The sequence below is a fragment of the Panthera tigris genome, chromosome C2, assembly GCF_018350195.1.
Source record: "Panthera tigris isolate Pti1 chromosome C2, P.tigris_Pti1_mat1.1, whole genome shotgun sequence".
Lineage (NCBI taxonomy): Eukaryota > Metazoa > Chordata > Mammalia > Carnivora > Felidae > Panthera > Panthera tigris.
The window spans coordinates 153,232,925-153,521,282 of NC_056668.1; the positions used below are offsets into that span (position 1 = coordinate 153,232,925).

At 43.8% G+C, this 288,358-nt stretch overlaps 1 protein-coding gene across 1 annotated transcript; it reads right to left on the reverse strand.

Moving 5' to 3' along the window:
• Positions 1-54,400: 54,400 nt before the first annotated feature.
• Positions 54,401-208,977, reverse strand: ARPP21 (cAMP regulated phosphoprotein 21). The gene is made up of 21 exons (XM_042999106.1): positions 208,906-208,977; positions 169,534-169,707; positions 167,346-167,512; positions 166,275-166,316; positions 165,412-165,501; positions 161,268-161,412; positions 159,782-159,860; positions 159,018-159,077; positions 158,151-158,291; positions 143,100-143,208; positions 141,058-141,159; positions 134,724-134,761; positions 132,843-132,902; positions 128,564-128,793; positions 121,640-121,870; positions 114,009-114,190; positions 112,785-112,889; positions 111,572-111,832; positions 107,457-107,583; positions 56,293-56,441; positions 54,401-55,198 (listed from the first exon to the last, which is right to left on the reverse strand). The coding sequence occupies exons 3-21, from the start codon at positions 167,472-167,474 to the stop codon at positions 54,941-54,943; spliced, it is 2,538 nt and encodes an 845-aa protein (XP_042855040.1). The 5' UTR covers positions 167,475-167,512; positions 169,534-169,707; positions 208,906-208,977; the 3' UTR covers positions 54,401-54,940.
• Positions 208,978-288,358: the final 79,381 nt, after the last annotated feature.

The following is a 288,358-nucleotide window of genomic DNA, read 5'->3' on the forward strand; positions in this document are numbered from 1 at the left end:
AAATTTTGAGCACTGAGCTATGCAGCCCCAGGGGCAGGCAGTAGAAAGCCAGGCTTAAACACAAAGGCAAGACATTTTTTATAAACAAGCAAATCACATTAGCAGCCACACATTGCGAGGGAGACAGGCATCACGAATTCTATCCAAGCAAGTTATTACATAGTCAAAACAACAAACACCCTCAGGCAGAGGAGGAACCCAGAAGTGTTATAATATGTTATCTAAAATGCATGATATTTAAGCAAACATTGTAAGCCATTTCAAGAAATAAGTGTGATTCATACTCTGGAAAAAAAAAAAAAAACACGAGCATCAGTGGGACCTATATCCGAGTGTTCTCGGATGTTTGATTTTACAAAGAATTCAAAGAAGATGTGAGTGTATTAACGGGGCAAAATAAACCACTTTTAAAATAAAGTGTAACCACGGTGAATCAGCAAATAGAAAATCCCAAAAAGAGATAAGTTCTAGAAATGCAAATTAGAAGGTTGAAATGTGATAACTGAAATGAGATATTTACTACAGGGGCTCACCAGCTGATTGGAAATGCAGGAAAATCAGTGGATTCCAGATGGACTTAACAGAAATCATCTAATCTGACAAATTGATGGAAAAAAGACTGAAGTATGGAAACGGCCCTAAAGACTGGTGGGGTGGAGCATCTGGGGGGCTCAGCTGGGTAAGCATCGGACTCTTGGTTTAGGTCCACGTCATGATCTCAGGTTTGTGAGATCGAGACCCGCATTGGGCTATGTGCTGGCGGTGCTGAGACTGCTTGGGATCTCTCTCTCTGTCTCTCTCAAATAGATAAACTTATTAAGAAAAGACTGGTGGGGCATGATTTAAATTAGGTCAAGCATACCAACTTGCAGGTAATGGGAGTCCTAGAAAGACAAGAGGGAGAAAAAGGAATAGAAACAGATCTTTAAATATAACTAAAAACTTCTCAAATTTATGATACACATTTGTCCATCATGCTAAGAATCTCAATGAACCCCAAACAGACTAAAGTAAAAAATGTCTACACCTAGACAGATCAAATTGTTAAAAACCAAAGATGAGCCCGTTTTGAAGGCAACAAGAGAGAAATGACTCATCAGATAGAAAAACAGAAGGCTGATGGCTGATTTTTCATCAGAGACCATGCAGTTCATGACCGTGTAGTAAGATATTCAAAGTTTTTGAAAGGAAAAAACTGTATTTCAATAACAAAGACAAGATAAAGACAGATAAAAAGAAGATGGAAATAATTGTTGCTAAAGGACCTCCCCCAACCAAAGGAGGAAAAGTCCTTCAGCTGAAAGGAAGTGACTCCAGAAGATGATTTGTATCCATAGGAAGTAATGAAGGGAGCTGAAAATTTGAATATATGTGAATAATTATGTGACTGCATAGATATGTCTTTTTACAATTTTCCCTACTTCCCTTAAAAGATATAAGATGCTATAAAGCAATAATTACAATATTGCATTGCTATCACATGATATAGATTTTTCAAAAAAAAAAGATTTATTTGTTTGAGAGAGAGAGTGTGTGTGTGCAAGAACAGGGGACGGGAAGAGAGAGAGGAGAGAAAAGAATCCCAAGCAGGTCACACTCAGCACAGAGCCCAACATGGTGATCAAACCGACAAACCTTGAAATCTTGACCTTAGCCAGAAACAGGAGATGGATGCTGAACTGACTGAGCCACCCGGGCACCCCAGTATAACTTCTAGATTTAAAATGCATGACAACCAAAGGACAAAACATGGAGAAGATGTATTGGGGCAACATTTCTACTATTGGATCATCACTAATAATTCTTAAGTCAATTATAATAAATTAAAATGTACCTTTCCCCCCTAGAGCAAAACCATTAAGAAAATAGAACAAAATAACGTAGTAAAAATCAGCATAGGCATAAAAGGGACACGGGCTAAAAAAATTCATGAAAGAAAGCTGAGCAGGGAAGAGCAGAGGAACACAAAAGACATGAGACAAATAGAAAAACAAATAGCAAGACGGCAAGATGGCAAATCCAGCCGCAGTAACAAATACGTTCAATGTCAATGTTGTAAACATCCCCTCTGTGATGTAAACATCACAAAATTAAGTTACTGTTAAATTTTGATAATGTTAATCTTCGGGCGGGAGCCCAAAGCATGATGAAAATATGGAAGACCAGAAATAATTCTATTCCTTGCTCTGGATGACGCGTGTTGTGCGTGTGTATGTGTGATTCATGATTACCCACTAAGTTATACAATCTATCGTGTACACTTTTCTGTATATAAAATAGACTTGAAAAATACGTAGTAACAACATTTAATGATTTTTAAAAACCTAGAAGGCTTTGTGGTTTGCTTTTTTCCCCCCATCCGTAAGCATTCTAAGTACACCTGTTCCGACATGTAGGCAATTATACGTTGTAGATATAATGATAAATCACATAATTCTAAATCTTTACAAAGCAGACTCCACAGGGGCCGCAGGGATAGAGTCCTACTGTGGGGACACCGCGTCTTATTCTTGGCAGAGGTGTTAACCTGTCTCCTCATTTCCGGTGTTCCTACCTACAATTGTCTTCCCGTGTGAAGGAGTTCACCAGAAAATGCTTGGGTACCACATTGGTAATGGACATGGAGCTGGCCTCTCTGTTCCCCCACCCAATCCCAGTACCAGCGAGTGTGGAGCACTATCTACTCCTCCAAAAGCTTATAAGCCACTTGTAGGTCTTTGGTCAAGGCTCTCTGTCGTTCAAAATACGGAAAACCAATTTTAATTGAACTCAAGTAAACCGGGGGATTGGCTGTGTGAGTGTGATGTGTAACGCAAGGGAATGGCGAAATCTTTTTGCCGTGTGAAGGGCAGGGGTGCAGACTGGTTACAGGGAGAGCTGCTAGTGCGTTACTATACGAGGTCCGTCTGGGCCAGGTGGATTCCTAGGCTTTGTCTAAGTGGAGTGTCGTGTCCCCCCTGGAGTCATGAAGGAACGTGGTACGAGTGAGGAGCTCCCTGGAGAATGTGAAAAGTGGAGGGGTCTGATAATTGTGGATGTCCACAAGAGGGAGAGGAAATACACGTAGGAATCGACATAGAATTCATTCTTCCCCGCTCCCGGCTTTATTGAGGTATAACTGACCAAATTGTGATATATTTAACGTGTAAAATATGAGAATAATTCAATACTCGTATATGCTGCGAAATGATTACCATCCATCCCCTTAGATAGTTACTTTTTTTTTTCTTGGTGTGAACACTTAAGATCTCTCTTAGCAAATCTCAAGTATACGATAAAATTAACTCTAATCATTTAATATGCTTACACAATTAACTCTAGTCGCCCTCCTGTGCATTCCATCCTCAGCACTTAACCCATAACTGCATGTTTGTGCCATGTTGTACCCAGCACGTCTCTATTTTTCCCATCCTCCTCTAGCCCCTGGCAACAAGTATCCTACAATCTGTTACTGTCAGATTGACTTTTTTTTTTATTCCACAGATAAGTGGGATCATACAGTATTTGTTGTTCTCCTTTCGGCTTATTCCACTTAACGTAATATTCATCCATGTTGTCACAAACAGCAACGTTTCCTTTTTGATGGCTGAATAATATTTTGAAACATATACCACGTTTTCCTTATCCATGCATGTGTCATTAGGCACATAGCTTGTTTCCAAATCTTGGTTATTCTGAATAATGCTACAATGACCATGGGAATGCAGACATTTCTTTGAAATACTGATTTCATTTCCTTTGAATATATACCGAGAGTGCTGGATCATAGGGCACTTTTAATTTTTAATTATGTGAAGATACCCCATACCGTTCTCCATAATGGCTGAACCAATTTACATTCTCAGTAACGGTGTACAAGAATTCCATTCGTCCACATCTATGCTACCACATTATCTTTTTTTTTTTTTTTTTAATGTCTATTTATTTTTGAGAGAGACAGACAGACAGGGCATGATCAGGGGAGGCGCAAAGAGAGGGAGACACAGAATCTGAAGCAGGCTCTGGGCTCTGAGCTGTCTGCACAGAGCCCGATGCGGGGCTCAAACTCACAAACTGTGAGATCATGACCTGAGCTGAAGTCCGTTGCTTAACCAACTGAGTCACCCAGGAGCCCCCGTGCAGAAACATTTTAGTCTGATGTAGTTCCGCTTGTTTATTTTTGCTTTTTGTTGCCTATGCTTTCTTTTTTCTTCTCAGATTTTTATTTAAATTCTATTTAGTTAACATATAGTGTAATATTGGTTTCAAGTGCCCTTCTTAATACCCATCACCCATTTAGACTATCCTCTGCCCGCCTCCCCTCCATTAACCCTCAGTGTGTTCTCTATAGTTAAGAGTCTCTTACGATTTTTTTCTCTCTCTTTTTTTCCCCTTCCTCTATGTTCATCTGTTTGGTTTCCTAAATTCCACCTATGAGTGAAATCATACGGTATTTGTCTTTCTCTGACTGATTTTGCTTAGCATGACATACTCTAGCTTCATCCATGTCATTGCAAATGGTGAGATTTCATTCTTTTGATGGTTGAGTAATATTCCAGTGTGTGTGTGTGTGTGTGTGTGTGTGTGTGTGTGTTGGCTATTGTTGATAATGTTGCCTATGATTTTGGTATCAGATACAAAAAATCACCACCAAGGCTGACGTCAAGGAGCTTTCTTCCCTATGTTTTCTTCTAGGAGATTTATGATTTCTGGTATTGTATTTAAGTTTTGATCTATACTGAATTGATTTTTGTCTATGGTGTGATATAAGGGTCCAATTTCATTTCTTTTGTATGTGGACGTCCAATTTTCCCAGCACCATTTATTGGAAAGACTAGTATCTCCCCAACGTGTATTCTTGGCACCTCTGTTGAAAATTAGATGACCATATATGTATGGGCTCTTTGTTCTGTTCTCTTGGTGTATGTGTCTGTTTTTATGCCAGTACCACACTGTTTTGATTATGATAGCTTTGCAATATAGTTTAAAATCAGAAGTGTAATCCCTCCAGATTTGTTCTTCTTGCTCAATATTACTTCAGCCATTTAGGGTCCTTTGTGATTTCATATCTATTTTACGATTGTTTTTCTATTTCTGTGAAAAACGCCATTGAAATTTTGATGGGGGTTACATTCGAATACATAGATCACTTTAAGTAGTATGGACATTTTAACAATATTCTTCTAGTTCATGAATAAGGCCATCTTCCATTTACTTGTGTCTTCTTCAATTTCTTTTATAAATCTTTTATAGTTTATAGTGATTAAATGTGCTCCTAAGTATTAGTATTGATGATCTTATGAACGGGATTACTTTCCTAAATTATTTCTTGGTTAGAAAAGTAGAGGGGAACCTGGGTGGCTCAGTTGGTTAAGCATCTGACTTTGGCTCAGGTCATGATCTCACGGTGCATGAGTTCAAACTCCACACTGGGCTCTGTGCTGACACCTCAGAGTCTGGAGCCTGCTTCGGATTCTGTGTCTCCCTCTTGCTCTATGCTCCTCCCCCACCCTCTCAAAAACGAATAAACGTTAAAAAATTAAAAAAAAAAAAAAAGAAAAGTATACAAGGGCCATTAGAACCATGGAAAGGTATAAGGAAAATACGACCCATATTTTCCAAGCATGCCTCGTGGACAAGTGGAAGCTGAAAACAAGCTTAAAATGAGCACCAGAATAAGGCCACTGAGTGGGGAGATAGCTGTGTTTGGCAAGGAAGGGAACACATTTATTTTGGAGAGAGCCCCTTACATAAAGAGAATAGGAAAAAACAAACAAACAAGCAAACAAACAAACAAGCTTGCATGACCTGGGCAAGACCTCCATTTTGAGGAGGAATAAAGGCATGTAAAGTGAGGTCAAATTTCAAAATTAAAATATTATATACCAATTCAAAGCATTCATTTCTTTCACACTGATTCTTAGAGGGGAGGATAAAGTACGTGTCAGAAGGAACTTCCCACCGACTGGAGGCTGTTGGAAACTTGTTCATGTGTTATAACCTGTAGAAGCATCAGCAGATCTGAGATTCTTCCTTCTACATCTAAAGTAGCTGGAGGGAGATAACAACAAAGTTTCGATGAACCATTTGTCTTCTAGTGAAAAATATACTGCTGTATCAGATTGCTACAGAGAAGATGGCTGTACCCAGGGCAATGAGCCTCCTGGACCTAGCCTGTTGGGTTAGAAGAGTTTCTTATAGGCGCTTTTGCACTAAACAAAGAAACTAATGCAAAACTTGAAAAATACTTCCCTGTGGGAAAGACTTTCCAGTCGAACATCAGTTGTTGTTTTTTTTCTTGTCGAGTTAACATTACAAGGGAAGAGCTTCAGCTTGGAGTCCAAGGAGACAAGTTTTGGATTTGTTTTATGTTTACATTTTTTGAAGTTTAAAAAAAGTTTAAGTTTAAAGACTTGAGTTAGACATATTCCTTGGTTCAGGAAAAAAATATACTATAATCAGTGATCCATGCAGAGATCCTCTCCGTTAAAAATTTTTTCCCCCTATATTCTGCTTATCACTCCCAGGGGACCTCATTCTAATATGTCCTTACATAAATGTGCATCTTTGCTTACTATGTTGCATTTTCCCATAGGTTTTAATTTATGAAAATCCTATTGTTCTATAGACTTTATTCTGTTTTTGCTTCTTTACTCAATGCACATTCAGCTTCTGTTTGTAGTTAGAACATAAATGTATCCACTGTATTTTAATCCATTTTCTATCTTAATGGTAGACCTTCTAATATGCCCCCATTTCCGTACTATTATAAATAACAATGGGAAGAAAAAATGCCTTCTTGTTTACATATTACCTTTGTTCTTGTACCATACACTAAGGTCATGGGACAAACAAATATGCTGAACTGATTTTTGATGAAGTTCAAAAGCAATCCAATGGAGAAAAAAATAATCTTTTCAACAAATGGTGCCAGCACAATTCAATATCCATAAGCTAAGAAAAAAAGAACCTTGACCTCAACCTCATACCTTATATACAAATTTACTCAAAATGGGTCACAGAGTGAATGTAAAATGCAATTTTACATTAATGTTACATCTTTTAGAAAAACACACAGGAGAAAACCTTCAGGGCTCAGAGACGAGTTCTTAGACTTGAAATGCAAAGCAAGCTCCATAGGAGGAGAAATTGATAAACCGTACACATCAACATTTAAAATGTTGCTCTGAGAAAGAGAGAAAACAAGCTGCAGATTAGAAGAAAATACTTGCAGACCTTATCTCGCCCGGGTGGCTCAGTCGGTTGAGCGTCGGACTTCGGCTCAGGTCAGGATCTCACGGTCTGTGAGTTCGAGCCCCGCGAAACATGTTTCTTCAAGTCAAAGATGCACTTACCACAAATTCAGCAATTGCACTATTGAGTATTTCTCCCGGAGAAATAGAATTTTATGTTTACAAGTGTTCACGGCTGCTTTATTTGTAAGAGTCTCAAGCTATAAACAGCCTAGTGCCCTTCAACAGGTGAATAGTTTGAAAAACTGCAGTATGTCCATAATAACAAATACTATTCATCAAAACAAACAAGAAAGGAACAGACTATTGAGATATACGGCAACGTGGATGGATCTCAATGTCACCTTGTTGAATGAAAATGTCAAAATATTACCGTTATGGACTGAATTGTTTCCTCAAAATTCATATGTTAAAGTCTCAATGCTCCAGGGGCGCCTGGGTGGCTCAGTCGGTTAAGTGTCCAACTTTGGCTCATGATTTCACCATTTGTGAGTTTGAGCCCTGCGTTAACTTTGTGGTGACAGCTCCAAGCTTGGAGCCTGCTTCGGATTCTGCGTCTCCTTCTCTGTGCCCCTCCCTCACTGGTGCTCCGTCTCTCTCTGTCTCTCAGAAATAAATAAATGTAAAAAAACTTTTTTTTAAGTCTCGACTCTCAGTGCTTCAGAAAGTAGCTGTATTTGGAAATAAGGTCTTTAAAGATATGATTCAGTTAAATGAGGCCATTGAAATGGGGTTCCAATCCAACGTGACGGGCGTCCTTCTAAGAGTTGGAAGAGAGAACAGGGGTGTGCGGGCACAGAGGGATGTCCAGATGTGGACACCGTGAGAAGGCGGCATCTACAAGCCAAGGAGGGAGGCCTCAGGAAGAACTAAACCTGCCCACGCTTTGGCCTTGGACTTCTAGCCTCCAGAAGTGTGAGCAAATACATCTCTGTTGTTTCAGCCAGTCTACTGTGTTGTGTTATTGCTGCTTTAGCAGACTCATACAATTATGTGCTATATGATTCCACTCATATGATATTTTTGAATGACAAAAATGTAGAGATTGAGGCCATATTAGTGGTTGCCAGAGATTAAGGAGGGGTGAGGGAGTGAGATGGTTTTGCCCAGAGAAGTCTGCGTGAAGGAGCCTTGTAATGGAACTTTTCTGTGTCTTAGCTGGGGTGGCGGTCGCCAAGTGTCTACCCATGTGATAAAGTTGCAGCGAGCTAACTACACACACACACATACACACACACACAATGAGTGCGTGTAAAACTGACAAAATCTCAATAAGATGAGTGGGTTCTATCAATGTCACTTTCCTGGGCGTGATATTTATTGTCCTATAACGTGCAAGATGTTACCATGGAGAGAACCGCAAACAGAATCTATTATTTCCAAACCTATATGTGAATATCCAACTGTTTCAATACAGAAGGTCAAAAACTATAGCAAAATGCGAAAGCCTTGCCCGATGTTCTCTTTCTCTAGAGATGAGAATTCGTTTCTGGCAAGGGCCTGGGATCCCTGCAATGCATGATTGCCTTAATCCAATGTCAGGAATTGACTTCAGTTGAGGTAGACGCGTAGCCCATACGAAAGCTCTTCTGTTTTCGGAGTTTTGTGTCCTGATAATTCTTCACAGCCTTGTTATCAATCCAGGGTCTTCAACCAGGCTTTATTTGCAGTGATTCGAACTGTTTCCGGCAGGGCGGTGGGTCGACTTTGCCTCGTCGGCCATCAGCAGAAGCGAAAGTCACAGGGTGATGGGTATTGAAGAGGGCATCTTTTGGGATGAGCGCTGGGTGTTGTATGGAAACCAATTTGACAATAAATTTCATATATTGAAAAAAAAAAAGAAAAAAAAGAAAAAAAAGCGAAAGTCACAAATGCCCCCAGCTTCAGCTTTCAGAACACCCGATCAACGTGAGGCTTCTCTACTAACCACACAAGCGTGACTTCTCAAGATCAGAACATTTGGGTCATAGCCAGCTGAAGCATCCAACTTGTGAGTTTCACCATTTACTCGGGGTTTCGGTCATCTTCGTGATGAGTCCCTAGTGCATCCATAAGGCTGCCTGGCCATGTGAATAATTTGAGGATCATTAAACCAGAAATAGTCATTGGAATATCCATTATCCACAGGCACCGCTTTAGAGTAACTAGAAAGAGCAAGGTTAGGGACCTTCAGCTTTGGAGGCTATTTAAGGGGGTAAAATGAAAAAGACTGTGAGAGAAGTGGCTTTGATAAGCTTCAAAGAGGCACTTGAAAGAATTGGAAGAACGCTCAATAGTGGGTGAGGAGAGGTGTCATGGTCATGAACGGCAGCAGTGAGAAATTCAGGAATTTGGAAGTCCAGCAGAGAGACCTGTGTGAAAGGAGCGGAGGTATCCAATTGGAGGCATAGAATTTGTTTGCTATATCTGTATTTTTCCTTCCATTGACTGGTGGTCAAACGCCGACCCCTTTGTAATAGCCCCTTCGGTGGTTTGCACTATTTTTGTGCGGGTTTTCATCTCGGGATGTGTGGCCATGAGTTCAGACAGACATTTTCTTTTGTTTTGTTTTTACAATGAGATGAAAGTATTCTCCATTCAGAACACGAGATAAAACGCTCAAAATCCCCCACTGTGAAGTTCCAGCCCCGATTCTTTTAGTTTGGAAACAGTGATGAAGATGTTGTAGATACAGGGAGACCAGACATAACAGTGTGGCATTGTCGTTAATAATTAGGAACGTGATGGCATCTACAACATGCGTCACTCTGTCCACTGATGTTTGTTCAGTCCTATCCACGCCATCGTACCTCGCAAACCTTACCAACCTCCAAAAGGCAAATTATTTAGAAATAACGAAGAGAACTCTAATCACGTTCTTAAATTCTTACCCTTGAAAATGTATTTACCTTCAAAATGTTTCCTTCCGAAAGCTAATCTCCGGTCAACTGTAGTGCTGACCGTGCTTCATTCAGGAACTATAGATGCACGGCCAGGTGGGCACCCAAAGGCACCTCTGTGAGGGTTTGAAATAATGCTCTTTCCCCTTAGGGAGACACAGCTACGTTGATGTACGTCTTGGATGAGCAGACAGGGGATGTGTGTAGACTAGAAAAAGGAACTACGGTTGGTAAGGGGAGATTGGACTAGAATTTCATCCATTTCTCACCCTCTTGGCCAGATGTCCTTGTGAGTTAAGTTTCTGATGGCCCTTGTCTTTGACCAAATGACAAAAATCAAAATTACTTTGAAGTCAGGCAAACCTGGGTTTGAATTCTGGTATTCACAATTTATTAACTAGATGGCTTCAGAACAATTGACCAGTCTTAGTTTTTTGGGGTTTTTTTTCTCTGTAAAATTAGGAAATAAACCAGCCCCCACAAGGTTGTTCAAGCGCTAAATAAAGGTAGGTCTGTAGAAGGCTTTATAGATTGCCTGGTACCCAATAATCTTTGATCTATGGTAGCTTTTATTTTTAGCTTTAAAAAAAAAATCAGATCTTCCCTGTTTATTGGTGGCACAATCATCCGTCCGCTGCTGAGGGCCAGAAATTTAGAATTCATTACCATGCTTCTCTCCTTACAAACCCGAATCACCCCTTCAAAAATGTTACAGAGACCAACATAGTCATCTTCCCGAATTCTGTCCCAGCCATGCCACTCCTTTGTTTGCATCATCAAGCTGCTTCCTCCCCCAATCCATTTCCTACAAAACAAGTTGCAGACTTTTAAAACTAGCACTCAAGTCTATCTACAACCTGGTCTTGCCTATTCCTTGAGGCTAATTTTTTGCCTTTCTCCCACCCCTGTACCACCCTTAAGCCAAGAACCTTTATCCAGCTTAAAATTCTGCGGACATCATTATGAAAACGACGGCTGTATTAAATGAGCTGTTTGAGACTACGTGTGCCGGCATCTGTCACCTCCAAGAGGCTTTGAGATGACCCCTCGGGATAGCCAGCACCGCTCCAGTTGATGTCGAGTTACTTCCTCTAGGTTTTGGTTCCCCGTTGTGCTTTCCCCACATGTACAACTGCCCCCACCTGCTTCATCCAAGGTAAGAGTCTGACCCAACCTGCCCCTAAAATGATGGGTTTCAAATTTATTTTATTTCTTCCGTTAGGGAGGGTTTGGATTGAGAGATCTCTCGCCCTCTCTCCCCCCACCCCCCTTTCTCAAGCACGTTGTCTCTTTTAGTGCTCTTGCTTGATATTAGCTCACTGTTGATGTTGAGATTATCAATGCATTTTGAATGCAGTGGAGGAACAACAGTAAAGTAGACATGTCTTCTTGTTCACTTATCATTGACCCGGGAAGAATCCATCAAGCAAAGAAGAAAAAAAAAAAAGCCTGACAGGAGTTGACAAAGTCATTACCAACATTCTGGAATTCTCATGTGCTGTCACTTGCTACCTGGAGCACAGTTCTCCTGAAGTGCGGCTAATGCTTAGAGAGCAGTGAAATAGAGCCGCATAAACCCCACGCATGACTATTACGGGATGTTACCTTGATCGGTAGACTCCATGTAGAGTCTGGATGCTAAGGAGCCAGGAGATATGGGAGCTGACAGCCCAGGTTGGTTGGCCACCTTTAGTTGCAACACAGTGATTGGGACAGCAAGGTTACCGTCCCTTCCACATACGGGCTAAATCTGAGTATTGCTAAAGGGTGCACATATCTTGCAGCACTTACGTCGAGTGGGATGGCTATGCAAGACTGCAATGGGTCTTTCTGGTCTTCTCCTGACATTTTGCAGCTATATTTATGTCTTTGCATCTCTAGAAAAGTTTTTCGACAGAGGACCCGGTGATACCTTTCAGATGACGTGAAGTTAGACATGTTTGAAAAACCAAGTCTGGGCTCTCTCAGCCTCCCGTTTTGGCATCCTCGAGTTATTGGCAACACCAAGAAGACATTGGGGCTCTGGGGCACTTTATTTATACCCATGCACACCTTCCAAAGTGTGTTAATTCTGCATATTTCTCTGCTTCCTAGGGAAGAGGGATTCTGTTGGGTACAATGCCAAGCTGGGGATACAAGCTAGGTGATGTGTGACTTCTAGGACCCCAGCAAGAACATATTTCAGGGTAATGTTCTGATGAAACAGAATCTCTGGAAGAATAATAGTTGCACACACTATAGCTGACCATCCTGATCAACGGATGTTACTTTCTCACATCCTTATTGGAACGCTCACCTCATCCACATAGCCCACAAATTGAGAAACCTGTTTATTCCCAGAGATCGAAATATAACTATCCATTTACAGCTACTCTCAACCACCTGGAATTTCTGTAGAGGATTATGTCATGTCAGGTGGTGAACGAATATGCTTGCATGATTTTTTCCAATCACAACCCAGAGATCCAGAATCAGTAGAATCAAGATGGCCTCCATTGAAAATGGTGGATTGGCATTTGTATTTAGCTGCTCTCCATACCAAGATCCAACTAAAATGGCAGTGAAATATTATATCCTCTCTGCAGGGAAAAGATGGACACCCACCCAAAATTTGGTTCAGATGTGGACACTGATGATTTTACACACACACGTGCGCACACACACACACACGCCAAGAAGGTATGAAAAGAATTTTTGCTCACATAATGAGACATTCTGAGAAGGCAAAGGTGGCTTCCAAGTGATTTGAAAATGGCTTGAGAGGTCAGGAAAAGGAGACAGACTGTGAGTTTTTATTATGGTCCAGGGGTAGGGCTGGGTCAAGTTTTCTGCACCTGAGTCGAACTTCACCCCAGTGGCAAAGAAGGGAGCACTCAGGCTTTCTCACCTGCTTGCCCAGATGGGGGCCGAAAGGGAAGAGGGAAGAGTGTGGCTTCCAAGCTGTCAGGAAACATTTTAAAAAATTGAGTCTGCACTACATGACTGAAATAAAAACCTATAGCACTTAAGTCTAAAATAACCTGAATGGGAAGATCGGTGGGTGCGAAATTTCAACAAGATGTTGACAATGGAGGATTCGGCGGGGAGGATAGAGACACAGGCTAAAGTATGTACAGAAGCGGGCAAAGATGTGGAGAGAGTCCGTTTACGTTGTGTTACTTTTCTAAGGCTCGCGACACCAGGGATGATGGATGAGGCTTAAGGATGGAAATGGACAGTGGCTGAAACCCTTAAGTGCTGATGTTCTTTCCGGAAGTTGCTCCCCTCAGGAGACCTTTTTCGCCTGAACCACCTGAGGGCATTTTTGTGACTTCACTTATCAAGTACATGTTGACCATGTTGTCTTATAGTTTCAGTTCTGAGTCTCTCCTGATCTCCAGACCCAAACATCCACCTGCCTGTTGAAGACCTTTACCAGGGTGACCCACAGGCCACGTCAAAGACACTGCCCAGAATTGAATTCACAGTCTTTTCCTTTATTGTTCAAGCTTTTTTTTTTAATATGAAATTTATTGAGAAATTGGTTTCCATGCAACACCCAGTGCTCATCCCAACAGGTGCCCTCCTCGATGCCCATCACCACCCCACCCCCCCACGCCCCACCCACCCTCAATTTATTCTCAGTTCTTAAGAGTCTCTTATGGTTTGTTCAAGTGTCGTACCGTAGTCCCATGAGTGACTTTGTACCTTATTCACCTAGTGTGCTATTCACTTAGTCGCTTTGGTCAAAAAACACTGCCCCTCCCTCCATCTCTCATACACATTCTGACAATGACAAAGTCCTGCCGCTTCCATGTATCTCTCCCTTCTTTCATACGGCCACTGCCTTGCGTCAGGCTCTCATCACGTATTACCTGAACTATTGCTGCAGCCAGGATTTCCATTTCTGAACTTGATCTTCCTAAATTTAAATTCTGACCACTTCTAGGCTTAAAATCTTAAATAGCTCCCAGGACATTCTAGATATCTTAGTATAGCACTCAAGCTTACTAATATTTGCTATTTCTTTCTCCTTTGCAATCCTCTCTACCCACTCAGGGCAATGGAACACAGACAATGCAAAGATAGTGTTTTATTTATATATCTGAATCTTCAGCACCTACTGTTGAACAGCTCAACATGAAAGTTAATTAAGAAGTATGTGGAATGAATAAAAGGCATTCCACAAATATTAGGGCTATCTTGAAAATCTGATCTGATTCTCTCTCAATCAAGAGAGAGGAGGAACGATCCATTCATGGTTCCTCCCAAATGATGCAACTCTTTCAACCCCGATTTTGCAGAAGGACCATGGAGGTGGGACAATTCAACAGGGCTCGGAGGAGAGACCCAACAGGTGCTGAGCTAAAGCTCGGGTCATGATCTCACAGTTTGCGAGTTCAAGCCCTGCCATCGGGCTCTGCACTGACGGTGTGAATTCTGCTTGGGACTCTGTCTCTCCCTCTCTCTCTGCCCCTCCCCTGATGGCGTTCTCTCTCCACCCCCCCTCAAAATAAATACATAAACTTAAAAAAAATAAATGTTAACAACCCATAATCTATAGTTTTAGTATATTTAGTAGATCTGTGTCTAAAGCTGGTGGGAAGTGACATTCTCTCATTCCAAACTTCTACGTGTGTAAATTTTACTGAAAATCCTGGAAGATTTTTTTCTCATGAACAGGATTGCTTTACTGAAGTATAGCTCAAAGGTGAACTTGGGCCTCACAATGAGTAAGCTGTAGCAAGACCCAATTCAACCATCTGAGAGTGTCCAAAGCCTCTTGAAGATTGCTGGGCACCCCATCTGTTTTCTTAATCCCTCTCTTTCTGAGCTCCTAAGTCCTACACACATACCTACATATGGAAACACATCCATACATGCCTGGCTGTGTAGGTCAAGATACCAAAACCTTCATGTAAGACTACACAAAACGTTAACACTCGGACCTTTCCTCAAGAAATCCATTTATATCCTTCTTTCTCAATGATTCATACTCTTAACTTCTCACATCCCCTCATTCTTGCTTTCATAAAATTCTTCTCTTCTTAATTTAACTGAGGAATTAATCTTCCCCGCTGACCACAAACCGCTTGCATAAGCGTCCCTTTTGATGTGGCCAGCGGAAAAAACTGTTCTGATCATGTGACTGGAACCCTCCCCCCACTTCCTTTGGAAAGCAGTCAGCTTTATAAGTAACATTTTATTTCTTTATTTTTTTAATTTTTTTTTAATGTTTATTTATTTTGAGAGAGACACAGAGCACGAGCAGGGGAGCGGCAGAGAGAGACGGAGACATAGAATCTGAAGCAGGCTCCAGGCTCTGAGCTGTCAACACAGAGCCTGACGAGGGGCTCGAACTCACAAGCCGTGAGATCATGACCGGAGCTGAAGTCAGGTGCTCAACGGACTGAGCCACCCAGGTACCCCTATTTCTTTTTTTTTAAGTTTGTTTGTTTGTTTGTTTTGAGAAAGAGAGGAAGCAGGTGAGGAGCAGAGAGAGAGAATCTGAGGCAGGCTTCCTGCCGTCAGCACAGAGTGCAACGCGGGGCTTGATCCCAGGAACCCTGAGATCGTGACCTGAGCCAAAATCAAGAGTGAGATGCTTAACTGATGAGCCACCCAGGCACCCCAGAACATTTTATTTCTAATGTATTAGGAAGTATATTAAAAGATACACGCTTTTTAAAAGTATATACTTTTTTAAAAAGAAACTTTATTTCTCTTACAAAACTCTTTGGGATAAAAGCCCTTAATTAAAAATTGCCTTAACATAAAGTGTATATAATCTAGTGTTTAAAAATATATATATCTTTCTGAAAGCCAGTGTTTGATATATATCTCTTAATTATGCCCTCTTTTCAGCATGATGTGAAATAGCCCATGTGGCCTGGGACTATACTGGCTGCTATTTGCTTTCTGAGAGCTATTGATTCTGAGCATGTGGTCTTCTAGGTGAGTAAGTTCCTTTGTGGTATTCTCCTGTCGCAACCTCCATCTGACTTCCTGTCTCGTACATCTTCCTGTATGCTGGATCTCTCCACCTGGATGACCCATAGCCTCCTCAAATTCAACAGGTCAGTAGCCAAACCCACTACTTTGCCCACCACCCCACTCCTGTGTTTCATTGTTCAATCAGGATGGGAAAGCATGGGCCTCTCCCACTCTTTTTACGCGGTATTTTTCAAACTTATACTTCGTGCCAAGAAGGATGCCAGGTTCCAGCAATAGAACCGTGAGCATGACTGAGTTGTACGATTTCTCTGCCATAGTGAGTTTACCGCCCAGATTTCTCACACCCATTTCTACACTCCTCACCAGTTTAGGTCTTTTCCAATCCTTATCTTGACTTCTGAAATGCTCTCTAATCTTGCCTCTCCTCCTTTCCCCACCATTACTCACCACGTTTTTCCACTTGCAGACCTGACCATGTTGCTTTCCTGTCTGAAAACATATAGGCAATGCTATTTATTGCCTGCTACACGATTATACACAATAATTTGGTATGGTGACAATTGATAATGAGACCTATTATGATCATTTTCTAATTTATAAGAATATTGAGCCACGATGTTGCACACCCGAAACTAGGATAATATTGTGTCAGTTATATTCAATAAAAAAAAAGAAAAGGAAAAATTCCACAGGCACCCTGTGGTCGTCAAAAATGGCAGACTCCTCTTGATGCGCAAGGCCTTTCAGGATCTGGCTCTGTCTCACTCCACTAGTTTGATATTTCTTCCTAGCTATTAACCTTTGAAATGCCGAAAATCTACAGACTAATTCATGATGCACGTTGACAGTGTCTGTGTCCTATATAGAATAGCATTCTGCCCAATTTCCATTGACCAAGGTCTTACTCATCATTCAAGACGCCATGTTGCTTCATCTGAGAAGTCTTCCCTTCCCCACCTGTCTTCAGCTCATTCCACTGCTCTTAGGACAGACCACTGTTTAATTAGTGACCAAAGAACGCGATACCCGACTGATGATTCATTTCCCAATATAGTGTAAACTCCTCTACTGAAAGGCAGCACCCAGTTTATAGTCTTACTCCCACAGACCTGCCTGATCACAAAATAAATGCTGCAACAGCTATAGATGTTGCCCACAAGTCTCAAGGGTGAAGAAACGTCGCATGCCGTCATCTTATGCAATCACATAAAGCCGTTCGAAGATCCCTACGTGCCTCAGCTGGTGGCAAATTTCATCTCAGTTATGAGTTGTGGCAGCTCTTCCTCTACTCGGAAATATTCAAAGCAAAGAGTCCATAAACTCACCTTTAGGGGCTCTTGGCATTCCAGAATGCCTGACAGAGGGCCTTCTGATTTCATTCCAGGATTGACACGAGTGATGAGCTTAAAATCCTAGCCTTTATAGATTCACTCGGGAAAGAAGTCCCTTCGCTTTTTCAAGCCAGTGTCAGCCATAGAGAATTTTGACTCCAGGTTGTATAGGACCTTAGCCATTTCTTTCATTCGACTTCCTTTCTCCACCCTTTGGCTTCTCTCATTGCCCTCTACACGGTCCCGTCCCTTGAAGGAACTCTGCAGTGGAACGGACTGGATGTCTCCCATTCACAGAAAAAGCATGACATTTTTTTTTCCTTTCCCAATCTAAGAGAAGCCCTCAAGAATATTTGGCCCTTCTTTTGCTCCCTACCTGAAGGTTTCCTTTCTTTCCCTCGCCAAACAAAAGCCTTCCTATGTTGTTTTATTTTGGGGCTCTGACAACGGCTGCTTTCGTTCCTATAATACTGTTGTAAGGAGTAAAAATCCAGAGTTTGGAGGAATGTGAGGGGTGTTGGTTCTTCCTGTTATGCCCAACCTGCTATAAATAATGAAAACAAAGCATAAATAAATACCTCACAAAACAAAAGATTGCCCTTTTGTTCATGGAATACGTAGTGAGCTCTAGTTATGATCCATAAAGTGAAGACTCCTTACATTTGTAAAGAGACTGGTTTGCATTATCTGAGATAAGTCTTTGGATCCAGTGCCCTGCCAAGGCTGACCTGCTTCGCTCAGTGTCCATTAGGGGGCAGCCAAGAACCTAATCCTTTTGTTGCATTGCAATCTTGGAACACTTTCAAATAGATCTCGTTCTTGGGCCTTACACTAGTCAGCTAGTCCAAAACAAAACAAAAAACAAAACAAAATAATGCATTATCATTATGTAAAGTACCCTTTAATATCATCAGTCTTGTACCTTATGCCCCCACCCCTCTCGAACTCACACAGCCACACACACCCCTCACAAAGGCACACCACAGCTATCACTAAGGGCTGTTTTCATTTCCAAAATGACACCCTTGCCACAGCATTTGCCCCCTTCACTGATTTTTTTTTAAAGAGAGAGAGAGAGAGTAATTTGACAGCATCTGTAAAAATAAAAAAAAAAAGGAGGTGACATTAATTCATGGAACATTTATACTGAACAAAAATCAGAACCAGCAAATGTTCATGTAATGTATTCTGATCAGCCTAATTCTACCTTCTATGCAATGCTCACATATGAACAAACAAAATGGCGGTGTGGTTGAATTAAATTTCCTGCATTTTGCCTTGTGCCCTGTACAGGCAAAGAAAAATTTTCTTTCAAGGATATTTTCCTCTCATGTTGATGTAATCATGACTGGTTTTGCTGCACAAACTCTGTGTGTGTGTGTGTGTGTGTGTGTGTATGTGTGTGTGTTTTCTGCATGTGTATGTATTCATCCCGATCCTCTCCTTTCTATTTCATTTCCTTTTCTATCCTTGAACCTGTCCCTCTCTCTATATACACACACATGCACGCATGCACACAGATGTAAATGAATATACATACCTATGTGACAAGCTGACGAGAGTGAGGTTGACATCGAATTCTCTGCTTTCCAAATGCAGCTAAACTAACTCCCAGCTAGAATGCTGTCACCCTGACTTTCAGAAGAGAGCATTGGAGCTCAAAATGAGTTACCCACGATGACTTAAGAGGTGTTGAAATCATAGCACCCACCGCATCCCGTTATGTGCGATGGAGGGGGGAGAGTTGCCAATAGCTGGGATTCTTGACGGTCAAAATAGAGGGCAAGATATTAGACCATGACAAATCTCAGAGAAATTAGGGCAAATGGAAGCACTGTAGCTTCTCTTTATCGAGAGGATGGTGAAAGTCATCATTGCTTGGCCTTACAAAAGGCAATGAATCTGGAACACCATGCTTTCTTTTTTTTTTTTTCTTTCATTGTTTTTTTTTCTAGCCCGTAACCCATGGTCTGTCTTTTGTTCACCCTCAGAAGCAGTAATCCCAATGGGAAAACTCTTCCCTCTCTGATCTGTCTTGACCAATCAATTTGGGATTCCTAAAATGGGAAAGCTGATGTGGATGAGAGAAGAATCCAGTCTTAAAGCTATATCTGATTTTTATCGCCAAGACTGCGGCAGTTGAAACTATTCTTCTCGGCTTTTTCAAGCTCTTAAATAGACTTAAATATCTTCTTTGGACAATCTGATTTCAGTTACAATCACGCACTGGTGTTAGCAGAAGGAGGAAGAGAAAAGGAGGAAGAAAGGAGAAGAAGGGGGAGGGGAAGAGGGGTAGAAGTTGGGGGAGAGTGAGCAGGGGGACGGGGTGTGGGGGGAACCAAAAGGAAGCCATTTACTGTTGAAGAAGTTGTTTTTAATAAAATGCCCAGGTTGATTTTTCTGCTAGAATACACCATGCTGGGATTTGTTATTCTTTTTATCAAAAGGGAATAGAGTAGGAAGGTATAGTAATACTACAAGGATGTGAACAGAATAGAAATCCCACTGCTTTTGTCTGTGGGATCTCACATGAAAAATGTGTGAGAAGTGGATAAAGAGCCCGCTCTGTTTGTAACATAGGAAATTGCTACTGTTTGGGTTCTAAAAACATCCATCTTCGAGATGGCCAAACTTGCTACAGTTAAGGAGAAATGAAATGCAAAGATGAGTGATAAAGGACTTGTCTATCTGATTCTCAGTAATTAAGTTTGCAAAGTTGTTCTATTCAGGTATACTCAGAATATTGAATGTTAGTTAATTTACCAAAAGAGAAAAACAAAAAAAAGTCTGATTTAATTTCATCATCCATTCAGAAGGGAACAGTCCACAAATTTGAAAGAAAAAATGTGTGTGTGAGTATATATGTGTGTGTGTGTGTGTGCATATATATATTTACATAAATATGAAATATATATATTTTTTCATTTTTAAGGAGCATTTTCAAACTAAACTAGTTGATTTTAAGAGTCTCAAGTTCCACTATTCTTCAGTAGAACCTCTACTTCCAAAAACTTGTTTTAGACTGCAGAGAGGAAACACAATGTTGGAAGGCGGTTCTAGAAAACCCCACGGATCAGAAGACCCAGCCAGGAAGACCATACTCCTTGACTGCTTCTCAAAATGAAAAAAAGTCTAATGCTGGGACCACACCTTCACTCAGCCAGCCTGGCTGGGGACGTGAAAACAAATTCCAAAGTAGCCAGTTGTGATATACAAGTGACATTTCCAGTCAGGTTAACGTTTTAGGAATTTACAGCTAACAGTCCTGAGGAGAAAGGAAGCCACAAGCAAGGAGGGACTGACAAGGGTCAGTGAGCAGTGAGTCAGAGGCCTCACTGTTGTCCTTTGTCAGTTATAAAGATCTTTATGAAGATTCTGTTTGCGCCTTGGCTTTCCGGAAAACCACTGAAGTTGGGTTTGTTTTTTTTGTTTTTTTCCTTCCAGCTGGGAAATGAGGTTTTCGTGATTTTTCTGTATTGCCAAGGCAGAAAGATGGGCCTCTGGCTCCAAGTCCTATAAGGGATAAATAACCTTCATGCCAAAAGAGCCTTTGTTATCCTGTTTTTCTGATTCAGCCTGATTCTGTTGTGAAATTCTTAAGGAGTCAGTCCCTGGCTGATTCCACAGGAGGCGTCCCCCAGATTTCACCACATTCGGACGAGCTTGGAAGGTCCCCTCAAGTGAGCCAGCCTCGGGGTGCAGAGTGCAGGGAACTGTTCTCCCCAGATGTCAACTTCTCTTTGGTCTATTCTTGGCTTCTGATCCTGGTCTCGGAGAATGTTTGGGAATTATACAGATTAAAGAGCTAGGAAGAGTCTCAGTTAAACAGGTTAATGTACACAAACGATTCACCTTACTTTCTCTTAAATCCCACCACAGTGGAAGTAAAGGAATAAAAAAACGTAGCCCATGGAAAGGAGGGGGAGCGTGTGACATGAGATTCAGTGAGGAGACAACAGCCCATTTAAAAGGCTGATTCCAGGGTTAATTCCAGGGTGGCTCAGTGGGTTGAACGTCTGACTTCAGCTCAGGTCACGATCTCTCGGTTCATGAGTTCGAGCCCCGTGTCAGGCTCTGTGCTGACAGCTCAGAGCCTGGAGCCTGCTTTGGATTCTGTCTCCCTCTCTCTCTGCCCCTCCCCCACTCACTCTCTGTCTCTCAAAAATGAATAAATGTTAATAAAAATTTTTTTAAAGGTTAATTCCATTAATTTTAGAAGCTGGAAAGAATATTGGACAAGTGATAACTGGCTCTTTATACCCGACAGAGCTGCAAGTGTGGAATGGGAGAGTCGTGAGGAAGCAAATGGTCTCATGCTACAGGACCTCCGGAACTGCAGGTGGGGTCCAGGGTTGGTGTGCTGGGTGGATGGGCGGAAAGAAGGATGGACGGTTTGTTTAAGGAGCAGTCAGACCCATCGTTCTGCAAATCCTCATGCCCAGATAGCAGTTCTCTACCACCCCAGGATATATCAGGCTTACTTTCCGGGGTGCTGCGATTACGGATCGTGTGGTCATTAGGCATAGTTAGTACATGATTGAAGTTCCTGTCTGAAAATAGGTGAATGACGAGGACCTCTGGTCTCTTTCCCTATTTTCGCCACCAGGCTCACCTACCTCAGGCAGGTGATTAGATGATTTCCCAGTCCAAGGACCGTAGCTGAGGAGAATGACATTGGGGGGGGGGTGTCTCTTAATAAAAAATCCATTTTACTTTATCACTCTACATTCAAAACCACCTGTCAATTTGCCTTCCTCACGGACTGTCAGCTCCAGGCAGGTTTTCAGTGACTCCCTTGCAAACTTGAACGGATAGCCAAGAGTCAGAGGAAAGCTTAAGGCAGAGAGCATGTTCACGGATTCGCGATAGGGGCATAGAAAATGAAGCAAAACAAATAAACAAAAAAAGACTGTAAAGCTTTACATCTTCGAAAAGAAACAGCTGCAGGATGTAATCAGATATAAAAATATTTAAATGGTTATAGTAACACAAACACTAAATATTGATTAAACTAAAATTTGTGATATTACAATAGCAGGGAGGCAGAGGAAAGAATGCCTCTATAATATAATATAATATAATATAATATATAAATAAATACACAATATATTCTATTGTATATATGTGAAATTGATGATGTATATTTTATATATAGAATTCACCTGTGCTTGACATAATTCTGTTTTCAAGGTCAAGCTAATTTTAAACCTAAATAGACCTTGACGGTGTATATCTCTGATAGAGGTTTCCACTCTCCTGATTATTCCACATTTACATGAAAAATACATTATAATTTATTTAGTCGTTACTAATTACCATTCCCTGTAGTATGTGTCTTAGAAGGACCAGCGACAAAGCTATTCCCGCCACCTCATTTAATAGACAGTAAGCCTGGGTCTCCGAAAGCGTGTATAACTTCCTTTAATGAGTATTGAGATAACGCTAACGAGAAATATGGAAGCAATTTCCAGAAGAAATAGCAAAGCAAGTGTTAAATAGCTGTTTCTAAGGGGAGGAATTAGGAATGGAGAGGGTTGGCCTGTATCAGCGATCATTTTGCTGTACAACAAACCACCCTATAACTTAGACTCAAAAGAACACTTTTCTTTTCTCTTGAGTCTAGTTTGGGCAGGGGTTGACGGGGGACTGCTCGGCTTCCGGTAGCAGCAGCTGGGTGGCTTAAATGAGGTTGGAAAATCCATTGTCGTGGCAAATTGTAGAAAATATTGGAAGGTAGGAATATTGGAAAGCACGGAAAATTTTAGACAGCGCATTTACGTGCGTGTTGTTTATTCGCATGTTCATTCGCGTTTCAACAGCAATAGTGGCTTTTCATCCAACATCCAACATCTGATTACTCCAAGTGGGCCTGCACGGCCACAAAGGACCACCGCATTCCAGGGCCAATATCAGCCTGCCCTAGACAGTCCCAGCCTTGCATTCCTGTGATGGTAGCATTCACAACTCTCAAACGTTTGCAACTGTTGTAGATAAATAAAGAACACGTGTGAAATTGAATATCGGAGCCAAGGGCAGCGGTGTCACATGTTCACGTTTAATGATACATCCAAACAGGTGCAGGCAGAGCGGAGACCGTGAACATCAATCAGCAGGACTCAGAGCTGAGCCCCCAGGATCCCTGACACGAGCGTGACATACAGACAAGACTCTGCAGCTGTCAGAAGATCGGTGCTTGGGGCTGCATTCCATGGCTTTTCCCTGATTGACAGTCCCTTCGAGATGCCTTGGGATTTTGTTGCCATCTGGCAGTGTTCCCTGCCCCTTATCTTCTCACCGTGTTTTATGATGCTCAAGCGGTTCGGCTTCAGAGGAGCAGGATAGAGAAGACGGGAGCAAGTGGCAACCACTTCCTTTCAGCTAGAGATCAAGAAGCATTGAAGCCCTGGGAAGTGACGTGACTCACACCAGATCGTAACGTCATTGACTCTGATGCCAGATCGTATGCTCGTGCCTCTCACATTATTGTGCGATCGTATGTGCCGGGAACCAAGTGAAATACTGAACTCACGCGAGCCGAGACCACACAGTGTGGTGGTGGAGCTCCCCAGCTTGTACATTCAAAATGGAGGAGAGAGGCACGGAGGCAGGGCAGCGAGGCCACGTGGCGGTTTACAAGATAGGGTTCGGAAAGCCATGTCTGCCTTCAATTCTAAAGCATGAGTGTGAACTTGCCCTAATGGTGACCACAGATGTTTGTGTAGGCTGGGAAGGGGAGGAAGAAAAGCAGCATCTAGGGTCTAGAATGTTCCGGAAGCTTGGTGTAAAAGCACAGGGTCGTGACGTAGCGCTTGCTCATGTCTGTACTTTCTTTCTTTTTTTTTTTTTAATTTTTTAATGTTTTTATTTATTTTTTAGAGAGAAAGAGAGACAGAGCACGAGCGGGGGAGGGGCAGAGAGAAAGGGAGACCCAGAATCCGAAGCGGGCTCCGGGCTCCGAGCCGTCAGCACAGAGCCCGACGCGGGGCTCGAACTCACCAACCGTGAGATCGTGACCTTGAACTGAAGTCGGAGGCTTAACTGACGGAGCCACCCAGGCGCCCCTCACGTCTGTACATTCTTTGCACCAAAAAGTGGGCTGTGTAGCCGGGCAATATGCCAGTTATAATTTGCATTACCTGAGCTATGTGGGCTACACCTGAGTCTTCTGAGAGCATTTAGGCAATGAGGGCACCAAAGAAACATGACAATTGACTACACTTGGTTATGTCACCTTTAAAACACGTGTTACACTTGTTGCTAAAACAACCAACCCAAACACACGAACAAACAAACAAAAAACTTATCCTGAACCGGAAGTGAAAAACGAATTGAGAAAATCCGATGCCAAGAGGTACAGACCCAGAGGATTTAGCGACGGACCTTTAGACACGGGGCTTCTGCTCTTTAGGCAAAACTGTGTGAGAGCACTCTTGAAAGAGCTTCAAGTTAAAATTGGTAATGACCAAGTATTGCATCATTGGATCCTTAATATAAGCAAACACCACTTTGGTCTGGAAACAAACCTGCAAATCCAGTCTATTCCTTGTTACTAGCGGATTACCTTCTGGGCTTTCACTGCTGAACTCCTAATCTCGGCCGTCTTTGCCTTCTTCCTCCACTCATTTCTGTCTTAATCCGTTACAATCTAGCCCGCTGCCCCCCTCTCTATGTCTGTCTCCAGCCCCCAGCCCTCATACAATCCTCCACTGTCATGTGACAAGAAGTCCCAAACTCAGTAAAATAAAATGAAAACTATTATTTACCACAATTCTGTAGGCCAGGAATTGGGTCAGGGCTCAGCTAGGTGGTCCTTTTGTTCTCTGTGAGGCTGCCTGGGGTCACTTCAGTGACTGCAATCGGCTAGGGGTTCAGATGGCCCTGGAACACCCAAGATGAAGTCTCCTCGTTCTAGAGTCTGGCCCCAGGGGTTTGGTAATCATTCAGTAGTTTAGCTTGGGCTTCCTTGCAGTATGAAGGCTGGGCTCCAAAAAACAAGCAGCAGAAGCTGCCAGCCCTCTGAAGGCCCCGGGTGTGGAAGTCCCAGAATGCCACTTCTGCTGTATTCTGTCGATCAAAGAAAGGCCACACCGTAGTCTCTACCCCTTGCTACGAGGATGGAAGGAACTGATGGAAGGAAGCATTTGGTTACAAGGATGGAGGGAACCGAGCCAACTCTCTGGAAACAACCTACTGAACGCATACTCTCAAATACAACTGCTCTCGAGGACCACAAACGCCATGCTTCCAAATAAGTTAGAAACCTCTTTTCGGGGCACCTGGGCTCAGTCAGTTAAGCGTCCTACGGCGGCTCAGGTCAGGATTTCATGGTTCGTGAGTTTGAGCCCCGCGTTGGGCTCTGTGCTGACCGCTCAAAGTCTGGAGCCTGCTTTGGATTCTGTGTCTCACTCTCTCTCTGCCCCTCTCCTCTCTCTCTCTCTCTCTCTCTCTCAAAAACAAATAAACATTTTAAAAAGTTAAAAAAATATATCTTTTCGCACTGTGTATCTGAGGTTAATTTTTTACAATGCGTTAGTTTCCTAGGGATACCAGAACAAAGCACCACAAAGTGGGTGACTTAAAACAACATACTTTCATTCTCTCACAGGCCTGGAAGCTAAAAGGCCAAAATCAAGGTCTTGGCAGCCCTGGCTCCTTCTGAGGCATGGAGGGAGAAGGTGTCCCGTGCCTCTTTCCTAGCTTCTGGTGTTTGCTAAAATCCTTGACATCGTTTGGCAGGCAGATGCGTCACCCAAACTCTGCTTCTGTTTTCACGTGACATTTTCCCTCTATCTCTATCTCTGTCCAAATTTCTCTCTTCTTAGAAAGAGACCAGTCATATTGGATTAGGGCCCCGCCCCCCGCCCCCGCCACCAATGACCTTATCTTAACTTGATTACGTTTGCAAAGACCCTATTTGCAAATAAGGCCACATGTTGAGGTACTGGGAGTTAGGAACTCGACATCTCTTTTGGGGGGACGTGATGCAGTCATCACACACGTCGCCCAGGGAAGCGGCCCCAGCGTGCTGACTGACATCATCGGCACCTGAAACCGCATAACGGCGCCCGCTGCTACACGTCCAACATTCCGAAGTGTTCCTTTCTTACTCTTGGGACTCTTCATAGTGGTGTCTCAGTTTGTATTTCACGGCCCCTAACGTGGTGCCCAGCAAGTGACAAATGCTTATCGCATGTAGTTGGTTTTGATTATGAGATCTCCTGAGTTCATGTGTGACAAGAAGAAAGCGATCGTGCCCACCACAGCTCATAAATACACGCGTAAAAGCCTACACGGTTGAATCTGTCTGACAAAGAGCGTCAAAGAGCTCTAAGTTCGAAAGAGCACTGTGGATTCTACAAGTACGGCCGTAGCCTCGAAGTCCCAAGTTATCCAAATAGTCTTGTAGTATAGTATTTGACAGTAATATTTTAATCTCAGGTTACGGTCCTCTTACTGTTTGAAGGGCTCAGCTAATGCCTCGACGTTTTCAAATGTTCTTTTTTACCCCTTCATTTTGGAGATAGTACGTACTCATTTGAGACATTTTGTTAAATACAAAAATGTATGCTAAATAAAATAATTACATACACTTCAGTTACCTAAATGCCACCTAATTTAACTTTGGGGACATTTCCTTCTGGTCTTTGTATACACACGGTTTTATTTTTATTTTCTATGTAACCGCCCCCCAAATCTGGCCCACCGCCTGCTTTTGCAAATTAAGTTTTATCGAAACGCAGCAGCACCCATTTGTTTGGGTACCGCCTATGTCTGTTTTCATGCTAAAGTGGCAGAGGTGGGTAGTTGTGACAGAAAGAGAGCTTAAAATATCCCACAGAGCTTAAAATCTTTACTAACTGATCCTGGGGCACCCGAGTGGCTCAGTCGGCTAAGCGTCCGACTCTCGGTTTCAGCTAAGGTCACGATCTCACAGCTTCGTGGGTTCAAGCCCCGCATCAGGCTCTGTGCTGGCGGTGTGGAGCCTGCTCGGGATTCTCTCTCTCTTCCTCCTTCTCTGCCCCACGCCCACTCATGCTGTCTCTGCCTCTCTCAAAGTAAATAAATGAACTTAAAAAAAAATGTACCAAGTGGTCCTTTCAGGGAAAGTTGGCTGATCCTTGAGCCAAAATGTGTTAAGTTCCGTTAAAAGAGTACAAGTCTGTCTCATTAATCACTGTTTCCTGAAGTCTTTACATAACGTCTGATACCTAGGAGGTGACGGAACCTTTGTCATCGGCTTTATACTGTACTTAATAATATTGACTCTGCTTTTTACTTAACGTTGCATTGCAAACATCTCTGAATTTTACTCAATAGTTTGTATGCATGATCCTATTGTCTGTATAATATCTCGACGGGTGTAGGGGAAGAGGACGCATGGATATTGACATTTCAAAGGCACTGAGTAAGCAGCAGACATTCCTTCTATAATCTGAACAAACTTCTTAGGTAAGAAGTATTATCTTATTGTTACATCTGGGGAAACTGAGTTTCATGAAGGTTAAGTTCTTTGCATAAATTCACATTCTCCTGTATTTAGACATTTTGGTTTTTTTAGGCTACCACCATTTCGAGAAGACAAAGAGAATCATGGCTATGCTTCACACAGACTTCTCCCATCTGTAAATTCATTTCTATAAGCAAAATCTCCAGAAATGAAGTCATAATGTCAAATTTCTTCATTCGTACTGCCAAATTATTTTTCAAGAGGACATTTAAAGTCATTTTATTATTTATCTAATAATGTTTTAGAGTTACTTTCCGAAGAATAACCTAGTTATTTTGGGAAACACACACACACACACACACACACACAGCATGCCTGAGTTATTAATATGAATTTCTAGAGCAAAATCTCAGAATCAGCAGTTTAACACATTTTTCCAGGTGACGGTGATGACCAGCGACCATTAGTATTTGAGGAATCCTGTTTTTGTCTGAGCAAATTTGACATTTGAATAGCCTGGTATTTAGAAATTCAAACCATTCATCTGCCAGTAAGACAGATAAGGAAGAGTTTGCACTTTAAAACGTGTGCAGCTTAAAATAATGTGGCTATTTCCTGATGGTCTCCATAAAAACGTTTCCCTCTAATACAATATATTGAAATAAGCCAAGCGTTAGCCTCCTACTTTGGAGAAACAGCTACACTCAGAGCAGACATTTATCCCTCAAAAAGGCTCAATATAATAAGCAATCAAACACCGTTCAATCCCAATGACCTCGGCAAACATTTCCTTTTATTTCTCATTTTGGAAAAAAAAAGTATTTTCTACTACTACTTAATCTTGACTTGCATCTGAAATTGGGTATGTTTGTTAAGAGCAGAAAGGGGGGGCATGACAGGTTCGTATTTTGAGGCTTTTAGGTCCCAGACCGAATGTAGTGGTGGTGGCAGGTCAGGGGAAACCGTGGTCCAGAGGAGAGATATCGCATGAGGATAACATTCTTGGCTCACTGCTGGGGTTGGCTCTCTAAAATGAACCGAGGTCATTTGCGCAATGGTCTCTAGCCCAACCAATGGCCGCCTTAGGCTGCCCTCCACAAAAGGGAGGAAAGTGAGGTGCCTGGAAAGAACGTGGTCTGATTCTCTCCCTAACTTGGCGCTTTACGTATCCTCTCTGGATTGGGGCCATTTCAATCTGTTTCTCGTGGAGGCTGTAGGGGACAGCGGACCTGGGACATTTTCCCCAGCCCGGCTGACCTGACTCTTCCGTCCCGCATCTCATCCAAATGTCTTTCTATATCCCCCACTGCTGACCCAAAATCATATTTCAGTATTCGGAATTAGAACTGTAACCAACCCCTGGGATTCCAAAAGTCATCAAGGAAAACCAATATTGGAACACTAGTCTTGGAGGCAGTAAAACGTAAGCATTGCCTTTATTTTGGCTCTTTTTGGACCCTGTCATGCCCCTAGCCCCTCACCCGTCCCTTCTGTATTCACTTCTTCATCCCTCTCAGGCTGTGAGAGTCCCTACCTGAGCACTATTTCCTGGCTAGCAGACCACATGCCATCTGTGGGGTCTTAGTACTGACCAAAGCAGCCAACAATGGATAGGGGCTATGTGGGAAAATAGTCTGGAACCCTTGACTGGAGGTGGGATCATGCTGAGACCTGTTCTGCACTGTCTCTCAGACCGCCCCCAGCGGGGCTGAGATCTCATTCCCCAGAGGAGCCCTTGCTGAACATCCACTATTGGGTTTCTTCTTTTCTCTGCTTCACTCCCCCACCCTCTTAACCGCGCCTCCAGGGATCAGAATCAGCCTTAAATATCTGCCCTTGAATCATTGTCTCGGGGTCTGATTTTGGAGAGAACTCGTCAGGACAGACGCTCCCAGCAAGGCTGGACAGCTGACCTGCCCCTCTCAAAGGGCCCCCCGCTTTCTCTTCGAACCAGTCTCAGTCCTGCTGCCTCTGGTTCTTACTTCCATTACCTCTCCTGAGGCTAATGGCTCCCCGGCATGGAACTGGCACCTGACTGATATTTATTGAATTCATATTAATGTCATCACTGGAAATAATCATAGTAATACATGTCATTGAGAAGTTTCCCTGTGCCAGATAATGTGCTCATATGAATTCGCTAATCATTCCATAAGCTTTGAATAAAATACTATTATTGTTATTATTATCCTCGTTTTGGAGAATGAGAATACTGGTTTGGTTGAGGTAACTGATGGCACAAGATGGGTCTGGCCTCAGCCACACTCTTAACCACTGTAACTTCCCAGCATTTCAGCCTGCCTAGCACAACACGGTAATGGGCATTATTGATTGAGAGGATGAGACATAGCAGTCACAAGCCCCTCAGTGGAATTTTCCGGTCCCATGGGTTGGGAGTATGTGGGATTTTTTATAGCCCACAGAATATAGAATAGTCTGGGTGCTCTTTCTCATGTATTGGCCTCTGATTATCCTGTCCTTTGAGAGTTGCCCAAGAGTTTATGAAGAAGACCCATCTCTCACTGCCTCCCATGTTTGTTAGGCCACCAGCCTTTGTGGTAACCCTGTGCGGGAAGAGACTCAAGCAAGCACCTCCCCCTAAGGCACCCGGGACCAGTAGCCTGGACACTTGGGGTCTAGTTCTGACATCACCACCAATCAGCTGTTTGATATGGAATAAATTATCAGATCCTCTTGGGGGTTTCCATTGTTGCCAATGGCTGGGGTTGGGGGAGCTGGTCTTCACAATTTGGTAAATCTACGAATCCACAACCATTCCTTATCGGGCCTTATGAGTCGAGAGGAGAATCGTTGCTTCCACGCATGTTTCTCAAGCTATCGAAGACACATGTGTGATTTTTCTTCTCTCCAGATTTTGCTATACCCCTTGACGTGGTTTCATATCATTGTCAATCTGTAACTTTCTAGAATATGACTGTTCAAAATACAACCAACTATTGCAAATGGTCTGTGGTTCCTTGACCACTGCATTCGCTTTTACCTGTCTTTGAACGTGAGTTACAGCACTTTTTAACAATATGACCTTAATTGTTATTTGTATGAACCTTTTGTTTTTCCTAACTGCACTTGAACCCGAGAATTGGGTCTAATTCGTCACCCGCGTTTAGTGCTTACACATACCTTGCGTTTAGTAGAAATCGATACGTGTTCATTGAACTCCATTTAGCAGTCAATGTGTCCTTTCCTCGCCACATTTACAAGTCTTCATGCTCTGTGATTCAGTGTAGAAAATGCTGTTGCTGTGGACAACTCCTAAAACAAGCCCCACCCTCACCATCATATTGCCTGGGGGGAAAAAAAAGATTAATATATTCTAGTCTCAGATGTAAGGGCTTCTCCTTCTAAAGGTCCTGAGAGGCAATACGGTTAGGGGGCTGAAGATGACAATTTCAGTAGATCTGGGGTTGAATCCAGCCTCTCATAAGCTGTGTGCCCTCCAGACTATCTGAGCCTGAACTCCCTCATTGTCAACATGGGAACTGATAATGCAAAATGACTGGATGGGTTAGATTAGGTACAGTAAGTCGAGTGCTCGGCACCAAGGCTGGTACCTAGTAAATGCCAGACGTGATGGGGTGCCTGGGTGACTCAGTCAGCTGAGCGTCCGACTTCGGCTCAGGTCATGATCTCACGGTTCGTGGGTTCAAGCCCCGCGTCGGGCTCTGTGCTGACCAGCTCAGAGCCTGGAGCCTGCTTTGGATTCTGTGTCTCCCTCTCTCTCTGCCCCTCCCCTGCTCACGCTCTCTCTCTCTGTCTCAAAAATAAACATATGCCCACAGAAACAAGAATGACAACGCACATTTCCGATTAGCTCTGACCGAGGGACAGAGGAAGAGGAAATCCTACTTTTACGAACATCAAGTTAACTCATGCTCCCAAAGACCCCTAGCGCTATCTCCTCTGCTTGGAGAAACACAACTAGCTGGCCGGGGCAGATTTTATGATCGTTGTTCATTTTGATTCAGATGCAGAGAGTGGGGAGGGAGGCGAAGGGGAGAGAGAGAGAGAGAGAGAAGGAGAGAGAGAGAGAGCGCACGAGAGCGAGAGGGAGAGAAGTAGGTAACTGTGTTACACCTGCTCCGTGCCTGGTACAGATTCACAAAGGCAACGACAGCTACATTCCCGTGTATCTTGCTCTGCACCAAATATAGCAGGATCGTTGTAGACATTTGGCAATCTCTCTCTCTCTCTCTCTCTCTCTCACACACACACACACACACACCACACCTTATTTGACACAAGGGAAGAAAAAGAACTCTTCAGAGCTTCTGAGACATGGACAGCTTCATCCGAGAGCTCGGAGGTAGAATGGAAATTTCAGTTTTGGGTGAGCCACTTGTTTGTGGAGCCGCACCAAGTCCATTTTTCTCCCTGACTGATCCCATTTTCAGATAGAATCATCACATGTCCAACCGCAATTGCCTAAATTGAATACATGTGACTCAGAAACTCAGCCAAGTTTGTGGAGTATTCTTTCCAGTTAGAGACCAAGCTAGTGATTTTGTCATCGTCACGAGGACACGGCCACTCTTGGTCGAACATCCAGGACTCATTTGTTCTCATCAAGAAATGAAACGACTGGCACATATGACTGGGGAGAAGGTGCAGACGCCGCAGAGCATTGGGGAAGGTGGCTCACAGACCTTCAAAAACTGGCTTCTGGGGCGCCCGGGGGGCTCAGTCAGTGAAGCGTCGGACTCGCTTTCCGCTCGGGTTATGATCTCGCAGTTCGTGGGATCGAGCCCCGCCTGCTTCAGGCTCTGCGCTGACAGTGCAGAGCCTGCTTGGGATTCTTTCTCTCCCCCCCTGCCCCTGCCTGTACTCCACATGCTCTCCCTTCTCTCTCTCAAAATAAAAACAATAATAAGTAAAAGAATGGTGTCTGAGTCTTGCCAACCTGAACTCTTCCTTTCACGTCTTTCTCTTGTGGTTATTCTGCACACTGATGGCAGAGTGATTTCCTTAAAGTACAATTCGGATCCAGCACCGCCCAGGCCATACGTCACCTCTCGCATTTTGACTTTCAGGAAGTGATTTGTAGAGAGGAGGGCAAGCGGACTGGTTCCTAGAGGATTGGCAGGATTTCTATCGGGTGGGGCCTGGTGGAGGTAATCCAGGGGCAGGGAGACAGTATGAGCAGACAGAGAAGGCAGGAGGAGTTTGGGGAATAGCAAGTAATCCTACCTCGTTGAAGCGCAAAGTCTCTCTAGTCTCCCTAGCATCGCTAACGCTGCAATGCTAACATTTACCTTTGGAGGTCCTTGAATTAGGTAAGATTAGATCCTCTGATAGATAGAAGGAACTCAACTTAAAGAGGGAGGGATGAAGACTAGAGAGAGAACAGAAGGGAGGACCAAGTGAGAGAGCGACGGAGGGTGAAGGAGAGATGTAATAAAAGAGTAGTAAGAAATTCAAGAGGAGGATGGCACACGAGTCCACCGTCACGAAGAACGTCCCAGGTTGCATCGACACTCACTGTGTACATTTCAACCTATCTTCTACAGGTGAGACAGGCGTATAGGGTTACTGGAAACTGGTTCATCTTGGAAAGTACGGATCTCTGAATGATTTCTTTTCACGCTTCCTAGCCTGCCCTTATACCTGCTACCGAGGTACAAAAGACGGGGAAACTTTTGAACGTCGCGCAAGGAGTTGTGTGTTGAATGTGAATTTCAATGAAGTTTCAGGGTGCTTGCCCGGGTTCTGTAAAACAGTTATGCAGAGTCGCTCTGACCCCACTCCTCTCTAAGACTCTGTCTGTAATTGTCCGTCAACGCCCACGGGTTCTAACCCCTGCCTGGTGTTCCAATTTTATTCCGTTTCCGCTCCTTCAACTTTCTTCCAGCGTGTTTGGCAGCAACCGCACCGGCCGCCTTAGAGTTGCCGAAACAAAGCAATCTGAACCTTACTCAGAATCCTTCGGTCCTTAGCCTCGTCACTAGAAGGTCTATGTTCTTGAACTTGACAAGACTTGCTTTTTCTCTTCATTCAGTTATCTCAGATGACACCCCCTAAGGAAGTCTTCCCTAATCTCGCTGGCAAAATCAGCGGCCCCCCACCCCCATCACTCTCTTACACATACCACTGCGATTTACCCCCACTAGGTTAAATCATCTTATTTATTCTCTCGTCTACAGGTTGGTCATCTATCTGGTAGGTAAATGATAACTAGTTGTAAAGGTAATGGGGCAGCAAAAGACCTTGAATAAGCATCAAAACACTGAAAAGGAGCAAAGATGGAAGGCAGCGCTGACATCAAGACTACAGTGATCCGCACAGTATGGTGTTGCTGATAGAATTCGACTGTAGCTACATAGATCCATGGAGCAATGCGGTGCTTGGCCGTGTACTCGCACAATATGGTCAACTGTAGCCACTCTGCTCTCAACGAGGTGGAATACAGCTCCTCAGTCCTGAAGGGTTGGCCGAATATAGTCACTTCCTCCCAAGAGTATGGAAACGGTTGGGGGCGGGGGGTGGAGGATAAAGTAACTTTACTGTGGAGAAACCTGACAGACGTGACCTCGGCCTGGAGATCAAGGTCCACATGACCAGTGATAAGCCATTTTGGTTCTACGGTATACTCAACACGGTGTGATGGAAATGCCACTTCACCTTGTGATCTCCTCCCCAAACCCGTAACTCCAGTCTAGTTATGGGGAAAATATCAGAGAAACCTCATCTGAGGGACGTTCTATAAACCACCTGGGCGTCAGTCGTCAAGACTGTGACGGTCATCAGAAGCAAGACAGGTCAGAGCGACCGGCACGACCAAGAGGAGCCTCGGGAGGCAAGACTACTAAATATAGTGTGGGGTCTTTAATGGGATCCTGGAACAGAAAATGGTAGGTAAGACCTGGGAAACCTGAAAAAAAAGTATGGGCTTTAGTTAATAATAATAATACATATATTAATAAAATACATATTATTATAATAATATAAGAACAATACAGAAATACTACTTTAGAAATTGTGATAAATGTACTTTATTAATGCAAGGTATTAATAATTAACAAAGAGGAAACTGGATGTAGTGTATACAAGGACTCTCTGTGTTATTCCCGCAACAATTCTCTAAATTGAAAACTGTTCCCAAATGAAATTTTGCTTAAAAAAATAACAAACTCTTAGGTGTCTTCCCTTTGAGACTCAATGTGAAATAAGAATATTACGATATTTTTAAATCCTCCAAAAATAAACACACACACCAACAATGGAAAACGTTAGCACACCCAAGGAATGAAAACCGTCTCTCTCTCTCTCTCTCTCTCTCTCTCTGCAGGCCCTCACTCCATGATGGGTTTTAGGACCACGCATCCTAGCCCATTCAGATGCTAATTTTTTCCCTAAAAGTTTTCATGTATGCCTGCTCTCCACTGCCTCTGTGTCTTTATGCAGATTGCTTCTTGTACCTGAGATGGTCTTCCACATTGAGGGTAAGCAGTCAAACGCTACGCCGTCTTAAGACCCTACAAGAAGACTGCATCGTCTTCTGTCATCTTGTCCCTAATCTATCCAGTCTCCCCAAGTAGGAATAAAGCTCCCGATTCCTGACGCCTTCAAGCACTTTTCACAGCACTTTTCGCATAGCGTGGCCTTTTATCTTATTTTTTCCGTGTCTCCTCGGTCTCTGCAACGTTATCATCTCGATTGCAAGACCCGAGGTTCATTTATCGTCGCGGTCACGCAGACCCTTGCACAAAGCAGGCGTCTGCTCACACGGCGGGCATTTGATAGCATACCTGCTCAGTTTCTACAGGAAAAAAGCACAGTTCAAGTCTATTAGATTATACAGACCTTCTCGACTGTGTCTTAATTTCTAACCATACAGGATAGATGGGCCTTGTGCGATTAATTTTACATGAGCAAGGCAGTTGATGTCAAAGGAGGAAAAAATCAGCACGGGCTTCACTTCTGATTTTGACACATGTATTTTCTTGGGCCCCCCGGGCATCAAAGTCTCTCCCTGCAAGCTTTGATGCATCACTTCATCACTAATGAAGGTCTTTCTCAAACTCCTCCTGTTCACAACATCCAGCTTCCCTTGAAAGATCTGAACAAATGTCAATGGCTTCCTGTTCCAGTTCGTCACTCAAGATGCCTGACAGCATCGGATTTTAATGAAGGCCACCAGAGCGCCCAGTCCCCCTACCACCACCCTCTCCCCTTCTAGGCTCACAGCCACACGAGCACCGCTTTGACGATGTGGGTACAAGGGAGTCTGTCGGACAGATGTAATCACGAGCTACCCTCCATTTAACAACCCATTTAGCTGACGTGATGTCCTTTCGGCTAGGTGTTCGCGTACTTACAACTGTTCTTGACTGCCTGTAAAATTCTAAACCGGACTGAGCCATTTTTCTAAGCGTATGCGGTGGTCATGTTCCTTGCGCAACCATCCAAGGTTTTTAAAAATGCTTCGTTATCTATCTAAATCGAATTACATTTAATTCCGAGTCTGTGCTCTTCTGGGTGGCAAGGAATTCAAGCTTGGTCATGTTTGAGGACTCCCCTGTTTCTGGGGCTCCAAACACTTGCTGAGGTTTTCTGTAACATCCAGATGAGAAGGAGGAGGGGATAGACGGGTTTAGAGAGAAATTCACGGCGGGGCGCCTCGGTGGCTCAATCCGTTGAGCATCCGATTGTTGATTTCGGCTCAGGCCGTGATCTCGTGGTTTGTGGGTTCAGGCCCACAAACGTCGGTCTCTGTGCTGACAGCTCTGAGCCTGCTCGGGATTCTCTCCCTCCCTCTCTCAAAATAAATAAATAAACTTTAAAAAGAGAGAGAGAGAAGTACATTGTGATTGTGTCTTAAATGTCCTCTATCTGAACTCAGGAGTTACCTTAATGATTCAAGGATGGGTGACCTCCTCCTGCTCATTGTCAAACGGGCATCTTTTGAGGTAATTCTCAGTGCTATTCAGAAACAGCTACGTGGTGCGGGGACTCAGTGCAAAAAAGCAAACTCAGAGCCTCTTGTTCGAATTTATTCAGAATTTCAAGACGGTGAGAGCAGGGCTTTAAACCAAGTCCCTTCTGAGCACGAGCCTGTGCACGCACATCCACGGAGCCCAACCTGCTACCATATTCTTGATGTCAGAATCCTGGGTCACCCCAAGTCACCTTATAAGAGTTCCGATGAGGCTGGCTCTCTAAGGAAATAGTTTCTTGTCAATTACAGGAGCCACAAAGCCCAAGTACTCTTGCCTCTGGACTGGCCCTCCACCCCTCTCTTTAAACAGTGATCTGTTCTCCTCCTGGGACAGTCCAGCCCTTTGTCTTCTGGGACTTCAGGCCATAAAAACAAATCCCCTCAAACCCCACCCTGGAGTTTAAGGTGGCTGCACTTCCCCAGGATACTGCTGTACAAAGTGAGTTCTAACAGCAAAGGCATCGCCAGGGAGCTTGTTAGCAATGCAGAATCTTAGACCACGACCAGACCCCCTGCGTCCAAATCAGCGTTTTGACAGGGTCCGCAACCCTAGGACTCAAAGCATCGCTAATTCTCCTTGGGACAGAGGGCAAGGAGGGGAAAGATTAGTACTTCTTGTGTTTCCTTCTTCCACACCGAGAAAAACGTACAAACGCGTTGCCGTACCCAATGTATGGCAGCCAAGAAACTAGTTAACAACAGAATTGAGTCCCCGGTGTAGAGCCGGGAATTGCAAACTCAAATGCATCTAAGGGCCAGGAAGGTAACTGAAATGGGGGAGCCGGTTGTGGGTGAGGTGGTGGGGGGGATGCTGGAACTGGGGCAGACTGGGGAGAATGTTCTCTGACATAGTCGTTGTGGTGGAGAAGCATGGATCCCCTGCCATGGATCTTCTCCCTCTTTTTTTTTTTCCTAAAGTTTATTTATTTATTTATTGAGAGAGAGAGAGAGAGAGAGAGAGAGAGAGAGAGAGAATCTCAAGCAGGCTCCACGCTGCCAGAGCCGAGCCCGATGTGGGGCTCGAACTCACGAACTGTGAGATCATGACCTGAGCTGAAGCCGGACGCTTAATGGACTGAGCCACCCAGGCGCCCCTAAGCGTGACACTTTTTTTTTTCCAGAATGTCCATTGGATTCTTTTTTGTACATCCCGAATCTCAAATGAAATTCATTAAAAAAAAAAATACATTCTCCGTCTTATTTATGATCGCCATTTTAAACTTCCCCAGGTACTCCTATATCTTATCTATCTTTGGGCTTGCTTCTATGATCTGATTCTTTTCTTGTTCTTCTCCCTTGCATGCCTTTTGACGGTTTTTTTATTTCAGTTCGGCATTGTGAATAACGAATTTTGAGACCGATGATGATACGATGTTACTGTTTTCCCACAGAGGGAAAATAATGACGTGAATTCATTTTGGAAGGAATAAATACTAGGATGGAAAGGAGAACATCTGGATGGTAGTCCTGACACTCACTAGGAGCTATCAAAATTCACCCCCAGGGGCCTCTGTTAGCATTAAATGCTCTCTACCGGCTTGTTATGCGCGAGAGTTTACAATTCAATGATTTCCTACTGCTATAGTGATGTACGAAATCTCGTGGAAAGGAGAAGAATAAACAGTGTTTAAGTTTAATGATACCTTTCTGAGATGAGGAAACTCAAGCCCGAAACATCAGTTAACCTGCCTATGGTTGAAGAAATTACTTAGGACTTTCAAATCAGTTTCACTGTGGTACCTTCCGGTGTATCAGTAAGCATATTTGTTTTAAGAAGCATATTTATTTTAAGAAGATTTTAAAGACGGTTAATTCCATTTTTCAGTGAGCCTTCCGTGTTGGTATTCAATGAGTGCCTAGTAAAGGCTATTTATTAATTTTGCAATAAAAATAGAGGCGTGGTATTTGACTTCAACCGAACCCAAAAGCACCAACCATACTCCAACGCCCCCAAAGTTCTGGGGACTCGAATTTTACTCATTGTAGCAAATTATCCACAACCTGTGGTCACATGAGCCTGTCCAGGTGCACACGCTCACACACACACACACACACACACACATTCTTTTCTTCCATTCACACTGTTTTACTTCTGCTTTGCTGAGACTGTCACAAACATCCAAATAGGTAGCCAGTATCCAGATGACCGTGTGAAGCAGCCTTTCTCCTGACACAGGCAAAAAATGAAATGCTGGTGCTACTCATAGGTGGTACCAAAATGTACTTTTTTATACGCCGTATTGTGTACAAGAAATGTAGGCTATTTCTCAGTTATGAACATTCGCCAAACGCAGAGGTAAAGCAATAAAATAAGGGACGCCTGGGTGGCTCAGTTGTTGGGGTTGGGCGTCCGACTTCGGCTCAGGTCATGATCTCCCAGTGTGTGGGTTCGAGCCCCACGTGGGGCTCTGTGCTGACAGCCCGGAGCCTGGAGCCTGCTTCGGATTCAGTGTCTCCCTCTCTCTCTGCCCCTCCCCTGCTCACGCTCACTCTCTCTCTCTCCCTCCAAAAAATAAAGATTAAAAAAATTTTTTTTAATAAAAAAATAAAACGCATGACCATAACGAAACGCCTTTACCTGGTGACTTGAAATTTTTACTTTGAAATGTCAAGCTTTTAGGCAACTATAGAGAATACATTTTGCAAACACTCATCTATTTCTTGTGAATTCACCGTTTTTAAATTCATTTCGTTTTCTATATTTCAGATCTAGTTGAAGCTTCTTAGGTAAATAGGCCCTTTCCATTCTTCACCCTCTTTTCCCCAGAATTAACCAGTAGCCCACGTGCATATTTACATGCATATTTTAAATTATACTTTATCCATGTTCATAAGCCATACATCGATTTATTTTGAATGTTTTCAAATTTATATAAGTATTACATTTTAAGTATTTCTCTACAATTTAGATGTTTATCCGAAATTTATATCTGGGGGATTTTTCCATGCCGTTAGAGGCAGTTTTAGTTCATTCGTTATTACTGCTGTATTATATTTCATTGTACGCGTGTATGAATTTATCCATTCTCCTACTGGTAGGCAATTAGGTTGATTTTAAGTTTTCTCTTCTGGAAACACTGTCATCGGTCATTCTCATAAGCCTGTTCTTGGCTCCCTGGGTAAGGGGTCCTCTAGTGTATTTCCCTTCAAGTAGAATTGTTGGATGCTGGATATTCTTATTTTCAATGTTATTAGGTAACGCGGCTTTCTTTTCTCAGGTGATCTTACCAATTTATAACCCCGCACCCGCTGTTGTGGCAAAGAGGTCCCATTGCTTCCCATTCTCACCTAATGTATTTTGTCAAATTTGTTAAGTTTTGCTGATGTGATTGAGAGTAGAATGGTATCTGGAATTTTAAACTTGTCGTTTCCCTGATCACTAGTGATATTGAACCTTTATTGAAATGTGTTTCCAAACCATTCAAGTTTACTCTTCTGTGCACTGATTGCTCGTTGTGTCTTTTTTTATCGGTTTATAAGTAAGTGTTCTTTAAATAGTTTCAAATAGGGGCGCCTGGGTGGCTCAGTCGGTTAAGCGTCCGACTTCAGCTCAGGTCACGATCTCATGGTCTGTGAGTCCGTGAGTTCGAGCCCCGTGTCGGGCTCTGGGCTGATGGCTCAGAGCCTGGAGCCTGCTTCCGATTCTGTGTCTCCCTCTCTCTCTGCCCCTCCCCCGTTCATGCTCTGTCTCTCTCTGTCTCAAAAATAAATAAACGTTAAAAAAAAAATTTAAATAGTTTCAAATATATTTACTATCTTCTGGTCAATGGCTTTTCTCTTCACCTCGCCATAGTAACCAAAATTTAGTAATATTTTTTCTTTGTGTGATTTTGGGGTCTTCTGTAAATCTCAATACGTAACTTGAGGAAAAGAAGATATTCTTTCATAGTTTCTCATAACATATTATGTATGTATTTGCCTTTCATGTTTAGGAATTTTTCTTTTTCCAGCGGTCTTGAGATATAATCGACAAATAAAATCGTAAGATACGTAACGTAGACACCATGATGATTTGATGTATGTGCACACGGTGAAAGGATTTCCCTCAATGGGTTGATCAACCCATACATCTCCTCACTTATTGAGGAGTTTCATCCTTTTCAATGTTATCCCTGTGGATTTTGTGTGATACAGCGTCTCATTTCATTTTCCCACCCAGATTATATATATCTCATTCCATTACAGGCTAAAGTATCATTGTCCTACACTTTGCATTGCATTATTTTCATTTGGGGATGTGTCTGTTTCCGGGCTCTTTAGCGGATATCTTTATTTATTAGTGTGTTAACACGAGACAACTTTAACTGTATACCTTTATAAAATATCTGGATATTTGATAGAACAATGGCCTCTCCCATGCCAATATTCATAGGATGTTCTTAGCTGTTTGCTATGCTATAGGAAGGTTGGGGTATACTTTTGAAGTTCCTTGAAAATATGAAGAAACCTTGCTTAGAATTGATTTCAATTCATAATTTAACATACGGAAAACCGATATTATCTTACTAGAGTTTCCATACCACAGGATGGGCGGCTCAAAGAACAATTCTCGCGGTACTTTAGGCGTAATGTCTAAGATCGACGTGTTGGTAGGGTTTTGTGTCTTCTTTTTTCTTTTTTTTAAATTTATTTATTTCTTTTTGAGAGAGACAGAGTGGGAGAAGGGCGGAGAGGGAGGGAGAGAGAGAATCCCAGGCCGGCTTTGCACCTTCAGCACGGTCGGATGCAGGGCTCAAACTCATGAAACCCTGAGATCATGACCTGAGGTGAAACCAAGAGGTGGACGTTTAACCGACTGAGCTACCCGGGCACCCCAAGTTCTGCGTCTTCCGATGTGATCACGCATACATACAGACGTTGTGTTGAATTTGTTAATACTTCATTCCAAATATTTGCATCTATTTTCCTGAATGAGTTTGGCCTATAATTTGAGTGTCTCATTCTTCTTGTTTTGTTTTGATCTCAAGGTTTTAGCACACTTAAAAACAAATCCTAAAAAGCAACAAATCTCTAGAGGATGTATATAAGATTGTTTAGTGTGACCCACTACAAACATATCTGGGACTGGTGCTTTGGGGGTTGGAATCTGTTATCTGTTATCAGACTATTCGGCTCTTGTATGTATGATTCATTTTTGTTAACGAATATGTTGCAAATATTTCATCTATTTTTCAAATTTATTGGCATACAGTTGTTCAGGGTGTTGACACTATTTTTGATTCATGCTGTGTGGGTGGTTAGGTCCCACTTTCCCTTCCTAGTAGTATCTTTTTTTCCTTTTTCATTATCAGTTCCATCAGACTCGTGGCATTTTTATTAATCTTTCCATTCACTTTTGTTTATTCTGAATGGCAGGAAGGACCCCATCCTTCCAAAGGTTTGCATTTCCTTTTCATATTGTAGACTTCTTGCTGCTAAGTGGCCTCCTAACTAGGAACACATTTGCCAGTCTCTCCTTTCCATGAAGCACATCTGTGTGATGGATCCTCACCAGCTGAACAGAGGGCCGTTCTCCCCGTCCTTTGCACGGGGTGACTGCAGAAGACTGTAAGACCATAAAGAAGGATGAGTTCTCAGGATGGGAGGACTCTGGGTCCCTGTCTGTGGCAGCCAGGGGAATGCACCTCTCAAACCCCTGATCGTGGGGAGATTGAGTGAGGACCCCAACGACTGTGCTCTGAAAACCATCTCTGTCTTCAGGGCAATATCAACGATCACACATGCCGTTCAAAGACAGCAACTGAGCTCCGCAGAGATGCTAAGATGGGCTCACTCCTGAGACAGCTGGGTCTCCTCCGACAGTTGCTTCGACTTGAAGACTCCCCATTGATCTTGGTGAAACCTTCTTGATTTGCACTGCGTTCTAAGATTTGTCCTACCCAGACCTTTTCTCCTTCCTTCTCTCCCATCTACAGGGGGCAGGCTTGCATCAGAGTCAGATGACTCTGCTGGCCTTTTCCAGCGCCTGCCACGTCTTTCCTTTCTCCTAAATCTCTAAAAAGTCTAATCCCACCTTGGCATCTGCTTTGCAGAGGACCCAAACTGACACAAGTGGCGACAGGCAAAGAAGACAGCATCCACGACTCCTTGACACATAGTTCAGTGGCAAAATATGATTCAAGCATAGAAGCCATAGGAGGGGGGAAAATGCCCACGAAGGTAGCAGAGTGGCGGTTAAGGATCTTGCTAAGTTGTGTTGACACTCTGTGGAAGCTAATGAAGGCTGTTACCAGACCGTTGTGGTCTTAAGGGTGAGCACCAGAGAGGCTCCTTGGGGGCTTACAAAGAGCTTCTGAACTTCTGTCGCGGAGGAGGGGACATGGCTGAGCAGCAAACAGCACACTTAAGATCTAATAGGATTTCAGAGCTCCAGAGACTTCAAATGCTCAGTCGGGAAGGTCTGCATTGCTAAGTTAGGGCCACGGTTGAGGCAACTAGAGACCCTGACGTATGGAATGCGGGCATCTTGATCGATGTCCCAGGGGATGTTGGTTCTGCACTGACACTTCAGAGTTCCCAGAGGTGGTCCCTCCCCAGCGTTGTTTAAAAGACACCGTGGAAGCCCTATTCCCCCTTGGCAGATGCCTTTTCTTCCTCCTGGCTGGTAGGCTGGTAACTAGTAAATCCCTACATAGACCGACAGGACTATTGGTGGGCCTGGTGAATAGGGGAGGTTAAAAGAGGAGGGAACAGCAGTAATTAGAGAACGTGTACCAGCAAAACCCAGAGGAATGTTTCAGAGGTTAGATTTTTGAGGGTGCTGACCATGGGAGCTAGAAAGTAAGACTTTCTCGGGACATGGGGTTGAACATTCTGGCAGGGAACCGGGGGGATGGCTTTCAAGGTCCTGAATAAAGTGATGCTCAGCCCTGAGAGGAGTAGGAAATCCTAAGAGGATGGTGAGGGACACGACCAGGGTGGGGGAAGTGGGCTTGCTGGGTGGATATGTTCTGAAAAGTCAGAAGATGTGCTAGAAGTTGATCTTTCATAGGAGGGCGGGAGGACCCGTGAGTCCGCAGGATCGTCAGGGACTTGCTGGTAAGGACACCAGCATCACCGAGATCTGTGGTGGCCTGCTCGGAATGCCAGGCTGATGGCAGGAGAGGTGTTCACAGGGCTGGGCACGCTAATATCCACAGGCATGGTGGCACCCCAAAAGTGACAGTATTAGGAGGTTATACTTAGCCAACATAAGCTAAGGGCCACAGTTACTACAATGACAAGCAAATGTGGGGAAGCATTTTGAAATGAAACAGACAAACAGGCAACATCCACCACCAAAAGGACAAGAGTTGGAGGAGTAGAAGAGTGAAAGTGGTTGTTCTAATAAAAAGTTATTTCAGGGGGTGGGGGGTTGGTGCCTGGGTGGCTCAGTTCATTCCGCACTTACAGCCTGGAGCCCGCTTGAGATTCTCTCTTCCCTCTCTCTCTGCCCCTCCCCTGCTTGTGCTCTCTCTGTCTCTCTCTCTCAAAAATAAATAAATAAACTAAAACAAGTTATTTTTGTAATGTTATTTAAAAAAAATAAATTATAAAGGAGGACTAGGTTTTTGCAACGCCCACCCCCCCCCCCCCAATTCTAACTGTCCTTGAAAGCTCAGTGCTTTCGACCCATGGCCTTGGGTAGGCCCTTTTTTAACACTCAGAGAACTACTCTAAACACTCTCATAGTCCTGAATAACCTATATGGAATTATATCTTAAGATCACGACCTAGGCCTTCTACATAGGTCTTAAGTGTCTCTTAGATATATCAGGGATTTCAAAGTCATCTACTCCAAATCTCACTGGTCAACAGAGCCACTGGGAGATCCTGCCAAACAGATGAGATCCTGAAATCTTATTCTCCACTACCCACCCCACTTCGTGGACATGAGTTCCCCAAACTTCACCAGTGATCAGACCACGGACGAATATGGCGCCACAATGGATGCTGTAGTCATGGACACAGGGACAGCGCTCCCAGCAGTGACAGAGCCTCAGACAGACTTCCTGTCTGAAGCCTTTCCTTGTCCTTACATTTGTCAAGTGAAGGAGAAGTCCTATGTCTCTATTTTGGAGACTAGTAAATAAAGTTTCACAGATTGAATAATTTGAGGACAGAAGATGGACCCCACAGTCAGGAAGAGGGTGTTTCAGTGCAGTTATGTGGAACTTCACGAAAACAGCATAGAGAGAGGGAACTCTATTTTGTCTTAGTAGGGAATCAGAGAGCTAAAGGAAAAGTGTCCACAAGAAGAAATGTTTGAGGAAACGAAGGCTCGTCCAATGTCATCCACGTATTATACATTAGGACCCGAGCTCTGGTCTTCTTTATCCAAAGCCCGATTGTGTTTTATGAAACAGGACAACTGCAGGACAGATGTGGACCACAACAGACGACATAGCCTGAAGTTTGGCTGTAGTTTGAGACCTGCAGGCTTTGGGTGTGTTATGGGTTAAACTGGGTCGCCCAGAAAGATACGTTCAAGTCCTAATTCCCAGGACCTGTGAGTGTGACCTTATTTGGAAATAGGGTCTTTGTGGATGTAATCAAGTTACGAGGAGATAGTTGATGGGCCTTAACTTCCTCTTTGAGCGTCCTTAGGAGGGGAGAAAAGACACAGACACCGAGACAGGGACATAGATAACAGACACACAGCCACGTGAAGAAGACAGAGGCAGAGATCGGAGCTATGCTACCACATCCCAAGGGTCCTCTGGGGATACTGGAACCTGAAAGAACTAGGGAAGCATTTTCCCTGAGAGCCTCTGGAGGAAACGTGATCCTACCAATACCTTGGTTTTGGACTTCTGGCCTCCAAAACTGTGCAGGAAAATATTTTCGTTGTTTGAAGCTACCCCGCCGTGGCATTTTGTTGTAAGGGAGACGAGAAAAATAAGACAGAACTTGAGGACAAAGGAGAAAAAAAAAGAAGTGTGCATGTTTCCAATGCCTGGAGGCATTGCTGGGTCCTCCTTCCGTATAAAGGTGAGCCCATCCTTGGGCAGTCACCGTGCCTGTCCATCACGACAGGTCGTGTGTTGTTCGCACAGGCATGTTGAATGAGGCTGGATGGAGGCACTGTGTTTTGGGATTGTCCCAAGGGGGGGCCCAATATAAATGAGGATGAGGCACAGTCTAGGTGTAGCGTGCCCTGATGGAGGCTGAGTGGCAGGTGTATAAGACCCTTTGCCTGAATCAGTGTGGGACAGCAAGGCCAGAAAAGCAGATTCCAGTGGTAGATTCTTCCAGGAGGACACTCTCAGGGAGTGTGAGAGAGATTTTTAAGCGTCCACAAAAATGCGTCGGTTTCCGGAAAGTACCTTAGTAGTGAGAACTTCAGGGAATTTTCCAGGCCAGTGCGGCCTGTTCGCTCAGAATTACACACAAAGGTGCACTGAAAACTCTGGCTTAACGTCTGTACGCGCACAGCGTTCAGCCAGGATGGCATTTTGCACTTCTGTTCACAAATGAAGGCTGTGAAAACGTGAGAGAGACGAAGAGGCTTTGCACAAATCCTGGTGAGTGTGTGTGTGTTGGGGCAGCGGGGCCTGGGGGCGGGGTTGCTGGGATTCAAATGCAAGGCTTCTGACGTCATGTAAAAGATGCTTTCTATACCTTACACCTGCTGGTATGGCAACAGGTCGGTGGGAAAGAATAATTATGTCCTGCATCCTCGGGCCAAGTAATATTGACTCATTAACAGCCAATCGATCAATCAATTTGAACAAATCAATCAGTTAGTGGCTTGAAGGCTTGAATAGGATGGGATCCATATATAGACAGACGGATAGATGATAGACAATAGATGTGGATACGTGCGTGGTGGGAGGTGTGGGTGTCGAGAAATATCCTCAGACGCTGTCTGGCACAGCATAGACTGTGAACAACGGAAGCCCCTGTGTTTCCCTTACAGCTTTACCTTTTTCCGTAGTTTTACGTCTTTCCATAAAGGAAGACAGAATATAGACATCACAGTCCTCCGGTACAATGCGGATCCTTCCATGATGGAAAGGAAGCTAACCGAGCCTAGAAATCTCCAGTGAACATGACACGCAGGCAGAGTAAAGCAATAAATCATCAAATGATCTGCCAGCGGATTCAGCCGCAAGTGTGTTTATCTACTCCCTTTTAAACAACTCTTTTAATGGCATCTCGCCGTTTCCCCCTTAGGAAATTATTTCATTGTATAATTGCCCTCGCTTCGAGTGAGATTTTCTTAATGTCCAATTTAAACGGCTGCTTTTTTTCCCGTCTCAAGTCATTGCTCTCTATTACGTGACTATTAGGCACCTTAAGTAGTGCCTCTCTCTTTTGAAAAGGATGAAATTGGCTTGTACGTTTCGTTTAGAAACGTGACCTCATTCTTGTAGATCAAAAAATGTAAAGCACTCGAAGACAGGCGAGCTTCCTGTTTCTTGGGAAAATGGGTGATGTTCCTGCTGGTGAGTTTTTCTCCAGCTTAGAAACAATTCGTGGGGCTGATCCAATGAGTCAGATGGCACCAGACGCGTGGTGTTTCTTCCGGGGTCCCTGTTACGGAAAGGTAAACACACTCATTTCTTCACGGAAATGTGAACCCCACAGGAGCGGAGATATTTTGCAGAGGAGGAGAACACAATTGCACAGAGGGGCTTACTGACTTCCTTGCTCAAGAACACGGGGGAATCAGCCACAGACTCCTGTGCAAAAGAGACAGAACCACAAGAATTGGGGGGGGGGGGCAGTTGCTCTCACAATCATGTTTTCTCGGGCCATTCATTTTTAAAAAAATTTTTTTACTGTTTATTTATTTTTTGAAAGAGAGAGAGAGAGAGCAAGCATGAGTGGGAGAGAGGCAAATAGAGAGGGAGACAGAATCCGAAGTGGGCTCCAGGCTCCGAGCTGTCAGCACAGAGCCCGACGCGAGGCTCGAACCCAAGAACCTCGAGATCATGACCCGAGCCACCCAGGCATCCCTCGGGCCATGTTTATTGGGGTGCCAGATGTTTAGCAAAACACAGGATTCAAATTTCGCACACACAAAATAGCTGCCTTATTTTGATTCTGAATTCCAGGACCTTTATATTTCTATGCCTCACCTTCTCCTCCCAGCCCCGCACGCCCCCACCCTCCAGACCCTGACGGAGTGAGGCCTTGAGCATTCTTAAACGTGACTCTCCTCCAACAGGATGCTACCCCGCTGCGTGGGTCGTTCTGGGCCTGCGTATCATCTGCACGTGCCCCCGCTGGGTTTGCTTCTTGATGGCCCATCAAATCCGGTTTCGGGGTTCACCCCTATTCAGAGTCATGTCTCCTCCTGTTTGCTCAATATCTGACCTCTCCTGACGCCTTCTATGCCAACGCTGACAGCAGAATGGAATAAGGCAGTAAAACAAAACCAATCAAATCGCGAACACAAACAGCAAAGCCTTCCCTGAGCTTCCGCAGCCAGGGAGTTGGTTAATATTGTCTTAGAGAATGCAGCCTCGTGCTCACTAGGGGCATCAGTTCCCTGTCAGGACATCAAGCAGGAAATGACTGTCTGCTACCGACGAATGTCAGATGCCTGCCACTCCCACTGTGCCCGCAGCGCCGAAGAATCCGGGGAATCCAGCTTTGGCCGCTGGTGACACAGAACAGCCGCGAGCCCTTTTTGAGAGGAGATTGGAGGTTAAGATACCCCACAGAGAGCCGATGATAAAGATTTGAACTTGAAACAAACACTGATGCTGAGAACTATGGGAAAATAATCTCCAGGCCCTAATGAGAACAACTTCCTTAGAAAAGAGGGTTTCGGGGGCGCCTGGGTGGCGCAGTCGGTTAAGCATCCGACTTCAGCCAGGTCACGATCTCGCGGTCCGTGAGTTCGAGCCCCGCGTCAGGCTCTGGGCTGATGGCTCGGAGCCTGGAGCCTGTTTCCGATTCTGTGTCTCCCTCTCTCTCTGCCCCTCCCCCGTTCATGCTCTGTCTCTCTCTGTCCCAAAAATAAATTAAAAAAAAAACGCTGAAAAAAAAAAAAAAAAAGAAAAGAGGGTTTCGGGTAAAACGACATGGCAAGAAGCACAGAGTTTTGGTTTTGTGTAGAAGTGTCATCCGTAAGGGTACAGAAGTTTTGTTTTCCCCTGAGCTATAAAGGAAAAGTGTTCTCACCATTTATTTAGTTATTTATTTATTTAAGTTTATTTGTTTATTTTGAGGTGTGTGTGTGTGTGTGTGTGTGTGTGCAAGCAGGGGAGGGGCAGAGAGAGAGAGAGAGAAAGGGAGGGAGAGACAGAATCTGAAACTGGCTCTGGGCAGTCAGCGTAGAGCCCAACACGGGGCTCTGTCTCACGAACCGTGCGATCATGACCTGAGCCAAAATCAGGAGTTGGATGCTTAACTGACGGAGCCACCCAGGTGCCCCCTCACCATTTATTAAAAAAAAAAAAAAAAAAAATATATATATATATATATATAGTTTATTTATTTTTGCAAAGAGACAGTGTGAGCGGGGAGGGGCAGAGGGAGAGGGAGACACAGAGTCCGAAGCGGGCTCCAGTCTCCGAGCCGTCAGCACAGAGCCCGACGTGGGGCTCGGACCCGTGAACCGAGAGATCGTGACCTGAGCCGCAGTCGGACGCTCAACCGACTGAGCCGCCCGGGGCCTCCCTCACCATTTATTTACACAAGGGGAACGGGACGTTGATCTGCGATTTCACTGTGTGTTGGCTACGGGTACTGAATACTTGGTAGCCCTCCCACGTTGTCCCCTGTGCTCACTTGCCTTCCTTCACCCTGACGGGGGACGCTGACTGTGCCCTGTGATCGTAAGACACGGCACTTACGTGCTCAAGTTCCCGTCCGAGAGGGAGGCATCAGACCTACACAGCTGGGAAGCCTGGCCGTCCGTGCGACAGAGCTGCTCGGGGCTAAGAGCCAGGACTCATTTCCGACATCTCCCAACGAGGCGGATGGTAGCCGTAGTTCAACGACAAACCTCGACTCTCCTCGTGTTCATCTCGGCTTTTGAAAGAAGAGCCTTTTCAGGTCTAGCCCGTCCTCCTTTTTGAGGCCCGTGCTCCCTTAGGAACCATGGCTGGATCTTAGCATCTTTGATAAGATCTTCTCTATCTTTGACTCAGAAAGCCTCACGGGCCCCTGGGGACCTGTTAACTCTGCCTGGCTGTCAAGGTCCTGCCAACCAGGCCCACGGCACACCTGTAAGTCCTCCTCCCGTCCTCTTTTTCCATCTAGCTGCCTCCCACCCCAACCAGCCTGGATGAGAAAGGCCACACGTTTCTGTTCCTTTCTTTTGCTTTCAGGCATTTCTCTCCGCTGGGGCTGTGATCCACCCACATCATGTGTGCGTGCCCACATTCTGTCTAACCGGCGCAGCCCAGGTCAAAAGCCTCTTCAAACGTCAGCCAGAAGTCATCTGCTCCTTCTCAAAACTCCTGTATTTTATGTCTATTTATTTATTTTGAGAGAGAGAGAGAGAGGGAGGGAGAGAACGCATGTGAGCAGGGGAGGGGCAGAGAGAGAGAGAAAGAGAGAGGGAGAGAGAATCCCAAGCAGGCTCCACGTTCATCACGAGCCCGACACAAGGTTGGAGCTCACGAACCTTGACCTGAGCCAGAATCAAGACTCGGGTGCTTTACCAACAAAGCCATCCAGGCAGCCCTAAAATCCCATTTTTACACGAGGGCTAGATTTCTAGTCATTGATAGGCTGGTATATAATTTAGTCTGAAAACTCGTAAACTTCCTCAAGGCAGGGCCTCCGTGGCCTGGCACAACATCTTGAAATCAGTAAGTACCTGATAAAAGCTGGCTGAATAAAAAAAAAAAATGCGTAAGTCACTCTTGTTTTCTTTCACACTCACAGAGAGGTGTGCAAGATCATTGGAGATAACTACATCTATACATCTATATGGTCACTATAATTTTAGATATAAACATAAATATAAATTCGTTCAACATTAAGAATTCAAAAAAAAAAAAACTAGCCCAGACATATCGGCAACACGGCATTACCTTCTGGGCTCACACTTGTGGAGGAAAAAAAGACATACTAGAGCAGTTACCAACAGAAGTCATACTGGGAACTAGGATTGGATATTACGTGTTGGTATATAATGTAGTTTCTATAGAGATAAAAGAACTGTGTTTGTATTCCTTTTTAGGGGTCTGTAATAAAATGTTTCATATATATGTTCCTGGGGCGCCTGGGTGGCTCCGTCGGTTAAGCGTCCGACTTCGGCTCAGGTCATGATCTTGCGGTTCGTGAGTTCGAGCCCCGCGTCGGGCTCTGTGCTGATGGCTCGGAGCCTGGAGCCTGCTTGGGATTCTGTGTCTCCCCTTCTTTATATACCTTTCCCCCACTGGTGCTCTGTCTGTCTCTCTCTCTCAAAAATAAACAAACATTAAAAAAGTTTTTTTTTTAACATACGTTCCTCATAATACTATTCGTTTGACACAGTGTGTGAAAAGAAAGGAATTGTGTTCAACCAGGCGTGAGAAACCATGCAAAGTACCCCTCCTGCTTGGAAACTCGTAATCTAAAGTGATATGGTAAGGGTTCCAGAAACCAGACTCTTTCAAAGGATCGCTCGACCTTCATTAACCTTGCTTCCCAACTATTATTATCCTTGGAACAGGCTTTTGCAGATAACAACTATTCGTAGCCCAAGGAAAGGGTCTCCCATGGAAAATATTTTAAGAAAACTACTGTTCTAGGGTATTACTTGGGAACAGAACCCAAACGATTTGCGTTGACTCTGCCCTTAGGGCAAGGTATTTGCAATGCTTTCTTTTTGGTCTGTAAGTGATCAAGTCACCCGTAAGGACGGTGGCAGGGTACGGGAGAGGGGTGGGCCTCACCTCTGTGACCCGTGCGTACCTGTCAGCCCAGAATACAGGCGACGGGAGGGTGGGGGCTGAAAACATCCCACCACACTCTCGCTGCTGGCAAACGTCGACGCGGAGTCCGAAAGCGCCTTTGTTAGGTCTCAGAGCCATTTCTTCTGCGATGTTCTTCCTTCCGCGATTGTATCTGCTTCCTACTTCAAATCTCTCTTCTAAAACTGCTCCGGCTCATGTGGACCCCACTTATTTTCATGATGATGATTTATAACTTTATTTGAAATCCTCCAACCGTACTCCTAAGTAATTGCATCATTCCATTTCCATAATGTTCTAGAACACACTCTCCTTTCCCACCCCACATCCTGTGAAACTATATTAAAACAATAAAATAATTATGGCTGAAATTCATTGGCATCCTACTGAACATTTAGTGCCAACTATCGCAGAATAACTAAGTGTATGATAAAACTTACAAGAATAAGTCTAAGTGCTTTAAATTTATTTGTCCTCATTTGGAATGGTGCCATGTAATTAGGATATAATCAAGTATGCAGTAAAAGTTTGCTGAATAAATGAATGCATAAGTCACTCTTCTTCTCATGGACACCCACGTAGAGGATCATCAGGGACAAATGTATCTATTTATCTATCTCATTACATATATATACAAATATATATATATATATACACACATATATATACACAAATATATCTATATATAAATATATAATCATGTCTCTCTACATAAGCTTATGAGCTGAATAATATATCATTACGAAATGCAATTGTGATAAAATTATTAACCAACATGAAAAACTGCAATGTTCTGGTGATAAATTCTGGAAATGCTTCCCTGATGAAAACCAGGTCCAGTAACGTAGTATAAAAGACAGTAAGCATAACGTAAGATTCGGAATAATGTAATGCTGGGCGTCTATATTTAGGATTCATCAGTTCTTTAGCGAAGAAGGCTCAGCCTGAAACAGTATACAAAGGGCTTTATGCAGGAAAAGTCAAATGTCTAAGTAGGAAGGAGTGTGGCATGTTTGGGGGGAGGGCAGCCCAAGAGAGAGAAGGCCTGTCTTTACCACAAGCATGATGTTGGTTTCAAATCCACGGGAAAGAAGGCTCGGTCATGCTAGGAATCATTAAAGAAAAGATGAAAATGTCTCAGATTTCCATGAAAAGAAGATAAACCTTCAGACTCGTATTTGGATACTTGATCTGGTATCACCTCCAAGATGAGAAAGCTAAATGGAGAATGTATTCCTAAAGGGAATCTCTGTTGGTCAGGCCCCCTCCTTCCATTAGGGGAAGGTATTAATTAGGCAAACACATCGCTCCCTCTCAGACCAGCGGTTGGTTTAATAGCGACTCAGCCTGTTGGTTTAATGACTCAATAAAAAAAATGCAACATCCTCTTTTTATAACGTTTCTCACGTGTAAGCCTTCTTTACAACGAAGAGATCTAGGAGACTGAGATTTGCGTAAATGGGACAGACGTCACAGGGAATGACTCTTGATTTCGGCTCAGGCCATGATCTCATGGTTTACGGGCTCCAAGCTGTCAGCGTGGGATTCTCTCTCTCCCTCTCTCTCTGCCCCACCCTCTCGCTCTCGCGTGCTCTCTCTCAACTAAATAAGTTAAAAAAACTTTTTAAAAAATTCTAGGTAGGCTTTTTGGTAATTTTTTTATATTTAAGTTTTAGTTAACGAGTGCACTATGGGTTTCAGGAGTAGAATTCACTGATTCATCACCCACAAACAACACCCAGTGCTCATCACAAGTGCCCTCCTTAGTACCCATCACCCATCTAGCCCATCTCCCCCCCCCACCTCTCTCCATCACCCCCCAGTTTGTTCTCTATCATTAAGAGTCCCTTGTGGTTTGTTTCCCTCCACTTTCCCAGGTAGAGTTTTTAACTACTAGCATAACCCGACCTCTAACTCATCAACATGAAAATGGAAAGATCTAATGTAGAACAGGTGAAAATAGGAAAAACAGGGGGGATTATCCAGATATGCTTTCCATACCCCTCTCATTGGCAATACTGGTTTTTAGGCAGAGAGTATAAAAGAAATAACTATTAATCATTGTACTGTGATAGCAAAGTGAAAGCTGTGAGGTGATATTCTTCCAATAAATACGTCCCAGAAGGGCCAACGCTGATATTTGACGTTATTATTTTTCAAAGGTTGTCATAAATCAATCTTACCCGCAGAATCTACAGGGGATTAAATACACATTTTAGGATTAGATAGAAACAGGCTTCTTCTAAATGTTTTTCCCCCCGAATGTTCTAAGTCCTTGTGACTAAACTCTTGTTCTGTTTTACTTTCTTTTCAATTACTAGGATAAACATTAGCACCTTTTGCATTATTGACTTGCCCTCAAAACTAATGGCACTTTTCACTGTATGACCCAATGTCGCTGATAGAATCAGACCATGCCTCTTCTGATTTCCCTCTAAAGAAAGAAATCTTGCTCTCCAGGTAGCATGTGGAACTCAAAGAAGATGGAACGGGGTTTGGTATGGCGTATCCCTAAAATTAAAATCAAGGTATACGTTTCAAAAATGTGAAGTCACTGAATGGACGAGGTGGAAGCCATCTTATTCCCAGGACCCCTGTCGTATCAGGACAAGAAAGTGCAATTGGTTAGGTGTTTGCCTACCACGTCTCCCAACGGGATGCCGATTCGTTCACAAATACCCGGAACACCTTTACCCTGCATGGTGCACGCAACAGTGTTCCAAGGGGGCAACGGCGACACATAAGCGAACACATATTGGAACAGAGAGTGAACCAAACTGGTGGTAAAAACATGACCTTCCTCCAGAAGGTCAAATAGTTTTATTTTGATTAAACACTACAATACAGTATATATCCATTAAAAAAAAAAAAGAAAAGAAAACTCTATAGCGTATATAAATTATTCCTTCCATTCATCAATTCTTCTCTTTCCCGTTACAGCTTTGGTACGATGTGATTTCGGTATATGATCTTTCAATACTGTTAGCATCACAAACTCAACACAAAGTACAAAACTAATAATCCAAATGAGGGATATTATCATCTACACAGTGGTGTTCAGTGGTAGGAGAAAATCTTACCTTGATGAAATCATGTCACTAGCTAAGCTACAAAGGCGTACCTAGCAGACATGACAGAAATATGCACCATTGACCAGCTAATGTGTGTATCTGTCTTTGTGTGTGTGTGTGTGTTTACAGAATACCAGCAGCGATCGTTTGGGTGTTGAGTGAATACGTTAAGTCCTCAGCCAGCGTCCCAGCTTTGCTCATCTTGCCTCAGCGGCCACGAGCGATCTGGAGACACGTACCGCAGCCAGAGTGCTCAGAATTTGACCTGCCACCCGGTGTGGCTCACACTTGCACAGTTTGTCCTGCAGCTAGCCGACATCACGGGGACAGTGCTGGAGGGGCAGTGTGGACCGATCAGCCTCAGGTTGTTCTGAGGGGTCGGCGGTGTGACGTTACAGTAGACAGGCATTCCGGTGGCCTGGAGCGACCCTTGACCTGCCTGGTCAGGTAGCAAGATTGGCTGTTGGTATGACTGCTGGGGAAGTCCTTGAGAGCCCTGGGTCATTGGCACCTGGAGGAAGACACAAGAGAGAGCCCTTCGTGAAGAGGTTGTGCCTGCGGGTCCGGTAAGCCACTGTGGTGTCACAAAACATACTCAAGCATCTGGGTGAGACCTAACTGGTCGCCTATCCCGGACGGACCTCTCGTCAGCTGTTTTACATCGGGCAAGTCACTTAGCGTCTCCGGTTCCCTGGACCATGGGCATCATGACACCTGCTCACAGGGCCCCTGAAAACCTTGTCGGGATGATGTACCGTGCGGGGACCCTCCAGGGACTACGGTTTGGATCTCCTGCTCTGGATTTCGCTCAGTGGGGAAAGCCGCATTCCCATTCTGGTTTTATGCAGACAAAGTGGTCTGGAATCATCTACAGCAACAGGGACCTACCTCACTCTTTAGAGAGCCATGGAGCTGGAGGGAGAAACTGATGAAATGTGAATAAGGATTGTTAGCTAGGAGGGCCGAGGACCGACTTTTTATTTTGCTTTGGCTTGCTTGTTTGTTTGTTCGTTTTAGGGCCAGACGTGGCTGGTGCGGCTAAATTTAATGATCGGAGCATTTCAATAACCCTTCAGAGTATTTCGGGACGTCAGTCCCAAAAGGGTGTGTGACATTTTTTAAATACCCGGGATGGGTTTAGTCAAGAAAATGCAGTTGGTAGGCCCTCTACGTGCCCTTTGAATAAATCTGAGCTGCCGTGTCTCCTTTAAATTAAAACTGTCGTGACATGAAATTTTGGTGGCTGTGTACTAAAAATGCATGGAAGCTTGTCATGAAGGCTTTTTCCCAACAGGCAAAATCTCAATGGACTATCCAAAGGTCTTCGTGAATATCACTTTAGACTACAGCATCTTCTTCCGCGAATAGAAGTTTATAGAGTTTAAATACCTTTTTAGCAGGACATTCAGAAGCCACAGTAGTAAGAGAAGCATGCGTGTCCCGTTTTCTGCTCTTCTGCTAATCTTAATTCAGAGTCAGCCATCGACAGGAGCTGGGCACAGCACCCCCCACCCTGCTGACCATCCATTACGGGGCGGACTCACGGCCTCTACTTTGGCAAGCGCTACTTTATAAACCACGATTTTCCAAGCTGCTGATGTGCACCTGATAAGAAGACATTGTTGGGTAGGAGACCATCACGCCTTGCACCGGATTCCCCGGTTGGTTGCTCATCACGTTCTGACTCTGGGAAGGCTGCTGCACTCCTATGAGGCCTTGGAACCCCTGTTGACCAGACAGGACTGGCTGGTAACCTGCCAAGAAAAACCACCTTTTGAACAGGCTGTGCCAGCAAGAACACAAATGAGATTTCATGGGGGTAAAAGCACTTGTTCACAAAACCTTCAGACATCCCAATCTCCCCATCAGCGGGGTGTTGTCTAAATACTTATTTCCTAGGAATGCGTCTTGTTGCTCTAGGAGGAGACAAGAGTATGATGCCAAAAAAATTCACTGATATTTGCATCTTCGGGCAGAATGGTCCGGCGAACACGACGTGACAATGGTCAATTTTTTTTTACGGCACAAAGACAGGAACCTCTATTGGTATCGCTGGACCTCTGATATCTGTGGTTTGCTTTGTTTCAATGATATTTGGAGTATTCATAAATTATCAAGTGGTTTTTTTTTCCTAATTAAATTGACTCATTCTCTTACTATCTCACCTTTCAGCACAACCTCATTTCACCCAGTGATCATCAAACTGCCTGTTAAATTTTTATTTTCCATGCCCTAGTGAACAAAATGATTCACTACTCTAATTCAATGTCCACTGCCATAGACAAAAGGCAGCAACTAGAGAAAGATACGGCGTGCTTTTTATTCTGTTTCAACGCCGGCTCCCCGGAGAATATTCTGGTAAAGCACTCCAATAAGTGACCGCGTACGTTAATAATACGGAATACAGCACTTAAAAAAAAAATGTCTCTGTTGTGTCCTTGTGAGCGGGTCAGTTGTTTGGGTTTCTTTTCTTTTCTTTTTGAAGTGTATCACAATTTAAACCTTGCCATCATTTAAATCCCCACCACAAGTGGTTTCAAATGCATTCCCTTTCTTTTTTCAAGCTTTTATTTATTTATTTTGAGAGAGCAAGAGCGGGGGAGAGGCAGAAGAGAGAGAGAGAGGGAGAGAGAGAGGATCCCAAGCAGGCTCCATACTCTCAGCGCAGAGCCCGACGTGGGGCTCGAAGTCACCAACCGTGAGATCGTGACCTGAGCCGAGAGCAAGAGTGGGCTGCTTAACCGACTGAGCCACCCAGGCGCCCCTAAATTGCATTCTCAAAGGAAGGGAACGGTTCTTGTATAATTCCTGGGAAGAAGGTTATGATTTAGGTCAAAATGATGTGGTGGTAGAAAAATAAAACAGATTCACTTCATGATGTAAAGTAAGGTCTTTCCAGAGCTCCTACTACAAACCATACTGACTACTCTAGAGAAAGTACATCCGCTGCCTTAACACAATTCTCTGAGAGAAAAGTCTTTAAGATCTTAGATTGTTTTAAAACACAAACACTAAGCCATGTTTTACAACCAGATTTTAAGAATCGAAACAATCAATATGCATTGTTAATAAATAACCTGCATTTCGAGCGCCTGTGAGAGTTTTAACTTTATATGGAGGACAGGTAAAATTATATTATAGTCTTTGCAGGGGGCAACATCTTGCTCTCCTTTGGCCTACGTACAATTGCCTTTACTCATCACAGAGATATTGTGGAAACAATGGCTTGCGAATAGTCCCTGAGTTGGGAGATCAGCTCCACTGGTCACACAAGGTGTCTTCAGTCTGGAACACCTGAGAACAACAAGTCTGGGGAAAAGCCAAGCTGGGAGGCCTGCCCTGTGCTGGCCGCTGAGGGGGCCAAGTGTGGACTTTCGAAAACCACCCTTCGATCTTCCTGTGTCCCATTGTTTTACCTTCACATTTGTCACCCTCCTTCAGCTTCAAAGTGGTTTGAACTTGCTATTTTAAGTTTTTGTCAGGACATCACATACTAAGAATGTAATTAAGAGTCACGACCATCTTCCCTCCGACTACTTTGTGCCCACAGTCAAAGCCTTCCCTGGACGTGCTCTGCAGGCCTACGTAAGACTAAGGACATCGGCTCACAGGCTGCGTTCCTAGAAGGTTTAAAGGTTATACAAAAAAGGAAACCCCAGCAGACTCGGGAACAAGAAATCGGGACACAGGCCATGTCACGGCCCTCACTATCTCCCAGAACGCCTCGTCTGCAGAGGCACTTGGGAGAAATTTATTTTAACATTGCAGACATACCTTGTTTCTTGGGGCTTTGCTTTAACACGCTTCGCAGATACCGTATTTTCTACAGATCGAAGGTTTGTGGCAACTCTGAAGGGGATGAAGGGGGATACGTCTTTTTTTTTTTTTTTTAAGTTTATTTACTTTTTTTGAGAGAGAGCGAGAGAGCAGGGAAGGGGCGGAGAGAGAAGGAGAGAGAGAGAGAATCCCGTTTCCACAACAGCGTTCGCTCCCTTTCGTCTGTGTGCTACAGTTTGGGATTTCTCACAGCATTTCAAAGTTTTTCATTATTATGTTTGTCACGGTGGTCTGTGATCAGCGACCAGTGACTGCAACTCGCACAAACCTCAGATGATGGCCAGCCCACTTTAGCAGTACGTATGTTTTAATTAAGGTACGCACGTTGCGTTTTTAGACTTAAGGCTATGCTACACTTACTAGACTAGAGTACAATGTAAACATGAGTCTTACATGCACTGGGAAGGCAAAAAACTTCGTTTGACTCGCTTTATTACAATATTCACTTGGTTGCAGTGGTCTGGACCCGAACCCGTCACACCTCTGGGAAATGCCTCTCCTTGCAAACAGTCGTTGTCTATTATTTCCCTTGCCTAGATAGTCCACTCTAATGCGTATAACCCTTGGCCCTGCAACATTCTCTTGCTCTGTTACCATCTTATTATGACATTATTCCCGCCCTATCCAACTCGTGCTAGCAAGAATTGTTTTACATGTAGGAAAACAACCTGATACGAATGTAGAAAAATGATCACCCGCCGTATTCCTTCCCATTGAATTCCACAGCAAAGAGCAGACACTGTGAACACACATCATAGTCCATGTGATGGTAAATATAATAGAGTCTTATTTCTGGCTGAAGATTCAAAGCACAGGTTGAAAAGGTGAGGGATGTCTTTGAAAACTCTGACTTCTATCTGGGCATATGGTGAAAGCCCCGTTGGGTCTTTTTGGTTCTTTTTGCGGAACATACCTAGCTAAGATGGGAACAAAAGTGGGGAGGAATGGAATGGGGGGTGGGGAGGAGGGGTGCGGTGGCCTTGCTTCAAAAGATTCTTTATGTAGTTGTTTACTGAATCCTTCCATTCTCTCAGAGTCCTCTTCAAAACGTTCAAAAATAAACTGACGTAACTTATGAGAGATTCATTTATTACACCAGCTCTAAACCAAAATTGGGATGAAGGGGAATAAGTCTTTTTTTTTTTAAGTTTATTTACTTTTTTTGAGAGAGAGTGAGAAAGCAGGGAAGGGGTGGACAGAGAAGGAGAGAGAGAGAATCCCAAGCAGGCTCCGCACTGTCAGCTTGGAGCCCGACATGGGACTCAAACTCACAAACCGTGAGCTCGTGACCTGAGCCGAAACCAAGAGTCAGATGCTTAACCGACTGAGCCACCCGGGTGCCCCAGTTTTATAAGAGCCGTTTAGACATACAGAAGCAGACTGTCTTGATAGGAAAAGGAAGTGCACTTCAAATAACATTCAAGGAGAGAAAAACCTGCCGGGGGCTGTGTGGCCCCATCCCCGTACAGGCCCAGACCTGGGGGTGTGATGCATCTCTGCCCAGAGCACTGATGCAGTGCACGACGGTGACGCCCTCCCCCGGCGAGACTTGCGGATGTAAATACTCAGTCGTGCAGAGCAAGGAGCCACCAGCTCTGCACTGGGGTCCCGCGGTAAACACACTTAAGGCACATAAAGATTTATGGGGGAAGCGGCTAACGCTCTGCAGTTTCAAGATGAAAACTTAAGTGAGGTAAAGCCCAATTTATATTCATGAATCCCATCCATTTCTCAATAGGCTCCCCAGGCAACAGATCTGCATCTAGAATGGTTTAATTGCAGCTGCCCATTTCTTTCAATGACGTTACAGACGGTAGGTAGCAGGATGGTCCTTAAGACAGGAGGCTTTTTTGGAATGTGAATCCGAGCCCTGGTCCAGAAATAGACCGACAGAAATGTGAGACCACTGACCTAAGAACGAACTAAGCGTCTGCCCAGGACACAACCCACCCAAAGGCAGAGACGGCAGAGCTGGAGGCAACCTGCTTATCTCGTCTATTCAAATGAGAAATGTGTTCCAGTTTGTCAATTCTTGGCTGTGAAATGATCACTTTTTCATATTTATTGAGGATTAGCGAGCTATAATACATCTTACAAAACAGAAACAGCAACAGTGGCTGCCCTGTAGGCTTGCTATGGAAATCATAAAGACATTAGCTATTTTTATTTCTTTTTCAGCCAAGATTAATTCAATTTCCAAGTCCCATGTATCATTTGTTTTCTGAAGGTAAAAAGGTTAGGAATGGACAAGTGCCTCCTAGCAAATAAAAAAAAAAATGCACTCTGCTGGGATTGAGGGGTTGTAAGATTTAAAATGTCTGGATCTGATCAGTCTGAAAATGTACTAGTGTTCTTAGTGAAATAAACAATTATTGAATACTCTTTGTAGGTGCAGGATGCTTCATTAATATTCTGCCAAGGCAACGTTTCTCTCGATGCACCACAATTAGGAAAAATCAGAATGTAAATTGATGAGGGGCTATGAATTGGCAAGATTGTGATGGACCTTATTTTAACTAGTATTTGAATACTCTGTTACAGATCCAACATTTTGAAACTGAAGGCAACGTCAAAGTAGCAAACTGTATTTTCAGGGTACCGTTGCCTCAGCTGTTGTTGGGTTACAGATGTGAAGACCGGCAAAGGAATAATTAAGAGGGCAAGTGTGTATAGAACAAAGAGAAGCTACCACCTCCCCTAACCCACTCAAGCACTGTCATTTACACGTTGTGTTTACTAAGTAAAATATTCTTGATGTGGCAGACTGTCTTCAGATATGAAAATTAGTAATTTTTAATATAATAATTACTTATCTTGGAATGATAAGATGTCAATATTTTTCTAAGTTCCTCGGGAACCAATGAGCTCTCTCTGAATTCAAATCCTGCTCTTTGTAAATGGCTTTGAAATAGAATTACAGTAGGTCAGCTGCGGCAGGGCTGGTGAAGGATATGAAGAAAAATGCTGATTCAGAGCTGGCTTCTCCCTCTGCTGAATTTTTATAGTTTGTGCCTTGGGCCGTTTTCCAGTATCTTCCCAGTTCTGGTTCTTGGTTTCAATTCCTTTACACTTTCATCTTTTTCGAAGATTTTCCATTACAAATGAGCTAACTAGCTATGTATGTTGATCACTCAGTCTCATCCAAACAGTGAATTAAATGCTTTTACCTTGTGTCATGACAATCCTGGGAGGTGGTCACTGTTATCAAATTGCTTTTACAAAAGAGAAAACTGACTTACAGGGGTGTAGGGATTGTTCAAGGACACACAGCTATGAGGAGGGAAGGCTCAAATTTTAGTCGTGGTTTTCTGACATCAGCACCCTTGCTGATATTCCCTAAATTGTAGTACTATTTATTATACATTATTCTAGTTCTCATACCCTAACAATTCCTTTAGTGTGTCAGGTATTTAATGACCATTTATTGCATTAATTGTTTCTCAGTAATTAAAACAATTAAGAGGACAAGACTTATGATTCACAGTTTGGTGAAGATGATCTTGTTAGTATCAAAGAAAGGAAATCAAAGGCAAAGCATAACTTCCCGGTCCAAACAAACTCATACCACTCAGTAACAGTTTTAAAGTCTTGTTACTCAGATTAGGCGACACCAGACAGGCAGTTGGGTTGGAGTAGGATCAGGCTAAGTCAAACAGACTCTAGCCCCTTCACTTCACTAGTTTCTAATAAGCTGATACTGTAGTTTTCAATTACTAGGACCATTTTGAATAATGGCAGTCTTCACACTCTTTGAAGACTCTGGACTTCAAAGACTCTATATTTACTCTGGACTGTTTTGTCAAAATGATCTTAAAATATCAGACATAAAAGTAACTTACGTCTGTATTAAATGTAAGAATGATCCTTTGACTGTTCTAGGCAACTGGCTGCCTCTAGGAAAGTCGCTTGGCCTTTGGAAACAAAACTAGGATTAATAGTTTTAAAAGACAAAAACAGGCAAGAGAAAAGAGGTACACAGAGACCCTGCATCTGATCTAGGGTGGCAGATGAAGGCCCGGAAGAATCAAGATTCCCCAGGCCGCTTAGAGACGGCTGTACTTTCAGAGTTTATAGATTGCTATCATTATGCTTTCTAATTCTGCGAATACTGTGGCTTTCGCCCGAGTTTTACTTGTTACTAGGGTACTGTCTCTATGACGGGTGTCCTTTTCAGCCTCATCTATCTCTGTAGCATCTCGGTGCTCAAGGTAGCCTTGGATAGAGAGACTGGATATACAACATGATATCACGATATCTCTATGGTTTTCTGAAAGATTGGGGTAATGGATACCCCTTGTCTGTCACCCCACCCTCATGTAAGGTGAATAAAGGCCTCAATATCTTCCTTCAGGCCTCCCAGAACCAGGGGGCCCTCAGAAACCAGGGAAGACACCCGACTCTGGCCTTTGCAGATGATGGCCTGTTCCAACACAAATCCCAGGTGTGACAAGGTAGGCCAACTGGGCTCAACCCTGACAAGGTGTTAATGTTTTGACGCACTGGCCTCTATGCCAAACTCCCAATAATCTATGTTACCTAAACCCTAAGTAGGACTTTTAAAACAGAGGAGCAGTATACTGGGGTGCCTGGGTGGTTGAGTCAGTTAAGCATCTGCCTCTTGATCTCACAGTTCATGAGATCGAGCCCTACATCGGGCTCCACGCGGACAGCCATAGTCAGATACTGCTCTGTTCTTACAGATGAGGTACAATAGCTGGTCCTAACTTCAAAAGGAGGAGTGCACCAAATTGCTTTTTTGGTTTTTTTCCGGTTAAAGCCCATCGCGTTTACTTTCATCTCTGTGTAAACATCTGCCTCCACCTCATTTATGCTCCGTTTCCGCACCCTTCCTCGTCTTCTCCTCTCCATTCGTTACCCTGTGGCTGTAGTTTCATAGGGACACGACGCAGAATGACCTACAGGGACTCTGCGCGGGCACGGAGGTGATGCGGCCCACGTCCCCGCAAGGACCGGTCCGTCCTGATGACTTTGAGGAAGGCTGCACCAGGTTCTAAGTGGGACCGGGCTTCCTGAAGCTGTAGCTTTCCTTCACACGTGTTCGTTTGCTCATTAGCTTTCATACTGCACAGAGTGTCCTTCTTAAAAGCCTCTTCCCTGTCCCCTGAGAACATCCACGCATGGGTCACTTTCTGATGGCAGTACACATCAGACGAACCAGCCTATTACTGCCAGCTCGGGGGTCTCTTTGCTGCAATTATACCATCCTGATCCATGTTATCGTAACTACAAAGCTGGTTTTCTCTCTCTCTCTCTCTCTCTCTCTCTCTCTCTTTTTAAATCAGGGCAAACATGAGAGACCTTGTTGAATGACTACAGGAATGCATCATGCATAGATTTTCAATGAACGCCTCCGAGAGAAGCTGCACTGAGTCCCGTTTTAAATGGAAGAGGCTGTCATATTATTGAAGCAATTCTCTGAGTTTTCCCGGCCCCGAGTGCCGTGCTGACAGCCGGAGAGCTTCGACGACCCAGAGGGAGACAACCCAAGCCGCATAAAAGACCCGCAAACGTTTTGCTTTCTTCACGAGGCTGCTGTAAGGCTTAGAAGATAATGGCGGCATCCCTGCATCCCTACACCCTGCCCAAGTTAACCGCGGGCATCATACAGCCAGGCTGGGTGACAGCCAACTGCTGCTGAGGCCCCGTGAGGACCCCTCTTCTCAGGCGAGGCTTGGGGCAAAGTCAAGGTCGGAAATGGCTCTAATCACGGTCCCCATAATATCACCCCCCCTGGTGGACATCTGCACTGATGATTTGCTGCTGATTGGCCGGCTCACACAGGATAATCGCGAGGTCAGATGTCACGGGGTTAACGTCACTGTGATCAAGTGACCGTCCCTGTCACAGGGCTCCAGGGTCCAAGTCGGCCCCGGCTGACCATTTTGAAAATAAGTGCTGTGGACGCAGATTCAATCTGTAGAAATCTATCCATCGCTACAACTAGAAAAACCAGTTCACAGGCACCTAATGGTGAATCAAAAGCGCCCCCTTTATAGAATGAGGCATTCTAGGGGCGCCTGGGTGGCTCAGTCGGCTGGGCGTCCGACTTCGGCTCAGGTCACGATCTCCCGGTTTGTGAGTTCGAGCCCCGCGTCAGGATCTGCGCTGACAGCTCGGAGCCCGGAGCCCGCTTCGGATTCTGTGTCTCCCCCCTCTCTCTGCCCCTCCCCCACTCACGCTCTGTCTCTTTCGGTCTCAAAAATAAATAAACATGAAAAAAAAAAAAAAAACCAAAAAAAGAGAAAGCATTCTACGTTATTTTTCCCAAGCGGCCAAAAAACAATGATCTTCTTTTCTTCCGCTCCAGACTGGCAAGGGTTCTTACACAAACCTTAGTCCCGTGGTAGATTTAACAGTATTACTGTTCTAGTAGCACAGTCTTCTCGGAGGCAACAGCACTGACCTAGGGCAGGGTCAACGAGGACCTGAACTAAAGCAGGGGAGGCAGGAATCGAGAGAAGGGACATCTACTGAGAGAAATGTATGACGTGGCTTGTGAGAAACTGGCATCTCGTGGTTTCTGTGGTATCACACGCTCGACAGAAGGGGGCCGTACCACCATCGGGAAGACCGGTCACCCACGGGAAAACAGACTCTGAAAAACGAAAGCCCTGGTTTGTCGTGCTTGCCCATCTCCCTGGTCTCAACATTCCCACCAGGGCCCGTCTCACGAGACACATGTCTTAACAACGCGCTGGCAAGATTCTGATTTTTTTTTATCCTTCCTTTTCAAATCTTGTTTACTATTGTCTTCGACATTGGCATAAGAATGATTATGAGAGCCGTTCACAGGGCTCTCAGGCAGGTGGTGGAGCCCCGCCGTGAACAGAAACTTGCAGGACACCAGGATGGCCCTAGGGTAGAAGCAGGTCTCAGACTCCAGGATCAATGAGCGGGAGATGAACTCGTGGGGTGAGTGGGGGGGAAATGGGGAGCATGTGGGAGGCTCCCAGGAGATCATTTTGAACCGAGTATTAGAAGATGAGTAGGTGTTTGCTAATGGAGTGGGATGAAGGGGGAATAATCATGATAAAGGAAGTAAAACACATGGGGCACCTGGGTGGCTTAGTCAGTTGAGCATAGGACTTCGGTTCGGGTCACGATCTCACAGTTCCTGAGTCTGAGGCCCGCCTTGGGCTCTGGGCTGACAGCTGGGAGCCTGGAACCTGCTTCAGATTCCCTGTCTGCCTCTCTCTCTGCCCCTCCCCCCGTTTGCACCGTCTTTCTCTCTCAAAAATAAATAAAACGTACGGAGCAACATGGGAAAAGCCAAGAGATGCGGGACGTACGTTTAAGGACTGTATGTATTTCGAGGCAGTAGCGGGTTAGAAATGAGAAGAGGCAGCCCAGGGGAGAGAAAGGGAGCTGGGTGCAAATCCTAGGGCCTTGAACACCATTTATGAAAACCGGAACTGAAAGTTGAAAGACTGAGGGTGCCGCGTAAGGTTTATAAGCTGAACAGCGAAATGACGGATGGCCATTTCATCGAGATTCTTCAGGAGTCGCTTGGGGGTCGCATACCTGGAGGTAGGGACTTGCCTCCTGGGAGGCCGTGGCCATCACCCAGGGCAGAGACAACGAAGACACGCACTAAGAAGGAATGGCAGGGATGGAGACAACAGACACATCAGAGAGATGCTTAGCACGCGAACCATCAGTCGCTGGCATCTAGGAGCTGCAGGGAGGAGAGGCAGAAAGGAAAAGCCCAAGAACCAACCTTAAGTTCTGTTTTGGTTAGGGGAGTTGACTGCAGTGCCCTCGCTGTGAATACAAGCGGGACAAGTAAGTGGAGATGGGCAGGGAACACGTGAGCAAAAGAGTTCTAGAGCTCAGGCCATCAGCCTGCCACAGGTAAAGATTCAGAAGTCGTCGGGATGTTGTTGCACGTAGAGACGGCATATTCCTGAATGGGTGCAGACTGGGGAGACGAGCCACATGGGACCCGAAGGCACGACGGTATTCAAATACTGACCTGAAGAGGAGAATGAGGAGTGATGGGAAAATTAGAAGAACCAGAAGAGAATGGCGTGAAGGCAAAAAAGGGAGAGACGCGTTTCAAGGGAAACATGCCAATGACTCGCGCTGCCCAAGTGCGGAGAGAAGAAATGACCCCCGTGGTTCAAAAACATACCGGTGATCTTGACACAAGCAAAGGCAGTGAGGAACGAAGCAGCCGAGGAGGAAGAAAAAGGAGGAAAGGGGATTCCTTTGAAAAGTCTGACAGGGCGGCCGAGGTGTGGGCAGGGGCCAGAGCAGAGAGCCCGAGGGGCGCCTAGGGTTGACAGGCCTTTGTGGGTTTGTTTTGCCGCGGTGTTAACATGGGATGAGTGGAAGGGTTTTTATATTTTAGCAGATGAAGTGAAGAGAAAAGGATTTAAAAATCTGGAAAGAGAAAGAAAACGAATGCACTTGTCGTGAGACACAGTACATTGAACACCAAGGGATACGCACCATTAGGAAGTTTGGGACCTGAGCGACAGAGTCTGCATTTTTCTCTCCCGCCCAGCTGACAGCTTTCAGTGTCCCCTCCTCACTATTCGAGACCTCCTCTGACCCAGCAGTAAAATAGCTGGGGTCGCTTCTCTCTGCCAAATTGGTCGAACGCACAAGACGGCTCAGAGAGGTCATGAGGGAGCAGGGCAGAATGCCGGAACACAGTTCGAGAAGGCAACAGAAGATACGCAAGATGACTTCTGACAAGAAGCTGAAGGAAAGAGGCCCTTATTCATCTTGTGAACCCGATTAGTGTCTCATTCGCAAGGAATTGCAATAATGAAGGAAGTCTCGATTAGAAGTGAACGAGAAGCTCGTGGTCCCGCCAACTGTCCATTCAATCGATCAACAGGATCCACCGATACGATGGCCCGCGCTGTATTATCTACTGAAGCAGACAATGAAGTGAAGTTCCCATAAAAACAAAAACAAAACGAGCCTCAGTAAGAGGTCTTCTGTTACGCGTCCTACGGTGAAATTGTAGGACACATGGTATGTTCTGGCAACTCTTCTGTCACACGTCGGACATCTACTCTTTGAACAGATGTGCGAAAATGCCAAGCACTGATGTCTGCAAGATTTAATCATTCTCACTTTTCCTTAAGGTCTGCGTAGCTATTATCAGTTAGCTGTGGACTTCAGGATGCCAAAATTTAAACCTTCCATTATCTCCATTCACTTGCAACCCAAGAATGAATGATTGGTTCTAGATCATTGTAATGTGTAGAGCCTACCCACAGCTGATGTTTTCCAAGAACGCCGTGGAGAAGAACCTTTGTACCGGTCTCTTTATAGAGTTTGGGGAACATGACTTTCGACTCCCTAATAGTCTGTCTCCTCATCGATATTCAACAGATGACCCCAAAACAAAACCTCTGGTACCAGATGATGTCACAGCTCTAAGCGGCAATAAAGAGACACTTTCTGGTCATCGCCATAATTAACTGTGATAATCCTTGGCGACAGCAACAAGAAATACCTTTAATCTCACCACGTAGGGAACTGTTACATAAAAGTGTTGTTTCATCTGGATGGAGACAGTGATCAGAAATCTTCAGCCTTGTCTACACAAATACAAATGTGCTTATCTTTTCAGCCGGCTGGAAAAGAAGGCTCTGGTCAACACGTAAATCTGATTTCACAATAATTAAGGTGAAAATGAAATTGTAGGACAAATGCTGGGTTCCGCAGACTCTTTCAATCACCCCTTTGGGGCAGGCTGTCTCCCCAGGACAGAGCCCTTTCATTTTTTAATGGCCTGCTCCAGGGTAGGAAGAGAAAGGATGCAGATCATTCACTTGTTAATTTTTCCCTTCAACCCAAGGCATCCAAGGGTGATACTCACATTTCACATGCTTCATTGCTTTATAAGCACCCAAGTGGAGCACAGGCATTTTAAAATGGTCACAACCTTTCTTGCCGGAGGTTCCCTTCCAGGCCTCAGAGGAACCCCCTACATGGCGTAGCCAGCTGTCCAAACCTTAGGCGGAGGGAGCGCTCTGGGCCAAAGGTACCACTGCTCTTTATAAACCCACTGGGTCTGAGAGAGATGGCAAAGGCCTCAGGTTGTACCCTTGGCAGGACATCAGGCTACTCCTTGAAGTACCTCTGAGAAAGTGCCATGCAAGGCCCATCCTTACCCAGCAAGGTTTGCACGCTGGCATCTCAGAGCTTTGTGTTCTCACGGTTTCACTCAGTCCTGCCTCAACATCCTAAATCTGTTTCTGATTGCCTGCTTCCCCACCCCACTGGCGTGCTTTTCCCTGGGTCCACGGTTCTCAGTGTCACCCTGTCTCTGAATAATGAGAGGGGCCACTTAAAACACAAATCACTGCTCTTCAGAGGTATTGGTTCAGTAGGTTTGGGTTGGGGCCTGAGAGTGTGCATTTCAGCAGGTTTGGGTTGGGGCCTGAGAATTTGCATTTCTGAGAAATCCTCAGGTGATGCGGATACTGCTGGTCTGGGGACCACACTTTGAGAACCACTCCTGGACCTTCGTTCTCAATAAATACTTTTGCCTTGAATTCCTATTGTTGAAGCCACTCGTGATTTGTCCCCCTAGAAAGCGGGTGACGGGATTTGGCAAATCACACTTCTGTGGGAGGCTCTCTCTCCTCTTTGATCTCATTTCCCTTAGCTGTAAAAGGGAGACAATCTTCGCAGTGGGTGTTAGGGTGGACTGACAGACCTCCTGTGGGACACCTCCCGGTATCTGGGCACCTGGCAATAACCAACGTGTGTGAGTCCCTTCTTCTGTTCTTTGCACTTTCCATCTTGTACGATATTTTATTACTTACTCAGGTCTCCCTGCTTCCCAGGGAGATTACGACCCTCGGGGAGAGAAGGTCTATCCCAGACATCTCTGCCTAGCCCAGGATTCTACGTGCCACACTTCTAGAACACTTATCGACAGCGTGGACAAAGCGACTGCCCTTATTATACTCACCCTACGAGAATCCTTGTGTTAACTATTATGTGACGTCACGTAACAGAAAAGAAGCCAACAAACAAAACTTTGAAAGAGAAGAATGCAGAGGTGATGTGCTCAGAACAGAGAGCCCGAAGGCCTGCCCGCGCGCGATGGGTAGCAGGAGGCAAAGGACTTGTCCCCGCCACAGCACAAGTTTTTAAAAAGCTGACTAGATGTCAACGACTCTCTCTTAACCCCTTTGCCTTTGGGGAAAAAAAAAAAAAAGAAGTTCCTTCTAACAGCAAATCAAGAGGGCACAGCACTGTTTTCTAAATTGGCCTCTTGCTGCTGAGCTGGGAGCAGAGACAGGCCCAGAAAAGGAAAGGGGGAGGAAATACAGGAAGGAGCTGATAAGGGAAGGGGGGGGGGCGGGGAGAGAAGGAAAAATGCATTTGAAGGGGATGATGCTTGTCATTCTCAAATCTGGTAGCATTTGGTGAGGCCTCTGGGACACCAGACCAAATGTCTCCAGCCTCCCATTTCTTGAGATGTAGCTGTGAGTTTGCTAACCAATGGTAATAATCTCATGGCACTGCCTCAACTTTCCTTTGTCCTGATAGAAAAGCAACCTACTTGGACCTCACCTCCTTTCCCCGATACAGTTCAGGCCGATTTCCCTTGTTTTTCTAATTCTCTCCTTGGCTCCCACTCAGCCTGCGGGCGTTCCACTCGACTGCGGACCACGGCTCTGGAATCACCCGGGCCACCTAGCTCCAGGTGGTGAGGCTGAGGTTTACAGGGTGAAGAAGCCACTCACACAGCATCACACACAGAATTTCTCAGCAACTGGGGGCTACCTCTCATTTTCCTGTTGGTCACTCCGCCAACAGGACGGACTGGATTGCTCGGAATGTTTTTGTTTCCTACACGTTCCCAACTGAGGAACTGAGCTGTGTCGTGCTGGTAATAACCCATTCGTGTTTCACAATGGAACAGGGATGGCATTGCCTTTCCACGCAGGTGAAAACTCTGTTGCTGTTATCATATTATCACTAAGAGTTTGGAGAAAACCTCTCGCGTACCTGACCTGGAGCTCACCTAGCTTGTCTGCCATAGCTACCAACAGATTTCTCTAAGATAACACATAGGAGGGCCTTACGGAAAGAAAATAAGAGGATTAGAGATTCAGGGAACTCATGAGTTGCAAAAAAACAGAATCAAACCATCTCTTTTGAAACTTATCAGCCCAACCATATTCCAAAGTTTAGATACAGATGTCAGCAGTTACTAACCAAGAGTTCATATCATGGATGCCTCTAGACCACCCTCGCGCTAATCCAAACCAGGAAAAGCAAGCATTTTGCTTACCACCTTAAAGCTAGGAGTGACCCTTATTAGCATACTGCTTACTGTACTCACTGAGCTAAGCGCTTATCAGTGGGTACAATTATTATTCTCATTTGACAAGAGGATGCGACGAAGCACGAGGAATTGAATAGACAGGTCAGGGCCACATAGCCCTCAAGTACGAGACTGGAGTCAACTCCTTTCTCCTCCGCCCCTTACCTCGGGGGCCTGGCAGGCAACAGAATTCCACTCAAATGATTCATACGAAGGGATATTAATAAAGAGAGAAGTGCCAGATGAGTAGGCAATTTAAGGGACCAACTAGGGAAGGAGGCATCCAGAGCCTAATGACAGAGGGGGCACTGTTTTCACTCTTTGGCCTGAAGGTCTTAGGAGAGGAGCCGGGTTTAACAGATGCCAGGAAGAGCTTGGGGGGGCCATCCGGAGGAGAACAGGCTGCATCCCGAGGCAGGCAGGGAGACGCCCATCTCTCAGCTCTCTGATCTCTTGCTGCTGATGCCTTCTACAACAAGAACCCACCAGGAAGCCCCATGCCAGAGGCATCTGAGAGGGGCAGTCTTCAGAGGGAGAAGAGAAGGAAAGAGAACAGTATGCGATGGGGGGAGAGGTGAACAGAAAATAACCCCACACCCCTTCCCTCCGAACACGGCCAACCTGGTCAAATAAAGATTTTCAAGAGAGTGGATCATGATTTTAGCAGAGGTTTTATAGATCTCTCTTTTTTTTCCCCCCCCTTTCAAAAATGATCCTTTCTAACACCTGATAATATGTCAGACGAGGCACTTAGCATGACTGCTTGGGCAATTAAGTAAATGTTCACTCTCAAATTTGTGTGTCATTAGATATTAGGGCAGAATATTTGACTCTCTGCCCTACTGCCTGCCTTTCCATTTTGAGGAAATGGCAATGTTTGTAGGAAATTGATAATAACTTAGGAAGTAGTATCCAGTCACATTAGTGTTTAAATATCCTGTAGCGCAAAGGAAAAAAAGTTAAATTATGATTCAGCTCAAGCAGTACCACTCATTTTGTTGAAACCCACATTTTTCTTCACTGGCGGCAGAAACGGATGGCTGAGATCAAATGGGTAACAACGGGCAGAGAATATCTCAGGGGAAATGACAAAGGGGAAAAAAAGGATCCAGTTTATTTCTACAATGACCCTGACTGACCCTTGCATTTCCCACGTAAATTTGGTTTAGAAGGTGCCCTGTTATAAATTGGTCTCCAATTTAGTACATGCAGCCGTGTTTGTTTTCCAAATATTTAAAGCAGCTATCAGCAAGATGAAATAGTAGGAAAGGATACTTAAACGCGACTTTGAATAAGACTTCCGTCCAATCTAAGGAGTTTCTGCTTCCTAATGGACAAATCACAGACAGGGGGCCAAAGGTTACCTCTTTCCACCCACTGGTCCTGTGACCGGTGGGGAAGTTATCTAGCATCGTTGAGGTTTGTTTTGCTTCCCTCTTAACTGGGAGCTGGTAACTCCCAACTTCCTAGGGCTTTTGTGAAGGTCAAGTAGATATCAGGTAAGGTGACTAACACGTTCTTCGGCACATGGCATTTATTACAGGGCGGCTGACGCCCGTTTCTACCAAGCGATGCTACATAAATGAGAGTATTCTCACTTCCTCCAGAAGGTGTTTTAAACGAAGAACAAACTGGGTGTTGATAATACCAGGATGGACCCCCCCCTACCAAAACCAAAACAAACCAAAACAAACCAAAACCCTAAAAACTGCTGGAACTGGAACTGCTCCTTCGACCCGACAATGTGGAGGCAGGTTTCGGCACACCAAATTTCCTTAGGAGCCAAGGTGCAGTCATTAAGCGCAGTTTACATACATGGACGTAACCGTGGGTTACGTGGTTTGGATTCGTGCTCCTTTGCCCTTGGATTATGGGAAGTATAATCTCTAGGAGCAAAAAAAAAAAAAAAAAAACAAAAAAAAACAAAAACAAAACACAAAACAAAACAGCAGAAGCAGTTCTGAATGGGAAAGCAGGCCAAGTATCCAGTACAGCGGGGGATGGAAAAGGCAAGCTGGCCGTAACCGGGGAGCAGATGTCCAGGCAGGAGTCATTTGGGAAGGCATTTGGCCCCAGACTCCAAGCACTGGGGGAACACCGATTTCTGGAGGTAACTTTCGGACAGCCGGGGGACTGACTATCTCCTTTCTTTCCAGGCTCTACTCCATGTTGGTTACCAAAGACTCAGCAGAATGGGAGGCCTCCTTTTGTTCCTGCCTCTGGTCTCCTAATCAAAGCTGAGCTTGCACCTCCCATAGGCTTTGTGTGCTCCCCCTGATCAGAGTACTCAGGAAAAGGAGCGATGCCCTTCATCTAAAGCTGTCTCAGAGCAAAAGGGTGCCGAGTGCACCCTGGGCTCAGGCAGGCGCCTTTCAATCTTTTTCTGGTGACATTAATAAGCCCATTTAATAATAGGGCCCCCTGTCATCGCATCAAAGATACGACACAAAGCAGCGGCCCCCTCCTCCGTTTCCCCAGGCCGGCTGCTCTTGTGAAAGGCCGTCTCCTAACTTGTTAAGACTACGGGCGTTGCTTCCCCACATCTAGAACCCCTGGGATGTTTGCAGAGACACAGAGAAGCTTCCACTTTACAAATATTTCTAACCTACCCGTTTGCACTATTTTCTGTGCTAGACGATTAAACAAGTGATTCTGAAGAATTATCGTATTTTTAATTAACATATTATTGATTCAATTATTGATTCTATTATTCTTTCAAATGCAATATTTAACGCTATTCATTCACTATTTTATTTTTTCCCATCGAACAAGTGACATGACATTATGTTTTCCATGTAACTGTTTAAGAACAAAAATCGTGATTTGCGGGCAAATATCTTTTGAAATATTGGGCCCGGGCAACCCAATGAATAATAAAGTGAGCATTTTAGTTAAACATGTATTACATGCTTTGAAACATGCTCTTTAACATGATTTTTATGAGTTTTGTGTTTTGCTTCTAATTGATAAGACAAAAAGATTCATGCCATTCACTGCAAGCACACACACACACACACACACACACACACACACACACCATGGTAGATTATAGATAGCCTCTATTCCTTCTAAACGAAAAGCCAAATTGGATATAAATGTCATCATTTTCCTCTTTTAACCTTTCGAATGCATTCATTTATTTACTCTTAATCGCTAGTTTTTATTTAATACGTATCTAGAGCACGAAATAAAGATTAAAATCCACCTCTGTCACTTCTAATGTTTCTGCACGTGTATGTATATCTATATACACACATGTACACATTAATATACCTTTTATGAAGATGGTGATGATCTGATTGAAATGAAGTTAGAGAAGTTTTACTTTGTGTGCCGTTCATAAACTCCATCGTGGCATGTGTTGTCCTTTCTCTTCCTGTCCTCGATCAGTGGGTCGTTAGGCATATAAATTAAACAATGTATGGCTCAAAATTAAAACTCTTTGAAACAGGGGCACCTGGGTGGCTCAGTCAACTGAGCGTCTGACTGTTGATTTCGGCTCAAGGCATGATCCCAGGGCTGTGGGATCGAGCCCCACGTCAGGCTCTGAACTTGGTATGGAGCCTGCTGAACATGATCTTCCTTGCCCTCTGCTCCTCCCTCCCCCTTGGGCTCTCTTTCTCTCTTACTCTCTCTCTGTCTGTAAAATAATAAAAAAAATACTTTTGAAACCGTTTGGCAGATAATTGGGTTCAAAACAAGGCATCGGTGACTGAGTGAGGGCATGCTCTCTCATCTAATCTACCCGCAGCCTCCCACTCAGAGCACATCTTCAGAATTATTGTTCTCAGGGACGGGAAGGGGCCTGGAGTGGTCACATTACTTGATGTAATCAAATAATCATCTTTATTAATTTTTTTTAATGTTTATTTATTTTTGAGAGAGACAGAGACAGAATGCGAGTGGGGAAAGGGCAGAAAGGGAGGGAGACACAGAATCCAAAGCAGGCTCCAGGCTCTGAGCTGTCAGCACAGAGCCTGATGCAAACCTCGAACTCAGGAACTGAGATCATGACCTGAGCTGAAGTCGGATGCTTAACCGACTGAGTCACCCAGGCACCCCTCAATCATCTTTAAATTGGCATATTTACTGTTTTTAACAGCAAGGACTCCCAGAAACCCTTAAGTCCAGAGTCTGGGGACTGCTGTTTAATTTCCTCACTAATCTTTGAAAGAAGAACAACAACGATAGACGTCACTGACTGTTCATCGGTCAAGGACATTGACATCTAACAACCACAGAGGAGTATGGATCACATCAGGACTGCAATGACAGTCTTGAATCCTTTTTCTAGTCACTTGTACCCAGGCACATGCAAAAGACATTTTGCATAAGACTGGCTTTAGGAACTCTAGAAACCCAATCACAAAGTCCGGAATTTAAAACTCTTGACCTAGCCAGATAGGTGAACAATTCACATTCTTGATCATTCGGATACAGCACAGTTGGAATGGAGATCACTTCTCAATACACTTCTCTGGCAAGATTCTAAGTATTAAAAAGCAGGGGGCGAGGGGTGGGCACTGGGTGGCTCAGTCGGTTAAGTGTCCGACTTCAGCACCGGTCATGGTCTCACAGCTCTCGTGACTTCAAGCCCCGCATCGGGCTCTGTGCTGCCAGCTCGGAGCCTGGAGCCTGCTTCGGATTCTGTGTCTCCCTCTCTCTCTGCCCCTCCCCCACTCTCTCTCTCTCAAAAATAAATAAGCATTAAAAAAAAAAAAAGCAGGGGGAGAGAGGGAGGCAGGGCTTGAGGGATACACAGAAATACCTTTGCATTGATGAAGAGCCATTTAATGTCACTTAGACAAGCTCAGGTGTCTATGACCGACCCAACAGAGACTCGCAATGAAAATAACGTGCTCCTTTGAGAGGTCTTTGTGAATTGAATATGGAAGGGGATGTGTCCTGATATGGATATCCTGAAGTATAAAGTCTATCATTTAAATGCCTCTCATTCGGTTATATTTCCAGCCATGGGTTTTTTTTTTTTTTTTTCAGTTGCTTGCCTTACGGGAAATCCTTCTTCATCTGGTACTAATCGGTAAGCACCTGTTAGGGGAACGTTCTCCATCCTACCGCTGCCACATTCACAAAGAACACTCGACCCGTCGGGCTTTTGTACCCGGCCATCGACACGACACGTGTGTAACTGCAAAGCCAGGGCACAGACACCGTCTCACCAAAGTGATGAAAACGGGGTCGGCACAACCTCGCGGGAAGAGCGGCCGCCTAGCTGACACTGTGCCTCCAGAGTGCTGCCGGGGAACACGAAGCTACAAATGCCCGTATTTAAATAGACGTAGCCAAAGATGGGGCGCAGCACGATAATTAGTCCCGTTACTAACTCACTGAAAGACACGTAGAGCGGCTTCCTCGGAGAATACAATTTTAATTAAGCGAAGTTGGTACTTCGGCAGGTGAGGGCCCTTGGAAAGCTTCTCTGATGAAATCTCACGACCGTTAGGTCCTCGGCGGCCTGGCATTATTAACAAGATCACGATGAAGGACGGAGATGAGCAGTTTAAAAATAGATGATTACACTGGTTTTACCTAGGTGTGAGAGGGCTGCTATGTGATACCTAATACCCACGACCACGAATCTAATGACGTCTCAGTGGACGCACACTTCTTATCCTGGAAAACATTTCTCTGGGAGGAAGCAAGGATGGTCACTGTTTTATTTTGTAGGTACAAACTGCCAAGTCAGGAGAGGCAGGGTATTATAGGAAAGCCCCGGCCTTGGGAAACGGGCTCCTTTGTGTCTCCTAGAGCAGTCCCTTCCCCTTGCCAAACCTCGATTTCCATCCTCGGTAAATGAGGAAGGAGATACAATGGATGGTCTCCATCTCACAGGATGGGGGTCAGGATTAAATAGCAGAACACCTGTAAGCACGGTATCTGGCGTATCGACAGCTGCTTTTATTTAGAACTTAAAAAAAAAATAAAAGTGATTTGGAGTTAGAAATTCACTGGCCGCTAAGAGCAATGTCACCCCACCCCCCGCCAGGATTTGCCTCAAAGGCATCATGCTCTAAAAATGTGCCTTATCCTCTAGACGATACACTTCCATTCGTTTTTCAAGACACAGCTTTAAGTCTCAGGAATAATAAGGAATTCAATGCTTAGGCTGAAGATATGGCTAAGAAACCCGCTTCTTGAAGTACAAAATCCTTTTGATCTCACTTCAATAAAAAGTAAAAAAAAAAAAAAAAATCTATGAGGAACGGCCTGCTGGAGGCAGAAATAATTGCAATCTAATAATGCCAGGCTCGGTTACAGAAGTGCCGTTCTAGAAGAACAGCTGATCCGGGTTCCGGCTCACGCCGTATACCGGGAGGCTGACATCGATACATCAACCCGGGCGAAGCCAGGCAGCTGTTCTCAGGCATCCTAAGCCCTTTAATTTATCTGCGGCTACGGAATCTGTGATCACCACGCAGATGATTGCCCAAAATAAAGTGGGATAAAAAGAGAGGAGGATTGTATCTCGTAGAAGTAAATTCACTGGCCCAGAAAGAAAACAGGCTGGCTTTGAAAAGGCGTAATGGACTCGTGATGGAGAGCACAGGACTATGGGGACCACCCAGCAGGATGTGAGCTCACCTCTAAACACAGAAAACACGCCGAGTCTCCGACACGCGTCTGCGACCCACCGCCGACCAACCGCTTGGCCATCTGAACGTGAACTTTACAACTTTACTCAGTGCATTGGCTCCGAGCAAGTGGCTTTCTCTCCTTCGGCCTTAGTTTCCTCGCTGGGCAGTAGGACGGGAAAGCTGGGGTCCTGAGCTAACCCGGGTCTTTACGCAATCTTCTAAGAGTCTAAAAATTAAACGGGATTGTTCCATCGAAGACAATTCAGCAAGTGATTTTCTGACGCAAGCTGTTTGAGCTCTGGGAGAGGTCTCCCACTTAAATATCCTTTCTTTTGATCCCGCTGCCAAGAGGAGCTGATACCAATACCACTTCGACAGATGCCCCCCAAATGCCTCAAATCTTAAATCTGTCCAATTCATCAAAGGTTACATTTCCGACTGGGCACAGAAACCAGCTGCAGCCAAAATTAGAACTAAAATGGCTTCAAAGAACAGCTACACTTGCTACTTTAAAAAGATGACAGTGAGCCTGGACCAAATCTGGTATTAAGTTTGTTTAAAGAGAGAGAGAGAGAGAGAGGGAGAGAGAGAGAGAGAGAGAGAGAGAGAAAAGGATCCTGCCCGATGTGAATTGGATTTTTATTGTGTCTGTTAAGGTATGTTTGGGAAAAAACAAAACAAAGCAACCAAAAAAAATAAATAAATAAAAAATCCTCTTGACCTGAAGAAAGGATGGCCCCAAAGGCCTTTTACAATATTTTGTTAATGTGTATCACTCTCCAATGCTTTTAAGTCACTTTTGTTCTCCTTCTTGCGTGTAATCCCCTAAGAGACGGCTTTGAGTTATTTCTCTTTGTCTGGTATTTCCCGCCTCGCTTTCCCCACACCCTCCAGAGTTGCAAAGCCTGCACACACAGCAGTTGCCCAATAAACGCGCTGAATCGATGTTGACAGACTACCAAAAGCATCACCAGCCGATGGTAGGTAACAGTTCGCCTAAACATCTCGTTTGTCAACAGTAGAACCCAGAGGCCAACAAGCAAAACAGGCAAAGGACAGCATCGTGCCCCTGGGTCCCGGTAGCCAACTTAAAGTCCAGCTGGGAGGAACCTGAACCTTCAACCGCTCCGACTTCTGGTCCCACCAGGCACGAGCCTAACTCGCAGGGAGGGCCAGTTTCCAGCACAAGTAAGAGAAAGGGAATTCTGTCCCCGGGGGAGCCTCAGGTCACACACAGATGAACGCTGAGGCTTTAGGCAAAGCGTGTAACTCACTGCACCTGTTTCTTAGGTGAAAAATGAGGAGACTGGATGATTCCTCCGGCTCCGACAATTCCCGTCCTTAATGTTCCGCCCATATTGACGGGCATCCTTCTGTCCTACTTTGAAAACCCTGGGTCTTTCCTGACCATTCATTCATTCTAGCTGTCACGCCAAATAGCCATCTGACCAAAACAATCTATCACAGCAGCGATCTCCCACATCTCTCCCCCCGGTGGCCTAAGTCCCCTAAATGACACACAATGTCTATTGGGGCCCGCGGGATCACGGCCTAGGAATCCAGTCAGCGAGCTGCGGTTTCCGATTGTAACAACTTGTGTTTCATTCTCCTGCAGGGCTCCTACCATGCTCGGAAATGATGCTCAGCGATCGTGGCATCCATACGAGCTGACGAAGTCACGGCCCACCGGGGCAGACTCATAATCAAATAGGTTGGCGCTTCTGGAGGCTGGGTGTAGCCCAGGCCGTTCTTCGAGAGCCTTCAAAGCCGTGGCATGGACCGTTTCACCACCAACAGTAAATGCCGTTTGTGGTAGGAAGATCCACACGCTCTTTCAGAACGTTCCGGCCCCAGATCATCGAGATACAAAGCTGCAAGTCCAGAAGCAGACATAGCCTGAGCTAGTTCACGGTTCCCAAGGCCAAGAATGCTGAGCCACATGACCACCCTTACTACCAAAGAACCCTTCAAGAAACTCATTGGAAAATCCAAGCTATTCTTTCCCAGGCCAAGCTGGTGACAAGAAAGGGGGAGAGTGAATCATTTTAGACATCCAAAACACTCAAGCGCCTTCTTTAAGAGAATTTAGAAGCCCAGACGGGGCTCTGCTGGAAAGGGCAGCGTATAAAACAGGTTTGGTTTTAATCCCAGAGACGATGAAAAAGCGGCGTATTTCAGGTGGGTATTTTGCCCATAAAGGCTGTGGTCGAGAAGCTTCCTGGCTGCCTTTGGATTTCCACTGATGCAACGGGCTCTTTTAACCGTGACAACACGGCAAGTTCTAGTGGGTCACCTGGACTGTGAAACCTCTTCTCAGTGAGCTACACACCCCGCCCTCCCACAGACTTGCACGCTTTTTATTTTTGTAGGTAGCGGTGAGCTCCTGTGAAGTTTCAAGCCAAACCACCACATGCCCTTCCTAAGCAAGGTCTTTACTCCCACACTAAGTTTCCCGAGCAGATTGCCTTCTCTGTTTCTTGGTGAGGGAGCAGTGCTTCGGCTACCGGAATGTACATTCGTCTAGGCAGGTGGTAAAGAAGGTTTGCCCCAAATTGGCCATCAAAGGGGTTGCATACATAGATAAAGATTGCCCTAGGACAGTCTGCCGGACTACTGAGAATACAACCGTCATCTAGCAAATTATTACTCATTATAGCGAGGAAGGCCATCGAGCAGAGGAATGATGGGGGGGTCCCACCAACAAAGGATACAGGAAAATAGAAAGCTATCACAGGGAGTTTAACAGAAGCAAAGCAGGACCGTGTCCAGGAGCCAATATCCCGTCTGGACTGCGTGGTGGACCCAGGGTCCTATCACCGTGGGAACCACAAAGTGGGGATAGCCATGGAACGTCGTACCCAGAAACTCCAGTCTGAAACCCTGCATGGAGGATGCGAATCAAGGCTCTTCTTTATGTTTCAGTGGCTGAAGTCTTCTAAGCAAGAGTGGGAAGTGTTATTGTCAGCTGGGATAACTTCAAACAACAAAGTTTAATAACCTATAATTTTAAGACTTTTTTTTTTTAATTTTGGGAGAGAGAGAGAGAAAATGAGCAGGGGAGGGGCAGGGAGAGAGAGGGAGGGAGGGAACCCCACGCAGGTTGCAGGGCTCGATCCCGTGAACCGTGAGATGGTGACTTGAGCCAAAACCAAGAGGCAGACACTCCCGTACCTGAGCCACCCAGGATCCCCCTCTGTGTCTGATATTCCAGCCTTATGAACAGCTGCACAGACTTTTACTTTCTCAGTCTGAGCTCATTTTTACCTTTTTCAAGATATAAATACACAGTCATAGAGAAAGAGATAGAGAAATAGAAAGAGAGAAAGAGACAGAGAAAGACAGAGCATAATTTCTTCAAGGATTATCTATTTTCACTTCCCTTTACCTCCCACCCAGGCTTAACACAGGTGGACACCCCAGAGACACAATTCCTTTATCGGAAGCCTGTCTCGTTTCCACAACATTTCTAATTCTATAGCAAACCGTGCCTTCAGGATGAACTCAGGATCCTGAAACATCGCACGCCGGTATTTAAAGAACGCAGTGACAACATGACAGTAAATTGCAAGCCCTTAATGATAAAACAATTGTAAGTAATAATACTGTCATATTGTGATCATTTGGAAAAGGACGCGGGTGGCCTTTCAGGGAAAAGACAAACGAGAGTGAATCATGCTCAATTAAGCACTTGAAAAACATGTAAAACCCAACATGTTACAACGGGCTTTTTAGTAGAAAGCAAATTTGTGAATGGATTCCACATAGAGGAGTTGCCAACTAAGCGGGCAAACAACCGTCCGTGAAGGATTGCTGTTGTATTATTGGAGTCAGATGTGCTTCCATCGTGCAATGAGGTCCCTAGTGTCGTAATATCGTATAGCTCTCTTCTTTAAAATCCAACTGCTGTTAAAATTAATGATATTACCATAAACTATCACTTGTTTTTCTTCTTCGAATGGGTATCTACACAACAGCGGCAGTCCCATAAATAACTGGTTTTCTAGAAGAGGAATTGCTCATATGCGTTAGGCGATGTCCCAGATTTGGGGGGAAATGAGGAAATCTTCCAAAAAGAAAAAAAAAACGGGTGGTTCTCTTTTTACTCAAACTGTTTGTTGTGGAATTTGTAAACCGAGTCCATTTTGGGAAACAGGAACCCAGCTCCCTTCCACGGTGGCGAAGAGAGAAGGCAATGGGGTGAGGGCCTGGGAAAAAGAAATGAGAAGGAAGGAGGCAGAATTCTACCTGCTGAAAAGAGTCACGGATCCGAGTCCCAGCCTTTCTATCCTTTACCTCCATCCTACACCCACACACACGGACACACATCAGGCACACACACATATACACGCATACACACACATGCCACATACACGCATGCCCAGCATGTACACACTCATACACAACACAGACACACGCATGCACATACACAATATACGCCCGAACATACACAGAGGAATGCACGGGGGTCAAGCAGGGCATAAACCTGGAGCCTCGCTGGGTCTACCTGGATTGGACATGTGGGAGGCACAGAGGTGGCTGGTGGGGTCAGAAACCAGAAAAGCAGGGGTAACGAGGAGATGAAAATCCGGGGGTGCGTGCTGATTAACCCAGGATGATGGCAGCTGTGGTGCTGGCTTGGACACCGACGTCCAAGGATTGTTTAAGGGGCAGGATGGGACCACCCCCCAGAGGCTGCGAAACCCTTGTTCGGACACCTGCGTCATCGGCACGAAGGAGGGGTTTATGAAGCTCTCAAGAACAGCTAGCAGGTAGTTTGATAGACGAAGAGCGTTACACATCGTGAGAGAAGGGTGGAAAAATCTAAAATTCCATGACAGGACACATAAGTCCCTCCCGATAACGAAGACAGAAAGAATGAAGGCTTATTCAAATGCTGCGGTGCACGTGGGAAAGGCATTCGGCTTGGAAACAAATACATTCGTTTCTAATTATAAAACCTGGCTTCTTTATAGACACTGTTTTCTCTGCTTGGAATGAACCAGTGAGGCGATTACAAACAAAAGTATTTTCCGATCACATAAGACGTGACGGCCGATTAGTTTATAAATATTTAACAGTTTCTCAGTCCAGCCCATAAAAGAAGAACACACTTTATTGTCCATCGGGCTAAACGGAGTCCTGAAATACTATTAAAATTAGATTGTTTTCCTCAGTGGGAACTGAAGACCTACTATCATTATATAATATATCTTCCCTCTCAGGAGTCTTGCACCGAAAGGGTGCAAATCAGCTTTGAATTCAGGTTTGGTCGTTGTGAAATGAGGGCAAAACTGGAAGTCAGTCCCAGAGATCACAACGGGCACAAATGTAGTTCTGCAGCCTGATTACGTCTTTAGAGCTGTCAGTAGAGGTAGATATTTGCTAAACACCGGGTTTCCTCACCTCATGCACATCAGACCCAACGGGAACCATTTGTGCTTAGTCCCATTTCTTTGCGGACGGGTTTCACTGAGACACTGAAGCAGTAAAGAGCTAAATGAAGTTTAACCCCAATCACAAGCATTTAATGCCCACATTATTATAGTAATAATAGAGGAATAAATTGCTACTATATAACAAGCAGGGTAAAAATGGCCGCGTTTCTCGGCGAGCTTACGCGAATTCCTCGGAAGAGTTCCTTGCATCTTAAAAAACGTATTATGAGCTTCCTAATTTCATTTCAGGAAATGGGTGATGATGCGTTACAAGTTACACAAGTAAAAGTCTTAGAGAGCATTGCATCTATAAAGCATGGGGATAACTTATTGTTCTGGCAAATGATGAAACTGCTTACAGTGGCAGCTGTGATTTATCGAAGCAATTCAAATACACTTGGAAAGTATATTAGCTTTGCCTCTGCCCACAAAGGGCGCATTTGAGCAGGGTAGGACACACCAGTGATAAATTATAGACCAGATCCAAGTGAAGGCAATTGGCACATCAGCTACCTAAAGGCTCCAACTTCCAGTAAGAATGTCTTTTCCACCATAACCCCCCACACAGGGGCATCTAGGGTACGCAAGGAAACAGATGAGCACCTGAGTGTTTTATTTTGTGACTGTGTTTGTATTGTTTTTTTTTTAAGACGAAAGCTTCTCTTGTTTTCATCGGGGAAGAGATCTGGCCCCTCCATGCTGCATTCAACATTGCCTCAGCAGGGCACCATTACAATGATAACTGCTGGAGATTTACAAATTGGTTCCAGAACAAAACTTGGAAGGGCCGTGTGCCTATATTTTACCAAAGAATCCAAAATGCCCAGTTTCCTCTTGCAAGCATAAAAACATGACTCTACGTGACAAGCATTTAAAACCCAGAAAGTTCCATTTCCAATACGGAGGCAGTGTCCAAAGTCAAACAGTCCTACGTGGCAGAGATTTGAAGCCAGGTAATCTAATTTCTTAGTGCTTATTTCTAACCTTTCTATTCCATAGGAAAGATCATTTAGGTATAATAATTATTGAGGGCGATCTGCTTAAAAGGAACCATTTTTATCTTTTCCATCTTTCTCAGTTTTGATCTCAGTAGGAGGAAACTACTTACATTCAATTAATTTAATAAGTGTTGAAAGCACTCCACTCATTTACCTCTTTGTTTCCTGGGATGACTGAGCTTTGTTCCTCGGCAAGAAGGCATGCAAAACTGTACCCCAGCTATGCCCAACTGACAGAAAACATTGTTGATTGATTTTCTGTACACTCATGCTTCACTTATGCAATGAACTAAAGAACTCAGGGCAAAAGAGACTACATGGTTAATTACAGTATTCCTGTGCTAAACCCATGCTTTCATTCTTAGCTAAGAAGCTTAGCTATCACTCAGAATCAATTTCAGGCATGTTTCCAACAAGCTTTGTTATCACGCTCTCAATCCAAATCAGAGTAGAAGAAAAAAAGTTGGGGCCAAAGCAATTCTGCTTAGAATTTGACATTTTGACAGATGTAAACCAGGAAAAACAAGTGTAGGCCTGGGATATTTAGGGCAAGAACAAACAATGTTATGTTCAGTGTATATACTCCCTTCAGTAAGGTAACAAAATGCACTTGTGCATTTCAGTTCAATTACTTGAAAGGACAATTTTTTTTTAATTCACCTAAGCCGAATTTTCCCTGTCTTGAGCAATAGTACCTACGTGAGACCACAGTGTACTTATTTCACATGATTTTAATTCTGATGTTGTGACTTTGTATTTAATCGACAGCACATAGAGAATTACTTCACATCCTGAGCAGTGAAGAGGTTTTGAAAATAATGAGTGCTGAAATCCTTCCCATAATTCCTAAGTAGCTAAAAACCCTCTATAGACTCTGCATATCTATATGGGTATGTGTGTGTATATAGATAGAGAGATACATAGTGAATTTCTACCTTTTGTATACAAGCAATGTGTATATATATCAGTAAAAGTAGCAGACTTAAATTTACCTCTCCACAACTGTGGGGAAAAGGCTTAGGAATTGCCTAAGCCTGCATTGATGGGCTAACAAGGCATAAAGAATTAGAAAGCTATAGATTGTACACACCCAAGTTTGGGTAAACAAGATTAGGTAAATGGGGCAAAGCCCCCAGTATAGGACCAAGGCATAGGAATAGGAACTTTCAGGATGACAACATCCAAGATGAGGTGAACAAGATTAGGTATTCAGGGCAGAAGAGGCCCCCAACTTAGTACTATAGCAGAAAGCTGTTTTCACAGGAAGGAAGGAAGGACCAAATTAGGTAAATAGGTAAGGAGAGCTATAGACGTCTGGAGAGAAGGTGCCCAGAGGGGAGTTAATCAGCAAAAGAAAGGTGCCTTGTTGACACTGAGGTAGCTCGTTCTGATGGTCTTGACCCCTAGGCCAGTTTAGGTAAACAGAGGTGGCACCTCATGTCTGCTGTAAACAACCATCCACCAGGCGCCAGGATTTCGTTTTATATTGACCCAAACCCCTAACACTGTATATCTTCAAAACCCCCTTCCCCTCACACCCATGAGTTAATGTTCAATATCGCACTGTCTCTTTGTGGACGACCATCACACTTGTAAGCCTTCTGATCCTAATAAAAACAGGGCAAGGACCCTTATTCGGGGCCCTCGTCTCCTCCCGCACATTAGCCTCTCTCGCATTTTCAATCCTGCATCCAGCTCTCTTGCTGGACAAGAGAGACCTTCAGACCCAGAGGCTATGACACATGACCATTTAGAAAAACAAAATGCATATACATGCAAACAGAAAACCAAAACCCGCACAAAACATTACCCAGGGTTCCCTCTTTGGCCTAGTAGTTCTGTATTCTTACTGTCCTCTTTTGTGACCAAACAAAACTGTAGTTGAGAAGGTCACCTGTAGTTAGGGACACAGGTGTGATGTTTAATGAGGCCAATTCCTAACTTCTACCCATCGTGTCCTAAACTGCTATGTCCCCACAGGGCTAATGGAGGAAAGCACGTAACAATCCAAATTTAATCTTGAAGACCAGGGGCACACATCAGCCCATGGAGAGAAAAAATAAAAAAGAATACACAGAGGGGGGAAAAACACTGAAATCTGATGCCACACCACTTTATGTCGGTCAAATTTTATATTTCTAGTGCATGCTGTCAGGTTTTAAAATCAGAGCCACAGTATTAAAAGTAATCATTTCTAAAAACACTAGTATTTATCATCCCAAATGAGGCATATAATACAGCTGTAATTTTTTCTTGACAAATACATCTCTAAGAGATTTCACAAGAACTAAAACGATTATTTCCATCAGCCTTCTATCTTTTTGCCTCGCCAACAAAGGTTAAAACTTTCACCAGCGTCTTCTAGGAGACAAGAACAGACACTGACACTTAATTTCCTAACACAAATGAAAACCTTTTTAGGCCACTTTAAACATTTTAGCCTGCCTCAGTATTTGAACGCCACCTAAAAAACGTATTTGGACCACAAAATGCTCATTAGCAAAATCTTACTGTCGATAACAATTTTTGAATGTTTCTACAAATATTAGGTGATGGCAAATTTGGAAGGGATATCACTGAATACTTGATTGCTATACGAGAACTGTGGGATGCCCCTATCCCGGGCCTCTAAATCGTCACTACCATCAGCTGTGACTTCAAACTCAAGACTATTGTACTATATTTACTTCTGTAAAATTTATTAGATTTTACAGTGGTCCCTAAAAGGCGGCCAAAAAGAGAGCCACTGGGTTACCATTTTGGTGACTGTCCGAGATCCATGTGGTTCCACAGGCTTAGGTTAATAGCTCTTTTCCTTACTTGGTGTAACTGCACAGAGGCAAGCAAGGTGGATCAGGAAGACACCGCCAAACTCCTTGCCCTTCACAAGGTATGTCAATGACAGGTGGATGTTCCACACACATCAAGACCTCAAAAACGTTACCAAATGCATAAACCAAAGTTCTAGGTGGTCCTTCACGATGTGAACCCACAAGGTAGAGTTGACTCTCTTAAGAGTTGTCCTAAGGCTCCACAAGAATCCTGCCCTCTTCTACCAAGAGCCAGGTTAGAAGAGAAATAACCAAGAGGGGCAGAAATGAGAAAAGTGGGGGAACTATGAATCAGAAGCACTGGGAACTTAATGCACCCAAAGTAGGTCATTGGATTATATTAGAGAACTTCTGATAGGTTTCCTCAACCCCAGTTGTGAAATCATCTTCTTAAAAAGACACACAGAATCACTAATCTAAGACCTATGTGCGAGGTGCTTTCCTTTATCCGGTCTAACTGTTTCATGCTGTGTTTGTGTCCCCTACTGAGGTCCCCTGATTCAGCTCTCCAGCGGTTATTTCAGAAGTCTCAAGTATTTCAGAGAACCCAGTCGGCCTAAGCATTAGGATCAGGAACATTTAGTAAAAGAAATCACCGAGGTACAGTGCAGACGTGACCCCTCCCCACTAGGACTAAGTGATCTTGGGAATGATGGGGCTTTATAGCTTACTTGGCTTCAAAGGTCCCATCTGGTTTTAAACTCCTGGCCATCAATCCAATGTCAAATGAAGACTTAACGAAACCTCAACATATGCAAGTCTTTGAATCAGGATTCAGTCACACGCCTAGAAGCATCTTATCCAGAATTTGGTCTTATGATTTTAGGAAGTTGTGACATCTGCCATTTGTTCATTCGGGAGATCTTGCCTGTGCGGCTGCTACAGGAGGTTTATATTGACCCCGTTGGGGTCAACTGGTAAGAAGTGGTCAAGGAGGTTTTCCTTTCCCAGCCTTTTAGCCCCCACGAATCCAATATTCACCAGAAATAAGTAGACATTATAATGAGAAAAAAAGTGCATGAGGACCTACACGTCTCAGGCTGAGGGTCCAATATACTAATATCCTGAAGAGTATCGCATCTGTTGCCAACATTTTTGATTGTGCATAAAAAGCAAATACACAAGAATTGGGACACAATGTCAGCATTTCCCTAATAGCATCACAGACATCATTTGTACAGTAGTCAAAGTATGGTGTAGCTTGTCTACCACCACAAAGAAGAATATTCTCTGTGACAGAGTATCTCTGTAATTTTGGTGTAAAAATATATGAGGAAATATCAGCTAACTTTTAGAAAAACATTGTATGTGTAAGAAAAATAATATATATTCCGTATGGGTGTGTGAGTGTGTGTGTGTATGTGTGTGTGAGTGTGTGTGTGTGTGTGTGTGTGTGTGTGTGTGTGTGTGTGTAGTTATTATAAAGTTTTTGACTTTGGTGTTGAGGGCTCTTTGTTTAGAAAAAGGTCTTTGCTCTTTAAATGTGTTGTAAAATCACAACGGATTTGAGTGGATTTGTGATGAATGGTGCAAATGGTTCCAATGTGGGATGACACCAGGTCTGTGTCTCCAAATGTCACTGGACCCCTGGCTGGTCCTAAGAGAGGCTCCGTAAACACTTGCTGAATTAATGCCTGGTTACAAAATTGATGTTTGACTCTGACTTGGAAATTCAACTTGTAGAAACTCATGATATACCCTGAAGAAGACTTTTTTTTTGCTCACGCCATTCAACTCGCTGGTGGCTGGAGTGCTCATCTTTCCAGTATCTACCTCGGAAATCCATCTACCATGGAAATCCACGGTATCTTAGCTTCCACTTGCCACCATATTTAACAGGAAAGAATCGCATTGGTTCCACTCAGATGGTATTTCCCTTGGGGAAGATGAAAGTGTTCCTCTTAAAAACAGAGTGGAAAACCAACTTTGCCGATAACCTCAATGGGACACCCTCCCTGGGCATCGAGGCACAGAGGACGAGACGGCAGTGCAGGAAGGCTATGGTCTAACGGCAAGTCCCTGTCTTCATGGAGAAGTTGCTGTATAACTTCACGTAACTATACGAAGAGGAAGCACTCATGAAAGCACACAGATGATATAAGTAGCTTTGCCTTATAAGCAGTCAAACTTGCTGGCCGGACGTCACTTTTTTCATGTATCTTGCCTGTATCTAACTGCTCTGCCACTGCTGTAATGGTCTCCGAACACATCCCTAGATCTAAAGAAGACAGACATTTGCCTCATCGCTTAGTATTCCCGGCGACATAGACTCGCTGGAAAATGTGGAAGGAGATTTGCACCCGGTTCGAACCTGCTGGTAGCCTGCCCTTGGGTTCTTTAGAACAGAGGGAAGGAAATAAAAATCAGAAGAAGGCTCCAAGGAGAGCTGTTTGGGCTGAGAAATGAAGTCATCCTTGACCACTTAAATACTAATGGCATATGAATTCCTTAAGAATGTATTTTGGAAAAGCTGATCTTGCCTGAGCATTAGAATCAGTTATACTTGTTTTTTTTTGTTTTTTTTTAAAGGGCTTTTAGAGAGACTAGAGAAAAGCAGCCTCCCCGTAAAAACGGAGGAAGCCCTGGGGAGAGATGGTGTGCAATCTTCAGTGATTCAGAAAAACCCAGTTATCTGCATTTTTATATAAGCTCCCCCTCTTCATCCTGATATGGAGGGAACGTCTCTTGGAAAGCAATGACTTGGGGACTCTGCAAGTACATTTTTCCCGTGGCCGATTTCTATCGCATCATCGCCTTTCCTGAAGAAAAGCCTAACATCTACCGTTCCGTGATGGGGTCTTTAACTCCGAAGTCTTTAAAGTTGCAATTTGCTTTTACGACGCCTCCAAATTCTCCCAGGTGCATACTCGAGTCCTAATAAATCAACGACATTCATCTCCAGTCCCTTGAAGGCCGACAGACATTAAACTCCCGATTGATTGAGTTTTCTACTTCCTACCTCTCCTTCCACGCCTGTTGGCTCCCAAAATAAAGCCATCTGTGGTGATTTCACAGAGGTTCTGGCTTCCCTGGAGACTCTCACATTCCCCAAAGCCAACAGAGACTCCTGCTACAAATCTAGCAGAAAGAGCCAGATGGCAGTCGTCCTACAAGCGCTGGCTGTTACCACCAGGCAAATGTACAGATTCGCGGAGCCGTCTTTGCGACAATACTGCAGACCCCGAGGGCCACCAGTGTGAACTGGAACAGGAAGAGGGCTCCTGGGGTGCCGAGAGCTGGCATCACGGAGCCACATAATTTATAGTCAGTTACTGTCACCACAAACCGGCAACAAAGACAACAACAACAAAGGGAGAAAAAAAAAAGTAAAACAAAGAAAGCTTTCGGTGTCTTTTAACTCTGGTTTTCACAGCCTCTTGCATAAACCCCAGCATGCCCTTTTTAGATTTTTAATCTCCACTTACAAACACATACGGATACAATGCGATGTTTAATGTATGCCATCCAGTTCCTGAAGGTATAATGTCACTCCTGCCACGTTAGAGTGGCTTAAAATGAGAAGGAACACAGAGATGCCGTCTCTGTTCTGGTTAATTCTAGCTGGCGGTAAAAGAATCTGATGGGCTCGTGTTTGTTGACATTATAAGGATGCTTCGGCAAAGCACATGGGGTTTGCATCTTAACATCTCTCTTCAACTCCTCGGTTTAAAAAGAATGGGTAGGGGCACCTGGGTGGCTCAGTTGGTCTGCGGTAGGGTCCCCTCCCTAAGGGAGGAGGGGGAAAACCACCTCAAGGCAACCTGGCTATGCGCGCACGTGACAACATCCCTCATGACCTTGTAACATGAGAACACTTAATCAGACTGCACGTTTGTGTGTTACCATAGATGAGAGGCAAAGAGGCAGAAAATACAGAAAAAAATTACGCTACATGGTGCTCGGGGCTCAGTTCTTCGGGTACGAACCCAACTGAGCGGTGCCGGCACGAATAAAGTGGCTTCCTGGACAGAAAAGCCTGGTGTCGCGACTTTCTGTGCGAGAATCCTGCTACGGGCTCGGCATCCGACTTCGGCTCAGGTCGTGATCTCAACGACTCGTGAGATGGAGGCATCGTGGCCTGCACTGACCACGGGGGAGCCTACTTGGGATTTTCTCTCTCTGCCCCTCCCCTGCTTGCACTTTTGCACTTTTTCTCTCTTTCAAATAAGTAAATTAAAAAAAAAAAAAAAGAAGAAGGGGGCAGATTTCTGCAAGCCAAGGAAAGAGGGCTCAGAAGGGCTCAAATTGGCCTCGTAGCCCCCAGATGTGTGAGGAAGTAAAGTGGTTTACGCCTACCCCTACACTCCAAGCAGATCCTAGTTCTCTGAGCTTTGTTACTTGTGCGAAAGACTTGTTCCTGGACAGGAGGCTAAATCTGTTGCCAAACTCTTAAAATTCCTCGGTACAAGAAGCAAAAGCCTGCAGTACAGTAAATACCCTTCAATAACTGACAAGCCCAGCAGCCGAATCTCAGAAACCAACAACCGTACAGTATGCATATTCTCTTTCATTGCTCTGAGAAGAAAAAAAACTACAGAGAAGAGGGATAAAGCGCATTGGGAAGAGGTAAAGCTTCGGCTCCCGACGTGGTTTTACTGATATCCTGGGGCACAGTGAGCGCTCAGGGCTGAAAAACCCCATCAGTTCATCCCCAGACTTGCCCAATGACATCTCTGAAATTAGACTTCAGAGATCACCTATCTGTACGTTCACGGGTCTCTATGTGCCTTACTGTTTTTAATAGGGGGAGAAAGGCATTTGGGAGCTTATTTAGAAGTATGCTCAATAAGTATGCCGTAAGTTTTGCCAAACTAATGCATTAATTTTCACAGCGGTCGCCAAACATGCCATTAAGTCCTGCCAGACATTTAAAAATACCTTTGATGCAAATTTCAGGGGCTGAAAATATATGTAAAAGTGCTACCAGTCATTAAAATTCAGCTCATTAGGACAACCACACACGCGCGCGCGCACACACACACACACACGCACATGCACGGATTTCTTAAAACCCAGTTTCCCCTTTGTCCATGTTTACCTGTCTAAAAAAGATCAGCTAAAGTCATAATGAGAACATGCCCATTTCACAGCTGAACTGTCTTTATTAACGGGAAAACGGAGCAGGTGGTTGGTAGTATTACTTTCCGGTCACTGACTGATCAAGAGCAGGGACTCTTGTCTCGATTTTGTAGTTTCTGTGCCTGGCAAACCGCAGTGCTGAGGGGCACTAGGGAAGGAGGTGGGGAGTAAATGTTCCATGTTTCTTTCTTTTTTCTTCTTCTTTTTTTTTTTTTTTTTGCCACATTCCTGTTGCCAAGGCAACCATCTCCTTTGTGGGGCCCGTTCACAGAGGCACTTGAGGTAGACTCCAATGCAAAGAGCCTGAGCCCCTTGAATTGTATCAGTTTTAACAACGGGAAATTAAAAAGACAAAGGGCTTGACAGCCGGTGGAAAAATACCCTGAAACTTCTGCGGGAGTCGTCCCAGCTTGGGGAGAGCAGCGGCAAGCCAATAACCAGTTTATTATGAACTATCTGTTGGACTTGGAAGTTGAAGAAGCTAGAAAATGAGAGTTGTGAAAGCCTTAGTCTTTCCTCTCACCCGTTATATGCTTCTGCCCTTGCTCTGAAGGAGAAGCCAGGAACACAAGGGCTAGAACTGCTGTGATTCTAGAAGATGTCGTGTGGGGGGGAGGGGCTCACAGGGAGTGATCCCCAATGACTGAGGCAATGCCCTGAGCCGCCCTGGACCTACCGGGTTGGGAGCAGGGCGACGGCTATTATTGCTCTGAAAACTGTGTCACACACTATTCCAAATTGAATTTGCCAACGTTCCATTTGTTTCCTGCAAATGTATATATATAAATATTGTACCCTGTACATTGATTCCTACATATCGTCCTTAGAGTCTGCAACGTTGTTAAATTCCCTAACGAGTTCTAGGAGTTGTTTTGTATACTGTTTAGAATGTTCTGGGTCAACATGCGTGTCCTCTGCCAACACGATTCTACATCTGAAAAAGGCAGTGTCACAGACACACTGGAAGAATTAGTTTCCGTGCAAATGTAACAGGAGTTTCGGGTAAATAAAAATGCCGTATTAATAAGGAAGTGGCATAATCTGGGATTGCAATGCAAGTATACGTCTACAACGTGTACATACATAAGCTCCAAGGCAGAGAAAGAAGAGGCAAAAGTAATTATAATTCATTATTGCGTGGGCATGGCGTTTTCGTGTCTTTTTAAAAAGAAATCCTTTACTGCAAGTATTGTGTCGTTTTGACAATTTACAGAAGTTACGTATGCAAAAGAAAACAGCAAGAATTCCTCATCAGAAGGATTTTCTCTTAACTCTTGCCACAATTTTCAGCAAGACAGGAGCTCTTCTCTCTGATTTATGTTTTGGATCCTTCTCTTTGACTCACGTCCGCAGTAGGAGCAGAGCCTTTCCTCCCAGATAGATCTAGTTAGTCTCAAGTGGAAAAATCTAGGTGTCCATCAAGATTCCCCTGGGAGCGCCCCAAGCCTTCTGATCTCCGCGGTGTAATACCACCCGCACTCTGGCTAACCCCCTCTGGGCCTAGGTGAGTAATTAGAGGACCGTTTGTTTGTAAGTTGCTATTGGGGGGGGGGGGAAACGGCTGCTTGGGGCTGGCTCGGCAAATTCTATCATCTCATGTTCTCACGTTGCCTCCAACATGAGCTCCGCTGCACCACCGCGCGTGCTGCGAAGTGTGTTTGGGGCGCTGTTCTGGCCCCTCTTTCTGCCATTACTTTCTTATTCCCAAAACAGTTACGACCCACATGGCTCATGAGAAGCGCAATGGCGCTGGACCCCCTACAAAAATAAAAACCAGACACAAGACTAAGGGCATCCGGGAGAGTGTTACAAATGCAATTATAATGCGTCTCTCCGTGCCTTCAGGGAAATGGTGAGGGGAATCCCGGAGAAGAGAAGATGTCAGCAGGCAGTGAGGGCTTGGTGGCAGTCCTTGAAGGGCATGGAAACCACCGCGGCGGCCAGGGGAGGGTCAGCAGGCAGCTGGGAGTAGTAGCACCTGGGAGAGGCCACGGAGGGAGGCCCGTGGCAGCTTTGGGGATTTGGCCAAGAGCTTATGTGTGGAAGCCACTGCACGTTGTGGACACGCTCTTCCAACTCAACAGATGTGCAGAAATGCCCGTGCCATGGAATCATGCTGTAACAACTGAATCAATTAGTGACCCTACTCGTAAGCATCTGACCCCCACCGGCTCTAAAATGGGTGCGTGAGTCATCGTGGTTTTTTTTGAGAATTACACTACTGCTCCCAGGCTCAACAATCCTGCAGTCTTTCTGGGTTACAGGGATGGCTGCTCGGCTCTGAACTCTAACGTTCAGGAGCCACTCATGTGGACGGGAAGACCCCTGGCATTTCAGGGATGGGGGGGTGAGAATTTGTTCATACGCTGATGGTCTGGGGAAGGGGCCAACCAGCAAGTGTGGGTGCAAGCAGATTGGTTGAGCTGAATATACACTTGTGTCCCTGAAAAAAGCAGCCACGTCTGAAGACAGCAGAAAAGAAGAAAGCGTATTTCAGGACTGCTGCCTTCTGAGATTGTATCCTTCAAATTTCATGATTTGGACACTCCTCCCCATTCAAAGAAGGAACACCCAAAGGTCGAAGCAATAGTAAACCCCTTGGAAGTGACAAATGTAAACACAACTTTCCTGTGGGTACCACGGCGTCACCGAATTTGGGAAACAAAATAAAAATAACATTCTTAAAGATACTCTTTCCTTTTTTATCACTAGAAATTCTGAGTGAATTCACTAACTCTGAGGGTAACTTTATATTGGTTCTCAGGACAGCAAGGTGGAGAGGACAGTTTACAACTCTTCATGTTCTGGGGCGCCTGGGTGGCTCAGTCGGTCGAGTGTCCGACTTCGGCTCAGGTCATGATCTCACAGTTCGTGGGTTCGAACCCCGCGTCAGGCTCTGTGCTGACAGCTGAGAGCCTGGAGCCTGCTTCGGATTCTGTGTCTCCCCTCTCTCTCTGCTCCTCCCCTGCTCTCTCTCTCTCTCTCAAAGATTAAAAAAAAAAAAAGAACTCTTCATGTTCTGTGTTCAGAAGGTGGGGAGGGGGGCCCTGGGTGGCTCAGTCGGTTAGGCGTCAGACTTCAAGTCTGATCTCATGGTTCACAAGTTTGAGCCCTGCGTCGGGCTCAGAGCCTGGAGCCTGCTTGGGATTTTGTGTCTCCCTCTCTCTCTCTCTGCCCCTCCCCGCTCACACACTCTCTCTCTCTCTCTCACTCAAAAATAAACATTAAAAAGATTTTTTTTAAAAAAAGAAGGCGGGGAAAACCCAGTACATTCTTCTTCATCATTGGAATGTTGGATCATGAATGTCTCTGGAAGAATGAGGTGTCCTATCTCATAATGGAAAGGAGTGTGTGGGATGGAAAGAAATAAATTGGATACATTAAAATGAGAAGAAATGCAGACAACCAGAGCATGATATGAAATCACCTCGAGTTTGGAGTGAAAAGCGTATTTATGATAAGGAGAAAGAAAAAGGAAAAAGAGAGGTCCAGAGAATTAGATAGAAAGTAAATAAAATGAGAAGGCAGACCTGGAGACGGTGAACAATGAAGATGGACCTTGAAGAATGGAAACAACCAAGTGCTTCCAAAGAAAGGAGGGGCTGAAAACCAGGGCGGCTTTTAGCTCTAGGCATAGCTCAGGGCAGAAATTAACAAGAAACTGACAACAAATGAACCAGAAAGAAAAGGTAGAGGAAATTAGAAGGCTGGGCCAAGACTACATACCTCACAAAACATCCTAACTTCTCTTCATTTAGTTCAGCGAAATCATCAGTAAACCTGACCACTTAGAATCGCCGTTTCGGTCCTTTAAGGAGTTCAGGTTCTCTCTTAGGAACACGGCAGGGGAATGTTAGAGTTTTGCTTTTCTTGCCACTCTTCTTTCCTTGCCATCTCTAATCCAAATCTTTTCGCTAACAAACTACTGTTTCCACTTTTTGTTGCATAAATAAAAAATAAAATAAAATAAAAGGTACTGTTATGATCTGTTTTACTCCTTATCTTTATAGAAAAGCAGAAATCCCAATCATACCAGGAGTGCTTAACTACCTAATTCATAAATATGTAAACACCAGAAGCTACATAAAATGCAAAGTGCCAAAGTAACTATTAGAAACATGTTGTGAGGGAGCCTGGGTAGCTCCGTCTGTTAAGTATGAGACTTTGGTTCAGGTCATGATCTCAGGGTTCATGAGTTGGAGCCCTGCATCTGGCTCCGGGTTGACAATGCAGAGCCTGCTTGGGATTCTCTCTCTCTCTGCCCCTCCCCCACCATCACATAAACTTAAAAAAGAAAGAAAGAAAGAAAGAAAGAAAGAAAGAAAGAAAGAAAGAAAGAAACACGTTGAATAAATCTCTTTTACTATAACCTCCTAGGGGACAGAGGGAACCTGGCCACCTGTATTGTCTTGGTAACCTGTTAAGATTTCAGACCTAAAAATAGCATAATTCCTATTATTGTTCCTAATAATGTTATCCTTTCCCATAACCCCAGCTTCTCATTCCCATTTCAGTAAATGGAATAATTAGGCCAATTAATGAAAGAAACACATGAATATTTCCATAGAAACCTTTTCCAGACTCATATTTTCAGAACAGCATGTTCCAAGAGGATTTATCCATGTGACTTCCACTGATGTTAACAGAAATCAGACGATTAAATCCTTGTGTAACTCTTTGATAACTGACCCCCTCTGCTTTTAGGAACATAATAATGCACACCCCCAAGGGTACAAATGGCTACCTCAGAGTGGTCAAGTGTGACAATTTCTGCATTGCTTCTCTGAGTGATTATTGGTTATACATTTTAAAAAATGTATCTAAAAAATAGATAATCTGACTCACGAGGTTTTAAACATTAACATGTATGTACATTTTACGTAGGATAGTTGAATAAATATTTTTAAAAACCATCAAGCTTGGGGAAGGCGATTTAAGACTAAAAAAGAGAACCTGAAGGCGCCTGGGGCTCAGTCAGTTAAATGCAGCTGACTCTGGATTTCGATCAGGTCCTGATCTCACAGTTCATGAGCTTGAGCCCGGGGTCCAGCTCTGTGCTGATCGGAGTTGATCTGCACTGACGGCTAGGAGCCTGCTTGGGATTCTCTCTCTGCTCCTCCCCCACTCTCTCTCTCTCTCTCTCTCTCTCAAAATAAATAAACTTAAAAAAAGAAAAAGAAAATCCTACTACCTAGAGATTAATGTATTTTACTCGCCACACAGGTATTCTAAATTCTTTCAAGGTGAGGAGCACCCTAAGAACAAAGAAAGAGAAAGACATTTTTACAGATAAAACTCCTATTGCACTGATGCTGACGAAGAAGTCAAGCTAAAAATACAGGGTTCACTGTCAACTTTACACAAGTGCTCCGGTTAAAAAAAATTTACAGACTCTATCAAGGTACATTTCTCGCCATCCCAAACGTGTTTCGGAACAACATTAAAGAGACAATAATCTTTTTTTCTTACTAGGAGATGTTCATATGCACAATATTCTATCACAACACAAACAGGACTCCTACAAGGAAAAAGGAGGCTCATATGTTACTGCTTATTGAACTTCTGCGCAGACCTATCAGGAAAGGAGCTGTGGCTGCGGCTGTTTTCCGGTACGCATGCGTCACGGACGATTACGTCTTTCCACCAGATACTACCGTGCCCACTCCTTTGGTAAACACTCAAAAGGGAAGGAGGCAGAGTCCCAAACTAAGGATGCTACGAGTAGATTTTCAGGGCCTGGTTATTCCCTACCACCTGAACGCTTTCAGAATTAGTCGGTGGAAATGGGTTTTGATGAGAACGTGGTTACTTTACGTTTGTAGAAATTCCCAAGTCACTAAGCACATGAAAATCCGAACATATTTTACCCCTGAAAGTGGCCCAAAGAGTCTGTGACCTATTCCTTGGGCGAATGTCCAAACTTTGAAAAATGTATATGTATTTGTTTGTTGATGTGGGTCGGCGTGTTAGGCTTTCTATTGTTTTTAACATTTATTTATTTGTGTGACACAGAGAGAGAGAGAGAGAGAGAGAGAGAGAGAGAGATACAGAGCACGAGTGGGGGGAGGGGCAGAGAGAGAGACAGAGAGAAAGAGAGAGAATCTGAAGCAGGCTCCAGGCTCTGAGCTGTCAGCACAGAGCCCGACACAGGGCTCGAACTCACGGACCACGAGATCACGACCTGAGCCGAAGTGGGCCGCTTAACCGACTGAGCCACCCAGGCACCCCTAGGCTGTCTTTCTATTTGATTTCATAACATTTAACTATAGCTTTGCTCTTACTCCTATTTGAAATGGATGATGGAGAAGGTTCCATTTAGCCTTTTTTTTTTTTTAATTTTTTTTTTTCAACGTTTTTTATTTATTTTTGGGACAGAGAGAGACAGAGCATGAACGGGGGAGGGGCAGAGAGAGAGGGAGACACAGAATCGGAAACAGGCTCCAGGCTCCGAGCCATCAGCCCAGAGCCTGACGCGGGGCTCGAACTCACGGACCGCGAGATCGTGACCTGAGCCGAAGTCGGACGCTTAACCGACTGCGCCACCCAGGTGCCCCCCATTTAGCCTTTTAAATCTTCGCACATTCTCTGCCCCCTCTCTCTCTCTCTCACACGTACACACCCTCCCCCCCCCCCCCCACACACACACACCTAATCCTCTGTGTGCACGTTAACTTGAAAACAGGTACACAGGGAGCCTGGGTGGCTCAGTGGGTTGAGCATCCGACTCTTGATTTTGGGTCAGGTCATGATCTCACAGTCAGGAGATCGAGCCCCATGTCGGACTCGGCACTGGGTCCGGAGCCCGTTTGAGATTCTGTCTCTCCCTCTCGCTCTCTCTACCCGCCTCCTCCACTCATGAGCATGCTCTGTCTCTCGAAAACAAATAAAACAGGTACACGTATTATTCATTCTTTTAGCACTTAAGAGTTCCCGCTGGGTAGTGGAATCATGCTGTATGTACTTTCTCTCTCAAAATTTGGATCTGTACACATTAGCACATTAATTCTAAACACTCACTGGCTATAATTCCTAAGAGTCACAGGATAGCTATGAAGTATTAGATTCTTGCCTAAAATAGAAATAACATCCCGCTGTAGAGTGAATTTGTGCAGGTTCTGTCCCTTTACAACAGCTTATGCACAGACCAGCCACGATTGAAAATTTGCTAGCTACGACATCGCTCCCCAGGTGACAGACCATTAGCCTCAGCATCCCCTGTGCGTGAGCGTGAAATGCAGAATCTCGAGACTCACCCCAGAACTACTGTGTCAGTGTGTGCATTTGATCAAGATCCCGGGTGGAATGCATGCTCATTAAATTTTAGGGAGCACCGGGTACAGTAACACCCACGCCATGTGAGGGAGTGAGAACAGCATTTCCAAGCTCTTCCCAGGAATCCAGAGAGGCACAGAAAAATCCAATGGACCGTTACAGAGTTAGTATTTCCGATGGGCTAACCTAACCCCCCCCCAATTCTACACACAAAAGGTTTCCTGGTTATGTAGAATGGAGGTTTGAATCAATGCAATCTATATCCTAAAGGTCAGGGTGTCCCCAAAGATTCCTGGACTATGCTGTTATCCGATCATCAGTTAGCAAAATGAAACAAACAGGATCTACATGCCCTGACCTGGTTTTTTCCCCCCTCGATGTTCTTCTGTATGCCTTTTATTTACATATATTTTGAATTCATTGCAGACACTCGTTATCTGCATCCATCATTCTTCTTTCTGATTCACTGGACAGCGGGAAGCCTGTTTGCAAGGCTTGTGTCCGTTTTCTCTACTCCGAGAGGTGGGGAAGCTCCAACTTCTGTCTTACGAAGGGGGAGGGGAGGGGTGATAACACATCTGCAAGTTTTCTGGAAGGTATCGTACTCTTGTCTGCATGTTCTCCTTGGAGCCTGCATGTGTGTGGTACTAAGTTCAAACCCAAGGGCAGAATCTCTCAAAGTCAGACTCCGCCAGACTGAGGAAGCCTGCTGGGTTTTTGCAACCAACACGTGTCACCGAATCTGGAAACACTGAGGGGGTAGAAGCCCCCTTTCTGGCTCTGATGAGAGAGCCTCCCCATGGGGCGGGAGGCTGACCCTCAGTCTCACGTAACCAAACGGAGCGTTTAAATTCTATTCCTACTCTGCATTCCTCATGACGGCTGTTGAGCACAGTGCAAGGGAAAGTCCAAGGGAGGCTTAGGTTAAACACAAGTGGCAGAGTGAGTGAAGAAGCTCGAACAATTCTAAAGACCCCCCCTCCCCCCGCCACCGTCTCCTGCAAGGACTCCAGTTCCGCTTTGCAAGGTGGGTTGGCTCGTCATTTACCCAACACAGATCCCTGAACAGGACCAGAGCAGAAGGAAATTAAACAGGCTTAAGGAAAAGCCCCACAAAAGCTGCCTGGGCCTTTGCCCCGCAGGATGCGTTATTGAAGATTTCCCTTCCCCGGCTTCCTCCTGAGCTATCATTTCAAAAGTGAAACATTTTCATGGAAAGCGCTCCACGAACCCGGTGTTTAGCACAAACGAAGCGTTCAGCCCGAGCGGGGGAGGGGCGCAGGAAAGGGGCCGAGAAAGCAGAGGCGACCCGACCCGTATCCCCTCAGTTTGCAGAATCGACACCAAAGGATCGGTTGCCCTTATAACCTAAACGGACTCAGGGCTCGCTCAAGCATTGCGTTTCCCCCCTTCCTGCTCTGCTCCACGGCCGCTCTATCTTCCTATCGTTCTACTTTCCCGACATTCAAGGATCCCGACTCTCCTGATCCCCCGAAAGGGCAGAACTGTTGGGCTGTCTGTTGTAGACAGGCATCTACATTACTGTTGTAGCTAAGCCGAAAGTAGTATCATCACGGGCATTAGGCAAAGTGCTGGAAGTCGGAGGAGAGAGGGATGCGGGCACCATGTCTAGGAACAGCCGACCCGGACCCACGGGTCCCAGGGCCTTCCTTTCCAGACTATTTCTAACTTTTCTTAAGGAAATGAAACATTTCTTTCTTATTTGGGGGGGGGGAGCGGGGAACCCAAATTTTATTTTATTTTATCTTTTAATGTTTATTTATTTTTGAGAGAGAGAGAGAAAGAGAGTGAGGGAGAGGCAGAGAGAGAGGGAGACACAGAATCCGAAGCAGGCTCCAGGCTCTGAGCTGTCAGCACAGAGCCTGATGCGGGGCTCGAACTCACGACCCATGAGATCGTGACCTGAGCCGAAGTCGGACGCCCAACTGACTGAGCTGCCCAGGTGCCCCGTAAGCATGCTTTAAATAACTTTCAAAGCCTCCCCTGCATCCTCGGACCTCAGGGAAACCTTTGCCCTGAGATTCATGTCAGGACTGTAGGAACTTCTTAAGAGTTGGAGTCATGACTGTGGCCTCTCAGCAACCGAGAGAACTAGTAAGCCGAAAACCAGCAGAAATCTAGAAGATCGGAACAACGAAATAAACTAACAGGATGTCACTGCCACGTCTGGACACTGCACCAAACATCAGCAGAATGCCCAGCTTTTTCAAGAGTGTGTGGAGCATTTAGCAAGTTAGACCGTATCCTGGTCCGTAAACCCGACGTGAACAACCTAAAAAGAATTGAAATAATACAGAGTATGTTTTTTGACCGTAATGGAATCAGTCTAGAACCAGTAACAGAAATACAACAGGACAACCTCCAGACACCTGGGTATTAAAACCCTTCTAAATAATCCACAGATCAAGGAGGAAATCTCAAAGAGAAGAAAAAACACATACAATGAATGAAAATGCAAATAAAGCACATAAAAGTACGTGGTACTCTGCTAAATCAGGGCTACGGAGGATACCCGTAGCACTAAATGCTTACATGAGAAAGGGAAAAAGTCTGAAATCAATAATCTCACTTCCTACCTCAAGAAACTACATAAAGTAGAGCAAAATAGAGCTAAAATGCACAGAAGGAAGAAAATAAAAAAAAAAAAAAACAACAACCCAGCAATCAATGAAATCGAAACAATAAAACAATAGAGAAAATCAATACCACAAAGTGGTAGTTCTTTGAAGAGGTCAACAGAATTGATACATCCAGCCAGACTTATAAAAATAAGAAGAGAGAATTTGAAGATCACCAATATCAAGAAGCAAACAGGATATCCCAACATGTTCTGTGGCCAGTCGGAGAATAATAAGGAAATGCCACTGAGCACTTTTCACTCATAAATCCAACAAGTTATTAGAAATCAGCCAGTTCCTCGATGACCACAAAAGACCAAAAGTCAGCAAAGATGAGACAGATCGTCTGAATACTCTGATAATCATAAAAATTTCATAATTAAAAGGCTCTAGGAATCACATTCACATAAAAAGTAAAAAAAATATATATATAAATAAATATAATATATATACATACATATATATATACATACATATATATATACATATATATGTATGTATATATATATATATATAAAATGCTTCTGAAAATCACCAGTCCCAGCCAGTGTCACTGGAGGGTTCTATCGGACATTTAGGGAAGATTCAGCCCCATTTTTACAGAAATCCTTCCAAAAAAAAAAAAAACCAGAAGAGGAGGGTTGCTCCCCAATTCATTTTATGAGGCCACTATTCTTCTGATACCCAAATCAGGATGCATTCATCCCCATACGCCCACTTATGAAAGAACAGAGGAATTTACAAGCCCATTTTTGTGGCTCGTAGAACGTGTTCAAGATTATGGAGAGCGGAGAATGAAATCAAATGTATTTCTTCTTAGTCAAACTCAACGAAAAGGGAATTTGGAGTTGGATACAAGATCCAAGATGAATTCCTTTTTTTTTTTTTTCCCTCTCTCTCTTTCCAATGTGTGATCCACACATAAATCTCAGCCGTGCTCTGTCACTTGGTGTTAGTGACCAGCTCTGCAAAGGAATAGGAAAGCCCGTGGTGGGTCAGGAGGCCAACATCCAGAGGTCCCCATGTGTGCTGATATCAGCCAGCCCGTGCACTTGGACAGTTAAATGTCTGCCTCTAACACGGCCCTGCTGGTTCAGTCCCAGGATGCTTGTTTCTTGTATCATCCTCCATGACAGTAAATAAAGGCAAAACTAGTAAGCTATGTTTATGTGCTTTTGGGAGAGTGGTTAATGTGCAGCCTTAGAACCGGCCAAGCCTGGGCGCTCTCCTCGATCTCATCAGCCTTGGGACCCAAGTAGTGTATTTCTATACAGTGTATTTCTAACAGCTCGTACTCCTCTTGTAAATTTGTGGTGGGTATGAAAGAATGCCATGTTTGTAAATAACTGAGCACAGCAACGAGCCCATTAGAGGCCTAACTGATGGTAACTGTGATTACTACTAACGTTTTTCGTGGCCTTAAAAATGTGTTTGGATCAGAATAAAACCATGGAGACACAGGGATTAACTCAAAGCGATATGGTAACTGACTACGTAAACCTAAAGCATGAAGAAATGTAAGGCTTATGCCTCAGCATTTCATCTCAGTATTCCCCCCTTACCCCCCATGGGGGGGGCGGAATCTGTTCTCAGGTAGGACGGATGCCCTCACTTTCAAGTCTTTCAAAGCCGGAAGGATTTGAAAACCACAGTCTTAGCTCTAACCTGATAACAGCCTTTCTACATGGTTTTGGGTCATCAACAAGAGCCTCAAAAAGAAAATTATCTGCCTTCACTGTTGGGGGTACCTGATAATGTTAAGTTGACAGTAGATTTTTTATTTTTCCACTAGGGACACTTCTTTTTTTAAAAAAAAATTTTTTTAACGTTTATTTTTTTTGAGAGATACAGAGACGGAGTGCAAGCAGGAAGGGCAGAGAGAGTGGGAGACACAGAATCCGAAGCGGGCTCCAGGCTCTGAGCTGTCAGCACAGAGCCCGACGCGGGGTTTGAACTCACAAACCGCGAGATCACGACCTGAGCCGAAGTCGGACGCCTAACCCACTGAGCCACCCAGGCACCCCAGGAACGCTTCTATATTAAGGTTTTGGTTTCCCTTGTATATGTAGCTACCAAATCCAGATATCACTGTTTCAATCTACCATGGAATTTCTCCAAAATTTCTGACTTTGATGCCCTTTGTTTATAACACTTAACCAGCGTAGGCTCCTTCTTCTAGATGCTTAGCATCTCTATCAGACACTGGTAGGGAAAAGAGAACAAAATCACCAGGAGGAATTTATGTCCCCCTGTTGGGCCTCAGGGTAACTCAAATGTCCTACTTAATTGCAGAATATCCAATTTACTTTATAAAAATTCACTGTGTGTAGTTTTAAGGCCTAGGAACGATGTGGCGATTTGACTGACTTACAGAGATTTCAATTTGGCCAAGAATGTAGGACAAGGAAGAGACACTTCTCACTAGGATTAAATATAAAGATGAAGAACACTGCCCCGAAGCAAATCGGGATTAAAATCTCATTTGGTTAGGGGCACCTGAGTGGCTCAGTCGCTTAAGCCTGTGACTTCAGCTCAGGTCATGATCCCACACTCCGTGAGTTCGAGCCCCACGTCGGGCTCTGAGCTGGCAGCTCGGAGCCTGGGAGCCTGCTTCGGATTCTGTGTCTCCCCCTCTCTCTGCCCCTCCCCTGCTCATGCTCTGTCTCTGTCTCAAAAATAAATAAAAACATTTAAAAACTTTTTTTAAATCTCATTTGGTTATAACTGACATAAATTGGCTCTACGCTAATGCCCCACCATGGGATGCTGCCTTTACTGGGACGTAATCCAGTCAGTACCCTAAGAAGGTAGAGGGTCAGATCCAGGAGGCAAGACTGCAGGAGGCGGGAGGGAGAGCTAGTCAGGGCATCCCTGCGGGATGGTGCCAGCCCAAACCTGGTCCCGAGGTCGATTTACAGAGAGAGGGGGCCTCTCTCCAAGCTCCTCCAGGAAATACAGCTTTGGCAGTTATCCAGAGAGGCTCTTTCCTCCCTGAGATATTCCATCCACACGGAGTTGCTTCCCCCAAGTAACCTCCAGGGCCCTTTGGGAAGTCTCTGTTGGTGTCACTCAGCTCAGCAAAAGGCCACGTAGCTGTAATCGCGTGCTGTCACGTGATTGGCCTAATGGCTTAGGCCATTGCAAGAGCTGGAATTTTGTTAGAAGAGGTGAATCTCAGTGAGGTCAGGGGACACCGTCCGTCCTCCCAGACCCTCAGTCAATTCAACACCGCGGTGGAAACTGCATTGAGATTTTAGGCTGATATCGGGTGTGGTGGTCTCAAAAGCTAGGAGCGTAAACGTCTCAGTCCACGTGTGTATGTCGATGGTGTCGCTTCGGGAAGGATTTTGTTCCCGCAGCATCACTTCCCTTTTCTCATCTCCCCAGTCCCCACAGGCCACCTTAGCTCCACTCGCTTCTTTGCCGCCCAAAGCACTCACTCCTATTGGGAGCAGGATACCCCTTTGAAACGCACCCCTCTAATTACGGTGCCATGACCTCACCTTGGGGGGGGTGGCATCCCCACGGTGATGTGGGGGCATGGGACAAGTCAATGTCACCAGGCTGCCACGGGATGTAGTTGGGGCCAGTCAGGTCTCTCTGAGATGGTGCGCGGGGGAGGGGGGAGGTTTCGCACCCCCAAACCCTCCCGCAGTGTTTTCAAAAAGACAAAAAATGTCACAGCGTTCTCGTTGGTGTTGACGCTCACCAATAAAGTTCGTGGGGGAGAGTCAGGGGAAGCCCAAGGCTTGTCTTAAATCTACTTGGGTTGATTCAGTCTACTTTCGGATGAACACACTCATTCATCCAACTCTCTCAGCCCCTCACCCAAACCTGGGGTTTTCCGGCTTGGTAGGTTCTAGCATATCTGTAACCGCACTCCTGTGTAGGAGCTATATACTCTAATGCAAGACTCACACACCTTCTCAGAAAACTGTCAAACGATGGCAGTAAACTAAAATCTAGCCAATCGTTATCAATGGACGTCAATGTCTCTCCTACAGGGATTGGCAGCCAAAAGGAACACTTCACTGGGACCCATGGACCAGCAGCTAGGAGGTCACAGCTTAACTTTCTGACAAACATTAGCAGAAGGAAGGCAAGCAACACGTTACTACAGCATAGATCTAAATTGATGGCATAGTTACCACCAAGTGATAGAGCTAGAACGTTTTCCCCCTTCAGAGGAAACATTACCAAATGCTTGAAAACAACAAAAAACAAAAAAAAAAAACTAATCATTGTAAACGTTTTTGTGTTATTATTAGAAAAACGTAGGGGCGCCTGGGTGGCTCATTTGGTTAAGCGTCTGACTTGGGCTCGGGTCATGATCTCACGGTTCATGAGCTCGAGCCCCACATCAGGCTCTCTCTGCTGTCGGCACAGAACCTGCTTCGGATCCTCCGTTCCCCTCGCTCCCTGCCCCTCCCCTGCTCGTGCTCTCTTGTGCACCGGCTCTCTCTTTCTCTCTCTCTCTCTCCTCCCCTCTCTTTCAAAAATAAACATTAAAAAACAACAAAAAAGGAAAAACGTAAAGCCAATTCAGAGGTCAATGTAGATTTTTTTCCCCTAAACGAATACAGTGTTGAAACGAGAAGAAGTCTGGCCGGCTGCCATACGTTTCCCTAACTCTTCTCCCACGGACGTTAAATAGGCCACGAGACAAATCAGAGAACGTATCGCTCGCTCCGATACAGAGGGACTGAATTCTTTCTCCAATCTGACAAGACGCTCGTCATGTCCGCGTTCATAGTCTCAGCGTGCCCGTTCTTGGCGTTAATCCTTGGCAAGGGCGTTCCTTTTCACCAGCGTACAAAAACCGTCCACGTCCCGCACATACCACACGCACGTATATGTACATATCACATGTGCACAGCCTTCTACTGAGCACAGACGTCGCACGGCGGGACAGCCGATCAGGAGCGGCAGCGGGAGCCCGCGCCCTGGCACGACCTACTTACGGCAGGCAGAGTCCCCCGGGCAGGTGGTCTTCGGCGTGGCAATGAGCGGCGTCCCCCGCAGAGCGGCCAGCAGGAAGGACCCCAGCCCGTCCCCAGTACGAGCCACTCAGCCCTGCTGGGTTCCTGCTGCTGTCTGGGCACCGGCACGCCATCAGGAGTGTGACACAGTAGGGAAAGAGACCGGTTCACTGTGAGACCTGCTACTCACTCTCGTACAGTGTATCGGCCCCCCTTCCCACTGCACAGCGGCTGCCGAGCTCTGGGCGGGAGGCAGGTGGCCCTCGAGAAAGCGAGCCACGCACGGAGTCGCTTCCATCGGGTGACACGGGCTGCGAGGTCCGGGGCCGCCTTCTACAGACGGTACTTTGGAGGAAGGTAGAGAAACCAGCTAATGTCGTCCCCCTGGCCCTAGGAACAGCGGAAGGATTGTCTTCGAGTCGAAAAGGACCAAAAAAAAAAAAAAAAAAAAAAAAAGAAAGCAAGGAAAGGCACGAACTAGGAAGCTAAGGACGTGGTTGGCACTCTTGCTTTGAAAGAAACCAAGAAGGTCCACAAAGAACTTGTGGAGACGGCGCTCAGCATGCGTGTCTGGGGCGCCGGCGTGACGTGGGCTTCACCTTCTCGTGCCCGTGACTTTCCCAGAGTTCCTCCGACGCCCCGTTATCTTCTCCGGGTGAGGGACACGAGGGGATTGAAACTGCCAAGCGTGGACACTCGTCCGAAGAGGGCGGCCGAGAGATTTACGTGCAGGCATCGCTAGGTTAGGGGAGGAGGCGGGAAACGAGAGGCCACGTACCTGCTTGCTGTGCGGCCTGCGGTATCTGCTGACCCCTCTGAGCACCGTACTGAACGGAGGCCAGGGGCCGGTACTGCTGTGTGGCTGAGGTAGGGTACTGACCGGATGGGTAATAATAGACGGGCATCTGCGGAAGAAAGAGAAAAACCACCGGGGATGAGAACCGTACGTAGAGAAAACCCGCAGCGGACGAGAACCGTACGGGAAGTAACCCTTCTGGATGTAAAATCTACGGTCATCCTAGGACACGGCCTGATCACAGTCGATTGTACAGATGGCCACCAAACACTTCCTCCTGGGCTGCATGCGGGGTGCCCGCTACTCTTCTCGCGAAGATGGGACATCTAGTCCCCAAGCCCGAGTCTGGGCTGGCTGTGTGAGGCGCTTTGACCAACGCCGTGAGGCAGAAATGGCGACTCCTGATGCTTGAGAAGACTGGAAGCTTCTGCTCACACGGGAGGGGCATCCAGCCACCAGGAAAGGAAGTCCAGGCTATTCTGCTGGAGAAAGAGGCCATGAGGAGAAGAGAGGTGCCCCGGCGGCCAGGCGGCATCAATGTTCTGAGCAAGTGAGCGAGGCCATCTTGGATGTTCCAGCCTCGGCCAAGCCGCCCCCATAGGTCGCAGAGCTGAGCCGTCCCTGCTGAGTCCCGCTCTAACTGCTGACCTAGTCCTGGGCAACACGGTGGATATTGTCTCAAAACACTGCATTTTGTGTTTTCAAACTGAAAAGAAGAGTGAACGAAACAGTCATCCACGACAACAGAAAGTTCATGGTAGTTCTAAATATTAAATAATCTAACTTGAGGGGTGCCTGGGTGGCTCAGTCAGTTAAGCTCCCGACTCCTGATTGCGGCTCAGGTCGTGATCTGCACGGACGGTGCACAGCCTGGCTTGGGATTCTCTCTCTCTCTCCCCCTCCCCTGCTCATGCTCACTCCCTCTCCCAAAATGAATGAATGAATGAACAAATAAATAAATAAAACTTCAAAAAATATTATATCTAACTTGGGTTATTTTTTCCAATGGAAACACAGGTGAGACATGAAAACTGCTCGTCTCCAGCCCGAAAGAAGCACTGGATGGCGTGGCAAATACGGTCAAGTCTATCAAAGCAGAGTGATCGGCACGAAGCCGGCATCCACACGAATTTCTGTTCTATCTGAAAACAGGAACAATGTCCCTTCCTAACGACCAGGAATGGCTGAAAATGTTCTAATTATTTCCAATAAGCTTCCAATCAAATGTCTCTTGATTTGGAAAGGCTTCCTTGCTTGCCTCAGGTCATTTATATTAAAGCTGTTTTCTCACGAACCCTAAATATTTTTTTTTTCATCTCCAGGCTTCTGAACATTCTTCTATCAGCTTCTTTACAGTGTAAAGAGAGGCACGCCCGGACACGGCCTTCAAGTGTCACGTGCACAGAGTAAACTTACAAGCCAGCTGTTTGAGAGCTGTGGTTTTTAACGGATATGTCATTTTCTGATGTGTTCAAGTCAAAGAGGAAACGCTTTTTTACTTCAATCTTGCTCCTGAAACACATATATCATGTTTCCTTGCCTTAGCATAAAGTAGGAACAAAAGATAACTCCGTTCACGTTGCACCGTGGTTCTACAATCTGGTGGCATTGTTAGGAATTCTCATTCGGACTGGCTCTATGGATATCCAAGGGTAAGAGACCGAACGAGTTTCCAGTGAACACGGGTCACTATGCGGCAACTAACTGATTGTACATTTTGTGTACAGTGATTGTTTTCTCCCTACTTCTCCCTTTCTTTGTGAGGCAATTTATAACAATAACATTCCAAATAATCCTAGAGTAATAACAGGTTTTAGTTATGCTCTGGTACATCACGGTGCTCTTCAAGATTACCACCATTGTATATCAGATGCCTCCTAATATTAAGAATAAGAACAGCTATTATGGAATTTATTCCATATTACGAGTCTTATATTTATTTATAGGTCCTTTAGGAAGAATAACAGTTTGTTCCTTTAGGAAACTCTGATTTGATTCAATTTGAGCTCATAAATATATTACCCAGTCCTTGGTCTCTTCTCTCACATTCAATATGAAACATGAAAATACCTTCAGGGATGAGGGACAGAGTTCAAACACTTGACAATTTCCTGCTGCACCCTAATGGTTTGGATGAAAGTGTAACCTCTTGAAGGAGAGCCTCAAGTTTTAGTGCTAAGCTGTTCTGTTTTCTCCTTCTCCTTCTCCTTCTTTCTCCTTCTCCTTCTTTCTCCTTCTCCTTCTTTCTCCTTCTCCTTCTCCTTCTGCTTCTCCTTCTCCTTCTCCTTCTGCTTTTTCTTCTTCTTCTTCTTCTTCTCTCATCCTATCTTCTCTGATACCCTGAAGGGCTGTGCTAGAGATCTGGTCACCTCCATCCAGTACCTCTCCCAGGCAGGGCACTGGCCAGCTCTTAGGAGTTTTAGCTCCCTATCATGTCACACCCACGGGACATGGGCACTTGGCTCATCCTAAGCCTCTCTCATGGAAGAAGGAAGCAGAGCGGGGCTAAGAGGAATCACCAGAGGATCCAGATGGAAGGTTGGAAGGGAGAAAAAGGTAAGGACGGCCCCCCAAAGGAGAAAATATATTTTCAGACAACTGTGTGAAATCACGGAGAACCAAAAATATCAGTAGATTAGGAGAGGAAAGAAAGAAATGAGAAAAAAAAAAAAAAGCAGCCATATTTAAAAATCTCTTCCCCCCTCTCTCCCGTCCATTTCTATTCCCAAATCTTCTAAAGAAAGGATGAAAGTGTTTCTGTTGCAAACACACCAGGGGTTCTGGGTTGTCTTTGCTCCTGCAGAGCACGAATGCTGAAATTCATTCATCAAGGAAGATGTTTTGTTTTTTTTTTTTCCCATCTTAAAAAAAAGTCTTCAATTAAACATTCTGCCAGCTCTTCTCCTTGATAGCAGAAATGGGTAAGGACACTTAGATGCTACTTAGGATAAAAGAGCTACACTATTTTTCCCATTAATTAAATGTAAAGTATTTAATTTATTGCTAAAATAATTAATATATGAATGAGGCCCTTCTTCCGGTAGCTTAAAATTATTTTTTCACAGCCCCTCAAGTCCTACTGGTGAAGAGATATTTCAGAGAAGGCGACTGAAGACGAACTATTAATTAATCATTCCAAATAAAATGAACAACTGAATGAAGACCGTTTCATGGTGAAGGGTTTCGCACGGCTCGAAAAGAAAATAATTTACTCAAGATGTTAAGGCAGCGCAACAAATAATACGAAGGTGACAGCGTACTTTAAACAGCTCATCCAATGCAATATTTCTTAATTAGGATGGAATTTGCTTGGGATACGTGTGCCTTGAAAATGGACCAGAAAACGCCTCTGTGCATTTTACATCTTGACAGTAATCACTTGCAATATTCTGCAAAGGGATCCCCGGGAGAACACCAGAGATGTTTGCTGGTGAACAGTAACAGATAATCAGTCTTGGGGAAGACAGTAAAAATCAGTGATCTGTGGTGTCTTACATGCTCGAGTCAATTAAATATGATTAATGACTACCTGTGAGAGCACACAGGAGCCTGGCTCCCCCCCCACCCCAGGGAAAGGAAAGGACAGTGGACCTCCGCTTCATCTTCCTCCTTTATATTCATAGAGGGGCTCCTGCCTGGAGCACCAGATTAGCTCCAGAGAATGCTTGAGGAAAGAACACATTTCCAGAGCAGCAGAAGGGGAGAGTCGAAAGTCCCCCAGGAGTAGGCTCTCTTTTGCCTGCCTTTTTTTCCCTTTCTGGGCAATCCGGTGAACAGGAAGGACGTTGCAGGGCAGGGAATGCTTTCCTGTGGCTCCTGTACCAGAAGCCTGGAAAATGGGACACGCCCCCAGTGCATCACGGGGGCAGTCGGGTCAGTTTCGTCAAACTCACTTTCTGAGCCCCAAGGCTTTGCCCAGCTGCCGAACAGGACAGACCGGCTTCTGCAGGTGGGGAATCTCAGTACGGACCAGAAAGAGCAAGACAGGTTGACCTGGGGAAAAACCTGGGGAAATTCTACACGGAAAGACAGAGATCAACATACCCAACGAATCAACTGTAGGTCGCAGGTGTGAGAGAAAACAAACACACACTGACCTGTGCAGGTGGAGGCTGTTGCACAAATCCCTGTGGCGAGGGAGGGGCCTGGAGGACCTGCTGGGACATGGAAGGTCCAGAGCCCGAGAACCCCCCAGCAGGGAGCTGCTGGCCTGTGGAGGCAATGACGTAGCTTGGCTGTTGGGCTGGCTGTGGCATGAGGGACGCTGGGTAGACAGGACCAGATGGGGGCTCAGGAGTCTCTCCCGAGGATTGCCGGCTCAGGTTCATCTGGGTGAACTGCGTCGCCACATCGTCTCTCTGCGCGGAAGCAAAACAGGAAATTAGCAAGATCAGCTTAGTAAGGGGAGAGGCACACAGAGGCAGACACGGGCCACATGCTTGTCGCCGCGGGACGGGCAGGGCGTACAAATTGGAAACGCTACCAGAAAGGAATTCTCTGTCCAGAACAACAAGAGGACATAGCAAGGGGGAACAGATTTTAATCATCTGGTGGATCGGAGACGGTAAACAATTTGACCAAATCTCCCCCTTTCAATGGAAACAAATCATTATCTTTTCACTGAGGGCTCAGGCTCCTCAGGGTAGTGCTGAGACAGGGAGGGCTTGTCCTGAGGGGTCAGCTGGTCTCCCTGGGAGTCATCACAGCCTCTGCCTTCTGTAGAGAGGCAGAAGGACCTTGTAGTCACCATCACACGTGGCTACCGCAGAGATGCAGCCAGCCAGCACGGGTGGGATTTCCTTGGCATACTGGGGAGTATGGTTCACCTGCCTCGCTTGAAATTTAGGGGACATGCTCATTTCCTCTTGTCCAAAAGGACCTAGTCCACTGATGGGAAAGGAAGGGAGAATGGGGGATTGGGGAGCTAGGAGAACCCCCACATCAGGAGCACAGGGTGACGCTGGTGACCACGTCAACTGACTTTAAGCAGTTTCCCAAACCCTCGCGCCAAGTTCATGGGTCTCTCTGTTGCTGACTTCCAACTCTAAGGGCATTTCATTCCTGCTCAGCTGGTAGGTAAAGTCTCGGCAGGGTACCCGATCGCGGAAGCAGCAACCACGGGACCGATGACAGAAGGGAAACCGTTATTTTGGAGACGGGCTGCAGTGCTCTGGAATGAGACACTCACGTATGCCCCCTCACGGTCAGCCCGGGGCACCCACCCAGCGTCAGCCAGCCCCGCACAGGACAGGAGTAAAACCAGCCAACATGCGCTCCCGGGGACAAGGTCACAAGCATGTCATACAGTACCATGGGGAACTGCTGCGTTGGAGACACAGGCAGGAGATGCTGGGGAGGAAAAGAGACCGCTGGGTATTGCACTGACTGAGAGGAAGCCTGTAGCCCCTGCACCGACTGGAGGAAAGAGAAAGCTGATCAGGTAACAGGGAAGCACGGGGGGCAGCAATCCCACAGGAAGGCTGCCTCACCGGAAGCCCACCACATCCCTATGGGTCCTCTTGGCTCGGCGCACCCCCGAGAGGGGAGCCAGCCACCAACGGAAGGTCAAAGCCATGCAGACCCCAGCCAGCCAGCCTCGCAGGAGGCATGTTTGCACAGAGTGAACACTCCTTTAAGAAGTTACTGCGATATGGCGGCGCCTGGGTGGCTCATTCTCGGTTAATGAAGTGTCTGACTTTGGCTCAGGTCATGATCTGACGTTTCATGAGTTCGAGCCGGGCGTCGGGCTCTGTGCTGACAGCTCGGAGCCTGGAGCCTGCTTCGGATTCTGTGTCTCCCTCTCTCTCTGCTCCTCCCCCACTCGCTCTCTCTCTCTCTCTCCCTCTCTCCCCCAAATATAAACGTTAAGAATATGAAAATAAAAGAAGTTACTGAAATATATTTCATGTCGCTGTGGTTAGCTGACTCTAATGGGTCTAACAATACTGCCCAAGGACTAAAAAGTAAGGGTTTTCAGAAAAATACAAACGAGGTTCACTCTGGAAACCTACTTGGGACGCTACAGTTTTCTGTGGACACTTCCACGTGGTGCCCTCCGAAAGGAGGGCTCCTCCACATCTCTCAACGAACAGCCGGGCTACCCCCGAACGAACTGATTTCTGTTCTTGCCATTGATAAAGTGTTCAGTACGATCCCTTTGCGGCCATGAGCCCGCGGCCTGTGTTGGGAATGAATGAGCCAGGCGACACAAAGGCCTGGTTGAAGTTATGAGTTCAGCCTCCAAGACGGGCTCCTTGATGCAGAAAAAACAGCATCCAGACCTAAGAAAGAACTTGGCAGTGTGCTCGCTAAGCAGATCACTGGCTGGGGCGTTCACGTCTATCGAAACTGAAGGATCCAGATGAAATCTTGTCAACGGGCCGTCAAGGGCTCTAGGCTGGTTTTGTTTACCAGTGGGTGGAGGTGAGCCCAGTGGCAAATATCCCCTCTTCCCGAGGCACCGCTTGCTGCTCTGAGGACTGTGCACCTTTGTCCTGGAACACTCCCCCTCCCCGCCTTCCCGCCAGCTCCTACCTGAGTGACCAGCGGGCCCGCCAAGTGTGGCTGGGGTGGCTGCACCTGCTGCTGTGGCTGAGGAGAGGGCTGCTGCTGTGGCGGCTGCTGGGACTGCCCCATCATGGTGCCTCGCAGGGGCTGCTGGCTGCTGGGGGGGTTGTATATGGCAGGGGTCCCGTCGGGATTCACAAAGGGCTGGCCTGCAACGGAATCACCGTTTGGTTCAGATGAGCTCCTCAGACAGTCCTTTAGCAGGAAGAGCCGTGTGAGAAGAGACCCCAAAAGGAACGTAAGGTAAAGGGGCAGGGCAGTGGACATCCAGGACACCAGAACCTTCACGGGCGTGAAGACTTCCCTGTTGACGACCTATCCGGTTAAGCTAGCTAACGGAGTTAAGCCCGGAGCAATTTGAGAAGCAACAAATAAATCCACCGCCTTCAGGGAGATTTGCTAACGCTAAGCGCATCTGGGTGCAGACGCACACACTGAGAGGCACACGCTGAGAGACAAGGCTGCTTTCCGTTGACCCAGCTCCAGCTACACTGGGTCACACGTGTTTCGCTTCCCCTCACCCTGCCGCCAACTCAGAACCGTGATCAGTTCTACGGATACGTACACACGAGGGCACACGCCAGCCACAGACTCACTTCTCTGAACAGAAGCAACACGGACAATGCAGGGGCTTAGGCTCGAAAGGTGACGCGTAACAAGAGCATCACAGCATCATCGCGTAACAGCGGAGCGAACGCACGTGATTTTGCCCTTGGAAATAACGGCGTGGCGCACTATGATTATTACGACTGTTTGAGGAGGGTTTTATGGTTGACAAAATAGGGGCGCGGGACCCTCAGCCGGACTCTGGCAGGAAGGAAAGTGTCATCTCCCCAGGTCGCAGAAGAGGCAACGGGGGCCCACTGGAAAGGTTATGGGGAAGGAGGACGGAAGAGGGGAGGCGGGGAAAAAGCAGCAGACAGAAGAGGAGGAAAAGGAAGGTGGAGGAGAGAACCAATCAGGTGCCAGTGTGGCAGGCACAGGGACAGGCTCACACACATGAGCTCAGCAACTCCAGTGAGCTCACGTGATCTCATTCCACCTTAGACACAGAAAAACTAGGGCTCAGATGGACCATGCAACTCATTCCGGAAGTGAGGGCCAGGAAACGGCCCCGGTCAGAATGACTCCAAAGTCTTCCCATTGCGCCAAATAACTTGAGTGGATTATCCCCGTTTACGTCACGTGTCCAGGCTACAGTGAGATACGATGAAAAACGTCCAATAGTGCCTGAAAATTCCTTAATGCGTGAGAAGGCAGGAGGGGTGGGGGCTGTGTTTCAAGGTGGGATCACGCTCAGGACTGGCAGATAAAGACCGAGAAGAATCAGAATATCCGGCTTCGCATTTGAGATGTCAGAAGCAGTTTCACAAGCACAGCGTCTCAAGCCTCCCCCTACGTGGTTCTGGTAAGTGGGGCCCCCAAGAGCACTCTTGTCCAGTGCAGGCAGCTTGTGACAGCTGACGAAGGCAGCCTTTTTCATTAACAATATACATGAAAAACAACCAAAGGTCATCAGTGGTGTGAGGAAAGTTAGCAACAAAGTAGAACAGGTCAGAGGGTGAACATACAGAAGCTGAATTCTAGTGAAAAAAAAACCCCAAAACAAACAAACAAACAAACAAACAAATAAAACAAACCCAGTGCGCGGTATTCAACAAGAACAGACTGTTATAAAATGGGAGCTAATTAGCTAATGTAAGGTAAGTAAAAGAAACCAGGCCCCGAAGGGTAGCAACTATGGAAATCCACAACTGCATTTCAAATACATTCAAGGTCAGACAACACTTAACGGTAATGGGAGCGTGAATGGTGGGACCTCTAATGGGGGCAGGAGGGAGCCCGCCAGGAGACTAGACGTGTTCTGCGTCTCCTTCCTGGCAGTGTTCACACAGGTGTTCCTATACTCAAACACCTACCAAGGCCACACGCCTGGTGTGTGCATTTTATAAATTACAGCGAGAAAATATTCTGGAGTAGGGCTGGAAGGCCGAGGCTGGGGTTGTAGGTGGAGCCAAAGACTTGACTTCAGCCCGGCAGGGAACTGGAAGGGGAGATTAGTGGTCCCCATCACTAGCCCACAATTTCAGCCCAGATATACTGGTGTGTGTGTGTGTGTGTGTGTGTGTGTGTGTGTGTGTGTGTGTGTGAGAGAGAGAGAGAGAGAGAGAGAGAGAGAGACATGGCCTTTCCACGCTGCATATTCATGAACGTACCCGCCAGAAAAGTTCTGACAACAGTTTCATAACCATTCACCATGTGCTGTGATGGAAAAGCAAATGTGCCAGAATTAGAGGCACAGAACAATGACTCAATTTAGAGGTATTTAAAATATTAATGTTCTTCCTGGGTACCTGTTTTCCTATCACTGCCATTTAATTTTAGCTCCATTTCATTGTTTTAAGTCCTATTTTCTTTTTTTCAGAAATAACTTCCTTCTTTTCTTACAATCTGCAACCCATTTTTCCTCCCCGAAAGCAGCAACTGGGGGAAGAATGAAAAAAAAAGTTCAATTTCCAAAAATCTATCAGCCTATTTAGTGTTCGAATTCTTAGCCCCCTCCCCTTTTTGGAATTGTAAAAAGATGAGAGGAAAATTTTAGAGACCTAGTGTTGAAAAAAATGTTCACAATAACTTCATCAGAAGTCATTTCAAACTCAGTCTCATTCTGGGGCGCCTGGGTGGCTCAGTCGGTTAAGCGTCTGACTTTTTATTTCAGCTCAGGTCGTGATCCCAGGATCACAGGATCAAGCCCTGTGTCGGTCTCCATGCTTCCACGCTGAGCCCGATTCTCTCTCTCTTTCCCTCTCTCTACCCCTACCCTCCCTCTCTAAAAAAGAAAAAAAACAAGTAAGTCTCATTCTATGCACACACACACGCACGCACAGATGGAAAGTAAAAAGAAAACAATCTTTACTATGTTTTCTACAACTTCCAATATTACCCCAGTGAGAAGTAAGGTAGCATGAAAAACGGACCATAATGAGGGTGAAAAACATAACTGCAAATTATTCAGATGTCCTTTTTGATACATTTTAGATCCTCTGTGTGAAATAGTATTAATGTGCTATGAACCGGACAAAAGAAATGCCTCCAAATAATTGCATATGAAGAGTACTAAGAGATCCCTGGGGTAGAGAGAGGTAGCAGGCTCTTCTAGAAGAGAAGACGGCATAAAAGGCCGCTATTAGGCTCACTAAGGAGGGGTGGAAAGAAGTGAGGAAAGGAAACCGGCAAGATGTATGCCAGGAAGAGAACAAAAACAATTTCCCGAGAGAGCTAGGACAGGTGACTGTTGGTTTTCAAGTCAGGCAACAGTCGCCTCCCTAGATTCTGCCTTTCCTGCCAATCCAGATGCAATTACAGCTGAATACAGGCAATTAGTTTGAATGACAGCTGCTGAGGACCAAAGGGGCCAGAAAGACTAGTTGGCCCTAGGACTAGCCAGCTTAGAAGAGATTTTCATGTCAGAAACTGCCGAAGCATACCCGGCAGGCCCTGGCAGGTGCGCTGGCACAGGTAAAGGGTGCAGGGGGCAGAGGTAAGCCGGGGTGCCGGGAGCTGGGCCAGGGCCGAGCGCTCATTGCCCTCAACTACAAAGGTTCTTGGTTCTTGGTTTCGAGCCCCCCCCGCCCAGCTGTGTGCCCCTTAGGTGGAAAAGTTCTCTACTCCCCACGTCATCATGAATGATGTGCAGGAGATGCTATCTTATTCGTATAAAATTATTGAGCACCTGCACGAGAACTCGGACCACGTTATCCATTCCAGGGACGCCAGACAAAAACAAACACAAAAACTTGAGTCTCATCCCTCCCCACAAAGAGCTTATAAATACGCTGGTAATGAGGAAAGGAACCCAAGGGCAATTCGCACTCGAAGCCAAGTAATCCAACGCTCTTAGTTTCTAACACAAGCACATTTCTGCCATGTACTTGGCAGGAGGGTTTTTATTCAAAGAGATGGAGAGGGCATAAAAAAAAAAAAAAAGTTTCCTTTCCTAGTCCTTAGAAGGTGGCGGATCCAATTACAGAGATGCTGCTGGTTATGGACGGGCGAGGGTTAACTCAGATGTTGCAAAGATACATTTACAGACGGCAGACGAAAAGGTCTCGGTGCGTTTCAGAAGGAGGTGGAAGCAATTCGGATAAACAGGTGCCAGAAATCCTGTGAGAAACACGAAGTATGGTGTTATGGGAGCCCATCAGGGGCACTGGAAAGCCATGAGCCCTAAAAGGCTGCTCACAGCGAAGTCCCAGCCAATGGCAGGCCCGCACCTCACACGCGCGTGCATTTGCACGAGATGAAAGCAAAGCAAAATGGTAAAACACCATCCGAGGGCATTAACGCTTGCTTGGGGGATGTTAATGCCCGTTGGCATCTCCGGGTAGCTCTGAACTGAAAGCAAGCGGCCGGACAAAGATGAGCTTTCCGCTCAACCTCTCCGAAAGGAGTGTGGGTGGCTTTGCTATTGGGCTGCCAAATACGCGGTACTTGGGATGAGCCCGGTCAGCGGTGCTGACACGGGAAGATTCGTCCTGTTTCGTTTGTTAGGAGTGACTGGCAGGCACCTGAGTGTCTCGCCACTATTGCTCGTCTTACGCCTGCCGAAGACAGAGGACTTTAAACAGGTCACCAAAAAGCGGAGTCAGACCTATCAGCACAGAGAGCGAAACCGGTGGCGGCCAGAGGGAGGGGGGAAGAGGAGATGGGCAAAACGGGTGAGGGGACGTGGGAGGTACCGGCTCCCGGCCTTGGAATGAAAGAATCATGGGGAAGAAAGGCGCCGCCTAGAGAATGCGGTCAACGATGCTGTAATGGTGCCGGATGAGGACGCATGGTGGCCAACGCTTGTGGCGAGCAGAGCATAACACATGGGGCAGCTGAATCACATCACCGCGTAAACTAATGCAGCGTTATGTGGCAACTAGCCTCAAACTTCCAAAAAAATTAAAGACGTACTTTGGGGCACCAGGGTGGCTCAGTCGGTTAAGCGCCCAACTCTTGATGTCGGCTCAGGTCGGGATCTCATGGTTCTTGGTTTCGAGCCCCCCCCCCGGCCCCATCCAGCGGTGTGCTGACAGCGTGGGGTTCTCTCTCCCTCGCTCACTGCCCCAATAAATACAAACATTTAAAAAAAATCCGCAAAATCCAGCTATCTTCGTTTTATCCAAGAGCCACATTCTCAAATAAAAAAAAGACCTGTCCTACTATCCACATCAGTGCAGCATGGGTATATCATGGGACATTATTTCGACACGACGCAATTATTGAGCATCTGTGCGTAAGCACACCGCCTACTTTGTTATCTACTCTAGTGATGTAAAAAAAAAAAAAAAGTGGCCAAGGATGGCCCTTTCCCGTAAGGAGCTTATAAATGTACTGGTGACGAGGCAATGAATCCAAGGACTATCCACGCAAGTAGCAAAGTAGTCACATGCTGTTGGTTGCTAGTCCCAAAGAATTTCTACCATGTATTGGACAGAAGGGTATTTAGGGAAGGGCGAGAGGTGTGGACTTCAGGGGTCCACAGCAATGACACGGAAAGAGGAGTTCCAGCCCCCAGGAGGCAAATTTCCGGTTTCAGTTGTAGGTCACATGAGACCGAATAGACGGGGGGGGAGACAGACAGACAGACGTGCACCCATATACACACCGCACATAAAGATACACCTTACATCCCATCACCCAACCATCGTATACGAGATATTAACACATTTTCTTCCTGGTCTTGGGGATATTTTAATGTCTAGTACCTGTCGGGTCAGGGACGTGTTTATGGAGAAACTGTTTAACGGTGTTATTAGATCCTTTTCCTCACTTAAGATCCTTTTTCAAAGGAGATATTTTGGCGACAGCTCTAAATGACTGGATCCAAGGAATCAGAATTGGAAGCTGGCCCCAGAAAGCACTTTATTTCTTTTTCTAGAAGCAAGATTATAGAGGATGATATACACAAAACACAGCTCGACCATTATATCATCACAAGTAATATTTCTTCATTACACCCTAAAAAATAATTCTGTTGAGCTTTTTTGCTTAAAACAAACAAGGCACAGCAATCCTGCTTAAAACAAATGACTCAAAACTAATGCTTCTGTGTGTTCTTGTCTGCAAGCCCTCCGTCTCAATTAAAAGTGAAGGGATTTAAGCCAACAGAGTCAGACCATACTTCGATCAGTGCCCAGAGAAATGAATATAATCCTGGTTTTCTTTTAATTTGCTTTTAGTGCTTACAATGATCCAAATAAACTAAAAGCAATCTAATATTCTCCTTAGAAGTATCTATTCCGAAAGCTTTCAAATGGTTTTCAATAAAATGATTATGCCTTCTTTTCCCTCAAGCTTATGGCATTTTCAAAACGTCTCAAACACCGTGCCTTGAGAATGTGCCATATGTTTTCATGAAAATGTGGCAATTATTCAAGTAACTATTTTACTATCGTTCTCATGTTTCTCTGCATTTCCTAATTACTAGGAGTGCTATCTATGTGAGAAGATTGAGTCAGATCCCTTTTATGAGGTTCTCATTCACTTCTGCATTTTCAAGTGTCGTGAATCAAGGACACACACTGGAATCATCTAAACCAAACCTCAGACATACTTTGAGACGATGCAATGTTTTTCCAGTTACCTATAAAGGCTTCTAAAGAAGTGACCAGCCAATGTGAAGCCTTCTAACCCAGGGTTTCCAACCACAGCACTACTGACATTTTGGGCTGGATCATTCTCTGCTAGATGGGGCCGCTCTATGCCCTGTAGGGTGCTTAGCGGCCCCCCTGGCCTCTACCTTCTTGGATGTCGATAGCAGCCCCCTCCTCCGTTGGCCAAGATCATCAGAATGTCTGCAGATATTGCCAAATGGCCTTGGAGGCATGGCCATAATTGCCCCTGTTTGAGAAGTTTCCCACATGAGGGCAGATGCTTATTAGCCTATTTCCTCAATGATCTGGGTCCTTTGGAATCAGTGTGGAAATTAAGTGGTCAGTTAAGACCACTGCGAAAAGAAAGAACCACTCATCATTGGAAGAAGCGTACTCACGAAGTTAACAATTTTCCGAACCTCACCAAAACCAGTCTAGTCCTAAAAATCCCTAAAATATGCAAGAATTTTCTCCCTCTGTCCTATGTGCTATTCCTTATTCCTCAGCAGGAAATGGGTGAAGTTCTAAGGCCAGAAAGCAACGTCTATAGGTAAGAATCTGCTACGTGTCCCAACCGATGTCTCAAGTTCGTGAAATATCTCGGATGCAAGAACACTTATGACAAAAAAACAGACTGGCCCGGGATTTAGTCCACAAAACACAGCATTTTAATTAGTCTTTCCCAGCTCATCCACTTCACGGTTTCCGATCTTAGCTCCCAGGAATACATGAAACACACCACAGTCAAGGCAAGAGGACAGAGAGACAAGTGGATATTTCTGGGAAGAATCTAGATTGATAACTACTCAAAAATATTGGTATCGGTACAGAGACAGAGGTGACAGCTATAGATCCGTTCTTCCTAAATCAAGAAACTTGCTGACGAATTTATAAGCTCAAACACATGCACAGAACTCTGACCTTGAGCCCCGGCCGTCGCAGAGGGAAGGAACTAACCTGTATGCGGGTTGAGCAGGATGCTTCCGGGCGGGATGCCTGTCGCAGCCTCGAGTGGAAGGAGGATGTAGCTGGTGCTAGGGGCGGCCTGGCCCCCTCCTCCGTTCTCGGGATAGGGCACGCAGCCAGGAGAGCCGGTGGACACGCTTGGGGCCAGGGGCGCGCTCTGCAGAGGTGCGTGGGTGCGGGGCAGCGACCCGGAGGAGCCCGTGCTGCTGTTAGACTCAGAGCCTGCCACAGAGAAATGGATCAGGAAATCATCCAACACGGAGGGCTCAGGCTCCAAAGGCTTAGTTTACATAATCCATCCTTAAAGAATGTGAGGTGCCTGCCGCGGGACCGGAGCGCCGACAAATATGTCCCTCCAACATTTGGGGCTCACATTTTATTGAGATGTTTGCTACGTATTTTTCAGATATGTCCACTTCTTGGGAATGGGCACTCTCTTTCAGCCGCCCACATGCCCCTAGGGTGGTACATTGGTAAATGGTACCCTAAAGCTGGGGACTCAGCGCCTGGAGACACCCATCACCCTGCGTAATTAAAGCCAGAAACCCGTCCTACTGGAGTCAGGAGAAGAAAACGCCAGGTGGATATGAAAGAGACGACCGTCTAAGAAGGAGTCAGTCCTAGAATGTGCTGATCCTCGGCCTGTCTCTAAGGTACTGGTTCTCCAACATGCCCCAAAAGCTGCATTCTGAAAGGGCGTGGCTAGGAATAATCTCTCCCCCTCAGATGTGAGTAGAGGAAACTAGATCATGCCAACGGAGGGTGCTTAAGATGCACATTTCACATGTTCACAGAAATCCTATTAATAGGTTTGTGGACTCTGTAATTTGCACACATGTAGGTAACTGGATTCCAAGGTGGCATCGAACCCAACGACCTCCCTCTCCCTGCACCGTGGACAAAGAGACACCTGCTATACCCCACATCCATTAGGCACTACCTGCCCTTTACCATGACCAGAGACAAGCAGTTCCGGCCACCCTTGACCATGGCTGTTCTGGGCATGGAATATTAACCGGAGCATCGGAGAGAAAAGGCACCAAGCAACATTTCTGGATCAGTGAATTCTAACAGATGATTTGGATGGTACCATAGGTGGCAAGAACGGAGTACGAGAAGATTTTGAAATTATGAGCCCACGACTGTCAGCTTATGTCATTCATATGCACTCTTCTGTGTCATTAAAGGGGACATATTAAGGAAGCGCTAACATTGTTTTCAAGACGCTAAAATGTGCCCGTGAGTTCAACTGGAGACCTTTAAAAACAAGTAGTAGGGATACGGCATGTCATTGCAGAGAAGAGGGGCCATCGGAGAGAGCTTGGAGAAGGAGGACATAGTTGTGGAGAAGGACAGTGACGTTTATGGAGCACTAAGTATGCGCAAACACCTGGAAACACCAGTGTGCAATACCGTGCCCCTCCGTCAGCTGGAGAAGAGCAACGCCTTCATCAGGAACAATGAGAAGGCGATGCAAAGATGATGTGAAGAATCGGATTCCACAGGTTAGAAGGATAGGAAGGAAAGCAACTTAGCTTAAACTCTCAACACTTGCAAAGATGGAGACCGCGATCCCTCCTTAGGGGGGTGGTTCAGCAGCCACGACGCAGCCAGGTTTCGTAACTGGCCTTGCTGCTGCCTTGCATCCAGCTTTTAAGAGCCCGTAACCATCTACGCACAATCTACGTTCTATGCGTAGAACAATCTAGAACAATCTACATTCTACGCGTAGCCAGCATTCCCAAAGTTCTTGATCTGGAATGCATGCCAGCCATGGTGATAAAGGGCACAGGATGAGAAGCGTTCAAAGGCTGGCTAAAAAAATGAAATTGATATTTGAGAACTTTACGACTTTGCGTGCTGAGAGTTGAAGTGTGTCCGGTCTCCTTTGCTCAGGGACTGACATGATAACTGTGCAAATATTTAACCAGTATATCTGCGTGACAAGCACTGTGCTAATCGCTCTGTGTGAATTATCCAATCTCGTTTCACAGCGACCTCATTTTGAAGATGAGAATCAATCCTCAGAGATGTTAAGTCAATTTCCCAAGCATACTTCTTGCGTGGCAGACTCTGGGTTCAAACCCAGGCAATGCGGTCCCATGGACCACGCCCCACGCCCGGGGTCACTTGAGCGACATACAGGTGGGGCCAGGGCCCTGACCAGGCCTGTGCCAAGTACTAGGAGACACTGCACAGAAAGCCAATGGCTGCCCCCAGTGAGATGCTCAGAAGATGAAGCTGGACCCCAAGGGGCAGCTGGCAGAAGGTATGGTGACAAAGCATCAGGGAGATGAATGGGGGACTCTGGTGAAGGCTCAAGAGACAGACAGGAGGGGCACCTGGGTGACTCAGTTGGTGACGCATCCAACTCTTGGTTTCAGCTCCGGTCATGATCTCACAGCTCATGGGTTTGAGCCCCAAGTCAGCTCATTGGGATTCTCTCTCTCTCTCTCTCTCTCTGTCTCTCTGTCTCTCTCTCCGTGTGTGCCCCTCCCCCACTTGTGTTCTCTCTCCCTCTCTCTCAAAATAAATAAATAAACTTTAAAAAGATAGAGAGAAAGGAAAAGAGCAAAGTGGCGGTGGGGTGGGGGGTGGGGATTGTATGATAGATGAGGAGGCAAAGCAAAATGGAAAACTGACCGGGCAGAAGGGAAGAATGAACAGACTCCCTTCGCTTAAGGGAGCACTTGCTCCCCAGGAAGCATCCTGAGTTTTAGTTCTAGTTATGCCACAGAGTAGCTGTGTTTTCTTTGTGAACTGACCACTTCTTTAGACCTCAGTATCCTCTTCTGTAAAATATAAGCCACCGGACGAAATGGTGAGTCGCTGTGACGATGATGGCCTTGAAGTTCCCCTTAGCTTGACCAAACTTCAGACTGGTTTCTTCCGGAGGACAGTCCCCCTACCTCTCATTTATTCGAGGGGGTCTGCCCCTTTCAGGTGTAACTCTTCCGCAAGCCTCTTACCAGTTTTACAAGCCAGGCACGTCTTTCAGGAGGATTTGGGGGCCATCCCTTTGAAATGTAATAATCAAGACAAGTGGTGCCCTTGTCTGCCAGTTTCTGTGGGCGGATAGAAAGAAGACTGACTTTGATAAGCACCAATTAGCAAAGATGGCTTAGTCAAATTCACCAACCACCTTGTTTGGTCTTCCCTGGTGCTTATCTAGCGCCTTCCAGCGCCTTCCTACAGCACTTAACCCCCCCTGCAGGGGTGCCTGGGTGGCTCAGTTGGTTAGGCATCCAACTCTTGATCTTAGCTCAGGTCTTGAACTCAAGAGTCGTGAGTTCAAGCCCCATGTTGGGCTCAGTGCTGGGCATGAAGCCTACTTAAAAAAAAAACAACTGGGGTGCCTGGGTGGCTCAGTCGGTTAAGCATCCTCCTCGATTTTGGCTCAGGTCATGATCTCATGGTCCGTGGGATCGAGCCCCACATCGGGCTCTGCAATAACAGCTCGAAGCCTGCTGGAGTTTCTCTCCCTCTCTCTCTCTGCCCCTCCACCACGCATGCTCTCTCTCAAAATAAATAAATAAACTTAAAAAAAAAAAAACTTCCCCTGCAATTCATTGGTGCATGGTTAATTTCAGTCTTTCTCCCCTGGCACAATAGATTTGACCCCAATAGCAACAGTTATCAATAGAACATTCCTTGCCTGTTTATCTCGTCTGATGCAATTTCTCCTTTATATGGAGCCTGAGCCGTAAGTCTTTTTCTCTGAATCAACAACTCAGGAAAATCTTTCCAGATTCAGGGGTCAGAATTCAGTAGAGTGACCCAAAGCTTCTGAGATGCAAGGAGAAAGAGAACATCCTGGACGCATTAGGGTCGTAATGAAAATAAACATACGGAAGGGGAAGTGATAGAAAGAGGAAGTGTCTCAAGTCGGCTCTAAAAACGCTCCAGAACCTTTGCCTCCAGAAAACCAAATGGCACGCCACGTAAAATCACTAACACAAAATGCGAGGGTCTCTTATGTCTCCAGAGCTGGTGTTCCCAAAGCCTGGTTTGAAAACAGGCAATCTGTGCTTTCACAAATCCTCCAGGAGATTCTGGGGCAGCTGAAGCCGAGAACCCCTGCTCCGGAAATGGAGAGAGGAAGACGGTAAGACCGTGTCTATCGCGTGGCCAGGGTGGAAAGAAAGAGACATCATCACTTCCCAGCCACGTCGCCGCGACCAAGAAGCAGCTGAGGTTAGGATAGGAGCATCTTTCCAGTCCCCTCCACCAGGAGGAGGTGATGACAGGATGCCATCCTCTACCTCCCGAGCTGGGCGCTGGGCCTCCGGCAGGCGACCACCTCTAAGCTCAGTGGCGGGGATGCCTTAGGGGAAAGACAGCCCAGGCCTTCAGAGCAGGTGGCTTTCTGTGCGTTCAGACTTCAGCAATAAGCTCCTTCCAAAATGCAGGAAAACAGGTTCCCACCTGGAGAAGGTCTCATTATTATCTATTTAAAGCTCGAACCTATGTAATTAGAGCTGGAGAAGAGTAACTTAAATGTCATAACTCCAGGCTTGGTTTCTGAAAGGTCAAAAAAAAGTTTGCAATTCCACTGTGAGTAATGAGGCAAAAAAATGGAAAACTTGTGCTGTTCTGAGGATCCGTGACAGCAAAACTGACAGCTTTGCTTCATAAAACCATCTTGGGAAATTGTAAGTTTGTTTTGACATTCTATCTTGATCGCCTTTAATTTTTTTTTTTTCTTTTTTGCCTTCCGTTGCTGCACCTTGACAAGCTTTCAAAAGGAGACACTTAGATTAAAAGGAAAAAAAAAATGTCTGAAGCACTTACAATTTCTAATCATTCTTCAAAGAACATGGCATTTTAGCATTCTCGAAGTGTTTTAAATGTTTCCAAAGAGCTTTTCTCTGGAAGTGATTGGGGGGTTGGTGCATAGAGAATGACGATTAATTTAAAAATCTTAAGAGCCCTTTCGGTGTGCTGGAATTTTTAAGTGCACCATTTAAGGTCCTTGGTTTCTGCATTTTAAGGAGATTTAAAACGATTTAACCTTTCTTCGTGTGCAAGGGCTCAAGTGCACCACAGTGGGTTTTCTTGACTTCAGTTGCTGCAATAGTGGGAGAGGAGAGCAATTAATTAGAGTAAGAAAGCAAGAATTCACCGATTGGTGAGATGACAGAAGACAGAAGGCGGTGTGAGCCACCTGTATCCTTCCAAGGAGCAAGAGGTATGTACACAGATACGGTAGCGGCTGTCACCAAATGCTATTAATTTTCTGCCCCTAGCGGAGAACACGAGATAATTTCTTAGGACATTTTCAACATCATCATTAGGGGAAACCATTAGCAGGAGCCTGGATTTCGCAGAGAGCGCCCCCTAGCGTGAGTGTGAAACGCCGTTAGGAAAGCGTTCACAAATCAGGACAACCCACGCCTGACCTCCGGTTGGTGTTGGCCGGTTCCCCGCCCCGCTCCCTGCCCTGCAACCCCAGGTCTGTGATCGCACCCCCAGTATGTCCTGACGCCCGGGACGTGTCGCTGAACCGCAGCTCTCCACCCCCACCCTAGCTCCGAACCCTCGGAGGCAACATCGAAGCCAAACCGAAACGCTGCATACTAAAACCACACGTCAGTTCGTGGAGAGCTGGTAAAAATGGTTGCCTGTCAGCTTCCTGGGATTCTAAGAGGTATTTTGATGGAGAACATTTGGAAATCATGCGAAAACAATGGCGAGGGATCCTTGGGAGCCAGAGGAGCTGGGAACGACAGACCATGATGGGTAGTTTTTGGACCCCTATGAACCCCCCGGGCGGTTAATGCTTGCATCGCTTTCAAGTTGTTTCCAGGGAATGGTTCTCATCATTGCCCGCCTCCCAAAGTCTGTCCACGCAACTTGAACCGCCTACCTCCAAAGATCACTGTGCACTTAGAAGAAAAAAAAAAAAAAAAAGAACTCCAAGCCTCTCTGAGTCTCAGTCTCCTTATTTGCAAAGCAGGAATGGAGGCATTAAGGGGCAATGATAAAAATAAACACGGACTAGTGTTTGTGGAGGGCATATAACTTGCCAGGTATTCTAATTGCTATGCGTACGTGAACTCTTTTTTTGAGTGAACAGCCTTTGCCATGAGCTTGCAATTATAATTAATTGCAATAATTAATAATTATAATATTATATAACTATAATTATTATAATAGGTACCACAATTATTCCCATGTCTTGGATGGAGAAACTGAGACCCAAATAGGTCAAATAACTTGCCCAACGATGACACTAACAACGTGCCAAAGCAGGGACCACAACTATCTATGTTATAATCACCTTGCAATGTGAGGTTTTAAGAAACGAATCATAGCATTAAATTAAAAAAAAATGGCTTCCTCGTGTTCATGTACAGGTGCCTTGGGAACCATTTTTATAGAAATAATTGAATTTAAAAGTACGGTGGTTTGCTGGGGGGGGGGTTACGGTAAAATTCTGTAACAGCTTACATGTCACAGTGTGAAAGGTGAAATGACGTGGGGTCAGTGACGTCAAGAGGTTTTAAAATGGACCCGGGGGGCCATTAAGGAGATGGGTGTCATACACCTTCTCACCTGTAGAACCATGCACTTTGGAGCTGGGTCCAACTGCAAACACCTGCAAACTGCTACAGTAAGAGAGAAACCGATTCTATTCAAGAGATCAGGGTTCTGCCTCCAACACCGATCAAAGATTCTTTGCAAACCACATACACAACCTCTGAGAGAGGTTCAGCGAGTGATCTGGCCTTGGCACACAGCGGGCGAGAGACGCTACCGGCATTGCAACGGCACCTTCTGACTTCCCGGCCATGCCAGCAATCACTACCCATTAATTGCAATTAATTAACTGGAAGCCAGAGGGAATGATGGCCGTGTGGGTTGGGGAGAATCTGGGAAACAGCACAGGACACAAACCCATTCAGTACTAACTACCTGCTTTGGACAACTTCCCGGGGCTCCTGGTACTGGATGTGCTGTCGCCCCTGGTCAGCACCGTGATGCCCCCAAAACTTGCCGTCTTGGCCATGGCGGGCTTGAGATTGCGGTTGGAGCCATCAGAGTCCGTGCTGCTCCAGGGCCTGTGGTGGTCCGACCACTTGAGCTCATTCTCGGAGCTGCTCTGTCGACTCCCGGCTGCTCTCCCCGAGCCGTCTCTGTTGCCCCTGGAGCACAGCCATCAGAAAGATGCACAGGGACAGCGTTACCTTCCACGAGCCACACGGGCACAGGGCGGCAACTTTCTCGGAAGAGCGGTCTACACGAGACCCTTCTTGCAACCCTTTCCATCAACCCCGTCGCCCCACGAACAGTGCCACAAATACCTCGTTGATGTGTAGACAGATCACATGTCACACACAATGTGGGTGTTTACAAACAGAAAAACCACACCTAAAACTGTCACACCATCCCTCTGCCGGTGAAGGAGAAACAATTAGGAAAAAAAAAAACAACACATGGTATAAAACATAGTTGTTAACTTCTCTTGGGGAGAGGAGAGGAGAGGAGGATAAACCCTCCTGACTCAAGTCAACAATGAATCAACGTCTGGGACCAATTATGATCTTGAATGATTCTAAAAGCAACTCTCACCGAAGAGGAGTTTTGGGTGTCCCTTTAGCACGAAATAATTGGACCATGGGAAAACGCACCCAGAGCCGGGGAGGCCGTTCATTGTTTCCTAACTTTATGAAATGTCTATCTGAATTCATTAAGGCTTTGACAGACAGCACAGAAATCACAGCAGTGACTCCATTGACTGAGGGTGTGAATTTTGCCCAGTGAGTTTAACCTTCGTGGGCGGAGGAAAGAGTCTTTCGGTCCTTTTCACGTGGAAAAACTTGCGACAATAACACCACCAGGGCAAACACTCCGCTGACACGAAACTTTCCAGGGGATCGGTGAAAATAACAAAAGCTCCATCGGTGAAAGAACCCCTTGGTTCAAAATTCAAATTGAAAAAGAGTGAATGTATAGGAAGAGATCCAATACCCAGAAGTGAATTTTGACGACTCCACAAGATCTCTAAGACACAAAATCACCAGCGTTTCATAGAGAAAGTGGATGAAATTTGCATTTTCATTGGTTTCCAATCTGTTTAAAGGGTACCTTAGTATTTTCAAAGCTTTTCCTGCAGTTGGAAATAACACATGATTACAATACTCTAAGGTTCTCATGGACTATAAGTAAGTAAAGGGAACATAAATCACGGGCAATGGGTACAACCCCTAATTTCATTATCCCTGAGCAACGTGACATGCCCAAGTCTTGGTCCCGGTCTCACAGATGTCATCCCTAGCTCTGTCGTCTCCTCTTCTAAAGACAACAATAGACCGTGGAGAGGTTAGGAGTGAGCATGTCTCATTGAAACGCTCACCAGCCAAACTGTACAGAAGGTACACAGAAAACTTTAGGGGTTGTTTCAACTTTACTCACTAAACTTTTCCTTTGTTTTAGAAGAACTGAAGAAGGTAAATGGATCCAAGAGATAATAAAAATGAAAAGGCTTGTCTGTGATTGCAACTTCGCATAAATGAGGGGAGGGCAGAAACCTCACACACAGAAAAGCACTCAGTGCCCTCCTGTCCTCCATCAATTTTACTTATATTCTCTCTGTTAGGACCTCAGGGATTGCTGGCTTCAGAAAGATGATCTCAAGAAAGACCAGACTCGGAGTAGAAGGTATCACACACACCCAATGGCCAGGTGGCTTGAGTTCTTCAAACTCCTTTGAAATTCAAGAAAGCCAGAGGAGGGAGGGTTGGGGTGGGGGTGGGGGGCGGAATAGCCTTTTCAAGGGTGTGGCGCTCCATTCCTGACTGTTTTCAAGTTCCCAAATCAACTTTATTCTTCTTGCATTTAATTCCGATTAATTTGACCCGACTTTGACAATGCTGGGCAAAATCATTATTTCATAACGGTCAACGCACCAGGGCTGTGACAGTAATCTCACACGGAGCTAATTTAGAATCTTTTGGGTAGGAAAAGATTTGGGGTGGTCCTTAGCCGCAGCATACAGGATGCATCCGAAGGAAGCTCTCCGTACGCAGGTGACGATCACTAACTCTGCTTCGGTGTCCCTCTCCCCACACATGGTGCACCTCCATTAGTGGAAATGCCGGGGTGGCTTAGCCTGTCCCTGCAGTGGAATGTCCACCACTATTCCTGGGTGGAAACGAGCGTGCGGGAGTCTGGAGGCTTCACTCTGGCAATGGGTAACTCCTCGAGACTTGGGCCACACCCTTTGGCCAATAAGGCCACCCAAGATCGCCTGAACGTCGTCTACTCTACTCTCCACCAGCTCAAAGCAGCATCCCACGTCAGAATCTGTCAAAATTCCCAAAGAGGGAATTTAAGTTGCTGCTTTAGAATTAGCGTGAATGAGATTCATAGTAATACAACTAATTCTAATTTATGATCTCTACTGATACACTGAAACAGTATTTTTACAGGTCTATCCATTGATTATTCACCTTAGCACTGGCAAGGCGAGGGCCAGAATTGAATTCCACATCTATTCGGTATAGAATCATAGGCGTCATAGAAAAAAACATATCCACAAGTGTTTTCCTGTCCCTCCTAAGCCCAGTCTTGGTCCCTTCCTACTGGAAACCAGGAAGACAATGGTAATGAGATGTCTGGTCCTCAAGAGCGGTCGTCCCTCATGTACGTAACAAGAATCTGATCCCAGGGGGGTCGTAAAGCACGTACTCTAAGTACTGTTTTTGTGCTGATTAATACAACTAATGACATTTATTTTCCTTCATATCTGAACGTGGTATTTTTCTTACCAAGTTAAGTATGATGTATACTTGGAGTTGCGTTATTATCGTGTGGATGCCCCTGTGCTCAGTCATCATCCTGGGTCTCTGTGCTTGGTGACTTGGTGGGTGATGGCCCTCCTATTTGCGATGGCTGATCTGAGTACATGATAGTTCAGGCTGGGGACCAGATTTGGGGCTATGTAAAACCAATTTGCCTATCGGGGGCAAGAACTCACATTTCATTTATATGGACCTGAAGAAACCAGATCATGGTGTAAGTACAGGAGCACTGGTAAATTCTCATTCTTCTCTGGGTTTTTAAAAAGAACAATGCAATGTGGTGTTGTTGTTGTTGTTGTTTTTAATCTACAAGTGTGAAAGTAAAGGGTCTAGCAATACCAGAGTAAGGCATTTGCCTATGTAGTTCAACCTGGAAAAGTGAAGGAAATTTTGAAAAAATCTTTTTATCTCTGCCAAAGTATAAAGGGAACAAATCAGTCTAACTTTTCTAACGATAAGGTTCGAAATTCACATTGACTGCAAAAAGATATTTTCTGAGCACACAACCCATTTACTGTTCTTGGTCTTTTTTTCCCCTTCTAAGTGGGCAAGAGGTTTCATTTGTTTGTGAACAAATAAGTTTTCTCTTTCCTACAATAGAGATGAATCCTAATACTCATAAAAGCAGTAACATATAAAATATATATATATATATATATATTTATTTATTTTACATCTTGAGTACATTGATAGAACTGCGTATCCTTTGCCCTAAAATGAATGCTAAAGATATATTTAATAGGGTAGTGACAATATGGGTACGGTCCCTCTGCTTTCATGTAACTGCTAGCCTATATAGAACTTAAAATATATAATATTTGTATGTAACGAACACACATATACCAGTCCCCTTATCTCACACAGACCTTGATTTAAGTAACTCATTCTAATTGGAAGCAATCCTGTGCCTTCTTGTGCTGGAAAAAAGTAACGTTAGAAATATTTATGACTATAAAAAATTCCACTACTCAAATGGACTTAGCATTGGTTTGTTTTCCCATATCAGGTACGTATAAATCATTGCAAGCTATCGGAGAAATTTTAACTTGGTGTAATTCACCACAGTTGACTCGGGAATGTTAAATCAGTGTGCTGCCAGAGTGACCTCTTGAGAGGGAAAAAGGAAAACAAACAAACAAAAAAACTTCCACCAAAAACAGCAAATCAGAAGGAGAACCCTAAAGGATTATATACAAAGCAATATTTTCCTGGTCCCATATCCCACATTATCGAATACGGCTTCAGCACTAGCTTTGTAACAAGCTTTTACAAAGATATAACCGAACATGTTTATTTCATGAACAGATATTTTACACTAATACATTTATATTTAACATTGATTCTGCCACAGAAGCTGAAAACACAGTTTAAAAAAAGTAAGCCATACCAACCGAAAGAGCTGTCTTTTCTTATAGGTCTCATTGCATATGTTACTGTCTTCCAAGAGCCTACTGGAAATGAAAAACATGGTTTTTATGATATAAAACCTACTGACACTGAATTTCCTATGCTAAATGGGTGTGTCCTATATTGTAACATACCTGCTTTCAGATCAACCCCATATACTATGTTTTATGTGCATGTTGTTGAATTTTTGCAACAATAAATTAATGACAGCATGATTTTTCCCTATCCTGGCATTAAGGCGCTGATACTAGATAAGAAGGAAAGGAAGAAGAAAGAGAAGGAATGGAAGAGGCGAGGAAGATAATAGAAATCGGTATGGATACATCAGACATGTCATTAAACACATTAAAAGTTGTGATTTTTTTTTTCCCTTGGGTAATATTAAAGTTATCTTCTTTTCTTGGGCATAGTGAAATACTGACATTCCAAAGACAGGTATCCAAGAAATGTATTTACTTTTGTAGGGAATCCACTCAATTAGATTTTTGCTTTTTGGAAATATCAAGAATTGTTCATATGCAATGCATGTATGGGACCAATTACTATACTGACTAATATGATTCAATTTGAATTTAAGGGGCACGTGAGTGCATTAGCACTCTTTTTATACAAAATCCAAGGAGATATAAAATTCGGGCATAAGGCATGGAGAATGATTGGCTGGATGATTGGGGAAGAAGGTTTCCCACTAAACCGAATTATAAACACTCCATCCTTTTGGTTAGAATATAGAATTGTAGAATGCTTCAGAATCATCCCTAAGATGTTAGCACCCATGGTTTCTTAATTTAACTATACATAGAGACTATTTACTTAAGTATATATGAATTTTGATGTTGTTTTTGAATGCCTTCTATAGACGTGTTTTCCACTTTCATCCATTCTTCGAGAAGAGGCTGTTCAATCGAGGGGGTTAGTTACTTGAAGCTTTCTAACTGCTAACATTAAAGATAGCTTTTTTCCCCCCAATCATCGCTAATGCCCGGTTTAAATTTTCTCTAAGTACTAGACTTTAATCAAACAGCCTCCATTTTAATCAGTTTTACGGGGGCGCCCATTAAGCCGACACCTGAAATAAAATTAAGCACCACTCTTTGAAGGGATACCATATTTCCATTCCAACTTGCCCATTCTGATGTCCCTCAAACGTGATTAATACAGCTAAGGTGGAATTCTTTAATTCCCCTTGAAAAGCTGCAGTGGAATGAATGGAGCGTTTAAATATCTATGCCAGTTGAGAACAATTTCTTAAAAAGTGTATGTGAAATCTGCAAAACTTCAACTCATCCTCTCAAGACCTTGGAGAAGTTGTATAACTCACCCATCTCACAACAACTGGCCCCGTCCTGACTCCCAAGTTAGCAACTCTAGATCAGGTTAGCTAGATTTCCAAGTTAGAGTGAGAAACTTAAACCAATATATTATCCCAATTATTGCTTGCATAGCTATATAGAATTACGGGGCGCAGGAAGTGGCTAATAATACCCAACACACAAATACTATTAACAGCCTAGTGCATAAGCCAATGAAACTGCAAGTTCATTCATGCTTTGTAATGCCTGGTGAAGGTAGCAGGATTCCACCTCGGGAAGAACCAGAAGTTGAGGCTTTAAATAAAGAAAATGTGCAAACTTACGTTTGGAAAGAACAGAGAAGTAGTTCCCCAAAGTAAATGGTTTTTAGGCATGCTAAATAACACATATGCGTGTGCATGTAAGTGCGTACACAGAGATATATGTATTTACTTATACATATATTCAAGCTCACACTTACATATGGGATATATACCTATGAATACACAGGACACACACGACAGACTTTTTTTCCTCTAATGACACGAAAAAGCAAATTTCAATTTCATTTACCTGGTTTCCACAAAAAGGCTTTCCTGGGAGCAAACTGACTGGAAAAAAAAGAAAAGAAAAGAAAAGAAGGCATTGTATCAGACGTTCTGGATGTGCCGAAGGATCCCAATTCCTTGCCTGATTTTAAAGCTACTTTTCCCCTCCAAGAGGAAAAGAATGAAGAAACATAGGTACTATGTTTTGAAAAAGTGGAAGCAGAAAAGGGAAAAATTGGTTAGAGTTAGAAGCGTAAACCATTCTCATTCAGCACACAAGTACTTTCCCATCGGGGCGTCTCCAGGTTACAAATACATTTAGCCCGCTCGACATCACGGTCAGAAGTAGAGGGATGTGAATGAGCTGCTGGTTTATTCCGGGGCTGCGGAGATGCGGCCCCCGACCAGAGCCAAAAGACTGGTTCAAATCGAGGCAGAAAGCGTGCGCTTAGCACCATCAACCTGAGATCGGACAGTCAGGGAACCACAAACCTGCAATTGTTACCTGGGAATGACAGACTCTGGTGAAATAAAACAGATTGGCTGCAAGACACTGAAGATTGAAGACATGCCCTCAATCCATTTTAGGAGGGGGGGAGGGGACGCAGAGACAATTGAGAACAAAATGAAGTTAATTCAGAAAAACGATGCCAAGCTCCGTCTAATGTTCTGTTTTGTTTTTCACCCAGGAAAAAAAAACAACAACGTGACTTTCTTCTTAGCTTCTGTCCCCCTAGCTATCACTGCTCTTCTCTCTTGTGTTTAATACACTCGCAGGGAAGAGAAAATTCTATTATCATTATGTGCTGGGGAAAGGCAGATCTGATTCAATTTGAACAAGCAGAAAGAGAGGAGTCGAAGCAATATAGTGCAATGATCCTCTAACATAGTGACCGTGTTTAGGAATTCACCTAAAACCGTTTTCAAAGTACTGAGTTGCGAAACATAAACGTACACCCCACATTCTATGTGCAGATTTTCTCAATGATGAATAAATGGCCTGCTCAAGGGATCACTCGAGACCTAACAGGTCCGATTCAAGAGAAAATAAAACTAAGGTAAATAAGGACCTCTCAATATTGAATTCTTAAATTCAATGATCAGCTAATGTAACCACTACTCAGAGAGGCAAGCAGGATATTGGTTTCTCTTTACATTTTGGTGGAGAAGTCATTTCCTTCCGCTAAATCATAGGGCTAGCTTTGGACCTAATGTGCTTTCCTCAGTGGTCTGAGTGTCTCAGCGAGGGCATCTCTAAAACCATTCCTCTTTTCACCTTCGTGCGTTTAACAGACATCCTGAAAGTCAAGTGCAAAGCATCTTATTTAACAAAAAGAAAAAAAAATCCGATTAAAAAAAAAGCTTTACAGAAAATCTTTTTAATTCGATGTTTATGTGCATAAACAAAAACGAGGACAATCTATGTACCACTGGCATCATTCCTGCGAAGATCTCCTTATAGTAAGCAAAATATTCCATCGTCTTTGCCTCCTTTAGTTTGGTTTTACTCCTGGTTTGAGTCAAGTCATGGAACTAATTGTCTCAGGTACACATTCCGAGCCCCATACTCTCCTACTACTCAGCTCACGTGGTTGGAAAGAGGTCAATTACGTTTATGCGGTTCATGCCGGGTATTGGAATTACTGACACTCTACTTCTTTGAAGGAGTTGATCAAAGACATACTGACCTCTTCAGACTCATTAATCTAGTCGTATTCGGGGGGGGAAAGTTAAGCTTCCCTAATTCTTTGAATTAAAAAAATAATAATAATAAGGCACCTGCAAGTCAAAGATAACTTTCCCAAAAACGTATCTCAAGAGTATTTTCCAATGTTTGTGCAAAGGTCCTAAAAATCTATCACATGATCCTTCTGCCACATTTGCAGAAATAGGACAGATACGGTTATGGGCTGTGATTCAGTAGCTGATGAAAATAAACTTTTTGAAAAAGTCATGCGAATAACTTGCAAATTTAAATAGCAGAGAAAGATAAAATTGTCATAGTAATTAAGTGCAGCTTTTAAAGCTGTCACTTATCTGCATTCTCAGATATAAAGGGCTCTTTTTTAATTTTTAAGGAGAAAACGATTTTGCCTAATGGGTTACAGAATTCTCTCCCACACCCCACCCCAACCTGGGTGCACCACACGCCTTCTCGTCGGTTGTCACAGAAGAGGGATCCCAGTACGTGCTAGGAAGACCGTGGATGAGCTCCTCCAAGAATTCCTCCTTATATATAAATATCCTTCAGAAAGCATCCTCCAGGCAAAACACGTCTTTCCCAAATACATTGCTTTATCAGCGTAACCTTGCCAAAGCCAGCAACATTGCATTGAAGTGATCATAAAATAAGCTGAAATTCTTGCCAAAGGAAACAACAGTTATATTTCAAATATCTCTGACTACAAAAACTCACTTATGTTTTATTTGAGAACTAAATTGCAGCGTGCCTTGACTTACAACAACTTCATTGTCAAATAACAAATGTGTCCTATCTCAAGCCACCCGGATTCTCAAACTATATTTGAAATTAGTTTTCTAGAAAATCCCCCAAATAACCTGTATAGTTTGATTGTGGACCTACATAAAAAAAAGCGCGCGCGCACACACACACACACACACACACACCCCTTAGACACCAAGATACACTTGTAAACTATTCAAGAACACTATCGTTTTCCCAAATAAATTTTAATTTTGCTGAAGTGTAAGTACCGGGGAGTACTTCTCTGTAACTCTATTATCACTTCAAGCAGGAAAAAAAATACCTCTACATAAATATGTCCGTATTTGAACCTGTTTGAATAACTCCACCGCTTAAACAATAATAGGTTGGCAAGGGGAGTTGCTTTCATGACCTCAGTTCTTAAATTATGAAGACACTAAATTAAAGGCCAGCTAAGAAAAAGACTGTATGTTTGCAACTTAGATTCCTTATGCTGGATTCTTTGCATTGGTTTTACAACTGACTTACTATATTTGATTTATTACCTTGTGTACCTCAACAATCTAGAGAGCAGAAACGGTCACTTGGGAATCCGGAGTTACGTAAATTAAGTCTCTCTAAAATGTTTTTATGTATGTGGTAAGGCAGATTTATTACCGCATGTATTCAAGAAGGTCCGTATTGCTGCTTACGTGTTTGCGTTCGCGTTAATAAAAGATACGGTGACATCTTGTTAACTCAGGGTGGCCCCCGATGATCCCTGCCTCTGGGCGTTCACGTTCTGGAGTACCCCCCCCACGGCACCGCGTTTGGTCTGTGTGTCCAACCGAATACAGCAGAAGGCAAGGTGTCAGTTCTAAGATTAGGTTATAAGAGACTCTTGCTGCCACCTTGGGCTCTTTTTCTCTTGGATCATTGCTCTGGGGAAGTTAGTTAGCATGTCTTCAAGACGCTCAGTAGCCTACGGAGAAGCCCACACGGTGGGAACCGTAGATCCAGCCAGGAGCTGAGGCCTGCCAATAACCATGGGGTCCGTCAGAAGACCACAGCCCCAGCTGACAGCTTGACTGTAACCTCACAAAAGACCGTGAGCCAGAACTGGCCGGCCAAGCTACTCTCAGTTTCCTGACCCACAGAACTTGTGAGGTAAAAGGCATTCTGTTTGTTCTAAGCTGTCAAATTTGGGGATAGTTTGCTGGGTAGCGATTAATAGCGAAAACACGGGGAACACCAGCCTTCGGGCTGCATTGTTTCTCCAGAGCTGCAGGCCTAGGAAGACAGGCATCAGGCATCGTTTCTCCCTCTGGGAGGGCGGCTTTGAGCCTTTTAAGGGTCATGAAAACTTATAAACAATCCAGATCTTTTCCTTACAAAAAATGTACCCACACTCACAGACATAATGTTTGGCAGATGATGTCAGGAACTGGCTTTAATCTCTGAAGCCTGCCTATGAGTATCCTCCGGGTACAGGATACCAATGAAAAATAAACCCACCCCAGAGATCAGGTGGAAAAGTAGTGCCAGAACCGGGCAGGGGCCCCACCTGAATTAGGAAGTGCTGGTCACCGGAGAGCCTATCAGAGGAGCTCACACCTCTACTGCTGCAGAGGGAAGGAGCCACCGCATTTCAAAGAAGCCTGCCCGAATGGCTGGCGTCATGAATTGGAAAGGCTCTGGCAATAGCTTGGCATTTAGGCCTTCCCACACTTCAATCTGCTTTTGCTTTTTAAAAATATGCTAATTCAGCAGTTAGTCATAGAGGCTCGGAACAGCAGCTTTGCCTCCAGTCTGTAACCCGAGACCCGGGTTCCTTGCTGGGGCTGTAGCGAAATGGAACGTGTACAAGGAGTCACGGCCCCCCCTCCCGCCTGTGATGACCTCCCTGGGGACGCGGCCACGTGCACACAAAAGGGCAGCAGCCCGAGAATCACCCTCCTCACAGGCAGGCATCAGGGATGGTTCCCTGGCCACCCAGCCCCGGAGTGTTTGGCAATGTGGCATGGCAGTACTTTGAAAGAATACCACGATGTTTGTAGATTATCTGGGTGATTAGGATTTGCTTTGCAACACAACTCATTCATAAATTTTATGCCTTGCTAGAATGAGAGTCAGAGGGAAGTGTGCGCGCGTGTGCACGCGTGCGTGCGTGTGTGTGTGTGTGTGTGTGTGTGTGTGTGGCAGGCCGGGGGAGAGAAGGACGGGCAGAGAGGAAGAAAGAAAGAGAAGAAAGGACAAACTAGCCTTCAGGCAGCTCTCTCTCTGTGACGCTCATTGGCCAGGCACAGGCTCGCTGCGTTCCAGTCCACCGGGGGCACCCCCCAGCTAGCCTGGCTACACCACCTCCAAGCCCCTCATTACTCTATCCTTGGATCCAGGAAACACGATGAAAAGCCTACCATGGGTCGGGCTGCGCTTTGCGCCATCAATAACTCTGACTGTCCGAAAAGCCCAAGGAGCCCACACATACGCGGAATATTCTAGACCTGCACGTGGACAACGTCCTTCTACGGCCACCTCCACCCCCCCTCTCTCCCACTCTGCCAACTCCGGAGCTCTGAGCCAAATCATCCGATCACTAAAATTCTATTTCCCTGCACCCGTGACAGGCAGTGGGGACCTAGAAGAGAGAGAGGCAGCCCTGTAGACGGGGAAGAAAGGCACCGTCGGTGGGTCGGAATTGCCTCTGCGGTTTTCTGTTGAAGGCGCCAGCGTGCTCTGGAGGGCCAGGGACACTGGCTGGGGCCCGAAAACTCCCAGGTCAGAAGGCCTCTCCATGCTACGCGGTGGAGCCTAGGTCTCTACGCTGGCTTGGCAATGGCCTCCAGAGCAAAGCCCGACGGGAGGCGGGAGGCCCAGCTAAGGCAGCAGGAACCACGAGGAACTACACAAAGCAGCTCACACCTTTACTTCTGCTGAGGGAAGAGCCGCGACATCTCCGGAGGCTGCCAAGTGACTGCCTCGAACGCAAAGGCTAATGGCACCTGCTTGCCCTTTTCGCCTTCTTGCATTTAAATCCGGCTTTGTAAAAATCACTTTTTCACTTTCATTTAACTTCACTGCATTTTATTTTGGCCACGGCAGGGGGGGGGGGGGGGGGCGGGCGCGGGAGTCAAAGGAAGAAAAATCCCAACCACGTTTGCTTTGCTGGGATTTGAACGGAGGAAATCACTCTATGGTTATTCCCTTGACGAACCGCTCACAGACCTGATTTGATCTGAAACTGAGGGGGAAGGGGAGTATTCTCATTTAACTCGGATACAAGACAATGCCTGTACCTGCGAAGAAGGCAGAAAATTCTGTGTTTACGTATGCGATTAACAGAATCTTCTTTCTTTTTTTATATATATGTGTCTTCCCTCTGCACGACATTCGTATTAAAAAAGACAACACTGGGCCGTCTGCGGGCTAACACAGACGTGAAGGCATTTCTTCAAATCTGGCAACTTCCGGGGGGGCCTGGGTGGCTTTGTCAGTTGAGCATCCGACTTCAGCTCAGGTCATGATCTCACGCTTCGTGGGTTCCAGCCCTCCAGGGCTGGGGCCTGCCTCAGATTCTGTGTCTCCCTCTCTGTCTGCCCCTACCCTGCTCATGCTTTGTCTTGTCTGTCTCCCTCAAGAAGAAAAAAAATGAACATTTAAAAAAATTAACAAGAAAACAATCTGGCAACTTTGCTCTGTCCTCAGGATCCATTCTACCGACCCGAATCACATCTGTGCCCCCCCTTCCGTCACAGCCTTCCGGAACACAGGCAACCCTGGGCCACCGTTCCATCACTTCCCTGAACTAAGGTCTTCCTCCAGAAACACCTCTGATACGCTGCAGTTCGATCTGTCCCTGGCTCCAGCTTCCTGAGTGAGTCCTGCCAGCTCGCTGTCCCCAGACACTAAAGAGGCAATTAAAACAGCTACTCACATCGTGTGCAAATATTCTCTCCCTCACTCTCTGATACTCCTCTTCTCTCTCTTCAATTGATTTACTTCGTCTGTCATCTCTAAATGGATGCACTCTGTTTTGCTGAACGGAAAAAAAGAAATCAGTACGGTTATCCAAGTTGAGCCGGTGCAAATCTGCAGTTAAGCAACCGTCAGCTGAGAATAATAAATGTTCGCTTAAACAAATGGAGCATGAAGAGTGTCCTTCCCTCGGGTCCCGAAGGAGGCTGGGCCGGTGTGCGGGGTGTGTGCCTAACGCGTGGAGGCAGGTGTCTGCGGCTCCTGCTTGCCTCCCCGCCTGACGCACGGAGGCCAGCGGTTTCCAGCATGAAAGCACCTGGACGTGTGTCCGGTGTGCAGCCAGTTCAGCTGGGACGCGGGCCACAGGGATGGACTCTGTCTCCTCTGCTGACTAACCTGTGCGTTTGGGACTCTTCAGGCGAAAGCGGAGTGTTGAGCACGCGGCTAGTTCAAGGTGGCTAAGGGAAGAAGTGGCTGCGAACAGTTGGGTGCTGGGAACGGTACTGGGAACGGTTGGGAACGGAACAAGGGAAGAAAGAAGGTAACGGGCAGAAAGGAAACTGTGGGCAGAGTGTCTCCGTGTTCTAACCGGTGTTCTTCCTTCCCTCGGTGACTGATCCTGCACCCTGCGTTTGGCACAGAAAGTAGACCCTGAATTTGAAGGGTCTGAATTTGTTGAGGAGGGTCAACACCAAGGAATCTAAAGGCACCATCCAAAGAACCCAGCATGAGGACTGTTCTTTTTCAGCCCTGGACCTGTGTCCCTGCCTGCGTCTCAACTCCCCTCCCCTCCTATTGTCCCGTTCCTCACAGAAGGCTCTGCGCTAACCACCTTCATCCGTTCATTCAACAAACACCCACTCAGTACACGACACAGGCACATGTCTCGGAGTCGATGGGAGCTGCTTACAGCTCCACGGTGGTGGCGGTGGGGGTGCGAAGAACCGAGATACGAGTGAAGAACAGGGATTTTTTTTTTTTTAAGTGCGTCAGAGATGCACGCACTGGCTTAGTGACTCACAGAGTCATTAAAATGATAACTTGGGGAGATGCAAGATTGTCTTACCTTCAAGAATTCTAAAGCAAAGTCTATTTTCAAAAAAAATCTATTTGGATTGTGAGAGACACAATGGGTGATTGAAATGGCAGCAGGTAACTCTCTCCTGTCCGTATTATTGTTTTAACTTCATTTTCTTTTGTCATTCACATAGTTAGCTATCTTCCTGATCCCCCTGGATCCCAACTCCCCCACCCCCAATAACCCCCATCTGGAGAAGAGATTTAGCAAAGTCTCTCTACCCTCGCCCAAGTACCGTGAATCCTTACTCTAGGACAAGGTAGTGTTTTGTCACAAGCAAAATACACAAAAGGAGAATGTTCTGCTACGGTTCATGCAAAACAAGCAGACAGTTTACATGGGCAGTAAAACGTGGGAAGGAGAAGGGGTGGAGAGGAGACTAAAACACGAACTCGATTCCCTTCCGTGAAGACTTATTTTAGGAGAGTTGCAAAATCCACCTGTCCTCACCATAACAAGGTTTGTTCTTTACGGCTACACCAGTTGGTCATCGGTCCGTATTGAGAATGCAGCTGAGTGTGCACAACTGAAGGACAAAGCTGTGGGAGCGGAATTACTGCCATAGTTACACAGGCATCTGGAAATGCGATGACAAAGCTTTTCCCGACACCTCGGGCCAGTGGCGTCCCGACCCCGCACCCCCCTCACCAACACATGCTGCAAAAGCTGTGCCAAGCACCCCCCATGCAGCCCGACACACAGAGCCATTGCTGAAGCAATCGGGACAGATTTTCTCGACTACCCGCTGAATGCCAAAAGGGGGAGCGAGGGAGGCAAGGAGGTTAGAGAGAGGACAGTCGCCTCGGAGGCGGGGGGGAGGGGAGGGCCGGGGGAGGGGGCCGGGGACCACAGAAGGACAAGAACATAAGTCAGCCCACCTTCAAAAACAACAACGTCAGCCACTCTCAAACTTGAGAACCAACCTGATTGTCTTCTTTATCAATACTAGAGTTATCTCGCTTCAAGATAAACCGCTTCTGGGATTCTTCACCTTTTTCATCTTTTAAATGTTCACAAAACCTTTGCTCTGGTCTGCCAGCAAAGTAAAACATATCAATAAAAAAGTTCTCGCCCCTGTTTCAAGTCATTTTCTCAGTGTCGCTTTTTCCCCCACAGTGGCATTCAACTTAAAAAAGAAGCTACAGGTGGTTTGGGTACCAGGATTGCTGGCATTACACAGGTGGGTAATAACGGGGTCACCTCACGGGGGTGTCGTCAGGATACCGTTTGTGGCTTCGAATTCGAAGTCTTGTTGGCTGCGTGTTCCTCACCACGGCTGAAGTGAAGAAGACACTTTTCAGGCCTGAACATGCATAGCGTGTAGGTGTGTGTTCTTTCCTTATTTTGACCTCCGTCATTCCTGAATGCAGTCAAGTTCCCAGCCGTATTGTCAAACAAATACGTATGTTGAGAACTTGGGCAGACCGCGGTAATCCGCCAACGTCTGCGACAGGAGGACAGGTCTCGTCACATCGTCCCTTTCAAGAGCCATCAGGATCCACAGTGAGCGTGGCTCACCTATAAATTACTTCCATCTTTCCCCATGACAAATGCTCTGGAATCTGGCTCCAGTAGACTCTGACATCCTTGACCCTGTCTTGTAAATCAGTGCAGTAATTGGGGAAACTGGACGTATTTAGTTTCAACAGCTTAATGGCTGATTAGCAGGGGGAAAATGCTCCAAGCAGTTACACGCTATTGATTAGTCAATTGATTTCTTTTTTGCAGGTCCTCTTAATCATTTTGTATTATTACTGGAAAGGGCCCCATGTCCTTGTTAATTTCCCACAGTCATCACTGCATGCCACAGAACTCAATGAATGGCTTGGGCATGGGTTCATCCCCAGAGGAAGTGCTAAAGTGTTTGTCCCACGTTTAGAAGGAGTTGTAATTGATGACTCTCATTAAAGCCCCTCTGTCATGGCTGATGGATTACTTCTGAAGCCCAGTGGGTCTCCTCTATCTCTACGGGGTTCATTACGCATTCAGTTATTGGAAAGCGCCTTCACAGTGGCTGTTGTTTAATATGGCTGACCAGTAATTAAGGGAATCTCAGAGTGTCCCTCCTCGCTCCAAAAGAAGCAAATGGCACGTTGAAAACAAAGGGATCTTTTTCAGTGTATGGCTCAAGGCCGGATGGGATGCATCTTTTTCTTAAATACATGTACGTGAATCATACTGGTATCGGTGAGCAGACACTACCAGAAAGTCGGAATGATACCAGTTACAGCTTCCGGAACTGTGTGTCATTTTTGCAAAGTGTCAGCATCGTCTTTCTCAATCCTTACAGGACAACTCTGAGGTAGGAAGAACAAATGTTTTACGCTTCTTTCATAGATAAAGAAACCATCCCTCAGTGATCCTTTTGACTCCAGGTTTATAGATTTTCCCAGCAAGCCACAGGCCTCAAACAGCCTCTTCACATCCTTGCAGAGATGGGATGGGATTCGGTCTCTCTGCTTATACGGCACACAGTGGGCCAGAGGCCCTCAAACCCCACAAAGAAGAACTAAAAAGCCTGCATCACCTCACCCAAAAGATCAATGTAAATGTTTTCCACCGAAATTAAAATGTAACATATAGCAGAACAAGCCATCTGGGAGTGCAAATATGACATTTTAGAATCGGAACGCCAAGAGAACAAAGTAAACTTGCACTTTACAGTGAAAAGGCCACTGGCAGGGGAGAAATTCAACATGGTTCGGTGTCGGATGGTCACCGCACGCTTCTTATTCCGCTGGACAGTCTTACAAGGTTAGCGTGAGTACTTGCAGGCCACTGTCCACGATTACGGTTCTCTGGGAATTTCTTTTTTTTTTAACATTTAAAAAAAAATTTTTTTTAACGTTTATTTATTTTTGAGACAGAGACAGAGCATGAACGGGGGAGGGTCAGAGAGAGAGGGAGACACAGAATCTGAAACAGGCTCTGAGCAGTCAGCACAGAGCCCGACGCGGGGCTCGAACTCACGGGCCACGAGATCGTGACCTGAGCCAAAGTCGGACGCTTAACCGACTGAGCCACCCAGGCGCCCCTCTCTGGGAATTTTTTTAAAGCATCCTAAAACTGTCAGCGGACACTTAGATGTTATGGTGGTTTTTTTTTGTAGCAAGCAAAACTGGATATCAACTTAAATACAAATGCTGACTATATCCATGCTAAGAAAAATCTCTTCTGGTATTCCTGAACTCTGCTGCCTGGTGAATTCCAGTAGATGAAATGCTTTGCTTGCTGCTAAGTTTACAGATCCATTTCTTGTATTGGGTGCTAATAGCCTATAACTGTTCATTTAGATAAAAAGTGGTCTGGGAAGGTGAACTTTTCGAGTCACGAGCATAAGGTGAATTTGCTTCAGATGAAGTTCTTTAAGAGGAAAACCATTTTGAGATTTCAGCATACTAACCAGGGTGAGAATGTGCGTTCCATGTGGGTTGAGACCTTGTTTTTTCAATACTTAATTCTTAGTGTCTCACACGGTGCCTGGAATATGGGAAGCATTTGGTTGAATAAATAAACTAATCAATGTGTGAATGAATGAAAATTTAATAGCGCTATATAGGAATCGCTGTATTTCAGGGACAGATCAAAGAGTCGCTGAATCAGATATGCAGTCATAAATTTTTAAATTATAAAACAGAACAAGAGAGAGTTTGGTTAGTAGGAGCATAAATTCAAATTTAGAACATGAAGAAGATCTTTAAAAATCAAATTCATGCTTTGGTTCAAGTTGACAAAAAAGAATCATGTTACTTAAAAAAAATAGGTTTTAAATTTTGAGGTTCTTTTGGGAAGAGAGGTGGGAATGAGAATCTTAGCGTCTCTAGCTTTGAAGCTTTTGGTTTACAGTGTCGTTATAGTTACAAGAGCTATTCAAACATTCGTTTTTGAAATTTCATTTGCATTTTTTCATGGTGCTGGTTGATTTGTTTCTCATAGCAGCACATGTTTAGGAAAAAATACATCCATCCCATAAGAAAAGAATAGTCAAAGGACCTGGCTTTAATCAATAATGCAAATGTGATTTAGAGCAAGAATATTTCTCATTCTAACAGATATGTTATGCAAAGTGCAGTCTCCATAATAGCTTTTCAAAAAATATCTTGTTTATTTTTTTTCAAACTTGAGAACCTACTAGTTAGTCCCAATTATTCATTCTTTCATGATCCTCTAAAAATATGTTGAGTGATTATAAAGTAACCATTTGAAGTTTGTGCAAAAAGAAAAAAAAAAACACTTAGTAAGATTGTCCCAGGTTGATTTTATCGAGAATTATCTATTACTCTAGCGCAAAAGGGCAATTTGCAGTTTAAACTCATGCAGACTAAAGCATACATCTGAAGTACCACATGTGATTAAACTACAAATTACCGGTAATGCACCATTATATTAGAGCTTTTAAAAACCCTTTTTACCACTAATTTAACATCATAGCCATGTTATTTCTTAACCATAAAATGAGTGGAACTGAAGTAAGATATGAAGGCCCTTTGTGTAAAATGGGAACGGATAACTTTCAGTGTATCAATATGAGAATGGAACTCTAAGACAAACTCCGCAAAGCTGCAAAGGTCATGGTATTGATTAAATTCACGATAACTAGAGTTTACTGCGTGTCTCACAGCCATGCATAATAACACACGCCTCATTGTTCTTTCCTGATGGACTTTAGTCCTTGAGGTGTTATTTCTGGTGTTCTCCGTATCATCGTCAAAAAGCAAAGAAAAGGAATTTCGCATTTCTTCTTGATGAAAAGATCGTTTCTTCTTAAGGTACAGTTTGTAGTCGATACCAACCACGAATCTCATTGCTCGTGCGTGGGGAACAGTACTGGCGTTTCCAGCCAGGGTCCTGGCATCCCCAATAGAAACCCTGAAAACTTAGAATTAAGTCCTCATTGTTTCTTATTAGACACAGCTCATCAACTGAGAGGCAGTGCGGCTGAGTGAAACTCGCAGTAAGACATTCAAACTCTGTCTTCTTGTCAATCGATTACGATTTTAGGCTCCCCCCACCTCTTGAAACTTAAAATAGATGAGCACTCATTATTATTTTCAAAAATCTTTTTGATCTGGAAATATTTTACCACCTGGTACTTGAGATGAAATTTATTACTTTTCTTGCAAAGAGTTAAGCTTAATCCCTCTCCCCCCACTCTATACACACACAGATGAAGAATTCAATTCTACTAAACATGGACGGGGCTCAAATGGAAGCCTCTGAATTTCATATCGAATAACTGAAAGACAGTCATCAATATGCATAAGTATCTTAACAAAGAAAGGTTTCTGTGCACAACAGGATAAAATATTTTGATGGTGTAAGACACCTATCAAAAATATTTTAATAGTCGAACAGATTAGAGGAGTTTAAGAAGCACTTTCCCTCAATACTTTCAAATCTCCAATTAAAACATTTATAGCTGATGTCTTTTATTTCAAAAATAAAGTGCTACGTCCTTCAACTAGTTCGCAATTTGCTACATCCCTCTTCAACTCTTTCACAATTTCCACCGCCATTTGGTCATCTTATACCATTCTGTTCTCTCTCTTTTTTTTTTTTTTAACGTTTTATTTATTTTTGAGACAGAGAGACAGAGCATGAATGGGGGAGGGGCAGAGAGAGAGGAAGACGCAGAATCCCAAGCAGGCTCCAGGCTCTGAGCCGTCAGCCCAGAGCCTGACGCGGGGCTCGAACTCACGGACCGCGAGATCATGACCTGAGCTGAAGTCGGCCGCTTAACTGACTGAGCCACCCAGGCGCCCCTATTCTCTCTTAAATGAGAGCACACCTTGCAAACCCCATAAATGCAGTGCTAAGCATCTGGCTTCCAACATCTTTCAAGCATCTTGCCAACTCATGTTCTCAATTTTCTATGTGTTTGACAAATTCATTTTATTCTTCTCTGTCTCGGCTGTACTGTATCCATAAACAGAGGCGTGGAAGCTAACGTGGGAAACGCCTTGACTCTCCTTCAACCTAAGGCTATTCATGAGCAACAACAAAATTAAGCAGAATACTCAAAGTCAGCAAAGGTCTCTGAGGCCTCTCCTCTTATTGGTGCCAACACCTTGGAAAACAAGTTATGTGCATTAAGACCCCTGACGGTATCTATCCACCTTGACAGAGCGATTGCATTTCTAAGAATGAGTCCAAAGAAATAGTAACAAATGAATACACAATTTCACTGTTCAAGACAGCAAAACGGTGGAAATCCATGGTGGTCTGATTAAGTAGCTTAATGTATCTCCACATGTGACACGTAGCTTTATAAGATGATATCCGAGGCTATTGACTAACGTAGAAAAGCGACGTATAGAAGGATATACTACACTCACATATATGTTGAAACCATACTATTTAAATAAGAATAACGATAGCAGCAGTTTTCTCCGGATGGCAGGGTAATGGGCAACTTTTACTGCTCATCTTTCATACATTTGTGATTATTATAATAAATAGCATCTCATCAACAAAATAATAAAAGCTATTGGTTTAGAAAGATAGGAAACCAAATCAGCAACCTACAAGTGGTTTGTATATAACCACTGGATTGTGAACAATTAAAATATTCTTATCTTTTGAATACTTTCTTTCACGCCCTGTATTATTTTATAATCTAAAATGGATACTTCGTTGTGGCATTTTGTCAAAAATCCCCCCTTTTTTAATGCTATGTCCTTGTTGATCTATATACACAGAGACTTGCATTTAATAATCATACTCTAATTGTAATAAGTAAGTGATAGTGTTCAATCTGAAGACCTTTTTTCCCCCTCTAAATGGAGAACCCAAATAATAACGGCAGAGGAAAAAAAAGATAAGAAGGATGAGTAAAAAAAGAAGAAATTATGAAATTGGAAAAAGAGAAAGAAATCATATGCCTGAAGACCTAGAATGCTGTCTTCTCTGTCTGTGAATTCAGCCATTTCTGAACAGTACTGTCCATGATATTGGCAACAGTACCCCAGAGGCATACACATCAGACGGATATATTCAGCTAAAAAAACATGCATATTTCTGGAAGTTTACCTGTACCTTGAGAATTTCCACAAATGAAAATTTTCTTTAAAAAGGGGCTAGGTTATCAGTGAACCTTTCACAGGTAGAGTGCGCCCTCCAAACACCCAATGACCAAAGCTCCACTCCCCCCAAAACACAATGTATGTGAATAATCCAATAACTTGATATAAAACGGACGTGAACTAGCATATGAAATTTAACGGAGCAATAGTTTCAATAATTACACTAAATTTTAAACAATTCCCACGTAAATGCTGATAAGCGGGGCTAACAAAGGTCTGGCGTTTTCAAAACACACATTGTTGTGTCTTTTCATCCCTACAGCTTACTAAGAGTGGGCTTTTTGCAAATTACAGTAAAACCTTGGTTTGCGAGCGTAGTTCTGGAAACAGGCTTGTAATCCAAAGCACTCGTATACCAAAGCGAATTTCAAGAACCGTCGGCCCAGTTGTGATCATGTGACATTGAGCAATCACGTGCCACTCTTGCTGCACGACATCGCTCGTTTCTCAAGTTAAAATTTATTAGAAATGTGTGCTCGTCTTGCGGAACATTCAGAGAACAAGTTACTCGCAATCCGAGGTTTTACTGTACTTAACACGCCTAAGACAGAAGCCTGGTTTGCTTCGTTGGAAGAATGGAAAGTAACAATTCTTATCTTAAAGTGTTTGGGAGGGTCAAGCCCAATGCCAGGCACGGGTAAATCACTCCATAGATATAATCTATTATTACCATCGTTCGTACCTTTCTGGGGAGTCAAAACCTAAAGGCCTGCCAATGAATATTGAGGCAACATTTACATTAGTGTTCATTTTAATGAGGGTAAATCCAATCTGCACTATAATATTCAAATAATGGTTTGATTCATGAGTTCCAAATGAAGCAGTAACAATGGTCTGAAAGTAATGTTTTCTTTGCAAACTGCTGAATGTGATTATTGCTTCTTGGCATGAAAGGCTTTTTGCTTACAATGCTGTGTATAAAAACATTCCATTTAAGCTTATATGCAAATATAGTATTTTACTTGCTGAGAAGGTCCAGAGTGATCAGTGTGCTTTAACTGGTATGGAATGACTAAATATGCATTGTATGTGTAAAGAAATGCCGTTTTTTTGATTTTTTGGTTTTTGGTTTTTTCACTTTCCTGGTTTAAAGGGCAGGAGGGTGGGAAGTGAGTGCTGTGCTCTCCCGGAAATGCTGTGGGATCTAGACAGGCTGGGAGGTTGAAAGGAGTCCAGCTGCGGGGTAAAATGTATTAGGTATGCAACCACTTCTCCGGGCGGATTCCGATCTATTGCTTGAAAATTGGTACCGATAATTACAATCTAGCCTGTTAAGTATGCGCTTCAACGGAAACCAAACACCTTTGGCCAGTAAACTACAACCTGTCTTCCTACCATATGACCCATTCTATCTGTCCCAAAGCCACGACGACATGCTAATGACCTCTCCACTATCAGAAAGGTTAAGATCCACAAGTCACAAGAACTACACCAAGAAGACCAGCTGGTCATTATACACTTCATCTTCAGGTACGACCCCAAACTTTTCCCAAGGCACCGGTGCTCAAGTGCTGACAACCCTAATGACGGATCTTGATGCAAGGAAGGGAGAGAGCTCTGGAAGCAGGTCTAATTCTGCCGCCTACAGCAAAACCCTAGGTGGGAGCAACCAGGCCCCAGTAATAGTGCTCCCTCCAAACCGATCGCACATTTGAGATCACACTGTAGGTACTACGTGTGTGTATAGTGAACCCTTCTCCAACAGCCCCAACCTGCATGACACAGATCTCACACACACACACACACACACACACAGAGTCCTGATCAAAATTACCTTGTTTCTTCAAACAAACAATAAACAGAAGATGGACATATTCTATAGCCTACACTTCTTTTGTTCAAAGCAGGCCACCGAATACCCGAGAACTACTTTTCGCTCGGCACAGTCTAAAAACACGGAGCTGGGTTTTGTCTTACTTCTGCGCGTGCCAGGACAATTTTTAATCCGGGGTGTTCTGCGGTCCTGGAGTTTTGTTGGCATCACGGTTTTAACATCCACCTTAGTGTTACCATGGTTTCCTCGAGTTCTCTGTTCAACTTTAAACATAATTAAATGCGAATTAGGATTTTATAAGGAAACCAAGTGATAAGGTTCGGTTTTCTTCTTGCTCTTTGTCATTTCAGAGTATTGATTCTGTGCACGTTAGTTCTTTTTTCCCTGACCTTAGGTGGAGGGTCATGGCTGTAGAGGCAGGCATCTTGGGTCTTCTGTGTATTGACTAAGTACGATCAAGACCCAAATCTCAGTTTTTGCTCCTGTAAAATGGTCTAGCTTTATCTACTTCGAATGTGGTAAGCTAAATAAACAAGCACTTAATTATCTAAAAAAAAAAAAAAAAAAAAAAATCACTCCATGGAAAAGCTCTTTAAAAAAACAGTTATATTAAAGATTCTAATATTATAGAAGGAGCATGCGTGTTTCATTTCTAAAATTAAGTGGTAGATTATCCACGCAACACTCAAAGGGCCATCCATCGTTTCTGGTGGGGGAAAAGAACACAACAAACTTCTCTTCTCGCCTCAAGATCTATTTCTGAGACTTACCTATCTCATCTACAGGATATGTTCTCTGAGGTATTTGAGAATAATAACATGAGAAAATACAAATATTTGAGAGCAGTGATAGGGAGTTTGACCGATGTTAACAAATAAGTCTTACTTTGAGCCTGAGTATTGATTAAAGGACTAGGGTGTCAGTTCAGTAAATAAAGCATCATGGCTTTCCTAAGAGCAATGTGATTCTGAGTTAGGCTTCTGATCTTCGGCTTTTAGTCAGACGATTTCTATTCCTATAGAAAGTGCAGAGTAAATTTACCATGTTTAGAAGTAACAGGATACCAACCAACCACTCAGAGATTTCCAAGAGGCACTTAAAGAAACTGATGCCTGATCTTCTGCAGAGGATTATTCGGCAAGCAGTGGCATCGGGACGTTGCTCCGTTTACTGACGGGTGCCATTCACGTGCCAGCCAAAAGGAAAACGAATAGAACACACGTGGGAGGAAAGCTTGGGGTTTTAGTGAGTCTGTTTGTTTTGGCATAAACATCCTGGATCACCTGCAGAGAGTGAAATGCCCAAGGGCCAAAACCCAGTAATTCCCACCTGAAACCATAGCCTCTTAAGACAACTGAACAGAACAGGTGTCCCTTACGGCTCTGGCACTCCCTCTCTGTGTCTGCCACTGGGCATGTGGAAGGTCCCACAGTCCCGCCTCTCAGGGCAGGACTTATCCATCACTTCAGGGCTTCTTGACAAAGTCAACCGGGCTCAACCGTTGTCACCAAAGAGAAGCTTTATTTAGACAGAGAGTAAGTTTATGAGTCTTCTGATTTACCAAATAGCTAACTCAGGTCATTATCCTCTCTGGAACAAACAAACAGGCCAACTAGGGTCATCACTACCCGGGTCCACACTTCTCAGGAATCCAGGCATTGTATTATCTTAAGACGTCACCCCAAAGCTCTGCCTCTGGGTCTCTATTCTTGTTTCATGGTTTCTGGGGCTGAGAACCACTCTCCTCCAATGGAGATGCCATTTCTGTCTTTGATCTGCACTCTGGAAATAGGGGATTTCAGGCAATGACAGTGGGTGGGTGCCAAAGTCAAAGGAAAAAAAAATATTCGAGAGATGACAACCTTTTAACGTGACAATTATCTGGGACTGGTTCAGCAGTTACTCTGACATATGCAAAGACGTTCAGGTACACTTGAGACTCTCTGCCTATGCCTGATCTTGGCCCCTTGGAAAACACTAAGGCAAGAAGATGGTTTCAAGTCTCCAAATGATACAAGCTGAGCACACACCCTTTCTCTACGATGGAGAAAGACAGATGGCGGTGAAAAAAAAAAATCATCTAACAAAAGAACCACGGGCTGCTTTGGGCTAACCACCTGGAAAAGTAAGCAAAAGACAAAGTGGAGACAAGAAAGGCAGATACAGAGAAGGTGGAAGCTTCTCATACAAAAATAGACTCAGGTACGCGTAGCATTCAAATAGTTTCCACAAAATCGTTGCTCGTAGTTTTAGTCTCCATCCCAACTGCGTATCTTTAGAACGCAACACCCTAGAGAGTAAATATGCGTTGTAAACATCACTTTTCATACCAGAATAACACCGACCCTGCCCGGATTTCCAACGGGCTCATTTGGTGCCACCACCAAATCTGGGAGTTGACCAAGAATCCCAACGGAAGAAAATATGAAAGGGCCACAGAGTATAACGTATTTCAGGCAACCCACAGGGGAAAGAGGAATAAACCAAAGGTGGCAGAACATAACAGGGTGAATCTCAGCTCAAAAACGTCGTTATTCCAACAAAAAGGCAGTAATTCTCGTGAGAGGCATCCCCAGCTCTTCAGACCCCATCTGCGGACGGATAGGTGTGCTGGGAGGCTCCAGGTTACATATCACCTGCTCTTACCCTGGCCAAGTCAGAGAACCAACAAGGTTGCTGTGCTGTGAGAGTCAGGTGACTTCCCTTTGTTAATTCTCGAAAGCACCCAAGTTTGCTCAGAGGAAGGCACCTCCCCGGAATGTCTCCCACGTGAGCATGGCTGTCATTTCCTACTCTCTCTGGACTACTCTAATTTCCAACCCTAACCCCATGCTCCTGTGGCTACGGCATGAAACCATGGATTTGAACAATCGGGTTGCCTACAGCAGTTTTGTAATGCAATAGACAGCTTTATCTCCTACGCTGATGTCGTTGATGAATGTAGCTTTTTCCGTTCTTAGGGGGGGAAAAGAAAGATGGAAATGGAATAAAACAAGGTTGAAATTGAATCACTATCACCCCCTGCCAAACATTGCATCTTGTTAGTAGTGATAACCACAGAAAAGGTAGCAAGAAGTATCAAACTGTGGGGAATGATTTTATTTGCTGATTACCACTGAGTTCATTTTCGAAGATCTCTCCCCATCCCCCCCCCACCCCTGGGCCCATTCCTTGTATCTTATCAGACAACAAGAGACTTAGATGGCATTTCCAACCAATCCAAGGAATCTTCTTGGGGATTCTGCTCAAGACGTTCTGGGTGGTTTTGCTCTAAGAGAGTTAGGTTATTTAAGAACATTGTTCTTGGCATGTAACAAACCGACTTGGATCCCAGCCATGCTAATCATTGCTTCTCTGTTGGTCCAAAATTGAACCTGAGTTTGTGCCTCATTTTCTGCTTCTGTAAAATAAGGCTCTAATTACCTAGGTTGTAAATACGATTTCAAGATTAAATGAAACAATATACAGGAAATGAGAGGTAAAGTACCCCATGCAATGAATAAGAAGTAGATAATCCTACTCTATCACTTCAGTAACTGAAAAGTTAGTCCTCAGAGAAATGTTTTCCATCATGAAGGACAGGTATATTTCCTCTCAGGACATTAGAGAAAATACCAGAGGCGAGGAAGTACATACGCACATGTACATACAATCCTCACAGGGTCTTATCCCGACTTAAATGCTTTGAGCCTCACGTGAAAGTATTCTCTGTCTGTGCAAACCTTAATACTCTCAAGTCACACCGTACAATGACCCGAACTGCTTACACTCTAGAAGCGCGAGCATTCTGGGAGATGAATCCCAGCCATGATGTGGCTGAGCGACATCCACGTCAGAGGATCAGTGTCGGTGAGATAGAAACATCAAAACTTGCATGGAAACGTGCTTTCTCACTGTCAGCCCTACAGTCCATTTTTGTCCCCTCCGTCCACATTTCTCTGCATTTCTCCCAAGCTACGGTGCCATTTAAGATACGCACCTTCACGGACTTGCACTGAACTGGCACAGAACCGTGTACCCCGAAAAGACATCCCTCAAACACAAAACCCACGAGGAGCCACCTGAGGAATTTCCACCTTGGCCTCCTTCCCGCCGGTACTTGGAAACGTCTCCATCCAACAATACGCCTATTAAAATACGTTTCTATGACTGTGGTCCCCATGACCATCGCATACCAATTGCCCTGACAGCACAACTCTTGAAATTTTCAGAGAACCCAAGAAAACCAAGACGCCTACGACTTACACGGCAAGTTCTGATTAGAACGGCCCATTTCAGACTTCAACTCCAAGAGAACATGGGAACAAACTTTTAAAATCAAACATACAACTTTCTACGGAACAACATTTCTGCTTTGTTAAAGATGCCGACGGCGCTTCAGGTCCTGAGGATGGGACTTGCTCCTCTTTGAAAGATGACATTTAATTCACCCACTTCTCTTGTCCGAAAAGGCCCCGCCCATATCCCCAGACAAGAGCCCTTCAAATAGAGGATGGTCAGGAGGGTGGCTGGACTAGAACAGCAGGACTTGACAGCTCCACACCGGACACTGGTAAGGTCAATTCTTCTGGAAATACCTTAAGAGTCCATGATCTACGGTCATTTGTCTTTTTGTTTAGGCATGGTGTGAGTCACAGAGAGGGGCTAGGGGGTGTGCATAAGAACAGGCATTCCGCTGTGGCAACCACACTTGAAACATGCTCCTTTCACTCTTCCTGAAGGCATAAACACCTGGGGTCTATTTAAAATTGGCCAGTTTTGAAAACATACACACGCACATGCACACACGCGCACACACACGTATGAAAACCAGTGTTCTCCAGGAAGTGAAGAAGTCTAAGAGCATGATAATATGATACTTACTAGCCAGAAAATAGAAGTCTGAAAGGACAAATGACATACTCTAGTGATACTTGGAAACTTGTAAGAATCCCAAGGGTTCAGACCGGAGCTGCCCAATGGGCCTTCCCGAAATCACGGAAATACTCTCTATAGGTTCTGTCTCATACGTGCACTTGAAATGGGGCTAGCTTGGCCGAGGACCTGAACTTTGAAGCTTAAATCTTATCTAAATTTGATTCCTTTCAATCAAAACGTAAATAGCTCTATGTCGCTCCCGGCTACCACACTGGACATACAGCAAGTTCAGAGCCATCACTCAACATTCACCAAGAGTCTTTACACAGTGCCAATTTTCTCAAAAACCACTCTACCTAGAAACAGGTCTCAAACACGTGCGCTAATGTTCATGACCATGCGATTGCAAAGATCAATGCCAATTATAAATAAATGCACTCGCTCTACTGGTTGAACCTGTGTCGGCCGCTATACTTGACCTATGGGCATTTCCATGTCTGCTATGGTCTACGGAGAGAGAGGAGGAAAAAGAAAAAGAAAACCATCCACCGCTGGCCTGTTTTGCGATCAACGCGTCTCCGCACTTACAGCACCCGAGAGTCGTAAGAAACGCCAGAATGGAGACTGAAAACAGCAACGGCGAGGAATTCTCCATGGGGAGGGGACCCATGAAGAATGAAAGGGCAGTGGCCTTTCATTCCTAGGACGGTTGAAGACCGGAGGTCCACGCGCCAGCAATCAGATAAAGCGGAAAGCGGGCAAGTTTCAAAATGTACTTTGCCAGCATGGAGCACAACCGCAGGGCCCAATAACTCCGAAGCTTCGAGGGCTCTTAAACATCATTTGCTTGAAACTGGCCTGCAAATAAAAAAGCAGCCGAAGCCCAGAGAGGCGCGGTGCTCGGTGTCCCTGAGACAACAGCCCAGGTCCATCCCAGAGCTCTCAATTTGTGTTTTCTCCACCATGGCCCGCACGCTCGTTCTGCTGAACACGGACCGACCGAGCGCCGCGAACAGAAAGGGCCTCATCTGCAGCCACACTCGCCCAGCCTCTCTGGTGAGCAGAAAACACAGTGTTTGAACCACACTGCTCTACCCGACACAGAGGCTCCCTCCACTAACACGGCACTCCTAAAAACCACGCCATGGACACAACTCACCAAGCGCACTGTGGAAAATAAATGATAATACACAGACGCCTTCGGAGAATGTGTCGCAGAGGGACGGTTTTTCAGTTTAACGTGGATTTTGCCAGAGAAGTGGCTTTGACACAGACATCACTTTAAGACAGCCAGATCCACATTTCCAAAGCCAACGGCTACGCATGCTGTGCTTTGGGTGACTCAACGGGCCCACGGAAAGACAGGAAGACAGAGGCAAACCATCACGTTAAGGAGCAAAAACAAAGAAACATCTTCCTTTCAGACCTGGAGCTTAGCTATGGAGCTCAAAATTCACCTTCTTCAGGTGAAAAACAAACAAAAAAAGGAGGCGGCAGATCGTAACGGATTTGTTTCAAGTCCCACAGCCGGTAAGTAAAAGAATTGAGTCCTGGGGGTGGGATTTCTGTCTCTGGGTTCAGGGCTTTTGGTCTCGCTAAAAACTACAGCAAGACAGAGGTCTACAAACCAGAAAGAGGAAGAAAAGAACAGCTATCCTGGATGCGTCACTGTGGTTTTAAAAGGTCTGTTATTTTCAATTTGAGTTATACTTTGACATAAAATGTTCCATGCTCTTTTGATGTAATCACATGAAGTATGTTTTTTAAATGGTTTTATTCATTTATTTATGTACGTATGCGTGTACGTACGTATGTATTTATTTTGCGGGAAAGAGGCAGAGAGAGGGGGAGGGAGAGAGAATCGCAAGCAGGCTCTGCACTATCAGCACAGAAGCTGACGTGGGACTCGATCTCACGCTTTGCGAGCCCATAACCTGAGCCGACATCGAGAGTCGGGTGCTTGCTTAACCGCCTGAGCCACCCGTGCACCCCCTCACGTGGAGTACTGAGAGAAGAGAGAAAATTTTGTTTCAGGAGCTATACAAAAGTTCTGGGGACAAATCCACTTTATTGCCCGAATTGTATAAACTTTCCTGGTCCTCAAATAATCTTCTGCAGATAAATGCCACACGGTGCTGATAAGTGCAAGAGATAAATAACGCTGCACAGTTGAAATGTCACGTACATCGTATAACACGCTCTTATAAACGAAGCCGTACGAGAAAAAAGGAAACGCTAAATAAATACAGTGATGGGCTTACATTCTTGTGTTGCTGGTCTTGTTGATGATAACAGATTTCCCTGTTTGATCCACATTGTGATCCAACCCAAAGTAAGCGGCCACGCGATGGACAAGCATCCTCTGGTAGGATGACATCTGAGGGAACTTTTTATAATGATTACTGGAAAGGAATACAGGACAGAGTGGGATCAGCATTGGCGCTTCCGGCCTGTAGTACATTTCACAGGTACACACACAAAACCAGTCCTTTCCCGTCCAAACCGCTAAGCTTAGTTCATCCTCGGCAACATTTCGGGTGCTCGTTTCTGGACACTTTTCCGCTGATGATGTACCTATCGGTTAAGCTACAAGAAGTGTCTTTGTTTCATAGCTGCACGTTTCTCTCAGCAAAGAGAACCTAACGTCCGTTGGAAAGTATTCTCTTCTAGTCCGTGATCCCTTATCGGCACAGCCAGGCCCAGGACAAATGATATGACATACTATGTGACAGCAGATGCCTATCTGGAGATGCGTCATTACACGGTTTACACAGAAAACAGCGCAATTATGCCCAGGCATCACTGACTGCAGCCAGCTGGAGCCCATTAAAAAACTATAATAAAAATGAAAAGGGTTGCCTCTTGTCACAGCTACTCTATGCTAATCAGCGGCCCCCTGTTTATAGCCATTTTGTCAGGAACTTAACAAGCAGAAACACACATGGTCCAAGCAACAATCCCCATCAATATACAGCTTCTAATCCTAACAGCATCCCCACTCACCAAGTCGGCAAACATATTAAGTAATGTTTTATCTATCCCTCAGTCTTTCCAGAACGCATCATTAAACCCAAAGCCCAAACCAAGACCCCGTCGTAGAAATTAACCCGCCTTGCAATGGAACATACTTGTTGTCACCAATGAAATCAATAATCTCCTGCTCCATTTTCAAGAGTATCATCCTGTCCCTGCAAAATAAATGTTAAAAATGAGAAGGTCGGACGGACTGGCCATTCCCAAAGACCAAACAAGTTCATTTGCGTGTATGACAGAGATGGCTTGAAGGTACGTGACTCCACATCTTTAACGCTTCTCTGGAACGTGCTGCCCACATACGTATGATTTCATCCCACTGGAGATGATTTCTCCTTGTAACGTTGAAGCTTCTGTGGTTTTTATGTTACTGGAGACATATGAGGAATTCAGCCCATAAAACAGATCAGACACATTGTAGATTTTACATTCATAGGAAACGGGACCAGAGCAAAGCCCAAGTAGAGAGTTCTATAACTGCAGTGGAACATAATTTGGCTTATTTGACATTGACTCTTGTTCTCTGTCCTTTCCCCCTTAATCCGTATCTCTTTGTGACCAGGAAAGCAGAACCCGTAAACTATAACGTATTCACTGGAGAGCTACCCAGGACTCAAGAGTTATCTATAAGCATCGTATGGAAAGCAATTTGACGATAAATTTCATATATTTTTTTTAAAAAAAGAGTATCTATAAGGAGTAAACATGCAAACTATTCGCAGAAAAGAAAATATAAAAGTACGCTTAAGACTTTAGAAAAGGTGCCTGCGTTTTACAACTCCGTAAAGTGTTTGCCCTAACCACTTTGCGATAGTCCACTCGACTCTTCTAAAAATAAGAGGCTTATTTAATAATTTACCTGGAATTATTCTTTAATGTGTTAATCAGAAACTCATGCAAGTCTATGCCAGTAGAATCCGTGTATTCTTGGCTGCAATCTGAAACAAACAGCAGGATGGAGTTGTCAGGAATGCGGATGGGGAAAAGGGGGTAGCAATGTTTCCCTCTTGCTTGGGTACATTTTAGGTGAAGCCACTGGCGTGAACGGGACGTGTTTCGAAACTAGCAAACCGGCAGGGTAACACCAGAATGAAAGTCAGATTCGAGACAGAGGAACCCAGCAGATCCCGAGTATGGAAAGATCCAGCTGTCACAGGATGGGGCGTGGGCACGGTCAGGTAGGAGGTGGGTGGGGTGAAATGTCACGTGTTCCTTCCCTGCTGTACATCAGCGAGGCCCCCTCCACGTGACAGACCCACAGACAGAACTCTGAAGAGTTTGGGATTCCAGGAAATCCCTTTTCTCTTAACCCCGAGAAGGCAAAAAATACAAGTTCTGTGGCAAGGCTGTCTAAATATCAATCAGTGCAAAACACAGGAGGGCACTAAATAATCTCCAAGTCTTTCAACTCTTCTGATGCTGGCTAAAGCTCAATTTCTAAAGCCATTTAGGAACCTGTAGTTCTTTACTCTTGTTACACCTCGGGTTTTAGATCTTCAGTAACAGAGGCCATCGGTAGAAGCAGATACATGGTTACAGAGCATAAAAGTCGCAGATGCCCTATTCTGCCTCAGTTACTTAAAAAAGAAAAAAAGAAAAGGCAAGCAAAAGTCTACCGCAAAGCTATGTACTCATGGTATTCTTCATTTCAACCTAACTTAGTTTTGTTTTACTTTGCGTTTGCTTTTTTTGTTGTTGTGGTACTTTTGTAACAATCAGACAAGTCTGGAAGACGGGTTCGGGGATTTAGAAGGCAAAGCGCTGTTTGTTCTTGGAAAAACTTTATTGAAGGAGAAGCGTGTATTTTTTAGGTGAGACATTATGTGGCAGTATATGGGTGGCCAGAGGCCAAACCCATTTGTGCCAAATACAACGTTACTCACGTATGCCATCGACACTGATGGATACATCTGTGCTTTGGGGACACTATCACTCATTGGCTGTGAATTGCTAATCCACTGTCTGTCTTTTAAGATAAATAGGGAAGTGCAGCTCTAAAACTAGGTATCATTACTGCTCCTCAGCCCAATTTAACTGGACCAATAAGCCTGAATTAAGAGATTTATGCTCACTCCTGTGCACCAAGTTACCACTGAAAATAGAAGACCCAAACGAAAATCCCAAGAAATAAAGGATCCTAAAAATAACCTTTCTGGCTCCACAAATGACACTGCGAACAGAAAGAAAATAGAGTTCACACCTTTTACACACACACACACACGTACACACACAGAAAAGTATAGGCAGAGTTTGGTGCAGGTAGATGTGTGTGTAAACCTAGGATGTGCTCGGTGACTACTGATCTGTCCAAATTCGGTAAGTTAAGGAAACATGTTCACATTCACCTTTTGATAACATTCTGATCTTGGGCTTTTCAGAGGTTTTATCTTTGTTTTTATCCTTTTCTTTTTCTCTTTCTGAGTCATCTTTCCTAGATTTATCATCCTCTTGCAGGCTGGGAAAACTGGAAAGCTGTAAATGAATTGATTCCTGTTGAGGAAAAAATATAATAATTTAGGGCCAGATTTAAGAATCTCTGTCTGGTTTCCATTTTGCAAAGAGGTTATTAAATACAGGAAAATGAAAGCCAGGAGCAGGTTTTTTTTTTTTCTTTTTCTTAAATGGTAAAAAATTAAACCTGTCAGAAAAATAATTGCCCTTTAAGGTGAATTAAACTTCAGAAGTCAATGGGAGTTCATGAGAAACATCTCGTACTAGAACTTGGCCTCATGAATATTCACATTAAGCAAGTCACTTTCTCCTAGATCATACCTCTTATTTTCCCTACAGATTTATTTTTGAACACTTAGGAACCATTTCCTTATCAGTAAGCTTGCATCACAGCCACTGTCATGTCTCAAAAAAAAAAAAAAAAAAAAAAAAAAAAAAAAGAAGGAGCCTTCCGAGTTCTTTTCTATAATCCCTTATAAGGAGAAATCTGCACAAAGACAGACAGACAGATATTACGAATCATAATTACAGATGGAAAAGACATAAAGGCCTTAATAGCCGATTTACACTGAAAAGTCTGTCTTGGAACCACAAAACAAGGATATCTACTACTGAGAAAAACCAAGCTGTCTAAATGCAGGAATCCTGGGCACGGATTCTTATCACACACTGGGTACAAACTCCATTGATAAGTCACCATAATACATGGCTACAATAAGCATTGCCTTTTAGAAAAGGTAGGAGGTACAACTATCTTGTCCATCAACTTAGTATTTTAATTTTTGCATCAGTCAATCCTTTCCAAAATGGAAAATTCTCTTGAACCAGTGCTTTGGTATACAACTGACTGTTTACAGTATTGGAGCTGGATTCACTTTTATATTTATTTCGTTTGCACTGGAAACAGCTCATTTTGTTTTAACTCAGGCAGCAGCCATTTGGCTGATAGTATGTTCACCGTTTTGAAGAAGAATGAGCCAAATTAGATCGCTCAGTTTTACGACAAGCCCAAGCTATGATTAAAACTATGACAAATCAACCCACATTAAGCCCACTTTTGCTTATGTAAGAGATCATTTGATGGGAAAGGTTTTTCTCCTACCGTGACATTCAAATTTATGACGTTAAGAAAATATATCCCCAATGACTAACAGTGTTCCTCACTAAAAACTAAACTGATGCTCCTATTCACGTGACCAGATCGAGGCCTGCACACCCTCAAATTATGGCCGACCTAGGATTCTTAGGGTTCTTGGTAAACCTGGCTGATCTAAGAAGCATACGTAACACAAGGCCTCCCACACCAAGTTCGTTTTTTAGGAGGGGTTACCTTGTGAACTCCTGGCTGGAAGAAAAAGACACCGTGGTTGGAAAGACATAGGATAGATGAAATCAAACACGTTCTCGTGACAGATATTTATCGTAGCCAGATTTCCTGACATCCACGTGTTTCCCTTGGGGTGCACTTACACAACATACGTAAAACCGAGTGTGACTTGATTATAGGTTCTTTGTCATGTGGTTTGGGACAGAAATGTCTTAGTCTGCAAAGGTTCAGGCAGATTTTAAGGTTTTGATTTGCTTCTACTGGCTAAGGGAACAGCTGGAACGTTTCTGCTTCAAGGGAATACAGTCGGGGGCGGGGAAGGATCCGTTCAATAGTTGATCAGGAGGGGAAACTGAGGGCACCAGGCCATGGGAGTGGTCTCCTTGCTTCTCCAAAACCGATTGCATCCCCCGCCTCTGTCAGTTTGCAGCTACGATCAGAGAGGGTTGGAAGCATACACACAAGAGCAGAGGCTAAAAAGCATCCTCCACCAAAAAAAAAAAGAAAAATGTGCAAACTCACGTCACGTGTGGACAAACACTATTCTTGGGAAAATACCTCGCTTTTCTAGGCATCAGCATACATTATGGTGTTGAAAGAACACACAAAAGTGGTATAGAGTTGGTAAAAAACAATCTGTTATTTTTTAATATTTTTATTGATATGCTCAATAATAAAATACAGGTATTAATTGATACATCGGTACAGGATAAGTTTATATCCAACAACAGTAAAAGAATGATTCAAGTCACAGTAATACACTGGTAGGTAAATCGTAGAACATTTGGAAAGCAAAGCTCCTTTAACTGAAGGACAGACTGAACCGTCAGCTATGGGTCTGAGATCAAGTAATACAGGTAGCAGAAGTTTTTCCCCAAAATGAAGGCAGTTTTCCAAGTACTGTGAATATACAAATATTAGGGAAGCGATACAATCCATATAAATGTATACTTCTGCCGGGGTTCTCTGGGATTCAGTTCCCACGTTTTGTAAGTGCCGGTGGTACCTAATGAAGGCATCGCACATAAGCTCAAAGGTCGGCTTCTTTACTCCCTAAAAAGTAACGTGCCCACTCACTCACACGCGTGGTCTGGGTATTTCCTATTGGCCGTCTGCTCCCGCCTCCCCTCAGCCAGCCCCAAGAGGGGTGCGCAAGCTCTAAACCTCTCCTACAAAGCTAGTCTTGGCCACTGAGCTTGAAACCAGCGGGAACAGAGCACCCTTTGCCTCTTAATTCTCTGCACCAATCGTATGGAGAAACCAGACTCAGGTCCAGGACGGGCACTACAGTACAGATGATCTCTTTAAAAATTTCCTCCTGGTACCTCGTCAAATGGGACGAAGAGCAGATTAAGCCTATAAAGGCTGTCCTCCTCTGTCGGGTGTTAGGAGTGGGGGACAACCGGGGGCATGACTTCTCCCAGAGTCTGTCGTTTTGCAGAGTTAACATATGTCGTGTGTGGTACATTACAAGCCGTCGATCAACACTTAATAATACAAGCCGGGATATTCGCATTATTTCCCCTTTTCAATCTCCATGAAAAAATAGAAGCACGTGTAAAATGCTGAAGGAAAGCCACACACTTCTCAGAGCCCAGGTAAAATAAAGCTTGTGTATGAAACATAGTGATGGCTAGAGAAAGACAGCCTGTCTATGCCTTACGACATGAGTGGCATATTAAGAAAACGAAGCTAGGGGGAAAAAAATACTCTTAGGACAAAATCTATAAGGTATTTATTTTTGGTCCTTTTAAAGAAAGTGCTCTCAATGCTCTCTGCATCCACGAGGAGAATTTAGAGTATTTCAATTAAAGTAAAAAGAGGAAAGCCAACAAGAGCAAACAAAAACAATGATATCTTAATCAATTTTCTCTCCCCTGGGCTCAGATAAATCCTTTTACTTTTGTCTGGACTTCTCTCAGCCTCTGAAAAAGCAAGGAACATTTCGGCAGCTAGACTATTTTTTATAAAAGCTGATACGATGCCTAAAAGGCAAACAAAAATAAATACGACATGAAGTTCCCGTTTGGTCACGGGAGGGTTTCGTCAGAATGTGAATTTTCCGACCCCAATAGTCTCGCTGTAAGGAGCAAACCTAAGTGGAAGGACCCACAGCGATAGATAAGAATATTAAATTCCTATAAATTTAATAATATGAAATTCACCACCAGCTCGGATTCACTTCTGGCCATTTGTTCCAGGATTCAGAAATCTCTACCAAAGTCCTTAAAAATAGGTCTCCAAAGCTCAATGCACCTTATGCACTATTTCTAAAGTTTTGTAAGAGCCAAGAGTTGTGTTTCTTATAGGCAAGTGCATTTGGGAAGTGAGAGGTAAGAAGGTCCCGGAAGGAAGGAGAGTGGACACTAAGGACTGTATTTGGTTCGGTCTTATCAAGAGAGAGCCTTTGAGGAAACTCAGCACTACCGTGCTTACTTTTTAAGTGTTTTATCTAAATTCTTTTGACATTCCTTCCCATTTGCAGTTTTCAGAGAGTCTGGAAAAAAACAAACGTAACACTCTGTGACACACTGTTCGGCTAGTTTAGCATAGCTCGTCAACGGGGGACGAAGCCAGCAAACTCTTTCTTCCTTTGATTATCTTTCTTTTCTCCCCCAAACCAGTGCGGAGTGCCAGCTTTCCACTCATGCACACGCACACCAAGAGAGATCCCATTCGTGCAGCTAATGGAAATGACAGGGGGTATGTACCTGGTCCTGAAGACTTTCTCCCCCTGGTCGGGCCGAGGATTCTTCACAGACAGCAAGGCTGCGAGTCAGTTTACCTTTCCCCGCTCCTGACTGGGGAGGGGAGAGAAGAGGCAAGGACAGGAAAATAAAGACAACAAGCAGAAGACGTCCTCCGGCTGTCAAATCGTCTCCCCCCCCCCCTTCACAGGACACCCCCAAGTCAGACTTCGGACACCGAGCTTCGAACGGGGGGCTCAGTGCCGTCTGTGTGCCTTGGCTCCCAGACTGAGCCCCCTGGGTTGGTGGGGACGCAGGAGGAGGAGGACGTGACTGCGTGCATGTCAGGAAGGAACGCTTTTAGCAAACTGTGCCCATCACATCGGAAACATACAACGAATGCCTTGCTGCCATCTCGTGATCATCTAAGGAGGAAGAGATGACGGGACTAACACTGAGTTTGGGAGGGACCTGGATGGAAACGATGCTTCAGAAGACGAGGAACGGGCTCGAAACACCGGCACCTGTTTACTTCGAGGGAGAAACCCACCGGGGCAACTAAAACGTCTGCCCCAGGTGTCTCGCAAAAGGACAGCCAAACAAGCCGGGGCTCACCGTGTAAGGCACTCTCAAATCTGCAATTGTGAAAAACAGGATCAGATACACACATTTGCGGCCACGTGAACACTAAGCGCTCTAATTGCAAAGCCTACGGAGCCAGGGAGAAAAGACAAGTGTCAACAGGACCCCCTTCCAAGCGGGCAGGACCAGGAGAGCCAAGATCCACACGCGACCGTTTGAACTGTTGGCAAATCTTTTCACCCGGGTGTAAACTAAGCAACTGACATCCATGATATCACGTCAATGTGGAATCTCCAGAATCCTACCTTGGATTTTCTTCTTTCTTGGTTCTGAGCTGCCAGTCGCCTCTGTGTGTTGGAAACAAAGTAAAACAAACAAACAAACAGTAAACCAACAACCAGAGAGAGAGAGAGAGAGAGAGAGAGAGGTCACTAGAGTCCAGAAATCAATAGGCACAATAAGGTCTTATAACCACTGAGAAGGACTCCCCTCCCCCTCTCCCCACAACTTTTGACCTTTTTAACTTTTAGCTCCTTCTCCTTAGAGCAGCTATGCAAGGGGGGAAAGCTGACCTTGAAGCTTTTGGCCATTATGTGGTTCTCTGCCTTTGTTCACTGGTACATAAAAAGAATGAACACTATTGTAGTTCGGTTCAAAGAAAATCAATACAGGATATTTGCAAATACAGTTGGTTTTCCCTCTACCAAATCTCCTTCTCTCATAAATCGTGGTGTATTTAATCGTATCACCTTTTCGGTACTGTCAGTCACTCCCAACAGCCCCAATAGCCCCCTCCGTCCCTGGCCTGCCCTTTTCTAGGGCTTTCTCTCTGTCTCTGTTCCTCTTGCCCTCTCTCTCTCTCCCTGGCTGTGAGTTCTAGGGCTTAGGTTGGTGGGCTAATATGAACTGAATCTTAGCCTGCCCTCAAAGGTCCACAGATTTGATTTTTCTTAGTCTCATGATAATGAGCTGCGTCTTCAGCTTTCCGTGGAAGAGCAAATCCATTTTTAAGTCTCAGCCAGCCTCAAGCTGCCTCAGGGAGAAACCCTTCTCAAGCTCCATGAGGTGGTCTGGAAATCACTCTGGAGACGGCCGTGTGCAAATTCAGTCCTCAAAGAGGATCTCTGGCCCTTGCTTTCATTTCAAAGGGCATTTCGGAGCACGTTTTGCTCGGGAAGAAAAAGCAATTAATAAGTAGGAAAGGAGAGGATTAGCTTTATGGATTTCCTATTCATTTAGTAGTCAAACTCTCCAGTGGAGAAAAAGAAAAGAAAGAAGGAGAAAAAAAAAAAAGGGGGGGAAACCTCCCAAGCGCTCCGAAAATAAAGGAAAGGAACTGCACCCAGTGGTTCGAGAGACTAGGTTTCCAGGCTCACCTGCAATTCGAGTTTCTCCTCTTCATCTAGACTCTCGGATTTCACAATGCCATTCTCTGGGGTGGCCGACTCCTGCTCAGTCCCGCCTTCCTCCACGATGGCCGGATTCAGGTCTCCTGGCTCGGACATCCTCCCGGACGCAAAGTAAAATCACAAGGTTTGATGCCCTACGAGGTGAAGAAGTCAGAACGTAAAGTCAGCGCACTGTAGAGCCTTGACTGTTATTCCCGTGGCATTTCATGTCTCCTTTTGTATTCGAATTCAAATGAGCGACTCGGGCGGCTCTGTCACTGTGACACAAGGGGAGAACGACGAAGCCAGATCAAATCCAGTACCCAAGGCAAACGCGAGAGGCAGATTCGGGCGCCCTCTCCACACCCCCTCCGCACCCATACACACACACGCTTGCGAATACACACCTTGCCATCAAAAGGGATCGACAAATCTTAGGTGGAGACGCGGAACTCCCACACATCTACCAGTCCCTATGCCCCACGACAAAGCAGGGGACAAAGAGAAACAGAGTCTCCGTCCAACTCTTGGAAGAAACGACCCTCCGCCGCTGAGTCACGAGGTGCTCTGGGTGTTGGGCAGCAGGCCCCAGACGATTCGAAAAGTATTTGCGAGTTTTCAACCGGAGGCACGCTCTCCCAGGCACGGGGAATACAGGACGCCGTGCGAGGGGCAAAAAGCAACCGAAGAGGTAAGGATTCCGTTCGTACACGGCATCTAAATTTGGCAATAACACTTTCAGGGCCAACGCCGTCCGGCTTCAAACTGACAGCTCCATTATTGAAGGCAAAAGTGCTCTCCCAGGCTCCCGCCAGCCGCTGGGGCTGCCCCGACCCTGTAGAAGGAAGTCTCTGGAAGGCGGCTCTAATGAAGCTATGGCCACTGAGCCCTGCTCCTCGGGGCTCACACTAGACCACTACATGGACATTGGAAATGGCTTTCCAAAGGGAGAGCCTGTTACTATCTTTTGTCCCCCGACCCCCATACCACCCCTGACCCTTCCCCTTCCTGATGGGCCGTCAACCGAGGTGCATGAATGACTGAGCATTTACTCCCCCCTTGGTTTTTCTTTTTTTTTGTAAGATGTGAGAAAAAAACGCAGAGGAGAGGGAGGAAAGAAATACGGAAGGAGTGAAGGAAGGAAAAAGAAAACGAGAAAGAAAGACACCGGGACCCAGAAAGTCCATCCGTCCACAAAAGTTCTTCCACAAAATTCCCCCAAAGGGAGGGCTGTCCTCCTACCGCTCATTACCACGGTGATTATTATCAGACACAACGGTGGTGACGTTTCCCTGGGAGTGTTTAATGACCATTTACTAAATTCAGGCACTTGACTTCCAACTGCATAGAGGAAGCATGAGAAAAATCTCGACCACAGCAACTTCTGTGGCAAATCTGCTAAGATCCAGCGTGACAGAACAGATGGCACCTAATGATATCTTTCAAAACAATGCAGGCTTCCTCAGCAAAGGATTATGGGAATGCCAGAGGAAGACTTGCCCAAAGGCTGGTACTCGAGTCTGTGAGTTACTGGTGAGCAATGCTTTCAAGTCGGAGGAGGCTTTAGAATCTTCCATCCAGTGTATTCAGACGGACGCCTCACACTTTAGTGACACTGGCTGGGCTACGTGTGTGGCTAACGAAGGTTGTTTCTAGAGGGCAAACACCGTGTTTCTCAACCTATTGGGTAGGGGGAGGCGATGGGACTTCCGTGGCCCTGACTCTTTCTTCAAAGCCTTTCAACGAGAAAGGAGATTGTGACCAACTTTAAAATGGAAGGAACAGGGGCGCCTGGGTGGCTCAGTCGGTTGAGCGTCCGACTTCGACTCAGGTCACGATCTCGCGGTCCGTGAGTTCGAGCCCCGCGTCGGGCTCTGGGCTGATGGCTCGGAGCCTGGAGCCTGCTTCAGATTCTGTGTCTCCCTCTCTCTCTGCCCCTCCCCCGTTCATGCTCTGTCTCTCTCTGTCTCAAAAATAAAATAAACGTTAAAAAAAAAAAATTAAAAAAAAAACGGAAGGAACAGATCGAGCTCTACTAACTTTATAGACTCTAAGCCAGTTGAGTCCCTGTCATAGATGCCGTCTGTAGTGGTTACACTCACGGACCTCTTCTTGGCACACGTTTAGACAGTAACAAAATACAGATGAGCTGACAGCCAGACAACGAGGCCTTTACCTTTCGCGCAGAGCTCCTGACGTAGGTCTTGGCGACTTACTGGCGGCTTCTGTCGCTCTACCCCGGGAAAATCCACACCAGTGATCAGAGACAACTGGAGTCCCATGTCCCCATTAACAGTTCAGAATGCCCATCTCCCTGCGATTCCCTTACACGGCGTGACCCATCGTCAACCTGAAAGAAAGACGAGAAGTCAATAATCATAATGGCAACGGTCACGGCGGGGCGAACGACCAAAACAATCGGACCCGATTTCTAACGCTAATGACCAGCTTCCAGCAAATCACGTTCACAGCTCGATCAGCCCCACCTGTCTCGGGCTGCCTGCTTCTTCTCTAACGAAGGCTACAGCCCGACTGTTCAAGTCAGAGCGGCACCCACGCAGGGAGCTAAAATTAACGATTGCATTATGCGCCGAAGATTACTCACTTCAATTTTAACCTTTTTTAGTGAAATCTCGCACTTTATATTAAAAAAAAACAAAAAAAAAAAACCAACAACCAGTTCGTGTGTCTGCCTCAATGAGCATCCAGATCACCCCGTGAGCTAAAAGTCTTGCCTCCTTTTTTAAAAAACCAAAGGCTCTTTGCTTCAATCGTAGATGAGTATCATATAGCCTAGTGCCGTTTCCGTGCCTCCTTTTTAATGAAGCGTACTTGAAGATTTTGATTTAGCGAGCATTGGCTGTAACAGTTAAAAAAAAAAAAAAGAAAGAAAGAAAGAAAGAGAAAAGAAAAAAGAAAACTTTCACCGTGGCAGGGCTGAGAGCACTCGTGCCCTCTCCACTTCCAGTCTGGCATGAAGAATTCCTAATATTCTCCTTGGGCAGTTGAGCACAGTGTCTCCCCGTTCCCCTCGCTCCCCGCCAGGATTGCCACCACCAGCTGGGCTCTCAGGATTGCCACCACCAGCCGGGCTCTCGGTCTGACAGCAAAAGAAACGCTGTCAGATTTGCAAACTTGGAGCCCGTTGGAAACAACCCCTCGCTCTCGTGTGCATTTTCTCTTTCTCACAACCGCTACGGGGGGGCAGCAAAGGCAGCTCGAACGCAAACCCAGAGACGGATCCCTGCTGACGTTTGCCAAAACCAAGCATGGGTAGCTCTCCCTTCCGCGGCAACCCTGGGGCACGCCTGCGAACTCCCAACTGCACGGACACCTCTCCCCATCATACGCCCATCTTTGCAAACACCCGACTGCAGCTCAGTTGTTGCGTCCCGAGTTGAGAAACGCTCTCTGCCTTCCCTGGGCCGCCCCCCCCCACCAAGTTTAAATGAGCACAGCTGGCTCCTCACCAGATTTTACCGTGGCTCTAAGGACAACATATTGGATTACAACACCATTTGTTGTGCAAGGGGGGAACAACTGTTGAAAGCGGGATCACTAACAGAGTCAGTGATTTCTAGCCTCATTCCTGTCTTATTACAACGGCCAAGTTGGCTTTCCGATGCTTCTTTTGTTGCTAAACACCATGCAGCTATGAGAGAGAAGCAAACGTGCATTTAGGGCAAAAATGGATCGCTCATCAACAGTCATTTCAAGTTTTCAATTTCGACCAGTTTCACCACGGCCACTTGGCTAACACCCGATATTAAATAGAAGTCAACACGTCTTACAATTAGGATCTATTTAAGTAACCAGCCCATTATCTAATATGTCTCAGAATAGGCACCAGTGATGGATGGCATTACCACATGTTCTGTGGCTTCTGTTTTCCTTTTCCCAGAGAAAATGAAGTTATCAACGATCACCGCGATCTTTTGGTCTTCCTTCTCTGATCCTCATATTTGCAAAGTGGCATTTAATCCAGCAGGTGAATGGCAACGTAGTTTTCAAATCTAAGCCTCAGATGCATTATTCCAGCCCCAGCAGGTGGATACAAGATATATTTCTTTCCACGAAGACAGAGGAAGAACAAACTGGTATTCACGTAACCAACCCAAAGTGGGAACAGCCTGGATATGTGTGTGTGTGTGTGTGTGTGTGTGTGTGTGTGTGTGTGTGGCATAATTACCAGGACACGTTTTGAAATAGCACCGAGCTCCAAAGTCAGCGAGGTATTATTCTTGCACGCCTGAATCATAAAGTTATCATCTACCGAGATAAAAGAGAATATGGGCAGATGGGGATGAGCAGAGGAACATACGGATCACAAATATTTTTGTAACTGATTAAAATTGTTCTCTTTGCTAAGAAAGCAGTGCCAGGAAATCAACCCTACTCCGGCTTTCTGTTCGCCAAGCTACCCGACTCTTCCATGGCTATTTAATCATAATCTGTTCAAATTTCCCCCATTCTCACAAGAGAGCAAAACTATTTTTACCAAGTTATCTTTTATCCAACATTTGAGTAATGGATATTCTGGCCAAGTTTCAATTGTGATAGTGGGCTTGGGGGGTGGGGAGAAAAAGGAGACTCTGTACAAATGCACAAAATAAACGTTACTATAGTTCTTTCAGTGGAAATAACATTTTAAACATAATTTAGGGGATAGTACGTCGCAAAGGCAGTCAATCGCTTGCAAGACAAGCTATAGGAAATTGATCAACAAGGCTGTCAGATGTTTACGATGCGGAAAATGAGTAAAATCATTACCGTTTCACATTATATTTAGGTTTTCTTCTCAAGCTTACTTCCGAGTTGAAAATAATAGCAACTGTGGGATCGTGGGGATGAGAAAGACAGGGAGAGGGGAGCAAGACATAACCACTGGGCTGTCATGTGGTGAGAGATCCGGATTAGATTCAACTTCCAGGAGTGATTTAGTTCTCAGGGGATATCTAAAATAGGAAATTAACGTGGAATTCTACTAGCAAGTCAGGAAGGTCCCTTTATTAGTTACTTTCCTCATCATCCTTTTACTAATAATTAACACAGGATGGCTCATCTTATTTCAAGTCAATAGAGGCACTAGATGATGAAATAACACAATCAACACTGATTTACTGGAACAATTGAAATATTTCTGCCCTAATGCATCATCCCTTCTTTTTTATTTTAAGCTGGTCCAACCTCTGCAAACAGATGCCACTTGCAAATTGGGGTGACATTAGTGATGTGTCAATTGGCTGTGTTAAGGTGTTCAAAAGCTGTGACACCTTATGAACGAACGACCTATCCTATTCTCAAAACGGTTATTCTGTCAATGCTTAAAAATATTTTGAGCATGTAAAATTAAGTTTAAAGAGTAAAAAAAAAATGTAATTGGAATGTGATCCTTCCAGAAATGAGATCAACCATGGCATGAACAGAGTGTACAGACTAACATCTTCAGCAAGTTTGAACTTTTTCCCCAGGTGACAAAAAACATCGATAACAAATTTTCACATCAGTTTAATTTCCCAAAGAAAATTTTCTTGGTCAATACACGAAACAGTCAACCAGGAGCTCTACCCTTTAACTAAGCTCTTTGATCGACCTAATGCATAGGCATTCCGTAATATTCTTGAGCCACCCGTGCAAATGCCAAAATAACCAGACAACTGTCTGGGAGAGGAAGAACCGGGGGGGATGTTTAAGAAAAGGAATTTTCGTACTTGGGTTTTAGGTGTAGAAAAATTCTACATGAACGCTCTCCTTTGGGTTTTAAGAGTTAGGCAGCTTACGAACATGTAGAGCTCTTATGTAGGATATCACTTTTTCTTCTTTACCCAGACACAAACACAACCTAGATCAACATCGAGCAGAACCCTAGTAATGGAAATAATTGGTGTCACAGCTTTGGACATAAGAAGAGCTCCATGATAATCACAAGTGCCTTTAAAACAAGAGAGATGTGATCTCAGTAAAAACATCCAATGGAGAAAAACCAATGTTTCAATTCTCCATTCTTCTAACAAGTCTTTATGGAATGTCTACTATGTGTAAGGATATTCTACACTATGACATGATATTCAAGTCAACGAATACAGTCTCAAAAAAAGCCACTTTTTTTCTAAAAATGCAAAATAAAGGTTAAATACTTCTAATGGATCCACATGAGAAATTTCAAAGACGGGTGGAGGACTTTTATCGTCACCATCCACTTTGTGATTATTCATGAACTGGCAAATAAAGATGGCTTCTGCTTTTGTAACTCTAAAATGTTTCCTCCGTGTATCGCAAGGTCAGGAAACATAAACTTGGGGAAGCAGTCTGATGCACTTGACCCCAGAGTAAGTATTTGGATCTTCCCCTAGAGTGAACTACTTGATAAAAGTAATTAACATGAAATGTAGGTGGGACTGGTAGAAGATCTTACATTTGGCTTCTAAAAAAACAGGTTACATCACTTGGAATATTTAGCTGAGACAAGAGAAGACTTAGAAAGGACATCATAGCTATTTTCAAACGCTCACAGAATATTCAGAGAAAGAGAAATTAGCCTTGCTTGGTGTTGCTCCAAACTTTAGAACCAAGGAAAAAAGAATAAAAAAGAAGCTACCATTTTAAACATAGAACTACCATATGACCTAGCACTTCAGATATATACTCCCAGTATGTGTGTGTATATATATACACGTACATATATTACATATATATATTATATATATTATCTATATTACATATATATATTATATATACACACACATCCAAAAGGATTGAAAGCAGGGACTCGAACAGATACTTGCACACCTGTGTTCATGACAGCATTATTCATAACGGCCGAAAGGTGAAAACAACCCAAGTGTCCATCCACAGATGAATGGATAAACAGAAAGCAATTGTGTGCCTTAGAGAGGAACGGAATCCAGATACCTGCTACAACGTGGATGGACCATGAAGGCATTAGAATCCAGACACAGATCAAATATTGGATAATTCCACTTATATGAAGTACCTCGCATAGGCAAACCTATAGAAATAGAGAACAGATGTTTCCAGGGGCTGGAGACAAGGAGGAACGGAGTTGTTATTTAATGGGTACAGAGGTTTTGTTGGGGACAAGGAGAAAGTGGTGGGTATAGATGTGGTGATGGTTACACAACACTGTGAATGTATTTAATGCCACTGAATTGTACATCTAGGAAAGGCTAATGTGACGAATATTATGTTATCTATATTTTATCACAGTAAAAAAGAACCTAAAAAACCTTTTTCTCCCTGAATACGATATAAATCACAAGTAAACAAATCAATATACAAAGAGATCAAAGGCAGAAAATGATAGTCCCAAGAAGAGGAACTGTCATCCTACTTTACAAATTTCCTCCGATGTATCAGTTACACATACACGTGAGGGCAAGCTCTGTGGATATAACTGGCCTAGGTTGGCCCTTGACTCACGTACATACCCCATAAACGGACCATCATCACCCTCACCATCATCTTCTCAGTCTTGACTCTGGCAAGATAAGCTTTGCCATTGTATTTATTTTATCCACTGTGGACACTATAAGAATAAAGAGGTTAGGACGCGTTGTTCAGAGAACCTTCCACCGCACCTCTATCAGAATCAAGATGTCTGTGGCCAAGGTGTTCTCTCCGCACAAAGTAACAGACACCATTTCTAACTGAAAAAGACAACTCTGGGCACATTCTCACAGCAATGCAAACACGGGGCTGTCAACACTCCGGATGTGAGAAAGCAGCTGGTCAGGACTAGCCTGTCGCGTCACAGACTCGGAACTTTGCATATTTTCTATTGCCGATAAGGAGAATCTTCTGACCGAAATCAATGCCACGGAGAGCAGGACTAATGGCCCCTGCTGCCATCACTGAAGATGACCCAAGACTCCGAGAGAGTATGGAGGACGCTATGGCCGTAACTGTGTGGTCACGGAGACTGGGTCTAGTCTTGGAAATTTTAAATAGTCTCCACCTTGATCATCCACACCGGCTAATGACCACCTTTATTTCCTATCTCATGCTAAGAGTCCAAGCATGATTTAGCCATATACGAGGTAGTATATCATCTGCCTCCAGCCAGGTCCAAACTTAAGTACCCAGAGAACCCCAGCACCGCCAAGAACCTTGACGTCAGCCAGGCCAGGCGACGTCGTGTCAAGTGACCTGGGCTAGAGACACAACCATCGAGTGGCACAGTGGGGTCAGGACTTCATCATTTTAATTGTGGATCAGAGCTCTTTTTAATACCCTGTGTTCCCCCAGTGACAGCTGTACTAGAAACCTCCACCAGCCTCACCTACTCCATACAATTCGTTTCCTGGACACCGCAAGAGAGGCCAACGCATGGATTTTCACTAGACCGCCATATTCCTTCCTCTCACGCGAGCCAGAAAACACCACACGAGAACTGCACAGACAAGAGCCTCTGACGTCGCTATGGGTGTCTCCCCTGATTCTATCCCTAACATCACGCGGACATATGTGCATTTCTAGACATTATTCTCAGCCTTTCTCTTTTAAAATCCTAAAAGCTCATAAACCATAATAACAGAATGACCAAAAGTTGGCTGCTGGCTACCCGCCCGATTTCTTCCTTCTGCGTAGAGAATTCACAGTACCCATCTTTCCAGAAGCCACACAGGAAATCACATGCCTGCAGGACTCCCAGACAAAGTGTGCCCAGGGTTTGTAGGAAGGCGCTATAAATTTTTAATGTGGCCCAATTAATTAGAATCTATACTGGTGCCAGAGCACATGTAACCTTTGCAAATGAGCGCCTTCCCTGATCTTCAGGCAAAAAAATCAATCAATCAATCAATCAATCGGGCTCTCAGACTTGGGGAGCTACTTTGTCATTCCAAGTGTAACGACAACAAATTTTCCGCAAACTTAAATAACCCTGCTGGGATCTTGTGGATAATGTTACCATATAACATTGCCAAAACAAAACACAAGAAAATGTTCCTGCATAATTAGATCTTCCAGGAATCCCACTGAGTTAGACACTCATCCTAAATATTTCTCTCCCTATCACTGTAGCGTGATCTCCTACAAAGGCAATGTAGTTTCAGGGATCGGGTGGCGTGGGGGGGGGGGGTCACCAACTGAAATGGTAACTTTTGCCTGGGTGTTATTAATCTCACAGGTGTTCCAACTTCCATACCCTAAATTCAGTTCCGTTCAAGGGAGTATTCCAAAATGCCCCCTCTCCTGGAGCTCTGGATGCCAAGAAAATAATCCATACTCTCTATTTTCAGGTATTTGAATTGCAGACACCTTGTAATGGAGCGAGAATTTATCACAAAATACATCCTTTCAACTCTGGCTTAAACGATTCAAAATGATAAAAAATCATCATAAAGAGAAAAGGCATGTCAAAAAAAGGGCGGGCAGAAATATGAATTTTATTCTGCATATCTGACATGAACTCATCACCTTCCTTTCTACACGAAGTGAAAGATGCGTCTGTCACTTCAAACACAATGCAACTTAACAAATATGACGCGGTGACAGGCGGCGGGGTAGGAGCTAAATGTTTGAGTTATTAAAACCTTTCTTGCGGAGGAGAAGAAAGGGAGAGGCACGTAGATAAAATGAATAAAAGCGAAGATAAGTTGAGACGTTGTTATTCCATCCGGTGTGTGAAATGACTGTAAAACTCATCATTGTTTCCACCCCCCCCCCCCATGGAAAGGAGGAAAAATTAACTTTTCATCCCGCTGATATCTTTGTTTTCCACTATGCCAACGCGACGTTTTGGGGGCCGTAGATCATGAATATTTCACGCCCGGACGTTGCCTTTGCAGAATTGCCATTGCCTGCGATCGTTACCAAACCTAATCGAAAGAATCAACATAGGGGTTTAAACTTCCCGCCCAGGACCTCAGCTCTGTCTCCCCACGCTCCCCAGCTGACAGCAGAAGACTGGAAAGGCTGTCCAAGGGAGAAGAGGAATTAAAGGGTGTTTCCCACAACAAAACTGCCAAAATGTCTTAAGGGTCTCAAGGGTCTCTGACTGCAGGGGCAATGTCCTCCCCGCAAAAGGGAAGGAGGGAGAAGACGCAGAGACGGATGTATGCTGCCATCCCAAGTACAGAGCGGGGAATTTCAGGAGACACGGGCACAAAGGGGATTCATTTCTGGTCACGTAGGCTAGCTCTGGGCTACAACTGTGCCTTGGCACTCTGACAGCAAACTCTCTCTACAGGATTCACCAGCCACGCCAACAAAGGCTTTGCCTGAGTATTGACTCTGACATGGGTAATTCTGGACTGTTTTCCATAGATGCTGACATTGTATCCTCACGTCAACCCTGCACCATTCATGGCCAGCCTGTGGCGGAAAAGACAGCAAGCTGCCTACTTGTCCTCTCTCTCAAGTGCTAAGTCCGCTGGCTGCTGACTCCATCGCTGCAACCCCCAGGTCTCAGGGATGCAAAGGAGCCATTCTGGAACAAGCCTCGATATCTGAATCAGGCAGTAAAGATCACTTCCCCTTACTGAAGTCGCACAGTGGTGGAGATTTCTGCCTGTGCGAGTCTACACCTCTGTATTATCTCCAGTGCTGAGGACAAGGCCTGGCACACAGTGGGGCGTGCCGACTCAGTGATTCGGTGACTCAGCGACTCAGGGCAGTGTAATCGGCGAGGGCCGGATGACTTTTCTGGGGTTCTGCTTTCTTCGCCTAAAAGCCAAGGCATCTAATCACTCAGAGCCCTACGAATCGGTGCGGGAAGGGGTTAAAGGAGACCCCCCCCATGCCCCCCCCAAGGCCACTATAAAGGCAAAGAAGCAAAACGTGACACATTTCTGAATGTATGCATTTCAAGAAGGTTCTGGTCTGGCTGCACTCGGACAGAGACGGAGTGGGCCCTTATTTATTGACCTTCTGGATAGGCTGTTAGGGAAAGGAAAGAGATGATGCTGGTCCTCAAGGAGCTACCCGTGTAACGAGAGAATTCAACGGTGAAAGAGATTTAAGGGCACAGCTCCCCAGAGAGCTAAAGCACGTGACACAAAGGATACCCGGCCCCGAAAGCCTCACACTGAGGGTTTTCTCAAAGCCTTCTGTTCCCAGAGGCAACCTTGACAGCAATCTTAAGGGAACGAGTAGACACAACGAACAGAACGTGCCAGACCGGTCAGGCTGTGGGTAGTTTCCGAGTTTTCCTGAGAAAAGTGATGGCATCCATCAAACACACGATTTCCCGTCATTCAGCCGGCCTTGCTCCCATTTCCAGGCTAAAGGACATAGAGAGGTAGGACCTCTCCTTTGTCCTGAAGCCACTCGCCTCTCTGATTCCACGCAGTGTCCCGAGGGCTCTCACTCCGCGGAGCGCTCACCGAAGTGTCACCGAGACTCTGGGGATGACATGATGCACGCTTCGGGCGCCAAGAAGAAGATGACCTATCCCCATCGCATGTGCCAACTCTGTGCCTTCTTGAATGCCAGAGCCTCTTATTTTCCCTGCTGGGTGTTTTCTTTCCGTGCCCCGCCCAACGCGGCGTTACCCAAAGTGACATGGCAACAGCCCTGCAGACCCGGTCGGGAGCCCTAAGAGGCCACCGTGCTGAGATCAACATCTCTGCTCGGGAGGAACGTAAGCGTTCGATGAATAATTCCTGCCATCCTCGGACTCCCCGTTGGAAGAGGCACTTGAAAGGCACGATACATGAAGGCCTTTGACGTCCGCGTGTCTTTGGTTCCAGTGGGGAGCGACGTTGCGTTGGGAGTTTTTCCTCTGAGGGGAGATTCGATCTCTAGGAAGCCTGTTTTCAAGGTAGAGGTAGGAGGGTAATAGCGAAACCACCCCAGGATGCGTGTGCGTTGGGGGATCCCAAGGGCTGAAGAAAAGATGGTGGAAGGGCTGAAGAAGGTGCCTCCTTTCCCAGAAGACAGGAAAGCAGCCAGCGGGTGAAAAGAGCTATCTGTCTAGAGAGAGAGGACTCCCAGAGGCTCAGGGAGAACAAATGCATACTCAGTGAGAGCCAATAGGCAAAATAATGTCTCCGAGCATTTACTTCTAAGCCGCCGAGAGCTTGGCTCCATTCGGATCCTGCTCTAAATGGAAGCATCCTGAAGAAATGTTGCAGATGACCAACGGGGGCCACTGGGGGTATAATTCCCTGGGCCAGTGTATCTCTCTCGGCAGAAACACCAAGCCCACCACTTGGCTTGAAGGAGAAATGGGTATTTTCCCGGGAGGAAACCCTTATCGGTGTGTGTGGTTTTGCCACACCCGGGGCTCAGCCAGAAGACATACAAACTGGTGTGCATGTGTCGGGGGACAGCACCCCAGCTCTGGGGTCATCTGCAGCGATGCTGATTGGACCCCAGATGCTGTTCTTGGAAAGTAACGTAAAGGGAGCACGCGGTTGGTCATTTAAAAGAGGGGGCTGCAGTTTAAAGTCGGCTCATCGGCCACGGGCCCTTGACTGCAATCTTCCTCCAAAGGCTGGCCCTGGCCGAACGTGATGACGCCTCCCCCTTCTCCCTGTCCCAACCTCCTGTAAAGTTTCTATTACTTCTTTACTTTTAAGAGAGAGAGACAGAGGGTGATCTGGGGAGGGGCAGAGAGAATCCCAAGCAGGCTCCATCCACACTGTTAGTGCAGAGCCCAAAACGAGGCTCGAACTCACGGCTGGTGAGATCATGACCTAGGCCGGAGTCGGGCGCTTAACCAACTGAGCCACCCAGATGCCCGGCCCAAGTTTTCGTTACTCTTTTAATAGAATGTTTTCGCTTGAAGGGGCAGTTAAAGGTTAAGGAGTTAGTTGCACTCAAGACTGCAAGCATTTGTAGGTGAATGCCTTCTGGTTTGATGGGCTCTGACCCCTCGATCCTGAGAAACCCACGTCAAGGACAATGGGTGTGGTTGCTGTTTTAAATTATCTGTATTTTTAATCCAGTACAGGTTGATCATCTTATAAGAAATGCGGGCTGGCATGGGCTCTGTGAGGTATTGCAGCCTACTAGGGTTGGCCATTGATGAAGAAAGAGAAAAAGCAGGTTCTCAAACCACTCTACACGAAGGAACTGGAAGAAATGGTTGAATTTAAGAGCTACCTGGATGGTCTCAATGTAAGTGATGATAGATGTCGGTGTGTGGTCCTGGGCTAAATGCTTTTTTTTTTTTTTTTTTTAACGTTTATTTATTTTTGAGCGAGAAAGAGACAGAGTGCAAGTGGGAGAGGGGCAGAGAGAGAGGGAGACGCAGAATCTGAAGCAGGCTCCAGGCTCTGAGGGGTCAGCACAGAGCCGGATGCGGGGCTCGAACCCACGAACCGCGAGATCCAGACCTGAGCCGAGGTCGGACGCTTAACCGACCGAACCGCCTAGGTGCCCTGTTCCTGTGACTCTTGAAGGAAAAGGGTCAAGTTCTGTGCAGGAATATTCAAGGATTCTTGACAGCGAGGGTGAAGATTTGGGGTCATTTTATTCATGGATTCTATGGTGCCTAAGCCATGGGCCTGGAGGAGGTTATCTGCTTGGTACATGTATGATGTCATTAAAACTACATAGTCCTTAAAGCGTACCTGCTTTCTGGGCACTATGGTAGAAGAGAACTGCTGGGGACCCGGGGCCAACGGACATTTCTAGAAAGATGTGAGGCTGTCCACCCACTCTGAGGTCTCTGATAGGCAACCTTGCGCTTAAAAATCAAATGGGATGCAGCATCCCTACAACAAAGTAGGACAGCCTGATCCCTGGAATGAGGCTGGAAATTGGTACTGCGCTGAAGAATGAAAACACACGCGAATGCCGTTAAAAGTTGGCAAGAATGGGGGCACCTGGGTGGCTCAGTCGGTTAAGCGGCCGACTTCAGCTCGAGTCATGATCTCGTGGTCCGTGAGTTCAAGCCCTGCGTCGGGCACTGTGCTGACAGCTCAGAGCCTGGAGCCTGTTTCAGATTCTGTGTCTCCCTCTCTCTGACCCTCCCCCGTTCATGCTCTCTCTCTGTCTCAAAAATAAATAAACGTTAAAAAAAAAAAAAAGTTGGCAAGAATGTACATCCAGGCTTCAGGTTGGAAAATGCCAGGCTGAGATTGTCTGGGAAAGAATCAAATCTGTGATTTGACATGTCACAGAAATAAAATATCTACCCATCTTCTATAATAGGCAATACTCTGCTTTTGAGCTGTCTGCTTATTTGTGCTACCTTCAAGATTTTAAACATAAATAAAAAGAGAGTCAGTCATGGTATTCATAATACACAGCAAGAATCTGTTTTGCTGGATACGGTCTCCTTAATAAAAACTCCAAGGCCTCCACATGGAGAAAAACTATAGAGTGGGGAAAAAATACCATGACCTTTGTTTACTCATAATGGTACATCGGGAAGGAAGAGGGGGGAGGAGGGATGGGCAGAAGGGAGGAAGGCAGGCAGGCTGGTCCAACTGTCAGAAACATGCAAACTTAATATGTGAAAATGGAACATGGACTATTTGGGGAAATTCGTGATGAAGCCTGCAAAACTTTTTAGTTTCAATGAATAGACTTAAAACTAGAAAGACAAAAAGAGTCAATCGCCCATTATGACTCGTATTTAGGCGGAGGCAACATTGTTCATTAGATAAATAACGTGCTAGGCATAGATAGCATTTCCCCAGATTTGCTGAAGTATGGTATATATATAGGAAAACGTGCCCTACACTTCAAACGATTACACATTTCCACTGGGGGGAAACAAAAAGATACAAGGAAAGAACGCAATGGGTTCCTGTTACCTTTCAAAAATAATCTACATGATGACAAGAAAAGTAATTTGAATATAGAAGTACCCGTGAATTCTCAGCATATTAACATGAATCACTGGCCTCGCAAGGTTTAAATACTAAGTAAGGATAAAGGTCTATCTATCTATATGTCTAGAAAGAAGAGGAAGGAGGAGGAGGAAGGAGAGGAGGAGGAGGGGGAGGAACCGGAAGAGGGAGAAGAGGGGGAGGAGGGGAGAGGGGAAGGCAGAGGGACGGAGGGAGAGAGACAGAGACAGAGTGCATGTGTGTCTGTGCATATACAATCTGCACGATCCCAGGTCTTTGAAGTAATTCTCTGTGGTTCGAAACAATTCTTATCACCTGGCAGGTTCCATTTCAATCCTGGAAATACTGGCTCTTTGTTGGAAACTCGGTGGCCTGACTGTTCCTGTGAGGCTTGTGCATGCCCACAGATGCCAATTTCAGGTCGGGCCGCAAGTGTCCTAAATCTCAGAGACCCCAGCACGAGCGAGGGGGTAGTAACTCAGGAGCAGAACAGACTGGCTGTTCCCTCAGCTGGCCAAACACTGGGTTCCCCAAGGTGCCAAAGTTAGGGCGGCTCTGCAAACCTCGGACAAGTGCTGCTTCTCTAGATACTCCCTGCGTGCCGGGTAGCATTCATCCGTGAGTTCAGAAAGCCAAATTTGAGAAGATCTGTGTTCTTAAAAAAAAATGCTCTGGGGGCACCCGGGTGGCTCTGTCGGTTAAGCATCCGATTCCTGATTTTGGCTCAGGTCACGATCCCAGAGTTGTGAGACAGAGCCCCACGTTGGGCTCTATGCTAAGCACGGAGCGTGCTTAAAATTCCCTCTCTTTCTCCCTCTGCCCCTCTCCCAATGTGTTCTTTCTCTCTCTCTCTCTCTCTCTCTCAAAAAAAAAAAAAAGTGCTCTGGTTATAAGCAACACCGACCTCATCACCTGGCTTTCTCTGGGCACACCCTGGCTGAGTGGCCTGGACTTTGTTGCTGATTTTGTGCCCTGGCCTTGTTATTAAAAACCAGTTGGAAAAGGCAGGCAGCCTTCTCGTAAAAGGGATTATGATGTAGCATTTCCACATACTTTAGTTTTTCCAAAGTTCTATAAAAAAATCAGGAGGAAATTTATTCTGTTTTTTTTCTTTTCTCCTTAAAGCATGACGACTACATTGTTTGGGCAGGTCTCTTGGTGGAGTTTGAAAGAGAACTGCAGCCTTTTCTTGAAATAAACACTGAACTAAAAGTTTCTTTTCTGAATGACAATAATAAGTTAATCGTATTCACCACGGTCTGTTTAAAGTGTAGCCTCTAACCTTTTTTTTTTTTTTTTTTTTTTTTTTATTTATTTTTGGGACAGAGAGAGACAGAGCATGAACGGGGGAAGGGCAGAGAGAGAGGGAGACACAGAATCGGAAACAGGTCCAGGCTCCGAGCCATCAGCCCAGAGCCTGACGCGGGGCTCGAACTCACGGTCCGCGAGATCGTGACCTGGCTGAAGTCGGACGCTCAACCGACTGCGCCACCCAGGCGCCCCATCCTCTAACCTTTTAATACAACCTCTCTCCACACACACACATACACACACACAGAATATATATATATATATACATATATATATATATGTATATATATATTTCTTATGTATAATATATATAGCTTTCCCCAAAAAGGTTTGTGGCTCCCATTTTTTATTTCCTTATTTTAGTAGAAATATGCTCCCACAAAAATGAATTCTTCTGTACTGGGGACTACTCCTCTCCCCCAAATGGATAAAAACAAAGTCAGAGATGATACAGGGATGTTCCAGTCACCATTCCTGGTATACAACAGCTAGAAACCCAGCATATAAAGATCTGCCTTTTTAAAGCCAGTGTCTATTCAAGGACCTATGTGGTGTCAAGATATCGGCTCCATTGCCAGCTTCCAGAGTGCATAATTTCGGAATGCTGCTGTATCAGTACCAAAGTTTCACTGCAAGTTAAGATATTGTGTCCTATAATTTCCCATTTCCGATTAGATCGTATTTCCCTTTTATTAACTGTAAAGAATCTTACATTGCTTCTTTCCTTTCTTTTCTTTTAATGCAGCGTCTCTCCAAACTGCAGTTAAAAGTAAGCCAAGCTACAGATGGAGCCCAGCTTTCAACGAACGTTGCAAAAAAAGGCTTGCTTCTTCAGGAAGAATCTGTCGCTTACTTACGTGTCTCTCACGTAAGTTCTTTAAAAACAGGGACTCTCCCGCTTTTTCTCGTACTGGAACACCTGGCATTCAGCAACGGTTCGACGAAGCGCTCATTTAATAAATTAATACATACACATAACAAGTCATGAGATTACGGTACCTTGTCATAATGCAAAACTGTGATGTCTCACTTCCAAGTTAGCCATTATTTCTCCATTATCCTTATCGCTGCCATAAATCACATTAAAAAAAAAAAAACTACTTTCACTGTGATACAATTTAGGATTTTACATAAAAATAAAGTTACATGCTAATATAAACAGAGCCAATTCCAATACACCTACTGGATTCTCACTCTGCGCCCGACATTATTTTGATTAAAAAAAACACAGTATATATGGATCAAATTTTTTTAAGGTCACTTATTTATTTTTGAGAGAGAGACAGAGAGGGGGAGAGAGAGCGAGCTTGTGCACAGATACAGGGAAAGGCAGAGAGAGTGGGAGACACAGAATACGAAGCAGGCTCCAGGCTCCGAGCCGGCAGTGCAGAGCCCGACGCGGGGCTCGAACTCACGAACCATGAGATCATGACCTGAGCCGATGGTGGACGCTGAAGGACTGAGCCACCCAGGCGCCCCTATGGGTTAAGTCTGAAATGTCTCACTGTGGAGTAGAGGAAATGGAGCCACAGAGACGTTAACTACCACAGCCAAGATTTTACTCTAGGAAGGAAAGAGTGGGGCCAGAGGTCAAATTCGGACAGACAGGTCCCCAGAATCACCTGGACCTACTACACTTCGAAATGAGCGAGGATCACAGACACCACATAGCAGACAACAATAAATAATAGAAGGCACCAGAAAGTGATGCCAGGGGTGATTCACGGAATGCATGCTTCCTCCAGTCGTTCTAAATGTTCTCACGTGACCCTCTTGTACTCTTAGAATTCAAAAAAGTAACCAGAGAGATTGAGAAGAAACCAGGAGACAATGAGTAAGTCCGAACTGGCCACGGGCAGCAGGTTTGTGGTTGCCCTGTCATCACCCATTCCGTCAGAAAACAGGAAAGTAAAGACAATGCAAAGGATTGCTAATAAAAATCAAAGAGTATGGAATGACTGTATCTACACCAATGTGCAGTCAAAGGAACTAAGTCTATACAAAATGTGTCAGATAAATGTCAAAAATAAAACTGAAGGAAAACACACTACAGACAAACCAAATACTGTAGAGCATTGTTAAAATCTATTTTTAAAATGCCCAAAGAATCTCAAGATTGGTTATATAAACATTTAAAAAAATTTTTAATGTTTATTTTTGAGACAGAGACGGAGCGTAAGCAGGGGAGGGGCAGAGAGAGAGGGAGACACAGAATCTGAACCAGGCTCCAGGCTCCGAGCTGTCAGCACAGAGCCCGATGCGGGGCTCGAACTCATGAACCGTGAGATCACGACCTGAGCCCAAGTTGGATGCCAAACCGACTGAGCCACCCAGGCACCCCACTAATTTTCTTTTTTTTAAGTTTGTTTATTTATTTTGAGAAAGAGCACACGAGCCAGGGAGGGACAGAGGGAGAGGGAGACACAGAATCTGAAACAGGCTCCAGGCTCTGAGCTGTCAGCACAGAGCCCGACGTGAGATCATGACCTGAGTCGAAGTTGGAGGTTTAACCGACTGAGCCACCCAGGTGCCCCAGTTATATAAACATTTAAATGATCACAAAACATGTTTTGTGCTTGGAATAAATATCAAAATCAGTACAACTCAATTGCATTAAAAAATCAAGTCAATAACAATTACAAGCCAGACTGGCCTCAAATTTCTTAAAAATTCAAGGACATTTTTACATGGAGCCACTCAATTGAATATTGTGTTCTAAACTGACTTTCCTCTATAGAGGAATCAACCAAGAAGCATCAGGGAAAATTAACAGTTTGCGGAGAGACCCTGTAACTTAAAAAAAAAATGTGATTCCCTTCTACTTTGTCAATCTGGATTCAGAGAAAGGTACATGGGTGACATCTGTAATCATATGGAACATTCTGCACATACTGAGCAGTGTCCACATAGGTTTGTCACCTTTTTTTAATGTTTACTTTTGAGAGAGAGAGAGAGAGACAGAGTGTGAGCAGGGGAGGGGCACAGAGAGGGAGACACAGAATCCGAAGCAGGCTCCAGGCTCTGAGCCATCAGCACAGAGCCCGACGCGGGGCTCGAGCCCCCAAACCGTGAGATCATGACCTGAGCCGAAGTCGGACACTTAACTGACTGAGCCAGGTGCCCCCGGTTTATCACTTCTAAACAGCTCCTGCCTGCAGCCACTGCTCTTTGAGGGACAAGGCTGGAGCTAAGGGCTAGGAATCTGGAGAAAGACCGTGGAACCCTCACACCTTGAGCAACGATCTGGGTACTTTTGACATCACAATACACGCCGTCATCTTTTTCCTTTCAAAACCACAAAGAACAGAATCAGTTGAATACCTTTTCATTTAATCTACAGCCAAGGCGTACAGAAATGACTAGAATCCAGCCCCACTCTCTAGGGGAACCCAGGCTTGCTTACAAAAGTGGGGAGTGTTCGTTAAGTGGCTTCTTCGCCAACACGAGTGCCTTAAATGGGATGGTTTCACGAAGTCCCGTGATGTTTCCCCAGAGAATTTGTTTTCTTGTTTCTCAAATATAGGAAATAGCTAATCTTGAATGTTTGATATGACCTCCTAACGTCCGCGTGGATATGTTTACATTACATAAAACAACTCTTGTCAGCCATTTTAAAAAGACCTAAGAACTACCGCTCTGGAGAAATCGATACATAGATGTGTGTGAATCTCCAAGTCAACACTTTGATTCTGTAGCTTTTTCAGAGTGTCTCGTGTAGATAGCATTGTGCCTAGAACTTTCAGTTGCCTTCACTTTTTTGCTTCTCCAAAACACCAGGTCTCATCATCTGATCTGAGAGATTTTTTACTTTCAATTAACATAACAAACAACCAACCAACCAAAAAGCTTAGCCCAAGGGCAACGATGAGGTCCAAAAGCACAGGTCTATGTTCGTAAAGTCCACACAAGAGCTAGAGCTCGGTTCTGCCTCTTAGCGCAGTATCTTTCCAAGCTGCCTCTGTGCATATGTACAGAGTCATAAATATACACCCAAACATTCTTATATTAAGCCCACGCATTCTGACTTAGGATGGTACCCTCAGCTTTCTCCTTTGAAAGAAAGACAATTCCTTCAAGACCGGCAAATCCACTGGTCTCAAAAGAGGGGAAGTCTTGCTTGTTTCACGGACCTAAACTTTTTCGTTATCACTTGAATGTCAGAGAATTGTCCCCTAACTAGGCCACTCACACACGCGCACACACACACACACACACACACACACACACACAGCAGGTGGGTTAAGCCACTCAGAATGTGCAAGTGACACTTCTCGCAGGCCCCTCCCCGAATGCCAGATCAGGCCACACTGCAGCCTGGGGCTGGTTCCAGCTCAGAGAACAGAGTAGCAGCTGCTGGGAGCTGGCAGCCACTCAAGTCTCAGCTGTATTCTTGGCCCCCTGCCTCCTCCAGGCACTTACGAGGGGCGCGTGACCAAGGAAACAGCTGAGCCCCCCCCCCCAAGAGGAAATGCAACCGCCGTAGCCCCCACCGCCACCTGCTCTGGGGCCAAACAACCACCACGGTCCTGTTGGCTCTTGCGGGGGGAACATGGACTGCTGAATCACTCCTGAGCACGCCTGAGCTGCTCTGCCCGGGACAGGCGAGCAAAGGCATAGTCCGACAGGCCTGGGCAGCATCACCCGGGGACCCAACCTGGCAAGGGAATCCGCTACGGTTTGGATGTTCAAATCCCAGGGACCCAGTCAGATCCCAAATGCTGCTTTGGATGTATTCTCTGTAGAATTTTCCTAAGACACCTCCTCTGCTGAACAGGAATTTTGATTTGGGGTTTGCAGTGGCTTGCAACACGGCTGAGGGCACAGGGGGCGGGCAAGTCCCTTCCGAGGTCACCAATGTCCAGGAGTCCTCTCAGCACAACAGAAGTATGAATACGAAGCAAATGCATGAAATGTCTTGCCCCTTCCCTAGCCTGCAACTCACGGCGTGGCCTTCGTGGGGGGGCCCTGGAACACAAGACGCGGAACCGGGACTCGGACAGCTTCAACTGCACTCACGTCAGTACTATTAAGAGACATCTGTGACCTCAAACATTGTGAAATCTCACCCTCCTCTGAGGACACGCCTGTCCGGATCTCAGATTAACACGAGAGGCACTGCTGTACCTACGCTATTGAAAATTCTTCTGGAGAAGGGCAGAATGTTGACACTGTGCCGTGCCCACACGGGGGTCTCTTCTTCAACGGTCTCTGTTTCCTGCGTGCTTTGACATCTTCCTTGATAAAAAGCTGGGAGTGTAGCAGTTCCTTTGGGCTTAAGTCATCTTTGGATACGAATCCCCTGCGCCCAAAGTGGGCTTCAGTCCAGATAAGAGAGACCCCGATTGCTGGGGGACTGATTCTTGTTTCCAGGGAGAAGGGGAGAGGTTTGAAGACCTATTACGGGCTATGGGTTCTCTGAAAACCTGACCCACATCTAGTTAAGGTTTTTCTCCCCAGGAGTGATGCTAGACAATTTTTATGCGATCCTGGTGGATTCTTTGAGACCGACTAGGTCCAGGGCATCCCAGTGTTCAGTTTTTACCTTTCCGGTCAACCTCGGGGGTCGACCCGGATCCCTCTCCAAGGAAGCACGGGTTGCTTCTTGGAAGATTATTTCAGCTGCAGAGAGCTGAATGGCCCAACGCCACGCTGATCGAGGTGGCGATGGAAAGCCTGGCTCCCTCAACCCCAGCAAGACAACCCCAAGGCCATTCTAGCCGCAGAACACCCCAAGGAGCTGGTCAGATCTGTTCTCATCCTTCGTCCGAGCTATGGCTTTCCTCCGCCCACTCTTGCCCCCTCCCTCTTCCTCCATGGCATTGGGGACAAGAACTCTCCTCAGTAAACATCCTGCACACCAAACTCCGTCTCAGGGTCAGCTTCCCGGAAGCCTACCCGGGCCACCGCAGGACATCCCTTTGGAAGGTGGAAATCACACCGTGGCAGGAATGAAACCCAGGTTCCGAATCACTCGCTGGCTCCAAACCCTTGTTCGTTTCCCTAACCCCGGACACGTCATCGCTGAAATTACCACCCTATATGTAGTTCCAAAAACACCGGCAGGTAACAGGATGCTGATACCCAGTACACATTAAAGATATCATGATGACATAGGAGGTGATGCCTATGTTAAGCAGTTTCTACAAATTATTTCAGTGACTTCCTCACAAGCACTAATAACTAGCTGTCGCTGTTTCCACTCTACAGATGGGATAACTGAGACGCACAGCAGGGCCAAGGAACTTGCCCAGGATTATACGAATTAAGAGACACTGACCAAGCCTCACTTGATCCCCAGGAGATGTTTATTATGGTTGTCTGTCTACAGCACCCTTGCAGCGAAGAGGCAGGACAGATGCAGGTCAAAGAGAATTGAATGTGCTGATGTCTGAAATTTTATAGCCAGCTGTTAAGAAATCTGTAAGTATTCTGGTCTCTCTGTGCCATTCCATGCCCTTCCCGTATTCTAATACAGAAGCAGCCTAAACAATTACAACGGTGGCTAACATTTGCATTGTGTTCCTATATATTGAGCAGTGTTCTACGCCCTTCGCCAGGCAGGACTCACAGAGTCCCTTTGTCTTAGGTCTTTCCTTCCCTAAGTCTTTCCTTATGTCCCATCATAGAGAAATTTCTGGATAGGCCTCGGGAGGTGAATTTTCAATAGCGTGAACCCTTACTCTCATGAGCACAGCTCGACAGCTGATTTTCGTACTGTGACAATGAGTCGATAAGAGAATATGAAATTGCATTAGGTATGTGGTGTTTTACAAGGCTGAGAAGAATTGTGTTTAAATTGGCCAAAGTAACACATTCAGTGACCTGGAGGGCTTGGCCTTGGATGGCGCGGACGATCCACGTGTGTGTGTGATCGTGTGTGTAGCCAGGCCTGTCCAGGGAGCGCAGTCAATAAACAATTATTTATTCAACACCTACTAGGTGCATGGCATCCTGCCAAGGACTTGTGAGAGACACGGTGATGTTTTCGGTCCGGCACCTGCCTTGGGGAAATGTATACAGTGCTAGAAATGACTTCCTCAGCTCAGCTTTTCAAAGACTCATCTTCTCTTTTTCTCGTAAGTATGCCGAACGATCAACTCCAAACGAATCCTTGTGGAGTCTCTCACTAATTTTCAAGGGGAAAAAGTTAGATTAGAGTAAGTCACGCTTCGGAGAAAACTCCTTTTCTCCCAACAAGGTGAAGAGAGCCGTGTTCTTACCCGTAAGAAAGGACCCATTTCCCCAAACGCCCTCGGTCAAGAATTAATAATTGCCCTCTTGGGCTGACAACCGGCCATCAAGAAGTGAACTTCAGGAATGTTGTTCCTCATGATCTTAATCTGTCGTTCCCCACACTGAACTGGTGGGAGCGGCCTCCCTCTCTCCCTCCCAGGCATGGCTCCCTTTTTCCAGACCTTTCTCCAGGGATGGGACGGCAGAAATCAGGAAGGAGAGCTCAGGAAGGAGAGCGCAAGCTACAGCCAGCGGCAAGGGTGGCTTCAGGGGCCTGGGGGGAGCAGGCTTGAAGCAGGGTTGCGCCCCGAGGGCAAGAATGCAGGAGGAGGGGGCTGCAGAGTTTTCACCGTTCATATCTCTAAGGATCGAACCAGAATAAGAAGCTGAAGTCGAAAACCAGCAGAGACGCGGGACAGCAGTGGTCCTCTAGAGGCCGGACCTGCCCTTTACATTTTGCACACTGCTCGGCGTGTGAACAGACCCGCCTCTCGGCCCCGCTGGAGGAACTGAAAAGAACCCTTTAAATGTAAACACTCAGAAGCGTGTTCCGTAACTGGGAAACCAGACCTTAGGATTATTTACTAAACCACGTTTTTGCACTGAACCAGGTCAAAAAGAAAGGAGTCAGGGTCCCTAACCCGAGAGCCCCTGGGGAGGAGGCCGGGGAGGCTCCTCGGGGCTCGAGCCCCGACGTGGCCCTTGGCAGGGTGTCTCATGCTCTCCCGGTGCCAGCAGGTGGTGCAACGCACACCTGCGACTCTTGTTCACAAAACAGCTCTCGGAAGTGCCAGGATTACGTGAATGACGCGTCCAGGAGCCAGTGTCCCCGTGTGTCTCTTGGCTGAGCCGCTGTGACCCGTGTGGCGGTTTTGGTATAAACAGGAAGCCCCTCCACCTCCGCTCCGCGAAGGTTTCCTCGTTTAACAACAGGTGAGGGATTACTGCTTTATGCGACAAGATGAGACTTGTGCCCTTACCCAGTGCCCGTCTGTCGCCTCACTGCCACGGTTTAGCCTTCCTGTGTGTGTACACGGAGCTCCAGCAGGGCAAAGAGGATCAGTTCAGCGCCCACCGCACGGGGTCCCAAAGTCATCAGAGAGTCAGGCTGTATGCTCCCCCAGGACAGGGACTATGCCTTGCTTCTCTCACGGTCTCTAGGAACCACCAAGGTATACGGAACGCGGCAGGAAATTAGCAAACGTCTGTCAAAAGATACATGGCTTCTGGGAACGCTGGATGGTGTATTAATAGCATCCTCTTATAAAACATTTAAGGCACGCACCTTGAAAAAAAAGACTGACCTGGTATGCACTGGCTGTATGAAGAACGCGAGTGAGACCAGTAGGTGTTTTCTAGAAATACACTGGCCACCTTATTCAAGAAGTCCCTCTTCTGGGCAAACTGTCCAGAGTTTAACAATGACTCACGCTCCTGATTTCCAAAATACTTCATCTGACTCACCAATAAGTCCTTACTGAGTGACTAGAGCGTCTTCAAGGGTACTAACTGACTGGTATTTTCTCGGTAGATGGATACATTAACATCCCACATGGCCGAGATTCAAAAAGACACAGCAATGCCATATGCATTCCCTTCTACGGATTCCGGGACAGAAGACAGAATCATAAGTGAATTTAAAGGGAGATCAATGTGTTTCGAACTTGAGCTTCTGACCTGTGAGTAAATCAGCAAGTCAAGTCATTGGTTTAACTTTAGTTTTTACAGTGAAATCTAGAGAACACGAATGGAGTGGAATGAAATGAGCCAGACTGGAGTACGTAAGAATTGGAGTACATCCTTACCCTCAGTAAGGCCATGACTCATTCTGTAAACTTTTGTAATTTTGTTTCACATATGTGTATGGGGTGGGGGGCGGGGAGACAAGTCTGTGCACATCTACCTATGTCTGAGCGCTGGGGAGTTCATGAAAAAGTGTTTTTTAAGTTTATTTATTTTTGAAAGAGAGAAAAGGCAAGAGTGGAGGGAGAAGCAGAGAGAGAGAGAGAGAGAGAGAATGAGATTGAGAATCTCAAGCAGGCTCCACCCTGTCAGCGCAGAGCCCCATGCGGGGCTCGAACCCACAAACCCTGAGATCGTGACCTGAGCAGAAGTCGGATGCTTAACCCACTGAGCCACCCGGGCGCCCCTGACAGTATTTTAAAAGTCAGTCTGCGTCACAAAAAAAGTTGCTGCGATAGATCCCATAACGTTTCCACAACGGAAGACTAATTGGAAATAGACATGTCACCCATGGCGTCTTGATTACCAAAGGCAGCGGAGAGAAAATAAGGGCTGTGATGGGGGCTCCTGCTGTGAAATCCAAACATTATTTGTGAGATGCAAAGACCTTATCATTTAAATATGAGGATTGATGCCTCTGATGAAGATAGAGCATCTTCGTTAAAACAAACAAATGATTATCTTGGACAACAGTGTAAACAAGTCCCTAATTCATGAAGCTGCTAATTGCTCTCCCCAGCTGCAGAAGATTGGCCTGTACTCCATGCTTCACCACGCACAGTGCACAGAACACTTGCACACTCGCTCTCGAAATGCAGCCTCGCACAAGCCCAGACATACATACACCCCAGAGCCTGGGGGCCGAAGAGGGTCAGTTCAGACCAGACCGGTCTGGAAGGACAGCTCCTTAAGGGCGTCGCGGGTTTCACTTTCCAGACCTAGATTTTCCGTAGGAAACGAAACTCGTAGGTAACTTACTTCATTTCCTCACCAGACTTCGGGATACGCCAGGAGGAGAAGAGCTTTGGCAGAAGCATGTCTTGTAGCCAAAGGAAGCTGGTACTTTTCTATCACTTTTTCAAAGCAACTCGCAAGATTGGTATCCGGATCCTGGTAATCGCACGTTCCCATAGTTACTCATACTTAATTCACTGAAACGCAGATGCATTAATTCGTGCTATAAAAAACAACAGCTACCCTGTTTTCCTATATCGTATTGTGCGCCAAATGCTACAAGGAACATGTGACACATAGCGTTTTTAATCCTCGCTGCCGCTAATCTCATTTGCACATATTTAAGGACGGAAGGAAGGAAGGGAGGGAAGGAGGTGAAGGGGTGGAGGGACGAAGGGAGGTAGAGGGAGGGCAGGTGGGAGGAGAGAAACATAAGTTTCAGAAGAGATGAGTCCCTGCCCAGGGTCAAACGACACCCATATTATTCAAATGCAGGTCTCAAATACCCGTGCCCTGTCCGCTGCCTCCCACCACGTTGTTCAATCCATGCATTTGGTGAATGCAATGCCCACATATATAATCACGACTATTTATTTAAGAAAGACGCCCGATGATGGAGTAACCTTGTTGGACACCTAACAACAAAGTATCATTTCTGCTATTCCTAGCCAGAAACGTGCAGTTATTTTCTTATCAGCCAAGTTGACTTGGCTATCCCACGGACATACCCACCCCCCCACCAAAAAGAAAAGAAAAGAAAAGAAAAGAAAAGAAAAAAAAAACACTTGGTACTTGATTCTCTCATTGCTCTTAAAAGTGGGAAGTAAAGAGCTTCAGAAGACTCTGGCCTGTGCCCGAATGTTACCCTGTCTGGGGAAGGGCTGGTTCCAGGGCTCATGAGATCGCATCTTGACCGCCATGCCAGGATTCAGGTTTGGAGATTTCTTTGGGGAATGGGCCAGACCCTAAGGTGGTGCAGCCTCAACGCACAGCTATCTTTTGGGTCTGGAGCTGGGTCCAGCCACACGGGATCCCGCGGCATCCCGTGTGACTGGCTTCAAAATGGAGTCCACACCTCCTTCCCAGTTACGGCAGGAAGGCCAGTTCTGTACAAGAGTTGATGGCTAACCTGGGGGATGGGGGGGTCATGCATCAACTGGAATGCACCATTAACAAAAATATTAGCCGGCCCTCAAAGGAGCAAATACAGCAAAAAGAAAACACCACACAAACTATAGCATTGTATAGTCGTGAACTTCTCGGACTCTGAATCCGGACCTCCAGGGCGGAAGCCTGCTTTCTCTACGTGTCCGAGCAAGTCTCTAAGCGTCTCCATGCCTCAGTTTCCTCACTGAAAGTGGAAATAGGCAGAGCCCCTACCTCACAGACGACTGTGAAGAGTAAACAAGTGAAAATATGTAAAGCACTCAGAAAAGTACCTCGCACATAGTTAGCGTGATGTATGTATCAGCAATTAGCTATCTCTTACCGAGACGTGCACATGGGTCCATTCAACAGAGATTTGTGGATGTTACCTGATGAGAGCTCTGGCTAGAATTCAACTGCCAACACTTCTGGAGCCCCAGACCTTCTAGACACTTCTAACCACCTCAGTGTCTCTAAAAATTACAGCTACTTCCAAGTGATATTGGCTTCCTTCCAAAACTCCGAGGGAGCCATCATCGGGCTGTTCAAGCTGTGGATGGCTGGCAATTCGTGAGGCTTCATGCATGTATGTAGAGGTATGTGCATGACCGTTCTAGCCCTGTGTGTCTTTTCTAGCTCGTATAAGTGGTAAGAACAAACCTGCCCCTGAAATTCACATTGAAAGAGAAGGATTCCGCCCCCCCCCCAAAAAAAAAAAGAACAAAGGAGCAAATGGGATGACAGTGCTAGAGGTGACCAGACCAAGATGATGTCGGGCAGATTTTTCCACCTTCCAAATCTGTCCTCGGATCCCTGCCTGCAGCAAATGGCCTTAGGAGCATTTTGATTTAAATGCTTGATTTTGATTTAAATCCCTGTGTTTTTGTCATTTTGAGATGTTATATAAATGAGATCACACAGTCTGTGATGTTTTGAGATTGACTTCTTTCACCCAGCACAATGCCCCTGAGACCCATTCAAATTGCCACGTGAATTCGTAATTTGTTCCTTTTTATCGCTATGTAATATTCCACTGTATGGATGTACCACAGTTTCCCCAGGCATCTTTGGAAGGACATCTGGGTTGTCTCCAGTTTGAGGCAATTATGAATAAAGCTGTTATAAACCGCTGTCTGCACGTTTTTTTTTTTGTGTGTGTGCATTCATAGTTTTCTTCTCTAGTGCTCACTAATTTTTATGTAAGTTTTTCCTTGACCCTGAGAATATCCAGTCTTGCAGACTTGGGATTATCTTCTCTCCACTGACTCTAGAGTCCTACGCTGGAGACCCTCAGACTACAACTCAGGCAGAAACCTGCATCTATCTCCCTGTAATCACCCAGAACAGAGGCTCCAACCTCTTTCTCTAATGGAATTTGCAATCCTCTTCTCTTAAGGTGCTATGTTTTAAAAATCGTTTTTAAATCAAAGCAACTTTAAATTCACTTACTAAAATTTGTCTCAAAGCCTTATGGCTTCTCGAAGCCTAAAGTCGAGAGAAATCCCTAACTTTTTGATTGAAAGGATAAATTCATCGCCCCACCCTCTGTTTCCATCTTGCCATTATATCACTGCAGACGGGCAATAATAAGGGAGTACTCGTTTTATAACATAACCAGATCCCAAATGTATGTATATACCAAAATATTATACCACATCTAATATGTACTATATTAGATACATGTGTGTAATTTTTATAATATAACCAGATTGCAAATGTGTATATATATATATAAATACGTTCAATAAATATAAATCATATCATATATATAATATGGTATATGACGTGTGTGTATGTACTTTTAAAATACACACACGTGTATATGTATAAAAGAGTATGCATACGTATTCATTTTCTGTTATTCTGTTCTCCCTTCAGAAAAAATTCCCAACAATAAAATTAAAGGTAATTCCCTAGTCGAAGACCAATATTTATGCAAGCAAACCTAGTAATGCATAAGATAAATTATACAGGTTAAGAAATTGAGGGCGATATCCTCTCTGTATATAATGTAAAATACACTGCTACCAAATAAATCCTTAATATTTACCTATAGATAGTATTTCTAAGATTTTCCATTTCTTCAGGTTACCTAGATGAAAAAATCAATAAGATTATCTTGGTTGTTAATTTCCTTCGGGCCACAAACTACGGTATAAACATTTACTTAGTAAAAAGGAAGCTCAGTCCCTAAATTTCTCCGTCCAATAACTTCGCAAAGCCACTGCCTTTGACAAATCATTAATAAATAGGGTTATCACACCTAATCCACTTGACTTTTATTTCGGGGTGAGCTGAAATTTCTGTTAGCCTCACCACTTCCTCTATCTGAGAAACTGACTCCCCGAGGGTAGAAAGATAAAAAGCCTACTTTGATCCTGTACATCTGCCAAAAGCAACCGCCACCCTCTGCGACAAACAAGCAGGACGCAAGGGCAAAGAATGAGTGTACATGATGCTGCAGGTGTCTCGGGTTCACTTGGGACCAAACAAACTGAGGACAAACCGTCGACGAAGAGAGCTCACACTGGCGAATTGGAACTTCAAGTTTTCCCGAAGATAATTTCAGGGGGAACATATTAGTTAAAATGAGTAATTTCATCCTCAATATCAGTAAATTGCATGAGTATGTGTTGGCAGGTGGCCTGACAAGAGGTTTATGCGACCTGGCGTCAGCTCTTTCCCCTGGGACAGAGACAGAGTATAAATATACAAGGTAGCACTTTTCCCCAACTTGACACGGGGGGGATAGCTCAGAACACATATTTAAAGAGCAAGACATAATGCCTTAACTACAAAGAATCACAAAAAAGTCTTGTCACTCATGCACCGAAAAGCCCAAGCCTTGCGAATCCATTCGGGAAAAAAAAAAAAAAAAAAAAAAAAAAGGAAAGACAATTCTTTAAACTCCACTTAACACTTGATGGGGCGTCTGGGTGGCTCAGTCAGTTGAGCCTCCGACGTAGGCTCAGGTCATAATCTCAGTCTGTGAGTTCGAGCCCCGCGTCGGGCTCTGTGCTGGCAGCTCAGAGCCCGGAGCCTGCTGCAGATTCTGTGTGTCTCCCTCTGTCTCAAAAATCAATAAACGTTAAAAAAATAATAATAAAAGTTTTAAACTCCACTTAACACTTGATAAAGATCTTCAAAATCATTTTTTCATTTGTGTTTTTAAAAAACTTTTAATTAATATTTTCCCTAATCACTTATCCCTGGGTATCTATTTTTATGCAAATGTCAACTACTGGGTCCCTTAAATCAATAGCATTGTTTCAGATTGTTGGACACTAGTAAGTAAAGATATGTGTTTAGATATGTTGTAGTTTTTGTTCCCCCCCTTAACCACGTGATACGTATTGTTAACATCTTATAAAAACTAATGCAAAAGAATCCCAACACCCCTTAAAATCATTGTTTATGTTTTTCCTCAGTAATCCACAGACGAAATACTTAGGACTCAAACTACAACTTTATATTATTTTCAAAACAAGTATTGATACAGAATTTCATTGCACATTCTTATAGTTTTCAATGTTTTAATGGATAAACAGTCCCTGTAGGAGAAAGCAGGAAGGAGATAACATTTCTATTTTGTGGGAAATATTTTACAGAGGATAACTCACGAAGGGAGTGCTGCTATCTACATACTGCAATAAGGACACTGAAGGTCACTTGGCGAGGCCAGTGAGAAGCAGAGATGAGATGCAAACTTAAACTCAGGTCACCTTGACCTCAGACCTATTGCCCTTCTTTGGCACCAGGAGAAGATGTGTCCCAAGCATAGGTGAAATCAGGAGCTGAGAATCTATTCTTGTCTCAAATGGCAGCCACAAGTACAGATTTGAGATGCAGGCAGACAGATTTCCAGGCACTCTACCAGTTTCACAAGTTAATTTCCACATCCTTCCATGCCATGGCCTCACCACATACCCTTTCACTACCCCCTTGGTTCTCAACTCCTAATCTGTAGGTAAGATCTGAATCCCTGTGTTTCCCATGGCTGTTGTATGTTACCGTGTAAGTTACACAGCAAAGAAAAAACCAGAAGGATGAAATATACACCTTTCTTTTTCCTTAGACAAGAATCCCCCAGTATGCTACAACAGAAATTTTGCCACAGCTGTGATCACAACCGAGGGTATATTCATGTGGGCATCACATGGGCACACAGTCCCTTTCACACAACCACAGCTGTGACCACAACCGAGGGTAGATTCATCTGGACATCACATGCGCACACAACTCCCTTTCACACAAGAGGCAGCTCATAAGTATCCGTTGACAGTCGCGCTGCAAAACAATTGAACAAATTATTTTTCCAAAACAACCACCCCACAACCAGCTTTCGATCAAAAATGATCCAGAGGCAAAGTCAGAATCCATAGAGGGAATCCTGATTTTTCTTATCACTGTCCCTGTGGCTTTAGCGAATGATACAGGAAGAACTATAGAAAATCTTGGATCTCCATCTTGATAAAGAGTTTTTGCCTGGACAAATGAGGTCGTTCAGAGAGCAGAAGGAACAAACCAAGGGAAGTAATCCCCGCAGAGCAGAACAAATGGCCCTAATGACCTAATCAATACAGAAATAAGTACAGATTTCCTTCACCAATGGCCACTCAGTAGCTTCCCTGAAAAATACAGAAACATACCACCTTGCTTTCATTTAGATTTTCCTTAATGCTTATGGTGTATTTCATCAGGAATACCCAAAGTTTGGCTTTCGATCAATTCAGTAACATTAGATAAGTTCACCAAGACTTGGAGTAAAATATAGGGGTTCTTTCAAGTTTGCAGGCCTGGGTCCTTCTCAGTGCTATCTATTCCTTGACTATTGGTGCAAATCATATGATCCCCACCTAAGCCCCAGGGTCTAATCTACAAGTGATGAAACAAGTTGATATCTCCTCATCTTTCCTTAAAACATCAGAAGCAATCTATGTTCACAGGCAGGTCAAAACAATGACGTAATGTTGTCAGGTGATTTTGGAAAAATGGATTTTAGAGCTCTCTTCTCTTGCTAGATCTGTTGGGCCCATCTCGGATTATACAAATGGCCTTCTGTTGGATAGATCTATTGGTTTTACCTGCGAAGTGTACAAATCACAAGTCTACCTACCGCAGTTGTATTTCAAGTCATTTCTAGTTCTTAGATAAAGTCTCAAATTGCTCCTGGAAGGGTATTCAGAGTAAACTCTCTGTGGTATTTCCAGACAAATCCAGAAGGAGGCCTGGTTAACTTTCTTTTTTTTAATGTTTATTTATTTTTAAGAGACAGAGACAGAACGTGAGGGGGGAAGGGGCAGAGAGAGAGAGGGAGACACAGAATCCGAAGCAGGCTCCAGGCTCCGAGCTGTCAGCACACAGCCCGACGCGGGGCTCGAACACGTGAACCGCGAGATCACGACCTGAGCCGACAGAGAGAGAAGGCACGCCCTGCTTCTGCTTGGTTAGAGCTGCATGCTTCCGGACAGGAAGAGGGGCCTGGAGACCCCCCCCAGTTTGCCAAATTCTCTTCTCCCTCTCTTCCTCACCCCTGCCTTCTGCTCCCGCACTGCAAGCTCACTCAGCCCTCGGAGGAGTGAATTCTCTCCCCACATCCTGGATCACCTTCACCGTGGTTAATCTCTCCCCAGGCACCTGTCCAGTAAACATGAGTTGTCGCTAACTCTGTGTACCAGTGATTTGGAAATTGCTTGTGAACTTGCCTTGGCCCCATCCGCTCTCGCAATTTATTTATTAACTGAGTGTTGACCTTAATTCCCTTCCATGCAGCTGAAAAAGTCATCTACGTATTCCGTCAAAGCAGACCGAAGTTTTAGGGACTTTGTTACTCTTGTAGAAGCCCTAGTCATGGTCTGACATCTGTAGCACGCACTTCCTTGTGAGAGCCCAAACAAATCTTGAGAGCAGTTACAATTTCCCCTATGCGGGAGGGCGTATCTCTGTTCTCCTTTTTAGAAAGATGAACGAATGTCAGGCCCACGTAAGCTGACACTTTAGGGGAAAAACACAATTAAACCTTTACTTAGGGCTGCTTTTAAGTCCGGAGTACTACATGCCATCGACAATATACAGATCAATTTTTACTTCAACAAACTTGGATTAAAGATCTGCCACGTGCAAGCAAGAACTGCTAAGGGCAGAAGAGGTAGTAGGAAATATGCTTTGGGGCCAAACTACTTTTTTGCTTCATGTGAGTTAGGTAGATGACTCATATCTAAGCGTGTGGAGAATGTGGGTTCTAGATACAGGTACAGACACAGATATATGCTGATTAAAGATGAATATCATATATATGATAGGCAAGATATATAACATACCTCTTATGTATGGGATCTATACTGTGGACAAGATATGTAATATATATGTTACATATATACATATGTCTGTATGTGTGTATATATGTTACATATATACATATGTATGTATATGTGTATATATGTGTATGTATATATGTGTATATATACATATGTATGTACATATAGATATATAAACACATATATATATATACATACATATATACATATATATATTTATATATACATGTCTATATGGACACACACACACGTATAAAACCTGTCTACCCTTTCCTTGTTTTCCAGCAAATATCACAATACCAAAGGATTCTAAGTTCATTCTCAGACACCTTCTGAGAAGTTTCATTGGATAACTTTCGGACTGTGTTATCCCTCAGAAGAACGGCTGATATGCAAATTATAATCGAAAACAAAACTCCATTATTTGGCAAACGTATCGCTTCGCACAGCTCACCTTCTTCGGTGTTGAACGTGACTGGTGGTTTCCCATTTCCTGACGGGCCACCAACTGATGAAACCCCCGTTTTGAGGGGAGTTTCTCCCCTCCTCTGGTCACTTTCACCCAAGGGCAGAAGTGATTCATTTCGGCAAAAGAGCAAATGCCTCGGGATCAGAGGCCAGATCAGCCGCTCAGCCCAGACAACTCAGTGCTTAGGAACCAAAGCCATCGGTGGGGTGTCTGGGAGCCTACCAGTGAGACCCAAGTGTCACTTGCTTTAACGTCTCCGAGGGAGCTGAAGATATTTCCATCTCCCATGCCAGTTCAAGTCTGCCGCTTAAGAGCTTTCACCCATTAACACAGGATTTAAAATCATTCCCTCATGGATCCCTTCCACCCCCTTCTTGTTCAGTTCTTTAGCCACCACTGGATGACCCAGTTAAACTCTTTTGGAGAAATAATATCCGTCCGTTCACTCTGTAGACAACTCTGAATTGGGCTGCCCCTTCCCTTAGAGCCGGGTTACACATCGGGGTTCTTGCAGAGTGCATGCTCCTAAAGCGACGAGTACCTTGGCCTGGCCTTCCGGATTTCATAGACACAGAAAAAGAGTAAAGCTTGTCTCCAACCGTGACCGTCACAAAGGTTCCTCTCCAATTGTAACCGTCAAACACATTACGGGGCCGAAGAAAAGAGAGCTGTACTCTTACTTCCGAACAACAACAACAGCAAATCTTCAAGGGAGGTGTGGCTCATTTATGTAACCAGCTTAAATCTCTATGGTTTTTTATATGAAAGGTGATGGCTTCTTTTTAGTGAATGAAACCTACGTGCCTGTGCCGGGTACTCTGTATCTGCTTCAATCCTTCGGGGTGGGCCCGATCCCACTTCCTAAACGAGAAAATGGAAGCAATGCGACACGAACTAAAGTGTTAAAGCCGCATAAGGAGTAATTTGTTCCTATCGGACTGTTGTCACTACGTAATTTCACCTGCAGAGACTGTGACGCACGGAGAGGTTTAGAGTCTTGGCCATCAGCACCCGAAGACTCAGAAGCCCGACATCAGGACGGGTTGTTCAGGTGCTAAATTGAGTATTTATTTATACAGGCCCGCTATGGAGCCGTGAGATTCGGATACACCACCAGGAGCCTTGTTTCGTGAGGCTTTTGTTTTAACCTTTTGTTTTTGATTCAAGTTTTGCGCATATCTGTACCCTGCAGAACCCTACGGAGTTCTTCCTTGGTCACAGCAAGCCCGGGGCTCCCTCTCAGATAAGCCTGGAGCACACCTTCCGTATACATCCCCTCCCTTAGTTTTAACCTGACTTTGAATCGGAAGCTGCAGTGAATTCCAAACATCTGTCGTAGGCTTCTGATATCCTATGTGACCAAAAATGCACCCATTGCGATCATCTGTGGAATAAAATAATATCTCTCTTGGAGGGATATTGACATCCTGGTCCTAGAATGTATTCGTTTTCGTATGTAAACTCTCACATTAACTGTGTGTACTCTCTTACCTCTTGACACTGAAGGAAAAAAAAAACAAAACATTAAAAACGAAGTCATCCATTGTTGTGGATGAAGACAATTGTTATGATGATAAATAACAAATAAAGATTGAGGCATCCAGTTAGAATGTTTAACAGTGCTTAAGCAAATAGCAACAGGATGTGCACACAACACGATCGCATGCTATGCTATTTTATCTTTCCAGAATTCTGTTAGTGATTATGTGGAAACTTCAGGGTTGGAGAAAGGTTGCAATCTCCACAAAGGCATTAGGCGCCGTGACCAAAGTTAAATCATCGCCACAGTGGGGAAAAAAAAAAAAAAATGAAGACTCATTAATGCCACAGAATTGTTTGCGGTGGGATTTTTGAATTTATCTTTAGCGCTCTGACAGTTCCCTGAAATTCCTACCGTACCAACATATCTAAGTGAATTTAAAATAAACAAATATAAAACCGTGTAATTTAAAAGTGTTACCTTTTAAAGTATTACTGTGATCATTTTCACAAACCAGAGAAAATCGGATCACAGATATGGCTGCGAAGTCCTGACAATTAATGAATTCAGTTAATGAATCTGTCCAAAAGCTCTTTAATGACTGAATCGTCAAATGCCAGCAATGATGGGACTTCCACCAAACTTACATACGTGTTGACAAGCAAAAGGCTAAGTTAAACAGGCCAGTGCGGAGTATAGACATTTTCTTATCAATAAATATGAGAACTTTGTGTGAGGATTTTAGCTTGTGGTTCTGGAAACATTTTAAAATAGCTTTTTGTAAAAGCTGCAAAAGCAATGGAATAGCTCTTTATTTTCCTATCGTGTTTATGAGCAAACAACAGTTAAACGATTCTGAGTAGTCCCTGAATTCCAGTGAGTCCTCATGACCTTCCTTCATCCTCTTTTGACCCATGTTTGATTCTTCCAGATCTCTGCACCAGTGATGGGATCACCTGAAAGCAATTCAAATTACCTGAACCATCAGGTGACAGGTAGGCCCTGATTCACACACCAAGGGATAGTATACTTGGATCTCTAGGACCTTAAAACTTGACAAACTGATGTTCTATTCTGTTTCCTAAAGATGTCGAAACGTTTTACTTCAATTATTGGTGTTGCTTCATAATTTCAACTAGATCAAAATAAGTCAAAATGCAGATCTTTCCCTTTAAGTATGATGCTAGGGACTAGAACGTTCTAAAGTAAGTATTATATCTCAAGCAATTAGAAGAAAAGCTGCTAAAGATATGAGCACCATCCACCTCGTTTCCATCCCTTAGAGACGGTCTCCGTCCTTATCTCAAGTATTCAGTGTGTGATAAAGAATCCACGGACAATTATACAAATGCAAGAGAATGCACCTCCATTATTAAGAACCCCTGCACTAAACGTAGTGAAGAATGAGTACGTGCCTTGAGTGAGACAATTTTGGACTAATTCCTCAACATTTTAATTGCGTCGGAATTTCAGTGCTACCCTAATACTCATCACTTGATTACAACAGGAAAAATCTTATATAACCTGTGGCGGTGACATGTACATTAAGCAGGGGCGGGGGGGGTCCAAAAAAAAAATGCCAGAAGAAATCTCCTTGGGAAGAGTGTGTAGAGGAATTCAAGATATTGATCTACTCTGGCCCCACGTAGTGATCAACACCCGTTCCATCTGGCAACGCTAAGCTCCTTGGGGGCAGCAAGGAGGGAGGAACGTAACATGATCCTGAGGATTCAGCTGGAAAGGGGAGAGTCAGTTTGGTGTATTCAAGTCAATTGTTTTCTTTTTTGGTTTTTTCCAATATGCTCTCCATTTTCCTGGTATAATTATTTCAATTCACTCTTTGGTTTCCTTGTCCAGCTATCTCCCAGGGCGCAGAAACGTCCCAGTGATCTTAGAGAAAGGTGTCTTCAAGTGTTGTGCGGGCGTTTTATGCCACACGGGGGCGGGGGAGGAAATCACCAGACTGCAGACGATTTGGAGACCATACGATAACAATGCTACCAAACATTCAAAACTGCTGAATGCATCTGATACTCCATCTCAAGCACTTGATTCTTTATCAAGAATCCTGTATTTGTGTCTATAATTGAAACACTTTGTATCTAGGCTGAGATCTGATCCCCATGGAAATGAAACTGTCGTGAAGTAAAAACAAGGAATAAACCCTGTGAACATCCAGGGCTAAATTTAATCCAAAATGAGCAAAATTCATTTAGATAAGGCACTAACAAACCAGTTTATTAGAACTTGGCATAAAGGTCCCTTAAAGGAACACCCACAAGCAAAGATAGCCTGAGAAAGACAAACCCAGTCACAAACACATCCTGCTAACATGCTTTTTTGCCTCCAACAGTCCTTCAACATTTACTTACATCACAGCTTGAAATTATTTATCATATTTAATTCTAAATATTAGAATGAAAAACAAAAGAAAGAAAAGTCGGCGGACACAGAGAGCCTCTGGAATCACAGATTTCCTAAAAAAAATAAAGGTCCTTTGTCTAAAGAGAGGAAATACGTATTTTGTAAGTTCATCGCTGACTTCAAATACGTCCAGAACTTTCCAGGTGACATAATGCATTGCTAAGGAAGCCAATTCTTTTTCTGATTAGAAATTCACAAATTTCTAAACATACTACCACTGTGTGGTACCAGTTAGAATGATGCCAATACTCACCACCTGAAGAAATGACTTTCACGGTCCACATCATTTTTAAACCCCATCTTCCTTCTTAACCTTGTCGCAAAGCAGATCTGAATTAACACTAACTCCTATGGAACCGGTTCATTTGCAATTTCCAGCCTTACGGACTTCAAACTGTCTCCCAATCCTAACGAGGACCCTCAGTTATAGTCCCTTCTGGCTGCGTTGTACCTTGTGTCTTCAGTGGCTGACTCATTCCACGCTCTGCTCATGTAGCTTATCATTATCTTGTCCACAGGCAAAATCTACATTGAATTCAGATGAGAATGGCCCCTGATTTGAGACTCTTGAGAAAGCTATCAGCACTGGGGTCCAAGGAGCATGACCACTAAGGGAAATGTTGCAGCCCGTGTGGATTGTAATTTTCCCCTCTAAAAGTACAAAGTAGAAAACACGAACACTGGCAACCAATTACAGTAACTCCTTCCAATGCATTTCCCTTAGTGGTTTATTGCGGGTCGGGGGCGGTGGGGGGGGGGGGAGTTATCCTTCACAGAAATGGACAAGATCTAGAACAACTCTGTACACTGCCCTACCAGCTTTATTTAACACTACTTACGTAACTCACTTCCCCACTGAATAAAAACTTCTCACTTTTCCTTACGTTTATCAATTTTGAAACTACGTAGGCATTTGTCTAATCAGCTTCACTTCGAACAGGGATATAACTCGATCACAGCATGTTGTTAATATGAAAACGAACAACACAGACCTTTCTGACTGAACATTTTCACTGTCTACCTCAAGACAGGTGTTCTGCATTATACCAATGTCGCAGACAGATGGCTTCTTAGGTTTTACGCACTATGACATTAAGATATTCCCCCCTCGTTATAACGTTCCAAAAATTACTAGTGTTGCCCCTGCTATCTACAGTTTAAAAATATTTAAACTAAGATAATCTATTGTGCTTATCTCAAAGGAAGGAAGGAAAACAACTCGACTATTCTATCAAGTTCGACCCAAACTTCCTGCCTCAGTTGCCACAATTCTGGATCCAGATTCCAAGTTTATGAAAGAAACACAAAAAGTCACAAGGCAGAGCTTCAAGTTACAATATCTTAGAAGGATGCTAGTTATTTTATGCCCCCCAAACATTTTCCAAGCTCCAAACCCTTCACGAGGACAGGATTTTAGGGATCTAAAATGATTTCTGCACTTCTCACCATCCAAGAATACGACAGCTCATAGGAAAAACAGTACGTGTGCAGCAACTCCTTGGTTAGTGTCTCTTTTTTAAGTTTTCAGGCATTCTAGTGACTGAGTCTTGCTTCTAAGAATTATTGAAGAGGTTTATGAAAACACACAGCAGACTATTCATGTGTACTTCTCCCATTAAAATCAACTGATTTCTGTTAGCACTGTATATCAGGACTAATTAAAATTACCGTATCCCACAGCCAGTCTGTACCTTTTCAAACATCCTTCTCCCGTATCCAAAACCATGCACTGTTCTGCCTTCCATCATGCTTCTTTTATTGCTGAGTGAGGCGCTCGCTCCTTCATTAAATAGCATTAAAAATAGACAGCACCGAACTCCCCAGTGGAGCATGCTCTAACAGGGCTAATGCCACAGTTCTTAAGGTAACCATACTCAGCTGGGATCTAAGAGGGAAAGTCACTGGAAGGTCAGCAATTTGCAAACCTAACAGCGCACACAAACCTGTCTCTGAGCTGAATACCGGAAAAGAGAAACCAGCGTGTTGTGAAATTAAGTCACTGAGAAGCTGAAAGTCAATTTCTAAAACTGTGTAAGTTGCTTTAAATATGCCTTTACCTAAACCAAAGTATTGTGTTCAACAGGCATTCACCTACCGCAACTGGGTTATATTCTCTCTCATCAACTAACACAAAGCACGTCCGGAGAAATGGAGCCATGTAGGCATAGCGTCTGAATGTCTTAAAAACTGCATCTAAACCAAACTGTTTAAACCAAGCAAATAGTATTGATAAGCAAGGACAGGGAGAGGTTAGCCTTTTGCATCTTTTGTGATGAAGCACAGCCCTTAAAGAATATATGAAACCCACGCTGCAGAAAATTTTAAAATATTCTGCTAGTTGAAGGGACAAGAAGGAGTGAAGGAATGTGACAGAGGAAATACCGGATCAAACACAAATACATACCTTACAAATCCCATATAAACCCGAAATGAGCGCACGTAATTTCTCACATGCGATCCACATTAGGTGTGCAGCAGAAGCAATTACTGCCGAGATAGTAGATCACTTGGCTATTCGAACAGAACACGCTAGAACTCTTCAAGCCACCGTCTTTGGTGAAAAGGACATTAACTAAAATCCTATTAAGACAGGCATGTGCCATGGTGACACAAACACAGAGGATCAAAGGAGTGGGAGCATTCATTTTTAAGTGCATGTCAAAGGTTCCCTAACTTTCAGCAAATGAAAGATGATTCCCCGTCATCTCCATTTCTCTGTTTTCTTAAAACAATCATAGCAATTTTGATCTCCAAAGTAAGCGAGGAGCAGGTGGGAATCGTTTGGAATTATTCAGCATTTGAGCCAAATCTTGTACAGATTCCTTTCAACTTTGGGGAATGTCATCCTTTTGGGAGAGGCTAAAGTGGCATACCCATAGACTTTAAAAATCAGCAATCAAAAGGGATATCTGCACTCTAGACACCTTCTGGAGAAAACGATTTCCACCAGCCTCGCAATGTGCACCCTAGCCTCCCAATCCTTTGTAACTTTCAACGCCTCCTTTGCTTTTCCTTTTAGACTCGGACTCTGTCCTCATCTTGTATCTTGGGGAGGTGATCAAGTACTGAGCCACATCCACTCCCGCTCCATTTCCATGCAGAAACATGGACTGAGTCAATTTCTCTTCCTTAAGAAACTTTCAAAATACCTGTACTATTCCAGGCAATTCCACCAACCATATCTACCACCTGACACAGAAGACATTGCATTCGGAGTTTGCAATGAAACACACATTTCAAACACGTAAAAATAAATGGTCACCACCATCGTCTCTACCCGCCCCCCTCCCCCACAAATCCCTTGGGAGCCCGGACCCCAATTCCGGCAAGAGCAACAAACCGATGGCAACTTTTCCGCCCCTTGCACGGTTCTTTCAAATGGAATGAGAGGGTCCCAAACTTTCTACCACGAAACCCGCAGACATCGCTGTAGACTTCGCCCAGGAGAAAAACCGCCTCCTCTGTTCTCTTCCAGCTTTCCCTGTCTGCCTCATCTGGGGGAGGGGAGTCTACCCCTCCTGTGAGGAAACACAGAAACACAATCAATACATGTATAACATCAACGGTTTTCTACAAACACGAAGGAGGGGAAAAAAAAAAACACGATAAACAATTCCAAAGAAAAGCACAGATAAACGGCAAAAAGGAGGGGGAAAAAAATCACAAAAGACGCGCCAGGTTCACGTCGGAAGAGCTTGATTATTACCTTGACATAACAGTGGGTATCCCCCCAGCGTCTTGGTGCCTCGATTGATTTGATCTAGTTTTTGGTTTTTACTAATATCGTTTCTCAGTGATTGAACTGGCTGGATTTGTTTGGCTTGGCGCTTTTTTTTTCTTTTTTTTTTTTTTTTTTTTGGTCGATTTATTTAACTGCTAGTAAAACGAGCTCTCTGCAGCGTCGGCGGCTGGGATCCTCGCGCAGCTGCGGCGACCGTGGTGGCTTTGGCTGGCGACCCCGCTGCCCCCGCCGCTGGTCGCCGCTCCGGACGAGCTCAGGGGGCGCCGCCGCCGCCGCCGCCGCCGCCGCCTTCTCTGTCCCGCTGGCTCCGCGGAGCGAACGATGCCCCCGCCTCCGGTCCGGCAGTCCGTCCCTCCGCGCGTCTGTCCGTCTGCCTGCCTGTCGCGCAGCCCCGCGGCCCCGCGCGGGATTCTGGCTTTCCTGCGCTCCGCTCCGGCCGGCTGGCGGTCGGCGCGCGAGCCGCTCTGTCCGTCCCTCGGCGCGTCGCGGTCCCTCTAGCAGGGCCGGGTCCCTGTTCCGGGTTCTGTGCCCAGCTCGCTCCCCAGCTCCCGCTCGGGGCCCCGGCCGCTTCCCTCGGACAGCGGAGGGCGTCTGGAGCGGAGGGTGCACGCGAGCGCTGCGCGCTCGCTCGCTCGCTCGCTCGCTGTCTCCCTCGCTCTCCCTCTCCCCCTCTCCCTCTCCTCCTGCCTCTCCTCTGCGTTCTGCTCTCCCAGACTCGAGCTGTCTAACTGCTCCCACCTGTCCGCGGCTCTGTCACTCCGTCGTCCCACCCCGAGCCAGCCAGCCAGCCTCGGCCCGTCCCTCCGTCCCGCGCCCCTGCCTCCCCGCCTCCGCCGCCGGCCCCTCCGCCCGTCCCTGCCCTCCCACGCACCCGGCTCCTCCCCGCAGCCCCGGCCGCATCCGTCCCCGCCCCGGCTGCAGCCTCCAGCGCCCCCGCCCCCCCGCCCCCGGCCCGCCACACCCCGGAGCCGGCCGCGGCCAGGCGCGCCGGCAGGGCGGAGGGGAGGGGAGCGGGGGGAGGGGGGCGCCGCGGCCTCTGCCCCCGGGCGCGGCCGGAGTTGGCCGGCTCGGAGCGCGGGCACCTGCCGGGTGCGCCCGGCGCGCGGGGCCATCCGTTCCCCCCCCCCCCACCCCGGCGGTCTCCGCCAGTCCCGACGCTGGAGACAAAGCGCCCGGGCCACGCGCGGCCGCACCGGCGTCATTAATCAGAGGGGAGCCTGGCACGCCGCCCCCTGCCCCTCCGCGCCGCCTTCCCGCTCCCCCGCCGCGTACCTGTCCCCGGGGCGCCGCCGACTCCCGCGGACGCTAGCCCGGGCCCGGCTCCCCGCCTTCCTCCGCTGCCCAGTCCGGCGGCCAACTCTGCGGAGAACACCCCGCAGTGGCGGCCCCTCACTCCGCGCGATCGCGTCCCCGCAGTCGCGGCCCCTCACTCCGCGCGAACCATCCGGAGCCCGCGAGCTCTCTCTCGGCGGCTCTCGGCTTCGAGCGGGACCCAAAGTCCGGGCGAGCGGCGCCCCGTGCGCTCCCTGCGAGCCCCTGGCCCGAGCTGCGCGCCCGAGCGCGGGCCTGGGGTCGCCGCCGCGCCGCAGCGGGCAGGGCGCGGGGCGCGGAACAGAGTTGACATCCGAAGAAATTAAAGCGCTGCATTTCCCGTTTGTTCTGCAGAAGTGCTATTTTTATTATCTGTAATTCTTTTTTTTTTTTTTTTTCATTGTCTCGGGGCACACACTACCAAAAGGGGGGAAAAAAAAGGAAAAAAAAAAAAGGAATCGTGGAGGAATGGGGCTACGTTTCCGGAACACCGCCCACCCTTCCCGAGTGAACGTGGAGCCTACTTTTCCAACATTATAGGTCACCAGCCAAGATACATCACTCTGGCTTTCTGCCCCCCAGCTGAGAGCAAGGCGTTTGATTCTGGGCTTCTTTGCTAGGTTGTTATTAATGTGAAGCAAAATTATACTCGTGCGCGCCTGCATGGAATTGCCAAAGCTCATTTTGACTGGATCCAGCGTTTCAGACGCTGAATAACTGTGTATCTGGTGCGACGAACGCCCCATCCCGCAATAAATGGAAGAGGAGAGAAAATCAACTCTCACCAGCTGCAATTAGTAACCCCATGAATAGACAACAAATAAATAACCAGCATCAACCATGCCACGAAAATTTCCATGTCCTTTGAGTTTCATGTATTGGCATCCATTCCTAATGGCAGACATTATAGACAGATTTATTGAGGGATATGCCTTCCACTTTCTGTAGGGATGTAATTTCAATGGCTATTTCCCTGTTCACATAGTCTAAGATATGGATTATAAATATCAAACAGATGACGCGCGTAGTTCTAGAAAATTCTGTAAAGATAGGATGATGTTGTACTGGTCCTTCATGAACCGATTATTATTTTCCAAATATTCGAAGTTGTCTCCCTTGGGGGTCAGCTCTTGAGTTGTGCTGCATCCTCAATTCCCACAGTTGGGGCTGCTTGGGAAGAGGGTCAGTGTACTTGCCTTTCCTTCTGGACAGGACTACCTACCCCGGAAGCATCTCTTGAATGGGTGGATGTGTAATCTACTGACAAGAAACCTTAACAGCTCACTCTTAACACACAGTTTTCCTTAGAACGAATCAGATTTCACCCTGAGAGTCGAAAAAAAAAAAAAAACACAACACAAAAAAACAGAAGGAACTCCATATAGACTGGATATAGAAATTATAGAAATCGAGTACCGGGAGGGGGAATCCAATCAGTTCTCTTAGCACTGGTTGTATAAAAGAATGAGACAGAATACGTCAAGAACTTCAGTGCGTAGACAAACATGATGACAAAATCTGCATTTTCTCATGGATTTCAGCCTTTATTTAAAAAAGGAAGCACCCCAAGAAGAATAACGTTAACTTGCTTCAACCAAAATTGTCTACCTTTTCTCATAATATTTTGCCAACGAATTAGGCACTAGAGAAAGTTCAAGTGTATGCAAGGCCATGTGGACAATTAGCATTCAGCTGTCCAATTTTAAATTTAGTGTCCCAGTGTGGGACTGAAATATACTTCTGGGAATGTGAGGCAGGCCGTGACAATAAGTGATTCTTCTAGACATTCAGAAAGTATTTGTATTTCCTTAAACAGTTTGCAACACTTATCGTTCCTTAGAGTCCTTGACCTGTTATGCATTAACCACCACTAACCTCCATGAAACTCTGGGGCACCTCATTGGAGCTGTGTGTGAGAGATCCACAATGCCAGTTGCAGAAATGTTCATGCATTTCGAAGTATCCCCACTGTGGGGGTGAGAGGTGGTGGTTGTGGGGAAAGAGAAGGTTGTGGCTTCTTTCAGTCCGGATGCTCTTGAATGCATTTGGTATCAGACGGAAATGAAAAAAAGCACACGTGTAACCAGGTAACCCCAGCTTGGGGAGTTGAGCTCACCTACACGCTGGCAAACATCTAAGATTGTCGACAAGCTCCTTTAAACACATATTCCCCTAAGACACTAAATTAGTGCCCTTTAATGAAGCTTCCAAATTGGATTTTCAAAAGAAGGCAAATTGCTAAAATAGCCCCGCTACCTTTATAAGCACCTTTTCAGCTGAAGCGAGAAGTAGACTTTTCCATGCTGTTGAACTTCCATCATTCCTCAACAATGAGGCGGGGAGAAACTCCCCTGCAGGGCCTTCTCCCCACCACAGTAAAGAGAGACTTCTCGTTTGCCCTGTTTTCAACAAAACCGGCCAGGGTCTATTAAATGCCAGTCTCGGGTTTAAAGCCATACAAGTATGCCTGGTGCAGAAAGGCAGGGGGATAACAAGGGGTGGGGGGAAGATTTGCACGTCAACCAGAAAAGTTTAGTTCCCCATTCTTATTTTGTGCTAAGCCAAAATAACTCTAAAACACATTTCAGAACATCAACAAAGAATGTTACATCACGTATGCATCTGAGCATGAAGAAATGTCACGATCAAAAACAAAGAGGACTGGGGAGACTAGAAACCAAATGTTCCAATGGCACAGATCCCTTGACGGCCAGCCATGTTTCCTCTGGAGTCTGCTGCGCGCAGTGTAAGAAAATGATCCCCGCGAACCCTCGGTGTTCTCACAGGCGGACCAGAAACCAACAGTGTCCTGCACCCACACACGGTGATGCTTTGCCGAGAGTGCAAACCAAGGCATTTCCTCGGAAACAAACGTGGGGAGTGTTTTCATGGCGCCGCATCTAAATCAGAGGAGGGACAATAAGAAGGAAAGGAGGGACCAAGGAGGGATGTTCAGAAAACCTGTCACTAAAACCATCTGAGCACCAAAAGACTAGGGAGGCTGTCGCCTAAATGGAGTTGCTTCTCTTCCGCATCTCCTGGGATAGAAATGCCAGCATTCAGACACGCCCTTGGGATTTGGGGGGTTGGCCCCCTGCCCCCCCTCCCCCCCCCCCCCCAGAGTACTGTGTGCCTTCCTTCTCTGCAGTCTCTGCCCTGGGGGACGTGGCTTTGGCGTTGCTGAGGCCTGTGCAGCGGGCAGCACCAGGCTCAGATGCAAAAGCTCTCCGTGACTGCAGGGCAGGTATGTGCAGGCAGGGAGTCTAGCAGGCCCTGTCTACCCGGCCGGTGTTCGCGCCCTCCTCCAGGACCTGCTTCGGCAGGAAGTGTTCTCAGCCTCCTCTGAAACCTACCGAAAATGATTCCGATTTTTAAAAACCTGTGCCATCAGAACAAGCCCGGCAATGAAGCAGAAGCAACAGGAGCACAGAGGAGAAGCACAGAGGTAAATGTTATCCCGCCGAAACGCAAGGAGGGATACAGAGCATAACCTAACGCTTGCCAAAGCCCCGCACCTGCCTCCATTCTTACATTCCGGTCCCAGAGACACAGCGTTTGCCTCCATCGTGGACTCCATTCCCCTTTTCACTCAGAGGAAGACAAAGGTTACCAGGTTATTCACAACTTGGAATAATGAAGTTGGCTGCTCGACAATGAGATGATGTTGAAAGGTCTATGAATTAACCACCAGAATAAAGCAGCTCCCACGCATCCCTAATGAAATACAGGACATTTGCATTTTGAAACTGTGCTTCATAACTGAAATGGTGTGTGTGTGTGCGTGTGAGTGTGTGTGTGTGGCTAAAAGGTAAAATATATCCACCATGTTCATATTTCACGAGAGTACTGAGATCTTACGGGAAACCGGTTGCAGGCCAACACCTGGCATCTGAAGAACATTATGGAGATTTGTCATTCTGCATGAATGTACAGCGTGTTCTCCAAAGCTACCCGTTGAAGAAATTTTCTCTCTTCATTTTTTTTTTTTTTTTGGAAAAGGAACGTACATTTGCAAGATCTACAGAGTCTTATTGTTAAAAAAAAAAAGAGGTAGAAGGTCAACATTTAAAAGGAACAAAATAAAAATATCTCAAAATACTACCACCCAAACAGCTATCACTTTGGTTCTCAGCCAATCTCTGTGCATATATATCCACAAATATAAAGCAATGTGTTACATAAATGGATTGCAAAATGCATGTTACTTTATCATCTGCTTCCTGCTCTCTGCTGTAGAATAAGTCATGGGAGTTCTTTCCACGACATGGACTATTTCAATATATTCGGGAGAGCAGAGTGGCCTAATGCAAAATATGTGTGTGTTACACACAAGTGAAAGATATTTGCGGGCACGGCTTCCAAACTGGAGGATTATCCCTTTTGGGCAAATCTTAAAAATTTGAATTGCTCATCAAAAGTACTTATACTTTACATTTGGGCATAATACTAGATTTCAAGATGATGTATCAGTTTCAAAATATCTTTTGTTTTGATAACTGATCTTTATTAAAGCGATCTCCTTCCTGGTACAAATTATACAGATTTAAAAATAAATATAACATTCAAAGCATACAAGACATTTTCCTGTGCATATTTGTAATTGAAGTATATGAAATTAAGGCAAAAACTGTTGTTTTGGGGAAGAGAATGACACGAATTAAATACAAATTCTGTAGGTTCACTGATTACCTTTTGGCTTCAGGCTTTTCTTTTAACACAGATACCATTTTTTTTTCCTATAAAAAGGGTAAATATTTGAGGAAGCTGAGTGAACCTTTATAGGCCAAGAAGCTATAATTTGGTGGATTGCTGATCTGCCTTCTTTCTCCTCAGAAATAAAGCAAATCCCTGGGAACCATGGGCAAGCCTCCAAACCATTGTTTTGATCTTCTTCCTTGGCTTACCATCGTAATCATTTTGACTACACAGAGCCAAACATCACTAATTTGACTTACATGATCACATATTTATCCTTCAGCTCTGAGGATGGGGGTTCAGACACAGATATACAGGAATACTTTTAAAAACTGGAAGCCTTAGCGGGAGAGAAAAAATAAGGGAGGAATCATCAGCCTATCAATTCAAAGTTGCTTTCGTATGACTACATGTTATTCTAATCCACGTCTATGGGACACGTCACTGTCCAGCCGGCCCTCTTGCGATCAGGAGGGGCCATGTGACGTGTCCTCACCACTATAAGTTGAATGGAACTGATATGTGCCACTTGTGGGCTCAGGCAACGAAAAGCCTCTGAGACTCTCCGGATCCTTCCTGACCACCCCTCCCTCCACAGCTACAGAGAAAGTCAAATGTCCAGATGTCCAGACGTTCTAGATGATGTAGCCTCCATCAGCCTGGGTCCCTGAGTGACTGCGTGGGGGCATTATATGAGTTAGTGTTGACTAACTCGTAGAAGACGTATAAACCAAGCAACAAAAAAATATTGTATTTCAGGCATTGAGTTTGGGGGATTGTTTGTCATCAGAGCACAACCTAGGTACCCCGATTTATAAACCCTGGGCTAGTTGAACAGCATGCGAGAGAATAACATTCACTGGAGTAAACAGAGGCCAGGACTGGGATTCAGGAGACCAGAATTATGGTCCTACATCCACCGCGGAATCACCACGAGGCTCGAATAAGTCATTTCCCCCTTAAAGCCTCAGTTATTTTCGTTTCTGAATTTCTAAAATGGGGTGAAAGCACTAAGTGTTCATCTAAGCAATATCACACTGTTGTAATTACTGTATTATATTAAGGCTGTCTATTTTCCAGGAAAGACCTTATTTTCTTCTTCATTTTCTTTTTTTTGGCTTTACTAAAGTATAGTTAACAAAATTGTCAGATATTCAGATATTTAAAGTGTGCATCGTAGTAATTTGATATATGATACAATTTGATAATTTGATACATTGAAAAGGATTCCCATCATTTAGTTAATCAACACATCCATCACCCTATGTATTTATCTCTTTTTTTTTTTTTTTTGGAGAATTCTAGAAATAGCTTAGAAAATTTTATGAAACATTTTCTTGGTACTTTTATTGCATTGAATTTACAGATTGGCACCTTTGTTTTGTCTTCCCAAGTGCGAGCCTGATGCGTTTCTTTTATATTTCAGTTGTGTTTTAGTGTCCCTTGGTATTTATCCATATTATTTTTAGTTGTGGCCTCATTAATTTCTAAAGTATGTTTAATTGTACCATCTCTTACCTATCTGTTGTTAATATTTCCAGAATTTTTTTTATTACTTCTTCCGAAAAACCAGTTTTCAAAAAAAATCTACAAATTCTATTTCATTAAGTTCTTCATTTGTATTTTTCTTTCCATTATTTGGGGTTTGTTCAATTATTATTATTTTATAGCCTCTTAAGGAGTAAGCATAGCTCATTAAAGTGTGATATTTCTTATTTCCTATTATACACACTTAATATACATTTTTTTTATCTCAGTACATTTTAACTGCATAACAAAAGGTTTACCATTAGTACTTTCTTGGCATTCAATTGTACGTTGTAACCCCTGTTAGAAGTCATTTTCATCCCATGAACTATCTAAAGGATTTTTTCTTCTTAATTTTAGTTTATAAAGGTACTATTTTTTTAGGGAATGCTCATTTTTATTACTGAGTTTTAATTTTATTTCATTTTAGTCAATGATTTTGAATTTGTTGAGCTCTTACTTAGGATCTGGAATATGAACAATTTTTGGTAATAGCCTATGTTTTTAGAAACAATGCATGCTCTCTATTTAGTACAGGGTTCTAGACAATCTATTAGCTCAGATTTCTAAAATTAACCCGTTTTGTATGTTTTTAAATCTTTTATTGTCCTTTAAATTCTGGTGGTTTGATCTATTTCTCAGAGAACTGTGCTAACATATTCAATTATTCTTACGGATTTGTTATTTTTTTTCAGTCATTTCAATTTTGCTTAATGCATTTTTTATTGTGTTTTGATAGGTGGATACAAATTTACAAATAATATATATTGTGGATAGATTGGTTTTTTCAATATTACCTATGCTTTTTATATCTAGTAATGATTTTACATTTTGTCTATTTTGTCTGCCATTAATATAGTCATTAGAACTTTTAGCTAGAATTGTGCTAATATATATTACAGTCATTTCAAATTTTCTATATTATACATGTGTATTTTCTATATTGTAGTCATGCATCATTTAATACCGTAAAATGATGTCTTTTACAAAATTTAATCTTGAGGTTTGTTTTATAGTTTGCTATCATTTCTATATAGGGATATATATATATATACATATATATATAGTAAGAAGACTTCTGTTTTTAGTTCTAGACAATTTCCCAGATTTGTTATTGTCTCTCCTATATTCTCTCTTTTTCTTGGACTCATATTCAGTAGAGCAGTAGCTTTTCTCCTTACAAAATATCCTTATCTCTCTGCACAGATTTCTGTATGATTTCCTCATATCTAACTTTGTCATTTTTCTTTAGTGTTCTTCTTAAACCATCTATTGATTTTTAATATTATTATTTCAAAGACTATATATTTTATTCTAAAATTCCTATTTTGTTCATTTTCCAACACTCTATTACATGTTCCTAAATTAGATAGATCTATAGTTTTTCCTTCTTAAGTTTTCTTTATCTATTACATGTATCAGAGGAATAATTAAAACCATACAGTTAATGTACTAACTGACTTTCCATGGTTTCCTATCTTCCAGAAAAGTATTCATTAAAAGACAAATGATCTGTATTCTTAAAGTCTGAGTTTGATGGCTTGGTAAAAGGCAAAATTTAAGGATACATTTCAATTTCAGGTGTGATTTCTGGCATATTCTAGTATCTAATTTTTCTTGTACTAACATGTTAACGTTATATTTCTCAAGAAAAATTTCACTTTTCTTCCACATTTTCAGATTATTGGTGTATAGCTGTACATTTTATTGTTCCATACATTAAATAAATTTCCCACTGCTACAGTCAGGTACTTCTTATTTCTTTCCTCATCCATCCTGACCAAAACAAGGGTATATGAATGATTGGATGGATGTGTCAGTCCAAACCAGGGGCTCCGACTGTGGCTCAGAGAACCTGCTGTCTCTTTGGCTGCCACTGAGCTCCTTTTACTTCTAAAAAGCCACCACCTTTGGGACTGAAGCCCCTTTGAAGCTTCTTACTTTTGCATAAACGTTTTGGAATACATCCTCAATTTAATTCCCTCTTCCGTCTATGTTTCCTTTTCCATGATAACTAATGCACTAATGACACCCCTTTGTAATTTCCCTGTGCAATTTTGTCATTTTTGTCGACTTAGGCCAGAAAGGAGACGCTTCAGCATACACCTAGCACGCCATGGTAAAATTAACTGCATATCTTTTTTCTTGAGAAAGGTTTTATTAGTAAGGAGAGAAGCTCAGAAATCACTCTTCCCTGAAAAGATCCATAACACTATCACCCGGATTTATATTATAAAACACATCATGTTTTTGATAATTTACCCTTGGCAAGCAATACTAGTTTGGTGGATCTATGCCAACAGGTCAAAGACAAACTTTTAAAATGTATATTATATATTTACACATATACACACATATAAAACAGCATATAAGTTATTTATACTAATATATTATGGCACATACAAAAGCTTTCCAGCATGTGTTTTGATAGCTGTATGTATAGCTTTATATCTAGCTTCAAGTTTTTTCTTCTTACTGTGCTAGTCTACTTCTTAAAACAGGCATTGGTATGTGTGTGTGTATACATTCATATATCACATAATATATGTTTGATATAGCATATATACTATGTTTTACATTATATATATTCTGTAAGTTATATATTACATATGTGCATATATAAGCATTTCACATAATATATATTACATACACCCATATGTATTCACACAATGAATGTTTTAAATATATAACACATTATGATGTGTAATATATATTACATAAATATGAAATATAAGTTGTATATTATGTATAACTAACACACACATCTACATACACAAAAATATATGTTAACACTTCTGGCAAGTTTCTTTGATGTCTGTGTAGTTTATCTTATCTAAGTGTTAAGATAGTGTTCAAACTTACTTCTTACATAGCCTTAAACCCACTCGGAAATAAAATATATTCTCTGGCCTAATTAAGAGCAATTTTTATCCAGTAATTTAAAAAAGATTTCAGATACTCTAATTTTCACCTCTAGAGTTTCCATTTTATTCTTTTACAGTTTCTAATTCTTTGCTGAGGTTTCCTGTCTATTCATTTATTACAGGTATATTTTCCGTTAGCTCATTAAGCATGGTTATGATCACTGCTTTAATGTTATTTACTAATTCCAAAATCAGAACTATTTGGAGGTCAGCTTTCATTGATTTTTTTTGTCTCTTGAGAATAAATAACATTATTCTGTAACTTTGTATATCAGACAATTTTGGATTGTATCATGCATCATGTGAATATTACATTGTGGAGATACCGTGTTGTGTTATGGTCCAATGCGGAGTGTAGATATTTTCCTTCTAGCAGGTAGTTACCTTGATTTAACTCCAACTGCACACTCAATAGTTAAGTCAGCAGCTGGAATCACAGATTTTTTTAAAAAAAATTTTATTACTTTTCTTTATTTTTGAGAGGCAGAGAGAGACAGAGCGCATGTGGGGGAGGGGCACAGAGAGAGGAAGACACAGAATCCGAAGCAGGCTCCAGGCTCTGAGCCGTCAGCACAGAGCCCGATGCGGGGCTTGAACTCACAAACCGTGAGATCAAGACCTGAGCCGAAGTCGGTCGCTCAACCGACTGAGCTACCCAGGTGCCCCACAGATTTTCTTTTTTTAATTGGACTTCTCATAGCTTGGTTAGCACAAGTGGGGCTCAGGGATCAGCTAGAGATTTTAGAAAAGTTTATAGACAGGATTCTTTCTGAATCTGTTCTTTCTAGAATTCTTTCCTTAATGTTCCAGTAGTCCTTTAGACTGTCATGCCTGTGGGGTTTTTTTTGGTTTTTTGTTTGTTGTTTTTTTGGCTTTTTATCAGAGTTTTAGTCCCCACACAGGGCTGACTTCTGATCGGCCTGCAATCTACAAGCCATAAATAATGTTAAACTCAACCATACGAGTCCTTCAATTTAAGGGTCAGTTCCCCTCCAGAATTTGTTTTCTTAATTCCCCAGAATTTATTATTGTCATCTCAGGGAGATCTGGTCTGTGAGGAATTTATTCAGCCATACAGGAAGCCGACCTGAATATTCCCCTGCGGTCCATGAAGTGTGTGTGTGTGTGTGTGAAGACAGCAAGAAGTATTAGAATTTATAAAGGTCATTCTAGTAAAAATAAACTAAAACAAACTGAGTAAGAAGACTAATTATGTGGTGAGACTCTTCATGTTATAGGAAAGAAAAGGGGAAATTGGACGACAGAGTTTTGTCATTCACACCACTTTGCTTCTGCACCCAGGTTCTCTTGCGTAGGTCCCGTTGTCAGAAGCTGTATCTCATTAATGTGTCTAGACGAAAGGGACCCTCCATGTTCCCACGGCTCCCTTGTCATCCTCTAAAGTTGAGGAAGGTTAGGAAAAGGGAGCCGAGATCAGCGTTACGTGGACTGAGGTACATTACCTGCCATTGTCTCTACTTTGGCTTTTAAACTTATTACACGCCTCGTCTTCCTTATAAAGTTTGAAGGCTGGATCTTCCTCTCTGAAACAAACATACCTGTTTCAACCCATCTAGTTCGGATAGATTTTCCGGAACGTAGTTCATCAAGAATAGAAGAACAGCATCTTATGTCGTCAGCTCTCAGGCTTGAATGACAGTCGACACTTAAATCCTGTCACTGTGAACAGGGGGACGATTTCTAAGAGCTCTTGGAAGTGTTTTGCACATCCTCCTGCTGGATATACTCACCACTATCGGGTGGATAAAATCGAAGCTGGTCTCTCTGACTACGACAAACGTGTTTAAGAACGTTTCTTTTGGCTCTTTTCTTGTGGTTGTTAACCGTAGTGCAGCACGGTAGAATCTTGCAAAAAGTTGTGAAGGGTGTCTCAGTCTGTGTCTAATAATATTGAAATATCAAGTCTTGCCAGTTACTCTAAAAATACGTTAAATTCAGTGTTACTTCTCTATCAGTGTCCTTCTTACATTCTAACGTGCTTACTTGAGTAGAAAGTAAAGAGAGACATTCAAAGATTTTAAAACTTCCCTCGGGGATGCTTCACCCATAGGAAACATTTCCGGCACGGCACAGAAAAGAAAAGAAACAAAAAAATGTTTCATGACGACCTGTCCTGCTTATTAGAGAACACAGGAAGTTCCTATCTTAAACAGAGGGGTTGTGACGTGAAATGTAGCTCAGGACAAGAGGTTCGGAGTGGATGGAACATGATATCAATGTCAATGAGGACGTGAATGGGTGACCATTGAGAATAAACAAGAACGGGGGCGCCTGGGTGGCTCAGTCAGTTAGGCGAACAACTTTGGCTCAGGTCATGATCTCGTGGTTCTTGGGTTCCAGCCCCACGTCGGGCTCTGTGCTGACAGCTCGGAACCCGGAACCTGCTTCGGATTCCGCGTCTCCCTCTCTCTTTCTGCCCCTCCCCTGCTCATGCCCTGTCTCTCTCAAAAATGAGTAAACATTAAAAAAATTAAAAAAAAGAATACACAAGAACACCGCATAGGTAAATATCTCCCATGTGACAGTTACTCCAGAAAAAAAGCTCAAGAGAGGAAACGAAACAAAACAAAAGCAATGAAAGAGTGTAACCTGTCCAGCATCCACAGGTCTATTAGGAGGGGGAAAATAGTGCTATGAGTCAGAAAGATGTATACACCTGCTAAGTGGTTTTTGGTCCGGGCCAGAGAACACTTAGGTGAAAATAAAGAGAGAGGGCAGCAGAGTGGGATCACAGAAGGGAGGACTATCCAGGCAGACGAGGCTGGGTTCCTGGCACTGATCCTAAAGCTGATGCAGGGGAAGATACAGCAGTCATACCGGACCTCAAGCCTGTTCAATGGCTCAAAGTCTCATTTGCCTAAAAGGAGTGCACCTGATGCGTTCTTCACGTGCCTCGGGCACAATTTCATCTCTTCAGTAGCAGAAAAAGCCTATTTTGGGTCCAGATCCATGCGCTAGAGGGGAATGCATATAGACCCACTGATCTACTCACAGCAACCTTGGGATACGGTGGGTGGGGCAGGGTCAGAAAGATTCTCTGGACTTCAAAGAAACAGTTCTGTAAAAATTCAGAAGTCTAGTGGGTACCATCTCCTTGGCCTCTAAAAAGAAAAAAAAAATGGCTAAAGCAGGTTGGATTAATCCAAAGAAAGAACCTCTAAATTATTCCACCGACAAATAAAATTGGGTAGAGATTGATGGGATCACACAGGCAGCTCTCTAATGGGGTCAATTTCTAAAAGCCCGTGAATTAAAAATGAAACGGAACCTGACCCGAGGCCTGCGGACGGCGGCAGCAAGCGTAGAGGTTTTGTGAGCCGCGTATCCAAAGCGTGTCGCGGCTGCTGTGCGTGACATGCTGGTGGCAAGGGACACAGCCTCTGCCGCGGTGTGGCCCGGGCCCATCATTCTCTGGGGTTGGTCCTGGGGTGGCACTGCAATAGGGCTCATCACTGATTGCTCTCGCTCCCGTTGTCATCTCGGGACCCGGTCTCTAGAAAGTGATTGCTCTGGAAGTCTGCTCCCTCAGAGGTCCTGCAAAACGTCCATCAGTAAATTCTATTTACCAGCAACGGGCTGGTCTGCATAGTTAAGCCCAAAGCTCTGAGGCTGTGGCTTTCCTTCCAGGTTCCTCCCTCCTTACGTGGGCAAAACAGAGCATCCTGTACTGCCTGCTGTTAATTAGGAAGCTGAAAGAGTTGCCTTAGAAAAACGGATGCCTTCAAATGTTCTATGTCAATGCTTGTTTTCCGCCGAAGCAGGTGCGATATGGCTCTTGCAAAACTGAATTACCTTTTTTTTTGTTTGTTTTTGGAGCTCTTTTCTTTCTCTCTTTAGCATTTGTACATTCTCATTTATTTAGTTACATAAAGCTCATGCACAATTATCTGTCAGTAAGAAGATGGTGAAGTACGATTTTTAGCAAAGGACAAATTGTTGTGGGCGCCTGGGTGGCTCAGTCAGTTAGGCCTCCGACTTCCGCTCAGGTCATGATCTCGCAGTTTGTGACTTCGAGCTCTGCCTCAGGCTCTGTGCTGATGGCTCACTCTGGAGCCTGCTTCAGATTCTGTGTCTCCCTCTCTCTCTGCCCCTCCCCTGCTCATGCTCTGTCTCTCTCTGTCTCTCAAAAATAAAACAAAAACATTTAAAAAAATTCAAAGGGCCAAGAGTTGACTTGTAGAAAAACTCTTTTTCATTATATTTTAATTCTTTTTTTAAAAAAACAATTTTTGATGTTTATTTTTCAAGGAGAGACAGAACATGAGGGGGGAGGGGCAGAGAGAGAGGGAGACACAGAATCTGAAGCAGGCTCCAGGCTCTGAGCTGTCAGCATAGAGCCCGACGCAGGGCGCAAACCCATAAACCGTGAGATCATGACCTGAGCTGAAGTAGGAGGCTCAACCAACTGAGCCACCCAGTCGCCTCTATTTTAATTCTTTAAAATCAAAAATCTGATATATGCAAAAGAAATTTGAAATAAGTGTGAAATTGTAAAGCAATGCAATCAAACAGCTCTAAATCCATGAACCTAGACATTATCTAGAATGTTATCTAGAATATGTTAACATTCTTGAAACCTGCCCATGACCTCATCCAAAGTCCCAGTCCATAGTTTCACTGCTTGATATAATTATTACCTTGGTTTTGTTCCATCATGTCTCTTTTTAAATGGCTTGACTATATATATATATATATATATATATATATATATATATATATATTGCAAATCAATATGTTGTTCAGATTTCTTTGCGGGGATTTTTATGAAGAAAAAAACATGCATATCCTGTTTATACTTTCTTGAACATGCTCTTTGAACTCAACATTTTGTTGCTAAGTTCGGCTATGTTTTATATACATAGAAAACATACATTTTCTCACACTGCTACGTAATATTCCATTGCATGATTGACCATTTTTCCATGATAAACATCTGCGTTGTTACTGGTTTTCAACTACTTTAGTCAATAATGCTTTGAATACACTGGTACGTATCTCACTGTACTAGGAGTTTCTGAAGGTGCAGAAGTTTCTCAAAAATACATACCTCAAAATTGATTTGTCAGATCACAGAATATGTTCATGTTTACCTTTTGAAGACTTAAGTCTACTATGTAGCCCAAAACAGAAACATATTTTAATACATGCTAAATGTATTTCTAATGATTATAAATAAATATTTATTTAAATATTTGAATCCCAATCCAGACATCACGCTGTAAAATTTTAAAACATTTTATTTTAAATGCTTAATACCATTAATGTTTCTATACAGACTCCTGGATTAAAACAAACAAAAATTCTGATTTTCGTTGAGGGTGTCAGGCTCCAGAGGTCAAAGCAAACTTATCAAAGTCAATTGTAAGAATCTTTTTTACCTTCTGCGAGGTATTTTTAAATCTGTCTTGCAGCCAAGAAGGGGGTGGTCATATTCCCTGTTATAAACAATAAGACCTAAAGGGAAACTTGCTGGGGGAACTTCTGAGAAACCTTTTCCTTCTGGATCGACATAGAGAAGAAACAGTGAAAAGAGAAAAATTACCAAGCACATGAAAAGCTTCATTAATTTTGAAGAAACATACGACCCAAAATTGATTCCGTGAATCAAAGGGAAAGCAATATGTTGCATGACCCTTCAATTACCTGTTGACTTTGTATCTTGTTCCAGTATTTCTAAGTCTTAGATGTGCAACTTCAATGAAGTATGTGATCCAATCCGTTAATGATGAAATGATGTCAAAATAATGCAAATTCTTTGTTTGTGTATCTTTATTAACAGAGTATATAATCCATAGCAACACTGCTTGAAATCCTTTCTTCTATTGTTCCTAAACAGGCACCCATTACTTTATCCCTCTCAGATCTTCCCCCAAATTTCTTTCCTCCCCGAATCTGTTTTTATTTTTTTTTCTCTATTACCTTATTTTCCTCTTCTCTTACTTCTGTGTCCCTAAGTGTGAAGGCACTGGTATGACCTGGAAAGCCCTGCCCTAGAATATAAGGGAAGGAAACATTTTTACCTTTATTGAGACATGTTTAATGACTCAGAATATTGTTCTGTCTGGGTCAGTCTTCCACGTGCACTTGGAAAGAATGTGTATTTTGCCTTTTGGGGCGCAGGGTTTTATAAATGTCAGTAACGTCAAGTGCATTGATACTGTTGTTCAAGTTTTCCATATCCTTACCGACTTTTCTGTCCGTGTGTTCTATCCGTTATTGAGAGTGGGGAGTTAGAATTTTGCTGTAATGGTGGATTTCTCGTATAGTTCAATAAGTTTTTTTTTTTAATGTTTATTTTTGACAGAGAGATGGAGTGTGAGTGGGGGGGGCAGAGAGAGAGGGAGACACAGAATCCGAAGCAGGCTCCATCCAGGCTCTGAGCTGTCGGCACACAGCCCGATGCGGGGTTCAACCCCACGAACTGGGAGGTCATGCCCTGAGCCAAAGTTGGACGCTTAACAAACTGAGCCACTCAGGTGCCCCATAGAGTTCAATGAAGTCTAAAAAAATTGTTTTTAATGTTTATTTATTTTTAAGAGAAAGAGAGAGCACAAGCAGGGAAGGGGCTGAGAGAGAGAGAGAGAGAGAGAGGCACAGAATCCGAAGCAGGCTCCAGGCTCCGAGCTGGCAGCACAGAGCCCGATGCGGGGCTCGAACCCACAAACTGTGAGATCATGACCCGAGCCGAAGTCAGACGCTCAACCGACTGAGCCACCCAGGTGCCCCTCAATGAGCTTTTAATTCATGTATTATGTAGTTGTTTTCAGGCACATATGTGTTTGGAATTCTTAAGTCCTCTTGATGAATTGACTCTTTCACTGTTAGAAAATAACGTTATTTTTCCCTTGTCTTTTTTTTTCCTTTAGTTTGAATCTATTTGGTATGAACTTAATATAGCCATTCCAGGTTTCTAAATCTAGTGTTCGCATGGCATACCTTTCTTTCCTCTTATTTTTAATCTTATTGGTGTGTTTCTATTTAACACGCCTGTTTCTTATAGCTAGTATACAATGACTTCTTGCTTTTTCATTCAGTCTTAAAATCTCCAGCTACTGAACAGAGTACTTAGACCACTTACATTCAATGTCGCTCTTGACACGGTTTTGTTTAAATCTGTCATCTGGCTGCCTTTTTCTGTTTACCTTGCCTATTCTTTCTTTCTCTTCTCTATAGATTTTCTGCCTATTAATTAATTGAACCTTTTCATGATACAATTATCTTTTTTATGGACTTGTTACTGAAAACTCTTTTTTTTTTTTTACTTTTACTTCTAATGTTGCACTTTTATCAAGTATTTAAATATGGTGGTAACCAAAAAATAAAAAATTTTAAAAAGTGGGGGTGCACCTGGGTGGCTCAGTCAGTTGGGCGTCCGACTTCAGCTCAGGTCATGATCTCATGGTTCGTGGGTTCGAGCCCCACATCGGGCTCTGTGCTGACAGCTCAGAGCCTGGAGGCTGCTTTGGATTCTGTGTCTCCCTCTCTCTCTGCCCCTTCCCCGCTCATACTCTGTCTCTCTGTCTCTCTTTCAAAAATGAATAAATGTTAAAAAAATTAAAGTGACATGCGAAGATAAACACACACACACAATGTGAACAGGTAATAGCAGATTAAACATTAATGTGTATAAATATATATATGATTCTTTTTTCTGTTTTTTAAAAAATTACAGATACACTCAAACATGTTTATAGTCACATTAATTTCATACGTGAAATAAATGAGTAAATTCATAAGCAGATCAATTGTAGAAGAAGAAAACGTGATGCAGAGCTTTAATTGAAGGAAAGACAAAATCAATCCTTATGTAAAAATGTATAAAAATGACTAAAAATAAAAGGCATAAAGAATAAAGCATATTTTTTCTTGCTATTAAGCAAACGAGGTGTAGACCAACTCTCTCACCCAGTGCAACTACAATCCCCATTACTATTTAACATTATTCTGGGGTTTTACCATTGTAATAAAATGAGCAAACTGGGTATGGTAAGCTAAAATGCCTCCTCTACGGGGGTGCCTGGGTGGCTCAGTCTGTTAAGCGTCTGACTTCGGCTCAGGTCATGATCTCCCGGTTCGTGAGTTCGAAGCCCGCGTCGGGCTCTGTGCTGACAGCTTAGAGGCTGGAACCTGCTTTGGATTCTGTGTCTCCCTTTCTCTCTGCCCCCGCCCTGCTTATACTCTGTCTCTGTCTCTCAAAAAGTGAATAAATGCTAAAAAAAATAATAAAATAAAAAAATAAATAAAATGCCTACCCTACAAAGGAAAAGCTATCTATGTCCTATAAATCTTGTCAATGTAAAACCTGTACACGCTACCTTATTTGGAAAAGCAGGAGTGCAGATGTGGTTAAGAATCTTAAAATGAAGAGATCATTCTGGATCATGTGAGTGAGTTCTAAATCTAATGACAGGGTCCATGTAAGAGAAAGGCACAAGGAGATTACGCAGACAGAGGAGGAGAAGGCAGTGTAAAGAAAGAGGAAGAGGTTGGAGTGTCGCGGCCACAAAGAAGCCACCAGAAGCTGTAAGAAGTAAGGAACTGATTCTCCCCCTGGTGTCTAGGAGGGAGCAAGGGCAGCTGACACCTTGATTTCAGACCATTGATACTGACCTCTGGCCTCCAGAACTGTGAAAGAATAAATTTCAGTTTTTTTATGTCACCACGTTTGTAATGATTGGTTACACTAGCCGTAGGACACTAACGCTCTAGAAAATAGTTAGTGTAAATATTAGAAAGAAGAAGACCGAAATTAAAATTATTTGCAAATGATTTTATATAGATATCCTCCCAATGAAACTAAAAAAAAAAAAAAGCCAGTTCACTAAGTTCATTTGCAAATAAAAAAGACGAAATTAAATGACTTCACATAAAGGTCATTACTGATTAAACTAATATAATCAAAAAAGAAACACAAAGATTTGATGACAGTAGCACTAAAAACATATCAACTACAACAACCAAAATAACACCTTCGGATCAAACTCAATACATACTGAAGATTTATATGATTAAAACTACAAACTTTTTTAGGAACATTAAAAAGGTCTTAAATGACAATGCTTTCTAAGTCAGTCCATATATGTGAAATTCTAGTTAATATCTCAGCTGGATTCTTTTGATTGAAAAAAGAGGATTCTAAATTTTTATCTGGAGGAAAACTGTTTAAGATTTACCATGGCAATTTAATGAGTGAAATATGTCAACAAAATAAATTTTCGTATGAGGAGGTAGACTGTGGCATATTCATTGTTGGGGGCGGAGGTAACTCCCTGGTTCCTGCAGGAGGACTTGATTGGCACGTTTGAGTAATTCCATGGCTGTTTCGTGAAACACATGACTCCGGTATAAGCAGGAACTCAGCCAAACACCCTTGAGAAGGAGGGGTTGTTTAGCATGAGGACTTTGTTCCAGGGAGCACAGTGGGGGAGGGGGTCTTGTGGCTAAGCCACTTGAGGCACTCCTGGTTTTACTAGATGTCAAGAAATCATGTCATCTTGTGCTTTGATTTTAGACCTTTCGCCACGCCACCGCAAGAATATGGTGCGAATGTTGCCTAACTTTTCCTTTAAGGGCCAGAGAGTAAAGATTTTACGCTTCTGGGGCAATATGGTCTGGGTCATAGCTACTCAGTTCTGTTGTAGCATAAAAGTAGCCCTAGACAATGTGTAAACAAAAGAGCATGATTGTTTTCAATAAAACTTTATTTACAAAAAAAAACAGACAGCAGCCTGGGTTTGGCTTGCGGAACACCCTTGATATGATGGATGATAAAAGCGTTATTGGAAATTATTGGGGAAATTGATTATATAATAAATTTTGTTGGGAGAGCTTTCAAAAATATATAATAAATGTTGTGCTAAAATAAAATTCCAGCCTGATTAAATATTTAAATGTACATAAAGAAAGCGCAAGTATTTATATATATATAATATATATGAATATATATAATATATATGAATATACATATTCATATATGAATATATATTATATATATGAATTTATATATATAACATATATGAATATATATTCTAAGTATTTATATATAATATATATGAATATATATGAATATATATGAATATATATGAATATAATATATATGAATATAATATATATGAATATATGTATACATATATTCATATGTGTATATATACATATATACATATGTATATATTATATATACATATATATATGAATATATATTCATATATATATGTATATATATGAAAATACAGAACTGTTGTTATTCAGGTTATGCCAGGCTGTGTTTTGGTGGGAGGAAAAAAAATTCTCTGAGATCCTTCTGGTTTTTTCTAACAAATGGTTGTTTGTTTGTTTGTTTGTTTGTTTGTTTTTGCTTTTGCTACATGAACAATATGGGTTTGGGGGTGTCTTTTCCCCCTGGTCAAAAGTGGAGGCTCTATCATCTTACTGGGCTGCTCATTCAACTTAGTCACAGTAATTGGGGACAGTTAAAGGCTGTCACATCAGTTCTGAAACGGCACAGATATGACACACAGTTCTGCTCACCGTCCTTGTCCAGAACTAGACACGTGGGCTAAGGGGGGCCTACAAAGGGGACTGGGAAATTGTTGGAGAGTAAGTACCCAGGAAAGAAGTATATCCAAAGGGTAATTTATTCACATTTACACGTAGGCATGAAGGATGTCTGGTCTGGGTCTTGTGCTTTCAAGAGCCCAGGATTTCATGAGAACACACACACACACACACACACACACACACACTGAAAAATATAATGGGCCCCAGCGTCATTGAAAATGAAGGACTTTGCACTTTAGAACATGACTCATAACTCTTAACTCTCATGACTAACACCATTTCAGGTCTCAGGTCTCAGGGGGAAAACCCTTCTCCGGGACTTCTGCCCTCCGACCTAGAAACAGAAGGCAACTGTGTTCAACCACCGTGAAAAGGTTTGCATTGCTGAATATGAAGGAGGATGCTATGTCAGGATGCAGGTGGAATTTGAGCAATGCAAGGACTTAGGTAAGAAAAAAGATAAATTAATTAACATGTCACAACTTTCCTCTGGGTGTGAATTTAATGCGTGCATGTACACATATATATACGTTGATGTTTATATTTATACATTTATATATATTATATTTTGCTGGTACTTAATCCCTCCCAGGGTATTTACTTATGTATCATCACACTAGTTGAACATTTGTACCTAGTGGCTCTGGAACATGTGGCAATATTAAGCAAATTCTATTATTAAATTTATAAATTCAGTAGGATTGCCAGATAAAATATAGGACAGCCAGCAACATTTGAGTCTTAAATTTAAGAAGTGGATAACTTTTTTAGAAGAAGTACATCTTATGCAATATTTGGGGCACACTTGTACTGAAAACTATTGCTGTTTATCTGAAATCCAAATTTAATGGAGTGTTATACTTTTATTTGATAAAGTTGGCGATACGCCTCAAGGACAATACTGATTGTTCACACTGGCAAATAGATGGATATTAAAGGCTAGAATTGTGCATAGTTTTATGTCAAAAAACATCGTGGGTGGGATTTACAAAGAATTTGCAATATAAATGCAAATTAATTTCATCAAGTTTTTTTAAACATTTATTTATTTTGAGACAGAGAGGGCGTGCGCGAGTGGAGGAGGGGCAGAGACTGAGAGAGAATCCCAGACAGGCTCCCGGCCATCAGCATGGAGCCCGACGTGAGGCTCGAACCTGCGAACCAGGAGATCATAACCTGAGCCCAAGCCAGGAGTCAAATAAATGCTCAACTGACTGAGCCACCAAGGCACCCCTACGTTAAGTTTTCGTTCAAATTTGTGATTTTATTTTTTACTTCTAATAAAAAATGATGAATACCTAAGAAGAAAAATAACATTCCAGAAACTATCTACTCTGCTGTTTGAGTTTACATTTGTTTCATATTCAAATTGCACTTTGAATATGTTTCCACCTTATATTTTAATCTTTTATATCTCTATTGTCAGTTGAGCACAAATTAGGAGACAAACTTTGAACAACAACATAATTCTTGATTTTACCCGAAGGGAAGGCGAGAAAAGCAAATTTTATACAATCCATTGATTTGTAGTTTAGATATCTTCATATCTGCCATTTAAACACTGCTGAGCCATCACTAGAACACCTAGACATGAGCAGTAATTATTAATTCAGGGATCGTTGATATTTTTGACTTTCAGTCATATAAGTATATAAATACCACAACTTTTCATACTAATGATCATCACATATCCTTTTGTTGCCTGCTTCCCACACATAAAACAAACACTTACTCATTTGTCTTGGGAGAAAAATCTCAAATAGCAACTAAGGAGCACATTTGTTTCAAAGCCCGGGGTCTCTCAGTGATATGTAATAATTACTCTATCAGATTCCGAAGGAGCTCCATACAATATTCCAGAAAATCATGAGTTTAAAGGAGTTGCCTGCTGCCACCTCCCATCTCACCCTGATGTGCAGATTGGACGAGGAGAGGAAAACCACAGTAAACGTTCCCATTTGGAAAGTGGAAAAAGGAGAGATACCAGTCCCTGGTTTGTAGAAATTCTGAAATCTTTCTGAGCAGATATTTTTAAAGGCTTTTTACTCTCTGGGTACAGAGAATTCTTCTAAGTCTTGATCCTGCTCTTGGGGAAAGGCAACCTTGTCTTCGCTCTTGAAGGTGATGCCCTCTGGGAGGTTCTTTTTCCATTATCTTCCTTGACCCTTCTGGAAGGTCATGCAGCTTTCTTGTTGTACCTCCTGCCTGCAAAAATTTGAGAGCCAAAAGGCCATTTTAAGTCCAAGCTCTTGGTGGTTTCTTTGGTAGTAACTATCTTTCAAAACTTCGTCGGTTTCTTATATTTTGATTTCCGTAAATTCCACGTGCTAACAACTCTAGTCACAGTATTTACCTAAACTGAGTTTTTTCCTATTCCTCCTCCCTGCTCCCCGCAACTCTATTTTCTTCTTCCTCTTCTGTCTCCTCCTCCTCTCCTTCTCTCTCTCTTTCTTCTTCTCCTTCTCCTCCTTCTCCTCTCTCTCTCCTGCTTCCAACAGACTATCTACAATAGGTGTGAAGGCTACACCCTTTGCCCAATCTTTGCCCTGAGGCATATTAATCCACTGAAAAAAATTTAACAGTCAGTGTATAAGCTACACTTTGTTTTGGTTTTGGCTTGCACCATTTTAATCAAAGGATCAACTTTACTGGGTTCTTTTCCATTCAAAATCTATTAATTTGACTCTGGAAGCCGTCTGCTTTTTCAACATTAGAATCTCTGCTTTCTTTCATTTCTACTCACCACCTGCTATCTGATTGTCAAACCAAAGTCTCCTCTGCCAGGTTTTTCATTATAGCAGTTTCTCTTTTCTGTTATAAATTTATCACGAGTCATGGCAACATCACACTACGCTTCAGGTTCTTGTGTCTAAGGAGTATTAGGTAATATGATTTAACCTTACCTCCTATTTACGATGTGAATCGTAGAGGTCAGGGTTGGAATCCACATCTCCTCATTTGTCGGCCCGTGTTCTTTCAGTTTTACTCTGGAGCTGCCTTGGAAACTGTGGTTCTCCTTCCTGACTACGTTAGTCAGGTCTGATGTTGTATTTGTTCTCCAATCAAGGTGTTATTTTGAATAATGGAATGTCACAGTCTTCAAACTTCCCTTTACAGGATGAAGATGTCCTTCCCTTCCTCCGCGGCCCCAGGCAGAATTACCGCCTCCCCCTTCCAAGCTCCCAGAGCACTTCCTACAGGGCCTGTTCCAGTGAAAAACACACCTTTTGTTTTTACTTTGGATTGTAAGCTCCTTGAGGGAAGATCCTCTACCTTCTTTCTTTTTATCAGCACTTAAGATAGTAAGCAAGTATACATGTAGAAAAAATGGAGGGGGTGGAAACAGTCTAAAAATTTGTAGGAAACACCAGATGGGAGATAAAGTGTTATAACTGGGACTTCTGGGTACCACATTTTAATTCTCTTCCTTCTTATCCTTTAGTGTCTCCAAAGGATCCTCCCTCCCTCTCCTCCAAGAGATCTTAGGTGAGTTACATCAATCCCTGCTAAGGATCTGGTTAGTAATTTTTAGATAACTAGTAAACCATTTATCATTTTACCTATTATAAAGAATTCAAGATTAAATAACCTTTCTAATGTGTGTGTACCCTTAGAATAATATATAAGTAGTTAGGTAGAGACAGAAAATTTTTAGAGGGACTTATGGGCATTATGATTTTTAAGAGGACTTTACAAGATTATGGTAAGGCTAATTTTAATTACAATAATAAATTACTGAATATAGACTAAGAAGTAATAGCAAAACAAAATGATCTGTTATATCTTAGATAAAATTTTGTACACTTTAAGAGATGGAATTTCCTAAATATCTTCATAAGTATATAAAAATATTATGAACAACATTAAAAGGTTGAGATTAAAGCATTTTATTAGCCCCATGTGTCAATTTTGAGCAGTATTGCTAGACTCCATGTTAAGAGAGAAGAAATAGGAATTTTTGTACTGCTGCCCATCTGTACATCTCCCCAATTTTTGTTATTCAGCAAACATAAAAAATTGACCCTCAGGAGCGCCTGGGTGGTTCGGTCGGTTAAGCGTCCGACTTTGGCTCAGGTCATGATCTCACGGTCCGTGAGTTCGAGCCCGGCGTCGGGCTCTGGGCTGACAGCTCGGAGCCTGGAGCCTGCTTCAGATTCTGTGTCTCCCTCTCTCTCTGCTCCTCCCCTGTTCGTGCTCTGTCTCTCTCTATCTCAAAAATAAATAAACGTTAAAAAAAATTAAAAAAAAATTGACTGTCAAATACAAATGACACAAATCAATGGTCTCACCCTATATTAAAGCTTTATTAATTACTTAAGTATGTAAGAATTAACATGTCCTAGCATGCCAAGAGAAGTCCCAGAGACCTTGCATGGTTCTTCAGTTTTCTTCTTTTAAGGGATAAAAGGCCTTTGGACCAGAGTAATATTTAAGTCCTCTCATTGAAATTTTCCAGAGCCTTACACAGTGGAAAACGTGTTAGTCATGAAACATTTCCATTTGATATTCCAGGTAGCCATATTGCTTTTATTTTTTAGAAATCATGCTTCATAAATCCATTTATATTAGTCTTGTCCATCATAAGCAATTCTAACCCAGGGATATTCTGGTAATTCCAGAGATAAGAACTCTTTCCTCTAGCAAACGCCATTAGTCTATTTACCAAGGCGTTTAGTTACCAATATGTTTAAAAGAAGATTAGACAAAGTTAACAGCCTTTTCCTTCCCCGACAACATCCTCCCAATAATCATGGGTCAGCTGTTTTAACTTATTTCTTCTCAATACATTCTTCATTTCTATGGTCAAAGTATACATTATGTACATTCTGTCTTATAACTATAATTGGTTGATCTTATTCCATTTATCACAGTTTTTTTAATGCAGAATTATTTATTTTGATTCATTTCTTGGTTGTCTGGATTTTATCAAATAATTATTTCAAGAAATTCTCATAGATGCTTTTTACCTTGAAATCTCAGGGTTTCAAATTTAACAGTGTTGGCCAATTACCTTGAATAATAGCTTGACAGATAGAGTGTTAATTCAATGTTTCCCTCCAAAACTAGTAGACATTGGTCAACTTTCTTTCTTATCTTGACTGATAATGTTTTAAGCTGGGAGGACAAATAGGTTTTAACTGAAGGGCAAACTATAATCAGTCGGTAGCAACTGACTCTAGCAGTGTATTCCAAGGTAGCATCTGGACTCCGCAGGAAGGAAGACCTTGGTCAATTAGCCAAGTCTGGCAAAGGCCCAGGAGCGAAGAGAGATGGCATAAATACCTTGTGATTGCCAGGCCAGCTGGAAGTGTCACCTTTTCCACAGCTGATGGCATTTCATTAAAACATTTTTTGAAAATAAAAATCCATTTGGAAACAGAGGAACCCAGTTCTAATGATAGAATTTTGAAAATGCAAAGATAGATTTCCCAATCTTTTCAAAAATATAGAGCTGAAATGGGAGAATTCAAAGGAGAAACTGACAAATCTAAAAGAAGAGGAAAATAGCAAAGATATCAGGGTTAAATGACACAATAGGTATGATCAAATAGCTCTCTAGAGTATTTCATACCTTCCAAAGAAAAAACATGCATTCTTCACAAACATATGAAACATTGTAAATACAGATTATGTGCTAGGCAAGAATGAATTTCCTCTCATAAAAAAACAAAAAAACAACAGACAACACATTTTTCTAACCCTGATAAAATGAAATTAGAAAGCAATGATATATTCATGGCTAATGCCCTCCAAAATATGTTGGGAATTTAAATTTCATACTTTTGAATAATAAACTGGTTAAAAATACAATAACAGAATATAAAAACTATTTAAAGTAAATGACCTTATATTTAAGCCAGTGGGAAGTAGCCAAAGCTGTTCTCAGAGGGTATTTCATAGCCCTTATATGATATGGATAGATAGAATAATTGAATAGTGCTTATGTAAATATTCAACTGAAAAAGGTAGAAAGACAAGTGCAGTTAAGCCAAAATTTAAAATAATATACAAAGATAAGATGAAGTTACTGTAATTTTATTATAACTAAAACAGTTTTTTTTCAAAACAGTTTATTCTTTGAAAATCAGATAACTTTCTAAGGAAATAAGGAAGAATATAAAAATAAACACTCATAGGAATTAAACAGGTAACAGTGCTACAATAGGAGGTTCCTTTTGTTGAATTCTAAAATGAGCTACGAACAACAAATAATTTTTAAAAGTTTAAAAAAAATGGATATCTTAAAGTATGAGGAAAAAAAAAAAAGACACAAAAAGTTACTTCAAAATCCCCAACCTCAAAAAGCAAGTATATTGTTCATGAATAGAAAAGAAAACAATCTCTATTCCTAAAGGGAAATCTATCAGGTGAGAAGGATGGTTAGCATGAGAACCTTTAAAGAACTAACATGTTTGCTTTTTAAAGAATTATTACCGTGTAATGATGTATTACTCATTTAATTTAAAGTGGATAAAATGTAATTTAAAAATAAGTAAGCAACAGACTCTTAAATATAGAGAAGACACTGATGGTTATCAGAGGGGAGGGGCGTGGGGTGACATAGATGATGGGGATTAGAGAGGGCACTTGTGATGAGCACCGGGTGATGTATGGAATTGTTGACTCACTATATCGTATACCGGAAACTAATATAACACGTAATATAATATGTCGACCAATTGGAATAAAACCTTATAAAAACTTACAATATAAAAACAAATAAGCAATTAGCAAAATGAAGCCAGTCTCTAGCTTCTGACTACTCCTTCTCAACTCCACTCTCGTATGAGTTCAGGTCCTGCTAGCTTTCATTTAGACTCAGGAGTCAGGCTCCTTAAATCAAGATACAAGCCTATTCTCTGCATATCCTCTCTATGACTCTTTCTCCTTCTCCGATGCCTTTGATGTTCATTTTAAACAGGTTTCTTCTACATCAGAGCACATATGTGAAGGAAGTTCCGCTCGACACTGTTACTGACACACTCTCTTTTGCCTGGTGAGCACCCTAGGGATAAACCTGCATGAAGGATGGTGTCTCCACAGGGGGCGGGTAGAGATGCTAACTGAAATTCTGCCCTCTGAATAACCCTGTTCAGTGCTGATGTTAATGTGTGCACATCTTCTTTTCTTCAATCGCTCAGCTTTAGATTCAGTAAAGTTTTCCGAGATTCCTTTATGTGCTCAGAACTGTGTTCTGTGCATGATAGGCTGGTCTTCACAGAAATGTCTCAGGTAACTAACAAGCTGTCTCCACTTGGGTTCCTCAGGAAGCAGATTCTGAGTCAGAGTATCATCTGCAGAATATTTATTAAAAAGAACACTTGGCGATCCATTCCTGGGGGGGGGGGTGGATGGAAAGGACAAGGGATTGGAGGAAGGAGTCCTGTCCGCCATGCAGTCCTGCTGACCGCCTCAGCCAGCCTTCACACGTACACACTCATGAGGGGCCCCAGAGCTATGACAGCCCGCCAGAGCTGCTCCTGCCGAGTGGAAGGCCCACACTTTTACACACCCACAGCCATCAGTCAGCAAGCAGGGACTATCTGAGGCAGGGCCATGACCTTGTACGAGGTCATTCTTGACGACTGAAGTGATCTCTGAAGGGCTGAGAAGATAGTCCACTAGTAGCCTTCCCAGCAACTGGGGAAACTATCCTTTTTCGAAGGGAACTCCGCATACCATATCTACATGTGCACTATATATGCCCTACCGTATACATCTAAGGGGCCGGAGCAGAAATTACAACCCGGGTTTCCGACTCCAGGCTTGAGAGACTTTCCATTACATCCCAGCTGTCTCCGTGGCCTTTTCACTATAGAACATTCCACCGCAGGGGTACAGATTTTTCCAGGTGAGTCCGGTGAGAGGAAGTTTGGTGCAAATGAAATTAAAGAGAGAAGGTTCATTGTTTGATTCATTTTTTCAGAGGTGGGGGTCAAGCAGAGGGAGAGGTAGAGAGAGAATCTGAAGCAGGCTCCGCACCCAGCAAGGAGCCAGTTGGTGGGCTGGATGTTACGACCATGAGATCATGACCAGCGCTGAAATCAAGAGCCAGATGCTTAACCAACAGAGCCACCCAGGCGCTCCAAGAGAGAAGTGTTTCATTCTTAGCTCTTCCGTGGTTGGCTGTGACTTTGAGCATAGCAATCCTAGGAGTGAGCATCCATTGAACTTTTATTACACACCAGTGACTGTGTTGCATGTATTCGTCTATCTGACCCTTTGTTGCCTTGATTATAGGCAACGATACCTGCTGAGCAGCTTTGCAATGTGGATTAAACGCTCGAACATTATCTAAATCTCTTTCCGTCGAACGGGCTTGACACGCACGTTAGTTCGTCTCTCTTCCTTACAGGGCGTGAATGATCCAGATCCCCCCGTGTATGGATTGCTCTACTAGCCTTGACTTGCGATAACACTTACCATGATAGTTACTATGCCTCCCGTTTATTGAGAATTTACTATTTTCCAACCAGTATGCTAAGCCTTTTACATACGTAGACTCACTGAGTCCTCATGATACCCTTCTCTGGCAGGGACTTGATCCCATGAGTCTGTCTTGCCGGGAAAAGAAACCCCAGAGCAGAACATTTCTCTTCCCAAACCACCACCGTCATTCATCATTCACTCTCTGTGAACACACACACGCACACAACACAGTCTTAATTCTCTTTCTTGAACTGCCTTCTTTTCGGCTTCTCTGTGCCTCCACCTGTAGACAGACTTAAGTTTTTTTCTTTTGTTTTATATCCTGAATTATGTCATGCTCAAAAATTACAGTCTCGGAGAGAAAGAAAAGCATCCTCCCCTTTGCAAAGCTCAGCACGAGTGGGAATCCTGCCATTGAACAGTCTGCCCGTGTTCAATTTTAGCATCATATAATTTCCTGCATAATTGTTTAAATGTCCTCGCTCTCATCCCTGTTGCTCTCCCCACACTTTGCTATTTTTTTTTTAAAGCAAGCATCCAAACTGCATGTCTGGTTCGACAGGGAGTTTCACAGAGGACAAATGCAGGCTGCATCACACGCCTCGAGTTACAGCAACCCCCTAAGAACACAGTCGTGCAGCCGAGAGAGAAGTCCCCCAGCCCGCCGCTGCCTTCGGTGACCTCTCTTCTCCCTCTCTCTTCTCTGCCAGCCGCTTGGAGGCCGGGCATGTGAAAATTCCTCATGTGTTCGCGTCGTTCGATTCCCAAATACCACATAACCAAAAATATTAAAATAAAACTGCTCATAACATTTTCCTGAATGCCATCTGGGCCCCACTGGAATCCGAAACTATCTGTCAAACTCAAGATAACCACGTTTCCCCCTCCTTTGTATGTGTTAATGTTTGTCATAATGGATTTCACTTTAATGCCCCAATTACATTTATGACATTCTTTCAACCGAGTGGCACTAATGACTTTCATTATTATTTATGCTCCTCCTTAATTATAAGACTCTCACCTCTCTCATTACGCACTCCTTCATAACCCCCTCACTTGCATACATGCTCTCTGGTATGAGGCTAATGTGCCTTGGCTTCCAATTTCAGAAAACACAATGATTAATTACTCTTGTTAAATCGCCCTACCCTAGGGTGATCAGATTGGCAAGATGAGAAGGGCCAGATTGCTACTCCAGAAGGATTTCCCAGGACACCTGTCAGAAAGGGGGGAAAAAAAAAGGGAGGAGCCCCCCACCCCCCAAACAAATAAATGCATGGCATCCATGCTCGTCTCAGTGCCGGACGAATCGTAAGAAGATGCGAGTTCAGATTAAAATAAAATCCCAAAGCTTTGGTACAAACGCCATGCGTTGCAGATGATGGTAGTAAGACTCCGTGAGATCGTTAGCAACCAAGCGAACTGTCACGCAACGCACCGCTCCTTCCATCAATGCAAACGGTCTCCAGAAGGAGTTCACCTGCCCTGGCAGATTGCAAACATTGTACAGATTCTTTCAGCTCCTCCTTCGAGGAAAGGGATTTCTTTTATGCCCTGTAAATCCAGGCTGGGCTTCTGATTTGATATAGCCCAGAGAACGCGGCAGAAGCAAAGCTGCGTTTGTTCCTGGCCTGCGTCTCAAGAGGCCTTACGGCCTTTCCCCCGCCTTCTTGGTCCCTCCACCATTCCCACGGGGACAGACCCAGCCTCTCCAGATGGGTCAAGGCCCATTGTTCCAGACAGCCCCAGTTGACTCAGGACTGCGAGGCGGCTGTATGAGCAAGCCCGGCCAAGAACAGCCACGTGTGTAATGAGCCGCCCAGCTGAGCCCTGCCCGAACCGCCCGTCTGCGAAACTCTGACCTCGGGAAGCGATTGTTGTTACCAGTGTTTTAGAGGGGTTCATTACACACTGCAGGCTGACTGGTGTACTTGTAAAAAGAGAGGCATCCGGGCCTCAAATCTATGATGAAGGTTGAGGAGGAGATCCATCATTTTACGGGGAGTACCGAAAAAAACAAAACAAAGCAAACGAACTCCGCAGATCTGAGAAGGAGCTAGTGTTATCTTTCCCGCTCTGCAAGACCAAGGCCCAGAGGTGGCCCGCCATCAGGCCGCTGGAATAATTTGCTGAAGACCTCGGACGGGAAAGCAAGATTCCGGAGCCTGGGTGGCTCAGTGAGTTGAGCATCCAATTCTTGATTCCAGCTCAGGTCGTGGTCTCACGGTGGTGAGATCGAGCCCCGAGTTGGGCTCTGCGCTGAGTATGAAGCCTGCTTAAGAGTCTCTCTGTCTCTGTCTCTGCCCCTCTGCTGCTCAGATACAGGTGCGCACATGCTCTTATCCTTTAAAAAAAAAAAAGAAAAGAAAAGAAAAGAAAAGAAAAAAGCAAGTTTCAAACCAAAGGCTCTTCGGCTCCGAAGATGATATGGATTCAAACACCACACTTGCTGGTGCACGGATCCAGGCCACGTCATGGTAGGAGGCCACGTATCCTGTCTTCCCTGTACCTTCCCTACGGCTCGGGGCCAGGACTGGCAAGAAGAGGTAGCTGGGGGCCGGGGACGCAGGGAGGGTTGCATGGCCTCCTGGTTCTGCCCTCCCCAGGGGACGGGCTTGGCCCTTTTCGTATCTCTTTTACAAACTGATGGATTGAAAAGAGTTGGAGGCGGTTACTTAAACCACAGCCATCGGCACATCCAGGCACAGCCGTAAATTTGCTCAAACGCTGCATTTCAGTGTGTAAAATGCTTTTGCTCAGAAGTATGAGTTATGGTGAAAGAGTGAATGTCTGCTTAGAGGACCGAGCATTTCTTAGGACAGCCCCTAGGACCGCCGTTATCAGTATGCTGGCCATTTGCTGCTCCTTCATGGCAGAAAATTTTCCATCTGAAATCACAGTGTCTTAAAAATCAAGCTGGTCTCACGGAGACCCTTGCTGAGAAACTAAAAGGGCCGAATCCTTTATTTTTAAACTATTGTGTGCCTAAATTTGATTTAAACTACACCCAAGTTGAAAAATGATAGTTTATTTACAGTGCCCCCCAATCTATATTCTAATTTGGATTAAGTGTCCTTCTAAGGCCGTTATGTTTTGATTCATTCTTACCTATTTCAAATTTCGTATACCTATAACTCTGAGGGAAACTTTATTTTGTATATTATTTAATAATTTCTTCAGAATCTGTACCCATTTCGGGGCGCCTGGCTGGTTCAGCCGGTGGAGCGTCTGACTCTCAATCTTGGCTCAGGTCATGATCTCACAGTTTCTTGCGTTCGAGCCCCACATCGGGCTCTGCCCTGACGGTGCAGAGACTGCCTGGGATTCTCTCTCTCTGCCTCTCCCCTGCTCGTGCTGTGCCTTTCTCTCTCAAAAGAAACAAACATTAAAAAAACTAAAAAAAAAAAATCTTTACTCACTTAAAAAATACCCAACAATATTACTCCCGTTTTTGGTGTTTTACACAGGGCTTAGCCCCGATGCTACCTACCAATGGGCCCCCTGAGCCCCTGAGTAAAAATATAAACTTTTTGATTTCCAAGATACCTTTCAAATCTATACAACTCATTATTTTATTGAAAAAGGATCTGTGCTTTACCCATGTTAGAAGAATTTGGATTCATAGGCTACAAACATAAAAGTAGAATACATTTGTATACGGAGGCTTTTCAAAAGATTTACCGGTCTTAATTTTGGAGACCAAAGTCTTCCTTTTATCTAGGTTTTTATCTTCATCCCAGTTAGTTAACATACAATGTTATATTAGTTTCAGGTGTACAAAATAATTATTCAACACTTCCATACATCACCCTGGGCTCGTCGTGACAAGTGTACCCCTTAATGCACATCACCTATTTCACCCATCCCCCCACCCACCGCCCCTCTGGTAACTATCAGTTTCTTCTCTGTCATGAACGTCTGTTTCTAGCTTTCCTTCTCTCTCCCTCTCTCTCCTATTTTTTTCCCTGCGCTTGTATGTTTTGTTTCTTAAATTCCGTATATGAGTAAAGTCGTATGGTAATTGTCTTTCTCCGACTGACTTATTTCGCTTAGCATTATACTCTCTGGCTCCATCCACATCCCTGCAAATGGCAGGATTTCATTCCTTTTTATGGCTGAATAATATTCCATTGTAAATATATATACCACGAATTCTTTATCCATTCATCAATCTATGGGCACTGGGACAGTTTCCATACCATGGCTGTTGTAAATGATGCTGTCAGAAACAGGGGTGCGTGTATCCCTTTGAATTTCTGTTTTTGTATCCGTTAGGTAAAAACCCAGTAGTTCAATTGCTGGATCAAAGGCAGTCCTATCTGCAACTTTTTGAGGAACCTACCAACTGTTTTCCTCAGTGGCTGCACCAATTTGCATTCCCACCGACAGTGTAGGCGGGTTCCTTTTTCTCCACATCCTTGCCAACACCTGTTGTTTCTTGTATTGTTGATTTGAGCCATTCTGACAGGTGTGAGGTGACATCTCATTGTGGTGTTGGTGGGTATTTCCCTGAGGATCAGTGATGTTGAGCATCTTTTCATGTATCTTTGGCCATCTGGATGTCTTCTTGGGAGAAACGTCTGTTTGTATCTTCTGCCCGTTTTTTAAATGGGATTATTTGTTTTTCAGGTGTTGAGTTTTATAAGTTCTTTGTATATTTTGGATACTAGTCGTTTACTGGATATGTCATTTGCAAATATCTCCCCCCATTCCATAGGTTGCATTTTAGTTTTGCTGATTATTTCCATTGCTGTGCAAAAGATCATGGTCCCAATAGTTTATTTTTCCTTTTGTTTCCCTTGCCTCAGGAGAACATTATCTAGAAAAAAATTGCTATGACTCATGTCAAAGAAGTTACTGCCTGTGTTCTTTCCTAGGATTTTTATGGTTTCAGGTCTCACATCTAGGTCTTTAATCCACTTTGAACTTATATTTTTGTATGGGGTAAGAAAGTGGTCCAGTTTCATTCTGTATGTTGCTGTCCAGTATTCCCAACACTATTTGTTGAAGATATTTTCTTCTTCCCATCAAATATTCATTCTTGCTTTGTTGCAAACGAATTGACCATATAATTGTGGCTTTATTTCTGGATTTTCTATTCTGTTCTACTGATCTATGTGTCTATTTTTGTGCCAGTGCCCCACTGTATTGATCACTATAGCTTTGTAATATATCTTGAAGTTGGGAATTATGATGCCTACAGCTTTGCTTTGCTTTTCCACGATCGCTCTGGCTTTTTGGAGTCTTTTGTTCTTCCATACAAATTTTGGGATCGTTTGTTCTAGCTTTGTGAAAAGTGTTGGTATTTTGAGAAGGATTGCATTAAATGTGATTTCTTTGGGTAGTATAGACATTTTAACAATATTTGTTCTTCCTATCCATGAGATGGAATTTCTTTTCATTTCTTTGTGTCTCCTTGAATTTCTTTCATCAGTGGTTTATAGTTGTCAGAGTACCATTCTTTCACCTCTTTGGTTCGGTTTATTCCTAGATATCTTATTATTGTGGGTGCATTGGTAAATGGGATTGTTTCCTTCATTTCTCTTTCTCTTGCTTCATTATTGGTATATAGAAATGCAACAGATTTCTGTATATTGATTTTGTACCCTATGACTCTACTAAATTTATTCAGTGGAGCCTTTAGGGTTTTCTGTATATAGTATCATTTCATCTGCAAAGTGAACGTTTTACTTCTTTACTTCCCTATATATTTGTATCCTTTTTATTCCTTTTGTTGCCTGGTTTCTGTGGCAAGGACTTACAGGACTATGTTGAATAAAGTTGGTTAGAGTGGACAACCTTGCCTTGTTCCTGATGTCAGGGGAAAAGCTTTCAGTTTTTACCCAGTGAGGATGATGTTAACTGCAGGTTTTTCATAAATGGCCTTTACTATGTTGCGGTACGTTCCCTCTAAATCTATTTTGTTGAGGTCTTCTATCATGAATGGCTGTTGTGCCTTGTTAGATGCTTTTTGCCTGCATCTAGAAATGATCATATGGTTCTTATCCTTTCTCTTATTGATGTTATGTGCCATGTTGATTGATTTGTGAATATTGACCCACCATTGCAACCCAGGAATAAATCCCACTTGATCCTGGTGATTTTTTTTAATGTAATGTTGAATTCAGTTTGCTAGTATTTTATTGAGAATTTTTGCCTTTGTGTTCACCAGGGATATTGGTCTATAGTTCTCCTTTTTAATGGTGTTGGTATCTGGTTTTGCTATCGAGGTGAAGCCAGCCTCATAGAATGAATTTAGAAGTTTTCCTTCCTTTTCTATATTTTGGAATAGTTTAAGAAGAATAGGCATAAACTCTTCTTTAAATGTTTGGTAGAATTTGCCCATGAAGCCATCTGGTCCTGGACTTTTGTTGGGAGTTTTTCCATTACAGATTCAATTTCTTTGCTGGTTGTCAGTCTGTTCAACTTTTCTGTTTGCTCCTGTTGCAATTTGGGTAGTTTAGATGTTTCTAGGAATTTACCCATTTCTTCTAGTTTGTCCAATTTGTTGGCATATAGTTTTTCATAATATTCTCCTATAGTTGTTTGTATTCCTGTGGTGTTGGTTTTTATTTCTTCTCTCTCATTTGTGATTTTACTTCTTTGAGTCCTTTCCATTTTTTTTCTTTATAAATCTGGCTACAGGTTTATCAATTATATTGATTTTTTTTTTAAAGGACCAGTCCCTGGTTTCATTGGTCTGTTCTATTGGGTTTTGTTTTTTTGTTTGCTTGTTTTTGTTTCTATATCATTTATTACTGCTCTAATCTTTATTATTTCCTTCCTTCTGCTGGTTTTAGGTTTCGTTTGTTGTTCTAGTCCTAGCTCCTTTAGTTGTAAGTTTAGGTTGTATATTTCAGATTTTTCTTGCTTCTTGATCTAGGCCTGTATTGCTATGTAATCTTTCCTCTTGAATCACATTTACTGCATCCCGGAAGTTTCGGACTGTTGTGTTTTCATTTTCATTTGTTTCCATGTACTTTTTAATTTTTCCTTTGATTTCCATCATTTAGTAGCATGTTATTTAACCTCCACATATTTGCAGTCTTTCCAGATTTTTTCTTGTGTTTGACTTCTAATTTCACAGTGCGGGGGTCAGAAAAGATACATGGAATTATTTCAGTCTTGATTTTATTGAGGTTTGTTTTGTGGGCTAATATGTGATCTATTCGGGATGATGTTCCATGTGGACTTGAAAAGAATGTGTATTCTGCTGTTTTAGGATGGGATGTTCTGAATATATCTGTTAAATCCATCTGTTCTCGTGTGTCATTCAAAGCCATTGGTTTTTTGTTGTTGTTGTTTATTTTCAGTTTAGATGATGTAAGTGGGGTCTTAAGGTCCCCTATTATTACTGTATTATTATCAGTTTCTTTATATTTCTTATTAACTTTTTAATGTATCCAGTCGTCCTATGTTGGGTGCATAAATATTTACAATTGTTATATCTTCTTGTTGGATTGTCCCTTTATTATTATATAGTGTCCTTCTGTGCTTCTTGTTACAGACTTTGTTTTAAAGTCTATTTTGTCCAAAATAGGTATTGCTACTCTGGGTTTCTTTTGACATTCGTTTGCATGATAGGTGGTTTTCCACCTCCTCACTTGTAATCTGCAGGTGACTTTAGGTCTAAAATGGTCTCTTGTATGTGGCATATAGATGGGTCTTGTTTTTTAATCCATTCTGTTACCCTATGTCTTTTGATTGGAGCAGTTAGTCTATTTCCATCTAAAATAATTACATATGTATATATGTGTATTTGTTGCCATTTTACTATTTGTTTTGGTGTTGTTTCTGAAGATCTTCTCTGGTCTTTTCTTGTCTTTCCCTCTTTTGTGTCTTGCTGATTTTCATTAGTCATACATGTCTTCTCCTTATTCCTTGCATGTTTATTAGTGGTTATGCATACATGGTTACCATTAGGTTTGTATATAACATCTTCTGCATTTAGCAGTCTATATTAAGTTGATAGTCATTTAAGTTTGACTCCATTTTTTTCTCCTCTTCCTTCCATTTTATATGTATGTTGTTATATTTTATATCTTCTTTTTGTGAGTTCCTTGACTGATTTTTTACAGAGAACTTCATTTTTAGTGTTTTTGTGTCTATTACCTCCTTACTGTCACTTTTTGTCTCTCTTTTCCCCACAAAGAGTTATTTTTAACATTTCTTGCAGGGCTGGTTTAGTGGTCATCAACTCCTTTAGTTTTTGTTTGTCTGGCAAACTCTTTATCTTGGAGGCTAACATCTTACTCAAATATATTCTTACTGTCAGATAATTACATACGGAGAGAGAACTGAAGAAAGCTATTAATATGGCGCCTGTAGCCTTCCCCATTGGACTTTGTGGTCATGTGATAATGAGTTTTACGCAGAAATCTACACAATAAGACTGGTGGGAATGCCCAGTGCTCACCCAAACTACAGCTGTTGATTAGCTTTCTCTGTAATTTTTCCGTGGCTGAAGTCATCCTGTCCTGCCGTAAGTTAAATATCATTCACATATTCTTCTGTACTTGAACTTCTACGTTCTAAAGTTTTGCAAGTCACAACTTCCCTGAAACAATAAAATCCAGCGGCAAATCCTAAACCCATCGCCCGGTGGGCTATGTCAGTATCCCCTGGATGGCCTTAAAAATATCTGAACTCTTGTTCTGAGCTAGGATGTCTTAATTTAGTAATTCCAGGATTGGGCCAAGGATTCTGTGTTGTTAACAAGCTCTTGAGATCTATTGGCTGTCAAATTGCTTCATGTGAGGAGATGAAAGAATGAACTGAGTTTTATTCCAAATGACAAAACTGTTATCCTTGACTTTGTGCCCAACCCCTGACAAGGGGTTGCTAAGGAGACCTGGGAAATTAACCACGGCAAAGCAGAAGGTGACACGAACGTGGGGTGGTTATTAAAACTCTTTGCTGTGTCACCTCAAGGAATCACTTAACTTTTCTGAGGATCAATATCCTGCCTTCTAAAAACAAAGTTTTAGACAAGACAGTGATCTTTGATCAGGTGACCAGGACCTTCCTCCAGGGTCACTGCAGCGGTGAGTCTGAGCAGGGGTTGGACCGACCAGGCCACACAAGGGCCCCTGTAGTTGAGTACTCCTTTTTGACTTGTTTACAATGTTAAATGGGATTGTGTCTGGAGAACGGGCTCCAGTGATAAAAGACTGTGCAAGACGTCTCCAAGGGCCATTCTGGTCCTGCTCTTCTGTATAAATAGCCATGAAAGGGAGAATTACACCAGAACAGGATCGCTTGAGAAGGGAGGCTGATAGCACAGTCAGACCCACAGTTACCGAGCAATGAGGAGCAGCTCTGTCCGACAGACTTACGGCAAAGCATGGTCTCTCATTGATTTCTGCAGCTATTAGAAACGAACTCCCTAAGCTAAGGAAACAAGCCCGGTAATCACGATTCGAACTCAGCAATTGTGACCCTTTACTTGTCATGCTGTGCCTCTGTCATGCTGTTATACAAGGCCGAGCACTAATCATACTTGCTACATAATAACCTCTCCTAGCACACCTTCAGGGTGCGGAGAAGGTAGCCCCTGGTATATTTGAGACAGTCCTACTCCTTCTTCAAGATGTCACTCACAAACCACCCCGACAGTGAAACCGCTTCTGATCCTGCTCATCTCCACTCGGGGAAGAATTCATCATTCCCAAACCTGAGTTTTCTCAGCACCTAATGTGGATAGTAAATAAAAATGACAGCACTGAATAGAATTTCTTCTCTGGGCTCAGTGTTCTTTCTTATCTCAGGAATTGCCAATGTTTTCCCCAAGTAATAATAATCATTTCATTTTAATCTGTCTTTCCCCACCATCAGACTGAGCATTGCCTGGAGTTTAGCCATCTTTTTGGTTGATGAATGAATGGATGGATGGGTGCTTTCTTTATACCTTCTATGTTCTCATTCTCCCGATCTTCCTAAATTCTCTTGACTCCAGATCAAAGCTGCTGGCCCTGATTCGGTGACTCAGCTGGACTGTGACTGAATGAAAAGAAAGGGCACTGAGGTATATGGCCGACCAGTGGACTAACTCATCTGATATTTACTTCCCCCAAGAGACACGTTAGCTTCCCTAATCTCCAAGTGGTGGTAAGTGTAGATTTGCTTCTTGAAGGTCATAAACTTTGAGTGTGGAGAGGGAGATGGCGGGGGGCGGGGGGGCAGGGGGGAAGTATAGAGAAACTCTTTTAACCGGGCCCATCCTCATTGAGGGGTTTTGTGCTTTCGAGTTAAAATGATTTTAACTTGTGTGTTAAATCCTGTGTGACTCTGGACAAGTTCCTTATTACATCTAAGGCTCAGTTTCTTACCTGTGAATGATGTGTCACACTAGCATTGATGTCTTTGTATTTTTGTAACAATTTAAATTAGCCAATAGATATAAAAATTGTACTCAGTGTTGTATCAGGGATAGGCAAAGGAAATGTTCTAAGTATAGAAATTGTTTAAATTTTTTTATTTAAAAATTTTTTTAGCATTTATTTATTTTTGCGAGGCAGAGAGAGACAGAGCACGAGAGGGGTAGGGGCAGAGAGAGAGAGAGAGAGAGACAGAATCTGAAGCAGGCTCCAGGCTCTGAGCTGTCAGCCCAGAGCCCGATGCGGGGCTTGAACCCATGAACCGTGAGATCATGACCTGAGTTGAAGTCGGAGGCTCAACCAACCGAGCCAGATGCTCCAAGAAAATTTTTAATTAGATGTTAAAAATTACCCTTTGCTAATCCACTGAATTCTAAATATAGGCTTTTAGTGATAAAATCTCTTGTCATTTCTGGGGTGGATCCTGATTTTCAAAACTAGTACGTGATTTGTCCTGGATTTGACACGTATTGGTGAAGAATCCTAAAGGCAGTACCAGAAAACAAGCATGAGGACCATGCGGGTCATTTGTGAAAATGGCTGCAATTATTTTGCTCCACGTATCGGAGCTCTTTTGTAATATAATTTCAGTCTCCCTCCCACCTGGGGGTGGATTTGTTGAATCTGGTCTGGGCTTGTGACTTACTTTGGACAGTAGACTGCAGCGAACATGAGTGCCAGTTGCAAGCCTGGGCCTTCAAGTTTTCCACGCCCATGTTTGCTCTTTTGGAAGCCTGCCTGACCACCATGAGACATACATCACCTGCATACATGGTTGTTTCAAGCTACTGGGATTGAGGGTGGTTTCTTACGTACCAATAGCTAACTGATACAAACGACACGGGCTTTGAGATCTGCCAGCCAGATATCGAATAAGGGTTTCTACACCTCATAAATGCAAGCGATGGCATATTGTGTGACACTGTCATATGCATAGTGAACTGGATTTCCCCCAACTGTAGGATAGTCAGACTTCCCCTCTGAGTAGGAAAAGGCCCGTTGGAGTCAGAGAGATTTGGCTTGACTACCTACCTCAAACTTTATTCCGACTTAAAATTGCAACCTCGAGCTGACTGTAAACGACCAGGAGATCCTTACAACTGTCACACACACATCACAGACACACAGATATCCCTTCACGTTTGGCTTTTCCATAAACACCTAGAGATCTTTCTTGCTACGTCTGTAGGTTTGCGAGGTGAGAATTTTTAAGGATGAGGTGTAACAGCAGAACAACAGCTGGAGAGTAAGGAACCAAATAGGATTTAAGCTTTGATGTCATTCCGTGAATCACGATTCTACCCTGTTCCCCGCTGACGGAATGCCATCAAGTTGAATCAGATAATGTCCACAAAACAGTTTATTCCCCAGAGATAGGCTCTCATTTTACAAGATGTTTTATACAAGGAGGGTTACGTTCACATTCCCCCAAAGCCATCGCTTGCCTTCCTTCCTCCTCTCTTTTTTAAAGTTTCCTCTTCAGTGTAGATCGTCTGCTGTGGTTGTAAGTGAACAGCTTTGTTGGTCACCCATGCTCCTTCGTTTTGAATAAGGTTGCACTTCCGGTGATGCTTAATTTTCTTAATTAGTGCACAATCAGAAAGGTAGAACCTGAAAGTCATGGGCAATATCTTCCAGTCAGCAACTCTACATGTGATCCGAGAAACATTGGGTGGGAGGAAGGTCAAAGGAAAAACAAAAAAATGAAAAAACACACAACCCAAATGACCAAAGGAATTAGAGCAAGATATAAAAAAATCAACCCCACTTTCTGAAACAATGAAAATCCCAAAGGATATCAAACTTCTATCCAAGATAATCCTAAAAGTAGAAGTGAGAAGAATCTGGAGACTACAGAAAGCTTAGTAACTTTCAAATAAATTTTATACTTGTTATTGAGGAAAACTATTTTCAAGTTTTTTTTTTTTGAGATTTGCTTTGAAAATCACTGCAAAAGTAATACAAACATGAGGTACTAATTCCATCTATGCTCATGGAGTTAAATAAAAATGAAAAGTTTGCATCACTTCCCTCCTGACCTCGTTTACTCCCTACGACTGATCGTAACCATTTCAGGTGATCGACACCATAATTCAACAAGGGAATTCTTTTCATGACCTTTTGAGTTGGTCTATTGGACCCCTGAATTGGATCTGTTGTATGCCCTCCTCCCTCTCCTTCTTCGTTTTACTTAGTTTTGTTTTATTTTGCCAGAATTTTTTTTTCCCATGAAAACTATGGGAATTAAATTCCTGGGTCCGTTTCTGGTAAGTCTTTACTTATCTTGACATTTTGCTTCGTTCAGTGCTTGCCGACAGGGCTTGTCCTTGAGGAATGCTCTCTCTGGGAAGTCTGTCACTATGTTGTAGAACATCGGAAATAAAGAAGAATAAGTCGCCATTTTAAGTCACTCTCACGTAGGGGTATTTGTTCCAGAGCCAATTGTCCACATTTGCACCGGAAGCCCTCATTTCCTTCAGGAAGATTATTTTATTTCTTCACAGAGAATCACTTTCATTTCATTCTGGAGGTTGAATGAGCTCTATGGTGGCTCTTCATAAAGGATAGGAAGAGGAAACAATGTGATTGACATGTTTGTTCCATAAGTAGTTTCCAAATTGACCATTTTGGGTTTTTTCCATCTCATTTCCACTGTCTAAACCTCACTTCTGCAAGTGTGAATTTCTCCGTTCAGAGGAGAGCATTTCTCATCTTTTTCAGCCCCTACCAAAGGGCACTAGTGGCTGTTTCTCTCCCTCAAGTTTATCCGTCAATCCATTTCCATCCACTTGTCATTGTCCAGAGATTTGTCTAAATTCTCAGAGCTCACAAGGACATGGCCTTTATCTTCTCTCAGCGTTGTTTTCACTCTTCCATGTCAAGAAGACATAGTCTTTGACTACAAATATATAATCATTGCTATTTATCACATCTCTATCATTGAAATTGCGTAGATATATCAAAAAGAATGCCTGATCGTAGCACATTTTAATGTCCTAACCAGGCAGTTACATTCAGAATAACAAATATATAGCTGTGGTATCTTTTCAAACCTTGAATTATGATTTGTTCTCTTGTCCACTGCATGACTGCATGAGCACGCTGAAGAATTTAAAATTCCTATTACAGGTATCTTTTGTTATCCCCTGCTCCGGTTTTGTAGATATACTTTAGGAGGACTCATGATCCAAGCTTTTCTCAGGTATTTTTTTACACAATAATTTGAGTTTTGGTTTTGTTTTTTTTTTTTTACTACCCTGGCTCCTAGAAGATTATCCTCATGACCTTCCCCTGGTCACCAGTATAGTTGGATCAAGAATCTTTTGGATGACTAGAATAGTTAAGAGTTTCCTGGATGATCAGGTGTATTTATTTTTAGATCAGAGAAGTAGTTTAGGTTAGGGGTAGTAAGAAAAGTAGTGATAAGAATAATGTCCATCCAATCACTGCAGACCTTACCATTGAAAATCCATCCCCTACGTTATCCCCAACCCTCTGTCTCAAATATCCAATTCACCAAATCAGACTAGTTTTCACTTTTGACAGATAAGGCTTTCAGGTGCCCATGTCAATATTTTTCCAACCTGAAAGACACTTCCTATCCCACCTTTGCCTGTGAAAATCCTCTGAGGTCAAAGCCTATGCCATTCTCCCAGCTGAATTTTCTTTCTCTTCTAATAGTCTATAATAACACACATCTATCATTTTTTATAGTTTCTGTTATTTGCAAATATTTTAGCATACTGCCTACGTATCAAAATGAGTGTGATAACTCCAGGATATAAAGTCTTTGCTGGTCTGTTTCCTTTGCTTTTGTTCTTGCTCATGGTATCTTTTTTCTTTGTTAGGTTGGTTGACTTCACAGTGGGATGCTCATCATATTAGTAAAACTGGTTTTAGGATTATCAGGTCATGGATAAAGGTGTGCTGTTCTACAGAGGAGACGCACTCATTTTTCCCACGTGGCTGAAGGCACTATCTGTCCTAGACCACCGAAAATCAAATTCAAATCATGAAGTTCTTTCGACTACTCAGTCCATATGAACCTAGGCTACAAAAAGGCCCATGATAATTGGATTCAATCTTATCCCAAGGATGTGGTGCTTTCGAGAACAAGGTATTTGTGGGTTTCTGTTCCCCACACCGTGTGAGTTCTGATCATTAATAAAAGACATTAACAGGATAAGGTGTCAAAAGTAAAGTTCAAATGCCTAGGATCAGTGAATGCCCACAAGGAAAAGCTAAATTGTTTACCTTTGAGTCCCAATTTTCCTTTCAGTTTTTCTAGGGGCAATATCTTACTATTTCATTAGTTTTTAGAGGCTATCAAATTTAAGAAATATTTTTATCTAGCATTTTATGTTTATCTTCAGTTGGTCTGAAAAAACTTCTTGGAAAATCAGAAATGCTCAAAGGACATTATCTACATGGCTCCAATTCTACAATATTATTCTATTCTATTCTATTCTGTTCTATTCTATTCTATTATATTCTATTCCATTCTACTTCTTATTATAGAGTTGTGTCTGTCACCTAGCCCTCTAGATTGCAAGCTCCTTCAAACCAAAGACAAATTTCATTCATTTTTGTATCCTTTCCTGACTTCTTTATTTCACAGACACTAGAAAAAAATATATTGAAAATTGTCAATTTTTATGTTTTTCTATAATTTATCCATTTCATATAATTTCTATACATTCTTGACATAAAGCTTTTCAGAATATTCTATTATTATTTGTTTATAAATGTAGGATCTGCAGTGATGTGCCTTTTTTGTTTGTTTTGATTTGGGGAAGATATTTGCAAGATATTGAGTCTTTTATTCCTCCTTGATTATTTTTACCAAAGGCTGTCAATTTTAATAGTCTTTTCAAAGAATTGACCTTTTGAGTTTGTCGATGACCTTTATAATGTGTTTTTTTCTGTTTCACAATACTCTAAACTTCTCTTTATGATTTTCTTCTTTTTTCTTTCCTGAAATTAAATGTATTCTTTTTCTAAATTCTTAGTATAAACGCTAAGAATATTGATTTATCTTTGAGTATTCCTCTTTTCTAATACATCTTAGAATGTATTAGGCTCTACATTCCACTCTAAACACTCTTAGGCTCTAAATTCCACTCTAAACATGACCTTAGTGGCATCTCATTTCCATTACGATAGCTTCTTTTTCCTATGGGTTATTTAGAAGTGTGTTTAAAATCCCCCAATACAAGATATAACCCAAGTTTCCATCAATGTTAGAATGGACAGATTGGGAATATTCACGGGGTGAAATGCTACTGACAAGGACGTTGAAGGGACTTCTGTTACACAGGACGACAGGGAATAATAACATCCATAATCTCAGAAAACAACAAAAAAAAACCCCAATAAGCACTCTTATCTATGCATATGTGTTATGCATAGAGACACGTAGTTAAAACACAGCCATAACTAAAATATCGCAGGGGGTTAAAGGTCAGGATGGTGATCAGTGCGAGAGCTGGGAGCCGTGATGGGCAGGGTTGAAGAAGTGGCTTCCCGGGTACTGGTAACATGCTAATAATACGTTATGTGACTCTAGTGGTGGTTTGCACGGGTGTGGTCACTAGCATCATCTCACCATCCTGTACAGTTACCATTTGCACAACTGAATGTTTGCAAGTGAAATGCTTGAAAGAGTGTTGCACATCTTCAAGTGATTACTACCAGCAAGATACTACCCTGGACATCAGTGGGTATCAATGGTGACTGAGGTATGGCTTCAGCCTTTACAACATAATAGTTGAAATGGAAAAAAAATTAGACAACCATTTCTATGGCGCCTATGTGGATAAGGAGAAGAAAAGAAAAATGCCTCAAGATAATTTAAGGTTTGATGGAAATAACACCACTAGAGTTGGGTGTCCGGGGTTGGGAAGTTGAAGAAGTTGAAAAATAGAGTTAATCATAACAGGAGAGCATTCTTCTCGAAGCTAGAACCAGCAATCCTAAAATTTGTATGGAACCACAAAAGGCCCCGAATAGCCAAAATAATCTTGAAGAAGAAGACCAAAGCGGGAGGCATCACAATCCCCGACTTTAGCCTCTACTACGAAGCTGTCATCATCAAGACAGCATGGTATTGGCATAAAAACAGATACACAGACCAGTGGAATAGAATAGAGAACCCAGAATTAGACTCACAAATTATGGCCAACTAATCTGTGACAAAGCAGGAAAGAATATCAATGGAGAAAAGACAGTCTCTTTAACAAATGGTGCTGGGAGACTGGACAGCAACATGCAGAAGGTTGAAACTAGACCACTTTCTCACACCATTCACAAAAATAAACTCAAAATGGATAAAGGACCTGAATGTGAGGAAACCATCAAAACCCTAGAGGACAAAGCAGGAAAAACCCTCTCTGACCTCAGCCGCAGCAATTTCTTACTTGACACATCCCCAAAGGCAAGGGAATTGAAAGCAAAAATGAACTATTCGGACCTCATGAAGATAAAAAGCTTCTGCACTGCCAAGGAAACAATCAACAAAACGAAAAGGCAACCAACCGAATGGGAAAAGATATTTGCAAATGACATATCGGACAAAAGGCTAGTATCCAAAATCTATAAAGAGCTCAACGAACTCCACACCCGAAAAACAAATAATCCAGTGAAGAAATGGGCAGAAGACACAAACAGACACTTTTCTAAAGAAGACATCCGGATGGCCAACAGGCACGTGAAAAGATGCTCAACTTCACTCCTCATCAGGGAAATACAAATCAAAACCACACTGAGATACCACCTCACGCCGGTCAGAGTGGCTAAAATGAACAAATCAGGAGACTCTAGATGCTGGCGAGGATGTGGAGAAACGGGAACCCTCCTGCACTGTTGGTGGGAATGCAAACTGGTGCAGCCACTCTGGAAAACAGTGTGGAGGTTCCTCAAAAAATTAAAAATTGATCTACCCTATGACCCAGCAATAGCACTGCTAGGAATATACCCAAGGGAGTATATATACAGGATATATATATATATATATATATATATATATATATATATATATACAGGAGTGCTGATGCACGGGGGTACTTGTACCCCGATGTTTATAGCAGCACTTTCAACAATAGCCAAATTATGGAGACAGCCTAAATGTCCATCAACTGACGAATGGGTAAAGAAGTTGTGGTTTATATATACAATGGAATACTACTTGGCAATGAGAAAGAATGAAATCTGGCCATTTGTAGCAACGCGGATGGAACTGGAGAGTGTTATGCTAAGTGAAATAAGTCAGGCAGAGAAAGACAGATACCATATGTTTTCACTCATATGTGGATCCTGAGAAACTTAACAGAAGACCAAGGGGGAGGGGAAGGAAAAAAAAAAGTTAGAGAGGGAGGGAGCCAAAACATAAGAGACTCTTAGAAACTGAGAACAAACTGAGTGAGGGTTGATGGGGGTGGGAGGGAGGGGAAGGTGGGTGATGGGTATTGACGAGGGCACCTGTTGGGATGAGCCCTGGGTATTGTATGGAAACCAACTTGACAATGAATTTCATATTTAAAAAAAAAACACCTATATTTTCAAATGCAGGACTTTAATCATAAAAAAGTATCATGAGAAAAATACATTGATAAAAAAGAGCTATAGAAAGAATCATTATGATTTACAAAGCCAGTCTTAAATATATGACTAATCTTTACTGACATACATAAATACCACCTTTATAAAGCAGGTGACTGCATCAAAGTCAGTTTTAACAGACTGATTTACTTTGTTTTTCAAAAGCGTCGTAAAAAGCAATCCCTAATAAATATTAATTTTCCAAACAAACAAAACAATCGTAACAGGAGACGTTTCCTGAACCGTTGCAACGTGCCAGGCGTTCATTCACTTAACCTGTACAGCAATCTCGAACGGGTACCACCATCTTCCTCTCACAGGAGAGCCAGGAATCAAACCCAGGCTGTAAAGTTTAGCTTTAAAGACCATCCTCTTACTGTCTTATGAGGGGACGAGTCAACAAGGCAGAAGAGTGAGCAGACCGTTGCACGGGAAAGCAAATACAAGGCCTAGTTCAGGGAGACAGAACATCGCAGTTTATTATTTTGTACTTATAAGGAAAACGCGATTCTCTGAGCTCCTCTCTCCTGCCCATTCTGTTCCATACAAGGAAGCTTGATTAAAGACAGGCTACTTCAGACGCTTGTGGCAAATAAAAGAGGGAAATGAAAGGTTCATCTCTACGTTTTTGAATTTTACTGGCTTAGGCTTAGAGAGCTGATATCCCACCAAATAAAGTGGTTCCTTGAGCTTTTTTTCTTTTTTCCTTGGGTTTTGTGTTAGTTTGTTTGTTTTGCAGAATGCACCTGAAAACGGAACGTGTGAGCCGAAGACAGAGAGAAGAGCCAAGCTGTGTGGGCATTCCTTCTTTGGAAACGATTCACGTCTTTTGCAGAAGGAAAGAAAAATAGAGACTGGTTTTCTGGGTCTGACTTTTCCCAAAGCCCTTGAGTTGGACCCCTTCGTTCACGGCGCTGAATCTATCTTTGCCTAGTAGATGTTTTTAAGATATAAAAGAACAAAGCAAAGCAAACTAAAATAAAACCTTCCTGAGGCACACGCGTAGGTTGTGTCTTCTGTGCAGGCCCCATCACCCCCCGGTGTTTTACGTTCCATTTGCATCAGTTCGATTGTGTTATCTGCCGGCCCCACTGAGCATTTGAGTCTCCCATTTTTGCGTGAAGAGTAACACGATTGCACCTAAACTTTGCGCGCGATAGACTTCTTGCTCTCTGTTCTCTTAAGATACGTGTGCTCCTTAATCTGTTTTGCCATCTGTAGAATGGAATAATACGCCTCTTTTGAGTTTTTGCGTATAAAGTTCTTAGTACAGCGAGTGTCATGAAATGAGCTCCCAATAAGGGTCACTACACATTGCTTTAGTTACTGCTATAATTAGAGATTGTCTGGGGCCCAGTGTATCAAAACGTTTTCCGTTTTCCCCTCTCAAGAAGACACAATTCCCAGGGCCTTTCCACACTGTCTTCTTACACCTATATTTATTAGGGCTCAAGTATCCAAGCAAAGTTCACTTTCCCTAACATTGGAGGTCTGGCCCTCGAGAGTTTTCAGTGTGCTGAATTTGCTGCTGGCATAAATTCAGTCTTGGTAACTGGGGAAACAACGAGGCTGTGCATTGGACCCATCACTCTCATTTTCCCACGTAGTCTTCTGACAACAAGTTATTATTATTATTATTATTATTAGCCTACCCAAAGCCATGACTTGTGTTTCAAAGTCCCACCTGCAAAATAAAATTAACCCTGTAGTTAAAATATAATTACGTGATTTCTAGTTTACCAGAATATTGCCTGGCTTTTATTTTGGCAATCTAGACAGCGTACTAGTGTAAACCAACTCTGATTTTCTTCGTGTTTCAGAGAGATGCACAATCCAATGGCAACGCCTATACTGAAATGCAGTAGAGAACTCTGAGGTCTTAAAGTGATGAGGTTTTCAGCTGAAGATTTCTCTGGGCGAAAAAAGAAAAAAAAGGACAGAAATCTTGAAGTCTTTCAGCACTTGTGTCAATATCTTCAGGTTTAATACTTTACTAAAAACATAATAATTAGCCTCATAATCAGGTCATTAGTTTATAGTATGTAATGTTGCTTTTGTGGTGACGATTTTCAAAGGAAGTTCTAACTTGTTTTATTGTGTGTAAACTCCAATGCTATGTGAAAAAAACCTTTCATTTAATTCAACAGAGGATAAAGCATGGTGAATTCGCTTGTCATTGAACCTTTGTCCAGTTAGGCTAGATTGTTTGCTAAATAAAGTAAAAATAACCGATTCTTCCCTAGAAATGACAAAATAATTCATAATTTTGCCAGATCATAGTGGCCAAGACAGAAACAACCTGAGGACCCATCAATGGATGGATGGTTAAAGAAGATGTAATATGTATAATGGAATAAAGGGAATATAATTCAGCTTAAAAAGACATCATATATATGTGTGTGTGTTAACATTTTATATATATATATAATGGAATATATATATATATAGTGGAATATATATATATATATATATAGTGGAATATATATATAGTGGAATATATATATATATATATAGTAGAATATATATATATATAGTAGAATATATATATATATGAATAATAATTCAGCTTAAAAAAGATACAAATCTTGCCATTTGCAACAACATGGAGAAAACTAAAAGGCATTATTATGCTAAGTGAAATAAGGCAGACAGAGAAAGACAAAGACTACATCGTATCACTTACAGGTGAAATCTAAAAAAACCAAGCAAAACAAAATCTAGATCATAGAGTAAAATGGTGCTGCCTTGCCAGGGGTTGGAAGATGGGAGCAATAAGGAGAAGTTGGTAAAGGGTACAGAGTTCCAGTTATAAAATAAATAAAGTCTGGGAGCATCATGGATTACATGGTGACTATAGTTGATAACATTATATTGAATAATTGAATCTTGCTGAAACAGTAGAACGGAAGTGATCTCACCCAAACGAAAACAACATCATCGACAACAAAGGACAGGTAAATATGTGAAGGGATAGATGTGTTAATTAATTTGATCGTGGGAATCCATTTACATGTATACATATATCAAATCACCACATTGTACACTTTAAATATATTACAATTTTATTTTTCAATTATATCTCAAACGAAAAATGTATATTTAATATACAGATTGTATAGAATATACATTCTTTGATATATAATATATATTCTTTCATATTTTATTTTTTCTTTATAATTCGTCATTTATTTTATACATTGTTTTATGTTTTATATTTTAAGAATACATATTATATATAAAAAGATAGGCATTCTTTTATGTTTTATGGAATACATGATTGAAACCACGAATTGCTGGGTTTTTCCCTATGGGTATCTTTTTGGGTACTGGTCCAATCTCTTGTTTTAAGTTTTTTCAGATTTCTATTTCTTACTGATTAACTTTGTAGTTTGTGTCTTTCTAGAAGTTTATACATTGTATCCACGCTAATATGTTGGCATGCAATTGTTCATAGTTTTTTCTCATGATCCTTTTCATTTCTATATGGATACTGTTAATGTTCCTTCTCTAATTCTCGATTTCAGTAATTTGAATCTTCTCTTTTTCTTCTTGACCAGTAGCTGTGTTTTGTCAGTTTTGTTGACTCTTTCAAAGAATTAGGTTCTGGTTTTTCATTTTGTTATTCTCTATCTCATTAATTTCCATCCAACTCTTTCTCATTTCCTTTCTTCTGATTTTGTGAAGTGTATCTTGATCTGTTTTTTCCAGTAGATTAGGGTGAAAAATTAGCTTATTGACCTGCGATTTTTCTCTTTAATATGGGTCTTCGGAGCTATAAATTTTCCTCTAATCATTGCTGCATCCCGTAAGTTTTGCTGTGCTATGTCTTTAATTGTCATTCATCTCCAAGTAATTTTCTAATTCCCCTTCTGATTCTTGCGGCTTTGGTTATTTAGGGTATATTATTTTATTTCCAGTTTCTAACTTGTTTTTGTTATTGATGTCTCATTTGATTCCATTATGGTTGAAGAATATACATTGCATGTTTTCAGCCTTTTTAAATTTATTAAAGTTTCTTTTGTAAAATATGGTATATTCTGGAGAATGTTCAATGGTCACTTGAGAAGGATGTGTATTCTGCTGTTGGTGGGTAGTGTGCTAAAGCTGTCTTTTAGGTCGGGGTGATTTGTAGTGTTGTTCAAGTCTTCTACTTCCTTGTGGATTCTCTGTCTGGTTGTTCTATTCATCATTGAATGTAATCCAACCATTACTTTTGCATTGCCTGTTTTCACTTCAGTTCTGTCAGTTTTTGCCTCGTGTATTTTGGGGACTCTATTAGGTGCATATATGTTTATAATTGTCATATCTTCCTGAGGATTGACACTTTGATCAGTATAAAATATTCCTTTTTTTTTTTTTTTACCTAGCAACATTTTAATTTTATTTTAAAGTCCATTTTGTCAGACATTACTATAACATGTCCATCTTTCTTATGGCTTCTATTTGCATTATGTATCTCTTTCCATTCATTTACATTCAACCTGTTTGTATTTTTGAATATCAAGCATGTGTCCCATAGTCATCAAATACTTGAATCTTCTTTTAGAATCCATTCTGACAATCTCCACCTTTGGGTTGGATTGTTTAACTGGGTCATATTTAATGTTATTAGTGATATGATTGGATTTAAATCTGTCTTTTCACTTTTTGTTTTCTTTATGTTTCCTAACTTTTGTTTCTTTCTTCTTCTTTTATTGCTTCTTTTGCATTAAGCAAATCAATTCTAACGTAACGTTTTAATTCCTTTAATACCTTTTTTCACTATAATTTGCAGTTATTTGGAAACGTTTTCTCTAGGACTTATCCTGGTAACTTGAGACAATTTTCAGTATTTTTTTCCATGATTCCTAACTGCATCTCTGTGCTAACTTTCTTCTTCTTACGTTGGTGTTGATGCCGAAAGACAATGGAACGTGGGTGCTTGCCAAGGCATCGCCGTTCGTGTGTGTGCCCATGTACCCACGTGCTTGTAAGCAAACAGGCTAACATGGTTGAACCAGGTTGACAGGAAGCAGCCTGGGAACGGCACACTACGAGCAAACTATCATTGCTTTCCCTTGCTCTCCCTGCAAAGCATGGGCAAATTAATGAAAGGCTTTATCTTTATCATAAAACAACAGTCTCCATAGCACGGAGAACGCAAACAGTAACATAACAGAAGCATGCCGCAAAGATTAGTGGCAGAGAAAGGGAATGAATAATGTAACAAGATCTTAAACTAGATTATCACACCAAGGTAGCTTGTCAGAGCCCTGGGTAGCTTATTTGACAATTTATCTTCCTCAGCAGTAGCTGAGTATGTGTTGGCCAGCCTCATTAGAACACTCATATGCAGCTCCTGCCCAGCATTCTTAAGGATTAAATTCATGCCAAAGACAAGATGGTGATGTGTCAGTGCTTGAAGCCACAAATCACATGGGGCCCCGTACCCCTATCCACATAAGCCAAGAGATATTGACTTGGGGTCATCACAAATGAATAAAAGAAGAAAATAAAGCAAAACAAAACAATCTTTTCGTGACAAGCCTTTCTTTCCCCCAGAGAAGCATCTTAAGCATTCATAGAAATTTCCACTAAATATTCCAACGGCAGAAAACTGTTTTGGAGTAATTAAGACAGCATCTGTCTAGGCCCATGCGAAATTAGTTGAAACAAATAAACAAAACTGTGCAGTTAGACTCGCCCACGATATTAGTTGGGTCTAAAACTTAGGGTGTCGCTACCATGTCATGCAAATGTTTTCTGAAATATTTATATTCCCCGTAATATTTTGTCAGAATAAATATCACCTCATTATGCCAAAAGCCCTCTGCTAAGCATGTGAAGTACTACACAGGAAAAGGAGTGGAAGGTCATAAAATGTACAGAGACAAGCATAGTCTGAATAGAATTCAGTCCAAGGTCAAGAGGCCCATATTGTATTTGCTTGGCTCTTTCCAAATCAGAAAATCTAAATCAGATTCGCAAAGCACAAACTCACTCCAGGGGAGCATGGCCGAATCATCCAGTTCCATCCTGATAAGATTTGTGTGATTCCGGGAGTAGACAGACACAGGTGACCAGAAGACAGAGCCACAGAACAGTGGTTCATCCAAGATGTGATGATGCAAGTTCTTCACTGAACTGTGTGTAGGGGCCAAGAGTGCCCCTGATTTGTTTGTTTATTGAAAAGCAACTCTCCAGGGGCGCCTGTGTGGCTCAGTCGGTTAAGCGGTCGACCTCGGCTCAGGTCTTGAGTTCGAGCCCCGCATCGAGCTCTGTGCTGACAGCTCAGAGCCTGGAGGCTGTTTCGGATTCTGTGTCTCCCTCTCTCTGACCCTCCCCTGTTCATGCTCTGTCTCTCTCTGTCTCAAAAATAAATAAACATTAAAAAAAATTAAAAAAAAAAAGAAAACCAACTCTCCAGAGTCTAAAAAAATAACAGGTCTACCTGTTCCCCAGGTAGGCCTTATGCTTATTGTCCAAGGTGAATCATAAAGGCAGATTTAGTATGATCAGCTAAAGGAGACTGCAGAAGTACAAATATCTCTTAACAGTCAGGTTGCCCGTCTCTCTTCTGTGGGTCAGTGACTGACTTGAGTTTTCTGGAGTCTAGATCTCTCACCATCCTTATTCTGTTAACACCATTCATTGTAATATTTCTGAGGAATTACTTAAAATTGAAATTTCTCCAAAGTTATATGCTGATAACTATCAGCCTTTGCCAAGAAACTTCTTGTAATGACCATCTTTGAGATGGACTCCAGTGAATTTCACCTCGGAAATGTCACCAAGTTAGTGCTATCTTAATTTACTGAATTTCTTTTGGAAAGTCAGCCTCAACTGTCAAGGACTGGAGTCCTGAATTTAATATCTTTCTTAAGCAGTATAACAATTAGGGGCCAACCAGAGAAGTAGAACTATTAAGATCTACATCTGTGTTTCTATCAATGTCTATATTCCCTATCTTATCTCCCAGATAAGGGATTTGCTATAGGGATTTGACCTTACACAATTGGCTTCTGCCCTGGCAGACAATAGAGCAAGGCAGACGATACCAAGTGTTAAATACTCAGGAATTCTGTGAAACCATTGTTAGCTGGATACCAGCACGCCACTGGGAATATGGACATGAAGTGAGTGAGAGAACAAACCGGAAGCAGCGAGGATGCGCTGACCTCCATGAAGATGAGCTGGGGCCCGTGTCAGTCTTTGCCTTGGAGCGTCCAACTTTGATGAGGCAGGTGGCCTGCATTATGGAATTAAGCACACGCCTGGCGCAGGAGTGGAGGTGCCAAAGGAGGAAAAAGAATGGTCGCTGGAAGAGAAGGGGACCCCACCGTTGAGCCTCCCTCCACCAGTAAAGGTGAGCCACCAGAGGTACCCTAAGTGCACAGATAGCAAAAGTGCCAGACCACACGCGGACCTGCCAAGTGTAAACGTGGCTGCTGTTTCACGGCTACCTGCCAAGTCTTGAATTTCCCTTGTGGTCAATTCTCACCCACAACCATGCCGACAGAGGAATTCTGGAAGACGTCATTCTGAATTAGCTAAACTGACACGGTAGGAAGTCACCGCAGTGGGAAGCGAACAAGTTGAGCTCAAAGGCTCCACTAGGGACTTGTCCGAGCTAGGTGTCACAATTTTGTTTTTTTTAGAAATGGATGGAACACATATTTATCCTCCTGTCAAAGTCCGAAATTTAGTTATCCTACCTCAAATGGATGGAGTGGCTTCTATCACAAGTAACAAAGAGCTTCGTGCTGGGAGCAGCTTAAACTAGCATTTAAGCTTTTGGAAGTTCAGCCTCTCTTTTCAATCAAGGGTCTTATAATTTTTAGGTTTGGGTAATCTCTCCTTAGAAAACACCTAAAATTTTCAACAAACAAACAAACAAACAAAAAACCTTTGTATACTGAACAGTCATTGTCTTGATTCTAACAATGCTTAAAAAATCAGTACGGACCTATCTATCCACTAGCAAGAACGTGACAAGATGGAGTAAGTATCCATAATATACGATTTATATAGAAAGTAGACTAGAAAAAATATATAAAGTATTTTAAGAAAAATTTTATGAAAGGGTCGAAAATGATACCACTTGTGTTAAAATAACAGTAACTTACACGTAGGAAAAATAGACTAGTTCAGTATTAACATACCTTTCTCGAGCAGGTTAATTTTTCCTCTTTCAACTTTTCTGTAGTTTTCTGTTAGCAAAATTCCTCTCATTTCCTGCCTTTCTTAATGGCCCCAACCAGTTTTCTAAATTAACACAAATAACAATGGATGCATCTGAGATTAAGTCAGGGGCTAGTTCTTACTCAATGCCTACTAGAGATTACACAATTTGATGTATAGCTTAAAAGCAATCAACTATACTGGTCTACCAAGAGCGGTGCACCTTAGTGGCAAAGATCGGACATTTAAGTCAGATTTCTAGAATTTCGCACCCCGAACCTTTCCTTCCCAGATGTGTGATGCTGGACAAATTATTCAACTTTCTCATCTGCTAAAATGGTAGCAATGACAGAAACCACCAAGGTTTCTGTGTGGGTTCAATGAGTACCTATGTGTGAAGCATTTAAATGAAGGCCTGACATACAGTAAGTACCACACAAGTGCTATTCTTTAGTGCTGTCATTATTACAAGGGATAAAAAGATATGAGTTCATGGTTTTTCTTTATTTCATTTGGATTAATGAGACTGTTCGGAAGAATTTTACGCATAAGTTAGGTATTATTTGGCCAGTTGCAACAGTTCCTTTCAAAAAGTATACAAAAAGATGTATTTACATTTACCTAACGATCTTAACTCATAAAAATCACATGGGGTTATAAGCAAAGGAGAACGCGACAATTTCAGAATTACGTTATGGTAGTATCTTGTCGGAACCAAACTTTGCCAACAAATCACAGGATGAATTCTCTTTCTCACTCCCTTTATCCTGTTGATGTGCTTTGTAATAAAGAGCAATTCCACACATGTTTACTAATTTTCTCTGGGTCCAAAAAAGGAGAAGGAGAAATCCAAGATGGCATTGGTTTAATGGCTTACTCTTAGCCCCAATCGCCCCATGGAGACTTCGGGAACACATTGTGTGTGGTTACAGTCTCAAATGTTCTCATTTGATGGTTGACATGTCCATACTTAATTAGAATTAGAACTAATAAACAATGAGACCTGCTCAGTGAAAGTGAACATAAGCCATAAGGCAGATCAGGGAAAAAAAAAAATCCAAAATAGGTGAGATAGCAAGCATACACTCCTACCACTGGATGTTCTTGAACATCCCTCGTTTGTGGATTTACCTTCAAATATCTGCAAAGGTTCCTCCACAAGCTCACAGCTCACTTTCAGATGAATCTAGGAAAGGGCAATAAACAGTTATCTACCAGTTTATTTTGTAAGAATGCTAGGCCTATAAAGCAAAGCGGCGAACATTAATAATAAAAGAAAAACTCAGGGCAGGATCTGTTTTGTTCACTATTATTTTTCTGCCATGATTTTTGGAAGCTTTCTTCAGCAGCCTCAGGTTTAAAAAACCCCAAGGGAATGAAACTTTGTTGGTTTTTTTTTTTTTTTTTGAAGAAAAAATTCGGAAGAGTATTAAAAGTTTGAACGCAATGGTATAGAAGCATAAGTTTTATTACAGGCTTCATCATTTATTAGCAATTATGAAATTGCTTGAGATTTGCTGAACCTCAATATATTCATATGTACCTTGAGGGAAATAGTGCCCATGGAGTTGTTAAGAAAATAAAGTCCACTTATCTTTGTAAACACCTAGCATATTCGGTGGTTACCCAGTTCCCTTCATTGAGCTTAGATCAAGATACTAGATACTAGATATTAGTATCGTTGGAGCATCATCTCTTTCTTTAGTCCTCTATGATGAGTCATTTTAGAACATTTTAAAGCATTTGCCTATCTTTTTTGTCCATCTGTCCTCTTTGTTTTCTTTTTCTTTTTCTTTTTCTTTTTCTTTGTTTTTTGGCCTAAATACTGGGTGTTAGATCTCATGAATAGATCCTCTAATTTTCTTTTATTTTCTGACTTTGTATTTTCATACAGCTTTTGACATTTCTTTGAGTTCGTCTTCTAACTCGTGCTGCTGATGTGGAATTTTGCTGTCGTGTACATTTTTCATTCCCATGAGCTCTTTTTTGCACTTTGTTCTCTTTACTTTGGTATTTTTGTTTCCTTTTCTGGTTACATGGATGCAGTCTCTTACCTTTACGGAAACATTAACGATAAAGTCTTACTTTGGGCATTTTATCCTGCTTCGTGGATTTTCTCTCTTTTCTCTTTCATTTCCCTTTTGATCTTTGATTATATGTTTTCTTTGTCCCTTGGTTCTCTTATTTGAGGAATCCACCAAATGTCTTTGATTACTGGTCGCCCACTGATGTTGAAGAGGGAGGCATAAAACCGCCGATGGGAAGTGTGTGGTGGGGGGCAGAGGATTGACTCTGGGCTTCCTCAAGTAGTGGTGTGGTGGGGATGAAATATTTTATTGTGCCCACCCGCTGACTTTCAGGAGCCATGACTTGCAGTTCCGTTGCCCTCGCTGCATTCACTATTGTTCCATTCCTTTACAGAATTAGCCTCTTGGCCTTCTGGGTCCCACATTGTTAAGTGGCGTTTGAGTCAGAGCCAGGGGTCCAACTCCTCTTCTTACAAACTTTAAAACAATCCTCAAGGTTTATAGCTTTAGCAAATCCAAGTCATTAATCCTCAACCATTCTGCGTCTTCCAAAATGGAGCCATCATCTCCCACCCGCTCTCTGCTCTCCATTTCTCTTTGTCGCGCGATCATTTTAGTGGGAGAAAAGATAACTGTGTGTGTTCGATCATAATCTTCGCCTGGAAATATCCCGCTGAGGCTTTTCTATGGCTGCCTATTGCAGAGGAAATATCTAGGCAAATCATGGTCGTCGGCCAATCAAATGCCTCATGAAAGTCCAAATATAAGAGAATTAGGTGGCACTTCCTCTCTCTCCTTTTGTCGTTGATGACGAGGTCGAGATTGTTAGTTCATCCTCGCCAGTCCAGGATATATGTTATCTCTGACAGTTAAAGGCTGCTGGGGTGTGCAGCCTCCAGGGATGAGAGAATTTGATAATTCCTCAAACATTCTGAAGCAAGTGAGGGAGACAGACAAGAAAACCAAACAAACCAAGACTAAAGTTTAATATGGTGAGTATGAGGTTGGAAAGCACTTGGGGCCACAGAATCCCAGCGAGGAGCCATTCAGCCCACAGAGAGGCAGACGTCACAGCTACAGGAAAGATGTTGTGTTAGCTATCTACTGCTGCATAACAAATTACTCTGAAACTTAGTCCTTAAAAGAACAACAGGGGCATCTGGGTGGCTCCGTCAGTTAAGCTACTGACTTCGGTTCAGGCCATGGTCTTGCGGTTGGTGGGTTCAAGCCCCACATCGGGCTCTGTGCTGACAGCTCAGAGCCTGGAGCCTGCTTTGGATTCTGTGTCTCCCTCTCTCTCTGTCCCTCTGTCTCTCTCTCTCTCTCTCTCTCTTAAAAATAAATAAATGTTAAAAAAAATAACAATAAACACGGACTGTCCCTCGCAGTTTCTGTGGCTCAGGAATTCACGAGTGGCTTGGCCGGGCAGAGCCAGCTCAAGGTATATTCTGAGGTTGAGTTAAATGTTGAGTAGGGCTGCAATCCCCTGAAGGCTTGACTAGGGCTGGAGGATTGGCTTTCACTCACATGGCGGCAGAACCGGTCCTGGCTGTGAGCAGTACGCCTCCGGCCCTCCTCCTTGTGGGCCTCTCGAGCGTCCTCACAATGTGGCATCCGTTGTTCCTCGGGGAAAACAAAACAGAAGAAGTCCCAGTGGCCTCATGACTAGTCTTGGAAGCTGTTCCCTGTCAGCCCTGACCAGCCCTGATCCAGTGTGGAGGGAGACTAGCAAAGGCGTAAATACCACAAGATACAATCATGAGAAGCCAATGGTAACAGATGTCAGACCCTCCTATGGACGGAGAGAGGTGATAGGGAGCTAATGGGAGCAGTGGGGGAATTTAGGGGTTGGCGATAAGCACTACGCATGCAAAGGCTCCGACATAAAAGCCAAGGGGGTGCTGGACGGTTTGAGGTGCTTAGAAGCTCCTCATGGGTGGGAATCGCAGCCGGCGGTGAAGCTGGAAAGGTTGACGAAGACCAAGTTGTGAAGTTTTTGACTTCAGTAGGCCAGTCAGAAGAGCGTCCCTAGCGCGAGAGAACTATGAGGACAGAAAAACACAGGGCATTGCAGAGGCAGGAAGATGGCAGGAAGCTGGACAAACAGCAGAAAACATGCGCCCCTTTCTCTATGTGGTCTTCACCTTTGCTTCCTTTTGGTCTTATTGAAGGTTGGTGATAGGCATTCCGAGGTGGTAGGAGTCTTTGAAGACATACCGTATGAAATATTCAAGCATCACTCAAACCTTAAGAAATCAGCCCGTAGGAATGTCACGATGCCGTTTAACAGGTGTGAACACGTGTTATTAAAGGTGAACCGGGGAACCTCTCCTCCTCCAGCAGAGCCAGTATTTATTTTTTGCTTCTTAGTTATCTCAGTGACTGCTCTGAAAAATGAAAGGGCCATCTGGCTTGGAACAGAGACTGGAACGGAAACGTTCCGGAGTCCGTGGGATCTGCTTTTATTATTCTAATGAGATTTAGAATGCTGAGGGTATCCACATGGAGGGATTTGGGTTCAGGCAAATGCACGGTGGCTGTGTCTTAGCCCCTGTCTCTTCTGTCTGTCTGTGTCTCATTTCTGTCTATCGCTCGCTACCTGCCTGTCTCTGTCTCTCCGTTTCTCTCTGTTTTACAAGATAACTTGTAAGAACCAGGTTACAAGATATTTTCCAAACAGATGTGTGGCCAGAAGGAAAGCGAATTTGAAAAAGGCCTGGGGACGCCTGGATGGCCCAGTTGGTTGAGAATCTGACTCTTGATTTCCACCCAGGTCAGGATCTCACCGGTAGGGCGATCAAGCCCCGCGTGGGGCTCTATGCTGACAGTCCAGAACCAGCTTAGAATTCTCTCTCTCTCTCTAAAACGAAAGGGGGCTGATACGTTGTGTTCCAGTCAATTCCGTGAACTGGGCAGAAGAACCCTTGCAGCTCTCAACATGTCAGTCCTTTCCCTCAAACAAGTCAGTATTCCCATTGCTTTCTACCAAACTCTGCTTGTATACATGGGTCGGAGGAGGGACAGGCACAGGTAGCCAAGGGTGTTGGCCAGAGTTCTGGTCATGTGACCTCTCCCTCTTAGCTTTTTTTTTTTTTTTTAACATTTATTTATTATTGAGAGACAGAGAGAGACAGAGCATGAACATGGGAGGGGCAGAGAGAGGAGGAGACACAGAATCCGAAGCAGGCTCCAGGCTCTGAGCTGTCAGCCCAGAGCCCGACGCGGGGCTTGAACTCACAAACTGTGAGATCGTGACCTGAGCTGAAGTCAGACCTGAACCGACTGAGCCACCCAGGCACCCCTTAGCTTCTTGATTTTAAGTTCCCTTTGGGCTGCTGTGTCAACGTGTGTTTCCATAGTTTAAGGACTTTCTCAGGCATTTGGGAGTGGAGCGGTGATACTTTCTGAGGAAGAAAACACATGCATCCAGGCCTACAGCATAGATGGTCATTATCATTCGCTGATGATTACATTTTAAAAGAGGGGCTTTGAAAGTCAGCGGGGAATGCCAGGAACAGGGCTCCCCAGAGATTCTTGAACAGATCATTCTTGACAGGAGTCGGAGGAAGTAAGATACAGCTATTGCGACACGGCCCAAGAAATGAAACTGAGGGGTGGTGAATTGATTAGGGGAGTCCTGAGCTTCTGGAACCACAATGACATCAATGAATGAAATAAACAGAGGACCACTAATAACCAGGTTTATAACTTTGCCTTGAGCAGGCCAATAATATGAGCACTAAAGGTGGCTGAAGGAGCTGACAGCCGGCAACTTCTTCTGAGCTTACGTGGCTTTTACAACAGTGCTTTCAAAACATAACATTTTCTAATGTATGTGATATTCAGAGGCGTCACTTACGAGGAGATGACAGAGTAGATAAAACAACAACAAAATTAGAGGTAAACTAGAAAAGCTTTCAAAAGTTATGTCTGGGAATCTGGATTATTATTATTTTTTAAAATTGTTTTTATGTTTATTTATTTTTGAGAGAGAGAGAGAGAGAGAGAGAGAGAGAGAGAGAGAGAGCATGAGCGGGGGAGGGACAGAGAGAGAGGGAGACACAGAATCTAAAGTAGGCTCCGGGTTCTGAGCTGTCAGCGCAGAGCCCCACGGGGCTCGAACCCACGAACCAGGAGATTATGACCCGAGCCGAAGTCAGACGCTCAACCAACTGAGCCACCCAGGTGCCCCGAATATGGATTATTTTTAATTTAATCAGGGAGAGAATGAGTCATGCTATGAAGAGGGAGTTTCAGCTTCTTGGCAATGTATTTATACCATGTGAGTCCACAAAACAGTCCACCTGAGGCTCCAGAAAGGAGATTCTAGAGAGCCAGTCCCACCAAAATACTAATTGTAAAATTCAGGAATGTACAGCTGAATGTTAAAACCAAAAATATCTTTGTTCTTTCAGGAACATGAAGACATGTAGTCAACTGGAATGATTTGTAGCAGAATCACAAAAATGATCTCTGTAAGAAGACGTAGGTTTTTGGAAACGTAGCCAAAGAAGGCTTTAATGGCTTTCCCCCCAATTATTATATCAGATAGTACGACACATTATTAACCACTTTGAAAATGTAAGGAGTATAGAGAAAAAAATAAAAATTACCCCCTACTGCTACCAACAGTATGGGTCAACAGTTAGGTAGAATAAATATTTCAATCGAACCAAACAGACTTTGTTTTCCATCACTTCTCAGTGAAAAACTCTGCCTCTGCAGGGCTCAGGCAGCCTGAAGATGCTAGGGATTAAGCCATTTTGTGTTTTGCGAATTATTCATATTTTCGTATTTTTCATAAATATACACTTTTTTTCACTGAAATGTTTAAAACTGCAATTGACTATGGGAACGGTAATTTTTCTGTAATGTTATTCTGTCAACACTAACAGCAAATGCTGGTTTCCTAAATTGTTATTTATTCATTCTATTTTAAACATCAGATATATATTGAAGGTGTGCATGATTCCTTGATACCCATGTACATGCTGAAATGATTACTACAGTCAAGCTAATTAACATTTCATCTTTTCGTAGAGTTTCCGTCTGTGTGTGTGTGTGTGTGTGTGTGTGTGTGTGTGTGATGAGAGCACTTGATATCTACTCTTTTAGCAAATTTCCAGTATTCAATGCAAAAGTATTAAGTACCTCAAAAGCATTAACGTACATCACGCTGTACATTCGATCTGTAGACTTATTTATACTATATAACCGCAAATCCTTGTTTAAAGTATTCTAGACACTACCAGTAGGGCTTTCCATGTGCAGCATGATTAACGTTACCTAAATGATCTGATACTTATAATGCATTTCTTAGTAAGGAATACATGACTAATACGTTATAAACATATATAGGCCCAATATGCTGGGAAGTTTGATAAGAATGTATGACCTGACTTTCCGGCTGTCTGTTGAGTTGTCCCAAGGTCAGAGATTTTCTCAGCTCTCCTGTCAGGACGAAAACCAAACTGTAGGATCTTAGCAAAACAGAGCGTCACCTGAGTGTATTGGCATCCCATTGCTTTCCCCACATCCTGGGCTCATTCCTGGCCTCGAATCTGCTATCTTTTAATTCCAGAGTCTTTAGCCTGGGGTATGCCCTTGAGTCTTAAAGCCTTAAAGTCTTCCTGTCCTTCACGCCAGCTACCCGGAACGTGTATTCATAAAGGAATCATCATTTTCACAGCAGTTAGGTAGAATAAATATTTCAATTGAACCAAATGGACTTTGTTTTCCATTGCTTCTCAGTGAAAAACTCTGCTTCCGCAGGGCTCAGGCAGCCTGAAGATAAGGCCTTGCCCTCATGGTGCAGACACAAAGTGGGGACGCTGACCCACATACAGCGTAGTGTTGCAATGTGGTCATAGAAGAAAGAACAGGGGAAAGGCCCTTAGCTCACAGTAAGAGTAAATGGAGAAAAAATTTGACCCCCAGAATCATCTAAACTTCTCTGATTACATTAGCTTGGGGTCCTTCTTTTCAAGATGGCTGCCAAGAATGGTGTTTTTGTTTGTGTTTGTGTTTTTGCTGTTGGTGCTTTTTAGTTTGTTTTTCTCTAAGGAACCATGTGAAAAAAAAAAAGTCACTGCTGTTTGGTATCCTGTTAAGACAATTATTTTTTACAAATGTGGCTGGTTAAAAAAAAAAGTCTAAATATTTTTCAGTTTATTGCCCATCTGTGATTTGATTTTGCTGAACTACTAAAAAAATAATAATTTGGCAAGATAGCAAAACTTTTACCTAGAAACCTTTCTTACATTACCAGTAGGAAAGTCAAATAGTAAATGTGCTCTTAGTGACTCACTGAATGAAAATCAAGTGTTAGAAGAAAATAAAGTTTTCTTGTCTGTTTTGGGTTTTTTTGTACCTGGCCCTCCTGTCACATTAGCAGCCGTGGCACAAGACCTCTGAGCTCAGGACTTTTTTCTGGTGTGTCCGGTGACACTTTATAGGCCCATATGGGCCCTAATAAAAAATAAAACAGAAAAAGTTCCTAGACACCCAATGAAACATTTACTGCTGTGTGGACTGAGCTATGCCATTATCACTTCTGTGTAAGTGAAAATGTTGCAAAGCAGCATCTCACATCGAATAATTAATGGGAAAGTATGCATACAGGTTTCAGGGAAATATTGAAATCTATACCCTGTGTCTATACCATATTGTGTTACGGCTTTGAACTACACAATGAGTCACACAATGAATTGCTAAAAAATGTCACACCCAGTGAAGTCATTCCAAATCGCTGCCAAGTCTATCAGCGGTCTTGGGTAGATATTTTAATTTTTTGTCCTTTATCCTCCTGAAACTACAAAATGCTTCTAACTGGAAGAGGTACCAGGGAAGTTTGATGGCCGTGAAAATTATCCCAAACACAAATCGTCAATCAGTTCTTTATTATGGCGGCAGAGTGGCAAGATTGTTTCGTATCAGCCCACGAGTTTACAATGTTTTACGTAAGGAACTTTTACGTCCACGACTTTGCCACCCTCACCGAGTCTACATAAAGGAGGAAGGATGGATACCGTATTTTGAATTATGAGAACAACATATTCCAAGATGTCACGACTTGCTCAGGTTCTAGAGCAAGACTAGAAACTAGATCTCCCGTCTCCTTCCCCAGAGAGCAATGGTGACATGAAAAAGTAGTTCTCACGGCAGATTAATAAATGGACAGCCTACCTGTCGTCCCAAACTCAAAATAATATAAAATGCCAGTCCCTGAAGCGTGTGGGTGGCTCAGTCTGTTAAGCATCCGACTTCGGCTCAGCTCACGGTCTCACGGTCCCTGAGTCTAACACAATCCTTTAAGATTCCATCATATCTTGAAAACAGATAATAGAAATGCACATTTATTAAGCCCGTGATAGGCGCAAAGCACTGTTCCAGGTACTTTGTAAGTAATTTCCATGGGCAAATCTGGGCTCAGTTGTTGAAGTCTGAGAATGGGAGAGTTTAAATAAGGGGTCTGTTGGGCACCTGGGTGGCTCAGTCGGTTAAGTGTCCGACTTTGACTCAGGTCATGGTCTCACGGCTGGTAAGTTGGAGCCTCGCGTCGGGCTCTGTGTTGACACCTCGCAGCCTGGAGCCTGTTTTGGCTTCTGTGTCTCACTTTCTCTGCCCCTTCCCTGCTAATACTCTCTCTCTGTCTGTCTCTCTCCGTCTCTCTCTCTGCCTCTCTCTCTCAAAAATAAATAAACATTAAATAAAAAAAGACATACATAAATAAATACACAAATACTGAAATAAAGGGTCTGTTGAAGACCCTTCCAACTTTAAGAGGACATGACTCCATGACTTGAGATTCCAAATTGAAACACAAGACCAAACTAAAACCTCACATCCTTTCTGAAAGCAGGCACTTAAGTCAACCACATCGTCCTGGTTCTCACACACCTGTCCTTGAGTGTACGTCCCCCACTGTCACATGTCACGGTCAAAGCACCCCTGATTGGGCAAAGCTGGTGCTCGTACTCTCAGATTAAATGTCACCACAGAGTAGCAATTTCATCCCTGGACCAGTATTTTCTTATGTGCACCTTCTTCTCTTGAGACCATCTGGATCTAATTAATGCCTGACATCTTCAATTACTCAACAGTCCCCGCTACAACAAAAGTTCAAGAAGGTCAACAGTTTGCTTATTTTGTTTATTGATGGACGGCCAGCGCCTAAAATTGTGCCTGGAAATATAAGCAGCTCACTAAGTATTTGTTGAATTAATAATTGGTTTGCAAACTGATCATTCCAAATCCGAGATGGGAAGACAGACCAAGTCTCTGGATTCATCAGCTTATTTATTTATTATTTCTCAGTGTCTATTTTCCGCCGGCTGCCCGAGTTAATCTGGTTTAAAGAATCTACCCAAGGTAAGAATCTCATGTGGCGGCATAATGGCTGACCATTACAAAGCATTTATATGAGGCACACCTTGAATATCAAATGTCCAAATTTAGGTGGGGCGCAAGTCTCGCCTCCCAGGGTAGGAGTAGTGGTCATGCTAATCTTCTTGCCATCTCGCCATGCGTTATGCAGGGCCAGTCCGCGAGACGGTAGGGGAGTGCCTCTTTTTGTCCTGTATGGTCTCGAGTTTCCTCATCTTGTGAAATTATGCTTAATGAATAATCCTGTCTAATTACAAGGTGCTTTGTTAGTGAGGATCAAATTAGATCCTTGATAGGATGCCCTGTGAAATTGAAACCGTCAGGCATACAATCCTTTGCTTTGCCACAAGTATGCCATGGCTTTTGTTCAAATGGTATGGATCTCAGTGTTTCCTACACGCCGGGCAGGACATCAACCTGTTCTCTAGAGCTAGACATTAACCCTTCTTGACCCTCTTCCCAACAATCCAGTCTTCTCACCATGTGCCTTCTCCCCTGCCCGTGACGTGCAGTGTAAAATTTTCACCGGGGCTCACTCTTTAGGGCATAGAAGCTGTCATCTGAGAACACGCCGTTTTCTTCCACAGTCAGCGATAATCCCTGCTATCCTCCACGGTGATGTGTAATGTCAAAGGGTGCCTAACACGGAACTCAGAGGACTCGATCTAAGAAAGATTTCCCGGAGGAAGAAGAAGAGGTGGTACTTGGAAATTCCAGGATTGACAGGTGTTCCTATAATGGGTCGTAGATCAGGGGGAGAGACTTAGTTCTGGGCAACCTTAACACCATGGTGAGGCCTCGGGGATCTGAGTGATTAGAAATAGAAAGGTCTCCAGGTACTTCAATTCAATTCTAACTTGGGGAAACCAAGTGCCCCGTTGGATTAAAACTCTAGCACGGTCTGTGTGTTGCTAGGCATGTGGAAAGTCTGAAGATTTTTTGTTTTTTAATCTTTTTCATTGGGACAGTAGTTTATAAATCCTGTTATCCAGAGAGAGAAATGAGATTCAAAATACCTCACAGACTTGTTGAGGGCTCTCTGCTGATGGAACAGATCTTAGAACTATAGTCCCCAAGTGCTGTCTTATGCCCACGCAACCACTCACTCGATTTCATTTCAAGCAGTAAAGACCAGGGGCGCCTGGGTGGCTCAGTCGGTTAAGCGTCCGACTTCCGCTCAGAACATGATCTCGCGGTTCATGAGTTCAAGCCCCGCGTTGGGCTCTGTGCTGACAGCTCAGAACCTGGAGCCTGCTTCGGATTCTGTGTCTCCCTCTCTCTCTGCCCCTCTCCGCTCTCGCTCTGTCTCTCTCTCTCTCTCTCAAAAATAAACATTAAAAACAAAAATCTAGAACACTCACTAATGACTAGCATTGCCAGGACTGAGTGCTGACTGCTGTTTAACCATCTATGCGAGATCTCTGCCGCCTTCCAGATCCCACCTGTTTCATTTGTGCCCCTGCTCCCTCCTCCTTGTTTCAGCCAGCACAACCAACACTGAAGAGAGGAAAATGAACTTGTAATAAAGCCCATGAACCCCAGCGAGCACCAGCTGTCTCTAGAGAGTATTTGAGAGAAAACTATGCAAGCTTTAAATTGTTCCTCAGAATTTAATTATTGAAAAGCACTTGAAAATCTTGGTTTGGGGATGTTATCTACTCATCAATGCATTTTTATGACTTCACACAAAAGCTATTCTCAGAAATGGAGCAAAGACATTAAGATGAGTCTTTAAAAAATAGTGCATTTTTGTGGTGTTCTATTTAACAAGCGTTTATTGAGTATTCGATAGGTCCAGGAACAGGAGACTAGGCATGTAAAAAAGATCAGATTTTCCATGTGGTCAGAGATTTTACAGTTAGAAACAAAGTGATCATGGCATGATGAGGGATGTGTGGTAGGAGTTATTTAACATATAATGCTATTAAAGAAAAACCACAAAAACCAAAAACTAACTGGTGTTCGCATTTCTTTTCTGTACCTCCACTTGTGAGAAAGCGGTCATCGCCGAGGTTCTAATGGCCAACCGAAGGGAATTCTGTTGGATTGGCGTTGTCTGGGATCGGAGTAGAATTTCTGAGTTGGGGAAGTCGACGTGGCTGGAAATGAAATCTGAGCTTCTCACTGAGCGCGAATTGGACACTGAGGAGGGAAATGAAGACAGGCGTGCCTCTGGCACCCACCGCCATGAATGATGGGATGACAGATGGATCTGCTCCTGGTCCAGTGTGGTCCCTACCGTGGGTCCTTTGGCCGTCTCTCTCTGGTCCACAGTGCTGACTGCTGATGCCACGTCACAGCTATCCTTCTGTCACCCCATCTGTAGTCAGCACTGTGGATCAGAGAGAGACGGCCAAAGGACCCGTGGTAGGAACCAGCCAGACCAGGAGCAGGGTTCTCCCTTCCTCTTCTGATGACACACGTCAATTCCAGGTCCTCGTATACCTCACGGTAGGAAGGGGAAGACTCCACACCAGCTCAGATTAAGTCATCTGTCTTGCAGGTGAAAGGGGGGCTTTCTGAACAGGTTAAGTACGATCAGAAGAAATTGTAAAAAATATATATTTCTTGCACTTGAGGTGTGGATAAGTGAAACGTCTTCCTGTGGCTCCTCCTTGCTCTCGTTCCACACCCTTGCGGCCTCCGGTGTGTGTTTACACCCCCTTCTAACTGTTTTATCCGACTTTGGCAGGAGTTAGCCCACAGAACCAGTCAGGGCTCTTTGGCTGCAAGCAACAAAAATTCGGCCTTAGTGCATTTAAGCAAAATGAAACCCCCAGAAAGGTTGTCAGGAGCTGAAATGATTAGGTTCGAGGATTGAGGCAGAAAGCAAGGTAGTTGCAGAAGTAAGGAGCAGTGCTACAGTCCCAATTGCTCAGCACACGTTCATGGGGACAAGGTGGATGGCAGACATTTCAGTCTTTTTTCCTGCTGAGTTTTAAATCCCAGAGAAGAAACGCCCAGTTGGCCTATGCTCAACTTTTTTTTTTTTTTGCCAGGACAGCCCCTAAATTACTAACTTCCATACTGATTCTACTGCAGGAGAACTATTTCTTCCAAACAAAGCCAGGGTGCTGTTTGGAAAGAGAGATGGGCGGTGGCTCAGTTCTAGAGAATGACTATGGGGCACATCTTCAGGACTTTGGCTCATCGCCAGTTACCAGTCTTCTTCCTGCCCTGTCCATCTCCCCACAAGCCTGCTGTCCACCATAGTCTGCTCGTCTCACTGCTCTTCCTTTTTTTTTTTTTTTTCCAGAATTGGCATAGCCTCAGAGCTTTAGACTTTTCTCATCATACTCTACGTTGTATATCATAGGACTGTTGTAATAAGAAAACAATAAAATGCAGACAAAGGACATAACAGGGTGTAGCTTGAACTCTGAAATAATGCAATAATAAATATTTAGATGCAACCTGACATCAGGGAACTTCGTTGGAATCTTATTTTGGACCCTCTAGTTTCTGAATTGTGCTCGAAAGATCTGTGTAGGCTCTGGTCTACTGGGACAGCAGTTCATTCTCTGAGGGCCCCATGGGTATTATCTCTACCTCTCCTGTTCCCATGTCACTAGCTACTAGCCATGGGTTTCTTCCTAGGGCGAGAGTGCTTGTGTCTGAGTCAAATAAAGGGTGAACTGTCCCTGGAGTCTGTGAAGCCAGGCCAAGGGCAGAATATTGAAGAAGAAAAGAAATTTAGAAAAGAGTTTAATGTGTGAGTGGGGTCTTGGAAGGACTGGTTAATAGTTTGAGCTACTCACTGCATAATTAGCTACCTTCACAGCCTCTCTTCAAGGTTATCACAAGGCATTACTCTTGGCTGCAGCCTTGTTTCTCCCCCTCAGCTATACCATCCCAAGTAGAACAGGAAATGAATGTCCTATGTCCATTAATCCAGTCCCTCCCATATTCCAGACCAGTTCCGTACCTAAATGAGATACTTCTACATGGATCATTCTGGTATCACCCTTAGCTTCTGGCTTCAAATCAAGGGTGACTCGGAGCTCCTGGGGGGCCTTCTATAAACCCATAATGAGCTAGCAGTCTCCTCTCCATCAGTTCCAACTCAATTGAGCTAATGCTCTGGCCAAGAAAGGTGGGTCCAGAGGACATCATTACCAGTCATTGTAGTCAGAGACTGGGTTAGTATTAAGATGCGATACCAAGCAATGAGCAGGAGACACTCAAGAACACTTGAGAAATTAAACAAAATTTTTTTAATGTTTATTTATTTTTGAGAGACAGAGAGACAGAGTGTGAGCAGGGGAGGGACAGAGAGAGAGGGAGATACAGAATCTGAAGCAGGATCCAGGCTCCGAGCTGTCATCACAGAGCCCAACGCGGGGCTCCAACTCACGGACCGTGAGATTGTGACCTGAGCCGGAGTCGGACGCTCAATCGACTGAGCCACCCAGGTGCCCCTTGAGAAAGTTTTAATACTTTCAAGTTGATGAAGCTCCCCTCCATATTTCTGCTTTTCTTAAAACCAAGTTGTTGCAAAAAATGTACCTCAGGTGTTGCTTCCTTTTAGTCAGACCTCCAGCTCATCTCCGAAAACGCATGGGCCACAAGGAGAATATTTCTACCTCAAACCTGTCCTCTGTATGCCAGAGTTATTTATCAAACTGCTATCTGACTTCTCCATTCGGAAGTTACGTCTCCATTTCAAATTAACTGATCCAAAATGCAACTCTAATTTTCCTCTTCTCTTCCCCATGCTTGTTTCTTTTCTGGTCTTTCCCATCTAATTAAATGACAGCAACCGATAGTCAGTGGCTTAAGTCAGAAATTTAGAATCCTCCTTGATTCTTCTTTTTCCCAACCCCCAATCTACAGTGTCAATCAGGACATCTGTAGAGTTTACTTGCAAAGACACCTCAAGCATATCGATTTCTCTCTGTTTCTACTGCCCATATTTTAGTCTGAGATATTCTCATCTCTGGCTTGGTACATTAAGTGTAAGGAGAAAAAAAAAAAATTTTTTTTTTCTCACCTGCAAGTCACTTTTCTACTAGCTAGTTTGGGGCAAGACTCAGAAGTCGTCTCGTAACCCAAGTAAATTCTAGCCTCTCACTTTCTGTCATTACTTTCTTCCCATTGGTGCCTTTAACCCACTCAGATTCCCAGAAGACTCTGCCTTCCTCCTTGTTCCCCAATGACCCTGTCTTCTCACTCTGGCAACCCTCAGAGCCAGAAAAGGTGCTCTATTCCCAACTTCCTCCTGCCTTCTTCCTTTATCCGTTCTCTGACTCCTTAAACGTTGGGTCAAAACCCAAGTTGAGAAAGCGCTACACCATTCTTCTGAAAGGACTCTTTACTTTTGTACACGGACAACCCAAGGCTCACGGAGACAAAGCCATCTTCATAAAAATAGGTGGCTTGGTCAAAAAGCCACCGTTCACTTTACGAGCCTTTAGAGAATTCTGCCAAGGGAATGGGACACAACCCTTACGTCTTTGTACATAAGATGTTTAAGGAACATGTATGTGAACTTTAGTGATGAGCACGTGTATATAGACTTAGAGATTCAAAATTTGATGGGAGAAATAGAAATGGCCCTTTGGGATGATCTGGTTCTAAGTCCATGCTTTATCAACAAGTGATTTTGCCTTAGGGACTACTGGGCATAGAGTCCAACCGTGAATAAATGGCACTGTGGGGCTGGACCCCTCATCCCCCGGGGTTACTGCTCTTTCAAAGACGCCTTGCTGCCTCCGTTGCAATTCGATGCTATGACATTACCCTACAGCACAACAGGTGCAAGAAACAAATGTTTAATAATAACCATATGTGTTAGGTACTTCAACAGTTAAGGCAAATGAAGGTTGGCGTACTCAATTCTTGCGGACCCAGAAATGTAAAAGTTAAAATTAGTATTCAGATTTCATAAATAAGGAAACTGAGGCCCAGAGAGTAGTACGTTGCCCGGGGGTGGGCGATAAGCGATATTGGCACTGCTGGTGAAACCAGAATTAGGACGGCACCCGACGGGGCCACCAACTCAGACCCTGTGTATGGGTCCGTCACAGGTGATACTCACTGCCCGTTTGTTCGGTCCCCAGCACATGAACCGTTTGTCACCTGCCTTGCTTCAACCACCTCCACGCACCCCCCCACCCCTAGGCGGGACATGTGTGACACTCCTGGGGCCCTCCTGGCTCCCCAAGAACAAAGGAAAGGGAGTAACTGATAGAGATCCCAGTCCTGCAGGACCTAAGTCTCTGTCACCCCTCAGATAGTCGTGTGGGGAACAAAGGCAGAAGGAAAAGGCAGATAGAACTAAATTTCCTTACAACTTGCAGCCTGTTGACCACTACTTGAGGTCTCCAGGAGCTCCTTACTGTCTGAATGCTAATGATTTGCTAGCTTTGCTGGAGGTAAAAACAACCTTAGCTTGACCACAGCTAGGCCTCCAATGTCTCCGGAGTCTTCTTTAGCATATGAAAATCTCACTGGCAACTTCCCCTGGACTTTACCCCCCCATCCCCACCTCCAAAGTATAAACCCAGTCTTTCCTCATGGTCCCAGGGTAGCTCTTCCTGCCCACAGGTCCTGTCCCGGTGCTTGAATAAAATCACCTCATTGCACCAAAGACGTCTTCCAGAATTCTTTCTTGGCCGTTGGCTCTGGACACCCCACCGCCATTCAAAACCTCATCAGTAGGAAACCCGTGGTTCTTTTGGAATCTTACATATCGTCTAATTTGAATCCCCCCAAACAGAAACCTTCCCAATATTCATGCACTGGGATCCCACGAATGGAAAGCTCTGTTCCCCTCCTCTTTTGCTGAGACCTGTGGATGGTGGGTGTGAGGGGGTCACATTACCACACAACCAGGAAACAGATGAAAACTGGTTTTTATTAGGTAGCCGCCTTCAGAAGGCCTTGAGCTACTCTCCTTGGCTGAAATTCACCTCTTCCTCATCCAAGAGGGCGTCTCTCCATCCTGGAAACGTAACTTATTTCCCCCAGAGGGTTATTTAACCTTCTTTGTTTCCCAGGCTTCCTTTCTTATCATGCCTTGAGGCTGATATTGTCAAGGTCGGATGTCCCGTTATTTTGATTTGCTAAACAAAAGGTTACCTGCCCCAGGAAGAAAAGACATCCCCTCCCTTAGGGGAATCAGTTGTGGTTTTATTTATTTATTTATTTATTAATAAATGTTTTATTTATTTTTGAGAGAGAGAGAGAGAGAGTGAGTGGGAGGGGCAAAGAGAGAGGGAGACCCAGAATCCCAAGCAGCCTCCAGGCTCTGAGCTGTCAGCACAGAGCCGGTCCCGGGGCTCCGGAGATCATGTGAGATCATGACCTGAGCCCAAGTCTGACTCTTAACCCGCGAGCCACCCAGGCGCCCCAGTTGTGGTTTTAAATAACAAACTTCTGTCTTTGTCTCTGTCTCTTTTCCTTCTACTAGCTTCAAAATAATCTTGTCGAATGGTAAGCCACATTTTAGCAGAGAGGAGATTAAGGTTTAGAGAGGTTATGTGATGGGCCCCACACTGTTCCCTTAGAAAAGGGAGGAGGAGGGGTCCCGTGTCAAGATTCTCCTTTCCCCCAAATCCTGGGCTCTTAAAACTAGCTTTTCCTCTCTGCTTATTCCCTATCGGTGGTTCTAGCTCCAAATCTCTGGATGAACTGTCAGAAATCTGTACACGTTCTCACACCTTATCAACATCCTACTCACCTCTATGTACATGTATATCTAATAATTTACCAAATTAACTTTGTAGTAAAATAATTTGATAGTGTAGGGGTGGAAAACTTTTCCCTTCTTCCTTTTAGGTCCCTTGGCTGGTCTGATAATGAAATGGATATAACATAGTAACAGGAGAAGAACTCATTTAATTTCATATGAGGTTCAAGGGCAATCAGGCAGTTGAGGCTTATACGCCACATGCTGAGCTAAGGGATGGGATAGGGACCTAGGACCTCACAAGGGAGGAGGGTAACTCGCAGGAGGGAAACAAGGGGAGATATTTGGTACTTAGATGTTTACCAGGCCTTACCTATGGATCCTTCAGAGAAAAAGTTGTCTCTGGCAATAGCTCTCTTTCTGGGCCAGGCGCCCCCCCATAAATTATTTTAGATGGTTAAGAGAGAGGTAAAAGTTTTTTTTATTTGAGCCTGCTGGGTCTTGACTGACTTCAGCTCAAAGTAATCCACGTGCCAAAGTGGCCCATTTGGGGGTGCCATATTCGGTTTCCCTTCAACGGTGAATTTATAAAATGTACGATGATCGGAGTTCCTTCATACCTCCAGCATCACCATTCTCTAAACCACTTAGCCCTTTTAAGGAAGCAGTTAAAAAAAAAAACAATCTTTATCACTCTCATTTTGATGATGCCCCACCAGCTTCGTTCGGCTTTACGATTCTCACAATTGTGTTTTAGATACGCAGTCAATAAATGAAGGCCTGACTGTTGCAAAAACAAAAACAAATCATACAAAAGTGCCTCATTCCCACCAGCGGTCAAACCCATTCCGTTCCCGGAGTTATTTTCCTTGTCTGGTGTGTTGCTTTCCTGAGGGCCTTTTAAATAAGCATTTACACGTACTCACACACATCCGGTGCATACAGTGTGGTTTGGAATTACTAATTTTGCTGTTTGTACATAATGAAGATCACACCTTAGACGCGTTTTGCTTTTTCTTTTGAAAAATCAACACTACGCCCATGGGGCGCCTGGGTGGCTCTATCGGTTAAGTGTCAGACCCTCGGTTTTGGCTCAGGTCGTGATCTCACAGTTGGTGGGATCGAGCCCCAAGTCGGGCTCTGCTCTCAGCAGCAGAGCCTGCTTGGGATTCGCTCTCCCTCTCTCCCCGCCCCTTCCCCTGTTCTCTCTCTCTCTTTCAAAACAAGTCAATTAACTTAAAAAATTTTTTTTAAAAAAAAATGTAACTGTGATGGTCCTTTGTTCAAACCCTCCGATGGTTTCCCAGTTTTATTTCCAATAAAATCCAAACTCCTTACCCTGGCTTCCAAGTTCTGGCATCTGCACTTTCCTCCCCCAGAATTTATCTCCCAATGCTTCCCCAACTCTCTTCTTGCTCTTATTCCTTGCTAGTCCTTCTGGCTGGAATCCTCTCCCTTACCTCACTTTGCTTCGTGCTCACATGCTCGTAGATTGAAATGTTGCAGGGTTCTTTACCTCAAAACCCGGGGTTCATTGTGCGGCCACTTCGAAGAACGAAGAGCTAGACACAAAATGAGCAGTAGGCGAAAGTTTGTTCGAGTGTGAGACCAAAGAGGAAAAATAGTACGAAAGCTCTTTATGGGGGGGGGGGGCATTCAAAAGTGAATGGCCATGACTATAGGCAAGGGTCCTCGTTTTACACGATTCTGGTGGGCCCCTCCCCCGCCCCTTCCCCCTTGTTCCTTCTCGGTTTTGCCTTTATCAGCTTGACAACTGTAGGTGCTGGGTTGTCCATTCCTGACTGGCCCGTTTCCATTGAATGAGGGGTGATCTGTGGCCGTAGAGTTCCTTGTAGGTTATACATTCTATGGTCCACTTAGTTTTAGTCAGGTCTTTTGTCCAATTCCTGAGGGAAACCTGAGGGGGGGTAGTTGGGTCCCTTACATTCTTAAGAGGAACCGTCCACCTGAGGGTGTCGGCTGTGGTCAGCCACCCCCAGCATTGGTCCAAAATCTGTGTTGTTCCCCACCCAGCCTCCTCAGGTCCTAATCTTTCCCTCTCCGCCTACCGAATCCTTATCTTTTCCTTTCATACAAAGGCCCTTCCTTGAACGGCACTTTTCTATCCTCTTTTCCAAGTATTTCCATTTACTATTGATGAGGGAGCATAAGGCGAGCTAACACCCTGCAAACCTGCCCCCCACCCCACACACACACAAGATGGGGTATGCGTGATATTCCTCGGGCACTCCGGCTGCCCAAGAACAAAGGAAAGGAAAGAAAACAAATGGTTACACTGATAAGAGACTCCATCAGTTCACAAATATTTTAGTAAATTAGAGAAAAAAGCCATCTTATCAATACCCTAATCTCCAGGAACTCTCTCCTGTCTTTTTTGCTAGAGGGAAAAACAACCATAGCGTGACAGTAGCTAGGCCTCCAGTGATCTGTGAGTCTTCTTTAGCATATGGAAATCCTCTATAAGAAACTGCCTCTTGGGGCGCCTGGGTGGCTCTGTCGGTTGAGCTTCCGACTTCGGCTCAGTTCACGATCTAACAGCTCGTGAGTTCGAGCCCCGCGTCGGGCTCTGTGCTGACAGCTCGGGGCCTGGAACCTGCTTCAGATTCTGTGTCTCCCTCTCTCTCCACCCCTAACCCACTCGCATTCTGTCTCTGTCTCTCTCAAAAATAAATAAGCATTAAAAAAAAAAATTAAAAAACAAAGAAACTTTCTCTTGACTTTGTCTCCTCCAACTCCATGACATATAAACAGTCACCCCTTACACATATAACACAGTTCTTTCTGCCCACGGGTCCTGTCCCCGTGCTTTAATAACATCACCTGTTTGCACCGAAGACGTCTTCAAGAATTCTTTCTTGGCCGTCAGCTCCGAACCCCCACCATCGCGCCAAAACCCCATCACTACCAGCACGCTGCCTGTTAATTTGTTTGCCTGTGTGTCGTCTGTCTCCCCCATTCAAATGTCGCCTGTACAAGGACATGAATACTGTTTATTTTGTCCACCCTCATAGTCTCAGGAGCAAGGACTGTGCCTGCACATTCACAAATAAAGGATTTGCTGAATGATTCAGACGCAATCTTTGCAACTGCTCCGTAGTAGTAGGTCACGGAATGTCCATACCTCACTTGATCATTCCCCTTTCTAGCATGTTCATTTTATGTATTTTTTTGTTAAGCTATTACACGCCAGGCTGCAATGAACATCAAGAGGAGGGTTACATCTGGTGGAAGGGAAGGACCTTTTCGCATTAGCTTGCAAAGCTCTATTGTTTGATCTGAGTGTCGTTTGATACGAGGGTTTGCTTTATAAGAATTCACTGAGCTATTCATTTGTTTTTTTCTGGTTTTCTGTATCTGAGTTTGATTTACAATCAAAAGGCAAAAGACAGAGAGAGGGTAGAGTTAGTTTCTGAGTCACATGGTTGATTACCACCCAAACCTCAGAACCGTGGGGCAGGGAAAAGGAGGTAAGTCTAGGGTACACAGATCCTTAATTTACTTCGCTACTGGGGTGGGGGGGGGGGAAGCTAGTGCCATCGTCTGTTTATCTCTCTTTAAAAGGACTATTTCCCCAGGGAGTATCCGTGTAAGTTTTTCTCTCTACTTGATGAATGAGCCCGGAAATTCTAGGTCTTGGTTGCCCATTCCGGCAGAGAAAAGAAATTCCCGTGAAATAAAACCGTTTGAGTCGGTAACGGTCAGTGGCACCTGAATTTATATTTCTATATTTATATCTCTATAAAAACAAGCACGGTCCCCAGGGTATCTGCCCTGACCTAATCTTCAGTACTCCAGCAAAGTTTTCAGGAGCCGCCGATGTAATTTGACATATATTTATTTATTATTCCAGCTCATTCCACTTAATCTGCTGATGCATATTCTCTTCTTCTTGGGTTCCCATGGGGACTTGTAGGGCTCTACAACCCCACACCACACCTCGCACTTTAAAACCCCAAGCGCTGAGGGGCGCCTGGGTCGCTTAGTCGGTTAAGCGGCTGACTTCCATTCAGGTCATGATCTCCCGGTTGATGGGTTGGAACCCCGCCTCCGGGTGACAGCTCAGAGTCTGGAACCTGCTTCAGATTCTGTGTCTCCTCTCTCTGTCCCTTCCCTGCTACTGCTCTCTCTCTCTCAAAAATGAATAAATGTTAAAAAATCTTTTAAAAATCCAAGTGCTGAGGGAGAGAACAATTTCTTTTAAGAAGAAGGAAACCTATTGAACACTGAGCACAAATCTATTGATTACTTTCCATTTGAATATTTATGCCAATAGTTTTATACCTACAATGGGACAGCATAAAGGTACCTGTTTCGAGAAAGTAAAATTCGCTGTCTTTTTCATCAAGCCAATCAGGGGAAGGGATCCAACCATTTTAAATTAAGAGAATGAAATAACTCTGGCATAGAAACAGTGGCTTAAGGGGCACCTGGGTGGCTCAGTTGGTTAGGCGTCCGACTTTTGGTTCAGGTCATGATCCCGCGGTCCGTGAGTTCGAGTTCCGACTTGGGCTCTGTGCCGACCGCTCGGAGCCTGGAGCCTGTCTCAGATTCTGTGTCTCCATCTCTCTCTGCCCCTCCCCTGCTCATGCTCTGTCTCTCTCTGTCTCAAAAATAAATAAAAAATTTAAAAAATAAATAAAAAAATAAAAAGAAACAGCTGCTTAACTACAAAAGATGAAGAAAATCGAGTGATATTAGACCAAATTCAGTTAAATTCTTAGCAGAGTTTTTTGTATTTAGATTAGGATTATAATATAATAACACCCAAAGAGCAGCCTTACTGTTTTAGGTAGGTCACTTTTTTCTCACTTGAAATGAGTCACTTGATCTCTAAGACTCCAGATATCTTTATAATTCTTAGAAGGAACAGTCACTTTTGAGAGCTATTTAACGTATAGTCTTACAGATGTAGATGTTTCTAATTTGGGAACGTTTGGGGAAAAAAAAATCCCTTGACATAGACTCATTTTTCAATTTATTTTTGTTAGGATGTTTCTAGCACAGGGAAAGGACACTGACCCAGACCCAGACTAATGCCTTAGTTCCAGAAATAAAGACTTAGTCTGTTATTGCTTTTAAAGGGATAAAGTTGTTGGAACCAACCACTTCTTCCCAGTGTTTTTAAGTGGATAGAAAATGTAATTGCACCTCTTGACGTTATTGTTATTTATTGATTTAGAAACCATCTCTCGCAAGATTAAAAGAACTGCAGAATTTCAAGCAACTTCTTTCCCTTCCTGAGACTTGCTTATTATTTTTCCAGCAGTAGCTGGTTACAAAGGTTAAGTATGGATAGCTTTGTGTTCTTTTTGATGTGAGAATCAATCCACTATCATCCACTGAACTGGGCTTAGGGGAAGCTGAAATTCAAAATCCAGGCATATACTCCGAAGTGAAGTGCTTCCCCAAAAGTTGTCATTTATGTGATGGGTATCCGCTGAGGATTTAAATTAAGGCAGGATTTTTACTGTTAGTGGACGTGACTGTTGTAATGGAAAATAATTTTCTCTTTGATGCAAATCCACTATGGACGTACATTATAGGCCCATTATCTTTTCTTAGATTGTGAGCTCCTCAAGGGCAAGACCTATGACTGACGCATGTCTATGTCCTCAAAGAGGTTTTGTTTTTTCAATTTTTTATTTAAGCTCTAGTTAGTTAACATATAGTATACTATTGGTTTCAGGAGTAGAATTTAGTGATTCATCACTTACGTACAACACCCAGTGCTCATCCCAACAAGTGCCCTCCTTAAGG

Excerpts from the sequence above, each read along its gene's own strand:
- ARPP21 (XM_042999106.1), bottom strand. The coding sequence starts at position 167,474 with ATGTCCGAGCCAGGAGACCTGAATCCGGCCATCGTGGAGGAAGGCGGG. Across the intron at positions 159,861-161,267 it reads GATCAGAATGTTATCAAAAG|ATTGCAGCCAAGAATACACG; the intron begins GTGAATGTGAAC and ends TGTTTGTTTCAG. Across the intron at positions 132,903-134,723 it reads AGCCTTTTTGTGGAAACCAG|TAGGCTCTTGGAAGACAGTA; the intron begins GTAAATGAAATT and ends TTTCATTTCCAG.